Below are 270,934 nucleotides of genomic sequence, written 5' to 3'. Positions count from 1 at the left end.
TATTTGTTGTTGTTGTTGTTGTTTCTGCTGCTGCTGCTGCGTCTACAGCTGACACAACAGCAGTACATCTTAGAGGCCCCGCTAAGAAATAAACGTATATCTATTGAAAAATTAAATTTAAAAGGGTTTTTATTTGAATTATCATTGTTGTACATAAAGAGAAGTATTACAATAATAGAAGATATACCTAAGTCGTTTCAAGGTTACTATAGATATAGAGAGAACCGATATTTAGGCTGGGGGATAATTAGGTTTTGTTTACAAACAGTGTATTATCATCTTTTATTAGTCGCCTGAAATGATTCTGGTCATGTTTTCTTGAAAGCAATTGAGATCATCCTTTAGAAATAAAGTAAAAACCTCACCATACAAACTTTGGCGGGAGATTTGGCCTACAGAAATTGTCACTTACAGTGATTTTGCTTAAGTATTTGGCTGAAGTTGCCGAGCGGTTAAGGTCGTTGACTCCTCATCCAGCGGCCCGGGTTCGATTCCCGGGCGGGGAAGCTGGAAATTATGAAACACATGTTTCCCACTCAACTAGAGGAGTTCTTGTAAGCAACCCAGCGTTACTGGTTTGAAACCCAGGCATCTTGGCCGCCTGTTCTGGCTATCTAAAAGGGGGCGTTAAACTAAATATGAATGATATTGATATGAACAAATTTATAAAATAGAAAATAGGGGTCTTACCGTGATTTTTTTCACAAACAGCAATTACATTAAGATTTTGTAACGTTGGAACTTGTGTTACGTCGGATGACGTTTAGGCTACTTCAGTGATGCACGCGATGCAAATATATGCTTCTATCGCATTTTGTGAAATATTTCACGGAAAGAGCCCTTTTTTATTTCATAAATTAGTTCGGAATTTTCATAGCAAAAAGACTGCGTAAGTCGTTAGTAAATTGAATCGTTAATTTTCTGTCGACCAAATCATCAACCGAAGCTCGTATGGTGCTACTCTAAGATCAAAAGAATCACGCATTTTTTTTAGAACATTTAAGCCCATCATAGTGACATTTTATGAGATTTTCGATTGACAACACTGACTTATATCATCCTGTTTCCCTTATCAAAAGCATCCGAATGTTGTTTTTGAAATTAATCCAGCGAAATAAAAATAAGCTATTTTACTCCAGATACATCAATTTTTCATTAATTGTACGAAACAGCCCTTTGCTAAACAAAAAAAAGGGAATATTAAAGACCTCGTAACTTTGTGACATCGCATTATATGCAAGGTATAACGTATAATTATTTTACGCATACATGTGAACACTTACCTTCTGCACAATGTTGTGTAAGCCTTCTGGAACTTAGAATAATGGTGATTTTGTCCGAAATTTTAGGGGAAACATTTTGCACTTATTTCGTAATAGCATGGGCTCGCGGGCTCATTACGAAAAAATGCTGTTGACGGTAAAATAGTTCATTTCCTGGAGTGCAATATTGTAAAAAGGCAATTTATACGTGGAAAAGCACAGAATTTTATGCTACCCGTGAAAGTGATGTCAAATACCCTTAACCTTCTTTATGTCGCCTATATATTACTCATATCGAGGGCTGAGCGCGAAACTATTGTATCTTGTTCTTTATTTATATACAGTTACAATAGTTTCGCGCTCAGCCCACGATATATACCTCCAAAATAGGTGAAACTAGCCCAGTGTTTTTATTACCTATGACGTTCCTCGTCGTTAGAAACTATTCAAATTTCAGTACATTGTTGAAGAGACATCCTTCTTTGGATTTTGGGTAATTTTCTTATTTTTCAGGCGTTTTTAAGTAGAAAAATTCAACAATTATATCAATACAAGGCATAAAATATGCAAATCGTTTGTTGGGAAGCCCCGCGTTTTATGACCTGTGACGCCCATGACAATAAGATGTTGTTCAAATTTCAGTATAATATTGAAATATAGTCATTCCCCTGGAGGTTTGGGTGACTTTTGTCACTTTTCAAGAGCTTTTAAGTAACACGTATTGAGCAATTATTATACCCCTTTATAACAGTCAAAGCCATTGCACAATATGTAAACTAAGTTTCTGTTACGACACCCGTCACGATTTATGTATAAAGTTGTTATGTGTTTTTAAAGAAACCAGAGAAGCCAGGACCACTTCTCAGAAAAAAACAACAAAAAACAAGGGCTGCAGTTGAATGACAGCTATATCTCCCGCCGATGCCATTTGAAAAAATTGGCCACAACTCCAGAACGGGTTGAACAAATCCAAGATTTGTTTCTTCCTTCACAACTGAGCATTAATAGTAGTAATCCCTGAAAGTTTGAATCGATTCAATCCTGTAATGAATGAATAATGAATGAGGAGTTGCAGACACAAATTTTTGCACTGTATTATATATATATATATATATATATATATATATATATATATATATATATATATATATATATATGAAAGTAACAAAGGGCCAAAACTCCCGAACAAGTGGAGCAAATCCAAAATTGTTTTTTTCCTGCACAACTTAGCATCAGTAGTAGTAATCCCTGGAAGTTTGAATCAATTCCGTCCAATAATGAATGAGGAGTTGCGGTCACAAAAATGTTGCACGGACGCACGCACGGACGGGTGCCATTACCATATTCTCATCCGATGCCTATCGTCGGGGGATAATTATGTTGTAAGTGTACATTAGATGGGTTAGGGTTAGGGTTTGGGTTAGGGGGTCGTTATTCTATAGGTGTCACAATTCTGTGTGAGGGTCATTTCTAAGTGTGGGGGAGTCATATTATTACGACCGGGGAGTCACTATTCTATATAAAATAATGACCGGGGATCATTATTCTATGGGGGCCAGTTTACAACGTTACACTGGCTAAAAGGTTCACATGTATGTTATCAGAGAGAGTCACAAACTAAGTAACTGTTTTATAAAGGATGGCTGAGATGCAGTTAAAATTTAGTAAATACTTATTTCCAGCTATGAGTATATATATAGAGAACATTCTTCTGTTATGGATATATTAAGAAACAAGAGGGTCATGATGATCCTGGATCGCTCACCTGAGTAATATGAGCTGTATGTTTCAAATGTCAAACTGATGATTTTTAGAATTTTTTTTTTTTTGGAAAAATTTCCGATGTACAATCAAGTAACCCCTGGGGCGGAGCAAATTTTACCCCGGGGATCATGATTTGAACAAAGTTTGTAGAAGTCTACTAGGCAATGTTACATATCAAATATCTAAGATCTAGACTTTCTGGTTAATTTTAGCAAATTTATGAAGATTTCCCTATGTACAATCAAGTAACCCTTGGGCCTGGGTCAATTTGACCCTGGGGGGTGTCAAGATTTGAACAAATTTTGTAGAAGTCTACTAGGCAATGTTACAAGTCAAATATCTAAGATCTAAGCCTTCTGGTTTATTTTTAGAAAATTTTTGAAGATTTTCCTATGTAAAATCAAGTGACCCCTGGGGCAGGGTCACTTTTGACCCTGGGGGTCATGATTGAACAAATTTGGTAGAGGTCAACTAGGCAATGTTTACAACCAAATATCTAAGCTCTAGGCTTCTGGTTTTTGAGAAAAATTTTTGAAGTTTTTCCTATGATAAAAGTCAGATGAATCCTTTGGACACGGGTCACCATTGAACCTGGGCATGATTGAACAAATTTGGTAGAGGTCCACTAGGCTATGCTTCACACCAAATATCTAAGCTCTAGGGCTTCTGGTTTTTGAGAAGAAGATTTTTAAAGTTTTTCCTTTTGATTGCAATGGCAACCAGAGTTCAGCATGGAATTCAATTCTTTGAACAAACTTTGTAGAGCTTCACCCAATGAACATTTCTGTGAAGTTTGGATGAAATTGGCCAAGCGGTTTATGAGGAGATGTCGTTTAAAGTAAAAGTTTATGGACGCCAGACAGTGAGTGATCAGAATAGCTCACCCTGAGCCTTTGGCTGTGGTGAGCTAAAAATAGACAAATACGCCAGGAAGTGCTGCTTTTACTCGATGTGTTCCGTGCCTGTCGTTTCCAATCATTAGGAGAACTTTTCACGAATAATCTCAAAATCCACAGAGACATTTTTAAAATCTCTAATATGAATATAAACACTAGTGTATCAAATCTGTCAAAGATTTGCATGTATTATGAACAATTAGTTTGTTTGTCTTAAAGATGTGGGAGTAATGTTTCTTTTATTAAAATACACACAAGTCTCCTGTTAACTGTTTTCTAAATCTTTATTTCTGATATTTCAACAATAATATTTCTTCACTTTCACAAAGTTACTTAGATTAAAACACAAAGTTTCCTTTTAAAATTAATTACACAAAGTTGATCGGTAAGAGTCCTTGATTTGTTCACAAAGTAAAGTGTAGCCTAAGTAACACAAAGTATCTATATATTTATTTTTGAAAATCAGGTTTATATACCGTCTTATTATTTGGCTTAACAAAGATGCATCACTTTTGAAAATCATCAAACAACAACAATCTGATTAGATCTAAAACCTGGAAGTCTTTGGTGCTAAAACAAATATGATAAATACAATTGACAACTTCTTAAAGAGACTGGACAAGAGTGCTATAAGGCAAACACCTTAAGCTTTCTTGACATATCTAAGAGTTGCACAGAATATGATTAAAAGGAAATGAATTTTCAAAATACAAACTAAATTAAACATTGAAGTAATATTCAGATGTCAAAACTGAAAGTATAATTTTCAAAATCTACACGTTTTAATGAGAATTTTGATACCAAACACAATATGTTTAAATTTTATTTTTACATGATATGTTACAGTATATGATGTTCTGTAATAGAAAATTATGCATCATAAAAAATGTGTCAGGAAATGAGATTTTTGGCCCAAATGCGATTTTGGTCGAAAATGGAGTTTTCAGCTAATCTGACAGATTGTCATTTTCAAAGTAAAAATTTGCTATTTGACTACAAAAATCAGCCGTTGTTATGGAGAAATTACCGCTTTTCGGACACCATATTTTCATCTAATTGTATCAAAATAGCGGCATATGATATCTTAATGCAGACTCTTTCTTAAAATAATATGAAAACAAAAAAAATCTACATAATGAAATATCAAACACAACATGCAGTTAATTAAATTTATTTATTTCTGTCTCTTTCTTTCATTTTAACATAAATAATTTTCCCCCTAAAGATCGTTTCCATAGCAACACATGCAGCTGTCAAATCCAATTTTAATAGTTCCTTGATAAATCAAGCCAAAACTTACATCTAGAAAGTGAAGTTAATATACCATCAACATTTTCCTGTGTACAGGCAGAGTTCACAGACAACTGTTTTGTGCAAAAATCTTTTGACTTTCTTTTGTACAAAAATAGATTTACTGGATATCGAGTTAGATAACATGACAAAACTAGGACAATAACCTTGTTATTAAAACTCTTAATTCATTGTCACATTTCTTTGTAACTGTTAAATAGACAATCAGGCAAGAAGATATAAATATTAATTATTAATATTTTGCTGAAAGAGTTAGTATACATATGTTATACTGATCAGTGATTCGTTACCATGGTTACAATGATGTATTTTCTGACCCAAAGTACCATTTCTTTCAAGTCCTTGAAATAATTTGAATATGTTAAAGTGTTTATCTAAATACTATTTACATCGAAAGCTGGCTACTTTCATATTTTAAAAAAACTCATCGCATGTAAACTGATGTGAAAATGTTTGGGATATATATGATTTTCTGATAGACATGTCACAGTTACAACTCTTGCTAGTTTAATGCAGGTTCAGATGGTAACATAGTGTTTTGTTGATGCAGTCATTACATATTAAAAATAAATGCGCTTACAGTACATTTTTAACAAACAGAACATATAAACAAGAAAGATGTTTTACAATAATTCATAGTCAAATTAGCGTTACCATGGCAACAATGCACTATTTTCTTATTAAAATAAAAGTAAATTTTTTTTTGTCAAATTTCTTGAAACTGTATGAATATTTAAATCAAGCAGAGCACCCAAGATATCTTATGCATGTAGTAAGTTTTTAAACAAGAGTTGTCCGTAAGACAGCCAAGCTCGACTATTCGAAATATTGTCCCAGAAGCAGGAAAATATTACCCAAAAAGGTTAAATACCAAAAGGGTTTTAAGTCCAAAAGGGGACATAATTTGACCAAACTGAAGGTCAGAGTTAAGGGACTTGCTGCTATCAACTAGTTTTATAACCCCGAAGGCACATGTGAAGTTTCAATTCAATATCTGCATTAGTTTTGGAGATATTAACTTGCATGTAAAACTTTAACCAGAATTTTCTAAGTCCAAAAGGGGGCATAATTTGCCCAAAATACATGTCAGAGTTATGGGACTTGACCCAGTGAGGTTGGTAATTGATCCAGAAAAAGAAAAAATAAGTTTCAAATCTATATGCCTTTAGTAATAGCTGTATGTACTTGCACGCAAAACTTTAACCAGGATTTTCTAAGTCCAAAAGGGGGCATAATTTGCCCAAAATACATGTAAGAGTTATGGGACTTGACACAGTGAGGTTGGTAATTGATATAGAAAAAGAAAAAATAAGTTTCAAATCTATATGCCTTATAATAATAGCTGTATGTACTTGCATGCAAAACTTTAACCAGGATTTTCTAAGTCCAAAAGGGGGCATAATTTGGCCAAAATGAAGGTCAGAGTTATGGAACTCACTGCTATCAACTAGTTTTATAACCCTGAAGACACATGTGAAGTTTCAATTCAATATCTGCATTAGTTTTGGAGATAGTAACTCGCATGTAAAACTTTAACCAGAATTTTTTAAGTCCAAAAGGGGGCATAATTTGCTCAAAATACATGTCAGAGTTATGGGACTTGACCCAGTGAGGTTGTTAATTGATCTAGAAAAAGAAAAAATAAGTTTCAAATTTATATGCCTTTTAGTATTAGCTGTATGTACTTGCACGCAAAACTTTGACCAGAATTTTCTAAGTCCAAAAGGGGGCAGAATTTTGCCAAAATGAAGGTCAGAGTTATGGGACTTGCTGCTATCAACTAGTTTTATAACCCCAAAGACACATGTGAAGTTTCAATTCAATATCTGCATTAGTTTTGGAGGAGATAGTAACTTGCATGTAAAACTTTAACCAGAATTTTCTAAGTCCAAAAGGGGGCATAATTTGCTCAAAATACATGTCAGAGTTATGGGACTTGACCCAGTGAGGTTGGTAATTGACCTAGAAAAAAAAGTTTCAAAGCTATATGCCTTTAAATGATAGCTGTATGTACTTGCATGCGAAAACTTAACCAAGGTGTGATGCCTACACCAGGGTGAGTAGAATAGTTAGACTATTCTTCAAATAGTCAAGCTAAAAATTATAGAGTAAAATTCTGTATTGCTTGAACAATTAAGATTGTTCCACTCTACCCACTTCACTGCTGTCCTGGCAACAGAACATACTTTTACCAAACATTCCTAACAGTTCAGTTAGTTTTACTTTTTTCTTGACACACATTTGTAGTTTGAATCAGGTTGCAGAAAACATGACCTTATTATGTACACTTCTGTGACAGTTTTGTACTTTATTCCAATGGCATACTTTAAATGGATGGTCAGCAAATATATCGGTTCCTTGGGTTTCATTCCCATTCACAAATTAATAAAGAATTTTATTTTTCTGGAAATTCTTTCATCATTCAGCCATTCTGCAAAACAAAAATACAACATTTAATTTAGTACCTTGTAGCTAATTTAATTAGTATTACCTCCCTTTGCCTATACTTTATAAAAATACTTTTAAATTAAAGGGATGTAATTACAAAATTTCCTGAAAAGTAATACATAGATCTATACACATTTCGTGTAGGAATCCAACTATATCTAGTTGGTCTTTTTGTTCCTTAAAATAACAGAATACATGAAAACTGAAAAATATCATAAAATGATGCTCAAATGTGATTGTCCACCCTTGAATACAAATTGACAATACTGGTGTTAATGAATAGTTTATCGCAAAGACACACATTGAAATGACATCATGTACCAGACATGAAATTCAGACGTCAGTACAGAACATATTTACATTATCAGTTCCACTTTAACTTAATGAAGGATAAAAACAAGCATGTTATAACTTATATTATACTGGCACTAGTGCTATGCCTCTTTTGTCATATGATGTGGGTGATGACATGAAACAAATACTTTAAGGTTGAACCAAATCCATCCAGTACTAACACAGATGGAGTGAAAGTGCATCAATACTTTTAAGCTGTAATTCTAATTATAAAGGGGGCATAACTAATGAAATATTGGCTTGAGAGTTATGGCCCTTGTGTCATGTGATGAGCGTGATTGTGAGGAAAAACTATTTTAAACTTGGAGCAAATGGATCATGGAATAATAGAGATAAAGTAAAAGTACATAAAAACGTTATCCAAGGGGCAGAGGTGGATGCCAAGGCGGTTAGGATAGCTCTCCATAAACGGTACATTGTATAGCTGAGCTGACAAAAAGCAACTTTCATTATCAATATTACATTGACTGACCATGCTCTGCTTTCTCTTGGTTTACAAGGCCTCAGAACCACCTAACTAGACTTTAATCAATCTCCTGTATTCAGTATTAAGAATTTCCTAGACTTCATCATTGGTAAATGTTGAAAGAAATTGACAGTAGTTGATCATCTCCTTCTATTGCTAAAGGAAAAGATGTAAAATAAAATATGTCATTTATCATCCAGAAAGATAGTTGTAGTTCCTTTAAGGTAGTTCTGCAAGTTTGATAAACCAGAAGTGATGGCGTAACGTCATTTATCTGGAAAACGTAGAATAAAGCCTGGATTCAGCGTACAGAAATGAAAATCTTTTATGAATTAATCGAAACCTTTGAGTAGATTTATTACAATGGCACTGTTGCTATATTTCTCATGTCAAAATATGATATTAAAGCAATTATGACACATTAAAGTATTCAAAATAATGTCTAAAATTAGCATGACATGTCCACTTCACTTTAATCTTGTTCAAATATCTCAAAAATAAGCACACGGACCTGTACATTTTATTCCACAAAATTATAGGTCATGTGTTTATTTATAACTGGGAGAAGTTTCATCAAAATCTACATTGTAGAAGAATTTCTACTTGCGAAAATGTTATGAAAGTTATAATTTTTCCATAGACTCCCATTATGAAATATTGCGTAAAGTCAAATCAGTCTAACAAAAAATCAAGCACACGACCCTATCTTTTATATTTGCTGATTTTTCTTTAAGATATATTCTAAAAAAATTAAAAAATCGGAGTTTAATCAAATTCTACATTGTAGAAAAAAAATTCGATCAAAACGTGCAGAACTACCTTAAGAAGGCATTTGTATTTTTTCAGTACCTGTTTTATCCTATATTAGATAAGATGTTGATTAATTACTTTATCCACTTGACTCAATGCAATGGCGGATCACACAACAAAATGTTCTTACTTAATTATGATCTTGTTACTTGAACTTTTCCAACATCTTCATCTGTCTGTTACTTTCAGCTGCATCCAGTTGTTATATGGCAGCTGTTCCTGTTGTTCTGTGTAATTTTTGATAATTAAAATATAATAAGTGCAAGGTATTTAGACAGGACATGGGCATGATCCAAACACAGATGGATTTGCTCAACTTCTGTCATTCTTCTAGGTTTTGTCTTTACTTGCTATTTAACAAAATTGATAATTCACATTTAGGTAAATTCGCAGGCTAACAAGTAAATGATTTACAATCTGTCAAACTGGATAATGGGTCTATCAATAATTCTTCAATAGTTTAATAAATCCATGTTGTTTTCATCTAGTCATTTTTCTATTACCTCTTCATTAAATCAATTGATTTACCTCACCAATATAGATCTACAGCAGTACAAACTAGAATGTGTCTGTAGGACACAGGGTGTGCCCCTCCCCCACTGGTACATTTGTCACAAATAAGGGGAATAATTCAAATGTTTGCAGTCTTAATGGTAAAGCCTCAAAAAAAAATATGAAAAGGATTCATTATTCTATACCATATACTTTTTGAGCTATGAGCATTACAAACAAAAAATCCACTATTTTGGCTATTTCAAGGACCATAACTCTGTAATAAACGCTAAAATTCTCAAGAAGAATGCCAAGTGTGCAAGGTCACATTATGATAAAGACTCAAGCACGGTTTCATGAATTTACATTTAATACTTTCTGAATGAGGCACATAATTAGGTGAAAATGTGCATTTTTTTACTATTTCAAGGGGCACATAATTAGGTGAAAATGTGCATTTTTTTATTATTTCAAGGGCCATAACTCTGGAAATAGGGGACGGACCCAGATAAAAAATAGTAGGTTCGCAAGTTCATATCATGATAAAGACTCATCAATTTATATCAAATACTTTTTGAGCTAGGCATGTCAAAAGGTGAAAATGTGCATTTTTGACTATTTCAGGGGCCATAACTCTAAAATTAGGGGGCGGAGCCAGATGAAAAATAGAAGGTGTGCAAGTTCATATCATGATAAAGACTCATGCAAGGTTTCATCAATTTATATCAAATACTTCTTGAGCTAGGCGCGTCACAAACTTCAGATGGACGGACGGACAAGACAAGAGTAAATTTATATGCCCCCACCACTCATTGCCGGGGGGAGGGGGGGGCGGCGGATGGATGGACGGACAGACAAGAGCAAATTTATATGCCCCCACCACTCATTGCAGGGGCACAACAAAACTATCAAAATGTTATAACATTAAAAGGTAGATATGCCTTTTTGTCAGCATTTAGTGAAAGATATAAAAACCTCTAGGAAGTTTTCTCTGCTCCTATATAACTAATTAAACTCCTTGGGGAAAACAAGTTCTCTGCAATGTAACAGATATACAATGGACTTTAGAGATCACTTTCAAACCTCTGGCTTCTAAATGGTTGATTCTGAGCACAAATTAATAATTAGCTGAAGACAAGGTTGAGAGTAATTTCCAAACCCTGGACCCTTGACCCTTTAAGAAGCTGAAATGGAAACTGGCTGCAGCTAATTGATAAAATGTATTTACAACTTCTTGTATGTATTCTCCTGAAAACCATTTTACAACTCAAATGGATACTTTCTGCTTATACTACATTTCTGAGCAATGCCCGAGTGAAACTTGAGGATCAGGAGTATTGGGTTGAAGAGTTTGGAAATTTTTGACCTAATTGATTTTAGTGAAACCTGCTTACACGTGAAACTTCTGTGACACAGGCACAGATGGAAAGGTTACAACACAAGAGTTATCACAATAGACAGCGTGCTCAACTATTTCGATGCTGGATAGTGAAACTGGGCATATTTGATGAAGCTGGAGCTGTCACTGGAGTGTTTAATGACTGCAATGTAGATGAAGATATTGGATAATAGCGTGAGTCTGTGTCAAAAGTATTAAGTAATAAGAGTGATAAGGATCAAGTATCAAAATATTAATCAGTAAAATTCTAAGCAAAAAGGGGGCATAATTTATGAAATATTGGTGCAAGAGTGATGCACCTTGTGTGATGTTGAATTAAATCCATTTTGTAATAACTGAGATAAAGTGAAAGTGCATCAAAATTAATCTTTAATTAAAAGTAAAAATGGGCATAATTCATGAAAAATTGATGCCAGAGTTACTGACCTTGTGTCATATGATGAGAGTGATAAGGTGGAACAACTATTTTAAGTGTGAATCAAATCCATTCAGTAACAACTGAGATAAAATGAAAGTGCATCAAAACTTTAACCTGAATGTATAAGTAACAAGAGCGCCGCCAAGCGGGGCAATATACGCCCAAAGGGTTACATCAGAGGATTGGAACAAAATTTAAAGAACTTGACTGTTGAAGCCCAAAGGACAGGAACAACAAAAAAGAAGAAATTCCAAAAAAAAATAATTTCTAAGTCCACAAAAAAATTCTTACCAGGTAAAGTTATGTCAAAATACATCTAAAAATTGGATGTACCATCCATGTTGTACAACAAAGTCATATATGACCTTTGACCCCTAAGTGTGACCTTGACCTTGAAGCAAGTCATCCAAAACATGCGCTCTGCACGTCACCTCAGTGTGGTGAACATTTGTGCCAAGTTTCTTTGAAATCATTCAAGCAGTTCAAGAGTTACAGAGCGGACAAAAAACACACTCATATGACCCCTAAGTGTGACCTTGACCTTGAAATGACACATCCAAAACATGCTTTCTGCACGTTGTCTTGGTGTAGTGAACATTTGTGTCAAGTTTCTTTGAAATCCTTCAAGGGGTTCAAGAGTTACAGAGCGGACACAAAATTTCTCACGGACGGACACCGGGACCATAACATAATACGTCCCTTTGGGCGTATAAAAAGGGGGATAATTCTTGAAATACTGGTGCAAGAGTTACGGCCCTTGTGTCATATGATGTGATGTGAGTGATGATGTTGAACAACTCTATTAAGTTTGAATCAAATCCATTTAGTAATAACTAAGATGAAGGGAAAGTGCACCAAAACTTTAACCTGAAATTCTTAGTAAAAAGGGGGTATAATTCATGAAATATTGGTGCCAGAGTTATGATCCCTTGTGCCATATGATGTGGGTGATGATGAGGAACAACTATTTTTAAGTCTGAAGTAAATCCTTCAAGTAATAACAAAGATAAAGAGGAAGTGCAAAAAAACTTCTAGCAAAGTGCGGAAGCGGAAGGACACCAATGCTGGGTCAAGTAGGACAGCTCTCCATACTTCGTATAGTTAAGCTGAAAAACTGTTTTTTAAAAATTTCAAATATTTCAGTTAAAAACAACTATGTTATTTCTGTTTTATTTAAAACAATATAGTCTTAACCCTTATCATGCTGGACATGAATTAGTCTGCCTTTGCGACCAGTGTAGATCATGACCAACCTGCACATCCATGCAGTCTGATTATGATCTGCATTGTTCGCCATTCTGTCAGTGTCTTTTTGGTGAGCACCCCTTTTAACAGTTAATGGTACAGTCCAAATTGAGAGATGGACAATATCATTATAGAAATTTAGCAGGGCAAGGGTTAAGATAAGCATTTTGTCACAGACAACCAAGGCAGCAGCTCCTTTCCCCTCTGCTTTTCCGAGGACTTGGGACCTCCAGATTTCAAGTTTGACATTGTTCTGACTTACATTTCTACATCAGATTTTTTTCTCTTTCTATCAACTTCTCATTAACAGCCAAATATAAACAGTCTCAATCAAGCAATTCTAGACAAACTTAAAATCAGGTAGCATTAGAAAAGAGTCACTTTTTTCCCTAAAAATGGTTTTTATTTATTCTGTTTTTTTTATTATTTTATTTTATAGTTTACATTATTTTATTTATTGTAATAATTCCTCCACTTGATAGTTAGAAATCCACATAGTTAAAGACTAATTAAATGTGATATTTTGTGGTTTAGACAGAGTTTATTTTTGCCCTTGTGAATCTTTCCTCCATGTGACTGCACATGGACAATAACTGTAAAATGAAAAATGTTAACTTACTGATATGTGTCCATGCTTTCAGAAGCCGCTGCCAAGCTTGAAGCTGTTGCCAGGCTTTTTGTGCATTAGCCGAAGACAGTCTTTCTAAGAATCATCAGGTTTCACCTCAACACACCTGAAAGAAATAAAAGTATATCATAACATAAACAATATCTGCCATTTACAGGACTCTTTTATCACATGAATCCTTAAATAAAGTTTCAATTCATGGTGTGACCTACCGACCTGTCAATAATTCAGCACTATTTTGCTAGGTTTAAATCAAACTCTATGGGAACAGTTCCTACAAACAATCAAATATCATGGTAAGCCTGTGGCACAACCATGCCATAAAGATTTAAATGTTTGGTACAAATAATACTTGGCGTACTATGCGAGCAAATCAAATTTTTATCCACAAAAATTGCAGAATTTTAAATAAAACTCGGATCAAAACTGTATCATTTAGTTTTTGAGCAGCAGTACACTTTTATACCGTGCTTTAACCAGTTAATCTTATGTTTACATAGAATCTATGAAGTGACTGTTCTCATTTAGGAATATCCTTTAGGGTCTATATCTTAAAACAAAAAAGCTCTGAACATTTAAACATTGTTCCTTACATTCAACATCGCATGTCAAACATAAATTTTTGAAACACACAAAAAATACTATTTTCTCAAGCTGCAACATACTCAAGATTTCAAAAAATTTAAGCTTTTCTTAACTATAGATATTTCTTAAGTTTGGAACTTTCGATGCCCACCAACTTATGCTTCTTGTTGGCTGTTTTCATCTGTAAACTTTTCTGACCAGTATGTCATCTAAGTGTTCATTCCATTCTCTCCTGTATTGTCAAAGGAATCATGGAAATCATCATCCATCCTCGTCCACATTTCCCTGAAATATTCAGAATTTAGAATCCCTGAAATACTTAGAATTTAGAAAATACTCCCTAAACTTACCACTATATATACCTACTGGTACCATCTCATCTGATTCTTGTTTACACTTTTCATCTTGCCTCATTCTGACCAGCATGTCATATGATTGTCCATTCCATTCTCTCCTGTATCAACAAAAGATTCACATGAATCATCATCCCTCCTCGTCCACATTTCTCTGAAATAATCAATATATAGAAACTACTTGCTAAATTTGCAAATACATATACCCACCATCTCATGGTTTTTGTTCACATTTTCATCTGTCAGTTTCATACAGACCAGCATGTTATCTGTTTGTCAATTCCATTCTCTACTGCACTGTTAATCCCTCTCGTCAACATTTCCCTGAAATATTTAGAATTTAGAAAATACTCCCTTAATTTGCAACTTCATATACCAACCTTCTCTTTGTTCTAGTTGTGTAGGAGTTATGGCCCCTGACTATGTAAAAATTGGTCATTTTAATGTTGTGTCGTGCCTAGCTCCAAAAGTATTTGACATAAAGTCACAAAACTTTACAGGAATGTTGGTCAGCATGTGTAGTTGTGTACCTGGGGTTTCGCGTCCGGATTTATTCAGTTGTGTAGGAGTTATGGCCCCTGACTTAGTTAGAAATTGGTCATTTTAATGTTGTCAGGCATAGCTCCAAAAGTATTTGACCTAGTCAAAGTTTACAGGAAAGTTGGTCAGCATGTGCAGTTGTGCACCTGGGGTTTTGCGTCTGGATTCATTCAGTATTGTAGGAGTTATGGTCCCTGACCAGCATGTCATCTGTCCATTCCATTCTCTCCCTTAATTTGCAACTTCATATACCAACCATCTCTTTGTTCTTGTTTACGCTTTTCATCTGTCAGCCTCATTCTGACCTCCATGTCATCTGTTTGTCCATTCAATTCTCTCCTGTAACGTCGCAGGAATCATGCAAATCATCATCCCTACTCATCCACATTTCTCTGAAATATCAAGAATTTAAAATCCCTGAAATATTAGGAAGTTAGAAAACACTCCATAAATTTGCAATTATGTACACATACCATCTCATGGTTCTTTTTTTGCTTTTCATCTGTCAACTTCAGTCTGACCAGCATGTCATCTGTTAGTCCATTCCATTTTCTCCTGCATTGTTAATCCCCCTCGTCCACATTTTCCTGAAATATTGAAAATTTAGAAAACACTCCCTTAATTAGCAATATTATATACCGACCATCTCACTGTTTAATGCTTTTCATCTGTCAGCCTCATTCTGACCTCCATGTCATCTGTTTGTCCATTCTGTTCTCTTCTTTATCATCAAATGAATCATGTGAACCATCATCTCTCTTCGTCTTCATTTCCCTGAAACAATTAGAGTATAGAAAAACCTCACGAAATTTTCAAATACCAAAGGAATCATGCAAATCATTACCCCTACACGTCCCTAAAATATTAAGAATTTAGAATTCCTGAAATACATTTGTATTAAGAAGTTAGAAAATACTCCCTAAATTTGGAATTATATATACCAACCATCTGATGGTTCTTTCTGTCAACCTCATTTTGACCAGCATGTCATCTGTTTGTCCAATCCATTCTCTCATGTAACATCAAAGTAATCATGCAAGCCATCATCCCTACTCATCCACATTTCTCTGAAATATTAAGTATTTAGAATCCCTGAAATATTAAAAAGTTAGAAAACATTCCCTAAATTTGCAATTATACATGTATATACCCACCTTCTCAGGGTTCATTTTTATGCCCCCAGTTTTAGCGCGGGGCATATAGATTTGCCCTTGTCCATCCATCTAAGAATGTTGTCGCGCCTAGCTCCAAAAGTATTTGACATAGAGTCACAAAACTTTACAGGAATGTTGGTCAGCATGTGTAGTTGTGCACCTGGGGTTTCGCGTTCGGATTCATTCAGTTGTGTAGGAGTTATGGCCCCTGACGTTGTAAAAATTGGTCATTTTAGTGTTGTGTCATGCCTAGCTCCAAAAGTATTTGACATAAAGTCACAAAACTTTACAGGGTTTTGGGTCCTGATTTATTCAGTCGTGTAGGAGTTATGGCCCCTGACTTAATTAAAAATTGGTCATTTTAATGTTGTGTCGCGCGTAGCTCCAGAAGTATTTGACCTAGAGTCACCAAGTTTATAGAAATGTTGGTAAGCATGTTCAGTTGTGCATCTGGGGTTTCGCGTCTGGATTCATTCAGTCGTGCAGGAGTTATGGCCCATGACTTTGTAAAAATTGGTCATTTTAGTGTTGTGTCGTGCCTAGCTCCGAAAGTATTTGACATAAAGTCATAAAACTTTACAGGAATGGTCAGCATGTGCAGTGTACCTGGAGTTTTGGGTCCGGATTTATTCAGTCGTGTAGGAGTTATGGCCCCTGACTTATTTAACAAGAGGGCCAAGATGGCCCTAGGTCGCTCACCTGTGTAACACACCAAAACAGTGTAAACATGTTTTACCTACTGATTTCATGGAGATAAATATTCTGACCAATTTTCATTAAGATTGGACCAAAGAATGTACCTAGTTTTTTACCCAGATGACCTAGATTTGAACTTGTCCAAAATTTCATGACAAGAGGGCCATGATGGCCCTATATCGCTCACCTGTTATCATTGCACTTGAGGACAAGAAGGTCCTCAGAAAAAATATCTAAGTCCAAAGGACAGGAACAATGGAAAGAAATTTAACCAAAAAGAAAAACAAAATTCTTACAAGGTATAGATATGTCAAAATACACCTAAAAATTGGAGGTACCATCCATGTTGTACCACAGAAAAGTGGTCTCGGTTTTTCCCTACGGCCTATAATAAAAAAGTTACTAAAAATAGGCTATTTATAGTAACGTTAAAAGGGAAGTAATTCAAAAGAAAATTAATGTAAGTTAATAAAAGAAGGATCTGCCAAATAAATCTGTTGACATAAATGAAATTTCAGATCAGTATCTTCATTAGTTACGGAGATATACCCATTTTAATTTGAAATAAAGGGAGGTAATTTGACATAAAATCAGTCCATAGTTATCTACCCTGATTGGCTCGGTCCAACTAATGACAATAATGAAATTTCAAATAAGTCCTGTAAGTATTTACTGATATAAATCCATTTTGACTACAATCAGGGGAGGTAATCAGATATAAAATAACTCTGGAAACTACGATTGGATCTGATTTGTCATGGAATCCACGATTTATTGTTGTTGAAGATATTTTGAAAGTTTTGTGTATCAAATAAAACCATAAATGAAGTCTCTATATGGCTGCAAAAGCCAAAATAGCCAATTTTGGACATTTAAGGGGCCATAACTCTGGAACCCATGATGGAATCTGGCCAGTTTAAGAAAGGAACCAAGATCTTGTGGTGATACAAGTTGTGTGCAAGTTTGGTTAAAATCAAATCATAAATGAAGTTGCTATTGTACAGACAAGGTCAAAATAGCTAATTTTGGCCCTTTCAGGGGCCATAACTCTGGAACCCATTAGGGGATCTGGCCGGTTCAAGAAAGGAACTGAGATCTTATGGCAACACAAGTTTTGTGCAAGTCTGATTAAATTCAAATTATAAATGAAGCTGCTACTGTGCAGACAAGGGCAAAATAGCTAATTCTGGTCCTTTCAGGGGCCATAACTCTGGAACCCATAATGGAATCTGGCCAGTTCAAAAAAGGAACCAAGATCTTATGGTGATACAAGTTGTGTGCCAGTTTGGTAAAAATCAGATCATAAATAAAGCTGCTATAGTGCAGACAAGGTCAAAATAGCTGATTTTGGCCCTTTCAGGGGCCATAACTCTGGGACCCATAATGGGATCTGGCCAGTTCAAGAAAGGAAACGAGATCTTATGGTGATACAAGTTGTGTGCAAGTTTGGTTAAAATAAAATCATAAATGAAACCACTATCGTGCAGACAAGAAATTGTTGACGGACGGACGGACGACGGACGAAGGGTGATCACAAAAGCTCACCTTGTCACTATGTGACAGGTGAGCTAAAAATTGGTCATTTTAATGTTGTGTCAGGCGTAGCTCCAAAAGTATTTGACCTAAAGTCACCAAAGTTTACAGGAAAGTTGGTCAGCATCTGTTTGTCCATTCTGTTCTCTTCTTTATCATCAAATGAATCATGTGAACCATCATCTCTCTTCGTCTTCATTTCCCTGAAACAATTAAGATATAGAAAATACTAAATTTTCAAATACCTAAAGGAAACATGCAAATCATTACCCCTACTCATCCCTGAAATATTAAGAATTTAGAATTACTGAAATACATTTGTATTAAGAAGTTAGAAAATCTCCCTAAATTTGCAATTATATATACCGACCATCTCACTGTTTAATGCTTTTCATCTGTCAGCCTCATTCTGACCTCCATGTCATCTGTTTGTCCATTCTGTTCTCTTCTTTATCATCAAATGAATCATGTGAACCATCATCTCTCTTCGTCTTCATTTCCCTGAAACAAAATATAGAAAATACTCGCTAATTTTTCAAATACCAAAGGAATCATGCAAATCATTACCCCTACTTGTCCCTAAAATATTAAGAATTTAGAATTCCTGAAATACATTTGTATTAAGAAGTATCCCCCTAAATTTGCAATTATATATACCGACCATCTCGTTGTTTAATGCTTTTCATCTGTCAGCCTCATTCTGACCTCCATGTCATCTGTTTGTCCATTCTGTTCTCTTCTTTATCATCAAATGAATCATGTGAACCGTCATCTCTCTTCGTCTTCATTTCCCTGAAACAATTAAAATATAGAAAATACTCGCTAATTTTTCAAATACCAAAGGAATCATGCAAATCATTACCCCTACTTGTCCCTAAAATATTAAGAATTTAGAATTCCTGAAATACATTTGTATTAAGAAGTATCCCCCTAAATTTGCAATTATATATACCGACCATCTCGTTGTTTAATGCTTTTCATCTGTCAGCCTCATTCTGACCTCCATGTCATCTGTTTGTCCATTCTGTTCTCTTCTTTATCATCAAATGAATCATGTGAACCTTCATCTCTCTTCGTCTTCATTTCCCTGAAACAATTAAAATATAGAAAATACTCGCTAATTTTTCAAATACCAAAGGAATCATGCAAATCATTACCCCTACTTGTCCCTAAAATATTAAGAATTTAGAATTCCTGAAATACATTTGTATTAAGAAGTTAGAAAATACTCCATAAATTTGCAATTATATATACCTACCATCTGATGGTTCTTTCTGTCAACCTCACTTTGACCAGCATGTCATCTGTTTGTCCAATCCATTCTCTCATGTAACATCAAAGTAATCATGCAAGCCATCATCCCTACTCATCCACATTTCTCTGAAATATTAAATATTTAGAATCCCTGAAATATTAAGAAGTTAGAAAACATTCCCTAAATTTGCAATTATACATGTATATACCCACCTTCTCAGGGTTCATTTTTATGCCCCCAGTTTTAGCGGGGGGCATATAGATTTGCCCTTGTCCATCCATCTAAGAATGTTGTCGCGCCAAACTCCAAAAGTATTTGACATAGAGTCACAAAACTTTACAGGAATGTTGGTCAGCATGTGTAGTTGTGCACCTGGGGTTTCGCGTTCAGATTCATTCAGTTGTGTAGGAGTTATGGCCCCTGACTTTGTAAAAATTGGTCATTTTAGTGTTGTGTCATGCCTAGCTCCAAAAGTATTTGACATAAAGTCACAAAACTTTACAGGGGTTTGGGTCCTGATTTATTCAGTCGTGTAGGAGTTATGGCCCCTGACTTAATTAAAAATTGGTCATTTTAATGTTGTGTCGCGCGTAGCTCCAAAAGTATTTGACCTAGAGTCACCAAGTTTATAGAAATGTTGGTAAGCATGTTCAGTTGTGCATCTGGAGTTTCGCGTCTGGATTCATTCAGTCGTGTAGGAGTTATGGCCCCTGACTTTGTAAAAATTGGTCATTTTAGTGTTGTGTCGTGCCTAGCTCCGAAAGTATTTGACATAAAGTCACTAAACTTTACAGGAATGGTCAGCATGTGCAGTGTACCTGGAGTTTCGGGTCCGGATTTATTCAGTCGTGTAGGAGTTATGGCCCCTGACTTATCTAAAAATTGGTCATTTTAATGTTGTGTCAGGCGTAGCTCAAAAAGTATTTGACCTAAAGTCACCAAAGTTTACAGGAAAGTTGGTCAGCATCTGTTTGTCCATTCTGTTCTCTTCTTTATCATCAAATGAATCACGTGAACCATCATCTCTCTTCGTCTTCATTTCCCTGAAACAATTAAAATATAGAAAATACTAAATTTTCAAATACCTAAAGGAAACATGCAAATCATTACCCCTACTCATCCCTGAAATATTAAGAATTTAGAATTCCTGAAATACATTTGTATTAAGAAGTTAGAAAATCTCCCTAAATTTGCAATTATATATACCGACCATCTCGTTGTTTAATGCTTTTCATCTGTCAGCCTCATTCTGACCTCCATGTCATCTGTTTGTCCATTCTGTTCTCTTCTTTATCATCAAATGAATCATGTGAACCATCATCTCTCTTCGTCTTCATTTCCCTGAAACAAAATATAGAAAATACTCGCTAATTTTTCAAATACCAAAGGAATCATGCAAATCATTACCCCTACTTGTCCCTAAAATATTAAGAATTTAGAATTCCTGTTAAGAAGTATCCCCCTAAATTTGCAATTATATATACCGACCATCTCGTTGTTTAATGCTTTTCATCTGTCAGCCTCATTCTGACCTCCATGTCATCTGTTTGTCCATTCTGTTCTCTTCTTTATCATCAAATGAATCATGTGAACCTTCATCTCTCTTCGTCTTCATTTCCCTGAAACAATTAAAATATAGAAAATACTCGCTAATTTTTCAAATACCAAAGGAATCATGCAAATCATTACCCCTACTTGTCCCTAAAATATTAAGAATTTAGAATTCCTGAAATACATTTGTATTAAGAAGTTAGAAAATACTCCATAAATTTGCAATTATATATACCTACCATCTGATGGTTCTTTCTGTCAACCTCATTTTGACCAGCATGTCATCTGTTTGTCCAATCCATTCTCTCATGTAACATCAAAGCAATCATGCAAGCCATCATCCCTACTCATCCACATTTCTCTGAAATATTAAGTATTTTAGAATCCCTGAAATATTAAGAAGTTAGAAAACATTCCCTAAATTTGCAATTATACATGTATATACCCACCTTCCCAGGGTTCATTTTTATGCCCCCAGTTTTAGCGGGGGGCATATAGATTTGCCCTTGTCCATCCATCTAAGAATGTTGTCGCGCCTAGCTCCAAAAGTATTTGACATAGAGTCACAAAACTTTACAGGAATGTTGGTCAGCATGTGTAGTTGTGCACCTCGGGTTTCGCGTTCGGATTCATTCAGTTGTGTAGGAGTTATGGCCCCTGACTTTGTAAAAATTGGTCATTTTAGTGTTGTGTCATGCCTAGCTCCTAAAGTATTTGACAAAGTCACAAAACTTTACAGGGTTTTGGTTCCTGATTTATTCAGTCGTGTAGGAGTTATGGCCCCTGACTTAATTAACAAGAGGACCATGATGGTCCTGAATCGCTCACCTCTTCCCACATGACCCAGTTTTGAGTATGACGTCGTTTTTTCTATTATCTGACATAGTGACCTAGTTTTTGAGCTCATGTGACCCAGTTTTGAACTTGACCTAGATATTATAAAGATAAAAATTCTGACCATTTTCATGAAGATCCATTGAAAAATATGGTCTCTAGAGAGGTCACCAGGTTTTTCTATTATTTGACCTATGGACCTAGTTTTCGAAGGTACGTGACCCTGTTTTGAATTTTATCTAGATATCATCAAGGTGAACATTCTCACTAATTTTCATGAAGATCTTATGAAAAATATGGCCTCTAGAGAGGTCACAAAGTTTTTCTATTTTTATACCTACTGACCTAGTTTTTGACCGCATGTGACCCAGTTTCGAAACTGACCTAGATATTATCAAGATGAACATTCAGATCAATTTTCATGAAGATCCATTGAAAAATATGGCCTCTAGAGATGTCAAAAGATTTTAATTATTTTAGACCTACTGACCTAGTTTTTGACCGCAGTTGACCCAGTTTCAAACATGACCTAGATATCATCACAATGAACATTCAGACCAACTTTCATACAGATCCCATGAAAAGTATGGCCTCTAGAGAGGTCACAAGGTTTTTTTTATTATTTGACCTACTGACCTAGTTTTTTATGGAATGTGACCCAGTTTCAAACTTGACCTAGATTTCATCAAGGTGAACATCCTGACCAATTTTCATGAAGATCCATTCAAGGGTATGCCCTCTAGAGAGGTCACAAGGTTTTTCTATTTTAAGACCTACTGACCTAGTTTTTGATCGCAGTTGACCCAGTTTCAAACTTGACCTATATATCATCAAGAAAAACATTCAGACCAACTTTCATACAGATCCCATGAAAAATATGGCCTATAGAGAGGTCACAACGTTTTTTCATTATTTGACCTACTGACCTACATTTTGTAGGCACGTGACCCACTTTCAAACTTGACCTAGATACCATCAAGATGAACATTCAGACTAACTTTCATACAGATCCCATGAAAAATATGGCCTCTAGAGAGGTCACAAGGTTTTTCTATTATTTGACCTACTGACCTAGTTTTTGATGGCATGTGACCCACTTTCGAACCTGACCTAGATATCATCAAGGTGAACATTCTGACCAATTTTCATGAAGATCTCATGAAATATATGGCCTCTAGAGAGGTCACAAGGTTTTTCTATTTTTAGACCTACTGACCTAGTTTTTGACCGCACGTGACCCAGTTTCGAATTTGACCTAGATATCATCAAGATGAACATTCAGACCAACTTTCATACAGATCCCATGAAAAATATGGCCTTTAGAGAGGTCACAAGGTTTTTCTATTATTTGACCTACTGACCTAGTTTTTGATGGCACGTGACCCACTTTCGAACTTGACCTAGATCTTATCAAGGTGAACCTTCTGACCAACTTTCATGAAGATCTTATGAAATATATGGCCTCTAGAGAGGTCACAAGTTTTTTCTATTTTTAGACCTACTGACCTAGTTTTTGATGGCACGTGACCTAGTTTCGAACTTGACCTAGATATCATCAAGGTGAACATTCTGACCAATTTTCATGAAGATCTTGTGAAATATATGGCCTCTAGAGAGGTCACAAGGTTTTTCTATTTTTAGACCTACTGACCTAGTTTTTGACGGCACGTGACCCAGTTTCGAACCTGACCTAGATATCATCAAGATGAACATTCTGACCCATTTTCATAAAGATCCCATGAAAAATGTGACCTCTAGAGTGGTCACAAGCAAAAGTTTACGGACGGACGCACGCACGGACGCACGCACGGACGACGGACACCGCACGATCACAAAAGCTCACCTTGTCACTTTGTGACAGGTGAGCTAAAAACTGGTCATTTTAATGTTGTGTCGCGTGTAGCTCCAAAAGCATTTGACCTAGAGTCACCAGAGTTTATAGGATTGTTGGTAATCATGTGCAGTTGTGCATCTGGGGTTTCGCGTCTGGATTCATTCAGTCGTGTAGGAGTTATGGCCCCTGACTTTGTAAAAATTGGTCATTTTAGTTTTGTGTCGTGCCTAGCTCCGAAAGTATTTGACATAAAGTCACAAAAACTTTACAGGAATGGTCAGCAGGTGTAGTGTACCTGGGGTTTCGGGTCCGGATTTATTCAGTCGTGTAGGAGTTATGGCCCCTGACTTATTTAAAAATTGGTCATTTTAATGTTGTGTCAGGCGTAGCTCCAAAAGTACTTGACCTAAAGTCACCAAAGTTTACAGGAAAGTTGGTCAGCATCTGTTTGTCCATTCTGTTCTCTTCTTTATCATCAAATGAATCATGTGAACCATCATCTCTCTTCGTCTTCATTTCCCTGAAACAATTAAAATATAGAAAATACTCACTAAATTTTCAAATACCTAAAGGAAACATGCAAATCATTACCCCTACTCATCCCTGAAATATTAAGAATTTAGAATTCCTGAAATACATTTATATTAAGAAGTTAGAAATTATTCCCTAAATATGCAATTATATATTCCTACCATCTCATGTTCTTTCTGTCAACCTCATTTTGACCAGCATGTCATCTGTTTGTCCAATCCATCATTACTTCCTCTCGTCAACATTTCCCTATATATTAAGAACTAAGAAAATACTTCCTTAATTTGAACATTTGAAGAACATACTTCCTTAATTCACAACTTTATATACCCACCATCTAATGGTTCTTGTTTACCCTTTTCATCTGTCGGTCTCATTCTGACCAGCATGTCATCTGTTTGTCCATTCCATTCTCTCCTGTACTGTCAAGGAATCATGTAAATCATCATCCCTCCTCATCCACATTTTTCTGAAATAATCAAAATATAGAAAATACATGTTAAAATACATGTTAAATTTGCAAATACATATACCCACCATCTCATGGTTCTTGTTCACTGTAATATATATATACCCACTATCTCATGGTTCTTGTTCACTGTAATACATATACCCACCATCTCAAGGTTCTTGTTCACTGTAATACATATACCCACCATCTCAAGGTTCTTGTTCACTGTAATACATATACCCACCATCTCATGGTTCTTGTTCACTGTAAAACATATACCCACCATCTCATGGTTCTTGTTCACTGTAAAACATATACCCACAATCTCATGGTTCTTGTTCACTGTTACTGAGTTTCATCTGTAAGCTTCATTCTAACCAGTGTGTGATCTGTCAAAGGAATCATGTAAATCATTACTCGTCTACATTTCCTTGAAATATTTAGAAATTAGAATCTCTGAAATATCAAGAAATTAGAAAATACTCCATAATTTGCAAAAATATATACCTACGATCCCATGGTTCTTGGTTTGGTTTTTATCTGTTGACCTCATTCTGACCAACATGTCATCTGTTTGTCCATTTCATTCTCTCCTGCACTGTTAATCTCTTTTGTCCACATTTCCCTGAAATATTTAGAATTTAGAAAATACTAGTATTTAAGTTCAAGAAGGGTCCATCCACCCTATTCAGGCACAGTAAAGCCTTTAGCTATGTAGAGTATAGACACCTGGCTTGTCACCAGGCATGTTGTTTAGGATGATTTTGAAGCCAAAGTGGTACACGAAAATTTACCTGTATGCAATTTCCATAGAGTATATGCTAAAAATCCAAATAATTTTGAAGCCAAAAGTGGGTCACTGTCACGACCAATGAGACCATAACTGACAGAGATCCGAGACCTGTTTGCAGAAATACAGATGGTAAGGTGGCAAGCTCGTCCTTACAAGAGAGGTCAGTCGCTGCATGGTGCATTCTAGCTGGTCCCTCATAGGTGGTGTTGATGCCCCTCCCCTCTCACCCCCCCACGTTGAGCGTAGGGATTGAGAAGCTTGGGGTCTTCTCTGCATTCCATCAGTAAACCGTCCTGGTAGATCTGTTCGGTCTTCACATCTGTGCCACTCAAAGTTTTCTACGGCAGTGTTTGTCGTTACTTGCGTTGCCGTCTATTGCCATACTGGAGTCTCATCAGTACCATAAGACTTGATGGAGCTGGGTGGCTGAAGCATATGTGTGATAAAGTAAGGAAGTTCAGTGATGGCTCCCTGGTGTAGAACTGTTGAGAGTCTGTACGGCCCGTCCTCGTCGTCCTATCCCTTTTCAGAGCCACTCCCTCCGGTCTTAGTCAGGACACAGACGGGTGCATCCTAATATACTTATGGTCTATATCCATTGATGCCCCTTCGCAACTTTAAATACCAACCATCTCATTGTTCTTGTTTACACTTTTCATCTGTCAGTCTCATTCTGACCAGCATGTCATCTGTTTGTCCATTCCATTCTCTCTTGTCTTGTCAAAGGAATTATGTGATTCATCATCCCTCCTGTTCCAGATTTCTCTGAAATATTTAGAATTTAGAAAATATTATAGAGTACACAATAATAAATAGTGATAACAAATGGGTGTTGTAAACAATGTTAGACTGGATACTGTTATATTTGTTACTTAAAGATTAACTTCACAAGAAAAATCCCGTAGTAATTCTTCATCTACATCTTTAGTCTGTGGAAATATCTCAAAAGAAAATTTTGGGAAAAGAAGACTTATATGTTAACCTAAACTTCAGTATTTGTAGCACCTGACATCTTTATTCTGTCAATGATTGCTGACTAGTGATGTAACATGTTCTTCCTGAACCTCATGTTCTTCAGGTCCCAGACAGTTCTGCCTTTATTTCTAATAATAATAATAGATAAATATTAAGACAACATATCTAAATTACAATATGATCTCCAAGAGCTGTATTTAAAAAGAGGAAAGTACAAAATCAACATATTGCAAGCAAAGAATACATAAAACTGAGAAGAAAAATGAGAATAAAAAAACAGCAGCAAATGTATCAGTGTTGTTATATTTTCTGGTCCTTTAGGATCATGGAGTCCATTCAACAAATGTGTAATAGAGTTCCGCTTGAGCCGGTGCTAGGGGGCGTGAGAGGTGTTGCACATTTCATTACCTCTCATGAACAGACTCAATCAAACCGAGTCTGCTATTATTCTTTTTGGTTGCATTCTTTGCTTCCAACAGATCTTTTCACAGATTTTATTGACATATCAGCAAGAGATTAACAAAAATGTTAATCAATTAAATAATCAATGTGTCTTAACATCTTATTTTAAAGTATATAGAAAGTTCTGAATCATTTGACAAGAGTCAATTTAAAAGTATATCAGACAGTGAGCACACCACCATCACCAGAAAATCAATAACAACAACAACAACAAGGCTGACACACAAATTTCAGAATGAACATACACAAAACACCAACTGAAAGGAACAAGCCTATTTATAAACTAACAATAAATATGAAAACAAGGGCAAAAACACACAACAGAATTATAACCATTGTAGGAATCAGTAATATTTAAAACAAGAGGGCCATGATGTCCCTATATTGCTCACCTGAGTACCACTGCTCAAAAATGATATGATCAAGTTTTGACATAGAGCACATAGGCATACACATTAAATATCATCTGGATACATATTTTCTTGTAACAGTCACTTTTGACCTAGTCAGGGCCAATTTCCATATACCAAGTTTGAGGGTCCTAGGCTCAAATGCTGTATTTTTGTAATAACAAGACTATTCCTTACCCTGGAAGACTTAAATAACATTTAAAACCAATCTCATTAGATGCTGCTGAGATATATGAGCCCCGCCATGAGAAAACCAACATAGTGGGTTTGCGACCAGCGTGGATCCACACCAGACTTCGCGGCCTGTCTCCGATAACAATATTTAATGAAAACTCTACTAATGTTATGACTATCAATTTAAGAGAATTACTTAAGAAATGAGCAGGATATTATTATTGTTGTTATTACCATCAGTGTGCCAGCAGAATGCTATTATTATCTCCTCCACCAGTCGGTCAGCAGGCCAGCCAGTCCACCATCCCCTCGGTCAGCAGGCCAGCCAGTCCACCATTCCCTCGGTCAGCAGGCCAGCCAGTCCATTTTTACGGCGATGCAAGTCCTATTCGCTGACAGCATCTGAAAGGTTCAAATTAGTCTACATAAAGAACTGTCTTGAGCAGGATGCGCAGGCTGGTCTGGATCCATCCTGGTCGCAAACCCTCTATGTTGGTTTTCTCGTGGCGGCTTAAGAAATGAGCCGTGCCACGAGAAAACCAACATAAAGAAATGAGCCCCGCCATGCGAAAACCAACATAGTGGGTTTGCTGGCATTTCTTAAAATGGCTTAAGAAATGAGCCTTGCCACGAGAAAACCAGCATAAAGAAATGAGCCCCGCCATGAGAAAACCAACATAGTGGGTTTGCGACCAGCGTGGATCCACACCAGACTTCGCGGCCTGTCTCTGATAACAATATTTAATGAAAACTCGACTAATGTTATGACTATTAATTTAAGAGAATTTCTTAAAATGGCTTAAGAAATGAGCCTTGCCACGAGAAAACCAACATAAAGAAATGAGCCCCGCCATGAGAAATCCAGCAACATGGTTTTCGGGGCGGGGCTCATTTCTTTATGCTGGTTTTCTCATGGCACGGCTCATTTCTTAAAATGGCTTAAGAAATGAGCCTTGCCACGAGAAAACCAACATAAAGAAATGAGCCCCGCCATGAGAAAACCAACACAGTGGGTTTGCGACCAGCGTGGATCCACACCAGACTTCGCGGCCTGTCTCCGATAACAATATTTAATGAAAACTCTACTAATGCTATGACTATCAATTTAAGAGAATTACTTAAGAAATGAGCAGGATATTATTATTGTTGTTCTTACCATCAGTGTGCCAGCAGAGAGCTATTATTATCTCCTCCACCAGTCGGTCAGCAGGCCAGCCAGTCCATTCCCTCGGTCAGCAGGCCAGCCAGTCCATTTTTACGGCGATGCAAGTCCTATTCGCTGACAGCATCTGAAAGGTTCAAATTAGTCTACATAAAGAACTGTCTTGAGCAGGATGCGCAGGCTGGTCTGGATCCATCCTGGTCGCAAACCCTCTATGTTGGTTTTCTCGTGGCGGCTTAAGAAATGAGCCGTGCCACGAGAAAACCAACATAAAGAAATGAGCCCCGCCATGGGAAAACCAGCAAACCCACCATGTTGGTTTTCTCATGGCGGGGCTCATATTCATTTGCATAAAATAAAGGGAGGTCATTGTCATAAATTCAGTCAAAAGTTATCTGCCCTGAATGTCTCAGTACATCTGATGGTATAAATGACATTTGTAATCAGTATCTTCATTGGTTACTGAGATACACCAAAGAGCTATAAAAATAAATAGATCGACAACCTGAAAGGCATATAGAGCAAATCTCACCAACATCCCGTGATAACTGAATGAGATCTTGATTACCGGAAGTGGCGCTTTCTCCACACGCCTTTTGTATGCGAAAGCAACTATTCATCGGTAAATTAATTATCACCATATGAGCAAGCTTCTTTTGATGGCAAGAAACGTGTACTTTGTGTCTTAAGACTATTTCACATTAAACTAATGTTGTTTTAGAAGCTAATATGCATTCTAAATGTAGTTTTAAAGGTACAAATTATAACTCCATGCTCGCCGATGTTTGTTTTTACTAAGATAACGCTGATTCACGCTCTGACACGAGATCATGCGAGATTACAGCCAGTTGCCATTCTGTGTATTTTATAGTTCTTTGGATACACCCATTTTAATTTGAAACAAAGGGAGGTAATTTGACATAAAATCAGTCAATAACTATCTACCCTGATTGCCTCAGTCCAACTAAAGACAATAATGAAATTTCAAATTAGTTCTATAAATATTTACTGACATAAACCCATTTTTATCAAAATTAGGGGAGGTAATCATGTACTGGTATACACATGTGGAAGATACAGAATACAAGCCTATACATCAATATATTAGAAAATTATTCATACTGATAAATGTTCAATGAAGAGTTATCTAACATGACTATTTCTTACCATGGAAAACATAAATAACATTTCAAACCAATCTCATCAGAAAATGCTAAGGTGTATTCATTTAGATAAGAAATAAAGGGAGGTAAATTGTCATAAATTCAGTCAATAAGTATCTTCACTGATTGCCCAAGTCCATCTGTTGACATAAATGAAATTTCGGATCAGTATCTTCATTAGTTACAGAGATATAACCATTTTAATTTGAAATAAAGGGAGGTAATTTGAAGTAAAATCAATCCATAGTTATCTACCCTGATTGTCTCAGTCCAACTAATGAGTCAGTCCTATAAGTACTTACTGATATAAATCCATTTTGATCACAATCAGGGGAGGTAATCAGAAATAAAGTAACTCGGGAACATATGATGGGATCTGACAGATTCGTCATGGAATCCAAGATTTATTGTTATTGAAGATATTTTGCAAGTTTGTATCAAATCAAACCATAAATGAAGTCTCTATATGGCTGCAAAATCCAAAATAGCAAATTTTGGACCTATAAGGGGCCATAACTCTGGAAACCATGATGGGATCTGGCCAGTTTTTGAAAGGAACCGAGATATTATCCCAGTACAAGTTGTGTGCACGTTTGAATAAAGTTGATTACAAAATGTTGTCTCTATCGTGTTCACAAGCCAAAAATAGCAAATTTTTGCCCTTGAAGGGGCCAAAACTCCGGAACCCATGACGTGATCTGGCCAGTTTTCGAAAGGAACCGAGATATTATGCCAATACAAGTTGTGTGCACGTTTGAATAAAGCTGATTGCAAAATGTGGTCTCTATTGTGTTCACAAGCCAAAAATAATGAATTTTGGCCCTTTAAGGGGCTATAACTCAGGAACCCGTGATGGGGTCTGACCAGTTTTGGAAAGGAACCGAGATATTATGCCAATACAAGTTGTGTGCAAGTCTGATTTAAATTGACTGCAAACTGTAGTCTCTATCGTGTTCACAAGAAATTGTGGACGGACGGACGACAGACGGACGAAGGGCAATCACAAAAGCTCACCTTGTCACTATGTGACAGGTGAGCTAAAAAGAAGACTTCTATGCATACCTAAACTTTAGTATTTGTAGCAACTGCCATCTTTGCTCTGTCTACCATTGCTGCCAAGTGATGTAACACATTCTCCCTGAATCTCACATTCTTTGAAGCCTAAGCAGTTCCACAGCTGACAACTGAACTCTTTACTTTTAATTATAACTGTAAGAGTAAAAATATTTACAAACAAAATTGAAACAAATACAAAAAAAAAACATATAATGTATGTATCTACAGTAGAGGAACAATTTGGTAATAAATTACAAATATCAACTCGTGCAACAAATAACAGATAGCAGTAAACATATTTATCTTATTTACCTTATTACTTGTAACAGCATATTTGCTGTTGCTGATTTCACAACTTTCTTAAAACACACAAAAAAAAACACGCAAACACACGGGTAACATCCGTTAAATCCCACGAAAACGAAGGCGGGAAGACGACACGAGCGGTATCGGACAATATAGAAAATTTCTTAAAAGCAACATACTTAAATACATGAATCAAGTTTAAAGAATTAATACAAATTGCACAATGGTACATTACTAGTATTTTATTGTTATGTTACACTGTTGCTGATATCACAGCTTATTAGTTGTAACAGCATATTTGCTGTTGCTGATTTCGCAGCTTATTAGTTGTAACAGCTGATTTGCTGTTGCTGACTTCGCAGCTTATTAGTTGTAACAGCATATTTGCTGTTGCTGATTTCGCAGCTTATTAGTTGTAACAGCATATTTGCTGTTGCTGATATCACAGCTTTCTTTAAACACACACACACAAAAAAAACACGGGTAACATCCGGTAAATCACACGAAAACGAAGGCGGGAAGACGACACGAGCGGTATCGGACAATATAGAAAATTTCTTAAAAGCAACATACTTAAATACATAAATAAAGTTTAAAAAGCTTTGTTGTTGCTGATATCACAGCTTATTAGTTGTAACAGCATATTTGCCGTTGCTGATTTCGCAGCTTATAAGTTGTAACAGCATATTTGCTGTTGCTGACTTCGCAGCTTGTTAGTTGTAACAGCTGATTTGCTGTTGCTGATTTCGCAGCTTATTAGTTGTAACAGCATATTTGCTGTTGCTGATATCACAGCTTTCTTAAAACACACACAAACAAGAGCTGTCTGATGACAGCGCGCTCGACTATTCGAAGAATTGATTGAAGAATGGTGTCAAAATATTTCCACGGATATTCAGACAAAAGAAATAAATAGATTAGACAAACAATGTTCCTGTATTACTTTGATTTCGATAAGTCTTGCACTAAATGGCAATATATGAGCCAATTTCAAAGTCCAAAAAGGGCCATAATTCAGTCAAAATAGATATGTACTCTTGCCTACAGATGGAAATCATAATGATAAACAAGTGTTCAAAGTTTAAAAGCCATATGTCAAATAGTTTTGACAAAACATGGACTTGTATGGAAACAGAACCAATTTCAAAGTCCAAAATGGGCCATAATTCAGCCAAAATAGATGACAGAGTTATGTTCTCTTTCCTACAGAATAGAGACTATTATACTAAACAAGTGATAAAAGTTTCAAAGCCATATGTCAAACACTTTACAAAAATTATGAACTGGTACGAAAAACTTAACCAAGATTTCTCAGTCAAAAAGGGCCATAATTCAGCCAAAATCCTTGATGGAGTTATGTACTCTTGCCTATAACTGGACATGGTGATGGTAAACAGATGTTGAAAGTTTCAAAGCTTTATCTCAAAAGACTTTGTCAAAATATGAACTGGTACGAAATATTAACCCAGATTTCTAAGTCAAAAAGGGCCATAATTCAGCCAAAATCCTTGATGGAGTTATGTACTCTTGCCTATAACTGGACATGGTGATGGTAACCAAGTGTTGAAAGTTTCAAAGCTTTATCTTAAAAGACTTTGTCAAAATATGAACTGGTACGAAAAACTTAACCAAGATTTCTAAGTCAAAAGGGGCCATAATTCAGTCAAAATCCTTGATAGAGTTATGTGCTCTTGCCTATAACTGGACATAGTGATTGTTCAACAAGTGTTGAAAGTTTCAAAGCTTTATCTCAAAAGACTTTGTCAAGATGTGGACTGGTACGAAATATTAACCCAGATTTCTAAGTCAAAAAGGGCCATAATTCAGCCAAAATCCTTGATGGAGTTATGTGCTCTTGCCTATAACTGGACATGGTGATGGTAACCAAGTGTTGAAAGTTTCAAAGCTTTATCTCAAAAGACTTTGTCAAAATATGAACTGGTACGAAAAACTTAACCAAGATTTCTAAGTCAAAAGGGGCCATAATTCAGTCAAAATCCTTGATGGAGTTATGTGCTCTTGCCTATAACTGGACATGGTGATGGTAAACAAGTGTTGAAAGTTTCAAAGCTTTATCTCAAAAGACTTTGTCAAGATGTGGACTGGTACGAAATATTAACCCAGATTTCTAAGTCAAAAAGGGCCATAATTCAGCCAAAATCCTTGATGGAGTTATGTGCTCTTGCCTATAACTGGACATGGTGATGGTAAACAAGTGTTGAAAGTTTCAAAGCTTTATCTCAAAAGACTTTGTCAAAATGTGGACTGGTACGAAAAACTTAACCCAAGGTGTGACGCCGACGCCGACGCCATGGTGAGTAGGATAGCTCTACTTATTCTTCGAATAGTCGAGCTAAAAACACGCGAACCCACGAGTAACATCCGGTAAATCACACGAAAACGATGGCAGGAAGACAACACGAGCGGAATCGCACAATATAGCAAATCTGTTAAAAGCAACAGTGACACTTAAATACATAAATAATGTTAAAAGAATTAATACAAATTGTACAATGGTACATTATTTGTATTTTATTGTTATGTTACAACAAGTTATGTAACAACAATTACAGTCACATTTATAAATAGATTTTCTGGTCACTGTCATATTGTCAGTTGTAATGACTGTTCTGGAGTAACCATTATACATAACTGAAATGACTGTTCTGGTTACTGTCATACATGTTCTGGTTACTGTCAGGCATAATTGAAATGACTGTTCTGGTAACCATCATACATAATTGAAACGACTGATCTGGTAACCATTATACATAATTGAAATGACTGTTCTAGTTACTGTCATACATGTTCTGGTTACTGTCATACATATATTAAATGACTGTTCTGGTAACCATTATACATATACGAAATGACTGTTCTGGTAACCATTACACATAATTGAAACGACTGTTCTAGTTACTGTCATACATAGTTGAAATGACAGTTCTGGTTACTGTCATACATATATGAAAAGACTGTTCTAGTAACCATTATACATATTTGAAATGACTGTTCTGGTAACCATTAATCATAATGGAAATGACTGTTCTGGTAACCATTATACGTAATGGAAATGTCTCTTCTGGTTACCGTTATACATGTTCTGGTTACCGTCAAACATAATTGAAATACATGTCAGGTTACCATTATACATAACTGAAATGACTGTTCTAGTTACTGTCACACATGTTCTGGTTACTGTCATACATATAATAAATGACTGTTCTGGTAACCATCATACATATATGAACTGACTGTTCTGGTAACCATTATACATAATTGAAATGACTGTTCTAGTTACTGTCATACATATTCTGGTTACTGTCATACATATAATTAATGACTGTTCTGGTAACCATCATACATATATGAAATGACTATTCTGGTAACCATTATACATAATTGAAATGACTGTTCTAGTTACTGTCATACATGTTCTGGTTACTGTCATACATATAATAAATGACTGTTCTGGTAACCATCATACATATATGAAATGACTGTTCTGGTAACCTTTATACATAATTGAAATGACTGTTCTAGTTACTGTCATACATATTCTGGTTACTGTCATACATGTAATAAATGACTGTTCTGGTAACCATCATACATATATGAAATGACTGTTCTGGTAACCTTTATACATAATTGAAATGACTGTTCTGGTTACTATCATACATATATTAAATGACTGTTCTGGTAACCATTATACATATATGAAACGACTGTTCTGGTAACCTTTATACATATATTTGAAACGACTGTTCTGGTAACCATTATATATAATGGAAATGACTGTTCTGGTTACCATCATACATAACAGAAATGACTGTTCTAGTTACTGTCATACATAGTTGAAAGGACCGTTCTGGTTACTGTCATACATATATGAAATGACTGTTCTAGTAACCATTATACATATTTGAAATGACTGTTCTGGTAACCATTATACATAATTGAAACGACTGTTCTGGTAACCATTAAACATAATGGAAATGACTGTCTGGTAACATTATACGTAATGGAAATGTCTGTTCTGGTTACTTTTATAGATGTCCTGGTTACCGTCAAACATAATTGAAATACATGTCTGGTTACCATTATATATTGAAATGACTGTTCTGGTTACCGTCATACATGTTCTGGTTACCGTCATACATTATTGAAATGACTGTTCTAGTTGCAAATATACATAATTGAAATGACTGTTCTGGTTACAACCATCACAACCTCCTCGCCGCGGGCCTGTGACTCACCCCTAAGGATCTCAGCAGAAGACAAGTCCTCCACACCTGAAAATAGAAAAAATTTCATTTGTAAGTTTGCCTACACATACAATATCACTTTATTTCATTAAAACTCCAGATAGATTTACTGTCAAAGACAACTGCAATATTTTTTTTGAAATATATGTACACATGCTTGTACTGGCACACTGGAGTTGACACAGCAAACTTTTCCCCCTAACTTTATTGTCTGGTTTTTCTTGTTAAGATTATTACTTTTTTTTCATAAATTATCTGATTTCTTGTCCTACATTTTAAATTAATGCATGGCCTTTCTACCACTTCAGATACCTGACACAGCTTATTTAATCACGTTTATTCTTGGATACTCTATTCTTCAATAGTCAAGTTAGAAATAGTAATAAGACATGAGACTGGATATTGTGCATGTCCAATTGTAGACGAAGTATACTAGTAGATATATGTCAGAGTTTCACTTGCAATGGAATGACAGTAAAACTTACATTGGTACAAACATAGTTCTAATATTGTTATGTCAAAAAAGAGGCATAACTCAGGAAAAACTATTCAAGCATGAAACTTACAACAATATACTCCTGCCGACTTCATTTTGTGACTAAGATAAATAGTTCCAGATTGTTGGGATCAAGTCAATGTGTACCAGGTCAATGTGTACAACATATAAAATATATACAGACTGTACTGAGTTTTATTACAGGTGTAGTATTAAGGGTACCATTGTAAGATAATTTGGGTAATTTAATACACAACAAGTGAGAATTGCCATGAACAATGAAAAAATTAAATCTTGAATGATCTACATTTAAAGGTTTTATATACTGTGAAATCATTTAATTTCACTGGCATGAAATTTCCTGGTTTTGGCCAAAACGGTTGTTTCGTGGAGACGTAAATTCGTGCATTTTCAATTTTTGAAAAACAAAAAAAATTTCGTAATTTCCACAGGACTAGATCTAGTATATTATTTTGTTCCTACACAGGTCAAACAGGGCTACCATAGTTACTGAATTTGCAATCTACGCCGCGGGAGATTAGCGAGTGATCTTGTGCCAGTTAACGACCATGTTATCTATAATTATACAACTTCTAATTTGCAAATTTAATTAAACTAAAAAATATTCAATAAAAAAGTCGTTGCCAATTAAAAGGTGTCAAAACCGAGGCACCTGCGATACATACATGTAGTCTCGCACAATTAGCATTCATAATCAAAACAAATATAAAGTTCATCACATTGATCATTTGATCGTGTTTCAAACAAGAACTAGCTATTGTATTGCAAATTAAAACAAGAGCACTGTCTTGCGGGTGCTGACGCTCATCTGATTTTTTTGTATAATAGAAATATTGTCCTACCCATGATTTTTTAAGCCTAAAAAGGGCCTTCATTCTTGCAAAAAAGCAGGATAGAGTTATGTTTCTTTATGTACAGCATCCGCTTATAATGGTGAAAAACTGTTGCAAGTTTGAAAGGGGCAATAATTATTGCAAAAAGCAGGATGGAGTTATGTTCCTTGATGTACAGGGTCAGTACATGATGGTGAACAAGTTTTGCAAGTTTCAAAGCAATAGCTTTGATAGTTTAACAGAAAAAGTTGACCTAAACATAAAACTTAACCAAGAAACCTGATATTTTCTAAGTCCAAAAGCGGTCATAATTCTTGCAAAAAATAGGATAGAGTTATGTTTCTTGATGTACAGCATCCGCTTATGATGGTGAAAAACTGTTGCAAGTTTTAAAGCAATAGCTTCGATAGTTATGAGAAAAGCTGACTTAAACATAATACTCGAACAAGAAAACTGATTTTCTAAGTCCAAAAGAGGCAATAGTTATTGCAAAAAGCAGGATGGAGTTTCTCAGTTTTTCAAAATATCAGATGAGCTAAAAACTAAGACTAGTGTAGATTTACTTATGTTATGTTGCTAAAAATGTGGTTTTTGTACACGACTGTTACAATACAAATTGTTTAGAATCATGATCAACAAGAGCTGTCGGAGGACAGCAACGCTAAACTATTCAACAGCCTTGTCAATTGAATGAATACAGGGGTCTAACAAGAGCTGTGCCAAGTAGGGCAATATATGCCCAAAGGGTTACATGAGAAGATGGGGGCAAAATTTAAAGAACTTGACTGTTGAAGTCCATTAAGGACAGGAACAACAAAGTGAAGAAATTAAAAAAAAAATAAAAAAATTCAAAGTCCACAAAAAAAATCCTTACCAGGTACAAGCATGTCAAAATACACCTAGAAATTGGAGGAACCATCCATGTTGTCTTGGTTTTTCCCTATGACAAATAATACAAAAGTTTCAAAATAAGCTATTTATAGAACATAATAAGGGAAGTAGTTCAATCTTTTTTTATAGTAAGTGAACAAAAAAGGGATCTGCCAAATAAAAACAAGAGCACTGCAATGCAGAGCAATATACACAAGCAGTCATATATGACCTTTCACCACTAAGTGTGACCTTGACCATGAAGCAAGTCATCCGAAACATGCGCTCTGCATGTCATCTTGGTGCTCTGAACATTTTGTTCTATGTTTCTTTGAAATCCTTGAAGCAGTTCAAGAGTTACAAAGTGGATACAAAACAAACTGATAAGATCTTTGACCCCTAAGTGTGACCTTGACCATAAAGCAAGACATCAAAAACATGCGCTCTGCACATTGTCTAGGTGTGGTGAACATTTGCGTCAAGTTTCTTTGAAATCTTTCAAGGGGTTCAAGAGTTAAGAGCGGACACAAAATTGCTAATGGACGAATGGACAGACTGACACGGGGGTATAACATAATACATCCCTATGGGCGTATAAAAAGGGGCATAATTTTGTAAAAATGCAAAACAGGGTTATGGAACCTGCACAGCGCTTATCAGCTCATGACAGTTGACAAGTGTGTGAAGTTTCAATGCATTCCTATTATATTTGTGGGTACTGAGATACCAGCTTACATATAAGAATTTAACTAAAAACTGCTAAGTTGAAAAAGGGGCATAATTTTGTAAAAATGCAGTGAACAAGTGTGTGATGTTTCAATCCTTTCCCATAGGTGGATAATGAGATGCCAGCTTACATACAAAACTTAAGCAAAAACTGCTAAGTTGAAAAGGGGGCATATTTTGAAACAAGAGCACACCGCCTTGTGGGTGCAGACGCTCATCCGATATTTTTGTCTCTGTATAATAGAAATACTGACCCATAATTCTTGCAAAAATAGGATGGAGTTATATTTCTTGCTGTCCAGGGTCAGCTTATGAAGGTGAACAACTGTTGCAAGTTTCAAAGCAATAGCTTTGACAGAGTTTAGGAGAAAAGTTTACCTAAACATATAAAACTTAACCAATAAATTTGATATTTTCCTAGTCCAAAAGGGGCCATAATTCTTGCATAAAGCAGGATGAGTTATGTTTCTTGCTGTACAGGTGGTCAGCTTATTAGGGTGAACAAATGTTGCAAGTTTTAAAGCAAAGGCTTTGATAGTTAAGGAGAAAAGCTGACCTAAACACAAAACTTATCGAGAATCTGATTTTCGAAGTCCAAAAGGGGCCATTATTCTTGCAAAAAGTAGGATGAAGTTATGTTTCTTGGTGTACAGGGTCAGTTTATGATGGGTACCAAGTGTTGCAAGTTTTAAAGCAACAGCTGTAAATTTGATTGTTTAGGAGAAAAGCCGACCAAAACACAAAACTTAACCAAGACATCTGATTTTCTAAGACCAAAAGGGACAATAATTCTTCTAAAAAGCAGGATAGAGTTATGTTTCTTGCTGTACAGGATCAGCTTATGATGGTAAACAAGTCCTGCAAGTTTTAAAGCAATAGCTTTGATAGTTCAGGAGAAAAGTTGACCTAAACATAAAACTTAAGCAAGAAATCTGATATTTTCTAAGTCCAAAAGGGGTCATAGTTCTTGCAAAAAGCAGGATGGAGTTATGTTTCTTGCTGTACAGTGTCAGCTATTGATGGTGAACAAGTGTTGCAAGTTTCAAAGCAATACATTTGATAGTTTAGGAGACAAGAGGGACATGATGGCCCTATATTGGTCACCTGAGATTAATTGCTTGGTTCAACTAATTTCTTTGCTATTTCTTCAAAAACAAACAAGAAAATAGATGAGAAGGTCATGGTAAAGATTCTTCAAGATAAATACTGAAATCTGTTAAAAAATTATACAGGTGCTCCAAATCTCTTTGCTGAGTAGCTTCAAAAACAAGAAAGTATGTCAGTAGGTCAGGGTTAATAATATTTAGGATCAGTATTGAATCTGTATCAAAAGTTCTACATGTGGTCCAAATTTCCATGCTGTATCTTCAAAAACAAGAAAGTTGGTCAGAAGGCCATGATTAAGACTATTCAAGATGAGTACTGAAATCTGTAAAAAAAATATATAATTATCCAAATTTCTATACTGTAACTTCAAAAACAAACAAGAGCTGTCTGATGACAGCGCGCTCGACTATTCGAAGAATTGACTGAAGAATGGGGTCAAAATATTTCCACGGATATTCAGACAAAAGAAATAAATAGATTAGACAAACAATGTTCCTATATTACTTTGATTTCGATAAGTCTTGCACTAAATGGCAAGATATGAGGCAATTTCAAAGTCAAAAAAGGGCCATATTAAATTCAGTCAAAATAGTTATGTACTCTTGCCTACAGATGGAAATCATAATGATAAACAAGTGTTCAAAGTTTAAAAGCCATATGTCAAATAGTTTTGACAAAACATGGACTTGTATGAAAACAGAACCAATTTCAAAGTCCAAAAAGGGCCATAATTCAGCCAAAATAGATGACAGAGTTATTTTCTCTTTCCTACAGATAGAGACTATTATACTTAACAAGTGATAAAAGTTTCAAAGCCATATGTCAAACACTTTACAAAAAATATGAACTGGTACGAAAAACTTAACCAAGATTTCTAAGTCAAAAGGGGCCATAATTCAGCCAAAATCCTTGATGGAGTTATGTCCTCTTGCCTATAACTGGACATGGTGATGGAAAACAGGTGTTGAAAGTTTCAAAGCTTTATCTCAAAAGACTTTGTCAAAATATGAATTGGTACGAAATATTAACCAAGATTTCTAAGTCGAAAGGGGCCATAATTCAACCAAAATCCCTGATGGAGTTATGAACTCTTGCCTATAACTGGCCATGGTGATGGTAAACAAGTGTTGAAAGTTTCAAAGCTTTATCTTAAAAGACTTTGTCAAAATATGAACTGGTACGAAAAACTTAACCATGATTTCTAAGTCAAAAGGGGCCATAATTCAGCCAAAATCCTTGGAGTTATGTGCTCTTGCCTATAACTGGCCATGATGATGGTAAACAAGTGTTGAAAGTTTCAAAGCTTTATCTCAAAAGACTTTGTTAAAATGTGGACTGGTACGAAAAACTTGACCAAGGTGTGACGCCGACGCCGACGCCGTGGTGAGTAGGATAGCTCTACTTATTCTTTGAATACTCGAGCTAAAAAGTAGGTCAGCAGGTCATAATTTCAATAGGTCAAGGTCACAGTCAAGTGACCCCTAATTACTTGGGGTCATCAGGTAATTATAATAATAATATATAATATAATTTTTAAAGAATTTTTTCCTATATAACACATACAAGTGACCACCTAAGGCAGGCCCTCTTTTCACCCCAGGGGCATAATTTGAACGATCTTGTTTTTCCTCTATAACTCTATGTAAAATTTGGGACCCCGGGGTGGGGCCTCTTTTCACCGCAGGGGCATAATTTGAACAAACTTCATGGAGGACGGATGATGTTACATGCCAAATATTGAGGCTCTACGCTTTGTGGTTTTGGACAAAAAGATTTTCTTATATAAGTCTATGTAAACCATGTGAACCCCCAGGGCGGGGCAATATTTGAAACTAGGAGGATAATTTGAACAATCTTGGTAGAGGACCACTAAATGATGCTTCATGCCAAATATTAAAGTCCTATGATCTGTGGTTTTGGACAAGAAGATTTTTAAAGTTTTTCCTTTTGGTTGTCATGGCATTCTACATGGAATTTAATTCTTTGAACAATTTTTAAAGAGGACAATCCAAGGAACATCCCTGTGAAGTCAAAATTGGCTTGATTGTTTAGGAGGGTATGTTGTTTAAAGAAAAGTGTGGACGGACGCCAGACGGACGGACGATGGACACCGGACGGTGAGTGATCACAATAGCTCACTCTGAGCCTTTGGCTAAAAAGCTGACCAAAAAATAAAACAGATCATGACAGTAAACAAGTGTGTGAAGTTTCAATTCATTCCCATTAGCACACTGGCCATAGCTTTACAGAACTGTGGTTCCAAAGCAGTGGCAGTGGAGGATTCATCACAGAAGCGATGGAGAAATATGTCCGACTGACTATATGTATGCTGTCATCGGTACTTTTTCTAATGAGTTAGACACTTCTGTACAGTCTGACGAGGGCACTGCCATTTTTGTAGAATTCCCATCAAAAATTGTAAAATCTTGTGCAAAGCGACGGGCCTGAGCACGTTTGCACCAAATCATAAGTACGGCACTCTCAAGCAACAACTATTTCTTCTTAATCGGTGAATTTTCTTTACAGGCATATGAAACAAGAGCTCTCTGTAAGACAGCTAAGCTTGACTATTCGAAATATCGTCCCAGAAGCAGGAAAATATTACCCAAAGTGTTAAATATAAAGAGTTTTAAGTTCAAATGGGGACATAATTTGACCAAAATGAGTTATGGGACTTGCTGCTATCAACTAGTTTCATAACCCCAAAGGCACATGTGATGTTTCATTTCAATATCTGCATTAATTAGTTTTGGAGATGGTAACTTGCATGTAAAACTTTTACCAGAATTTTCTCAGTCCAAAAGGGGGCATAGTTTGCCCAAAATACCTGTCAGAGTTATTGGACTCGACCCAGTGAGGTTGGTAATTGATCTAGAAAATGAACAAGAGCTGTCAGTTGACAGCGTGCTCGACTATTCTCAGTGCTTGATAGAAAAACTAAGATTTTGTAGGCCTAAACAGTTTTGGAGTTATTTGAATAATAAGAACAACAACAAAAATAGTGATAGTATATCAGTTGATGATTTTTATAAATACTTCTCGGACTTAAGCAATAATGTGTTTACATGTAATAACGAAGAATCAGAGAGGTTCTGTAATAATCACGATTTTAATAATTGTGAATCTCCTTTTGAAGAATTAAACGTATCTATTACAGTCGATGAGATTATACTTGCAACCAAAACATTAAAACAGGGTAAAGCAACAGGATGTGATTTTTTATTGAACGAATATTTTTCTGAAAGTATTGATATTATAGGTTGTCATTTATGTGATATATTCAATGCAATTTTAGACTTGGGTTATTTCCCAGAGAAATGGACCGAAGGGGTAATTGTGCCTGTGCATAAAAAGGGAGACCCTCGGGTGGTTCAGAATTACAGAGGTATTACTCTTGTAAGATGTCTTTCTAAACTATTTACAACAATATTAAATAAGCGTATTGTAGAATTTTGTGAAACAAATAATATAATTTCTGATGCTTAGTTTGGATTAAGAAAAAATAGGTCAACTGTAGATGCCATTTTTATTCTTCACTCTATCATACAGAATTATTTAAATAATAACAGACGTCTGTATGTGGCTTTTATCGACCTTAAGTCTCGTTTTGACAGCATAAGCAGAAATTCGTTGTGGCTAAAAATGTACAAAAGTGGAATACAAGGAAAAATTTTAAGAATCGTAAAAGACATGTATGAAAAGGTAAAATCTTGCGTCAAATGTTGTAATACATATTCTGACATTTTCAATTATGCTGTTGGTTTACGACAAGGGGAGGTAATTTCGCCGATACTTTTTTCACTGTTTGTTGAAGATTTAGAAATTTATTTACAAAGTAATGTAGAATCAGGATTGCTTATAGATGATATTGTATTAATATTATTATTATTTGCTGATGACATGGCCATTCTTGGCAAATCTATCGAAGATCTACAAAATAGTTTGAATTTATTATGTACTTACTGTAAATGTTGGGGTCTGGAGGTAAATACACAAAAAACAAAAGTAATGGTTTTTAAAAAAAGAGGTCGAACAATGGCTGATGAAAATTGGACTTATGATAATAATCAATTAGAAATAGTAGATAACTTTAATTATTTAGGTACTGTGTTTAATTATACTGGTAATTTTGCAATTAACCAGGAACACCTAAGCGGAAAAGCACTTAAAGCAATGAATGTATTAATGTGTAACTGCAAAAAGTTTAATTTAAAGCCAAAACTACAATGTCAACTATTTGATTCCTTTGTTGGTTCCATACTAGGATATGCTTGCGAAGTCTGGGGTTATTCAAAGTCGAAGGAAATTGAACGTATTTATTTGAAGTTTTGTAAAAGGATATTAAATGTTAGAACAAGTACCAGTAGCACAGGTGTTTATGGTGAATTGCAGCGTTATCCTTTATTTATTTTATGCTTTTCGGTGGTTTATCGAAATACGGTGATTATATCTGATAAATCACTGGCACTCAGTGAAAATTATCAAATCTGATACCGATTACGTCAAAAGTTTACAAGCGTATGAAAGCCGAAACAATATGACGAAGACGTCGTTAATACGTCATCTTTGCGATGCTTCCTGATAAAATTTCCGCAAATTTCGACATTTTATGAATAAACACAACAAAAGTAGAGTTTAGACATAAAAAAAAGAAAATGTTGGTATCGATGTAATATCACGGTTAATTTCACTCGTGAACACCAAGTTGTTATTTTCACTCGTGGTGCGCCACTCGTGAAAATATCACTTTGGTGCCCACTCGGTGAATTATAACGTGATATTACACGGAACCAACATTACCTCTATATAATGTAAGATATGTTTGGATTATAAATACTGGTGTAAATTATTGTACACAGATAATATTATTTTGAAAAGGTTTATGAACAAGTTAAATGTTGTAACAAAGGTTATAATATGGATGCTAATGTTAAAAGGTTTTAGTAATATGTTTTGCAGCGTTTTTCAAATCCTGAATCTGTGGACTGTAATGTATTTCCTAAAATATTTAAACAGAGGCCCCGGGTTTTTGACAATTATTTGCAAGAATGGCATAATTCAATACAAAATAATAACGTTTTAGAACTATATGAACGATGTAAAAATGATTTCTCTTATGAAAGTTACCTTGACATACTACCAAAAAATTTAAGAAGTTTTGTATCACGAATTAGATTGTCTGTCCATTCTCTTAAAATACATACAGGTAGATATGGTAGAAACAGAACACCAAGAAATGAACGTTACTGTGACTATTGTAATTTACGTGATATTGAGGACGAATACCATTTCATACTGATTTGCCCTTGTTACTCACAAATAAGAAAACAATATATCAAAAAGTACTTCTTCAACCGGCCGTCAATGTTTAAATTTATAGAATTGCTTAAATCAGAAAATAAGACCATTCTTATTAGATTAGCCAGATATGTTAATGAAGCATTAACAATAAGAAAAGAAAAATTGTATAATAGTTCATCCTCATATTAGTCGGATATGAAATTATGCAGGTCTGAGCTTTTGTGATAAGTTATCCCTGAATTAGCTGTTACCACATTTATCTAAAATGATTTATCTAGAACAATACCTATGTCAAAAATTTCGTTATTGTTTATTATGAATTCGTGACTATATATGTTTATTATATTTTCTTTATCTAATGACAATGTATGTACATACAAGTCATAAATAAAATATATGTTCTGTTTTTTTCTGTTCTTGATAGTATAATATAAGCTATGAGTAAAACTTTAACATTACATTCTGAGTCGAAAAGGAGCCATAATTCAGTCAAAATGCTTGACAGAATTGCCTCCTCCTTTTCACAGACTGGGGTCATGGTGGTAAACAAAAAAGTATGCAAAATATGAAAGCAATATCTCAATGGACTTTGAAAATATTTGGGGTGGTGGTACGCATCAGCATATTCAAGTCGAAAAGCGGCCACAGTTCAGTCAAAATACTTCATAGAGTTGCCTTCTCCTTTTTTACAGACTGGGGTCATGATGGTAAAAAACTATGCAAAATATGAAAGCAATATCTCAATGGACTTTGAAAATATTTGGGCTGGTATGCAAACTTTAACATTACAATAAGCATTATTCTAAGTCGAAAAGGGGCCATAATTCAGTCAAAACGCTTGTTAGAGTTGCCTCCTCCTTTTTACAGACTGGGGTCATGACGGTAAACAAGTATGCAAAATAGGAAAGCAATATCTCAATGGATTTTGAAAATATTTGGGGTGGTACGCAAACTCTAACATTTGTGTGACGCTCACGCAGACGCCGGGGCGAGTAGGATAACTCCCCTATTCTTCGAATAGTCAAGCTAAAAAATAAGTTTCAAATCTATATGCCTTTAAGTAATAGCTGTAAGTACTTGCACACAAAACTTTAACCAGGATTTTCTAAGTCCAAAAGGGGGCATAATTTGCCCAAAACACATGTCAGAGTTATGAGACTTGACCCAGTGAGGTTGGTAATTGATCCAGAAAAAGAAAAAAATTAGTTTCAAATCTACATGCCTTTAAGTAACAGCTGTATGTACTTGCAAACAAAATTAACCAGGATTTTCTATGTCCAAAGGGGGGCATTATCCGGCCAAAATGCAGGTCAGAGTTATGCTATCAACTAGTTTTATAACCCTGAATACACATGTGAAGTTTCAATTCAATATCTGCATTAGTTTTGGAGATTGTAACTTGCATGTAAAACTTTAACCAGAATTTTCTAAGTCCAAAAGGGGGCATAATTTGCCCAAAATACATGTCAGAGTTAAGCGACTTGACCCAATGAGGTTGGTAATTGATCTAGGAAAAGAAAAAATAAGTTTCAAATCTATATGCCTTTTAGTAATAGCTGTATGTACTTGCACGCAAAACTTTAACGAGGATTTTCTAAGTCCAAAAGGGGGCATAATTTGCTAAAAAAAAAACATGTCACAGTTATGGAACTTGACCCAGTGAGGTTGGTAATTGACCTAGAAAAAGAAAAACTAAACTTGAAAGCTTTATGCCTTTAAAAGATAGCTATATGTACTTGCATGCAAAACTTTAACCAAGGTGTGACGCTGACGCCAAGGCCAGGATGAGTAGAATAGCTGGACTATTCTTTGAATAGTCGAGCTAAAAACTGGACTGTGTGCTCGACTTTTTGCTAGAATGATTCCAAAAAACTGGACCTCATACAATAGGAAAATTACAAATTTGTTAACATTTTTAGGTATAGAAGATCTAAGTACAATGTACATGTATATATATTTCGATGAAATTTCCACAGTTGTAAAAAATACATGGTCTATAATATGATAAATGAAACTGTTTCGATCTGTGTGCTTGTTTTAGATGTATTTTCCCATACCTAAAGAAATTCGCAATTTTTAACTATTTATAAGATATTCTTTGGAACAATTTAAGGTGGTACAATTCAAGGTGATTAAGGTGAAAACCTTTTTTATATCATATCTTATCTCCAGAAAGATACCAACAGTGCCATTTTATAAGATTAACTGCCATTATTCCTGATCAGGTTTTACATATTCTGTTTTACTGATAAATGAGCTTACACTATCACCTTCAGTATTTCAGATGTTCAGAATTACCTTATGCACAACATGCTTGATCATTCCGCAGTTTCTCAGAAATTTTCATATAAAGAATTTTTGCAAGTGGCTACTTTTTTTCTAAGGGTTTCTTTTGTTGATAAAAATAATTCCTGCTATCAAGATTAATAAGCAAAGTGTTTAAGATTAATTTGTCCATTCCTGGCTAACCTCCCACTTGAAAATAGATTGATTATACCTCCAAATCTCTGATGGTTATCAAAATCAATAATTGTTATCATAAAAGTTTTCTCTATACTCCATAATGTTGTACAAGTGACACCCACAGGTCGAAGAAACATATCTAGGCCACAACTAGGTTCCTGGCCCACATACACTTAAAGTTTATTACAACGTTTCTGAGAAAAAAAATGCCAAAAAGTGATTTTGAAATTCTTTATCCCACTCTGACAATAAGCCATTAGATATTGCACATAGTAACTGGTACACTCTGAAAGAGCTAGGTACACACAGTACCATGTTTGTAATTTCGTAAGTTCATTGAAATACCCTGTAAAAACATGCATAAAATTAACAATAAAAAGCTTAACTTACCTCCTCCCGCAAGGTCCCCGGCCTCCGCTGCTACCTCCGCTGCCTCTGCCGCCACTCGACAACCAAACCACAGCCGCATCTTCGCCAACACATCCTTCTCATCACCAAAAACTCGTCTAAGCGCCAGAATACAAAGTGTGAAAGTCGGCGCGGGAAAAAACGTGCTTTTATACTGGACATGTGAGGCCCGAATCGAAGTATGGTTCGAGTTTGTTTTTTACTGAAAATACATTAAGGCATAGAAAGAGCCAGTTAATTGTGTGCATATATTTCAGGTTATTTATGTCGGTCAATAGCTATACATAGCTAATGTTGTCTGTATATAACACCGACTTTAAATAAAATTTGTATCTGTATCTGTATATGTATCTATGTTTTGTGGCATATTGGTGGTTCTAACCCCCATCCTCCATCCCAGCGCCTAGACATTCTCATTACCTTTAAGCTGGAAAGTCGCCTCCTTTCACTTTTAAGCTGGAAAGTCGCCATATGACCAGCATTGTAATGGTCATCAACAAAATGAAATAGAGATCAGCAATCTTGATCACAAGAGAAAACACATACATTTTTTCCAGCACTATATGCTTGGCTGTTCTGGGACATACTTGCACATGGAATACATTTAACTAAATACTGGGTACACGGTTGATACTGTTAACTAAGATATGTTTTTGTTACCGCCTTAGTACAAAAAATGAGCATCCTTGGTTGTAACCACGACTTGCATTTTACTTGCCGTTTTCCTTCCTTATAATTTCTTCATGATTTGAAATTCGTCAGACATTTCCGACAGTCATCTCTTATTTACTCCATATCATATTTTTAATAGGCAGATTTTTTTTTAAAAAGTTATGTTTTTGACAATGTAATTCAAAATTTTCCAACATTAAAATAACTTTTTTTCAGAACATACAATGATAAGCACCACGGGAGTAGTAATGTGCAGCAGCTGTCACGCCGGGGCAATATTACTGCATCGCTCGTCTTTTAACATGTGCTTGTACCATAGAAAAACATTTGCATGCACAGTGTCTTTTTCAAACTGCATTACCAATGAAATCGTATTTTTGTGATTACCTCCCTTTAAATGAACAAGTTTGGAAAATTGCACAGTCTTTTAATAATTCAAGTTCTTTTTCATATTTCATTTTCACAGTTGGGCAATTTCAAGGATGTATGTGCCTACATGAATCTATATCTAGGGGCCTATATAAGGTTTCCAAAGTGGTTTTCATACCTTCTGGTATCGCTGTAACAGATTTCCAAATCAAAGGGAGGAAATCAATATTTTTGACATGCAATGTAGTGTTGTATTCAAACGTATTACAACACAAACATGTGACAAATGCAAAACATACTCTTTCTAGTTTCTGACATTCGTTTGAGTGTAATAGGAACTGACTACTCAATGAATATAGTTCAATGTTATTGATTATATATGGTATAAAGAATCATAAATATCAGGGTGTAACCATCATAGATTGGGTTAGATTTATTAGTAAATGTTTTTAATAAATGATTTAACCACTTCCGTTGTGAAACTAATAATTTTACTTTTATTCATTGAGTTACTATCTGCATTCAAATTTTATTCCGAAATACGATTCTCGCATAGACGGGCCTCCAATGAGAAAGACTTGGACACGCATCAGACAGCAATACAACATGACTGCTTTGAATACAGTTAGTACTCCGATTCATAATAGATCCTTGATTGAATGAACAGTAGCCCGCGGTCAAAATTGACTATTATGCTATATTTGTCACACACTTAGTTGTATTTTGTGTTTAAGAAAAAAGGTTCACCAGCATACTGTTTAGTATTTATTTATTTATTTATTTGTGTCTCATCCATTTACATTTTATACACATATACAAACATAGAAATTACACATATCATACAAGTAAATGGCCATTCTATATATACTGACGAGATAAAGAAACGCCTCATTGAAATTTGGCGTTATTTTTTTCCTAACGCTTTTAATTGTTGTGAAATGTAGTAAATCTACACAATCTGACTAAAGTACATATCCTATTACGCTACGCATAGGATCTGAAAACGACCTATTCATAGCCTCGTTCTGACAACCCTTTCGCTAGCCAACCAGGGCTTAGCTTACAACATTTTGCAAATCTACCTGTAGCTTTGACTTTTGATATTTACAATTCTTATGTCGTAATGTGTCAGATAGCCGGTTAGCTCAGTCGGTAGCCCGCTTGCTTTGTAAGCGAGGGGTCGCGGGTTCGAATCCTGAAATGAACGCACATTTTCTTACTCTTTGACTTTTAGAACAAGTCGTCTGATTGGTTAAAATAAAAATAGCTATACTGGAAATCCAAAATATACAGAAGACGTATGTGAATGGGTCGTTCTCAAATCTTCGTTTAGAAGATCAAGTACTTAAGTCAGATTGTAAATCTACATGTACTCTGACCGACAAAGACAGTGAACAAAAACTCGCGCGATTTCATTCAGCCATTTGTTCACTTCATGTACCTGGTCATGATTTCCTCGTGCAGTCCGTGCATGTAAACCATGTGGTTTGATTGAACGATTTTTGCACATGTACATGTGTAATACGACACACAACCATATTTTCAGCTATTCTCTGAAAAAAACATTAGTTTTCGTAATGCCGAGGCTGAATTCTGAAGAGAGGGCTCAGGTTTTGGCTATGCTTGAATGTGGGCGAACGCAGGAACAAGTTGCTAGACGTTTTAACGTCTCTCGTTCGACAATTGTGCGTCTTATTCGACGTGTTAGAGACACGGGAACGTCTATCGATAGACCACGTTCAGGTAGACCGCGTGTAACGTCAATACGACAGGATAATTATATACGTCAACGTCATTTACGTGACAGATTTGTGACGGCGCAATCTACGTCACGTATAGTTGTAGGTAACCGTGGACGTCCAATTAGTCGACATACAGTGAGAAATCGACTCAGAGAACGCGGAATTACCTGTCGTAGGCCCTACCGCGGTCTTATTCTAACGTTACGCCACCGTCAACAACGTCTTATTTGGGCCCGCAACCATCGCGGCCAGCGTTGGCAGAACGTAGTGTTCAGTGACGAGTCGCGTTTCAACTTGTGGAACGCCGACGGACGTATCCGTGTCTATAGACGACGCCATGAACGCTACGCAAACAATTGCGTTTTGGAGCACAATCGTTACGGTGGAGGTGGAGTAATGGTGTGGGCAGCAATCAACCATAGGTTTAAGTCCCAACTCGTCGTTTGCCAAGGTAATCTCACAGCCAGGCGTTACATCGACCAGATATTACGTCATGTAGTTGTCCCTTTATCCCGTCAACGTCAAGGATTAGTCTATCAGCACGACAACGCGCGACCTCACGTTGCACGCGTCACCAGGGACTTTCTACAGGCTAGAAACATTAATGTTTTACCTTGGCCGGCGTGTTCACCGGACTGCAATCCGATTGAACACGCGTGGGATTATCTCGGACGGCGGTTACGCCAACGTCAACCCCAGCCAGCAAACGTCCGGGAACTGGTAGCAGCGCTGCACCAGGAGTGGGCCAGAATCCCACGGTATCTGTTACGCAACTGGTGCGGCTCTATGAGGCGTCGCCTTGCTGCTGTGGTTGCTAGCAGAGGTGGCCACACGCGCTACTGATTTTTCTAATGCAATTTCTCCGACCGGGCTATTAAAATTCAAGATTTAAGCATAATGCAACAATGAAATGATTTCTTATTGACCATAAATTCTTGTAAAGCATCTAATTTGCGGATGGAATTGTTCTTTTCTAACTTTGAATCACGGTTAACGAAAAATTGTATACCGAGTTTGAATGAGGCGTTTCTTTATCACGTCAGTGTAGAATTACACGGGACTATATTAATATAATACCCATACCATAAAAATGTAACACTATTACAATCACAGTTCACCCACGTCATGGTGTACAGTGCATGTGTGTTCTTTAAAAAAAACGCTAGCTGATGTTGAAATTTTACATTTCTCTGTACATTTAGAATGAACTCCAGACAGAGAATAAGTGAATGTATAGGGAACCTTGATATATGTATTTCATTTCCCCTCCAAAAAATAGAACGTTTGTTGGTTGTAAAGTGCTTAATTTCAAAATAGGCACTTCATATTTTCAATTTGTCTGATTTGTAAAGCCTGAGATCGATAAAAATATCTATTGGTTAGAATAATCCTCCAAATATTATTTCACCATGACAGAACACCTGGGTAGAACTACAGACCAGCTGGATGGATTCCTCACATGAACAATTCAACGCCCTTAGCGAGACTCGAAATGCACATCGGCGAGGCACGTGGCGCCCTCGTCGGTACGACAAAATGCTACTTTGCTGTGTCCCTGTAAAGCCACGTGACGCCACCGCGAATTCGAAGACAGGACAAAATAGGACGACAACACACAAAATTAAATAAGATGACATCGCCCTACTTTTTTGTGTAATCCTGCACAACTGTTATAAACTGTTATAAAAAAAATAGAAACGAGACTCTTGTTATGGAAAAGGTACACCGAGGAGCAATTACTTATTTTTAAGTTAAAATATGAAAATTTACCTTTTTTTCTCATATATTGCCCAGTCACCATTTTCATATTAATATCTATCTAACACATAAATATAATTTCACCCCACGAAAAAAAAAAACAAAAAAAAACACGAAAATGCTTAGCATACTGTTATTTCAAAGGGACAGTGCTTTTCTCAGTATTTGTTTGCTGTTTGCACAAGTTTGATGCAATCAAATATATTTTTTGTATGTTTAAAAGAATTATTTCTTGACAACTAAGCCAGCATGTAAGACAGTTACCGCGCTTGGAACAGTATAGACCAGTGCGGATTTTCGAAAATGCTACAAGATATCACTTCCCACAAATTAGGTTGGCTCGATTCACACAACATCGGACTATCCCGGTCATGCGATCAGTGCACCGATGTTTCGATTGTCACAAAGGTGTAACGAAACATATTATTATTTTATTTTATTCAAGTCTCATCAGCATACATAAATAAAATCACAGTACATATTTGTATTTCATATAATATCTTAAAACATATTTAATGCCGCCACTCAATACTGAGTTACTTGAGACTATATATCATGATATAATTTATATCAGAGATTATATCATATAAAACAAACTCCACATTATATTGCACTTATAAAAAAAAACCCATATTGTATGCTATCACAAAAGGGTTATTACTATCATATTAAAGGATAAACATATACCCTCTAATTCAATCCCCTATGTGATATTTACATCTACTATTGTAATCTAAATCTATACATATTTGATATATTTTACATAATTAAAACTTGAATCCATTACGCTAATCTTTTGTAGATAAAAACTGCCATAAAATTTAGCTTAAAATACTGAAAACGCAAAACAGGCATTACTATGCAACAGTTAGAAAATGTGTGTAAGAAATCTGGTCCAACATTAATCAGATTAATGTTGGTTTGATTAGCAAAATGTATTCAGGGTTACATAAAATTAAGTGAAAACATCAATGTATTAAGAAATGACTACATATTTACAAAGACATAAAATTCTTCATTGTAAAATATCATGACAGGTTTTGGCTGTACACCTTATCATTTCCTGGTTGGACATAATAAAAATTATCTTTTCCACATCAGAAAAGTTGGTAAAATTTGCTTCTATTGATATTGCCTTAGTAAACAGGACCTGTCTTATATCATTGTAAATGTGGCAATGAAATAGAGCATGTACTTCAGTTTCAACTTCTTTACAGAACGGACACAATCTATTTTCAAAACTTAAACTCTCAAATCTCCCTGTTTCCTCCCGCAATGGTGCTACACCACACCTGAACTTGGCTAATGCAGACCTGTGTTTAAGTGGTAAAATAAATTTACAGTACTGCTCAACTTGGAGTTCTGATTTATACAAACGATACATTCTCAGTTTGTTTCTTCCTTTATGAGATGGACCAGCAACACTTTGTATTTGACTCAACCATGTTGCCTTACATTTTTCTAATAGTGCTGTCTTAACAGTATTATACAATGATGGGGAAATAGGGGAAGAAATGTCAACATTGAGGTCAATATTCAACTTCCCCATTAATACAGTGATTACAAAATATATATTCTTACATGACCCAGAAGCTAGTGAATAAGCCCACAAAGCTATACGTTTGTTCAGTCTAGTTACATTAGTGTTTGACACACGTTGCATAGACTTAATTATACATAACACTTGTTTAACATAAGCTGGTTCCCATCCCATCTCTCCAATAAGTGCAGCCTTTGGTGTATACTTTCCCACCCCTAAAAAGAATCTCATTGCCCTGTTTTGAACCGCATTGATACATGAATACTCCTTAAACCCCCAAATGGAGGCAGCATAACTTATAACAGGCCAAACTACTGAGTTATATAATTTTGTAAACACATCATATGGTAAACCACCTGCTAACTTACACTTAGCAATAAGTAAACCTAAGGCTCTACTTGCACTTTTAGCAACATATTTTGCAGTCAAATCATAGTCTAAATGTTCGGTTAACAATAAACCAAGATATGTATAACTATTAGCAATGGAAATAGTATTTTCACCACATTTAAAATTAAACTGAGTGATTGGTGTAGACTGTTTACAAAAATGAATAATGCTACTTTTACCAATATTGATTGACATATCATTTCTATTACACCAAATATGTAATGCATCTAACAAAAATTGCAGATCATGTTCAGTTTCTGCAAGTAACACAATGTCGTCTGCGTACATCAGAATACAAATTTTATCTTCGGCAACATTAATTCCTACATTCAAAGATTTCAAATACAATGCTAGATCATTCAGATAGAGGTTAAATAGCATGGGAGATAAAATACACCCCTGCCTTAAACCACATTTTACTTCAAACCAGTCAGTACAATAATTATTTACTCTGACACATGAAATAACTGATGAGTAAATTGATTTAATAGACGCAAATAATTTACCAGATACACCGATAGCTGACAAGCGATGCCAGAGTAACGATCTGTTTATAGTATCGTAAGCCTTTCTGTAATCAATAAAGGCACAGAAAGTGGATTTACCTAGTCTTTTTCTGATATCAATAATATCTGTAAGAGATGTTATCTGGTCAACAGTGCTCCTTTTTCTTCGAAAACCATTTTGCTCATCAACTATTTTTACATTATCTTCGGACCATTTTGTTAACCGCTCATTTAAAATGTGACAAAATAATTTATACATCGACGACGCTAAAGCTATACTCCTATATGACATTGGATTACGAGTATCCCCAGAATTAGACTTGGGTATTGGGTTAATGATGCATTTAGACCATATGGAAGGAAGAGTACCCGTGTTAAAACATACGTTAAAAAGAGCATGTAAAAGCAATATAGACACATCATTTTTTAGTACATCTGCTGGAATTTCATCATAGCCACAGGCTTTACCTTTATTAGCTTTAGATACAGCTTTACTTACTTCTAAAATAGTAATACTATCATTAAATAAGCCAGCTTGGTTAGTTATACAAGCTTGTACATCTCTATCGACAGGTTCTGTTACAAAACTGTTTACATTAAAAAGAGAACTAAAATCATTCTTCCATCTCTGCAACACTTCATGAACATTAGAGGTGATGGAACCATCGCTATTGACAATTTCTAGTGGAATGGTTTTATTTTTATAACAAACTCCTATTTTTCCAATAAATTTCCAAAAATTTGTTTGGTCTAGATTGCATTCCTCTACTATTTTAGTCTGAATAGAAAACCAATATTTACGTTTCACCTTCTGTACCTCTCTGTCAAAGAGCTTTCTTGAAGCAACGTAAATTGGCTTAAGCCTACTTTTTTCCTTACGATCAATACATTTCAACCAATATTTCTCCTTTTTACACATATCAGACCAATATTTACAAAGCAAATATAAAGGAAAGATAAGAATGAAAGGCAAGTCATATAGAAGTCTTCTCCTTCGCGGACAAAATAAAATTGTACGGGATGACAGCGAGCTTAAATGTCTAATGAGACTAATATTAAAACATGTTTATAAAATCTGGAAAGTAGTTCCCTCAGAAGCACCGAAAACAAGGCAAACAGTGAAAATTGCAGACTCGGTTTGATTGCTTAAGCAGAATTCAATCTTCAAATCTAAATGAGTTGAAATCAATGATCCCGAAGGACCAGAAAATATAACAACACTGAGAAGAAGTCGGGGCGACTTTTTACGGCCGCCACTCAGGAATTAACACCCGCTGCTGTGAAGTAAATAAAATCTGGAAAGTAGTTTCCTCGGAAGCACCGAGAGCAAGGCAAACAGTGAAAACTGCAGACTCGGTTTGATTGAGTCTGTTCATGAGCAGTAATGGAAAATGCAACACTACTCATGCCCCCTAGTATCGGCTTAAGCAGAATTCAATCTCCAAATCTAAATGAGTTGAAATCAATGATCCCGAAGGATCAGAAAATATATATCAACACTGAGGTGGAAGTCGGGGCGACTTTTTACGGCCAAACTATGTAAAATAATCATACATAATAATTACGATTATTATTATAATAATCTATGTAAAATGTAAAAAGTGTATACCGAATTGATGCTCGCACAACTAGCACGACTGAACGAGTGCAAATCGGGCAAAATTGGTGTACTGGGCGAAAACAGAATACACAATCAAGCCACCTATTGTTTCGGCGAAAATTAACACCTTGCATGGGAGTTTTATTTTTCAGAAGTATTTTTTTTTTTCAAAACTGACTTCAAAAACACTGCATATTTAGATTTTCAACATGAAAAAAGTAAACGATCATTTATTTAGGCAGCAGCGCCATGATGAAATGCGTAACATATTTTAGTCTCTGGATAGAGCTATGACATGGGTCAGCTCAAGCGGTAAATTTTCAATGTGCCACTAGTTTTTGGTCCCATTATCCCCCCTTAGTTACAGGCTTCCTTTTTGCTTGCCGTTTTATACTTGCTTTTTAGTCTTTTATTTGAATTTTTATTTTCAGTTTCAGTTTTTGTCTTCCAGTTACAGTTAGTCAGCATGCTCTCTAGTCTTTTTATTCTTAACATAATATTTAATGTGTTAACATAATAAATTTTGAGCCGTGCCATGAGAAAACCAACATAGTGGGCTTGCAACCAGCATGTATCCAGACCAGCCTGTGCATCCGCGCAGTCTGGTCAGGATCAATGCTGTTCGCTAACAGTTTCTCTAATGCCAATAGGCTTTAAAAGCGAACAGCATTGATCCTGACCGGTCTTGATCCATGCTGGTCGCAAACCCAATATGTTGGTTTTCCCGTGGCACGGCTCATATATTATTATTATCATTATCCTACTTATTGCCAGTCATGTTTGTTTAACCATGTTTTCAATGTATAATCTTATTATCTGTTAGTTACAGGTTTTTGTTTTTGTTTTGTTTTTTTTTTTTTTTTGTTTTTTTAAATGTTTTATTGTCTTTTGTTTTATAGTCGGAAAATAGCAAAATAAAATGTTATATATGTTTAACAAAACGACTCAAAATAAAGTTTCTTGTATCTTGTATGACACAAGGGGTTTAAGTATTCTGCAGTTTTTTACTACTCACATGTGAAAGACAAATTTCTTGGCACAACAGAGCACATGTTATTTCAGGGCGGCCAATTTGGTATTCTACGCACAGGAAAATCGCTCGATTCAGATAACATGCTTGCTTATAATTTTTCGAATACTTGACTGATATTTAAAAAGCATCGAAGACAAGAGAACGAATGCTTTCTTTGGCGCAAACAGACATTTTCAATTCTTTTCTCACGGCTTTGTCCAAATGTTTTGTTTTTTGTTTATATAAGTACAAATGTACCTGTACTTTATACATATTTCAACTATTTTTCTTTCCTTTTTTGTAGCTGTAAGATTGTAAGCTTATTATTTGCCACATATGTACTTAATTAGCTGTCATTGTTGTAAATTAAATATGTAAATACATGTATTTGCATTAGGGAAGACTCGTTACTAATGTTGCGAGAACTTGTTGGTCGACCCTTCTGCCTACACATGACGTAGTTATCTGTTTATACATGTATATATTGGCAGGACCGACATCCCACACAGGGTACACATGTAACTTGCAAAGATATTCAAGTTATCGGAGTAGGCCTACATGTAATTTCAGAATTCAGAATTTTCTATTAGCGAAGGACACACATCTTGTGCAGATAAAAATGTAATATTTCGTTCTCGTTATGACAGAAATCACTCTTTTTTTCTACATTTTTTTTTAAAGTTACATAAAGAGTATCTGTATCTGTATGTTCAAGGTGTAGGACCAGTTACGGTATAGAACACCTGGGGGGGGGGGGGGGGGGGGGGGGGGGGGGGGCGCTTGTAATAATGGAGGGCTGGCTTGAAGCCCTGTACTGTCTTTGCGCACACTATTTGATCTTCCAGATGGTTCCAATCCTGTGTCGTTTTCACAAAGAAAGAGTTTCGTAATTGCTCAGTTTTACAATGTTTAACCAGAAAGCCACGTGAATTATTTATTACTTGTTTTTCAAGAACGTTTTTTTGACTCACAGTCTGTAAATTTCTTAATTTTAATTAATTTCTCTGTTTCGCCGGATGTAGGTATTCCGATGGTGGTAGTGCTGGCACCAGACCCTCAGCCAACTTGAATAGGAAAATCAGCCGGTTTGACTGATGGCGTTGCTGTAGAGTTGGTAGTTCCAGTGTACTCAACATCCTTGTTACACAGCCCACATCTCTGGATTTGTAATCACCTGTTATGAATCTAGCCGCTTGACGTTGAACTTTTTCTAATTTATCGATGTTAAACTTTTCCCATGGGTCCCAGATAATTGATCCATAGTTCAATATTGATCGTACAAGTGAAATGTAAGCGGTTTTACGACATTCAAGTGGACAATAACGCAAATTTCTTCTAATGAGAGCCATTGTAGAGTTTCAACCTTTTTTTGTAATTTTACCTATATGTGTTGACCAACGTAGATCTTCAGCCAGTGTTAGTCCTAAGTATAGATTTTCTGATACTTGCTGGAGAATATGTCCACATAACGAGTAGAAGTGTGGGATTCTATTGTTTACACTTAAAACATAGCATTTCTTAGCATAAAATTTCATTCCCCAGGTGTTAGACCATTTTTCCAGCTCTAATAGATCTTTCTGCATGATGTTGTAATCTTCCTGGTTTCTAATTTTCCGGTATAATAAGCAGTCATCTGCAAATAGGCGTACATGTGATTTAACGGATATCGGCAGGTCGTTTATGTGACACAAGAAGAGCAGAGGTCCGAGGACCGTGCCCTGCGGAACTCCAGAGTCGACTGTACATTTCTGGGAGGTTTCACCTTCTACAACAACTTGCATATGTCTTTCCATTAAAAATGACTTTAACCATGATTGTATAGGTCCAGTTATACCATAGCTGTTTAGTTTAGATAACAATTCTTTGTGTGGTACTGTATCAAAGGCTTTTGAGAAATCTAGAATGATTAAGTCTGTTTGGTGGCCTTCGTCATTAAAAGTTAATAAATCATTAAGAGTTACTTATAGCTGTGTGTTCACAAGAAAAACCACTACGAAATCCATGGTTCAAATTTGTAAGTATTTTATTCCGTTCTAGATGGTTTAGAAGATGCTTGCAGATAATGTGTTCTAGTGTCTTGCATAGCACGGAAGTTAGTGAGACAGGTCGATAATTTTCCGCAAGGTGTACATCGCCTTTTTTGAAAACAGGAGACACATTTGCGTTCAACTAGTCATCCGGCAACGTGCCTGTATCTATCGACTGTTGAAAAATACAATTTAGTTTAGCACAACTTTTCAACATGACGTTTGGTATACAATCAGGACCAACAGCCTTGGTCGTATTTAACACGTTTAACATTTTTTCAACCCCACCTGATGTAATTCTAAGGTCTGGCAAGTCGGAATAATTCATCTTTGGAAGAGCCGGAATGTTACGATCGTGACACTTTGTAAAAACTGAACTGAACTGTACTAGGATTTCAGCTTTTGCTTTACTATCGTTCAAAAGTTGACCCTTCTTCTTTAGTGGTGCTACTCCTATATTATCTTGACGTTTAAGATTTGATGTACCTCCAGAATGGTTTGTTGTTATTTTTCTCCAGACCTTCAAGTATAGTTTTATTTACATAAGAAATTTCAGCTTTTTTGAACTCTTGTTTATATAGTTTCTGAAATTGTTTGTAATTAGACCAATTGTCCGTCCTTTTTGCTTACTTATATATACGAGCCTTCTTCCGAGACATTCTTTTCAGGCTTCTGTTCAACCAAGGGAAAGAGTTCCGTTTTTTAAACATTTTAGGTGGAATAAATTTAATCTGTCCATGATACTTTGTAATTCAAATTTTAGTTTATCCCAGAGGTCTTGAGTGGTGGAACCATTTTTGAACATGCTTACTATTGAGGCCGATAGTCTCTCACAATCTTCAGAGATAGATTCCCAATTAGCTTTAAAGTAGGCCTACATGTAAACTTTCCTTGGTTTTTCTAATTTCAATATAATGAGGTTTAACATCTGAGTTAGTGACGACCATGGCATGGTCACTAATGTCAGGAATACTAAATGATGATTTCACAAGAGATGGGTTATTTGTAATTTAGAAATGAAATATGTTTGAAATATCGGCGTCTTTTAAGGATTTGCTATTAGCGCAGGACCAACATTCCGCGCAGGTTTAGCCTATATTCAGATTTGCAAAAACTATAATTTTAGTCAGTATAATCGTAAAACAAAGTTTAAGTTATTTACACTTAACATCTTTATAAACTCTGGTTCAATATGTGTATCAATGTCTTCATCACATGCATATGCCTACTAGATCTATAATAAATTATGCCCTGATGTGGAAAATAAACTTGAAACTTGAGAGAAAAGAACATGATTTTTTTTATTAAAAGCTGAATGTTTTGAAAAGATTAAACATTTTCCTTCTGATTCATTGTCTTTCTGTATCTGTATCTGTAGAATACTGGGCTAGACTTCACTAAATGAATATATTGCCCTTTGAATTGGACTGCAGGGAAAATCTGCGATAGAAACACTGTATCAGAAATAAAGCATGTAAAGTTGTGGTCGGAAACCCAAATCATAAATCAGTAGGAGTAACTTCCCTTAGATACTCATTTCCCCGCGAGAACTCGAACCAGGAAAGTTTCGAAGAAAAAGTGCTTCAGGTGAAGAGTAGGTGTTATTAACTGGAAAGTGCCGTCAATATACTAACCAACCTATGATCTTGTATCTTATAAATCTGAAAGAGGTCTTTCTCGTTTTCTAACAACTGTTCTTTAGTTCGAATAGTTAGTCTTGAAAAATTTCATTTTATAGGTACCAGTAGCCGCCTGGTGTAAATTCGGATATTATACATTTTACACTATCGAGTACATTTTACACTATGAAGGCTTTTTAGATTGGAATTGGAATCGCCATGCGTGGGCATCCGCGTCCCAATTTGGTTAAGTTTTTGTATGTAAGCTGGTATCTCAGTAACCACTTGTGGGAAATGATTGAAACTTCACACATTTATTCACTGTGATAAATTTACCTACATTGCACAGGTTCCATAACTCTATTTTGCTTTTTTTATACAAAATAATGCCCCTTTTTCGACTTAGAAATTTTTGGTTAAGGTAGCAACAACCACCACATTCTGTTAGTTTTTTTTTCAGACAGTTCAGCACCTTACAAACACATTTTTAAACAACTGTCATTTTGATTCATTTGCAGTGATTCCCAGTGCTCAAATTTTACATATCTTGGTTTAAAGTAGTTTTTAGCTATTCTAAATACAAATGATGTTCATTTTTAAAGGGGGACAACTTTTTTTAGAATACTTAAAATATCCAGTCTTATGAGACAGTATGGTAAAACATGCATCGGGCAGGAAGATTGTTGGTAAAAGTGTTGTTTGTTTTATACCAAATATTTCTGTGGTTGCATGGTGTTATAATCCTAAATGACTTCTTTTCATGAACCACTTGATGGAGGATCATCAAACTTGCGATATATATATTGAAATAAGGACACTAGTCTTGGTCTCTTTTATGATCCACTAGAAGTTAAAATAAAAATAGGGCGCCTCCGTGGCCGAGTGGTTAAGGTCGCTGACTTCAAATCACTTGCCCCTCATCAATGTGGGTTCGAGACTCACTAGGGGCGTTGAATTCTTCATGTGAGGAAGCCATCCAGCTGGCTTACGGAAGGTCGGTGGTTTTACCCAGGTGCCTGCTCGTGATGAAATAATGCACGGAGGGGCACCCGGGGTCTTCCTCCATCATCAAAACTGGAAAGTCGCCATATGACCTAAAATTGTGTTGGTGCGACGTTAAACCCAACCAAAAAAAAAAAAAATTAAAAAAAAAATGCCTTTTAAGGACATCTTATATGAAACGTTTTCTGGATCTTCATCAAAGTTGGTCTCTAGTATCATTATAAGGTTCTCTCAAATTTTATTCAAATGGGGACACTTGGCAACCTGTTGCAGGGGGCGCTTAAGCTAAAAAAGAAAGCCTTTAAGCAATTTTTATGGACCGCATGTTGGATCTTCATCAAACACTGTCTGTAGCATCATTTTTAGTTCCTTTCCCCAGTTTGTTCAAATTAGGGCTGTCTGCCTCATTAAGGGCTGCTAGGGCTAAAAATAGAAAAACATATTATCTTCTTTTCATGAACCACTCAGTGGATCTGGACCTTACTTGGTTGGATCTAGATCTTACTTGGTCTGTAGCATCATTTTAACATCCTCTCCCAATTTTGTTTGAACGGGTGAACTTAAACCCTTTTGCCATTACAGTTAAAAATAGAGAAAACTTCTTAACTCTTTAAACAACTTACTTGAAATAACAGCTTAATGGATCTTCTGACCTAGTTTGTTGCAGCATTATAAGGTCTTCTTCCAAATTTGTTCCAATAAGGATACTTTGCTCCTTTCAGGGGTCTTTGAGGCTCCAAATAGAGAAAGACTCAAACATCTTAGATCTTCATCAGACTTGGTCTTTAGCCTCGTTATAATGTCTCTTCAATTTAAAATACTTTAAAAAACTTCCCTTAAAGCACTTGATGGATCTTCATCATTGGTCTGCAGTGACTTTATAAGGTTCTCTCTCAAATTTGGTTGAATGGAGGCACCTGACTTTAAGCTTCCTATTTTTCGTCTTGCTCCGCCCCTTTTTTATACCCCCGGCATCTACTGATGTGGGAGGCATATAATGATTGTCCTGTCCGTCCGTTCGTCCGTCCGTACGAGGTTAACCAAATGGGACCGTTTCATCTAGCATCAATACCCCTTACTAGAATGACTTGATACTAATGCAGATGTAACCTGTGACCATTACTCATCTTCAGACATCACCTGACCTCAGTTTGACCTTGACCTCATTTTGGACTTAGGTTGCTTTATATGGGCCATCTCTTGGTTAACCAAATGGGACTGTTTTGTCTAGCATCAATACCGCTTACAAGAATGAATTGATACTACTACAGATGTAATCTGTGACCATTCCTCATCTTCAAACATCACCTGACCTCAGTTTGACCTTGATGTTGATCTCATTTTGGACTTAGGTTGCTTTATATGGGCCATCTCTTGGTTAACCAAATGGGACCGTTTTGTCTAGCATCAGTACCGCTTACAAGAATGAATTGATACTAATACAGATGTAACCTGTGACCATTTCTCATCTTCAAACATCACCTGACCTCAGTTTGACCTTGACCTCATTTTGGACTTAGGTTGCTTTGTATCGACAAGGATGCCACCAAGGCATCAAGCATTTATTGAACGCAGCTTCTTGTTTAAAATATTTTTTATAATTATATATAATATATATATATATATATATATATATTCGCAGTCAAGGTCTGGTGAGCAACTTAGGGCTAGCATGGCCCTTCTGTTTCTGTTACAGTGAATATGTGAATTTCTATTACAGAGAAAATGTATTTTATTTCAGTTAAGGGGAACATGTCTCATTTAAGTTTACGTCGTCAGCTTTTCCATAAAAATCTTGACCTACTTCTGCAGAGTGGTTCACTTGATACTGTTGAAGAAGAAGTAAACAACAAAAATCAGGAATGTACAAAATGTGAGGTAAGTCATTTTTACATGTATTGCAGTGTGTGAATATTTATATATCCCACATGTAGTGGGGGAGACCTATTGATTTAGTCTGACTGTCTGTCAGTCTGTATGTCACAAACCACCGGATGGATAAATCATGATCATTGCAGGTAATCATTTCCAAGCCTAGTTGTGCATATCTTCAGCATTTTCAGTGGAGCTGTGGCCCTTGACTAATAAAATCTTAAAGGAGTGATCAGTACCAAGCCTCATTGTGCATATTTTTAGCTCACCTGTCATGTAGTGACAGGGTGAGCTCTTGTGACCACCCTTCTTCCGTCATCTGTTGTCTGTCCGTCCGTCCATTGTCCGTCCTTTCACACAGTGAACACAGTGAACACAATAGAGACCACATTTTGTATTTGATTTTAATCAAACTTACACTCAACTTGTATGGGCATAATATCTCGGTTCTTTTCGAAAACTGGCCAGATCCCATCATGGGTTGCAGAGTTATGGCACCTTAAAGGGCCAAAATTTGCCATATTTGGCTTGTGAACACTATAGAGACCACATTTTGCAATCAGCTTTAATAAAACTTGCTCACAACTTGTATTGGCATATAATATCTCGGTTCTTTTCGAAAACTGGCCAGATCCCATCATGGGTTCCAGAGTTATGGCTCCTTAAAGGGCCAGAATATGCTACTTTTGGCTTGTGAACACTATAGAGACAACATTTTGCAATCAACTTTATTCAAACTTGCACACAACTTGTATTGGCATAATATCTCGGTTCTTTTGGCCAGATCCTGTCATGAGTTTCAGAGTTATGGCCCCTTAAAGGTCCAAAATTTGCTATTTTGGCTTTTGCAGACATATAGAGACTTTATTTATGGTTTGATTTGATACAAACTTTCAAAATGTCTTCAAAAACAATAAATCTTGGATTCCATAGTGAATCTGACAGATCCAGTCATAGGTTCTAGAGTTACGGCCCCTGATTGACCCCTGAAAGAGCCGAAGTTGGTAATTTTTAGCTCGTGAACACAATAGAAGTGACATTTTAACCACACTTACACATAACTTAAGTCACAATAAGATCTCGGTTCCTTTTGATTGCTAGATTCCATCTTTTATTTGACATAATTACAGATTTTCATGTTGGCGACCTTGACATTTCTGACCACTTCCCAGTTACCTGTGTTTTACAGCTCGGCTTTGAAAAACTGCTCGGAACCAATGTATTAAACACACAAAAAGGGCAACCTATTAACATATTCGCCGTGCAGATGGCGTGATTCTCTGAAAAATGCTTTTTTGACAGAATTTAATAGGGTATTTACAAGTTTCTCAGAAAATGTGTGAGGAAAACGTCATAGATAGTCAAAAAGAATTCGTATCTCTATACCAAACTGCTGGAAAGTGTATGCAAACGAGACATCGTACTGTAAATGATAACTACAGTGAATTGACCCAGCCAGAATGGTGGGATGCTGACTGTACAAATGCGAAATACTTGAAGTATAATAAACTTAGAAGATTTAGAACAACTAATTCCCATGATGATTTGCGCGAATACTTAAACACGAAAAACGTGTTTAAAAACGTGTCGAGCAAAACGATTGACTCAAGAGCGGAAACGGCGAAATGAACTTATTGAAAGTCTAAATAAACCAAATGAATTTTGGAAGCACATCAAGAAGGCTAATAAGAATGCATGTGAGTGCCCTTACAGAAGAAAAAGGCCTGCTGCGTACTCTTGCTGTGTACATTCAGCGTATATGATGCGTACATGATGTGTACTGAAATCAAGGGCTTTAAATAGTACGCAGGATATACACCGCACATACACCGATAGTACGTTTGTAGTACACTTTTGACATGCAAATGAGCTCTGCCGCGTACTACTTGCTGCGTACATGCTGTGGACTACATAGTACACAGAATGTACGCTGGAGGAATTTAGTATGCGAGAAATAGTACGCAGCATGTACGCGGCACATACACTTTTCACATGCAAATGAGCCTGCGGTGTACTACCCCTGCGGCGTACATGCTGTGTACTTCTGCGGTGTACATTCTGTGTACTCCTAGCCCGAGTCCTGCGGCGTACATGCTGTGTACTCCTGCGGCGTACATTCTGTGTACTCCTGGCCCAAGTCCTGCGGCGTACATGCTGTGTACTCCTGCTGCATACATGCTGTGTACTCTTGTGGCGAAACTGCTGTGATAATGTAAATTCCTTACGGCCTATGCTATTTTGAAATTATGAATTAGGTGGGTGGGGTACATGATATCATTTCTGATGAATTTCGAAGTAACTGTAAAACAAACGTTATTCCAATGTGACAATACATCAAAACCATGAAGTGCTGAACTCTTACTTTAATTTAAAAAGTAAAGTGGGAAAAGTTATCAGTATGTTCGTGTTACAATTTTCGGGGTAAGTATTCTATGTCATCGTGCATAACTGCGAAAAACTATAACATACATAATAAAGCTAAACTATCCGTGTAAATGAGCTGAGAGCTATTTTTCTATTTCCGTTTATTACTTTTCTAAAAAAACATTACAATTTACCAGGTGTTGGCAAAATTTGTCATTTTTGTGCACATGCCTTTACACATAAAGAAGTCCGAACTATAGGTATGGTGTGCGAGAGGGGCACTGAGCGCTTTACGTAGTGCTCATTTACAGGAATTGTACTGCTCATATATATATTATGAATTTTATAGGTAGATAAAATTATTTATGTCATTGTTGTACATTTGGAGCAAATCGGTCCTATTCTGAAATATGTTAATTTATATACTACGGTAAAAGCCAATCAATGAATTCCTTTTATACTGTTGAACCAATCGTGAAACGGCATCTTCCTTCTTTGTCAGCATTCAAGAGTGAATAGCACGCTTCTTTCTTTAATTTTATTTTGGCTAATTTCTTGTTTTATCTTACCACCACATCTCAATCCGCCTCCTCTTTCAAGTGACAATTTTCTGATTTTGAAAGATTTCTCTTAATAAGCAAATTCATCTACATTTCTTGATATGCTTTCGGTGGTTATATCCGCCCTAATATGTGAATATATATATTTGTTATGGTATTGGACTGTAATTCCATTCAGATATGAGAACATATCTATTTGTTAAGGACCCCTTACAGAAGCAAGCCTCTGTGGCGTACATGCTGCGTATTTGCTGTGTATATGCCGCGAACACAGTAGTACACCAGAGGAGTACATTTTACATACACCGCATGCCGCGTACATGCCGCGTACTATTTCGACGAGTACACAGCATGTACGCAGGAGGTCACTAGTACACTTCAAGTACGCAGCACAGACTCTGAAAATTTAAGGAGTACACTGCATGTACGCAGGAGGGACTTGTACAAGAAAATAGTACACTGCATGTACACCGCAGATACTTCGAAATTTATAACACTTATATTTAGTTGCATTAAAGTTGTTTCCCCTTGATGCAGTTACGCCATTTTCTTCAGATGTTTACCAAATTACATGCTACAAAAAATGATTTATTTCATTGAAAAGTGGATGAAGAAAAGCATACTAATTTATTTGATAACATCAATCTACATTATTTTGGTAAGGGTAAATACTTATTGATGCATGTCACTTATCTTTTTTCTGTTTTTTCTGTCCAAATGATCAGCATTTGCATAAGAAAGTTGGTGGGGTAAGGAATTTACATTATCACAGCAGTTTCGCCACAAGAGTACACAGCATGTATGCAGCAGGAGTACACAGCATGTACGCCGCAGGACTTGGGCCAGGAGTACACAGAATGTACGCCGCAGGAGTACACAGCATGTACGCCACAGGACTCGGGCTAGGAGTACACAGAATGTACACCGCAGAAGTACACAGCATGTACGCCGCAGGGGTAGTACACCGCAGGCTCATTTGCATGTGAAAAGTGTATGTGCCGCGTACATGCTGCGTACTATTTCTCGCATACTAAATTCCTCCAGCGTACATTCTGTGTACTATGTAGTCCACAGCATGTACGCAGCAAGTAGTACGCGGCAGAGCTCATTTGCATGTCAAAAGTGTACTACAAACGTACTATCGGTGTATGTGCGGTGTATATCCTGCGTACTATTTAAAGCCCTTGATTTCAGTACACATCATGTACGCATCATATACGCTGAATGTACACAGCAAGAGTACGCAGCAGGCCTTTTTCTTCTGTAAGGGACGGTATGTTTCGCCCAGATACGTGAAAATATAAATTTGTTAAGGTATCTTTCGACGTATTATTTAGCATGGATGATTTGAACTGTGAATATATACTTTTTACACTTAACATTTAATTCCACGAGTACACACATATACATATATATTTACCTTTACCCTTTATACAACAGGAATATATTTGTTTTACCTGTAAGATTAAAACATTAACCCCTCGTGAAAAAATAATGCATGTGGCGTTCACAGTTGATTTATAATTGTAATATTACATTTTGACGTTACACTGAAACAAACAAACCCTTTTTGCATATTCATTTATATAAAACAAACAAACAAAAACGGGAAACAATGTTTATTTTGTTTGATTGAGAGTAACACCGAAACGACACAATGAACTTTCCCAGGTTTTGTTGGTGGGGAAAGGCTACAGGGGTCCCTCCAGACATTTTTGAGGCTCAGACTAGTACCTAGATCGAGGACACTAACCTCAGTTGGATGGCTTCCTTACGTGAAAAGTTTCACACCTCAAGTGGGTTTTTGTTCCCGTCGGTGATGGGCGAGGAATTCGAAGTCAGCGACCATGACCATCAAGTTTTTCTTTTGCAAGTATAAAACATAAATATTCAATTAAATTTCGTAGACATAACTGATACTCTCAATGACATTTACCAGTCGGAAGTTACAAATGGTTTGCGAATACACCATACTTTTAAATACAAAAGTTTACACACAATGTGGGGTCGGAAAGCACGAAATTTACGTTCTTGAACGTATATGTGAATAGTTACCTTTGAAATGTAAACAAAGGCATAAAAGTAACTGTTTTCATGTTCGTGGTAAGGATCGACTTGTGATTGTCAATGTTCCCGATACGGAATATATATATGAATGTATAATCACGAGCCGTTTCATCTTACAGGACTTATAAGAACATAGTAAGCGGTTGTTTATTTATTGTATTTATGTTCTAGTAACCTTTGACACTGATTTCGAGGACAGACGGGTTTGTGACATATACATGTCTGTTGTTGGGCTGGAAAAAGATAGATCCAAAATTTAAACTAAAAAACTATATTACATAAATGTTTCGTTATTTCTGTGCATACAATTCGGCTGTTTGAAGGTTAGAATATCAGAAAATTACAGGAATAAAACATGTCTTTGAAAAAGTGCCGATCTTTCATCACTTGTTTGGTTGGCGCATGATTACAAATTTAATGTTAGTAGGCCGTGATGTCCATTGAAGCCGTGTAAAGTGATAATTTTGATGACACGTTGGTTTTATTTTGTAATTGTGAGTGATCGTTAAGTGATCAGAAAGATCGGACAGTGGGATGTTATAAAAAAAGTGATGTTTTATTTAGATTAGAAAGTCAATCGTACTCTACAATAAGGAACTCTAAGGTAAAATACTCCTTTTATTTCGTTCACTGAAGAAAACATGGCGGACATAGTTTTGTGAAAGAGCGGTGCACGTGTGATTCGTGTAACATAGTTTAACGGCGTTTTCTTAGAAAACTAACGCTCAGCTCATTTACACTGACATACCCTTGATTGAAGAATATATATATTGTATATATATGAGAGACTTACGGTACCAAATAATTACCCCGAAAACTTCTATGCATTTTCTTCTAGTGCACTGTTGGGACATGTTTTTGAGTGTCATTGATACTTTACAATTTATTCGGAGATACATTTTCTTATAATTATTAGTTTCTTTTCGATCCCCGTGCATTTCTCGCGTTGTTACAACAATCTCAGTTTTACATAGGAAGTTTGCATTGTCGAAATAGCATAGTCCTTACCCCACCAACTTTCTTATGCAAATGCTGATCATTTGGACAGAAAAAACAGAAAAAAGATAAGTGACATGCATCAATAAGTATTTACCCTTACCAAAATAATGTAGATTGATGTTATCAAATAAATTAGTATGCTTTTCTTCATCCACTTTTCAATGAAATAAATCATTTTTTGTAGCATGTAATTTGGTAAACATCTGAAGAAAATGGCGTAACTGCATCAAGGGGAAACAACTTTAATGCAACTAAATATAAGTGTTATAAATTTCGAAGTATCTGCGGTGTACATGCAGTGTACTATTTTCTTGTACAAGTCCCTCCTGCGTACATGCAGTGTACTCCTTAAATTTTCAGAGTCTGTGCTGCGTACTTGAAGTGTACTAGTGACCTCCTGCGTACATGCTGTGTACTCGTCGAAATAGTACGCGGCATGTACGCGGCATGCGGTGTATGTAAAATGTACTCCTCTGGTGTACTACTGTGTTTGCGGCATATACACAGCAAATACGCAGCATGTACGCCACAGAGGCTTGCTTCTGTAAGGGTGCGACTCTGAGAACATTTCAAGTGAAGAATGGTTTAATTATTTTAAGAAGTTATTTGTAAACTCATATGCAGAAAGCAACATAGGTGGAAAAAATATTTTTGAAGGCATGAATCATGTACGTGATATTGAGCTATTGGACATGGAAATAAATGATGATGAAATACTTAAAGGTTTACATTTGTTACATAATGCGCGTGCAGCCGGTATAGATGGAACGTGTATTGAAATGTATAAAAACACTATTAACATTGTCTTACCGTATCTAAACAAATTATTTAATAAAATACTTTCTACTGGCAATATTCCACCGGAGTGGTGTGAAAGTATAATCACACCGATACACAAAAAAGGCTCAAAAACCGATCCGAACAATTATAGAGCCATCTCAGTTGTTAACAGTTTGAGTAAATTATCTATGAAAGTTCTTAGTAATCGTTTAACATTTTGGGCAGTGAGCAACGCAGTGATTGACGAAGCACAAGCCGGGTTTAGAAGTGGTTACTCAACCACAGACAACATTTTCAGCCTACAAGCAGTTATACAAAAATATCTTTCTAAACGAAATGGTCGTGTGTATGTCTTCTTTATCGATTATATGAAGGCTTTTGATAATTGCATCCACGTACAACTGTGGAATAGCCTTGTGCGGAAAGGTATAAATAACAACAGTAAATTTCTTTCAGTCTTCAAGTCTATGTATAAACAGTTAAAATCTTGTATAAAACTTAAGGACGGTCTAACAGGTTTCTTCCAGTGTGAAATTGGAACGAAATAAGGTTGTGTCAGTTCTACTATTATTTTTTCTTTGTTCATAAACGATTTGATTGAGTATGTGAATCTAAAATGTGGAAGTGGTATTTTTATTACTAGTGACATTGCAGAATTGTATGCGTTGATGTTCGCGGATGACGTGTCGACAGTAGCAGAGACCGTTATTAAATTACAGAACCAATTAAATATTGTTAGTGACTTCTGTGATGAGACTGGAATGAAACTGAACCTAGATAAGTCTAAAATTATGGTATTCCGTCGAGGTGGACCTCTTAGGCATTGTTAAAAGTGGACTTTTAAGGGACAAACCATTGAAGTTGTTAGTATATACAAATATCTGGGAACGTTTTTTACACCAAAGTTATCATATTCGTTTCTGTAAAAGGATAGCTTGTTTAAACCAAAGTGTGGCTAATTTTTTTGCGCTAAGTGAGTGTGGTAGACTTCCTTTACATGTCACCTACATGTCACGATGTATTAAATACTGGATGAAATTAACTAGAATGCATGAAGGAAGATACCCTAAGCAATGTTACATCATGTTACGACGCCTAGATGACGCTGGTCGTACAACATGGGCGACACACGTTAAAAATCTTCTGTTCCAGTACGGATTTAGCTTTGCCTGGATCGCGAATGAAATTGGTGACATTAACTTGTTCATGAGTCTATTCGAACTCCATCTTAAGGACTTTGCAACACAATCTATATCGGCGGACATTAACACGTCACCGAAATCATTACAGTACAAATTGTATAAAAGTGCTTTAAATCCAGAAACATATTTATCGCTCCCACTAACTTATAGACAGAAGCATGTAAATTTGTAAATACATGTTATTACATTAGGCACAATGTTGCTAACCTTTGTAATACAAAATTATATGGCAAAACATTTTGATACAAAACATAGTAACATTTGATGATTGTGCAAGTTATTGTTTTAATGTATGTTTGTTTATAATGTTACCTTAAATCTTAAGTTATGTTATTTGTATTTTGGGCCAGAGGCCTTGTATTGCAATAAAACCGTATCGTATCGTATCATGGGTTCTAGAGTAACTGCCCCTGAAAGGGGCAAAATTTTCTGTTTGGCCTTTTCAGCCATATAGAGGTTTTATTTATGCTTTGATTTTATACAGACTTGCACAGAATGATTATCTTGATGATCTCTAGGCCTGGATCGAAACTAGGTTATGTCGGGTCAAAAACAAGGTCACCCAGTCAAATCAAAGGAAAAGTGTGTTAACACGATTGTTCATTTGATGTGCATGAAACTTGGTCAGAATGTTCGTCTTCATGAAATATCGTATGAATTTTTATCTGGGTCATGTGGGGTCAAAAACTAGGTCCCCAGGTCAAATCAAAGAATAAGCTTGTTTACACCCTAGGGGGCGGGTGGGGGTACACATTTTTAGCTCACAAGAGCACATAGTGCTCAAGGTGAGCTATTGTGACTGGTCATTGTCCGTCGTCTGTCAATATTTGCCTTGTGAACAATCTAGAGGCCACATTTGTGACCCAATCTTTATGAAACTTGGTCAGAATGTTTGTCTTGATGATCTCTAGGTCAAGTTTGAAACTGGGTCATGTGGGGTCAAAAAACTAGGTCAGTAGGTTAGATCAAAGGAAAAGCTTGTGAACACTCTAGAGACCACATTTGTGATCCAATCTTTATGAAACTTGGTCAGAATGTTAGTCTTGATGATTTCTAGGTCAGATTTGAAACTGGATCATGTGGGGTTAAAAACTAGGTCAGTAGGTCAGATCAAAGGAAAAGCTTGTGAACACTCTAAAGACAACATTTTTGACCCAACCTTTATGAAACTTGGTCAGAATGTTTGTCTTGATGATTTCTAGATCAAGGTCGAAACTGGATCATGTTGGGTCAAAAACTAGATCAGTAGGTCAGATCAAAGGAAAAGCTTGTGAACACTCTAGAGACCACATTTTTGACCCAATCTTTATGAAACTTTGTCAGAATGATAGTCTTAATGATTTCTAGGTGAAATTTGAAACTGGGTCATGTGGGGTCAAAAACTAGGTCAGTAGTTCAGATCAAAGAAATAGCTTGTGAACACTCTAAAGACCATATTTGGGACCCAATCATTATGAAACCTGGTCAGAATGTTAGCCTTGATGATCTCTAGGTCACGTTCAAAACAGGGTCATGTCTGGTCAAAAACTAGGTCAGTAGGTCAGATCAGGAAAAGCTTGTGAACACTGTAGAGACCACATTTGTGACCCAATCTTTATGAAACTTGGTCAGAATGTTATTCATGGTGATATCTAGGTCAAGTTCGAAACTGTCTCATGTTTGGTCAAAAACAAGGTCACCCGAACACTAAAGGCCACAGTTGTGACCCAGTATTTATGAAACTTAGTCAGAGAGTTTGTCTTGATGATTTCTAGGTCAAGATTAAATCTTGGTCATGTGGGGTCAAAAACTAGGTCACCTGGTCAGATCAAAGGAAAAGCTTGTGAACACTTTAGCGGCCACAGTTGTAACTCAATCTTTATGAAACTGGGTCAGAATGTTTGTCTTAATCATTTCTAGGTCAAGTTTGAATCTGGGTCATGTGGGATAAAAAACTAGGTCACTAGGCCAGGTCAAAGGAAAATCTTTTCAACACTCTAGAGACCACAATTTAAGTTTGAAACTCATGAGAATTAGTTAGAATGTTTGTTTTGATAATATATAGGTCAAGTTCAAATCTGGGTCATGTGGGGTCAAAAACTAGGTCACCTGGTCAAATCAAAGGAAAAGCTTGTGAACACTAGAAGCCACAGATATAACCAAATCTTTATGAAATTTAGTCAGAATGTTTGTCTTGATGATCTTTAGAACAAGTTTGACTCTTGGTCATGTGGGGTCAAAAACTAGGTCAATAGGCCAGATCAACTCTAGTGAGCGATATATAGAGCCATCATGGCCCTCTTGTTTATTCTATCTTCATAAATTTTGGTCAGAATGTTTGTCATGTCTTGGACAAGATCATATCTGGGTCATGTGGGGTCAAAAACTAGGTCACTAGGTTAAATCAAAGAAAATGTTTGTTTACACTCAAGATGCCACGTTTTTTGGTCCAATCTTACTGAAAATTGGTCAGAATATTTGTTTCCATGTAATCTCTAGGTAAAACATATTTACACTGTTATGGTGTGTTACTCAGGTGAGTGACCTAGGGCCATCTTGGTTCTCTTGTTAGCATGTTTTGGTTCAGTGATTTTTAGCTCGATTTTTCGAAGAAGAAGTAGAGCTATTGCACTTGCCCCGATGTCAGCTTCAGCGTCGGCGTCATCGTTGTTAAAGTTTTTTATAAAGTCAAAATATTTCTGTTACTATGAAAGCTATTGACTTAAAACTTAAAATACTTATTAACTATCAAAGTCTTCACCAGGAGAAACAATCCCCATAACTCTGATTTGAATTTTGACAGAATTATGCTACTTTTTGACTTTTTTGTTAAAATGTATGATAAGGTCAAATATCTCTGTTATCTCTGTTACTATTAAAGCTTTTGACTTGAAAGTTAAAATAGTTATTTACTATCAAAGTCTACACCAGGAGAAACAATCCCCATTACTCTGATTTGAATTCTGATTTGTATTTTGACACATTGAGTTATGTCCCTTTTTAACTTGGATTTTTATGCCCCCGGCATCTACTGATGCGGGAGGCATATAGTGATTGACCTGCCCGTCCGTTCATTTGTCCGTCCATCCGTCCGTACGTACGAGGTTAACCAAATGGGACCATTTCGTCTAGCATCAATACCCCTTACTAGAATAACTTGATACTAATGCAGATATAACCTGTGACCATTCCTCATCTTCAGACATCACCTTACCTCAGTTTGACCTTGACCTCGTTTTGGACTTAGGTTGCTTTATATGGGCCATCTCTTGGTTAACCATATGGGACCGTTTCGTCTAGCATCAATACCCCTTACTAGAATGACTTGATACTAATGCAGATGTAACCTGTGACCATTCCTCATCTTCAAACATCACCTGATCTCAGTTTGACCTTGACCTCGTTTTGGACTGAGGGGCAAAATCTATCAACAAGGGTGCCACCGGGGGCATCAAGCGTTTATTGAACCCAGCTCATTGTTTTTTACTGGAAAAGCTCTAATTCAGAGTCAAGCACTTCAAGAAAAGTCTAGCGTGCTGTCTTACAGACAGCTCTTCTTAGTTTATGAAGTTGCCACTTCTTTTATATTATTGGGCAGATTTCCAACAAACCTTACAGGAGTGATCAGTACCAAGCTGCATTGTTTTGCATATTTTTGGGATGTTGTGGTTCATTTATGTTCAGGAGAGCTATGGCCCTTGCTTTGTTGTATTTATACCCCCACAAAACGAAGTTTGGGTGGTATATAGGAGTGAGCTTGTCGGTCTGTCAGTCTGTCTGTCCATCTGTTGGTTTTTATTGTTTCCGGATGATAACTCATGAAAGGCTTGACCAATTTAAATAATTTTTGGTACACAGGTGTAATATCAGAAAATACAGGTCAAGTTCGACTTTGGTGTCAGTAGGTCAAATGTCAAGGTCACAGTGACCCTGAAGAGTGAAACGGTTTCTGGATGATTACTTAAGAATGATTGGGCCTAGGATTATAAATTTTGGTACACAGGTGTAACATCATGAAATACAGGTCAGGTTTGACTTTGAGGTCAGTAGGTCAAAAGTCAAGGTTTCAGTGACTTGGAACAGTAAAATGGTTTCCGCATGATAACTTGAGAAAGCTTAGGTCTAGGATCATAATTTTTTGTACACGGGTGTAACATGATAAAATACAGATCAGGATCGACTTTGAGGTTAGTAGGTCAAAGGTCAAGGTCATAATGACACGAAACAGTTAAAGGGTTTCCAGATGATAGCTTGAGGAGGCTTTGGCCTAGGATCATGAAAATTGATAGCAGGGTTTGGTTATGACCAGCAGATGACAAGTAATGATTTTGAGGTCAGTAGGTCACAGGTCAAGGTCACAGTGACCTGGAACATTTAAAATGGTTTTCGGACAAAACTTCAGAACGCTTTGGACTAGGATCATGAAACTTGATAGGGAGTTTGATCATGACCAGCAGATGACCCCTATTGATTTTGAGTTCCAAAGGTCAAAGGTCAGAGTGACCTGGAACATTTAAACCTTTTCCGTACGATAACTTGAGAATGCTTGGGCTGAGGATCATGAAACTTCATAGGGAGGTTGATCATGGCCAGCAGATGATCTGTTTTGATTTTGAGGTCAGTAGGTCAAAGGTTAAGCAAGTTCGGCTTTGAATTGGCTTAGTTGTGTGACAAGGCCATATTGTAGGGGTATAAATTCATCATTCCTGTGACAACTCCTGTTTTCCTTGGGGTAACAGATCTGATACCACCAGTAGGGATTACACCAGACTTCACAAAACTTGAAGTGATCATTGCCAAGCCTAGTTGTGCATTATCATGTGCATGCTATGCTCAGTTCATTGTTTATTAAGTTCATAGCGCTATGCTCAGTTCATTGTTTATTAAGTTCATAGTGTCAGTATTGTCCTTGTAATGAGATTCATGGTTCAGTCTGTGAATCGTTGACCCTGACTTGTGGATCAGATCACTACATGCCCGACGATTTACAGTACAGTTGCTTGAAAATACTAAAGATTGTTATGCTCCCTGAAGGGGGAGCACATATTTGCCGCTTTGTCTGTCCGTCCGTCCATCCGTCACCCTTTTGTACGGAGTATAACTTGAAAAAGTATTAACAGAATTTGATTGAAACTTCACATTATTATAGAGGCCGTTGATCAAAGAATCATAACTCTACCTTACGTAGTTTTTTAATTATCTCCCTTTATTATACAAAATAAGGCTTGTCTTGAGCATTACTTGCAAGGTATTAATGGCATTTTATTGAAACTTCACAAAATGAATTTAGGCCTTTGAAGAGAAGTGCAGTCAAAAAACCATAACTCTACTTTACGTAGTTTTTGAATTATCTCCCTTTAATCATTGTTTTTTTCTTTTTATTACCTCCATTTTTTTTTTGAAGGGTAGGGGGAGGGGTTCTAATACTTTTTCCCCCATGCTGGGACAAGCACATGCGTTGGGGAGCATCATTAGGTTTTACCAATTCCTCGTTATACAATATACATACTACCAATTCCTCGTTATACAATATACATACTACCAATTCCTCGTTATACAATATACATACTACCAATTCCTCGTTATACAATATACTTACTATTATTGTAGTGTTTATTTCTTGGTAGGGTTGACAATTTTGTTAGAAGTATTCTGAAAATTTGAAAGAATGGATATTTTTCAATGCTCTTTATTAAAACTTTTAAATTTTAAATAAGTATATTGACATGTTACATTTTGTGCGATTATTTATTTTGTATCATTCTACTAGCAAGTGACAGACCTTGATGCGACAGTTGAAGCAAGCCTTTGTACTGAGCCAAGTGATGGTGCTGACCAGGCATTGACATATAGATCTCCGATATACCGACCTAAACACTTGCGTATTGATAAACCTCCAGAAAGGTAAGTCCATTTATTAATCCCCCGCAGTGGTGGAGGGATTTTAGGAATGGTCTGCGTCAGTCCGTCCGTCCGTCCTTCCGTCCGTCCTTCCATCCGTAACAAAATCGTGTCCGGTCCATATCTCCTAAACCCCTTGAAGGATTTTCATGAAACTTGGGTCAAATGATCACCTCATCAAGACGATGTGCAGAACTCATGAGTCAGCCTTGTCGGTTCAAGGTCAAGGTCACAACTCAAGGTCAAAGGTTTGAGCCTGCCATTTTGTGTCCTCTCTATATCTCCTAAACCCCTTGAAGGAATTTTATAAAACTTGGGTCAAATGATAACCTCATCAAGACGATGTGCAGAACCCATGAGTCAGCCATGCCGGCTCAAGGTCAAGGTCACAACTCAAGGTCAAAGGTTTGAGTCTTCCATTTTGTGTCCGCTCTATATCTCTTAAATCCCTTGAAGGAATTTTATAAAACTTAGGTCAAATGATCACCTCATCAAGATGATGTGCAGAACACATGAGTCAGTCATGCTGGCTCAAGGTCAAGGTCACAACTTAGGGTCAAAAGTTTGAACCTTCCATTTTGTGTCCGCTCTATATCTCCTAAACCCCTTGAAGGATTTTCATCAAACTTGGGTCAAACGATCACCTCATCAAGGCGATGTGCAGAACCTATAAGTCAGCCTTGTTGGCTCAAGGTCAAGGTCACAACTGAAGGTCAAAGGTTTGAGCCTTCCATTTTGTGTCCTCTCTATATCTCCTAAACCCCTTGAAGGAATTTTATAAAACTTGGGTCAAATGATTACCTCATCAGAACGATGTGCAGAAATTATGAGTCAACCATGCCAGCTCAAGGTCAAGGTCACAACTAAGGGTCGAAGGTTTGAGCCTTCCGTTTGGTGTCCACTCTGTATCTCCTTAACCCCTTGAAGGATTTTCATCAAACTTGGGTCAAATGATCACCTCATCAAGAACTCATGAGTCAGCCATGTCAACTCAAGGTCAAGGTCACAACTGAAGGTCAAAGGTTTCAGCTCTGTATCTCCTAAACCCCTTGAAGGATTTTCATGGAACTTTGGTCAAATGATCACCTCATCAAGACGTTGTGCAGAATTCATGAGTCAGCCATATCAGTTCATGGTCAAGGTCACAACTGAAGGTGAAAGGTTTCAGCTCTGTATCTCCTAAACCCCTAAACCCCTTGAAGGATTTTCATCAAACTTGGGTCATATGATCGCCTCATCAAGAACTCATGAGTCAGCCATGTCAACTCAAGGTCAAGGTCACAACTGAAGGTCAAAGGTTTCAGCTCTGTATCTCCTAAACCCCTTGAAGGATTTTTATGAAACTTTGGTCTAATGATCACCTTATCAAGACGTTGTGCAGAATTCATGAGTCAGCCATGTCAGTTCAAGGTCAAGGTCACAGCTAAAATCAAAGCTTTTACCCTTTCACTATCCATAGCAGTGGCGGGGGATTTAGCTGTCTTTCAGACTGCCTTGTTTCTATATAGTATACAACACATTGTGTCAAATACTGTAAATGTATTTCTTGGATTACATGGTCAGGCCTAAAAAAAATTCTTTGTTTCCAGTAACATGCACAAAAAAATTAGGGTAGGTAGGTCGGAATTCGTTTTTTTTTTTGGAATTTTTTTTTCCATTAAGGAAGACTTTTCGGAAATTATTTTTGTGTCAAAAAATGAATACAAATCAGGGGGTTATGCCTTTAGAGCATCAGTAAGTTGATTTCTAACATCACTGACCATGTTTAAAGCATAAAAAGTACAGTTTTGCAACTTTTTGTTAAAAAGTCAAAAAAGTTATTCTCCAAGGCCATAAAAACATTTAGGGTAGGGCGGCGTCCGTCGTCTGTGTGGCGTGTGTAAACTTTTGCTTGCGAGCACTCTAGAGGTCACATTTTTCATGGGATCTTTATGAAAGTTGGTCAGAATGTTTATCTTTATGATATCTAGGTCAATTTTGAAACTGGGTCATGTGCGGTCCAAAACTAGGTTAGTAGGTCTAAAAATAGAGAAACCTTGTGACCTCTCTAGAGGCCATATTTTTATAAAGGATCTTCATGAAAATTGGTCAGAATATTTACCTTGATGATATCTAGGTCAAGTTTGAAACTGGGTCACGTGCGGTCAAAAACTAGGTCAGTAGGTCTGAAAATAGAAAAACCTTTTGACCTCTCTAGAGGCCATATTTTTCAATGGATCTTCATTAAAATTGGTCAGAATGTTTTACCTTGATGATATCTAGGTCAAGTTTGAAACTGGGTTACGTGCGTTCAAAAACTAGGTCAGTAGGTCTAAAAATAGAAAAACCTTTTGACCTCTCTAGAGGCCATATTTTTCATGAGATGTTCTTGAAAATTGGTGAGAATGTTTACCTTGATGATATCTAGGTCAAGTTCAAAACTGGGTCACGTGCCTTTTAAAACTAGGTCATTAGGTCAAATAATAGAAAAACCTTGTGACCTCTCTAGAGGCCATATTTTTCAATGGATCCTTATGAAAATTGGTCAGAATTTTTATCTTGATATATCTAGGTCAAGTGCAAAACTAGGTCACATGAGCTCAAAAAGTAGGTCACTATGTCAAATATAGAAAAAACGATGTCATACTCAGTTCAAAACTGGGTCATGTTGGGACAGGTGAGCAATTCAGGACCATCATGGTCCTCTTGTTTCACTTCTAACAATTTCATTTCAGATTTAAATATACATATAGATCTAACCTAGATTCTGATTAAAGATATTGTGAAATTGTCGACAGTTAGGTCAGTTTATAATATGTTTGTAAAGATAATTAAATCAGCGGTAACTTTAGATGGCAATATAGGTTTTCACATACATGTGATACATCCCAGATTGCCCGGGATTGTCCCGAAAATTACATACTCGTCCCGGTGTCCCGGACAGGGTTGAGAAGTCCCGGAAAAAATAAATATATAGGAACAAATAAAAATAATCCAAAAAAAAAATGTTTTTTGTCTATAAATTGTTCAATTTTACACAATAAATAGTCCGCGGTGTCACATTGTTTATTCCTAATCAGTTTCATGCCCTCGAGCGGGACACGTGTTTATTCGCGCGACGATCTTTTGATGACACTGATTAAGTTACAGTCAGTTATTATGATGACCCTGATTAAAAACTGACAGGATTATGCAATCAATAACTGTTTTATGATACTTAAATTAGGAAGAAAAGTCGTAAATCTCTTTGTTTTTAGCTTGTTGGCGGTAAAGCTACATGTAGCCTTTATGGAAGAGATTATTGAAAACGGTCAATTAAATGATAATTATTTCAAAAGGTTGTAATCATTTAAGATCTAGATCGATTGTCACACATATTCTAAATTAAAATGTTAAATGCCTTTGCCGACCGACGGATGAAAATTGACCCAACTCCATATATTTTATATTGTCGATTTTTATCTACAAAATTTATTTTATTCCTTGAAGGATTCAATTTAATCATTAGATAAATAGACAGATGTTTAAGCTTTAGAATAATACCAAATTATCTAGAATCTAAATCACGATGACCTGGTTGATTCTTATAATCAACGTATATAGTAAGTCTCTTAATTCTGTTCACCTCTGGAACGCAATAAATTCCCGTGCCAAACTATAGATGTGTATTCCCTGTACATGTATTTACCTCCCTTAGAAAGCTAGACGATATTTGCAGCACATAAATACAAGCGAGTGAACATTTTTTATTTCTGGAAACTACACGTAATAGTATGATATTTTTGCATGAAACAGACGAATACCAAAGTCATGGTGTATGTCCCGGACAAAAGGTAAAAATCCCGGAAATTTTAACTCAGAATCCCGGAAACGTTCTGAAAAATTATGGCATGTATGTTTTCATCAGGAAACTGTTGGTTCAAATTGGTTGAAGAAAATTTGCATTTGCGAGTTAAAATGTTCCCAGAAAGTAGTCTGCCAGTTCAATCTGATTGATAGCAAGATAAGTAAGGTTAACTTCCGGTTATAATCGGTTTAATTTTCGTCTGCATTCTGCTGCCTTAGGCAATGTTATCGGCATAGAGTTTGGAATACACGGGGTAATAAACAGTCCGCTCTGTCGATTTTCTACACTAGCTGACTGCGGGCTACTGTCTCACTTGGCATAATTATGTAGCTTTTGAATAAAATAATCACCAGTTCCTGTTGCCAGAATGAAAAAATATCCGCCATTTAAATAAAATAATTGCAAATGGCGATAATGGCGACTGGCAGTGTGAGCCCTGATGGTTCTGTACGAATTTTGCCCGATTGTCTTCAGTGCTTACGAAAAGTTTTATCATATATAGGATGAATAAATATACAGGCTTATGAAAAAGAAATCATAAAGAAAATCTTGATTATATGGGTGTGATTGTATATTTGTAGCCAAAATTTGCTATTGCACAGGTTCCATAACTCTATTTTGCTTTTTTTACAAAATAATGACCCTTTTTCGACTAAGAATTTTTGGTAAAGGTTTTGTATGTAAGCTGGTTTCCAGTATCCACTAATGGGAATGGATTGAAATTTCACGCACTTGTTCACTGTCATCATCTGACATGCACTAAGCAAGTCCATAACTCTACTTTGTTTTTCTTTTTTTTTCAAGATTATGCCCCTTTTTCCACTTAGCAGTTTTTGGTTAAGTTTTTGTATGTGACCTGATATCTCAGTATCCACTTATGGGAATGGGTTGAAACTTCACACATATGTTCACTGTCATGGTCTGACATGCACTGTGCAGGTCCCATAACTCTACTTTGCATGTTGTCAAAATTATGCCCCTTTTTCGATTTAGCAGTTTTTTATGCCCCCACTTTGTGGGGAAGCATATAGATTTGCTCTTGTCCGTCCGTCCTTCCGTCCGTCCGTCTGTCCGTCCGTCCTTCCGAAAATGTTGTGTCGCGTGTAGCTCTGATAGTATTTGACGTAGAGTCACAAAACTTTACAGGAATGTTGGTCAGCATGTGTAGTTGTGCAGCTGGGGTTTCGCGTCCGGATTCATTCAGTCATGTAGAAGTTATGGCCCCTGACTTTGTAAAAATTGGTCATTTTAATGTTGTGTCGTGCCTAGCTCCTAAAGTATATGACCTAGAGTCACAAAACTTTACAGGCATGTTGGTCAGCATGTGTAGTTGTGCACCTGGGGTTTCGCGTCCGGATTCATCCAGACATGTAGGAGTTATGGCCCCTGACTTAGTAAAAAATTGGTTATTTTAATGTTGTGTCGCGCATAGCTCCAAAAGTATTTGACCTAGAATCACCAAAGTTTCATGAATGTGTGTCAGCATGTGTAGTTGTGCACCTGGGGTTTCACGTCCGGATTCATGCAGTCATGTAGAAGTTATGGCCCCTGACTTTGTAAAAATTGGTCATTTTAATGTTGTGTCGTGCCTAGCTCCAAAAGTATATGACCTAGAGTCACAAAGCTTTACAGGCATGTTGGTCAGCATGTGTAGGTGTGCACCTGGGGTTTCGCGTCCGAATTCATCCAGTCATGTAGGAGTTATGTCCCCTGACTTAGTAAAAAATTGGTCATTTTAATGTTGTGTTGCGCATAGCCCCAAAAGTATTTGACCTAGAATCATCAAAGTTTACAGGAATGTTGGTCAGCATGTGTAGTTGTGCACCTGGGGTTTCGCATCCGGATTCATTCAGTATTGTAGGAGTTCTGGCCCCTGACTAATGTCATGTAGTGGGGGCATCTGTGTCCCATGGACACATTTCTAGTTTTATTAAATTCTTATATGTAAGCTGGTATCTCAGAACCCACTTTTGGGAATGGATTGAAACTTCACACACTTGTCCACTGTCATGAGCTGATAAGCACTATGCAGGTTCCATAACCCTGTTTCGCATTTTTACAAACGTATGCCCCTTTTTTATGCCCCCCTTCGAAGAAGGAGGGGTATATTGTTTTGCAGATGTCGGTCGGTAGGTCTGTTGGTCTGTCGGTCTGTCAGTCGGTCGGAATGTAGACCAATCCATTTCCGGATGATAACTGAAGAACACTTGGGCCTAGGATCATGAAAGTTGACAGGGAGGTTGGTCATCACAAGCAGATGATCCCTTTTGATTTTGAGGTCTGTATGTCAAAGGTCAAGGTCACAGTGACCCTGAATAGTAAAACGGTTTCCGGATGATAACTCAAGAACACTTGGGCCTAGGATCATGAAAGTTGATAGGGAGGTCGGTAATGACCAGCAGATGACCCCTACTGATTTTGAGGTCAGTATGTTAAAGGTCAAGGTCACAGTGACCCTGAACAGTAAAATGGTTTCCAGATGATAACTCAAGAACGCTTAGGCCTAGGGTCACGAAAGTTGATAGGGAGGTTGGTCATGACCAGCAGATGACCCCTATTGATTTTGAGGTCAGTATGTCAAAGGTCAAGGTCACAGTGACCAGGAACAGTAAAATGGTTTCCAGGCAGTTACTCAAGAGCGCTTGGGCTTAGGATCATGAAAGTTGATAGGGAGGTTGGTAATGACCAGCAGATGACTCCTATTGATTTTGAGGTCAGTATGTTAAAGGTCAAGGTCACAGTGACCCTGAACAGTAAAATGGTTTCCAGATGATAACTCAAGAACGCTTGGGCCTAGTGTCAGGAAAATTAATAGTTAGGTTGGCCATGACTAGCAGATGACTCCTATTGATTTTGAGGTCATTTGGTCAAAGGTCAAGGCCACATTGGTCAGGAACAGTTAAACGGTTTCTGATCTTGTTGTCCACAACCATAGGGCCTAGGGCTTTGATATTTGGTATGTAGCAAAATCTAGTGGTCCTCTACCAAGATTGTTCAGATTAATTCCCTGGGGTCAAATATGGCCCCACCCCGGGGGTCACATGGTTCATATAGACTTATATAGGAAAAAAACTTTGAAAAACCTCCTGTCCAAAACCACAGGGCCTAGGGCTTTGATAGTTTGTACATGACATCATCTAGTGGTCGTCTACTAAGATTGTTCAAATTATTCCCCTAGGGTCAAATATGGCTCCGCCCTGGGGGTCACATGGTTTACATAGACTTATATAGGGAAAAACTTTGAAAATATTCTTGTCCAAACCACAAAGACTATGGCTTTGATATTTTGTAATGTAGCATCATTTAGTGGTTCTCTACCAAGTTTGTTCAAATTATCCCTCTAGGGTCAAATGTGGCCCCGCCCCAGGGGTCATATGGTTCATATAGACTTATATAGGGAAAAACTTAGAATCTTCATGTCCATAACTTACATTATTCATATTTGGACCACATGTATAGTTTTGAGTGGCAAGATGAACCTTGACATGAGTTGACCTTGGTCTTGACCTAGTGACCTACTTTCACATTTCTGTAGCTACAGCCTTCAAATTTGGACCACATGCATAGGTTTGTGTACCGAAAAAAACTTTGACCTTGAGATTGACCTAGTGACCTACTTTGACATTTCTGAAGGTACAGGCTTCAAATTTGGACCACTTGTATAGTTTTGTGTTTCGAAATAAAATTTGACCTTGATTTTGACCTAGTGACCTACTTTCACATTTCTCAAGCTACAGCCTTCAAAATTTGGACCACATACACATTGTTTTGTATCAAAATGAAATTTGACCTTGATTTTGAAATTTAGCTAGTCTTGAAATTTGGAACATTCAAAAATGGCTCAGTGGATGGCGCCAAGATCACTCTGTAATCTCTTGTTAGGTTAATAGGTTAAAGATCAAGGTCAGATTAAACCAGAATGGTAGAACTTTTGTTTACAGTGAGCATATAATTTCTGTTCCTTGTGCAGTTACTGAATGCATCAAGGGGGGCATTTCGTGTTCGACGAGCTCTTGTTGAATTTTGTATTCATTCAATTTACATGGCTGTTTAATTTTGATGGAAGTCTATAGCATTGAATGGACTTCCCTCCATGTCAATATGGTCAAATTGTTCCACCTGGCCTAGTTCAGAGGCCAGAACATCTTTTAAGCAACTTATACTCCTGAATTGTTACCCCAGCTAAGTTTAGAAACATGATTTTTTAGCTCAACATTTTGTTCATTTTAGCCATGTGGAAAAATTGGCAGTTCCTTGAGGAGAACAAGCTAATACTGTAACAATATTCAGGAAAACTGGTAAGTTAACTGTTCACCCTTACATAGCTGAAATACTGTTGAAAAACTGAGCTAAATCTTCATTGCCCTCCCCCTCCCGCCATACCCACCCCCAAAAAAAGAAAGAAACAAAATAAACACTAAAGCATTCATTTCAGTGGTGCAACATCAACTCGACCTCTCAGCAAGTATGACCAGTGTAGTACACCATACTCTGAACCCTGGGAATCAAAGTCAGCGGGTGGTATTGTCCGTCCTGGTACACCATACACAGAGATTGATGAAAATACAGTAGGTGCAAGCAAGCCCAGCAAGTGTAAGGTTTGTAACAGCTTTAGACATGGAATTTGTCTACAAATTGATGATTGATTTATTCATCTAAGTCTTGATTTTTCTGTTTGAAGCCTATTTTTGTAAACAACTCTCCTGTTTAATGTATTTAGGTCATATTCAAAAGGTAATGTGAACTTCAAAATTTTTAAAATGTGTCTCTAGAAGCTGCAGACATGCTGGAGCCTTTTATTGCCTCTGTTCATTACATAATCCAATTTTTATTTGAATGATAATGGCCTTGGGACTTGTATGAATATATAAAATAACTGTACTAATGACTTAATGAGGCATAAAATGTTAATTGAGGTTGGTCCTATAGATTGGGTAGAAAATCTGTTAATGAAATTGACTCAAAGGTTTCCAGACCAGTCATAATTACACTGAGCCAGTTGCCTATTTTTATTTTTTTCTTCCCAGAAACAACAAATATCTAATGCTGAGTTTTTACACTGGTTTCCAGAGATAGTATTGTAACCTATCATCAGAATTTAAGATTATTAAACTAACCAGTCTTGGAATGCTACATAGCCATTGGTTAGTGTGTTCTTAAATATATTTCTAATAGAGCTCCAGATAAGCTGCGTATTTGCACATTTGCGCAGTTAAAATTTCAGAAAGCCTAATTGAATTCAGTGTGCCTACTGAAACACAATTTGAATTCCTATTACCCAGTTTATTAAAAATCAGTTGTGTATCTCATTTTCCTTATTATAGAAAGGGTACCAGACTTTAATGCTAAACAACAGACTAATTATATGTTACGGCAGAACAGGTTGTTATTTATCTGAAAAATCACATGACTATTCAGTCTGATCTGTGTTATTTGGATGCTTTATAAACAATGTAAAATTTTGCTGCTTTTAGTACTAAAAGAGGTCACAGAAATTTTTGCAGCACAAACAAAATAGAAGGATGTTTTGTTGTTCAACAAAGACAGTTATCTGTTTGTGATGATATTGTGTCACCGATACAAGCCACATCTTACGGGAGAGCACATATTGTAGTGAACACATCGTTCAGGATATTGTGGATGAATTTGTCTCCAATTTAATCTACAAGAAAAATATACTCATTGTTTGTGTGATTGGTGAAATACCCAATTGGTTTTAGCAAATACCCAATTACTTCTGCTTTATGTTGCTAGTTTTGTAGACTAAAATAAATACTATCTTTTGAAAGAAAACAAACTCTTTGCTGAACTTACAGCATGTTAAATCTTCTTCAGAAATACTTGCAACATTTCAATTTCTAATTTATCTAAGCACCAAGTGCTCATGGTGTGCCTTTTAGGATTATTAGATATCCATTGTCCATCCATTCATTCTTCTCATCTGCAGTTTCCTAAGCCACTATGCTTACTTCAGTCAAACTTTACAGGAATGTTTCTTGGGCAGTTCCTTTTCAGATTCCTTCAAAACTAGGTCATCCATGCAGAATGCTGGTTGCCATAGCAACCAAAACGGAAGAAGTAAAAATCCTCTCCTTAAAAAAACTGTAGCCGGATTTTGAAATGATTTCACAGAAATGTACTTTAGCTGACCTCATCATTTTGTTTCATAAAAAACATTGCCACCAGTGGGAAGGAATAGTTTTTTCCTTGTATGGCTTTATGGAAAAGTTTGAAAATGTTTTTTGCTGAAACTGCTGGTCTAATATCAATATTCCTTAGGTAACCCTTTATGTAAACTTGGTGGGGCTAGTTTTCTATGTATGGCTTTATGAAAAACTTCGAAAATCTCATCTAAAACCACTGTCTTGGTGAGTAAATAAGTTGACAGTAGTTTTCCTGAGGTCACCATTTACCTAATACCTTCAAATCATTCTGTTTCTTTTAAAATGGCCTCCCTTGGAAAACTTAAAAAAGTCTTATATCCCACCTGCTTAGCTCAATACAGAGAGTGCAGATGTACAGATAGCAGGGTGATTGATGATTTGATTAAAGACATTGTGTCTGAAATCATTTGTCTTCCACCTCTGGTTCATTTCTGGAAGTTCTTACTGAGAACAGATTAGTACTGGTACAAAATCCAGGAACTCTGGTTAGGTTCACTGCCTACCATTAAATGATTAAAATGTTGTTGAAAAATGGTGCTAAACACAAATTAAACAGACAAACAAGCAAACAAATAAAAATCTACTTTAAAACTGCTGGCCTGAATTCAAAATAATTTCGCACATATGTTCCTTTTGTGACCCTCTAACAAATTCCTTCAGGCTCCCTCCCACATTACCTAAGACCCAAACCACACTCCAGCATTTTAAGCTCCACTATTCGGATAATAGGGGGCCTCTTCTACTCGCCCCGGTGTCTGCGTCACCTTTCTTGGTTAAAGTTTTTCAGCATCCTTTGTTTTTATGCCCCCGAAGGGAGGCATATAGTTTTTATACGCCCGTTTGAAAAACGGGACGTATTATGGGAACGCCCCTGGCGGGCGGGCGGCGTCCACAGACCTTGTCCGGAGCATATCTTCTACATGCATGAAGGGATTTTGATGAAACTTGGCACAGTTGTTCACCATCATGAGACGGAGTGTCATGCGCAAGAACCAGGTCCCTAGGTCTAAGGTCAAGGTCACACTTAGAGGTCAAAGGTCAAATTCAAGAATGACTTTGTCCGGAGCATATCTTCTTCATGCATAGAGCGATTTTGATGAAAGTTGGCACAATTGTTCATCATCATGAGAAGGAGTGTCATGCGCAAGAACCAGGTCCCTAGGTCTAAGGTGAAGGTCACACTTAGAGGTCAAAGGATACAAGAATGAAAACTTTGTCCGGAGCATTTCTTCTTCATGCATAGAGGGATTTTGATATAACTTGGCACAAATGTTCACCACCATGAGGCGGAGTGTCATGCGCAAGAACCAGGTCTCTAGGTCTAAGGTCAAGGTCACACTTAGAGGTCAAAGGATACAAGAATGAAAACCTTGTCCGGAGCATTTCTTCTTCATGCATAGAGGGATTTTGATATAACTTGGCACAAATGTTCACCACCACGAGACGTAGTGTCATGCGCAAGAACCAGGTCCCTAGGTCTAAGGTCAAGGTCACACTTAGAGGCCAAAGGTCAGATACAAGAATGACTTTGTCCGAAGCATTTCTTCTTCATGCATGGAGGGATTTTGATGTAACTTGACACAATTATACATCATCATGAGACGAAGTGTCATGTGCAGTTCCCTTCTTTAGAATTACTTCCCTTTGTTGTTACTATAAATAGCTTATATTGTAAGTTTTTCATTACTAGTCGTAGGGAAAAATCGAGACCACTTTTCTGTAGTACAACATGCATGCTACATCCAATTTTGAGGTGTATTTTGACCAGTCTCTACCTGGTAAAGATTTTTGTGAGGACTTACATTTTTTTTTTTTTGATTTTTTTTTTTTTTTTTTTTTTTTTTTTTTTAAGATTAACTTCCCTTAGTTGTTACTATAAATAACTTATATTGTAACTTTTTTATAATTGAGCGTAGGGAAAAACCAAGACCACTTTTCTGTGGTACAACATAGATGTTACTTTCCAATTTTAGGTGTATTTTAAGGTATCTCTACCTGGTAAGGAGTTTTTTTGTGGACTAAGAAAAACAAAACACTTAGTTATTACAAAAATTACCACAAAATTAAAATTCCATTTGCAAATACAGGTGCTAGAGTAAAGAAATTTGCTGTGACGGGCGTATATTGTGACATTCTTGCACTCTTGTTGAACCGTCTGTCGGTCTGTCAGTCTGTCCGCAATTTTCGTGTCCGGTCCATATCTTTGTCATCGATGGATGGATTTTCAAATAACTTGACATGAATGTGTACCACAGTAAGACGACGTGCAGTGCGCAAGACCCAGGTCCGTAGCTCAAAGGTCAAGGTCACACTTAGACGTTAAAAGGATTAGTGGCATTGTAATGGGGCGGGGTCCCGCGGATCACAGACATCGTTTAGTCCCTCGATGGAGTGGCATTTTTCAAATTAACTTGGCATGAATGTGTACCACAGTAAGACAACGTGCAGTGCGCAAGACCCAGGTCCATAGCTTAAAGGTCAAGGTCACACTTAGACGTTAAAGGATAGTGCATTGATGGGCGTGTCCGGTCCATATCTTTGTCATCGATGGATGGATTTTCAAATAACTTGGCATGAATGTCTACCACAATAAGACGATGTGTCACACGCAAGACCCAGGTCCGTAGCTCAAAGGTCAAGGTCACACTTAGACGTTAAAGATCATTTTTCATGATAGTGCATTGATGGGCATGTCCGGTCCATATCTTTGTCATTCATGCATGGATTTTAAAATAACTATGCATGAATGTGTGACACAGTAAGATGACGTGTCGCGCGCAAGACCCAGCTCCGTAGGTCAAAGGTCCTAAACTCTAACATCGGCCATAACTATTCATTCAAAGTGCCATCGGGGGCATGTGTCATCCTACGGAGACAGCTCTTGTTCTGTCATATCTTTGTTACTGTTGCTTATATCTTACTGTTTGTTCACATATACATTGTCCAGCATACAAACAAAATATGTGCAGGGGCTTGGCCCATTATACACAAGGTCAAAGTCACAAAGTTGTTATACTTGGAATTATTTTCATGTTAAATTATTCGAAAGCTTTGTTTATGGACATATCTTTGGTACTTTAAAAGATAATGACTTGAAATTAAAACTATGTCTTTGTAATCATCATTTGCATGTGTGGTTACAAACCCCATAACTCTTAACTGTATTTTTGACAGAATTATGCCACTTTTGTACTTAATTTTTTTTTTTTTTAATCTTTGCTTTCTGGATATAACTTTAATGCAATATAAGATAAAGACTTGAAACTTAAAATGTATCTTTATCATCATCTGCATGTGTGGTAACAATCCCCATGACTTTTATATGTATTTTTGACCAAATTATGCCCCTTTCATACTTAAATTTTTTAAAACATACTTCGTTTAGCTGCACTAAACCAAATCAATAAGCATATTGAAGCTAACAATCTTCTCCCAGCTTACCAAAATGCCTATAGAAAATATCATGGGGTTGAAACAGCAATGGTCAAAATGTATAAAGATATTTTAGAAACCATAGGTGAAAATCAAATAACAATCATGGTCATGATCGGCTTGAGTGCAGCGTTTGATACCATCGATATCCCGATACTGATTCAAATCCTTCAAGACGAATTTGGTATACATATCACTCCCTTGAAATGGGTAGAATCTTATCTCACGAACAGAACAATGAAAGTTTTAGTCGAACAGTCAGCATCTGAGATGGAGCCACTGAGGTTTGGTGTCCCGCAGGGTTCTTGTGCTGGACCGATGATCTTTACCCTGTATATATTGGCTCTCAACCGAGTGGTGCAGAAATATCCAACTGATCTCTATGGATATGCGGACAATCAACAGATTGCATTAAAAACTCAAAATGAGACAACTGTTCTTCAACAACTCGACAGTTGTCTCAAAGAAATCATAAAATGAATGACAACCTTCAAACTGAAAATGAATCAGTCTAAAACTGAAATAATTATGTATGGAACCAGACAACAGTTAGCGAAATTGAACAACACAAGTGTAAACGTTGGTGGGTGTGACGTAAAATGCATTGATCATGTCAGAGACCGGGATGTAACTATGACCAATGCACTCAACTTTGACCATCACATTCAGAAAAAGTGTCAGATAGTTCATGTGCAGTTACGAAACCTTAGGGCTATACGGAAACATCTCACACAGAAGTCAACTGAATCATTAGTGCATGGATTGGTTCATTCTCACATTGACTTCTGCAACAGTTTATTTACAGAAATTCCAGCCTACCAAATCAATAAACTACAGCGAGTCCAAAACCATGCCGCTAGAGTAGTCAAGAATGCTTCCTATGAACAACCAAGTGCCGAACTACACTGGCTTCCAGTTAAGGCTAGAGTCATGTTCAAAGTCTTAGTAATAGTATTCCTTGTCATCAATGGTACAGCTCCTGTATATCTGAGGGAAATGTTTGTACCTACTCGACAACCATACAGACTTCGCTCACAAAGTGACACTAACTTTAACATCCAAAGACGGCGATCAAAATTAGCAGACAGATCTGTGGCGGTCATTGGTCCCAAATGGTGGAACGATCTGCCTAGCTATCTGAACAACATTTAGTCTGAAGCTAGCTTTAGATCAAAACTGAAAACACATTTATTTATGCAGTTTCATGAACAATGAGTGGTCTTGTTAAAATTCAAAATATCAGAAGTGGTGTAAAATAGCACATGTCCAAATCTCTAAATCCAAGTTCTAGAATCCTGTTCATATTTTGTATGTATATATATTAAAGGTGTGTTATGTAATTGTAAAGTGCAATTGAATATTTTATAATTTTTGCGCTATATAAATGCCATGTATTTGTATTTATTTGTATTTGTATTCTAGACATAACTTTGGTACTATATAAGATAATGACTTGATACTCAAAATATATCTTTACCATCATCATTTGCATGTGTGGTAACAATCCCAATAACTCTTATTTGTGTTTTTTACAGAATTATGCCCCTTGGTGTATCTTCCTTTTAAAGTAGAGGTCCCTTATTGAGACATATATTCATTATACTGTCAAATCGCCAAATAGTGGAGGGCGCTGTCTTACGGACAGGTCTTGTTTTTCTTGTGTTTCTTGATATTGTGTCTTAGTATCCTTTCTCATCATAACCCTCTTCCCCCTCCTTTCTCATCATAACCGTCTTCCCCCTCCTTTCTTATCATAACCCTCTTCCCCTCCTTTCTCATCATAACCTTCTTCTCCCTCCTTTCTCATCATAACCCTCTTCCCCCGTCTTTCTCATCATAACCCTCTTCCTCTCCTTTCTCATCATAACCCTCTTCCCCCTCCTTTCTCATCATAACCCTCTTTCCCTCCTTTCTCATCATAACCCTCTTCCCCCTCCTTTCTCATCATAACCCTCTTCCTCCCTCCTTTCTCATCATAACCCTCTTCCCCCTCCTTTCTCATCATAACCCTCTTCCCCCTACTTTCTCATCATAACCCTCTTCCCCACTCCTTTCTCATCATAACCCTCTTCCCCCTACTTTCTCATCATAACCCTCTTCCCCCTCCTTTCCCCAATACACAAACACAATGTCATTAGTGATTAGCCACAGTGTTTGTTTATTCGAAACTTTAAAAATCTTCCTGTCAGAAAATACACTGTTTTACTGGTAGTATTGCAGACGAGCATAAAGTTTATAACAACCCTTGATTACATGCTGAAATACTAAGACCGGTTAGTAAACAAGATTGTTACACCCCTGATTGACTTTTCAGGCTGCGCCATTGAAGTTTGAGTTTCCAGCACCATCAACATCTGTTAACAAGCGTCACTCTTTACCATTCTCACCTATACATCATACACCAGTGCGGGCACAGTTTAAAGGTTTTGGTTGTTGTATGACCTGTGAGGAAGATGTCAGAGCATTACCAATGAGCCCTGCCCTGTTTGTGTCCCAGACAACAAGTACACCAGGCCCTACAGGTGTTACAATGGACTCCCCAACATGTCAGAGTATATTAGAGAATAATAATAGGTAAACACCTGTTTCTTTACTTAATAACCTGTTCTTTTGCCCATAGACCTGTTGCCTTACCTACATACTTGTTGCTTTAACTATACACCTGTTAATTTACCTATACACCACTTGAAACATTACTAATACACCTGTTGCTTTACTGGCATGCCTGTTATTAGCTTATCTGATTTTTTGAGAGAAAAAAAGTTGAGTTATTGTCATCACTTGATCGTCGTCTGCATCGGCATTGCCTGGCATTTAAAGTTTTATGTTTAAGCCGGCTTTTCTCCTAAACTATCAAAGCTATTGCTTTAAAACTTGCAACACTTGTTCAACATCAATAACTGACTCTGTACAGCAAGAAACATAACTCCATCCTGCTTTTTGCAAGAATTATGGCCCCTTAGGACTTAGAAAATATCAGATTTCTTGGTTAAGTTTTATGTTTAGGTCAGCTTTTCTCCTAAACTATCAAAGCTATTGCTTTGAAACCTGCAACACTTGTTCACCATCAAAGGCTGACTGCACTGCAAGAAACATAAATCCATCCTGCTTTTTGCAAGAATTATGGGCCCTATTGGACTTATATAAATATCAGATTTCTTGGTTAAATTTTGTATTTAGGTCAACTTTTCTCCTGAATGGTTAAAGCTATTGCTTTAAAACTTGGAACAGTTATCCACCATTAAAAGCTGACTCTGCAAAGCAAATACCATAACTCTACATTGCTTTTTGCAAGAATTATTGCCCTTTTTGGACTTAGAAAATCATGGGTAGGATAATATTTATATTATACAGAAACAAAAAAATCAGATGATCATCTGCTCCCGCAAGGCAGTGCTTGAGGTTTTTACTGTACAATTGTTCTTTTACCTGCACACCTGGAGCTTTATCTGTAGTCTAGAACTTTACCAATACACATTGAGCTTTTTCTATACACCAGATGCTTGTATACACATGTTACTTGCACACCTGGAGCTTTACCTACTTACCGGTACCTGCAGTTTGACCTATACACCTGAAGCTTTACTTAAACACATGTTGCTTTACCTTTACACTTGTTAGATTGCCAGAGCAGAATCAACCTCCGTGCAGGAATATTGTAAAACAACCATCCCTGCCTCTAAACAAATCATGTGACGATGGTAAAACCATGTGATCCTAAATGGCAACATGCTTGGCAATGCTCAGTAGATCAGATCATTGCCATAGTCTACAGGCAAATTGATATTTATGTCACAACTTTTAAGAACGTCATGAAAGTATTCTATGTATCTATAATTTGCAGTGTGTGATTTGACAAATTCTCTGACTATACTCCAAGTACTGTCAAATAATTTCATTGTTTACATTTTTATCAGGTGTGCATCACAACACCATAAAAAAAGTAATTATAATTTTAATGCATTATTTTAAAGGTGTTTGCACATTTTACAAGCACATTATATAATATTTAACTACTGAGATACAAAATTTGTGCAACAAAATGAAAACAATGAGATATATAACTCAGCTGAAATTCAGCCCAATTTATACCTGATGGCAGTGTCTGCTGTACTGATAAGGGGAAATAACTCTGCGTTGGCATTTGGAGCACAGTGTGCTCAGGGTGAGGTATTGTGATGACTCACATTGTCTATCCACATTTTTCCACATTTTTCTTCAAACCACATTTCCTCTGAAACTGTAAGGCAGAAGTTGATGAAACTTGGCCTGGATTTTTAGCTCACCTGTCACAAAGTGACAAAGTGAGCTTTTGTGATCGCGCGGTGTCCGTCATCCGTGCGTGCGTGCGTCAGTCCGTAAACTTTTGCTTGTGACCACTCTAGAGGTCACATTTTTCATGGGATCTTTATGAAAGTTGGTCAAAATGTTTACCTTGATGATATCTAGGTCAGGTTCGAAACTGGGTCACGTGCCCTCAAAAACTAGGTCAGTAGGTCTAAAAATAGAAAAACCTTGTGACCTCCCTAGAGGCCATATTTTTCATGAGATCTTCATGAAAATTGGTCAGAATGTTCACCTTGATGATATCTAGATCAAGTTTGAAACTGGGTCACGTGCCATCAAAAACTAGGTCAGTAGGTCTAAAAATAGAAAAACCTTGTGACCTCTCTAGAGGTCACATTTTTCATGAGATTTTCATGAAATTTGGTCAGAATGTTCATCTTGATGATATTTAGGCCAAGTTCGAAAGTGGGTCACGTGCCGTCAAAAACTAGGTCAGTAGGTCAAATAATAGAAAAACCTTATGACCTCTCTAGAGGCCATATTTTTCATGGGATCTGTATGAAAATTGGTCTGAATGTTCATCTTGATAATATCTAGGTCAAGTTCGAAAGTGGGCCACGTGCCTTCAAAAACTAGGTCAGTAGGTCAAATAATAAAAAAACCTTGTGACCTCTCTAAAGGCCATATTTTTCATGGGATCTGTATGAAAGTTGGTCTGAATGTTCATCTTGATGATATCTAGGTCAGATTCGAAAGTGGGTCTCGTGCCGTCAAAAACTAGGTCAGTAGGTCAAGTAATAAAAAAACGTTGTGACCTCTCTAAAGGCCATATTTTTCATGGGATCTGTATGAAAGTTGGTCTGAATGTTCATCTTGATGATAATTAGGTCAAGTTCAGAACAGGGTCATGTGCGGTCAAAAACTAGGTCAGTAGGTCTAAAAATAGAAAAACGTTGTGACCTCTCTAGAGGCCATACTTGTGAATGGATCTCCATAAAAATTGGTCAGAATGTTCATCTTGATAATATCTAGGTCAAGTTCGAAAGTTGGTCACGTGCCTTCAAAAACTAGGTCAGTAGGTCAAATAATGAAAAAACGTGACCTCTCTAGAGGCCATATTTTGCATGGGATCTGTATGAAAGTTGGTCTGAATGTTTATCTTGATGATATATAGGTCAAGTTTGAAACTGGGTCAACTGTGATCATAAACTAGGTCAGTAGGTCTTGAAATAGAAAAACGTTGTGACCTCACTAGAGGCCATACTTGTGAATGGATCTTCATGAAAATTGGTCAGAATGTTCACCTTGATGATATCTAGGTCAAATTTGAAACTGGGTAACATGCCTTAAAAAACTAGGTCAGTAGGCCAAATAATAAAAAAACCTTTTGACCTCTCTAGAGGCCATACTTTTCATGGGATCTGTATGAAAGTTGGTCAGAATGTTCATCTTGATGATATCTAGGTCAAGTTTGAAACTGGGTCAACTGCGGTCAAAAACTAGGTCAGTAGGTCTAAAATTAGAAACATCTTTTGACCTCTCTAGAGGCCATATTTTTCAATGGATCTTCATGAAAATTGATCTGAATATTCACCTTGATGATATCTAGGTCAGTTTCGAAAGTGGGTCATGTGCGGTCAAAAACTAGGCCAGTAGGTATAAAAATAGAAAAACTTTGTGACCTCTCTAGAGGTCATATTTTTCATGAGATCTTCATGAAAATTAGTGAGAATGTTCGCCTTGATATCTAGGTAAAGTTCAGAACAGGGTCACGTACCTTTGAAAACTAGGTCAGTAGGTCAAATAATAGAAAAACCTTGTGACCTCTCTAGAGACCATATTTTTCAATGGATCTTCATGAAAATTGGTCAGAATTTTTATCTTGACATTATCTTGGTCAATTTCAAAACTGGGTAACATGAGCTCAAGGCCAAGTTCGAAAGTGGGTCACGTGCTGTCAAAAACTAGGTCAGTAGGTCTAAAAATAGAAAAACCTTGTTACCTCCCTAGAGGCCATATTTTTCATGAGATCTTCATGAAAATTGGTCAGAATGTTCACCTTGATGATATCTAGATCAAGTTCGAAACTGGGTCACGTGCCATCAAAAACTAGGTCAGTAGGTCTAAAAATAGAAAAACCTTGTGACCTCTCTAGAGGTCACATTTTTCATGAGATCTTCATGAAATTTGGTCAGAATGTTCATCTTGATGATATTTAGGCCAGGTTCGAAAGTGGGTCACGTGCCTTCAAAATTAGGTCAGTAGGTCAAATAATAGAAAAACCTTATGACCTCTCTAGAGGCCATATTTTTCATGGGATCTGTATGAAAATTGGTCTGAATGTTCATCTTGATAATATCTAGGTCAAGTTCGAAAGTGGGCCACGTGCCTTCAAAAACTAGGTCAGTAGGTCAAATAATAAAAAAACCTTGTGACCTCTCTAAAGGCCATATTTTTCATGGGATCTGTATGAAAATTGGTCTGAATGTTCATCTTGATGATATCTAGGTCAGTTTCGAAAGTGGGTCTCGTGCTGTCAAAAACTAGGTCAGTAGGTCAAGTAATAAAAAAACTTTGTGACCTCTCTTAAGGCCATATTTTTCATGGGATCTGTATGAAAGTTGGTCTGAATGTTCATCTTGATGATATTTAGGTCAAGTTCGAAACAGGGTCATGTGCGGTCAAAAACAAGTCAGTAGGTCTAAAAATAGAAAAACGTTGTGACCTCTCTAGAGGCCATACTTGTGAATGGATCTCCATAAAAATTGGTCAGAATGTTCATCTTGATAATATCTAGGTCAAGTTCTAAAGTTGGTCACGTGCCTTCAAAAACTAGGTCAGTAGGTCAAATAAGGAAAAAACGTGACCTCTCTAGAGGCCATATTTTGCATGGGATCTGTATGAAAGTTGGTCTGAATGTTTATCTTGATGATATATAGGTCAAGTTTGAAACTGGGTCAACTGTGATCATAAACTAGGTCAGTAGGTCTTGAAATAGAAAAACGTTGTGACCTCTCTAGAGGCCATACTTGTGAATGGATCTTCATGAAAATTGGTCAGAATGTTCACCTTGATGATATCTAGGTCAAATTTGAAACTGGGTAACATGCCTTAAAAAACTAGGTCAGTAGGTCAAATAATAAAAAAACCTTTTGACCTCTCTAGAGGCCATACTTTTCATGGGATCTGTATGAAAGTTGGTCTGAATGTTCATCTTGATGATATCTAGGTCAGGTTTGAAACTGGGTCAACTGCGGTCAAAAACTAGGTCAGTAGGTCTAAAATTAGAAACATCTTTTGACCTCTCTAGAGGCCATATTTTTCAATGGATCTTCATGAAAATTGATCTGAATGTTCACCTTGATGATATCCAGGTCAGTGTCGAAAGTGGGTCATGTGCGGTCAAAAACTAGGCCAGTAGGTATAAAAATAGAAAAACTTTGTGACCTCTCTAGAGGTCATATTTTTCATGAGATCTTCATGAAAATTAGTGAGAATGTTCGCCTTGATATCTAGGTAAAGTTCAGAACAGGGTCACGTACCTTTGAAAACTAGGTCAGTAGGTCAAATAATAGAAAAACCTTGTGACCTCTCTAGAGACCATATTTTTCAATGGATCTTCATGAAAATTGGTCAGAATTTTTCTCTTGACAATATCTTGGTCAATTTCAGAACTGGGTAACATGAGCTAAAGGCCAAGTTCGAAAATGGGTCACGTGCCGTCAAAAACTAGGTCAGTAGGTCAAATAATAGAAAAACCTTGTGACCTCTCTAGAGGCCATATTTTTCATGGGATCTGTATGAAAATTGGTCTAAATGTTCATCTTGATAATATCTAGGTCAAGTTCGAAAGTGGGCCACGTGCCATCAAAAACTAGGTCACTATGGCAAATAATAGAAACAAGAGGACCATGATGGTCCTGAATCGCTCACCTATCCCCACATGACCCTGTGTTGAACTGAGTATGAAGTCGTTATTTTTATTATTTGACATAGTGACCTAGTTTTTGAGCACATGTGACCTAGATATCATCAAGATAAAAAATTCTGACCAATTTTCATGACGATCCATTGAAAAATATGACCTCTAGAGAGATCACAAGGTTTTTCTATTATTTGACCTAATGACCTAGTTTTTGAAGGCACGTGACGCACTTTTGAACTTGACCTAGATATCATCAAGTGAACATTCTCACCAATTTTCATGAAGATCTCATGAAAAATATGGCCTCTAGAGAGGTCACAAGGTTTTTCTATTTTTCGACCTACTGACCTAGTTTTTGAACGCACACAACCCAGTTATGAACTTGACCTAGATATCATCAAGCTGAACACTCACACGAATTTTCATGAAGATCCATTGAGAAATATGGCCTCTAGAAACATCACAGGGTTTTTCTATTTTTAGACCTACTGACCTAGTTTTTGACCGCATGTGACCCAGTTTCGAACTTGACCTAGATATCATCAAGATGAACATTCTGATCAATTTTCATGAAGATCTCTTGAAAAATATGGCCTCTAGAGAGGTCACAAGGTTTTTCTATTTTAGCTCACCTGTCACAAAGTGACAAGGTGCGCTTTTGTGATCGCGCGGTGTCCGTCGTGCGTGCGTCCGTCCGTCCGTAAACTTTTGCTTGTGACCACTCTAGAGGTCACATTTTTCATTGGATCTTTATGAAAGTTGGTCAGAATGTTCATCTTGATGATATCTAGGTCAAGTTCGAAACTGGGTCACGTGCCTTCAAAAACTAGGTCAGTAGGTCTAAAAATAGAAAAACCTTGTGACCTCTCTAGAGGCCATATATTTCACAAGATCTTCATGAAAATTGGTCAGAATATTCACCTTGATGATATCTAGGTCAAGTTTGAAACTGGGTCACTTGTCATCAAAAACTAGGTCAGTAGGTCTAAAAATAGAAAAACCTTGTGACCTCTCTAGAGGCCATATATTTCACAAGATCTTGATGAAAATTGGTCAGAACGTTCACCTTGATGATATCTAGGTCAAGTTCAAAACTGGGTCACGTGCCGAGAAAAACTAGGTCAGTAGGTCAAATAATAGAAAAACCTTGTGACCTCTCTAAAGGCCATATTTTTCATGGCATCTGTATGAAAGATGGTCTGAATGTTCATCTTGATGTAATCTAGGTCAAGTTTGAAACTGGGTCAGTTGCGGACAAAAACTAGGTCAGTAGGTCTAAAAATAGAAAAACCTTGTGACCTCTCTAGAGGCCATATATTTCATGAGATCTTCATAAAAAATGGTCAGAATGTTCACCTTGATGATATCTAGGTCCAGTTCGAAAGTGGGTCACGTGCCTTCAAAAACTAGGTCAGTAGGTCAAATAATAGAAAAACCTTGTGACCTCTCTAGAGGCCATATTTTTCATGGGATCTGTATGAAAGTTGGTCTGAATGTTTATCTTGATGATATCTAGGTCAAGTTCGAAAGTAGATCACGTGCCGTCAAAAACTAGGTCAGTAGGTCAAATAATAGAAAAACCTTGTGACCTCTCTAAAGACCATATTTTTCATGGGATCTGTATGAAAATTGGTCTGAATGTTCATCTTGTTGATATCTAGGTCAAGTTCGAAATAGGGTCATGTGCGGACAAAAACTAGGTCAGCAGGTCTAAAAATAGAAAAACCTTGTGACCTCTCTAGAGGCCATACTTGTGAATGGATCTCCATAAAAATTGGTCAGAATTTTCACCTTGATGATATCTAGGTCAGATTTGAAACTGGGTTACGTGCGGTTAAAAACTAGGTCAGTAGGTCAAATAATAGAAAAACCTTGTGACCTCTCTAGAGGCCACATTTTTCATGGGATCTGTATGAAAGTTGGTCTGAATGTTCATCTTGATGATATCTAGATCAGGTTTGAAACTGGGTCAACTGCGGTCAAAAACTAGGTCAGTAGGTCTAAAATTGTTTAAATCTTTTGACCACTCTAGAGGCCATATTTTTCAGTGGATCTTCATGAAAATTGATCTGAATGTTCACTTTGATGATATCTAGGTCAGTTTCGAAACTGGATCACCTGCGGTCAAAAACTAGGCCAGTAGGTATAAAAATAGAAAAACCTTGTGACCTCCCTTGAGGCCATATTTTTCATGAGATCTTCATGAAAATTAGTGAGAATGTTCACCTTGATGATATCTAGGTAAAGTTCAAAACAGGGTCACCTACCTTCGAAAACTAGGTCAATAGGTCAAATAATAGAAAAACCTTGTGACCTTTGTAGAGACCATATTTTTTTAATGGATCTTCATGAAAATTGGTCAGAATTTTTATCTTGATAATATGTAGGTCAAGTTCAAAACTGGGTCACATGAGCTCAAAAACTAGGTCACTATGTCAAATAATGATGTCATACTCAAAACTCGGTCATGTGGGAAGAGGTGAGCGATTCAGGACCATCATGGTCCTCTTGTTAGATCTACCGACCTAGTTATTGATGGCACGTGACCCAGTTTTGAACTTGACTTAGATATCATCAAGGTGAACATTCTGACTAATTTTCATAAAGATCCCATGAAAAATATGGCCTCTAGAGAGGTCACAAAGTTTTTCTATTTTCAGACCTACTGACCTAGTTTTTGACCCCACGTAACCCAGTTTCAAACTTGACCTACATATCATCAAGGTGAACATTCTGACCAATTTTCATGAAGATCCATTGAGAAATATGGCCTCTAGAGAGGTCACAAGGTTTTTCTATTTTTAGACCTACTGACCTAGTTTTTGACCCCACGTGACCCAGTTTCAAACTTGACCTAGATATCATCAAGGTGAACATTCTGACCAATTTTCATGAAGATCCATTGAGAAATATGGCCTCTAGAGAGGTCACAAGGTTTTTCTATTTTTAGACCTACTGGCCTAGTTTTTGACCCCACGTGACCCAGTTTCGAACTTGACCTAGATATCATCAAGGTGAACATTCTGACCAAATTTCATGAAGATCTCAAGAAAAATATGGCCTTTAGAGAGGTCACAAGGTTTTTCTATTTTTAGACCTACTGACCTAGTTTTTGACCGCATGTGACCCAGTTTCGAACTTGACCTAGATATCATCAAGATGAACATTCTGACCAACTTTCATAAAGATCCCATGTAAAATGTGACCTCTAGAGTGGTCACAAGCAAAAGTTTACGCATGCACGCACGCACGCACGGAGGACGGACGACGGACGCCACGCGATCACAAAAGCTCACCTTGTCACTTTGTGACTGGTGAGCTAAAAACGACGTCGTACTCAAAACTGGGTCATGTGGGAAGAGGTGAGCGATTCAGGACCATCATGGTCCTCTTGTTCTTAGATGGTCTTCTTCCAGATGTTTTCAAAATTTCTGTTTGATTGCACATAGCTAGCAGTCAACAGAGCTAAACATATGAAAATCTTCAAACGTAATCTCTTCCTACACTCTTAGTCTCACTTTGAAATAATTTCACGCAAATTTTCCTTGGGCGACCCTCTACCAAGTTTATGTTAATTATTTTTGTCCAAAAAAAAAAAAAATAAAATCATGGCTGGTAGAGGCATAGTCACTTTTCCCTGTATGTAAACAGTGGAAAATTTAAAAAATTTTGTCAGCCTCCTTGCTTGATTTTAAAATAATTTTACACCAGTGTCCCTTGGATGACCCTTACTGAAGATCAGTTAGATAATTCCAGTTCATCAGACAACAAGGCTGTAGAGTTAAATGTAAAAAAGTATCCAAACATCAGCTCATGAACTGTTGGTCTGATTTTGAAATAATTTCACGGAAGTATTTCTTGTGTGGTCATAATTTTGATTTGTCAAAAGGTAAACAAACAAAAAATATGGCTACCATGGATGACTCTGATTTCTCTGTATAGCTCTTTGGAAAACTTCAAAAAATCTTCACCTCTGAATCTGCAGGCCAGTTTTCAAAGTAATTTGGCAGAAATGCTTCTTGTTATACCTTATCTTATTTATGATACTGGTGAGGGAAATAGGGCCATCATTGTCATTTTGTAGATTTACATACATCTATAACTGTAGATTTACTTATATTTACTGTTTGTATGTGAAATGAAAAGCTCAGTTATGCAGCTGTAAGGTGGAAATACTGTTCCTTGATTAGAATTAGATATGTCTAAGAATGAATTATTCAAATTACTGAAGATTCAGGAGATTGTAAGGTATACATAGACAGCTTGTGCTGTATATTTCAGTATCTTCAATTTCTCGGAATGTAACATGTGCCGGATATGTCATGAGGATGGTAGCAAAGAGAAACTTGTCTCACCGTGTCATTGTGCTGGAACTATGGGTATGCTACATGTGTCATGTCTCGAGCAATGGCTTGGCTCCTCTAATACAACCAAGTGTGAGATCTGCCAGTTCCAGTTCATTGTACAGAAGAAACCTCGACCGTTCACATGGGTATGCATAGCAAAGTTGACATATTAATTTTGCTTGTCAGTGGAAGTTTCAGGCATACAAATAGAGATTGTGGGGAATGTTGGACATAGAAATAGGGTGCGGGGATACAGAAATGAAGGCAATTGGTTTGTAGGACACTGAAAAGGAAGCAAGGGACATGGAGGTTATAAAGGGCAAAGCAATTAGAATGGGGGCTGTGGCATACAATGGGGAGTTGGCATAGAAATAATAGGGTGTGGGCCATAAAATTGCCCAAGCCAGTATGTTTGTATTTACATCATCCAGAATTTTTAAAATAAATTTTCAGGTTTGGAAACTTTGTTTTGGACTGTTTATGATAATTTCATATATATTTTCAAACATAATTCTTTTTGTATTATTTTCATTTATTTTAGCACAGATGGAGGATAAAAGTGTCTACTTGTTTAATCATATTAAAATCTGCTGCCTGGAAGAATATCGGTTGTAATGATGTTTAAGGAAATAAATTTGTTGTACCAGTGGGCCAAGTCAGCAACCTTTAGTTTAAGTAGCCAGAACTACAAACAATACTAATTTGCATAAAATTTCTATCATCTGATGAGATAATTCCAGTGGCTGTATATTTTCAGTACATGAAAGAGCCAACATTAAAGGAAGACAGAATGTTGATTGTGAAGGACATAGTGTTGCTGGTATCTCTAGGAGGGCTGGTGCTCACTATCTGTATTCTCTGTCTCGTGTTTGCAAAGCAACTAACAGAGGAGCATAAGCCGGGACCTGCAGCAGTTCTCATCCTCCTTACGGTCTGCTCGTTGATGCTGTATACCATCTGGGTTTTTGTAAGTAAACATGTATACAGCTTTATGATGGTGTATGCCATGTAGATGTTTGTACGAGGAGTGTTCAATAAGAACCTTAAAAAGTGCTCTCATTTACAGTCTAACCTGTCTTAAGCAGCCAGCCAAGGGAAGCAGACAATTTGGCCGCTTAAGCCAGGTGACTGATCGGAGGTGCAGCCAATATATGTATTTTTCAGACTTCTGGCCAGTTTAGCCTTTAGGCCCATTTTTAGGGGGTTCCCATTATTTTACCAGGATACAATGACGTGCATTTGCCTTTTGCAACACGAATGGTCTTCTTAGCAATCTAAAACTCCGGCGTGATTTTTTTTACTACAAAAATTGTTATAGACAATTTTCCAACGTCAAAAAAAGTTTGTTTACAATTTTCGCCATTTTGGTAAGGGAAGCTACTTTCCGCGCTTATTGTCTACACTAAAATCTACGATTGCCGTTACGTTCCGTAAAAGATGGAGTGGTTTATATTTTTTTCAAGCGCAATTAATTTCGTATAAATTTAAAAGTATTTAGATGACAGAAGTATAAAAAATCACAAATATTATGCTACTAATTAGTTATCGAGTATTACCTTTAACCGAGGTCAAACTGTGAACAACAAAATCGACACGAGGTGACACGCTAATTGCCGATAATTACTGGCCATTTGATCATAACAAAAAGGGGATTACACCTTTGGTTATCAGTTTTAATTGAGAAGCTCATGTCATTTTGTCGTTCTTTTGTCGTGGTGAAGTCACGCGAAACTTAGCAATCACGTGCTTCTCAAAAATCGGGTATCTTCGGCAATTATTGCCTAAAAATAATTGATTTTGGAAGAAAAATGGCTGCTGAAAAGGGTCAAATACAGCGGTCGGGAGGCAATTTCGGTGGCCGCTGGCCGCGGACGGCAGGTGGCCACTGAATAAAGTGATAAAATAGAGGAAAATCCGTCGGGGGCGTCATAAAATGGCCGCTGAACGGAGGTGACCGCTGATCGGAGGTGACCGTTAGTACAGGTTAGACTGTATTTCTGGTCCCATTTTGCAAAAAATTGAAATATGACCGGTATGAACATATTGATGATGAATATCTAATTTACAGATTTCAGAACTTGCACAATATTTCTCTGTCTTCTAGGCAATATCACTACCTTAAAAATGACCCAGTGTCATTATGACATTGTCGTATTACACACAATTAATCAATAAATTTATTAAACAACTTGTGATTATCATTTGAACATTGGAAGATATCATTTTGATAATAACTTCAGTTTCAGACATTGGGAGTCAGTACTGATAATGAATTGTGTTTTGTAGATTGCTGTTAGACGTATGCGAAGACGTGTCCACATCTGGCACAATGAACATCACATCATACAGATCAAACAGAGACAGGGTTGTCATGGTGATACAAGTAACAAAATATTCCGAAGATTTCCCGTGAAATTACCTTCTGCCAGACAAAAGGTAACTTTGTCTAAATAATAGGGTTGTTCCATTAAATCATAGAAATTGGGCATTAACTGCTTCGAAGATTTTCATAAAATTAGCGTCAATTATTCTGCCCATCAAGATGTGCAAAGCACACAACCCCAGTCACTAGGTTCAAGGTCTAGATCAGTGAGGAAGCCATCCAGCTGGCTCACGGAAGTCGGTGGTTCTACCCAGGTGCCCGCTCGTGATGAAATAATGCACAGAGGGGCACCTGGTGTCTTCCTCCACCATTAAAGCTGGAAAGTCGCCATATGACCTATCATGCATTGGTGCGACATTAAATCCAACCAAAAAAAAACACAAAAAACAGTCCTGGAAGCAAAAGGTCAAATAGCTTAACTTTGTGTCTGCATTATATTGGCTGAATGACTTGGAAGATTTCCATAGTAGTATTACTTGTTCACCTCACCAAGACGATTTGAGAAGCACATGACAGGGTCACAAAATTCCAGGCCAAGGTCGTGCTTGGACGTCAAAGATCAAAGAGTTTGTTCACTCCATGTCTTCTAAACCACTGGAATGTATTTAATAAAATTAACATGTTTGTTATCCTCAATTAGACAATTACACAACCCAGGTCACCAGGTCTAGGTTAAGGTCACAGCTGAAGGTCAAAAGTCATGATAGCAACATTTTACTTTCCTGTACCATCAACAAGTAGATATACTCATTTTGTCTGCAGTTTCATTGTCTGATTTTTCTTAATTTTGCTACATTTTTAGTCATTGTTATATTTCATCAGGCATTTTCATGGGGCATGTCTTATACAATGTTGACATTATTCTTTATTATATTTTTGATTCTGTACAGATAAGATATTTGTTATATACAACTTGTATTTCAAAAACAAATACAGAAACCTATCAACACCTGTCAGTGGTTGAGTAATTGCCTTTTAAATATGAAATCAGAAAGAAAGTAATGATGTCTTGACATTCCGTGTATCAGAAAGTTCATTGTTTAAAACATTAAGACTTACTTGCTTTAAATTGTAGACCATTTTTGGCTCGAATAACACAAGAAATAGGTAGAGATAATAAAATGGTCATTAAGTTGTACATTGATCTGCATTAATGTATTTGGTTCTAGAGGACTTCACCAGGCCAGGTGAAATGCATTCAAGCTGAATCCATGTATTGTTAACCTCTTTGTATGAGTTGATCTACATGTTGAGTGCAACCCGCCCACTTAGCTCAGTAGGTAAGAGCGTTGGTCTAAGGATTGGTCGTGAGTTCGATCCTCGGGCGGGGCGTATATTCTCCGTGACTATTTGATAAACAACATTGTGACTAAAATCATTAGTCCTCCGCCTCTGATTCATGTGGGGAAGCAGGCAGTTACTTGCGGAGAACAGGTTTGTACTGGTTTAGAATCCAGTAACACTTGTTAGGTTAACTGCCCGCCATTACATGACTGAAATACTGTTGAAAAACGGCATTAAACCTAAAACAAAACAAAAACAAAAAAAACATGTTGAGTGCATCCATTTTAATTTTTCAGAAACAGACAGAAAAGAAGAAAAAAGGTGACAATAACTTAGGGTCCACATCTTTCATTGGCTGCTCATTAGAATCATACAAAGCTGCCATGTTCAATCCTGTCACCCCTGCAGAACCTCTGCTACAAGATATGAATAACAATGATATTACCTCCCTTAATGAGAGTAGTCCATCAGTGATCTCCCTTGATGAGTTAATTGAGGAATGTATCAGTTACTATCAGCCACCAGAATGTGGTACCACATCAGTTCTCTTAAGTAATGAATCAGGTAAAATTCTTAGAGAAACTGGCGTTTAAACTAAACACTAACACATATGTATTTGATATATCAAATGATAATTTAAGTGTGATAGATCTCAACGTGTGTATAATTTCTTTATTTTTGTAAATGTTTTATAATGAGTGCCACCTTTGACCATTTCAAGAATACTTAATTGATTGATCCGGTCAAAAGGATTGTGTAGTGAAATATTTCCAAAAACTTTACATGGCCAGTAAGCCACTAGTCTAGCCTCAATATCTATTATGCATGTCAAGTGGAGGCTACTAACCTGTATTACATTGAGGAAATTCAGTTTACACAAGATGATGAATCTACAGAAATAGGTTATTGTATGTACATATAATTGAAGAAAGATTTGCTCACATAACATGTTAGTAGCCATAAAGGCTTGAATGACCCTTGGGGGGTAATGATCAAGAACTTTAACCAAAATTGCTTGATTAATGATTATGCAACAAAAAATATGCAAAAGGGTGCATTTACATACACACAAGTGTAACTGATAATTGGTTAGATATATGTTTCTTTAATCTAACGTTGTGCTCAGCAGTCATTCTGCATAAATTTGTGATATTAATAGAATTGTTGTCTATTTACTTATACATCAGTTTTGTATAACTAACACTTTTTTCATTACAATTTTGATAAGAATTTACATAATCTATACATAATTGAAATATGTCTTTTTACTATTTCGGGTTTATTTAAAAGTTTACTTTGTTCCTAGTCAATAAATTTGAAAAAAAAATGCTTTTCTGTTAATTTGTCTTTTGTCATTTCTGTGTGTAACTAATGGTAATTTTGTATTTCTGATGGTGGTTTCTAGTGGTTTTACTGTTTCTGCCTACAGCATCCAAACCCCCTAACCCCACCACCTCCACGTTCCCCTGCTCTTGGATATCTTGGATAACTGATAGAGTTGGTTTCAAGAAGGATATTCTCATTCACACCAAGAATTGGTGATATATTCGCATAATCTGTAGCCATTTTGTGTGAAATTGAAGGTGATATTCTCTATAGCCAGGCGATGTAGCCGTTTCTGTAAGTAACTGAAGAGGATTACAACATGTCTCAGTGACCAGATCATGTAACCTTTGTGTATACAACTAAAGGGGGATAATAGCTCCATAACCAGACCATGTAACCTTTGTGTTTATAACTGAAGGGGGATAATAGCTCTTTAACCAGACCATGTAACCTTTGCCTATATAACTGAAGGGGGATAATAGCTCTTTAACCAGACCAGGTAACCTGTGCGTATATAACTGAAGGGGGATAATAGCTCTTTAACCAGACCAGGTAACCTGTGCGTATATAACTAAAGGGGGATAATAGCTCTTTAACCAGACCAGGTAACCTTTGCGTATATAACTAAAGGGGGATAATAGCTCTTTAACCAGACCAGGTAACCTTTGCGTATATAACTAAAGGGGGATAATAGCTCTTTAACCAGACCAGGTAACCTTTGCGTATATAACTAAAGGGGGATAATAGCTCTTTAACCAGACCAGGTAACCTTTGCGTATATAACTAAAGGGGGATAATAGCTCTTTAACCAGACCAGGTAACCTGTGCGTATATAACTAAAGGGGATAATAGCTCTTTAACCAGACCAGGTAACCTTTGCGTATATAACTAAAGGGGGATAATAGCTCTTTAACCAGACCAGGTAACCTTTGCGTATATAACTAAAGGGGGATAATAGCTCTTTAACCAGACCAGGTAACCTTTGCGTATATAACTAAAGGGGAAAATAGCTCTTTAACCAGACCAGGTAACCTTTGCGTTAATAACCAAAGGGGGATAATAGCTCTTTAACCAGACCAGGTAACCTTTGCGTTTATAACCAAAGAGTGATAATAGCTCCTTAACCAGACCAGGTAACCTTTGCGTTTATAACTAAAGGGGGATAATAGCTCCTTAACCAGACCAGGTAACCTTTGCGTATATAACCAAAGAGTGATAATAGCTCCTTAACCAGACCAGGTAACCTTTGCGTTTATAACTAAAGGGGGATAATAGCTCCTTAACCAAGCTCTTTAACCAGACCAGGTAACCTTTGCGTTTATAACCAAAGAGTGATAATAGCTCCTTAACCAGACCAGGTAACCTTTGCGTTTATAACCAAAGAGTGATAATAGCTCCTTAACCAAGCTCTTTAACCAGACCATGTAACCTTTGCGTTTATAACTAAAGGGGGATAATAGCTCTTTAACCAGACCATGTAACCTTTGTGTACACAACTGAAGGGGGATAATTGCTCCTTAACCAGACCAGGTAACCTTTGTGTTTATAACTGAAGGGGGATAATAGCTCTTTAACCAGACCAGGTAACCTTTGTGTATATAACTAAAGGGGGATAATAGCTCTTTAACCAGACCAGGTAACCTTTGTGTTTATAACAAAAGGGGGATAATAGCTCTTTAACCAGACCATGTAACCTTTGTGTTTATAACTAAAGGGGGATAATAGCTCTTTAACCAGACCAGGTAACCTTTGCGTTTATAACTAAAGGGGGATAATAGCTCTTTAACCAGACCAGGTAACCTTTGCGTTTATAACTAAAGGGGGATAATAGCTCTTTAACCAGACCAGGTAACCTTTGCGTTTATAACTAAAGGGGGATAATAGCTCTTTAACCAGACCAGGTAACCTTTGCGTTTATAACTAAAGGGGGATAATAGCTCTTTAACCAGACCAGGTAACCTTTGCGTTTATAACTAAAGGGGGATAATAGCTCTTTAACCAGACCAGGTAACCTTTGCGTTTATAACTAAAGGGGGATAATAGCTCTTTAACCAGACCATGTAACCTTTGCGTTTATAACCAAAGGGGGATAATAGCTCTTTAACCAGACCATGTAACCTTTGCGTTTATAACCAAAGGGGGATAATAGCTCTTTAACCAGACCAGGTAACCTTTGTGTACACAACTAAAGGGGGATAATAGCTCTTTAACCAGACCAGGTAACCTTTGTGTTTATAACTAAAGGGGGATAATAGCTCTTTAACCAGACCATGTAACCTTTTAGTATATAACTTCCAGTTTATAACTAAAGAGGGATAATAACTTGTTTCAATAACCAAGACACTTTGTGTGTGTGTAACTCAAGGGTGATACTAACAGACCATGTAAGCTTCGTGTGTATATTTAAAAAGGGACATAATAATTTCTATTTGTATCTAGACCATGTAACCTTCAGGGAGATTATAACTTTTCTCCTTAATCAGACCATGTAATTATCCCCCGCCGATGAAATCGGGAGGGGGGTATTGAAATGGCGTTGTCCGTCCGTCCGTCAGTCCGTCCGTCCGTCCGTCCGCAGCCATTTCTCAGTAACTACTTGGTAGAATTTCATGAAACTTGAAATAAACATGAACCAACATACTGCGATGATGCCCGTCAAGTTTTTTTTTTGATTGGTCAATTTCCCTCAGAGTTATTGCCCTTGATTTAATAAAAAATGTCCGTCTGCAGCTATTTCTCAGTAACTAACAGGTAGAATTTCATCAAATTTGAAGTAGACATGAACCAAGATACTGTGCTGATGCCCGTCAAGTTTTTTTTTTTGATAGGTCAATTTCCGTCAGAGTTATTGCCCTTGATTTAATGAAAAATGTCCGTCTGCAGCCATTTCTCAGTAACTAGCAGGTAGAATTTCATCAAACTTGAAACAGACATGAACCAAGATACTGCGACGATGCCCTTCAAGTTTTTTTTCGATGGTCAATTTTCCGTATAGTTATTGCCTTTAAATTGTTTAAAAATCCACAGATCTGTACATAACAAACCAACCAATTGGAAGAATTTCATTAAACTTCTTTCATTCTTTTCCATGAACATTTATTATAAACATGTGAGTTGTGTACCTACACCTGGTCACCACCTTACCTTGGTTCCCCCTCCCCACCCACCCCACCTATTTTTTCATTTTTCATTTTCTATCAATATTTATAATCAAATGTAAACTGTTGTGTCACCACCCCCCCCCCCCCCAGCCCCACCCAAACAAACCATTCATTTTCTTTTTTTGATTTTGACTAATGAAATTAATTTGCTTCTTGGTAACATTCTTAACTTTTTGCTGGATATATTTTTTTGCCGTTCCTCAACTCTGACCCTTTCGGCGGGGGATTCCAATTCATCGAATTTGCTTGTTTTACTATTTGTAACTAAAGAGGAGTAATATCTTGTCTCTTTATTCAGACCTTGAAAACTTTGTTTGTGTAACTACTGACTAAAGTTGGATAATAACTTTCTTCATAACCAGTAAATAAAAACTGTAAGAAGGTCCTTCGGAAGCAATGTTGGACTGCAACCAAGTAAAATAAAAGCAGACTTTGTTTGATCTGATGTAATGGAAAGTGCAAACACCCCTCGCACCTTCTAGCACCAGCTTGAGTGGAATTCTATTAGATATTGAATGGACTCCATGATCCCAAAAATCCAGACCTTTGTAATAAAATGGGGATAAAAGCTTGTCTCTGTAACCAGACTGTGTAAGTTTTGAGTGTGTAACTCAAGCAGGATGCTTACATGTCTCTATAACAGACCTTGTAACTCCAGAGTGTGTAGAAAGTTTGTTTTTGCAAACAGCTACACATAACAAAATTCCTAATTGGTCAGTTTATATTGCATTACTATTTTGTTAATAATGCATGTATTTACAAGAAATTTCACATACTGACATTTGAATAGGTACTGCAGCTAATAATTGATTCATTTTTGGTTGACTCACGGCCAGCGTAACCGCATTAGGCGCTTTGACCAATGTTGCATATTTTGCACGTGCAGAGCATGCGCACCAATATGCACTTGTTAGTGAACATTTTTGGCATTACTGACGAAAGTCCTACTAGAAAAACACATCATTGTGAAATTGACATAAGAGCAACGCGCCTGGGCTGTCGGAATTTTACAACAAAACTCAAAATCGGTCACTTCAATGAATTGTCCTTGGGTTAAATTTTGCCAAAAGAGCGCGGATTGTAGATAACCAACGACTGAAGGTTCTTGTAATCGGAAATAAGGTTTAAAATGGAAATAACCATCAAAGTAACAGCTACAAACAAATTATGTCAAAATTCGTTTGAAATTGCAAAAATAATTACACATGTGTCGTAAATGTGTCCCTGCTAGCAACATTCCGACAGCTCGATCGCATTGCTTTTTTGTCAATTTCACCATGATATGTGTTTTTCTAGTAGAACTTTCGTCAGTAATGCCAAAAGTGTAAACGAACATGTGCATATTGGTGCACATGCCATGCACGTGCAAAATATGTAATGTTAGTCAAAATGCCTAATGCGGTTACTTTGGCTGTGAGTCGCCAAATATAAATAAATAATTAGCTGCAGTACCTATTCAAATGTTGGTATGTGAAATTTTGTGTGAATACATGCATTATTAACAAAATAGTAATACAATATAAACTGACCAATTAGGAATTTTGTTGAGTGTATATAGTTTTACTGATACATAAGCGACAGCTAGAAAGGACCATACTCACATGAAAAAGGCAACCTTGTACAGAAATATAACCCCTTAAAAAGATCATGTAAGGGTTTTATAACTTGACCTTTGAGATAGGAACATGGGGTTTGTGCAAGACACTCCTAATTGAGGTAAACATTCATGCCAAATATAAACAAGATTGCTTCATGCATGTCAAATGTATGGTCTGGACAAAATCAAAAAAAGTTAAAATTCATCAAATCAAGGGCCATAACTCCATCACAAATCTTCAAACAAGAAAATTCAGATAATGTGCACAGTGAGGCTTGGCACTGCTCACTGCCATAAGGTTTGATGAGATCCACAAAATAATGTAAGAGAAATACCCTAAACACTGGAAAATGCTTTTGCAGGTCTTCCCCAATGCATAGTCGTATAGGCAAGGAGTCGGTAGTGGACAGAAGCAAGTCATAGAGACACTAATGGTTGGCTGCAATACCCGTCATCTACTTGATATGTCCAATCATCCCACTAAGTTTCAACATTCTGGGCCTAGTGATTCTCGAGTTATGCATTGGAAATGGTTTTCCATGTTCTGGCCCCTGTGGCCTTGACCTTCGATCGAGTGGCCCCAAAATTAATAGGGATCATCTACTCTGCATGTCCAATCATCCTATCAAGTTTCAACATTCTACATCAAGCAGCCTCAAGATACTGACTGAGAAGTGTTTTCTATGTTCAGCCCCCCTTTGACCTTCACCTTTGATAGAGCGTCTCCAAAAACAAAAGGTTTCATCTACTCTGTAAGTCCTATCACCCTGTGAAGTTTGAAGGTTCTAGGTCAGATGGTTCTTAAGTTATTGACTGGAAATTGACTTCCATATTCTGTCCACTGTGACCTTCACCTTTAACAGTGACCCCAAAACAATAAGGTTCATTTACTCTGTAAGCCCCATCACCCTATGAAGTTTCAACATTTTAGGTAAAGTGGTTCATAAGTTACTCACCGGAAATGGATTTCCATGTTTTGTTAGCTGCGACCTTGACCTTTGATAGTGACCCCAAAATCAATAGGGGTCATCTACTCTGTATGACCAAACATCCTATGAAGTTTCAACATTCTGGGTCAAATGATTTTCAAGTTATTGATTGGAAATGGTTTTCCATGTTCCAGCCCCTGTGACCTTGACCTTTGATGGAGTGACTCCAAAAACAATAGGGGTTGTCTACTCCATAAGCCATGCCATCCTATGAAGTTTGAAGTTTCTAGGTTAAATGAAAATCAGCATACAAGAAAATGCCGATGACGTGCACAATTAGGCTTGGCAATGATCACTTGTGTAGTTTGGTGTAAATCCACAGTGGTGTTAGGGGAGTTACGTGGACAACTTAGCGACATACAGACAGAAATGGCAATAAATCAGCACGTCTCCCCTTCTAAATGCGGAAGACTATAATGGCAACAAAGACCATTGAAAACATTTATCAAATAAGGCCTTTACAGAATATACAATGCTTCACTAACTTGCTTCTTTGTTTAACTGACAAGTCAAGCCATGTAAGAAAGCATGTTATTACACTTTTCAATACTTGCCTTCACTGTGCCAATCTACTATTCACTACTGAATAGAATGCCGCTCTGCTGGTAACTACCTTAAACATTACATTAGGCCTAAACTGTTCATAATTGTAGATGGGAAAGGACCAGTCTAGTAAATTAGGTATAGGGCAGTCCATAATAATCTTGTATATATTATCCTACACAATGAGTCATAATTAAATTATCACTTATATCATCCTCTTAGACATTGTCCGAGATATCTGTGAGTCGTATGTTTAGAAGTATCGAATATACGGTACAGAAAAGTCTGTCCTATGGTAAACTAAGAATAAAAGACAATATATCTGAATGACTTGAATCAAACATTACTGAAATATGTTTACTGAACTTTATAAATGTTCATTTATATAGAGAAGGTTGTCAGTCTTGATTCTGGATACTAGTTATGAAAATCCTTTAAATGCTTAATTAGTAATGTTGATATATATTTTATATTGCCTACCAGTTAAAATGGCACATATTTTTGTAGATTTAATGCAACATTTCACGCTTGCAACTAAGTTGTGTATATGCTAATACCTAAAGCAAAATATAAAGCTTTTATCACATTTGCACACATTCTATATAGGTATTGTTTTACTAAATATAACTCTTAAACGTAACAGATGTTGATTTATATATAGGCATCAAAGTTAAACAATTACTTTTCACAGATTTTCACAAATTAAGATCTTTCCCGATTGAAACTAGTATGCATGTACAATAGAAACAAATACTTGTCGAGGTTACTGTATAATAAAATTTAAGCTGTTTTACTTCATAATCTCTCATGAACAGGCTCTGTCAAACCGACGCTACTATTGCTTTACTTCCACTGGTTATATAATATCCACAAGTTTGTATGTTACGAAAATGTAAGTAACACATGTCGCACAGTTTATTTGTAATCAGTGTCATCCATTCATAAATAAGATGTTTTGTTAGTTTGATGTAGGTACCTAAACATTCTTAACTTATATCTATGTATTAGTTTACTATTTTCAGTAAACCAAGGTAACGTAAATAACGTAACTCCAAGGTAACGTAAATAACATAACTCCAAGGTAACGTAAATAACGTAACTGTAAGTCTTCATAATATCTTAACTCTGGATGAAAGTAAATGTATCTAGTATTGTGTTAATTCATATCATTTTAATATTTGTAAAAGGTGTTTCCAAGCATAAAATAAATTCATTCTGAAAAGGTATTTCATTTTACTTTTTGCAAAGACAATATATTACTCAAAAGCATTCAAAGTACTTGTATGCATTCCTCCACAGTGGTGACTGTTCACTTACAACTTCGATTAGCAAGCTAAATATCAAGCTTCATACAAACAATTTAGATTTTCCGGAATTTGCAATATACACATCATTTTATTGACAATGCATATATCATAAAAAATAGCAAAGCTCTGATATTCCATATTTTCTGAAAACAAAAATGACCATGCAGCTAACAACCAAACATATCAGTTATCAAATAATAGTTAAACACAAACATAAGGCATCCAAACCAAATGTACCGGGTATGTGAAAGAGAAATTTGTTTTAGGCCATCTACAGAATTTGGCCGCAGGCCTGAATGTTTACGGAAAACTGCATTTTGTAACAAGCTTTTGTCTCCTACACCCCAACCCAATCCACCCAACAATTCCAGGTATGGATGTGGCTTTCTCCACATCCCAACGCCCAAGTATGGAAAAGTAAGTAAGAAACATTACTCTGATTTCGCATTTTAATATTTTGTTAGCACTATATCTTATAGAAGACATATTCTTTAAACAAAAGATAGAATCAACAAATATACACAATACACTGTGTGGAACATAAAAAATCTAAATGTAAACAAGTAGCAAATATATGTACACAAAGTGTGCTTACAAAAAATAAGTGTAACAAAATGAAAATATATCTCTTACAACAACAATATGTAATACATGCTATGTACCTGTAAAACAACAGTATAATACAGTCTCTTACGCAATGAACATCATTAAAAATGCAAGTTTTATGTCATCATGAATATATTAGAAGTGGAAGCAGAAGTTTGATGACAAACTGACTTTTGTCATGCTGACCAGACCAGATCAGCTAGTGATCTTATATCTTTGGAAGCAGGGAGTGTTTCTATGATGCTGAAACTAGGGAAAGTGTTTCTACGACACTGGCTATGGGGAAAGTGTTTCTATGACACTGGCTATGGGGAAAGTGTTTCTATGACACTGGCTACGGGGGAAAGTGTTTCTATGATGCTGGGAACTGGGGAAGTGTTTCTATGATGTTGGACATGGGGAAGTGTTGCTAAAAACAATGGGGAAAGTGTTTCTATGATGCTGGAAATGGGGAAAGTGTTTCTATGATCCAGGAAATGTGGAAGTTTGCTGGAAACAATGGGGACAGTGTTCCTATGATGACTGAAAAACAGCTATAACTTTAATTTATTAGATTAACAAAAGAACGTTTGAAAACTTGCATTTTTCACGGCTTCAAATATTAAAATTAAAAGTTAACCTTCTTTAAGGGGGAGGGGGTTGCCTAAAATATGTGCAAACATCCAACATTCAGCATAATTACAGAACTGAAAGTTATGCACATCTCACAGAAACAGGTTAATCTTGTCAACTGGCAGTTAACATCCATACAAGTCAATTGTTTACACGTTCACATGTATATTACAAACATAAATTGGTCTCAAAAGCCTACATCCAGAACAAGAGTAACTATTTTTAACATAGCAAAGTTGGCTCTGCCAAATATACAAGACTCAACAAAAAAATGTTAATACTAAATATTTCCTTACCATAACTGAAACAGTTTGAAATATGGAACGCAGCTCCTTCGCACAAAAAATAAAAGAGTGGAAATATGGAACATTGTTCCCTTGCTCAAATAAGAGGGCCCTGATGGCCCTATATTGGTCGCCTCACTCAAACGAGCATAGGCTCACTATAGTCCAATATATGAAAGGCAAAAGTTCATGATTTTATGCATTCCAGGGTGTAAAACGTGCAACATATGTTCATATTTGCATTATCCATGCCAAGTACCTAAGCAAAGGGCATTACAGTTTAAGACAAGAAGGTTTTTTTTTAAAGTAAAACATTATATACATATGAAGAAGAAACTAAGCCCTCTTCCAGCCATGTTTTTTTATGAATCAGAACAATATTGAAAGAGGGTCACCCAAGGAACTTGTAATTATTTGACAATCTAACCAGTAACTAGTTTCTGACAAGATTATTTTATGTTCCAACTAGATACATACAAAGAAATGTGACCACACCCTTTGGAATCTGTTTTTTTAATATTCTGAAAAACTGGCACAGTCTTGGTCTAGGATCAAACACGAACATTTCTTTAAAAGTTATTATGAAATTGGGCGTTTCTGACAAGAAGACTTTTGAGAAGATTTTTAAAGTTTTTCTTTTCCATTCCTGTGGCAACCAGAGTTCTGCATGGAATATAATTCTTTGATAAAGGACTATCAAAGGGACATACAGGCCAATTTTCATCAACTTCCACCAAATGGTTTCAGAAATGGGTTTCAGAGAATGTTGTTTGGAAGAAAGTGTAGACAGATAGAGGGCCTACAGTGAGTGATCACAACAGCTAACCCACAGGACTTTGTGCTCCAGTGACCAAAGAAAAGGTGAAAATGGAACACTATCCCTTTGCTCAAGACAATTAACTATAAAATGTCATCTCAACAATAATGTGTAGTGTACACAAAGTGAGTTAGGCAGCTGCTGGATAAACAAGGTTAGGGTGCAAAATGCTAGACAAGAAGCAAATTTCTTAGCAAACACAACTGTACAACCACCTCCACTCATGTTCAGGAGCAAACATAGTTGTTCTATTACTTCGTGTACATAAGCAAACAACAGTTGTTCTGCTACTTCCTCTCGTGTACATGAGCATATGTGATTTTTCTATCACTTCCTCCATGTACATGAGTAAACAGTATTGTTCTACCACTTCCTCTCATGTACAGTGGCAAACAAATTCAGGTCCCTTGGCAACTTTCCAGCATTAAATGAAGGATCCTACATACCAACCTGGGCATTATTTTAGTCAAAGGCAGGCACCTGGATAGAACCACCATCTTAATGCAAGCTAACTGAACAGCTTTTCCTCATCATAACATGACTCTGGCAGAGAAGAGGGGAAAATAAATAAGTCAGTGATCATAACTGCTCAGCAATGTGTAGTGGACATACATACAGAAGAAATTTACTACATCTGGATTTACAATACTGTGCTTTGGTCAAGCCTACAGGTCTGAATTTTGGCAAGAACATTTATTACTCATAAATTGATATGTAATATAACTGTCAAAAAAATTCTAGAAAGGATCAATGTTTGTATTTATAGTGGACATGTTATGACAAATCTTATGTTTACATAAACGATAGGACAAAATGGCCTGATTTTATGAACCACTGAGATGAAGCAATCTACTTAATGTTGTTCTTAATGCTCTATGTTACTGACCAACATTACTATGCTACTTTTGATTTTTCTAACAAAATTAATACACATTTTACCTCATTCAGGATAAGCTAATGAAACTTGCTTTACAATAATGGTTTTATTCATAACTTGTTCAATACTCTTTGTTCAGTCAGTGAAGGAAAAAATTAATTCCAGTATTTTTCAACAAAAAATCCATAGACTTATTCAATATCTCAAAAACCTCAATTCAGTATAAACTATCATATAAACGATTTGATTGGCTAATTCTTTATTATTGTATCATGAGTGTTTAATTAAGACATACATAAATGTTGCGATAAATGTATTTTTTATAACCATATGTGCAATAATAATTGAGCTGTCCATGAGAAAACCAACATAGTGGTTTGCACACATGGATCCCCCTCGCATGTGCGCAGTTGTTCATTAATCACGTGCTAACAGTTTTTAATTCAATAAGCTTGAAACGAACAGCATAGATAATGACAGACTGTTGGATCGCACTTCTGGTCACATCTGGGCAAACCCACTAGTTGTTTTCTCATGCAGCTAATTATATTGGTACAATACATACAATCATTGTTAAACCAATTCAAATACTATTGAAATTTGAAGAAAAACAGACTTTAAGACTAGGTCAAATCAAGATTTCAAGGAACTCAACATGGGTTTGCACCACATGACCAACCACTATCTGCGCAGTCTGGTCAGAGATCCACTATTTGCTAACTTATTCTCAATACAATCAAGCATTGAAAGGGAACCAGTCTACCGACTACGCAGCTGTTGACCAGCAGGCCCCAATCCATTATGTAGTTAATCAATCAGGACGCCAATTAATTTACAAAAACAACTCATCCTGAAACCCACATTCAAATACAACTTGAAAATTTAAAAAGACTGAACCAATGTGTCAAATGCAAGAATGAAACTGTTAATTAAATACTAGTCCCTATACGAAACTGTCCAATTCTCTTATAATCTCGCTTAGTTAGCTCTCTAACTGATTTATGAATAATCAATCGAGCAAAACTATCAAGATCAAATTTAATTAAAACCCTTTATTTAAATATGGCACCAAGATTATATAAAAGAAAATTATGCCAAGCGACATGCTAATGTTAACTAAAATAATATTATCATTGTAACCTCAAGCACCAAAGGGCAATCAACTACTATATATTATCCAAAACTATATGTGAAGCTCAGCGTTTGCGGTTCAGTTTGCTGTCTAAGGGTTAACAATAATGTCACACAGGCAGCGTAAGGTGATAAAAAGACTTTTTCAAGGGAGACAATCTCAACAAATTATGCACAGGATTTACATATTTTACATACATATAAATTGATTTTGGGGAATATATTAAATGATTTGTCACAAATGAAAATATAATCATTTTTATACAAAATCACATTTATCATTTTAACATATAAAAATCAGTTATACTGCTGACTGGATTTAAGCATTATGACATCACGGAGAAAAACTGTTTTCTTTTTCAACATTATTACATAATTTCTACAAAATTTTACATTCAATTGATTTTTCGGAAGGTCAGGTAACAGTAGTACAATTAGTTCTTGTAATTCTGAGATAAAATTCAGCACGAGTAAAGTCTTAAAACTCACATGATATCCCAATATCACAACGTATTAACTAATATATCATTGGTCAAATACATGTACCTTCAATTTCTCCACCTACAAACTGGACACACTGAAGGATGACTCAATGTTTTATCAGTTCTGTTGACAACTGAACAAGGAACTTGCAGCATTTTCATCGTAATGATCTCTAAGCTTGAGGGCTGAGAAAAAGTAGTCCAAAGCATTTCTTAATTTAACACCATACAGGAATTATAAATGTTGATATTTACACACATCATGTCATCGTTCTTATAAAACATGAATATTTCTTGGATACTTTTTCTTGGTTTCAAGTTTAATGACATACCGACAGTATATTATAGTCTCCGATACAAAATAACCTTAGCATTCAATATGATCATGTAAAAATCTCAGGTTACAATTTATTTTATCATACTGTCTTATCTGAAGGCCAAGCAAAATAAACAAGAGCTCTTCGCGATTTCACAGTCCAGCTTTTGATGTATCAGTGTAGAAATAACATACAAGTTTCTTCATGACCAAGCCTTTGTTGAATATTTCTCTTCTCTTTTCCATGCCAGTCAAATTGATTGAATCAGAATATCAGAATTTATCAGTTTAATATTTGATATAACTTCTGTTATGACACCTCTAAACAGTAGACATCTCTATATAAAATCAGGTATTTTCTTTCCAACCAACCCAACTTCATTATAAAAGTAACACACAAGTTTCACTTTTCTCAACAGTGTCTGCTCTACAGTGGAAGCGCAGTGCACATAACAAGTTAAGTATGTCTGTATGGCCACAAGATGGATAATTTATTCACACAACTTGGTGAAACAAGTCCAAATTTCATGGAAATCAGTTTATATGGCTGTCCAGTGAACTGTTTACTGTAGGGTGAACTATCGGGTGGTGTATTTATTATCATTCCTCATCTTCTTCTCTCACATAGGCGAATGGGAAATACCCCACCTGAAACAACAATACATTATTTACAGCCAATTTACATCTCCAAAAACTAAACGATAACTAAATTTCATGAGCACTTACACATGGTAATTTTTGAGATCACAGAGATAATGGTCTGTGTAGTATATCTATGATTTTGTAAGATTCACCTGTACATTTTTACCTGTGTATCACACATCAATGGTAAAAATCTGGTAAAGATATAGTGCAATAATGTTCTATGATTTATAGATTAAGCTGTTTATAAATGTGATAGTGGACTATTTTTGATATATTCATATGTACAGATTCACATGTACATTAATTTACCTTAATGTGAAAGTGTACTGTGATTTATAGCTTCACATGTACATTAATGAGATAATGTACTATGATCTAAAGATTCACATATATAGTAGATCATGTTTTATAGATTCATATTTCACAGATTCCCATTTACATTAATGTATTAGTGTACTATCAACAGAGTTTAGTACTTTTTTCTCAGTTTATAAGTTCACTCAGTAATACACAGACATCCCAACTCTCCCGATCCGATCGGGTTTCTCCCGATACTGGTTGTAAAACCCGATCACCCCGATCAGAAGTCTCAATCTCCCGATTAAAAAAAAAACAACAAAACAACATAAACACACAAAAATTATGAAATAATCCGCTTCTTTGCGCCTATTTGATACTGTATCACTACTGACGAGTCTGTAAACAACAGCTTTCGGATATTTTCGCACCTTATTCTACCCGTGCTGATTATTGTTTATTACACAATTTAACAAAGCCAGGTGTTGATTAAAGGTCCAATACTAAGGAAAGTGAACATTTTAATTTCTTTTAAAAAGCACAGAAACTATTTCATTTTATTGGAAAATGAAAGTTGGTATGTAGAAATTCGAAATAAATCGCAGTATATGTACAATTATTTTTCTATGAAGTATGAAGAAAGTTAAAAAGACCTGGGGGGTCATTCTGTCGATTCATTGAAATTTCAACATAATACACATACATTTCTTTGAGTTCCAAAGACCTTCTGTAAATTTTGACCTGCCAATCTTCATTATTTAGTGTCTTGCAGAAGTCTATGCACTGGCTATGAAAAAAATTGCAAACTCACTTTCCCTTAGTAATGGACCTTTAATGTGTCACAGCTGAAATTAAAATCCAGACATTAGATATCTAATTAAATTCAATCAAATTTAGATTAGAAATTATACTGGCTTTACCTTTTTCTGTAACTTTTTGAAATCGAAAGTAGATGGTCGCCGAGTCAACCTGCTAGGTTTTAAAAAACATTTCTCTTAAAATCATTTTGATAAGAGGAAATGTCATGGTAAATTTTAATATCATTTACTATCAAATGCTGTTAAACTGTTTTTGCATCATAACAATTTGTCAAACACATCCTTTTAACTGGAGATTTAGGCAAATCTACGAAAGTGTAACAATACCCGGACATTCAATTTTGGATAACAGGATTTTGATCAATAAAAGTATTTGAGCCTGGGGTTTTAAATACTGGTTGACAGGGATGAGAATCAAACAGTAAATTTTCTATTGCTTGAACTTTTATTCATTTAGCTATATACATTTTGTTTTTACAGTTCTAAGAGCTGTACTGTTTGTCATGTAAAATCCACCTGGGGAGTCTTCTTTCCAACAAAAGAAATAAAAGTGCAGGTTTAATTCTCAGTGGTGTTTTGAATTTAGACATGGTGCTTAAAGTGCCATAATTATTTAATTTTGCACAGAAGGCTTCATGTATTACTGTTCCAAAACATTAAAAATGCACGAATAATAAGATATAGACAAGTGAATTTTTTTAAGACTAGTGATTTTATAAGGGCAAATAAGTTTATATTATCATTAGATTTGTTAAAAGCTTCGTTATCATGAACATTATTACCGCGGTATAAAATCTCCCACTTGAACACCTCAATCTCCCACTTTGGAAAGCAAAAACTCCCACTTGGCATTCAGAAAATGTTGGGATGTCTGTATACATTCTCACCAGAATGAATATATCCTTTTTGTTGTAGTTTCATAAACACATAATATTTCATCTCTATCATAATCTCCCTTCCGCCGTGAACTAACAGACTGTTGCATTACAGTTACTTGCCATCTATTTGAACAATTCTTCAGCACTTTATATAAAACTTTCAAAACAAGTCTGTAACATAATTTTCGGTCCTTTTAAAGAATTTTATCATGTTTATCTTTAAAAATAATACGAGGCAAGTGCAATTTATGAATCATCTCTAAGACAATGTCAAAGTCATTAAAATTGACCACTTGTGTCCTCAAACTAAATCTATTTTAACAAGAGCTCGTCGAACACGAAATGCCCCCCTTGATGCATTCAGTAATTGCACAAGGAACAGAAATTATTTGGTCACTGTGCACAAAAGTTCTACTGTTCTTGGTCAAAGTGACCTTGACCTATTGACCTCAAAATCAAAAGGGGTCATCTGCAGGTCACGATAAACCTCCCTATTAAGTTTCATGATCCTAGGCCCAAGCATTCTCAAGTTATCATCTGGACACATTTTAACTGTTTCAGGTCACTGTGACAATGGCCTTAGACCTACTGACCTCAAAATCAATTGGGGTCATCTGCTGGTCATGATCAACCTCCCTATTAAGTTTTGTTATCCTAGGCCCAAGCGTTCTGAAGTTATCATCCAGAAACAGTTTTACTGTTCGGGTCACTGTGTCCTTGACCTATGGCCTACTAACCTCAAAATCAATAGGGGTCATCTGCTGGTCATGACCAACCTCCATATCAACTTTCATGACCCTAGGCCCAAGCGTTCTTGACTTATCATCCTGAAACCGTTAAAATGTACCTGGTCAGTGACCTTGACCTTTGACCTACTGATCTCAAAATCAATAGGGGTCATCTGCATGTCATGACCAACATCCCTATCAACTTCTATGATCCTAGGCCCAAGCATTCTTGAGTTATCATCCGGAAACCGTTAACTGTTCTGGGTCACTGTGACCTTGTCCTTTGACCTTCTGATCTCAAAATCAAAAGGGGTCATCTCCTGTCATGACCAACCATCCCATCAACTTTCATGATCCTAGGCCCAAGCATTCTTGAGTTATCATCCGGAAACCGTTTAACTGTTCTGGGTCACTGTGACCTTGACCTTTGACCTACTGATCTCAAAATCAATAGGAGTCATCTGCTGGTTATGACCAACCATCCTATCAACTTTCATGATCCTAGGCCCAAGCGTTCTTGAGTTATCATCCGGAAACAGATTGGTCCACATACCGACCGACAGACAGACATCATTCTGCAAAACAATATACCCCTCCTTCTTCAAAGGGGGGCATAGTAAAGTATGCATATCAGTTAAGTACACAAAACAATGATTCCACATTAATTAAAAGGATTTTCATGTTTCATCCACTATTCTGCCCATGTATCACTAAAAGAAAGACAAAATGTGCATACTCTGTGTGTTGCGCAATGTTCGCCTTTCCACCAGCCTTTATCACTGCCTGTCTTACTCAACACGGCAACACGTTCTCCTGCTTTTAAGCTGATCTGTGATGTGGCTGTTGCTGCATAGTCGTATACTGCAGTAGCATAACTCAATACCCGTTGACCTGAAAGTGAACAAGTCAGGTTTCAAACCACACACTGTTAAACAACATTTGATAATGTTAAACAACATATATTTCATGAAAAATCTTTTCCAAGACAACGTTTTGGTCCAATTTGCAAAAAATACGAAAGGGTTGGCCCACCACTCAAACTATATAAACTGAATGTAATTAGACCAACTTTTATGATCTTAACTAGAAATGTGCCTGTTGGACACAGGTGCATCCACAAATACAGATGCTGTGTCCAGTTAACAAAGGGTAATCATGATGTTATTTGACCTGCACATACTGAAAGTCATTTGTAAAACCATGAACCAAATCTGCCTAAAAATAACTGTGAAGATTTTCAGGGCATAATTAAAAGGTATGATCTGAATTTGACATTAAACAAACTGTATAAAATATGAAGGTCTGCAAAACATGTATCTAGCTTAAGCAGAAGCAAAACACAAGAGTAACAATTACACAAAATCTCGGAGATATTTACGCTGCATTAGTGTCGACAGACTTAAATGATTGTTAGTTCAACTTGCAGCATATTGCAAACATATTATATCATATTCTACTAGTTATATATTACCCTATAATACAAGTTATGTCCTCAAAGAGAGCACTGAGGAAGTGTTGGACTCAACTATTTCAAATAAATTATGGGCTTGGATGTTACATATTATAAATATAAATAGAAGTTAAAATGTTAATGAAATACAACATATAAATTACATGTAATAGTAAAAGCTTGAAGATTAGAGCATTAAAACTGGAAAAAAACATTCTGCATCAAATTAAAACAATGTTAGTTGAATAGGACTGAGTGCTCACATTTTGAAAGGAAGTTTTTGCATTTAAAAAAAAAAAAATTAGCATTGATGCACCCACTGAATTACACGCATGAATACAAAATGAACATTGGGTTCACCGCTATGCGAATGTCACGGCTAAACCAATCAAACTGCTTGAATGAATTGATACTGAAATTACAATTTAAGTTACATTGATAAAAGTAGTTCTGCATGTCTGGATAAACAAGAGGGTTATGAAGGCCCTGTATCACTCACCTGACCTACTGACCTAAAGATCATCAAGATTAACATTCTGACCAAGTTTCATTAAGATATGGTCATACATGTGTTCTCTAGAGTGTTAACTACTTTTTCCTTTAATTTGACCTAGTGACCTAGTTTTTGACCCCACATGACCCAGATTCGAAGTTGACCTAAAGATCATCAAGATTAACAGTCTGACCAAGTTTCATGAAGATACAGTCATAAATGTGGCTTCTAGACTGTTAACAAGCTTTACTTTTGATTTGACCTGGTGACCTAGTTTTTGACCCCACCTGACCCAAATTGGAACTTAACCTTAAGATCATTAAGATTAACACTCTGACCAAGTTTCATAAAGATATGGTCATAAATGTGGTCTCTAGAGTGTTCACTAGCTTTTTCTTTGATTTGACCTGGTGACCTAGTTTTTGACCCCACCTGATCCAGATAAGAACCTGACCTAAAGATCATCAAGATTAAGATTCTGACCAAGTTTCATTAAGATATGGTCACAAATGTGGCTTCTAGATTGTTAACTAGCTTTTCCTTTGATTTGACCTGGTGACCTAGCTTTTGACCCAACATGACCCAGATTCGAACTTGACCTAAAGATCATCAAGATTAACATTCTGATTGAGTTTCATGAAGATACAGTCACAAATGTGGCATCTAGAGTGTTAACAAGCTTTTCCTTTGATCTGACCTGGTAACCTAGTTTTTGACCCCAGATGACCCAATATCAAACTTGTCCAAGATTTTATTGAGGGTAATATTCTGACCAAGTTTCATTAAAATTGGGCCAAAATTGTGACCTCTAGAGTGTTAACAGTCAAACTGTTGACGACGACGGACGGACGGACGGACGACGGACGGACGACAGACACAGGGCCATCACAAAAGCTCACCTTGAGCACTTCATGTTCAGGTGAGCTAAAAATTCAATAATTTTGATTTAGATTAAACACTTTTTCTCACAAAACTTTTTGGTCAATTCAGAAAATTCTTCCGATCAGACAGGGTTGTGCGCTTCATGTTTGGACATTTTTGAACTAAAACAAGAGTTGATGGGAATTCACAACTTTGACAACATTTTGGCTTTTATATAAATTTCTACAATGCAGATTCTCGCAGTTTTTCTTATTTTGTATTATATAGTCAAATAAAATATATAGGTCTCTTATTTTTTTTAGTTATTTCAATGCCCAAGATTAAAGAGATTGTAAAATTTCAAGAAAATTTGATGATATTTGAATTATTTTCAGAATTCTACCTGTATCTGCACAACTTGAACATGAAAATATACATCACCCATATATTCCCTCCTACTCGGTCCTAGTGATTCTCGTCTCGTGCATAATACATAACCAGTACTGGAATCAAAATTTCACAAAAAAAAAAAACATCACCTAAAAAATCAGAAATAAATATGGAACTAAATTTGTGCATACCCGCTGTAGAAAGCTCGGGCTTGGGTGGCAGTGCAACTCTGAGAGGCGTTGTTATGCCATTGGTGGCTAAAAATAGAACAGTTAGCAATGTAGTATGGGATATAGGGTAACAAAATAAACAAGAGCTGTCTGATGACAGCACGCTCGACTATTCGAAGAATTGATTGAAGAATGCCCGGGTCAAAATATCTCCATAGATTTTCAGACAAAAGAAAGAAATGGATTAAACAAAAAATGTTCCTGTATTTGTGGATTTCGATTAGTCTTGCACTAAATGGCAATGTGTGACCATAATGGCAAATATGTTATGTTATATGATAGGCAAAATATGGACTTGTATGAAAAACTTAACTAATTTCAAAGTCCAAAAAGGGCCATAATTCAGTCAAAATAGTTGACAGAGTTATGTACTCATGTTGATAAACTAGTGTTAAAAGTTTCAAAGCCACAGTTCAAATAGTTTTGACAAAACGCTGACTTGTAAGAAAAACTGAACAAATTTCAAGTCCAAAAAGGGCTATAATTCAGCCAAAATAGTTGTCAGAGTTATGTACTCCTGCCTACAGATGGAAATCATAATGATAAACAAGTGTTTAAAGTTTAAAAGCTATATGTCAAATAGTCATGACAAAACATGGACATATACAAAACAGAACCAATTTCCAAGTTCAAAAAGGGCCATAATTCAGTCAAAAAAGATGACAGAGTTATGTACTCTTGCCTATTGATAGAGACTATTATACTGAACAAGTTATAAAAGTTTCAAAGCCATATGTCAAACACTTTACACAAAATATAAACTGGTACGAAAAACTTAACCAAGATTTCTAAGTCAAAAGGGGCCATAATTCAGTCAAAATGCTTGATGGAGTTATGTACTCTTGCCTACAACTGGACATGGTGATGGTAAACAAGTGTTGAAAGTTTCAAAGCTTTTATCTCAAAAGACTTTGTCAAAATGTAGACTGGTACGAAAAACTTAACCAAGATTTCTAAGTCGAAAAGTGGCCATAATTCAACCAAAATGCTTGATGGAGTTATGTACTCTTGCCTACAACTGGACATGGTGATGGTAAACAAGTGTTGAAAGTTTCAAAGCTTTATCTTAAAAGACTTTGTCAAAATATGAACTGGTACGAAAAACTTAACCAAGATTTCTAAGTCAAAAGGGGCCATAATTCAGTCAAAATGCTTGACAGAGTTATGTACTCTTGTCTATAACTGAACATGGTGATGGAAAACAAGTGTTGAAAGTTTCAAAGCTTTATCTCAAAAGACTTTGTCAAAATGTGGACTGGTACGAAAAACTTAACCAGGGTGTGACGCCGACGCCGTGGTGAGTAGGATAGCTCTACTTATTCTTCGAATAGTCGAGCTCAAAACACAAAGAGCATGCAGTATTCTAAACATAGATAACACAGTGTAAGCATGCAGAATTCAATAGTGATTGAATAAACAACTTGTCAAGTCTACATTGGGAACTCTACCATTTCTTAAAGTATGGATCACAAACCCAGATAGTTTGTTAAAACAAAATTAATTACAATGTGTGGCAAAACTGCAGAATGACCCGCTTTCTCTACTAATTATCTTTTCTATTTTCATTAATTCCAAGGTGTTTCAAATTACATTATTGAGTAAAAGTACTTATCTACCTAATACTTAAGTATAATCTTACTGCTGAATGTTAAAGACTTAAAATTTCTTATATATCAGTTGGCATAGTGAAAGATTGATCCACCATCAAGGATTGTTTATGTGTTTACCTCAAGATATTTCCATACAATTAAAAACAATTGTTTCACTGAAGAGTTTTTTTTAAAAAAGACTGACAAGTCTGAAAATCTACACAAAATTACACATAACAGCCGTTAATTTGACCAGTTCTTGATCTACAGTAGACTTTCTGCGTTTTGTGACAAAAAAAAACAACAACACCATTTTCATTCTGAGTAAAAATTATCATATAGCTCTATCACTTTGTTAAAGCAACTTGATTCCAGTTGAATTTTTCTGATATTAACAAAAGTAGTAAACTGTCTTATAGGTTTGATATTCTGAAAGAATTTTTATAATTGTATAATACTAATTTCTTTATGTTATTCAGTGAAATACATGTATTGGAATATATCCGTGAAATTTCATCTATTTTTAACTGGTATGGAACAACACCGGAATAGGAATAATCGGAATCATGAATAATCAGAAATTCTTTTCCAAAATAAACTTCAATAAAGATATAGATGTATACAAATAACTACTCATGCATAAACATTGAATTGAATTGTAAATCTCATAAACTATAGTATTTAGCATTTTTTCAACACAGATATTTTGATGTCATCACATTGTGATGTTATGATGCAAACTATGTGATATTACATGGACAAAATGAATATAGGGGTACAATTTGGTTACAACCATTGAAAACACATGAAATAAAATGTAAATTTGTTTGTTTTACATGGAAGATTGAAGTATCTTTCACTCCGTATTTTACATGCACTATTTGTGAAAATATTGCATCTGGTGTCCACTTTGTGAAAGAGGTTTCGATCTTACACTAAAACAAATATTTTTTATCTAATTTCTGAATGTCAGATGCATGTTTACATCAAAATTCTGAGTAAATGAGTATATCATTTAACTTCTACATCCTGACTGTAACTGGGTACTAGGGAAGGAGAAGATTACATGTATAGGTTATTAATAAGGTTATTTAATATACCTGTAAACCTCGATATAAATACAAAACAGTATAAGTGAATTAATTAAATCTATAAAAAGACCATGTAAGTATACAACATAACCAATACTACAGTAAGATACTATCTGACAGGCAGCACATGAGAGACAATTTAATAATCCATTTTAAAATGAAGCTTATTATTCATCTTTTACTTTAATTAGTACAACTTGATGAAGTTTATTAAGTTCATTTCTTACTTTATTTAGTGTGTAAATTGCTTCAATACTGTAACAAGAGATCACAGTGATCTTGGCACCCACCAATGTGCCATTTTTGAGTGTTCCAAATTTCAAGACTTATTGACTAGCTCAAGGTCAAATTTCATTTCCGTACACAACACTGCATGTGGTCCAAATTCGAAAGCTGTAGCTTGAGAAATGTGAAAGTAGGTCACTAGATCAATTTCAAGGACAAAGTTCTTTGTACACAAAACTATGCATGTGCATCAAGTTTGAAGGCTGTAGTTTGAGAAATTTGAAAGTAGGTCACTAGGTCAATCTTAAGGTCAAAGTTTACTTCGGTACACAAAACTATGCAAGTGGTCCAAATTTGAAGGCTGTAGCTTGAGAAATGTGAAAGTAGGTCACTAGGTCAAAATCTAGGTCATATTACACTTCAGAACACAAATCTATGCATGTGGTCCAAATTTAAAGCCTGTACCTTCAAAAATGTGGAAGTAGGTCACTAGGTCAATGTCAAGGTCAAAGTTTGTTTCGGTACACAAAACTATGCATGTGGTCCAAATTTGAAGGCTGTAGCTGGAGAAATGTGAAAGTAGGTCACTAGGTCAAAATCAAGGTCAAATTTCATTTTGGAACACGAAACTATGCATGTGGTCAAAATTTGAAGCCTGTACCTTCAAAAATGTGAAAGTAGGTCACTAAGGTCAATGCCAAGGTCAAAATTTTTTTCAATGCACAAAACTATGCATGTGGTCCAAATATGAAGGCTGTAGCTACAGAAATGTGAAAGTAGGCCACTAGGTCAATCTTAAGGTCAAAGTTCATTTCGGTACACAAAACTATGCAAGTGGTCCAAATTTGAAGGCTGTAGCTCCAGAAATGTGAAAGTAGGTTACTAGGTCAAAATCAAGGTCAAATTTTATTTCGGAACACAGAACTATGCATGTGGTCAATAGATCAATTTCAAGGACAAAGTTCTTTGTACACAAAACTATGCATGTGCATCAAGTTTGAAGGCTGTAGTTTGAGAAATTTGAAAGTAGGTCACTAGGTCAATGTAAAGGTCAAAGTTAGTTTTGGTACACAAAACTATGCATGTGGTCCAAATTTGAAGGCTGTAGCTTGAGAAATGTGAAAGTAGGTCACTAGGTCAAAATCAAGGTCAAATTTCATTTTGGAACACAAAACTATGCATGTGGTCCAAATTTGAAGCCTGTACCTTCAAAAATGTGAAAGTAGGTCACTAGGTCAATGTCAAGGTCAAAGTTTTTTTTCAGTGCACAAAACTATGCATGTGGTTCAAATTTGAAGGCTGTAGCTACAGAAATGTGAAAGTAGGTCACTAGGTCAAAATCAAGGTCAACTCATGTCAAGGTTCATCTTGCCACTCAAAACTATACATGTGGTCCAAATTTGAATGTTGTAGGTTATTGACAAGAAGATTTTAAAAGCTTTTCCCTATATAAGTCTATATGAACCATTTGACCCCCAGGGCGGGCCATATTTGACCCTAGGGGGACAATTTGAACAAACTTGGTAGAGAACCACTAGATGATGCTACATTACAAATGCCAAAGCCCTAGGCTTTGTGGTTTGGACAAGAAGATTTTCAAAGTTTTTCCCTTAAGTCTATGTAAACCATGTGACCCCCGGGGCGGGGCCACATTTGACCCTATGTAAATTATAGAAATAAACAAAGGGCCATAACTCACTAAAAAATTGTTGAACCAGTCTGATTTTCAGGGGGACACAACTAGGGTACCAATACATTATTCTGACAAAGTTTGGTCGAAATCCCCCTGGTAGTTTCTGAGGAGATGCGATAACGAGAAATTGTTAACAGACGGAAGAATGGAAGGACGGACGACGGACCACGGATGCAGAGTGATTTGAATAGCCCACCATCTGATGATGGTGGGCTAAAAAGGTGCAGTGACAGTATTTGTGCAGATTAATGCCTGGAAACTATTTCATGCTATCTGTACATGATGTATAGTTGGTAAGGTAACATGTTTTGAAATCTACGATACTAAGATCAACTTTCTTGTAAAACATTATCTTGTAAAACAACTAAGTACAGAAACCTAGCAATGTGAGTTGCTACGTTTGCTCTATATGATAATGACTGACACCTATACTAATATGTTCTATGTACAAGGTTATTAGGAAACTATGCTACCTGCAGGGAAAGTTCTAACATATCAAAATACTCATTATGAGGGACTGACAAAATGTAAACATAGATGTGTTTCTAAAACACTACCCTCCCCCATGACGACCTTACGAGATCACTCTGACCTACTGTCCTTTGACCTATTGACCCAAAAAACATCAGGGGTTATCTACTGACCACAGGAAGACATCCTAAGAAGCTTGACACCTGTAGGCCAAGGCATTCTTAAGTTCTCAATAGGAAACCTATGGCAGACAGGCAGACGGACAGGCTTTGACACAAACGCTAGTGTTCTTCAGTTATAGATGGAAACTGATTTCCATGTAATGTCAAAGTCTGTATTTGACGGTAAAAATTTCAAATGTGAGTAAGCTTCAAAAATATCATTGGACATTGTGAACACTACCGTGCCTAAAATACAATACTAGGCCTGATAAATGTGACAGGGGAAGGCATGAAAACTGTATACTCTTTTTGAAAAATTTAATCTACCAATACATCCTATGCTTATAAAACTAGTATTAAAGATTTTGTGTTTTTATTATAACAACCAAAATGTGACAAACTAGCTTACATGCACTAGCAGTGGAAGAATTAAAACATGTAAATAAAAACACCAAACCAACTAAACATGAATACATGTATCATATAATCACCTCCATGACTTAGGCTTAAGTCAGCAAAGTTGTTGAATACATCATGATCGTTTGCCTCTATTCAATATATGATATATGATGATTGGAGGTTTTATTCCATCTTTATATAGTGTACATTTTGCAAGAGTTGAAATAAATGTTAATTTGTAATAAATATATGATCCTCATGCTTCATTATCAATACCGGTCTTCTGCAGATCAATTTACTGATCAATGTACCTGCATTTTGGTACTAATTTTTGTAAACTGATAACTTTCTCACATGGCTCCAAAGCTCTCCCGATCTAATTAATTCTCTATTACTTCAAATGTTACATCATATACAGTAATCCTATTACAAAACCATCAACTGACAATGTGCCATTTGTAAATACACATCAATTAACATTTATTTCTTTCTTGCGCAAATATCATTCTGCATGCACAATAACATAAGATTTTAATTGTTAAAACAAAGAAGACTCAAATATGTACTGAATAAAATAACTATCTGCAGCCAAAATACCCAGTGTCAGAAGCAATCAAGTCAAAATGGTACACTGCCCAGTGTCAGAAGCCATCATGTCATAATGTAACACTGCCCAGTGTCAGAAGCTATCGTACCATGATGTAACACTGCCAAGTGTCAGAAGCCATCATGCCATAATGTAACACTGCCCAGTGTCAGAAACCATCATGTCATAATGTAACACTGCCCAGTGTCAGAAGCTATCGTACCATGATGTAACACTGCCCAGTGTCAAAAGTTATCGTACCATGATGTAACACTGTCCAGTATCAAAAGCCACCATGTCTTAATGTAACACTGCAGAGTGTGGGAAGCCATCATGCCAAAATGTAACATAACTTACACAACAACATTTTAAAATCATTTAACTGATATAATGTATGAGTATCATCAATTAATGTCTACCACATGCAGCTGTTTTGACAACAAACAAGCTATAAATATCATAACAGTGCTAGGAAACGAGTGTGTATTCAGACACAAATTCCAGTTGACACCTTCAACCCTTTTTTTTTTGTAATATATTTTTACTGTTGACACCTTCAACCTTCAGTACTGATTTTCAGCTCTCCCTTTTTCTACCTATTCATCCCTTTACCTCCCAACTCCCAAAACCCCACCTCTCTTCCACTTTACAGACAATGATTATATGGATCAATCAAAAGGAGTGACTTTGTATATTAAGGCACATTTGACACATGTTCTTACTAGAACCTGTGATTTTCTATATATCAGCTGGAGAGCTGTATCAAAGTTTAGCAATTCCATTACTCAAGCTATAGATCGTTTGACTTGAAGCTGCACCAACAATCTGTTCCAGCCATACTGTGACTTTTCATTTTAAATGTGCAGAAAGTACCGAGTTGCTCCTCCATGCATTTTTTTCAGGTACTGGCTGGAACCTGGGTAGAATCACTGACCTTCCACAAGCTAGCTGGATGGATTTCTCACAAGAAGATCCGAGCTGGGCTTGAACCCACACAGATGACAGACCAGTGATTCAAAACCGGCAACCTAAACCACTCAGCCATGGAGGTCCCTATATCCATATTACAGAAAGTTTGACTTTGTCCAAATTCTTTCAGCAAATGTAAGAAGTAAACAAGAGGGCCAAGATGGCCCTAGGTTGCTCACCTGAGAAACACACCATAACAGTGTAAACATGTTTGACCTAATGATTTCATGGACAAAAATATTCTGACCAATTATCATTAAAATTGGAGCAAAAATCTTGCATTTATATAAGTATTTCATTTGATTTGACCTAGTGACCTAGTTTTTGACCCCAGATGATTCATATTCAAACCTGACCTAGATTTCATCAAGGCTATCATTCTGACCAAATTTCATGAAGATCAATTGAAAAATACAGCCTCTATCGCATACACAAGGTTTTTCTTTGATTTGACCTAGTGACCTAGTTTTTGACCCCAGACTACCCATATTCGAACCTGACCTAGATTTCATCAAGGCAACAAATCTGACTAAATTTTATGAAAATCCAGTGTAAAATGCAGCCCCTATTGCATACACAAGGATTTTCCTTGATTTGACCTAGTGTCCTAATTTTTGAACCCAGATGACCCATATTCAAACTTTACCTAGATTTCCTCAAGGCTATCATTTTGACAAAATTTCATGTAGATCAGATGAAAAATACAGCCTCTACTGCATACACAAGTTTTTTCTTTGATTTAACCTAATGACCTACTTTTTGACCCTAGATGACCCATACTCAAAATCTACCTAGATTTCATCAAGGCTTAATTTCAGGAAGATCAAATGAAAAATATAGCCTCTATTGCATACACAATGTTTTTCTTTGATTTGACCTAGTGACCTAGTTTTTGATCTAAGTTGACCCATATTCAAACTTGACCTAGATTTTATCAAGGCAATCATTCTGGCCAAATTTCAGGAAGATCAATAGAAAATTACAGCCTCTATCGCATATACAATGTTTTTCTTTGATTTGACCTAGTGACCTAGGTTTTGACCCCAGATGACCCATATTCAAATCTGACCTAGATTTCATCAGTGCAATCATTCTGACTTAAATTCATGAATATCAATTGAAAAATACAGCCTCTATGCATACACAAGGTTTTTCTTTAATTTGAATAGTGACCTACTTTTTGATCTCAGATGACCCATTTTCAAGCTCGGCTTAGATTTCTTAAAGATCATCATTCTGACTTAACTTCATGAAGATCAATTGAAAAATACAGCCTCTATGGCATACACAAGGTTTTCCTTTGATTTGACCTAGTGACTTACTTTTTGATCCCGGATGACCCATATTCGAACTTGACCTAGATTTCACCAAGGCATTCATTCTGACCAAAATTCATGAAGATTAATTGAAAAATACACTCTCTATCGCATACACAAGGTTTTTCTTCGATTTGACCTAGTGACCTAGTTTTTGACCCCAGATGACCCATTTTCAAACTCGGCCTAGACTTTATCAAGGTAATCATTCTGACCACTTTTCATGAAGATCAATTGAAAATTACAGCCTCTATCGCATACACAAGGTTTTTCTTTGATCTGACCTAGTTTTTGACCCTAGATGACCCATTTTCGAATTCGGCCTAGATTTCATCAAGGTAATCATTCTGACCAAATTTCATGAAGATCAGCTGAAAAATACAGCCTCTATCATATACACAAGCTAAATGTTGACAAACAGACGACAGACAGATGCTGGAAATTGATCGATCACAAAAACTCACCTGAGGTAAGCTAACAAGAGCTGTGAGAGGATAGCAAAACTAAACTAGAAAATGCTTTTGTAAAAAAGCGCATGTCTCCCCCAATGCAAAGTCCTATAGGCAAGAAGTCAATAGGGGTCAGGAGCAAAAATCAAAGAGACACTGATGGCTGGCTGCAATAGGGATCATCTACTTGGCATGTCCAGTCATCCCCCTAAATTTCAACACTCTTGGCCTAGTGGTTCTCCAGTCACTGTTCAGGCTCCTGTGTCCTTGACCTTTGATCAAGTGACCTCAAAATAAATAGGGGTCATCTACTCTGCATGTCCAATCATCCTATTAAGTTTCAACATTGTAGGTCAAGTGGTTCTCAAGTCATTTCCAAAAAATGATTTTACATGAACAGGTGACCTTGACCTTTAACAGACTGACCCCAAAATCAATATGGGTCATCTACTCTGCATGTTCAATCATCCGATGAAGTTTCAACATTCTGGGTCAAGTGGTTCTCAAGTTATTGATCAGAACTGGTTATCAATGTTCAGGCCCCTGTGACCCTGACCTTTAACGGAGTGGCCCCAAAAACAATAGGGGTCATTTACTCTGCATGAACAATCATCCTATGAAGTTTCAACATTCTGGGTCGAGAGGTTCTCAAGTTATTGATTGGAAATGGTTTTCCATGTTCAGGCCCCTGTGGCCTTGACCTTTAACAGAGTGACCCTAAAATCGTTAGGGGTCATCTACTCTGCATGACCAATCATCCTATGAAGTTTCATCATTCTGGGTCAAGTGGTTCTCAAGTTATTGACCGGAAATGGTTTTCAATGTTCGGGCCCCTGTGACCTTGACCTTTCACAGAGTGACCCCATAATCGTTAGGGGTCATCTACTCTGCATGACTAATCATCCTATCAAGTTTCAACATTCTGGGTCAAGTGATTCTCAAGTTATTGACCGGAAATGGTTTTCAATGTTCAGGCCCCTGTGACCTTGACCTTTAATGGAGTGACCCCAAAATCGATAGGGGTCATCTACTTTGTATGTACAATCATCCAATGAAGTTTCAACATTCTGGGTCAAGTGGTTCTCTAGTTATTGATCGGAAATGGTTTTCCATGTTCAGGCCCCTGTGACCTTGACCTTTGACGGAGTGACCCCAAAATCAATAGGGGTCATCTACTCTTCATGACCAATCATCCTATGAAGTTTCAACATTCTGGGTCAAGTGGTTCTCTAGTTATTGATCGGAAATGGTTTTCCATGTTCAGGCCCCTGTGACCCTGACCTTTGACGGAGTGACCCCAAAATCAATAGGGGTCATCTACTCTTCATGACCAATCATCATATGAAGTTTCAACATTCTGGGTCAAGTGGTTCTCTAGTTATTGATCGGAAATGGTTTTCAATGTTCAGGCCCCTGTGACCTTGACCTTTGATGGAGTGACCCCAAAATCAATAGGGGTCATCTACTCTTCATGACCAATCATCATATAAAGTTTCAACATTCTGGGTCAAGTGGTTCTCTAGTTATTGATCGGAAATGGTTTTCAATGTTCAGGCCCCTGTGACCTTGACCTTTGATGGAGTGACCCCAAAATCAATAGGGGTCATCTACTCTTCATGACCAATCATCATATAAAGTTTCAACATTCTGGGTCAAGTGGTTCTCTAGTTATAGATCGGAAATGGTTTTCAATGTTCAGGCCCCTGTGACCTTGACCTTTGACGGAGTGACCCCAAAAACAATAGGGGTCGTCTACTCCAGCAGCCCTACAACCCTACGAAGTTTGAAGGTTCTAGGTCAAATGGTTCTCCAGTTATAGCTCGGAAATGAAGTGTGACGTACGGACGGACGGACGGAATGACGGACGGAGAGACGGACGGACGGACAGGGCAAAAACAATATGTCTCCTGGGGGAGACATAACTATTCAAAAGCCTTGTCACTTAACAAAAAGGTTAAATTAATAAATTAGTAAAAATGGGAAATAACTTGTGAAAGCACTAAAAAGAGTAATAAAACCTATGCTTGGCATGTCAGATCATCATATTAAACAAGTGTGAAGTTTCAGTCCATTCCTCCCAGTATTGGTTACTGAGGTATCACCTCACATACAAATAAAAAATAACTAAAAATTGCTATTAAAGTCAAAGAAGGGGTCCAGCTTGGAAAAAAAATGCAAACAGAGTAAAGGAACCTGTACAGTGCATGTCAGATTAACACAGTGAATAAGTGTGTGATGTTTCAATCCATTCCAGTTTGTGGCAACTGAGATACCAGTTTACAAACAAAAACTTAATCAGATCTGGACGAGGATGCTGACAAATGGTTGAGTGCAATAGCTCTACCTGTTCTTCAAATAGTCCAGCAAAAAACAGACCATTATCTAGCCAAAGTCGCAAACTTGTAGAAATGGAAGCCAAACAGAAAGTAGTGCTAACTATATTGCCAGTAACATACCTGATGGATTGCTGACCGCAGATTTATATGGATACAGGAGATTGGTTTGTACTTCTGGAAAACTGTCAGATAATGAGTGGTTCTGGTAAAAGTCTATCAACTCCTGCAATGTAAGAAAGATAACTGTTTGATAAATGGTTCCAGTAAAACACTTATCAACTCAAGAAAAGAGGGCCATGATGGCACTAGATCGCTCACCTGAGTAAGGCTGCTAGCATGAACAGTTTTGGCAGATAGTTATGCAAGGAAAATGTCTGTGTAATTTTAACCATGTGAGAATGTCTGCAAGTCTATTTTATATAAAAGTCTAAGAAAAGCCATTTGGTATTAAAATATTTTGTCAACTTTTTGAATGAATATTCAGTCATTATCAGATCAACAAATTTTAAGAACTCTATTATCTATTTGCCTAAATCATATCCAAACCAGTTGCATTCTGCATGAATTCTGTTTTTGTTTTCACTGGCAGTGGTTCATCATTTCTATCATTTGTTCAACTGTAACTTTCGGAAATCAAAACTTTATCATGTGTTTCTTGTTTCTGGCAAGAAGATAGAGAGGCAGAAGCATGTGAAGTGCAAATTACACATAATCAATGATCCCGGTAAAATACTTCAGCTCGGTTACCTTCATTACCCACTCTATACACATGCTTTATAAACTTTTGCAAAGTTTAATGTAAAGGGCAAAACTTACCAGGCTCCATCATTTGTTATAGATGAAATCTCTAATTCCTAAAATAAACTTTTACTAAATCGCAGTTTGTGAACTGGAGGGACAGACCATATTAATACCTGTAAATTCAGATATATTCTACACACTTACAGGTAATGAATGAAAGAATCTAGTGTCAGCCATATAGTACATGTTTTCTGAATTTTTCTCTATCTTGATGTGCCGAACTGTTCCTGAATACCTGAAAACAAAACAAAATGAAAGCATTTTATTCACCTTGTTTCTTTGCATTCTTAACATTTGTAATGAACATAATAATTTTTTTTAGGTTAATTTTTATCCAAATATAAATTGACTAACTGAAACAAATTTACACTTTCAGTATGATATAAACAGCAGAGGTGCCTTTCCGCTGTGGGACTTACTTTATACTCAATGCAGGATTGCCTTTCCGTTGTGGGTTCTCACTATCTCGCACTAAATAGGCACCATCAGGTAATCTCTTTAATTTTTCACCAGCCTGATCCCGAGCCAAAGGACCTACATACCTATAACATAGGACAAGTGTAGTTAATGTTAACTGCCTTTACTGTTAAGTTACATGTTATATAAAGAATCAGGTTTACATGGTTTATGTTCATATTATATAGATAAAATTGAATGAAGATAATAAAATAAATAGATACAGTTAAGTCAGTAGAATTGTCATGGCATTAACAAATAAAGTAATTTTTTCAGCTTTATAATTTGAAATGAATGAATTCTTGTGCCATCGAAATGCCTACTTTGGTTAAAATTATGAAATTTGTGCCAACAAAATTCAATAATTTCATAGAATTTAAGGTTCATTAATGTTGCTAATTTTATACCTAATCTAGAATAAATCTAACATTGTTGAAATTAAACTAATACTGTCAGGAATAAATTTAACACTGTCCCGAATAAAACTTACACTGTAAAGTGTTTGGAATAAACCTAACACTGTCGGGAATAAACCTTATACAGAAGTGCTGGAAATAAACCTTACACTGTCTGGAATAAACCTGATATTGTACAGTGTTTGTAATTAACCAGCCACTGTACAGTAGTGGGAATAAACCTTAACACTGCTGGGAAAACATCTAACATCGTGCAGTGTTTGGAATAAACCTAATAGTGCCAGGAATAAACCGGACACTGTACAGTGTTGGAGTAAACAAAACAGTGTCGGGAATATGTCAGAAAATATCAAATTAACACTGCAACTTTGTAGATTCACATCAAACAATTGTTAAAATATGGCACACTCATCAGAAAATGAATCATACATGTCAACAATCACAACACCATGCAACACAAGGCATTCCAAACAGCAATATGTTTTTTTTCTATTAACTTACCAATCAAATTCGTCAAAACCTTCAGATTTAAATTTCACTTTACGTAATGCTGGATGAATGGGCTCATTTGGAAATTTCACTTTTTGTACTCCTGGTTGAATGACTACAGGCATATACCCAGAGTCTGCCGTCCCGGGTCTTCGAGCACGCTTTGACTGTTTTGACTGCCTTAACTGCTTTAAATCAAGTAAAAAACTTTATATCCTGTAACTGAGGACAATTTTTACCTTAAAAGTTGAAAGCAAAGGCTTTTTGTAGGAAGCCTAGAGGCATTCACAGGATCTTGTAGTAGAAGTTCATGCATTTATAGTGTGTTTTAAAAGTAAGTCCTTCAATACACTCTGCAGTGTACACTGACTGACAGAAATGCATGAAGTTTTCATAGCAACAAGCCACAGCACAAACAGCTTCAGGGGACCCTTCAGTCTCATAATAGCTCTCGGCCTTCCAGGATAGGAACTCCTTTAAGTACAAATATTTTTGGTTTTGACCAGCTGTTTTTTGTTTGTTTGTTTTTGCTTCTGGTCAATTTCAGCACTCAGATCAATCAAATGATGAAGTTTTGGTCTCAAAAATAGCTTCTGTTACCATGGATACTCAAAAGCAAGCAGTTTTCCTCAACTTCCACATTTTCAGAGTGAATTAACTGATCATCGTAAGCTGCGTAATAACAGGAGTTCCTATCCCATACTGCTTTCTCTTTCATTTTACTTACCATTCATATTTAGCGAAATCATGGCTGTCACCTGGCATATTCACATATCCTACAGGTTTACATGGAGAGGGAATCTGAGAGGAACGATTTCTGCCTGTGAATTGCCAGTCAAGGTAAGAAGGGGCCCGTCGTGGGGTCTGAGAAGAGATTACAACAATCATGCAAGTTAGACTAACAACAAGTACTACTAGCAGCATGCAAGGCTTATGCATGTATACATGTAATATTTTAAGAAAAAATTCTACCAACAATTTACACAGAAATAAATCTTGAGGTATTACATTTAGTGTATTCAATACTCTTCAAGGGCCAATGACACAACCATGAACTTTTACCAACTATTCAGTATTGCTTATTGATATATGATCTAAAGCTAAGGAAATACGTACATATTTTAAAATTTGCTTTGCTGTTCTGCATTTATTTTAGATTAAGGTGAATATTTAATTAATGTCGCTCTTTTTTACAATTATCTTGCATTTTTGAAAAATGAAAACTTAAAAAAAAAAAAGAGATAATACTATCAAAAACATAAAGATCAATCGAACGAAGGTAGTCAATTAACCCATACTCATTTTTTTTTCAACACAAACTACTCCAATTTCTACAAAACTAAGATTTTTAACTGCAAACACACAAATGACCAGTCCTCGAAGTGACCAAAGGTACATTCCAGTCCAAAGTTATTTTCATTATGGGAAATGTTTATGGTAAGCTCCTTTATAAGTACATTTATCTTGTGTACATGTTCTTGTCTTAAAAACAATAGGCCCGCCCGCTTAGCTCAGTAGGTAGAGCGTCGGTCTACGGATCACGGGGTCGTGAGTTCAATCCTCGGGCGGGGCGTATGTTCTCCGTGACTATTTGATAAACGACATTGTGTCTGAAATCATTAGTCCTCCACCTCTGATTCATGTGGGGAAGTTGGCAGTTACTTGCGGAGAACAGGTTGAAAAACGGCGTTAAACCCAAAACAAACAAACAAACAAATAAAAACAATAATTCATAACAAAAGTACTTTCTAAACTAATCCCAATCAAAGTATAAACTAGATGCATGTACAAAGGCAATGCTTTTTTTTCAGGCCAATTTGGGTCGAAACTTTGTTTTTACTGAGGGATATCTCAAACGAAACTTCAGGTGCACAGCTTCACAAGCTAAGTAACAATCTTATAATGTTTGATGATTCTAGGTTAAATACTTTTTTGAGATACACACAACACAAATTTGGACGAACGAACCTATGTACTGACAAGGGTAAATCTAAGACCATCCCCATCCCATCTTCCCCACAAAAGAATTTACTCCCTAACTAACCAGTAAGATAAATGGCAATTACAGCAAAACAAGGAGAGTCAAGTGGGTGTCAGACAATAACAAGAGCTCGTAGAACACGAAATGCCCCCCTTAATGCATTCAGTAATTGCACAAGAAACAGAAATTATTTGGTCACTGTGCACAAAAGTTCTACTGTTCTTGGCCAAAGTTACCTTGACCTTTAACCTACTAATCTCAAAATCAATAGGGGTCATCTGCTGATTATGACCAACCATCCTATTAACTTTCATGATCCTAGGCCCAAGCATTCTTGAGATATCATCCGGAAACGGATTGGTCTGTATGAAGGACCGACCGACCGACAACTGCAAAACAATATACCCCTCCTTTTTCAACGAGGGCATAAAAATGACATTGCATAGAACTGGATGCCAGGCATTATAAATAGAAGTGCATTCCATTTAAATTAAAACTGACATGCATTTCTTACAGGAAATCAGGAAGAGAAATAATTGAATATCAATCTATCTAATTCATAGGGCAAACAGTTCTGAAATAGCACAGCGATGTTTACAGACACACAAATTTGTTTATAACAGTATCACTATAAATCATCATAAATTATATTCTTATTTCTTTATATCATGAAATTAAGAAACTATTCACTGACAGATATATTTCATCTTTCTCCTTTTTTCCCCCTAAAAGAAGTTAATGTCATTTAACCTAAAATAAATGTATTAGTGACACAAAACATGCTAAGTTTCGTCAACATTATTTTCACTAACAATAAAATCATTCGTTAAAAACATCAAAAAAACACCCATGCTTTACAATATCAAGGTCACAACATTTTGATTGGTTGCTATATTTAGTAACATGCTGTCCAGACATACCATGGGGAGAGAGCAAGGTCAATCTGAGGTCGAGTGGTTGCCCCGGCAACCTGACCTTGAATTTGGACATGACCTGGTTTGGATATATGGGCTTCCTCGTAAGACGGTCTTATCTAAGAAGGGATGTAATAAAATATGCATTATTTATTTATCCACAACTTCGGACATATTTTAAAATTACAGAGTTTTACAATATACAAAAAGAAATGAATTCCTGAATGAATAACGATTTGCTTTGTTTTGTTTGGCTCAACAACAACTTTCAGTGTTTTTCAACACCATTTTTCAACACCATTTTTCAACAGAATTTTTGTATCATTAATGGCATTCATTTCACTGAAGCAGTTCCTGGATTTGCTACCAGTACTGACTCCTCTTTCTCTGTGATATGTAACTGACTGTTACCTTGACCTTGACATTACAATCAAGGCATTTCATCTGGCTTCTCAAGAATGCCTAGAGGGAAGGAAGAAAAATGGCTGCAAAATTTCAAAGTGAAACTGAAAATCAAAACTGGTGTGACAGGATATTTCAAAACTCAAAAATAAGCCCTCCAATGATAATTTACCATGTTAAGAACATTGATCAATATAACAGAACTACAAACATGTATTATCCTTAAAACTTTCCAAGTATTATTATTGTGGGATATTAATGAAACCATCTACCAGAAAACACATTTGTGAGAAGCTGAGAAACTTCCCAGTGTTAGTCATTGCAAGTCTGGAAAAAAAAACATATAATTATTGTGAAAAAAAATCTATATTCCCGAACTTTCTACAGAAGCTTCACACATTTCATACCTCCTGATCCTGCTTTAAAAAGTGAAAAACAAACATCATATTACAGCTTGTAAACAATTGAAAGACAAACTAATTATATTCAGCTTGTTTTGCAATATAAGATCAAAAGGTTGTGTCCTACCTTACTTAATGGAAATCGATTACATTGTGAAAAATCTGAAATTGATGACTATACGAAGCCGTCCTCAAATGACCAGGCTTCATGTTATAAAACTGAGTTTCAAAACTCATCTCAAAACGTAACCTTGTCACCATCTCAAAAACTCAACTGTAATGTGCCCACTTTGGCTGCAGAAGGCTAGAGGTTCAATCCCTTACTGGGTCATACCAAGCTGTGAAAATGATATTAGCAGCTTCCATGTTTGAAAGGTTGAACAAGGCTGTAAAACCAGACCCAGATAAGTAACTGTTAGTGAATACCTTGCTGGGTAAGATTTGTAATTTAAGCTTTCTGTCTATGTTAAAGACTGACCTTTACCTTATTTATCAGTTTCAAGCACAGTGGAGGTCAGAATTTGTTCTCTAACTCAGCTTTATAACCTAGGACAATCTACCCTGGTCCCCGGTCTAGCACTCACCTGTCTAACCTCCTCCACAAACTGTGAAGGGAACCAGCCCTCTTCACCATCACATGTTCCTTTCCACCAATCATGATCTTTCTGTGTAACCTCTATTGTGGCATTTATTTTGAATGGTAACACACGTCGCCTTGCCCCAGGATTCGGTATTCCCTGATATTCTACTTTGGCCTTGTATTTTTCTGTCAAATTGAAATGAAACTGGACTTGAAAGAACCAATACACATATATTAATTACAAGAGATCACAGAGTGATCTTGGCGCCCACCAATGTGCCATTTTTGAGTGTTCCAAATTTCAACACTTACTGACTAGCTCAAGGTCAAATTTCGTTTCCGTACACAACATTGTGCATGTGGTCCAAATTCAAAAGCTGTAGCTTGAGAAATGTGAAAGTAGGTCACTAGATCAATTTCAAGGACAAAGTTCTTTGTACACAAAACTATGCATGTGCATCAAGTTTGAAGGCTGTAGTTTGAGAAATTTGAAAGTAGGTCACTAAATCAATCTTAATGTCACAGTTTATTTTGGTACAAAAAACTATGTAAGTGGTCCAAATTTGAAGGCTGTAGCTTGAGAAATGTGAAAGTAGGTCACTAGGTCAATGTCAAAGTTTGTTTCGGTACACAATCATATGCATGTGGTCTAAATTTGAAGCCTGTAGCTACAGAATTGTGAAAGTAGGTCACTAGGACAATCTTAAGGTCAAAATTCATTTCGGTACACAAAACTATGCAAGTGGTCCAAATTTGAAGGCTGTAGCTTGAGAAATGTGAAAGTAGGTCACTAGGTTAAAATCAAGGTCAAATTTTATTTCAGAACACAGAACTATGCATGTGGTCCAAATTTGAAGCCTGTACCTTCAAAAATGTGAAAGTAGGTCACTAGGTCAATGTAAAGGTCAAAGTTTGTTTGGTACACAAAACTATGCAAGTGGTCCAAATTTGAAGGCTGTAGCTCAAGAAATGTGAAAGTAGGTCACTAGGTCAAAATCAAGGTCAAATATTTCTCGGAACACAGAACTATGCATGTGGTCCAAATTTGAAGCCTGTACCTTCAAACATGTGAAAGTAGGTCACTAGGTCAATGTAAAGGTCAAAGTTTTTTTCAGTGCTCAAAACTATGCATGTGGTTCAAATTTGAAGGCTGTAGCTACAGAAATGTGAAAGTAGGTCACTTGGTCAATACCAAGGTCAACTCATGTCAAAGTTCATCTTGCCACTCAAAACCATACATGTGGTCCAAATTTGAATGTTGTAGGTTACTGACAAGAAGATTTTTAAAGCTTTTCCCTATATAAGTCTATATGAACCATGTGACCCCAAGGGCGGGGCCATATTTGACCCTAGGGGGATAATTTGAACAAACTTGGTAGAGAACCACTAGATGATGCTACATAACAAATATCAAAGCCCTAGGTTTTGTGGTTTGGGCAAGAAGATATTCAAAGTTTTTCCCTATATAAGTCTATGTAAACCATGTGACCCCCGGGGCGGGGCCATATTTGACCCTAGGGGGATAATTTGAAAAGTCTTAGTAGAAGACCACTAGATGATGTCACATACAAAATATCAAAGCCCAAGGCCCTATGGTTTTGAACAAGAGATTTTTCAAAGTTTTTCCCTATATAAGTCTATACAAACCATGTGACCCCCGGGGCGGGGCCATATTAGACCCCAGGGAAATAATTTGAATCATCTTGGTAGAGGACCACTAGATGATGCTTCATACCAAATATCAAAGCCCTAGGCTCTGTGGTTCTGGACAAGAAGATTTTCAAATTTTTTCCCTATATAAATCTATGTAAATTATAGAAATAAACAAAGGGCCATAACTCATTAAAAAATTGCTGAACCAGTCTGATTTTCAGGGGGACACAACTAGAGTACCAATACATCATTATGACAAAGTTTGGTCAAAATCCCCCTCGTAGTTTCTGAGGAGATGCGATAACGAGAAATTGTTAACGGAAGGACGGACGGACGGACGGAAGGATGTCGGACCACGGACGCAGAGTGATTTGAATAGCCCACCATCTGATGATGGTGGGCTAATAAACATGTATTTCTCTACATAATTACTATACACATAATTTGTTGTTTTCTTGGGTTTTAAGTCTGAAAATGACACCTTCAAGCATATTTATCTGACAACCTGTGTATTTTTCACTAGTCTGAAATCTCAAATGAAACCCAAGGTACACTACTTCACATGCTGAATAATATTTTCATGATGTTTCATAATCCTATGTCAAATACTTTTTGTCAGAGATACATGCAACACAAACTTTTAGGTCCTTTATAAGCATACTTTTACTAAGTCAATAGCCATAACTATGGTGTGGCTGTGTAAGATCCCAATTAAAACACGAGATGCACAATTTCACAAGCTGGATGACAATCCTGTGAGGTTTGAGGACTCTGGGTTATATATTATTTTGAGATACATGTGACACAAATTCAGACTGACAGACAGACAAAGGGCAATAAAGTAAAATTCAACAAGACCTGTCACCATTAGTGACAAATGCTCACAAAGCATGCTCAAGAATGGTACAGTTGTCTGCACAAAAAATGCCAGAATAATTTAGGTATGAATAATTTTGTGACCTTGACCTGAGACCCTGGTCATAAGCATGACACACCTTCTCAATATGGTTAACATCTGTGTAAAGTTATTTTCAAATCGCATCATAAATGGAAGAGTTATGGAGCAGACAAGAAACAGACCATGTTAACCTTTGACTTGTGACCTTGACCTAGGAGTGTGGGTCTTTCCCACGACACGTCACCTCTTTATAGGGAACATTTATTAATTTTAAAATCCTTTCATCAATGGCAGAGTTATGGACCAGACAAGAAACGGATCATGTTAACCTGTGACCTTGACCTTAGAGCTAGGGGACCGGATCTTGTGCATGACACAATGTCTCATTATGGGGAGCATTTATACCAAGCTATTTCAAAATCCCTTTCTGGATGGCAGAGTTACAGCCCGGACAAGATTTTACACAGACGCAAGTACACACACATGGACAGACAGTGCGATTTTAATATGCCCAACTTTGGGGGCATAAAAAGAAGCAATGTACAGATTCATAAGAAAGTGTGAAGAGGCAGAATGAATAAAAAATTTTTTTATAGATGTTGGATCCCATGTGACCTTGACTTTTGGGGTCAGTAAACCAAAAGCTGTCTTCCCTCTCACAACAGTCCCAGTACAATGTATAAAGCCAGTCCCAGTACAATGTATAACCAGTCTCAGTACAATGTATAAAGTCCCAGTACAATGTATAAAGCCAGTCCCAGTACAATGTATAAAGCCAGTCCCAGTACAATGTATAACCAGTCCCAGTACAATGTATAAAGCCAGTCCCAGTACAATGTATAACCAGTCCCAGTACAATGTATAAAGCCAGTCCCAGTACAATGTATAAAGTCCCAGTACAATGTATAAAGCCAGTCCCAGTATAATGTATAAAGCCAATGGCAACATTGTTTCAATGTTAATTGGGAAATTCCAAATTAAAGTACTATTTCAGGTTTTTCTAGGTATTTATCACTTTCAAAAAGTTTTTCAGGACTAGCATCATATTCAAAGGATTTGCGACCATGATAACAGACAGATAATGCCTGGCAGGATGTAAAGCTTTTATTCAACTCTGAAGCAGCTTGTACTATATTATAAAACATTGGTTTTTATACAAACCTCCTCTTCTGTGTGGCGTCACTGGAGGTTGCTCCTGTTTCTTTTTACCAATACATTCTTTATGTACACATATATTGGATACTGAAATGGAAAACATACACCCCTGGTTACTAAAATGGAAGCCAAAAGTTCTCTTTAAGAATACATACATTGGATACTGAAATGGAAAACAACTCTTGGTTACTGAAAGGGAAGCCATACATTCTTTATGTACATATAATATTAGTTACTGAAACGGAAAACATATATTCTTAATTTAAGTAAATACTGCTTACATAAAAGCACCTTATATATTTTTGCAGATGCAGTTTGGTGACCTTTTGTATCTTTTTGTATTTGGTGCAAAGACCCATAACAAGGAATGGCAACAATCAGACAATTAAGTATGTTGACATTTACATACTAAAAGACAGTTTGTCCACACATACATATCTATCTAAAGAAGGTATTTCCACAAGTTTATATCCTTAGAAGGATACCCTACAAACAGGTTTTCTACATTAATATACGTACCTGGGCATTTATAACCCTGGAAGAATACCCCACGCAGGAGTTTTCCACAAATATCACAGACCTTGGGTTCATTGAACGTTGTCATTATAAAATTCTTCCCTGCAGCTGGTTGGGTATTATCCCTGAAAAAAAAAAACAGTCGATACATTTACAGTAGTAGTTAAACAGTAACAACTTAACTTGTCTTTTAAGGAATATTTCACCAAATATGGCATATGTTCTTGTAAAATAAAAGTTAAAAGTATCTGTTTTGAAAGTTAAAAGTTTCAAATGAAATTTTCCAGTAGCAAGTTACATGTTTAAATTTGTCCAACAATTTTAGCAAAACTCATCAGTGTTTGCAGAGATTTACTACATGTACATAACACACATACTCGAGTATTAATTTGTAACCTCTCTAATAAAATACACTTATCAAGTGGCAATGGTGTGCTTCAAGTGGTCACCGGCAGAACAAAATCTTCCAGATACTGATACAGCAAGCAGTTAACGAATAAACAGTTATTGTTCTCATCTATGGTTGTTGACACCGTTAACATAACACTGTCTTGCACAATTTGTTACTATTTATAGTACGGTAGTAGGACAACTTGTAACTACTTACAGAGCAAGGTTTATTGCCTCTATCCACTTTGTTTTTATCTCTTCAGTTTTAGCAAAGAAGGTGTATGCCATTGAATTGTCCTGCTTCACTATTTGAAAGGAACAGTTCCACTGAAATTTATATACACAACAATTGAGTGGTTATAAAAAGTATGTTCATGCTTCTTTCATAAAGCCCTGAAAAATTCCATTTTCAACAATTTGGAATACATTATTTGCTATGTAAAATGGGGCACTCATTTTAGTGGGATGTCACATTAACATTACACTGTTATGTGATTATGCTAACATTAAATTATTATGTCATGATGTTAATGTAACAATGTTATGTAACTCTGTTATATCATGATGTTAATGTTACATTGTTATATCATTTTCAACCACACAATTGAATTGTAGATGTAAGGTCAATGATTTTTTGATTGTACCTGAAATCACCATTTAAAGACATTAATAAAATGGATTTACATTAAAAGTAATAATTTTTTCAAGCATCAACCAGGTCAGTTTCTAAGGCAATAAAACTTCACTCTTTTCCTATTAGGGCACATATCAAAGTGAATTAACAGTCAATAGTTAAAATTTCAGTGTCAAAAATAATTTTTGAAGTAGGTGTTTTTGTCAAAAAAACATATGTCTCCCCCCTATGTATACTTTTAGCTCTGGCGGCCATTTTGTGCAGTGAAATGGAACGTGTCGGCAATATGCACAACTAGGCGTGGTACTGATCACTCCTGTGAAGTTTCATCAAAATCTGTCCAGCAGTTTGACCTGTGAAAGCCGGACAAGCTTCATGCGGACTGACGGCGAAGGCAAAAACAATATATCAATGGGGTAGACATAATGATCAAGGAGTCAACAGCTTATTTTTATAAAGCTTTGCTTCAATGTAAGAGTACATAGTGCTATAGAATAATACTGCACGTGTTTCCTAGGGTTACACAAGTAGCATGTAAAGGAGTCTTACTTCTGTCCGAATTTGTTGTAATTCGCTTTACCTACATTTAACTGCTGCCTAACATTATGTCATTCTGATCACTTACTCTTTATTTTAGCACTCTTTAAGCATCTTAATTAAGAAATAATTTATAGCAAAAGAGTGCTTTAACACTATTTATGCACGATGGGTGGTTATACATCGGGCGTAATAATTTCACGAGGGCGCAGCCCGAGTGAAATTATTTGAACGACTTATTACCACCCGAGTGTATAAATAGTGTTAAAGCATGCTTGTGCTATAAATTATTTCGATTCTAATATGCCCGTAATCTCAAACACTAGATAAAATATAGAAGCGCTCTTTCTTGCTCGCAACAAAGAATTTGACGTCATCGCACGTAAACGTGACGTCATTCTAGCGTAAGAGTGTTTTAATAGAGACAAGCATATTAGAATTTTTAATACGAAGAATGAACAGTGTACTACATATCATATTTAACATTATCTGCCTTTCAGTAATTAATTCTTTTGTTATATTTAACATTATCTGCCTTTCAGTAATTAATTCTTCTGTTATATTTAACATTATCTGCCTTTCAGTAATTAATTCTTTTGTTATATTTAACATTATCTGTCTTTCAGTAATTAATTCTTTTGTTATATTTTACCTTATCTGGGCGTCTGTTTCCGTCTTTGGTGGCTGGAGTACTATCTACTTTATATTCTGCTAAAACTATTGCTTCTTTGAAACTATATGTCTCACCCTGCAAAAATAAAATATACAGGACATAAATGCACTGAAACTATTATCTATTCATCTTTAGTAGGGCCTACTGGACCAACATTATTATAACAGTTACTCAGATATAAAAAGTAAATGAGTAAAATTTAAAATCCCCATAAAGGTGTTGGGTGATTTTTAACCAGAAGGGATAAAAGAATGCAATGGTCTGTTGGCTACATTAATGAAGGGAGTAAATTATGTGAGAAGGAAATGTTAATATATTAAGAAAATGCGTAAGTTTTTTTTTCTCACATTTTTCAAGGTGAACAGAAGATAATGGTTATATAAATGTTTTCTTAGGACAATCATTACAAGAAGATAAATAAAACAAGAGGGCCATAGTTGCCCTAAGTTGCTCACCTGACCTTGACTTCTTGACCTTGAATATTTAAATATGACAAATGGAATCATGAATTGTAAAAACTGTGTTAAGTATAAACTAGTCACCCTAAAAAGAGTCCAGTGCCACTACTTGAACAAATTTGGGAGAGGACCTTACAATGGATGCTACTGACCAATTTTCATGAAGATCCATAAAGTAGTTCATGGGAAGTCATTATAGAAGACATTTCTATTTTTAGCTCCAGCAGCCCCTAAAAGGAATCAGGCATCTCCATGAGACAAACTTGGGAGATGACCTTATAATGATGCTGCAGACTAAGTTTTATTATTGTCAGACCATTTTGTTATAAAAGGACCACAATGGAAATAAGGGATTATTTTTATCCCTGTTTTGAGTTATCCTTTGTATATAATGTAGTGGTCATGGTTCATTATCCTGTTGTGATATAACTTATCATAATGTTTTACATGATATAATATGTTTCCATGTAACCAAACATTTTATGCAGAAATAAATCTACCTATCTATCTGTTTAAAGGTATCGTAATGTTTAACCCTCGAGGCCCCTCAAAGAGGCCAAGTGCAACCATTTGAACAAAATTGGAAGAGGACCTTATAACAATGCTACAGACCAAGTTTGATAATGAAGATCCATCAGGCAGTTCATGAGAAGAAGTCCTTTAACATTATTTCTATTTTTAGCTCTAGCTGCCCCTAAAAGAATCCAAGCGCCTCGGAGTCCATTTTAACAAGTTTTGAGGAGGGCCTTATAATGATGCTACAGACCAAGTTTGATGAAGATCCATCAAGTGGTTCATAATAAGAAGACGTTTAAATCTTTTTCTATTTTTAGTTCTGGCAGTCAGTGAACCATTTGAACAAACTTGACAGAAGTCCATGCCATGATGCTTGGTGTAACTCTGACCAGTAGTTCCAGAGAAGATGTTTAAGAAAATGTTGATGTAGGACGCAGGACGCCAGACTTTCCGCCTATACTAACAGCTCACCCTGAACAAAGTTCAGGTGAGCTAAAAAATATCATATAGGTGCTATAACATATACAGGTATGAAATTGTAACTACAAAGACTTAGAGAAAAACACTTTCTCCTGCAGTTCAAAACCCTTAAGTAAGTTTCCCACTGATAAACAAAAGTATGAAAATACAGAATGGGTATGATAGATGAAAAAAGTGGTATTATATTATGAGATATTGACAATTTTGTCTAATATAAGTTCTATGTTTCATATATAGTTTATTAGATCACAAAACATTTAGTTGGAATTATTTCATGCAATGCTACTTGCAGGTCAGTGACACTAACATTTCTGAACATTTATTAGACATGCAAAAATATTTCAAACCAGAAACCAACTTGAAAACAAAGTCATTCAAAAATATATTGTATTTAACAATTAAAAGACATATTTAATTGCTGTATGGAATGAGCCTTGGGAGCTACCAAAAGACACCAGGTTGGCAAGCCAAGTGGTGTGCAGGTAAAGTATCTGACTTTTGACCGAGATGCCGGAGGTTCAAATCCTGGAAATGTGATAGGCTGGTTTAAAATTCAGGAAGCAGGCAATAACTATTCCCTTACAAAGAATGTAAAATGTATTTAAATTCAAGTGGAATAAAACTGTCTCTTGAAAGTGTAAATCATACTGGTTATACAATGTCTAACTTACATTTGTCAAGGATTCCGGTTATAATATTGGGAACTCAACAAAATTTCAAACTGACATAATATGGGAAGTAGTAGGACAAAATTCAAGACCAGCAGTATTTATTATGACAAAAAGTATACTAGCCTACTCTGGTTGGTGAAAGCTATCCTATACTCAAAAATTTGGTTTGAAATCATTAAAGACATTATAGTTTATCCTGTCTCTTTTAACACAGAAAATCTCCTCTATGAAGTGACAAATTTAACCTTTACCCTGCTAAATTTCTAAAATGGACTTGTCTATCATTCAGTTTAGGCAGTACCATTTATTATTTGAAGAGGTGTTCACTGAAACTTTACTGACTGAATAGCGAACAGTGCAGACCAAGATCAGCCTGCATGTCAGCCTGCATGGATACGAAGGCTGATCTTGGTCTGCACTGGTTGCCAAGGTAGAATCACTTGCCACCAAGAGACTAAAGGTTAACAAGAGCTGTCGGATGACAGCGCGCTCGACTATTCGAAGAATTGATTGAAGAATGGGGTCAAAATATTTCTACAGATATTCAGACAAAAGAAAAAAATACATTAGACAAACAATGTTCCCATATTTGTGGATTTTGATAAGTCTTGCACTAAATGGCAATGTGTGAACAAATTTCAAAGTCCAAAAAGGGCCATTATTCAGCCAAAATAGTTGTCAGAGTTATGTACACTTCCCTACAGATGGAAATCATGATGATAAACAAGTGTTCAAAGTTTAAAAGCCATATGTCAAATAGTTCTGACAAAACGTGGACTTGTATGAAATCAGAACCAATTTTGCAAGTCCAAAAAGGGCAATAATTAAGCCAAAATATATGACAGAGTTATGTACTCTTTCCTACAGATAAGAGACTATTATACTGAATAAGTGATTAAGTTTCAAAGCCATATGTCAAACACTTTACACAAAATATAAACTGGTACGAAAAACTTAACCAAGATTTCTAAGTCAAAAGGGGCCATAATTCAGCCAAAATCCTTGATGAAGTTATGTACTCTTGCCTATAACTGGACATGGTGATGGTAAACAGGTGTTGAAAGTTTCAAAGCTTTGTCTTCAAAGACTTTGTCAAAATATGAACTGGTACGAAAAACTTAACCCAGATTTCTAAGTCAAAAAGGGCCATAATTCAGCCAAAATCCTTGATGGAGTAATGTGCTCTTGCCTATAACTGGACATGGCTATGGTAAACAAGTGTTGAAAGTTTCAAAGCTTTATCTCAAAAGACTTTGTCAAAATATGAACTGGTACGAAAATTTCTAAGTCGAAAGGGGCCATAATTCAGCCAAAATCCTTGACGGAGTTATGTACTCTTGCCTATAATTGGACATGGTGATGATAAACAAGTGTTGAAAGTTTCAAAGCTTTATCTCAAAAGACTTTGTCAAAATATGAACTGGTACGAAAAACTTAACCATGATTTCTAAGTCAAAAGGGGCCATAATTCAGCCAAAATCCCTGATGGAGTTATGTACTCTTGCCTATAACTGGCCATGGTGATGGTAAACAAGTGTTGAAAGTTTCAAAGCTTTATCTCAAAAGACTTTGTCAAAATGTGGACTGGTACGAAAAACTTAACCAAGGTGTGACGCCGACGCCGACGCCGACGCCGTGGTGAGTAGGATAGCTCTACTTATTCTTCGAATAGTCGAGCTAAAAACTGATTACTAGCTACTAATTGTGATGTATAGTAAAATCCGGGGCATCCGTATATCTGTAAAATCTTAAAAAATCTTACATAATTCTGAAAATTTTAATACCCCCAAATTAGGAGACAAATGAAACAAAATCCCTCAACCAAACTTGTGCAGCCCTACCCATGGTTTTTACAACTATGACAACTCTAGCTCTATGGGCTTTACACAATTGTAGACACCATTTCACAACTTGATGTCGTTCATTTGTTTTACTAATTCTGAAACAGCAATATTCTGACAATAGTAATAAGGATGACTGTCTCGATCATCCATGAAAGGTTTAGTTTTGTGAAATATTCAAGAAAACTTGAAATATATTAGATGTTAGTTAGAGTAAACTGGTGTAGCTACACTTACATGCGTCCACAGGTGGAAGCTTTCATTAAAATGTAAATTCTGCAAGAAATGTTGTTGTTTTTCAGATTTAGAACTGCCAATAATTTTGGGCTACAAAAATGTTTAACTATACCCTGTAATACATATCTTTATAAACTATTTTTATTCTAAAAAGAGCAATGATCAGTTATATCTAACTATTTCGTACTTCATTTTTCATCTAATCACTTAATTTGAAATTTAGGAATCCTTCAAATATAGGGGAAAATGAAAGAAATAAACATAGAAATGAATGGTGTTTCTTTGAACATTATGAAGAAAAATATGTAAAATGAGGCTGAGGTAGGCTGGGTAATGGACAGAGTTGAGGAGGGAGTGGGGTTTATCATGCAGACTCGTATTCTGCAAGTCAAGGTCATGCATGTGATATTCAATATACATATTTCACTAGTACATGCATTAACACACTACACGCCTCATACTGAAATTCCAACAATATCAGGAAAAAATCACCACATAAATAAATCTACGCAGTTTTTCACATGATACTTTCATCCCCCTATTATCTGATAATACGGATTTTCCTCTTGACATGTACACTGAGGGTAACAAAATTCATATGCCCATATCCACTCATTCCATTCAATGTGTTTTTCCAGTTTTCCACAATTTTCTATCAAATAATATACAGTTGCAACTGAATATACCGATATTAAGGTTACCAGATACCTCTGAACAGAAGAACACAACAAAATATTTCTTTACAATTGAACATTTAAAGACATGCTTAGAAACATACAGGAAGTATTCATTGTTGAAACAGTTAATAATGTGACATGCATTTCAAAAGTTAAGTAAATTATGTTTCCAGCTTTTTACAGCACTTAAATTGCCACATTAAAGACACTAATCTTTTTCAAAGGTATCTATCAACCTTAGGCATATAAAAAATAATGTCAAACAACATCAAATATCTTACCCAGAGAAACTTGTCCACTATCTATAGGTCACATAATGATCACAAAATATTACAATATAATGTTGCTAGGAAACAACAGTATGTTGCTAGGAAACAAGAATCAAGGCAAGAAATAATATTCACAACAGAACAATAAGTGCAAATATATAACTTTCCATTATAGAATAATGTACTTCCAATATAGTCTCTAGAAATAAAGACTTTCTGTATCTTTATCTATGTCTGATTTTTAACCATTTTTCAAAAGTAATTCTGTTTTATAAACAAATCATGTATATGAAAGGTCAAAATTTAACCCTTATGTTTATAATTCAAGTCTGGCCAGGCAGTACAGTACTTAACAAGAGCAGTTGGAGGACAGCAAAGCTTGACTATTCAACAGCATTGTCAACTGAATCAATATAAAAGTTGCAAAAGGGACAATCTTGTAAAAATGCAATAGAGAGTTATGTAACCTGTAGAATGCATGTCAGCTCATCACAGTGGACAAGTGTGTGAAGTTATGATCCATTTCAATCCATTCCCATTAGTGGGTACTGAGCTTCCAGCTTACATACAAAACAAAATTAACAAGAGGGTTATGACGACCCTGAATCGCTCACCTAAGTAATAGGAGTCACATGTTTCAAATGGCAAACTGACGCTAAAATATTAGAAAGTAGGTCAGTAGGTCAAATTCATGGTCACTGAAGTCAGTTTTAAGATCAGTATGCAAAACTGTACATGTCATCAAAATTTCAAGGCTGTAGCTTCAAAAACAAGAAAGTAGGTCAGTAGGTCAAGGTCACAGTAAGGTGACCCGTAATCACTTGGGTACATCAGGTAAATATGATTAAACAGTCTAGGAAATATGATCTGATAATTTTTGAAGTATTTTTTCCTACATAACTCGAATAACAAGTGACCCCCAGGGCGGGGCCTCTTTTTACCCAGGGGCATAATTTGAACAATTCTGTTAGAGGTCCACTAGGCAATGCTACATACCAAATATCAGAAGTCTAGGCCTTTAAGTTTCAGACAAGAAGATTTTTTAAGTTTTCTCCTATATAAGTCTATGTAAAACTTGGGACCCCCGGGGTGGGGCCTCTTTTCACCCCAGGGGCACAATTTGAACAATCTTCATAGAGGACCACAAGGCAAAGCTACATACAAAATATCAAAGGCCTAAGTCTTGTAGTTTCAGAAAAGAAGATTTTTAAAGTTTTTTCCTATATAAGTCTATGTAAAACTTGGGACCCCCGGGGCGGGGCTTCTTCTCATCCCAGAGGCACAATTTGAACAATCTTCATTAAGGACCATTAGATGATGTCACTTGCCAAATATCAAGGCTCTATGCCTTGCAGTTTTGGACAAGAAGACCTTTAAAGTTTTTCCTTTCGGTTGCCATGGCAACCAGAGTTCTGCATGGAATGAAATTCTTTTAACAATTTTGAAAGGGGACAATCCAAGGATCATTCCTGTGAAGTTTGGTGTAATTCTGCCCAGTGTTTTTTCTAGAAAATGTTGACGGACACATGACGGACGACTGACACCGCACGACGGACACTGACCGGTCACAACAGCTCACCATGAGCCTTTGGCTCAGGTGAGCTAAAAACTGCTAAGCTGGAAAAGGGGCATAATTTTGTAAAAATGCTAAATAATTATGGAACCTGTGCAATTAACAAGAGCTGTCCGTAAGACAGCTAAGCTCGACTATTCGAAATATTGTCCCAGAGGCAGGAAAATATTACCCAGAAAGGTTAACTATCAAAAGAGTTTTAAGTTCAAAAGGGGACATAATTTGACCAAAATGAAGGTCAGAGTTATGGGACTTGCTGCTATCAACTAGTTTTATAACCCCGAAGGCACATGTGAAGTTTCAATTTAATATCTGCATTAGTTTTGGAGATAGCAACTTGCAATACATGTCAGAGTTATGGGACTTGACCCAGTGAGGTTGGTAATTGATCTAGAAAAAGAAAAAATAAGTTTCAAATCTATATGCCTTTTAGTAATAGCTATAATGTACTTGCATGCAAAACTTTAACCAGGATTTTCTAAGTCCAAAAGGGGACATAATTTGGCCAAAATGAAGGTCAGAGTTATGGGACTTGGTGTTATCAACTAGTTTTATAACCCTGAAGACACATGTGAAGTTTCAATTCAATTTCTGCATTAGTTTTAGAGATAGTAACTTGCATGTAAAACTTTAACCAGAATTTTCTAAGTCCAAAAGGGGGCATAATTTGCTCAAAATACATGTCAGAGTTATGGGACTTGACCCAGTGAGGTTGGTAATGGACCTAGAAAAAGAAAAAATAAGTTTCAAATCTATATGCCTTTTAGTACTAGCTGTATGTACTTGCACGAAAAACTTTAACCAGAATTTTCTAAGTCCAAAAGGGGGCATAATTTTGCCAAAATGAAGGACTGGTCAGAGTTATGGGACTTGCTGCTATCAACTAGTTTTATAACCCCAAAGACACATGTGAAGTTTCAATTCAATATCTGCATTAGTTTTAGAGATAGTAACTTGCATGTAAAACTTTAACCAAAATTTTCTAAGTCCAAAAGGGGGCATAATTTGCTCAAAATACAGTCAGAGTTATGGAACTTGACCCAGTGAGGTGGGTAATGGACCTAGAAAAAGAAAAAATAAGTTTCAAAGCTATATGCCTTTAAATGATAGCTGTATGTACTTGCATGCAAAAACTTAACCAAGGTGTGACACCGACGCCAGGGTGAGTAGAATAGCTAGACTATTTAAAAAAGTCAGTTTATCACAGTGAGTAAGTGTGTGAAGTTTTAATCCATTCCCACTAGTGGTTACAGAGATACCAGCTTACATACAAGAATTTTACCAAATCGGGATGCTGATGCTGATACCGACAAACAGGCGAATAGCTCTACCTATTCTTTGAAACAATCCTAACTAAATTATTTTTTCCTTTTATTACTTCTTTGGAAGGTGCCCTCCCCTTCCCTTTCTGCATAACAAAGTGGCAGGAATTTTCCAACATTTTCAAAGAAAAAGGCAATAAAGAAATAAAGTGTCTATAAAAGATTTTTAACCATGGCCAATGGATAGGTAAATAAAACCCATATCGATAATAACTAATTCAACAGTATTTATTCTTTATAAAGATGTCTTTCAACAGCAGAAAGTGGTTGGGACAAAATTATGTGTGGTGGGGGAGGGGTGAGGCAGGTGACTGGAGCAGAAATTCTACTACAAAACATATAAATCGAGGGCCCTGCATGTTAATTATTAGGTTGGTTCATTGAGCATTAAGATATTAAAACTACCCATAAGATATTAACAATATCACACAGGTGCAAAAAATACCTGCCACACACTCGGGCAGATATTGATATATGCACCCATGTGACATTACCTGCATTAGACAAGCAACTTGGATTGAAAAATATACAAGTCTCTCAGAAGTCATCCTCCCTATAAAAACTCCTACCAACAAACATAAAACTCTTGATGTAAACTTATACATTAAAACTGTAACTAACTGAACACAAACAAGAGCTGTCTCCATAGGATGACACATGCCCCCGATGGCACTTTGAATGAATAGTTATGGCCGATGTTAGAGTTTAGGACCTTTGACCTACAGAGCTGGGTCTTGCGCGCGACACGTCGTCTTACTGTGTCACACATTCATGCGTAGTTATTTTAAAATCCATGCATGAATGACAAAGATATGGACCGGACACGCCCATCAATGCACTATCATGAAAAATGACCTTTAACGTCTAAGTGTGACCTTGACCTTTGAGCTACGGACCTGGGTCTTGCGCATGACACGTCGTCTTACTGTGGTACACATTCATGCCAAGTTATTTGAAAATCCATCCATGGATGACAAAGATATGGACCGGACATGCCCATCAATGCACTATCCTTTAAAGTCTAAGTGTGACCTTGACCTTTGAGCTACAGACCTGGGTCTTGCGCGCGACACGTCGTCTTACTGTGGTACACATTCATGCCAAGTTATTTGAAAATCCATCCATCGATGACAAAGATATGGACCGGACACGCCCATCAATGCACTATCCTTTAATGTCTAAGTGTGACCTTGACCTTTGAGCTACGGACCTGGGTCTTGCGCGCGACAAGTCGTCTTACTGTGGTACACATTCATGCCAAGTTATTTGAAAATCCATCCATCGATGACAAAGATATGGACCGGACACGAAAATTGTGGACAGACTGACAGACCGGCAGACCGACGGACCGACAGACGGTTCAAAAACTATATGCCTCCCTTCGGGGGCATAAAAACTTATGTATTAAAACTGTAGCTAATTGAACACAAAAAACTTATGTGTTAAAACTGTAGCTAATTGAACACAAAAAACTTATGTATTAAAACTGTAGCTAATTGAACACAAAAAACTTATGTATTAAAACTATAGCTAACTGAGCACAAACATTAACAGTCCAAATGTGTTTTCCCCAATTAAGTTATAAAGAGCTGTTGTGTTCCGATTCCCATGAAATCTATTGACATCAAAGGCGAAACAACGCAAAAATCAGAGCACTTGATTAGCTATGATCGTTTATGTAAGATATATCAATTCACCAGATATGTTTATATTTTACCGCATGTTGTCCATGGGAAGAGTACATTGTGACACAAGGTTAAAATGTCTACTACTCCTGCAGCTGACGATTGTCAGTGACTTTGTCCTTTTAGAGATACGGTATATAATTTCCGAAGTATACAACATTCAATAAAATAAATAACGTTAAAAAAAAGAGAAACACTGTAAATATAAGATATAAATCATGATAAAGTAAATTTCCATTCTGGGTATGAAATACACAATTGTGTTGAAACAAGCCCTTGTATTTCATATCCACAAGAAAACTAATAAATCATGATTTGTTTCTGAAATGCATGCTAAACTTTTATGTAAAACCTTCAATACTCATTAACTAGATCAGACACAAATGCAGTAAATTATAATTTAAGTACAATTCTTTAATTCTGAGAAATATAGTCAAAAGTACCCATGAGCACAATGATACTATCCATGCACAGTGAGAGAATTTAAAAACCACCATAAGACCACAAATTCTGTGTATTACAAGAGTCACTGGTTGTAGATGCAGATGGTATTATCTGGCTCAAAGAGAAAATGAGGCTCTGTGGTGTCATTACTAAAACAGAGAGCTGGAAAATCCCATCTATTCCTACAACCGGTGACAGATTCTTTTTCTTGCACATCCTATTCCATAAACAAGAGGACCATGATGGTCCTGAATCGCTCACCTATCCCCACATGACCCAGTGTTGAACTGAGTATGACGTCGTTATTTCTATTATTTGACATAGTGACAGAGTTTTTGAGCACATGTGACCTAGATATCATCAAGATAAAAAATTCTGACCAATTTTCATGAAGATCCATTGAAAAATATGGCCTCTAGAGAGGTCACAAGCTTTTTCTATTATTTGACCTAATGACCTAGTTTTTGAAGGCACGTGACCCACTTTTAAACTTGACCTAGATATCATCAAGGTGAACATTCTCACCAATTTTCATGAAGATCTCGTGAAAAATATGGCCTCTAGAGAGGTCACAAGGTTTTTCTATTTTTCGACCTACTGACCTAGTTTTTGACCGCACATGACCCAGTTACGAACCTGACCTAGATATCATCAAGCTGAACATTCTCACCAGTTTTCATGAAGATCCATTGAGAAATATGGCCTCTAGAGAGGTCACAAGGTTTTTCTATTTTTAGACCTACTGACCTAGTTTTTGACCCCACGTGACCCAGTTTAGAACCTGACCTAGATATCATCAAGGTGAACATTCTGACCAATATTTATGAAGATCTCATGAAAAATATGGCCTCTAGAGAGGTCACAAGGTTTTTCTATTTTTAGATCTACTGACCTAGTTTTTAACCCCACGTGACCCAGTTTCGAACTTGATCTAGATATCATCAAGGTAAACACTCCGACCAATTTTCCTGAAGATCCATTGAAAAATATGGCCTCTAGAGAGGTCACAAGCTTTTTCTATTTTTAGACCTACTGACCTAGTTTTTGACCCCACGTGACCCAGTTTCGAACTTGACCTAGATATTATCAAGGTGAACATTCTGACCAATTTTCATGAAGATCCATTGAGAAATATGGCCTCTAGAGAGGTCACAAGGTTTTTCTTTTTTTAGACCTACTGACCTAGTTTTTGATCCAACATGACCCAGTATCGAACTTGACCTAGATATCATCAAGGTGAACATTCTGACCAATATTCATGAAGATCTCATGAAAAATATGGCCTCTAGAGAGGTCACAAGGTTTTTCTATTTTTAGATCTACTGACCTAGTTTTTACCCCCACGTGACCCAGTTTCGAACCTGACCTAGATATCATCAAGGTGAACATTCTGACCAATTTTCATGAAGATCCATTGAGAAATATGGCCTCTAGAGAGGTCAAAAGGTTTTTCTATTTTTAGACCTAATGACCTAGTTTTTGACCCCACGTGACCCAGTTTCAAACTTGACCTAGATATCATCAAGGTGAACATTCTGACCAATATTCATGAAGATCTCATTGAAAAATATGGCCTCTAGAGAGGTCACAAGGTTTTTCTATTTTTAGACCTACTGACCTAGTTTTTGACCCCACGTGACCCAGTTTCGAACTTGACCTAGATATCATCAAGGTGAACATTCTGACCAATTTTCATGAAGATCTTGTGAATTATATGGCCTCTAGAGAGGTCACAAGGTTTTTCTATTTTTAGACCTACTGACCTAGTTTTTGATGGCACGTGACCCAGTTTCGAACCTGACCTAGATATCATCAAGGTGAACATTCTGACCAACTTTCATAAAGATCCCATGAAAAATGTGACCTCTAGAGTGGTCACAAGCAAAAGTTTACGCACGCGCGCACGGACGACGGACGCCGCGCGATCACAAAAGCTCACCTTGTCACTTTGTGACAGGTGAGCTAAAAATGGAATAAAATCAAATGAATGGCTTTCTTTTATGCCATTTTTCTAGACAGTAACACAAATTTGCCAAAATTTTATTCTTATATGATACATTCATTAATAAGAAATTAATTTTCTGCACAAATGTCATTCTATACCTTTGGGTGTAAAACAAGTTTTTTTTCTTGCACAGCTGAAAACACTAAAAGTTCCAGACTGGTATGCAAGAGGAAAATGTTCTGAGAGACTCATATCTGTTTCAGTCCATTGATTTGAGTCTAAAATTAATTCTAAGAACCTAAATTAAAAGTGCATCAATTAAAAAACTACAATATCAGTGTAGCAAGCAGAACATTAGGTGTGCTCTCAAGGGAGGCAATAAAACAAAAACTCTGTACAAACAGTTACTTACCTTTGATTTGCCCATTAACATTACTTTGTCAAACAGGAAAATGTATCTGAAATTCATAAAAAAATATATAAATAACACACACACACACACACACATCTATTTGTACAAACCTACTTATTATAATAACTTGTTTGTTTTTCTTTCCCTTTTTTGGGGTGGGTGGGGAGTTTTATGGAATCCTAGTCTGACATGCTTTTGACCTTTTGCTTTTCTTTTAACAAAAGTACTTATAAAACATTTAAGTAAAGAAGTTTTAACACATTAAACCACTGAGATATAAAAAATCAGGCAGTGGACTTACCTGTATGATAAAATAATGCACATAAATTATGACCAAAAAAGGCAAAGTGTAAACAACATATCTAAATCTAAACAGCAAAAATCATGTCACAACAGGGCTTTATAAATTAAGATTTTTCAGATTTCTGTAAATAATATCTACAATCTTGTGCAACTAATTAATAAATTTTTAACTGTACATTTTGCATTCATGTCAAATTAAACTGAATGATACAATGATCCTGCCCCCAAAATATCGTGCTGATTTTCATACTTTTCAATAACATTTGACGAACTGTATTATACTGTGAAATCATTTTTATTCGCGTAGGACGAATTTTCGCGTATTTCGCGCTAGGACCGATGCGGGAATTTAAGACCGCGCTATTATTATTTTTTTATTATATTTTCCCTTTCTAAAATTGAAAATGCGCGAATTTAAGCCCGCGCAAAACAGTCCTTCTTCACGTTTGTGCGAAATTTCATGCCAGTGAATTTAAATGATTTCACAGTATGCTGAATGAAGTAAAAACATACAACAGAAATTTGGTTACAAACAAATGCCAATAACAAGACATGTAGATATCATCAATACTATTATTTATTGGTTCTACTTCTCCAAATCTAATAGAGTTATTCCAAGAGTTATTGATGCAACCCAGTACAGCTGTATTGCAGGAAATTTCATACAAAATTTGAGAGATAAAAAAAAAAAGACACCACTTACACTGCTTAAACGGATGCACTTTTATAGCAATATCTATGTCACAGTTGTATTTTTTTTTTTTTTGGTGGATGGGGGTGGATGAGAAAAGGTGGACCTAAACAAATACTTTAACCAAGAAACCCAAATTTTCTAAGTACAAAAACGGTCATAATTTTTGACAAAATCATTAAAGCAAATCAGAGTGATGGTTCTTGACCTACACAGTCATCTAATGATGATAAACAAGTGTGCAAAGTTTTAAAGCTGTAGCTCTTACAGTTTTTGAGAAAAGGTGGACCTAAACAAAAATTTTGACCAACGCCGACACCGACAATCAAGTGAAGACAATATCTATTAGATTATTTTTAAAAATCAGACAAGCTAAAAATTATCCTACTGGAACATGAAGACAATATGCCCATCTCTGTAGTCAAACTTCCTATAAAGTTTCAATAAATTCCAACCAGTGGTTGCTGAGAAAAACTCTGGACAAGAATTGAGGGACGGACGGACAGACAAAGCTGCGACTATATGATTCCTTTTTGTGGAGCATAAAAAGATTCTCAACTGTTTATACAACACTAACAAATATTTGTGCTTAACTTCTGTGAAGTGCAATAAAATGAAATAGTGTAAATATATTTTGGAACTGTATGTAAATCATTGTGCAGTATGTGATACATCAGGGTTTCACCTGGAAAAAAATGCAAGGAGCAGACATCCTGTAGTCCAAATCCCACAGACAAACGAAAATGTTTGGTTTAGATGGGTTTTCTGTTTAGAGGATTTTTTTGTCAGTGGGAAGTGGCGTGAAAGAAATCTGTTAAAAAAAACATGTATATTGTCAATATGTTCCATTTTTCAGTAAGAAACATGGTCAACTGCGGTTTCATTTCATTTATTTATCATTTAATCTCAACTGTGCTTGTCTAACTATTCATCATATAATCACACAATTTTCTAAACAGAACAAGTTACAGAGAACAAAAGAACCTCATTCACAAATGATTATCGTACTCAGAAATTGTAAGACGTAAACAAATTAAGACAAGCCACTGCAAACTTAGTTTTTACATTTTGTATTTTTTGCAATAGCTAAGGTCATTTATCATCTTTTAAACCAACCTATCTGGTTGAACTGGCTAGAGAGGACCTATCTGGCTAACTGACTACAGAAGACCCATTTCACTGTCCTGGCTTGAGAGGACCTATCGGTTTAACTGACTACAGAACACCCATTTCACTGTCCTGGCTTGAGAGGACCTATCCGGTTAACTGACTACTGAAGACCCATTTCAATGCCCTGGCTTGAGAGGACCTATCTGGTTAACCCTTTACCACACAGAACAGAAGCCAAAGTAACCTCTTTTACATAACGCTGATAAGTGATAATCAATAACCAATAATCGGTATATGGCTGATAAAGGTGACTGTCTTATCTGAACAGAGGTGTTGGCATTATTTTGTGATTACACACACTTATGTTAAAAATGTCATTATTTCAATATTTTCTGTAAGTCTGACATTATTTTTGTCAATATAAAGTTTATAGCAATTTAAATTCTCTTTCCGATGATACAAAATTTATTGTAGTTTCTCTTTTAGTTTCGAAAATATAAAGTGTTAAAGTAAGGGAATATATATTTTTAGGCATAAAATTCTGTTTTGGATTACTTTCACATTGAAATTCATATACAACTTCATTTTGATGTTTGAAAGTTTGATTTATAGTTAATACACTTATCTTCCTAATCGGAATCAGTAAGTATTTATATAAAAAAACAACCATCAAACTGAATAACACTACAAAAATAACGGATCGTAAAATTTCTGAAAGTGCAAAAAGATCGCTGAGATCGAGACTTGTAACCGACTACAGTATTCCTGTGCTAAAAATTAAAATATTTTTAGGATAATATTACATAATATTTTGATGATCAAACGTCGGTACATCACGGGTGACTTCCGCTGCAATTAACTCTTGGGGTGTCATAAAATATTTGAAAGCCGCGGTCTTTCTGTTTTGATTAACACTTCCCGTTATGTAAGGCCATAAATTCCAAGCCATCGTATACACAAATTGTTGCTTAGGGGAAATCTGCATGTATCACGCGTGACCTTCATGACCTAACACATTTAAAAATACTTTGATGTTAAATGGTTGTTATTTTTAGAACGAGGAAAGCCCGCCAACCGGCCAGTTGCAAGCAGTTTTCTCAGTAATTTTCCATGACGTTGCGTCGTGCACATGTAGGAAAAAACCCCGTAGTCTTTCTTTGCAAAGTACTCGATAAATTTAAATAGTAACCACATGATCTTGTACGTAAATAATGATGACGAAATCCCATATTTTGAGTTAGTAAACATCCAGAATTTGTTTCTTTAGGAAAAGGACGAAAATAAAGCGATTGATTATGAGACACGGGATAAAACGATTCTGTTCAAATGGCCATTAATCAGTATAATACGTTTCTATCGGGGAACCGATAGACACAGGTCAATACGTTTCTGTTTGGTAATCGATAGATACGGTGATAAACGTATCGATGTGGGAAAGGGTTAACTGACTATAGAAGGCCCATTTCACTGTCCTGGCTTGAGAGGACCTATCCGGTTAACTGACTACAGAAGACCCATTTCGATGTCCTGGCTTGAGAGGACCTATCCGGTTAACTGACTACAAAAGACCCATTTCGATGTCCTGGCTTGAGAGGACCTATCTGGTTAACTGACTATAGAAGACCCATTTCAACGTCCTGGCTTGAGAGGACCTATCCGGTTAACTGACTACAGAAGACCCATTTTGATGTCCTGGCTTGAGAGGACCTATCCGGTTAACTGACTACAAAAGACCCATTTCGATGTCCTGGCTTGAGAGGACCTATCTGGTTAACTGACTACAGAAGACCCATTTCAACGTCCTGGCTTGAGAGGACCTATCTGGTTAACTGACTACAGAAGACCCATTTCAATGTCCTGGTTTGAGAGGACCTATCCGGTTAACTGACTACAGAAGACCCATTCAATGTCCTGGCTTGAGAGCACCTATCAGGTTAACTGACTACAGAAGACCCATTTCAATGTCCTGGCTTGAGAGGACCTATCTGGTTAACTGACTACAGAAGACCCATTTCAATGTCCTGGCTTGAGAGGACCTATCTGGTTAACTGACTACAGAAGACCCATTTCAATGTCCTGGCTTGAGAGGACCTATCCAGTCAACTGACTACAGAAGACCCATTTCACTGTCCTGGCTTGAGAGGACCTATCTTGTTAACTGACTACAGAAGACCAATTTCACTGTCCTGACGAGAAGACCTATTTGGTTTAACAGACAAGAGAGATCCAATTTGGTTTAACTGACTTGAAAGAACCTATTTGGTTTAACTGATTTGGTGCACTGTGCATCAGCTGTCAAAAATGTTCACTTCCATATTTAATTTGAACACCTGCTGGGTAATATCCATAATTCTAAGTAATGTATTAAAATCTGCTTGAAAGTTGGATTTCATTTTAACATGGGCCAACATCTCAAAAAGAAGAGTTACACTTTATCTGAAATTACTTCAGCAAACATGTATGTCTACACACTGAAAAGTTTCACAACAACCTACACTGATATTGTATGTCTGTATTGTCATCAAACTTTTGGTTCTTCACATAAGACTCCCATTATGAAATATTCCTTCAAATCAATAATATTTTTGATCAGTCTGACAAATATTGTGAAATCATAATATTCGCGGGGGACTAATTTTCGTGGATTTTGTTGCTGAATCAATCCATGAAATTTAATCCAAACGAACAACTAAAATTCCCATTCATTCTATCTTCAAAAGTTGAAATCTACGAATTCATATCCCCACGAAATTGCAGTTTTGACCAAAACAACGAAATTTCATGCCCAAGAAATTAAATGATTTTACAGTAATCAAGCATACAACCCTATCTTTCCTTTTTTAAATCAATTTTAAATTTATTTTCCAACTCTAGCCTTAACTCATGTAACAGAACATGCTATTGCAGAAATACCTTAAATAAAGCTGGTTATCTGATGGGTTATGTTAAGGAAAAACATATACCTCTGTAATGGAAACCTTGAGTAAATGAAGTATCAAATGTGTTATGAAATGCAAACTATCTTCTGTAACACTGCAGATCTTTAGAATACCTCGATATAAATAATGAACAAAGTTAAGCATCTCAAGTAATTTAAATAATGCAAAAAAGCCCAATAATCTCAGTAACAAATATATCTATTACCATGGACCAACTTCTTTTAAATCATATATACTACTATTGGTACATGTACTGAAATGTTCTAAATGTTTTATGCAGATAAACAAAGTTCAGGGGTTTTGTAACAGGTAAACCTAATTCGGGTCTTTTATAATATGTTGACCTAATTCTGATGTTTTTTAACATGTAAACCTAACTCTTGTGTTTTGTAACGTGTAAACCTAAATCAGGTGTTTTTTGTAACATGTAAACCTAATTCAGGTGATTTTGTAACATGTAAATCTAATTCAGGTCATTTTGTAACACGTAAACATCTCTGGTGATTTTGTAACATGTAAACCTTAGTCATGTGTATGTAACATGTAAACTGAATTCTGGTGTTTTGTAACATGCAAACCTAATTCAGGTGTTTTTATAACATGCAAACCTAATTCAGGTGTTTTTGTAACATGCAAACCTAATTCTGTTCTTTCTGTAACATGTAAACCTAACTCTGATGTTTTGTAACATGTTAACCTAATTCAGGCATTTTTGTAACATGTAAACCTAATTCAGGTGATTTTGTAACATGTAAATCTAATTCAGGTCATTTTGTAACATGTTCACATCTCTGGTGATTTTGTAACATGTAAACCTTAGTCATGTGTTTGTAACATGTAAACCGAATTCTGGTGTTTTTTAACATGCAAACCTAATTCAGGTGTTTTTGTAACATGCAAACCTAATTCAGGTGTTTCTGTAACATGGGAACCTAATTCAGGTGTTTTTGTAACATGCAAACCTAATTCTGGTCTTTCTGTAACATGTAAACCTAACTCTGATGTTTTGTAACATGTTAACCTAATTCAGGCATTTTTGTAACATGTAAACCTAATTCAGGTGATTTTGTAACATGTAAATCTAATTCAGGTCATTTTGTAACATGTAAACATCTCTGGTGATTTTGTAACATGTAAACCTTAGTCATGTGTATGTAACATGTAAACCAAATACTGGTGTTTTGTAACATGCAAACCTAATTTAGGTGTTTTTGTAACATGTAAACCTAATTCAGGTGTTTTTGTAACATGCAAACCTAATTCTGGTCTTTCTGTAACATGTAAACCTAACTCTGATGTTTTGTAACATGTTAACCTAATTCAGGCATTTTTGTAACATGTAAACCTAATTCAGGTGATTTTGTAACATGTAAATCTAATTCAGGTCATTTTGTAACATGAAAACATCTCTGGTGATTTTGTAACATGTAAACCTTAGTCATGTGTATGTAACATGTAAACTGAATTCTGGTGTTTTTTAACATGCAAACCTAATTCAGGTCTTTTTGTAACATGCAAACCTAATTCAGGTATTTTTGTAACATGTTAACCTAATTCAGGTGTTTTTGTAACATGCAAACCTAATTCTGGTCTTTCTGTAACATGTAAACCTAACCCTGATGTTTTGTAACATGTAAACCTAATTCAGGCGTTTTTGTAGCATGTAAACCTAATTCAGGTGATTTTGTAACATGTAAATCTAATTCAGGTCATTTTGCAACATGTAAACATCTCTGGTGATTTTGTAACATGTAAACCTTAAGTCATGTGTATGTAACATGTATTTTTTTGTAACATGTAAACCTAATTCAGATGGTTTTGTAACATGTAAACCTAATTCAGGTGACTGTAACATATAACCTAATTCTGGTGTTTTGTAAAATGTAAACCTAATTTGGGTGTTTTCGTAACATATTATATAAACCTAATTCTGGCGTTTTTGTAACATATAAACCTAATTCAGGTGTTTTTGTAACATGTAAACCGAATTCTGGTGTTTTGTAAAATGTAATCCTAATTCTGGTGTTTTGTAACATGTAATCCTAATTCTGGTGTTTTGTAACATGTAAATGTAACTCTGTAATGTATAAGCCTAATTTAGTCTATTTCAGGTGTTCTTTAAAATGATATGTACCTAAACTGGTGCTGAAATGTTTAAAACAGGTAAATCTAATTCATGTGCTTTTATAACAGGTAAACTTATTTCTTGAGTATTTGTTGATATGTAACCTAATTCATGAGTGTTTGCAACATGTAAACCTTATTGATGTGTTCTTGTAACATGTAAACCTACTTCAGATGTTATGTAACATATTAGCCTAATTCATGTGTATTTGTCAACATATAAACTTAATTCATTTTAGAATACCAAATTTGACCTTACCTTTGTCTAACTTTGTTATCTACATGACTTCGCACCTTCAGTTCTCCATCTTTTTGTAACCGTCCATAATCACGTAATGAAGTATTCTGTGGCTAAAAAGAGATAAGCTCAATAAAACAAAATATTATTCAACAAATAATCAAGGCCTTCGAGTGGTTTGTCCTCTAATTTATCACCATGTGCAAGAATTGAACCACAAGGGCAAAAGCCCGAGTGGTTAAATATCTGAGCATCTGAAGGATAAACCATGGTAAATTAGACGACAAACCACAATTAGATCTTGTTTGTTTTCACTCTTACATGGTTGTTCAAATATTTTGATGAACATTTGGCTGGGCTTTATTTATTCAAGTAGTAATATACCGGATGCCATGCAGCAATCTGACGTCAAAATGCTCTCTTACTGGTCCTTGCGTCAACCATTGTTTATTGCAGATTAAACAGAGCATGACATATTTCTTTGATTAACTGGCAATCAAATCGAGTCATGTTAGAATGGATAATAACAATGACATAAGTATGTACCACTTCTTATATTTAGTCACAACCATAGCTTAGCTGATTTAATAGAATTTCAAGCTCCAAACATTTTAAAAAGCAATAAATACTGATAAAGTCTTTGATCATATCAATGAAAATTGGCTTTAAATATATACAAAATCTATAAAAACTGGCATTATATTCTGATAGAATCTATGAAAATTGGCATTAAATATTACTACAGTCGCTCACCTGGACTGGACCTTAACCATCTGACCCTTAAAGGGGCCAAGCACCCCAAATTGAACACATGTATACAAGGACATTATATAGATGCTACAGACCAGGTATGATGAAGATCCATTGTGTGGTTAATGAGAAGTAATCATTAGAAGGTATTATAATTTTAGCTCTAGCAAGCCCTAAACAGGGCCAAATGCCATTTGAACAAATTTAAGAGAGGACCTTATAATGATCTATTTACCAAGATTCATCAAGCAGTTCATGAGAAGAAGTCTTTTAAAAGCATTTCTATTTTTAGTTCTTGTGGCCGCTTAAAGAGGCCAAGTATCCCCATTTGAACAGAATTGGGAGAGTATCTTAAATTAATGCCAAAAAACCAAGTTTGATGAAGATCCTTCTAGCGCTTCATGAACAGAAGTCATTTAAAGTTATTTCTTAAATTGGCTCAAGCAGTTCCTAAAAAGGGACCAACTGCGCCCATTTGAACAAATCAGGAGAGGACCTTATAATGATGCTATAGATCAAATTTGATGAAGATCAATTAAGTATTTCATGAGCAGAAGTCTTTTAGAGGCATTTCTATTTTTAGTTCTAGTGACCCCTATAAGGGGCCAAGCGCTCCCATTTAAACAAAATTGGGAGAGGACCTTATAATGATGCTACAGACCAAGACAGATGAAGATCCTTTCAGCCGTTCAAGAGAAGTCATTTAAAGGTATTTCTAATTTTGGCACAAGCGGCCTCTAAAAAGGACCAAGTTCCCCCATTTGAACAAATTTGGAAGAGGACATTATAACGATGCTACAATCCAAATTTGATGAAGATCCTTCAAGCGATTCATAATAAGAAGTCTTTTAAAGGCATTTCTATTTTAGTCCTAGTAGCCCCTCAAAGGGGCCAGGTGCCCCCATTTGAACAAATTGGGAGAGGACCTTATAATGATGCTACAGATCAAGCTTGATGAAGATCCTTCCATTGGTTTGTGAGAAGTTGTTTAAAGGAATTTCTAATTTTGGTTCTAGCGACCCCAGTAGAACAAAATTTGAAGAGGACCTTAAAAAGATGCTACAGACCAAGTTGATGAAAATCCTTCAAGCGGTTCATGTGAAGAAGACGTTTAAAGGTATTTCTAATTTTGACTCTAGTGGCCTCTTACAGGTGCCAAGTGCCCCCATTTGAACAAACTGGGGAGAGGACCTTATAATGATGCTACAGACCAAGTTTGATGAAGATCCATCAAGCAGTTCATAGAGGAAGTTTTTAAAGCTTTTTTTAATTTTTAGCAATGGCTGCCCCTAACAGTGCCAAGATAAAACCATTTGAATAAACTTGATAGAGGTCAATGCCAGCATGCTACTGACCAAGTTTGGTGTACTTCTGACCAGTATTTCCAGAGAAGATGTTTAAGTAAAAAAATGTATCCGCCTATACAAAAGTCCGATGTGCTAAATATCTATGAAAACTGGCATTAAATATTGACAAAATTTATGACTGTCATTAAATATGGATAAAATCTAAAGAATGCTTATTTTGTTCCCAGGTGTCTCAGTGCTTTGCCGAAAAATAATGTCAAATAAGAATAAACCAAGTCCTCTTTTACAAAAAAGTTTCAACACATTTTAGGGGTCTTCCAAGTTTTACCCCTAAGTGTTGGCAAGTCATTTTTACCTACAGGTATGCAAAGCAACATACTTTAATTGACATTCAGTTGGTTTTGGAGGCTTTCATTTTCCACTGATACTGTTTTAATCATATACAGAGAAAGGCTTTACAAAAGTTTCCTACACACAAATAATTGCTGTACCATTTGTAAATCTGTGATGCTATTCTGTATTTCTTGGATCAGTGCCAGGGCCTCATTGTCCCGTTTCACCTCATTTACATATAAGGAGAGGTCCTGCATTGCCTCGAGGGCTTGCTGTAGGAACGATACATCATTCTGTGTCCGGTCAGTATTCTTTATCAGTTCCTATAGCAACAAAAACAATACAATTATTTTTTTGATATTTTCTATGTAAAATGTAAGTATCAGAGCAAAAATAAACCTGTATATGAGACATTCACTTCAAACACAACCTAATCTTACTTGATTTCAACAAATGTTTGAAGCTATTTTAGTCTATCTTAGGTCCTATACCTGCGGGTAATCGAGTGCTATTGTTCGTAAATGGTTGTTTGTGACGTACATTCACAAATACATATCTGTCATCTACATTTCACTAGTAATTTTCACTGGTACATACTGTCATCTACATTTTACTAGTAATTTTCACTGGTACATATTGCAATCTACATTTCACTGGTATTTACTGTAATCTACATTTCACTGAAACATATCTGTAATCTACATTTCATTAGTTACCAGTACATACCTGTAATCTACATTTCACTGGTACATACCTGTACTCTACATTCCATTTGTAAATACCTACAACCTAGATTCATTAGTATGTATCGTTAACATAAGATGGTATTTCAGTTGTTTTTTTTTGTTGGGTTGACTGGATTTAACATTACACTGACACAATTACTTGTCGTATGGCAACTTTCTAGCTTTTCACAATGGATGAAGACCCCAGTTGCACCTTACGGTATTACTTCAGGCATGGGCAGAACTACCGGTGTATACGCCAGCTGGATGGATTCCTCACTTGAAAGAATTCTACATACCAAGCATGGTTTCAAACCTCAAGCCGTTAGGGGCAGATGATTCAACGTGAACAACCTTAACACCTCAACCATAGAGACCCCTGATCTCAGATCTTCTTTTTCATATTTCACAAGTACCTACCCGTAACAGAAGGTGGTATTTAAGAACTCTCTGCATTGGAACATGTAAGAGATCTCGCAGTCGAAATCTTGCCTCATTAGCTTGTCTTTCACAATCCTGAAATTAAATTGTGCCAAATGAAATAAATAGTACATACAATGTATTTATATCTATCTAAAATTTTCAGATTTATTCACATTTAAAATCTCTACTTTAATACCCTTTGTAGTGCCATAAACAATTACAAATCTTAGTTCTGATGATGAAATACAACTCTTGACATAATTTCTTCTGTTACTGTTCCTTTTTACCGTAATGTTTGTTTTTAAGCAACTTCCTTATATATCAACTGTTTTATATCAAATAATTTTGTTTAAGTGTACCCATACAGTACTGACTGTCAAAACTGTCAAGACAGCATTTACCCTTTGGTCTCCACAAATGTCTCAATATACTAAAATTTAATGATTCTATTCATACTCCAACAATAAAGAAAACTGCAATTCTTTTCTTGAACTAGAGAAAATATTTACATGGTTCATACAGGACTTGGCAAAAAAAATTCAAGGACTTTTTATCGATTTTCAAGGACTATTTTAATCGCTTTAAATCTTAAATTACAAAACCATTTAGGCTCATCGCATTATGATAGAAGAAAAGTTACAGAACAGTTTTATTTTCCATAAGCTACAATAGCATATCTTAACCTTTATGAGATCTTCAATGGGATTACCTTTTATGAGCTATATTTGCCTGTATACATACTTAGTACATGTTTCTTATAAGTCTTTCAAGCTCTCAAGACTAGTTTTCAATTTGTCCTTAAGGGACTTCACTTCTTGTTTTCGCGTGTGATTTCAACGCACTTTCTCCCATAGTTCCGACATCAATGAGTTTATCACATACACTTATGCTTGTCTGACTTAATCTCCTTTAACCACGATGAATAATCATCCTGTGTAAGCCATTTATTGGCGAAACTACATTTATTTTTTGGGCCACTCGTTGTTGTTGATATGTCACGCTACAATGACCTTGCGCATCATATTTTAACGTTGTGAAAATCGCTATTCCGTATCTAACTTCCGTATGGTGTTCAACTAGCGTTCCCTCCGTGGGTGTGCATGTATTTTTATTTTACACCGTTTTTTCGCTCGTTTTGACTTATTTATTATTTATTTTTTGTATTTTTCCCCTACAATACGATTGCACCCCCGTTTTTAGCAAAATTTAAGGACTTTTCTACCTTTTTTTTCAAAATTCAAGTACTTTTTCAGGGGATTTTTTGAAGAAAAAAATCAAGGACTTTTCAAGGACTTAGGATCAAATTCAAGGACTTTCAAGGACCTGTGCGAACCATGATTTACAAGTAGATCACAAAGACTGAAATTTTTTAAGTCTGCGATGTTTGTTTGTTTTGGGTTTTACACTGTTTTTCAACAGTATTTCAGTTATGTAACAACGGGCAGTTAATCTAACCAGTATTCCTGGATTCTGAACCAGTACAAATCTATTCTCTGCAAGTAACTGCCAACTTTCCCACATGAATTATCAGAGGTGGAGGACGATTGATTTCAGACACAATATCTTCTATCAAACATAGAACATATGCCCCACCTGGGGATCCAACTCATGACTCTAAGATCCATAGATCTGCTCTCTCCCTATTGAGCTATGTGGGCTGGCTAAACATTGTAATGTAAATTGAAACTAAGCATGATTAAGAATTAACGGCTCTTGCACCAGGGCTGCATCAAACCAAGCTATTTCCTTTATATCTGCTAGGTTCTGATCTCTTGACACTGTAGACAACCAAGCAATTGCCTCATCCCTTTGCAACTTGGGAGCATATGATGTTTTACTGAAGTTTACCCTAGAATAAGTTGTTTAATAAAGCTACAACTATTACCTCAATTGTGTCCTTCACTTGTTCATTTTTCTTGGTCAGTTCTTCTATGTGTTCTTGCGCTTTAGGCAAGTTTGAACAGTAATCACCATAGATCAGAAACTTTGGCTTCCATTTGATAAAAACCTCATGTATTTTTGGTCTATCTGTCGTACATGCTCTGTGTAATTCAGCATGAAAACCTGTGTGTACTTCTAGCATGTTCTGTGAAAATATAGCAAACAAAAAAATGTACTTTCATGACGCTAAACATCAGCAATTTTTAAAATAAGAATTATTAGATGAAGTAGAATATCTTTGATGTATGGCAGACATGTGAAATATAAAGGACCATTTATAACAGTAACAGCACTTTTTAGTATTCATTTTCGAAGCAAAAACAGCCAAAATAAATTTCTTGCAAAACATTCTAATTTTACAGTATTTGGTATAAAATTGCAAAAAAAGGTTGAAGCTTATAAAAGTTGTTTCTCAAGTGCCTTGAAAATATGACCATGACTCTAACTGGAGTCAGATCTGTGATCTATCTATGTACATTAATCTTTCTCAATAACAAATTTCAAAGAACAAGAGATGTAAAAATTCCATGAAAACAGATTTTTCAAACATTTTCTATTCTTAGTGATATCGATCCGGATCTGTTCACATTCATGGTCTCTGTTGAGTTTGTCTCTGCATACGACTAACTCTGTTCACACATTATCTCTGTTTACATGTGGTCTTTTGCATAGTTTTGACTGTATCATATTTTAAGAGTCAGATGCAAATTTTCATCAAACAACAATGTTTAAATATAATGCACATTCTATAAATCTTGTGTGAAGATAGAGCTAAAAACCCATATTACCTCAATCTGTGAAAAGATAATTTCCTTGTCTGTATGGGATATCACTTGTTTTAATGGCTTTATAAATTGCTGGAATAAATATATACAACAGATAGTTAATTTTTATTCATGTTTATACAGCATCAGAAAAACGTTCAACACAAAGAGTTTAAATAATAATATGAAACCAGAAAAGGGCCTAAGAAAGTTTATTGCTCCAAGTGCTAAACTAATGAAGTACTATAAAAGCAGAAATTTTCATGAGGGTTTAATTTTGGCTATATTTACGAGGATCTACATCTCACGAAAATTAATCCTCACGTAAATATTCACCATAAGTATAATTCAAAGTAGGATACCATTTTTACAATTTTGCGACTATTAAACCTCATGAACATGCTCAAAATTTCATAATCACAAAATTTTGACCCAGCGAAAATATGTGCTTTTACAGTTCTTACATGGCAGTTTAGCATAAGCACATACTGCCAAACTTTGCAAGAAGAATGAAACATTTCTTAGAAATTAAACAATCAGTGTACATGAATAGTTAACTTTAATGTTGAGGGTGGGGGAGACCCTCTATGTCCCTTATGGTACCATTTAACAAGCTTGCCAGACTACTACTGACAAAAAGAGCATATCAGCTTAGTGACAACCATTTCTTCTTTAAGGTCTCTCATCCAAGATGTCACTAGTTACAACAAGAGGGCCATGATGGCCCTATATCGCTCACCTGTTATCATTGCACTTGAGGACAAGAAGGTCCTCAGAAAAAATATCTAAGTCCAGAGGACGGGAACAACAAAGGGAAGAAATTTAACCAAAAAGAAAAAAAAATTCTTACAAGGTACAGATATGTCAAAATACACCTAAAAATTGGAGGTACCATCCATGTTGTACCACAGAAAAGTGGTCTCGGTTTTTCCCTACGGCCAATATTAAAAAAGTTACTAAAAATAAGCTATTTAAAGCAGGGTTTTCCCTCGGGTTTTTTATTTGGGAGTCCATGGACTCCCATGGCTGCTAATTTAAGGGTCCCTAATAATTTTTGGGGGTCCACAAATTATTGATCTTGAAAATGGACATTATTACTATAAAAATTTACCCTAAAACCAAATGAACTTAATTGTATCTTTTTAATTTAGAAAGCAGTTGATTCAATATTTCGGAATGGTATCTTTCAAAATGGCATGAGCTTCTCAATTCAGACTGATTACAAAAGGTGTGATAGTCTTTTTGTTATGATTAAATAGCCAGTAATTACCGGCAATTAACGTGTCACCTTGTGTCAATTATGTTGTTTACAGTTTTATCTCGGTTAAAGATAATACTCGATCCTTAATTAGTATCATAATTTCTGTGATTTATTAATATTTTTTCATCAAAATACTTTAAATTTATATGAAATTAATGTTGTTTAATAAAAAAATAAACCATTCGATCTTTTACGGAACGTAACGGCAATCTTAGATTTTAGCGGTGACAGTTAGCGCGGAGAGTAGTTTCCCTTTACCAAAATGGCGAACATCGATAACAAAACTTGTTTTGAAGTTGGAAAATCGTCTATACCTGTGTATAATGAGCACCCACGATTCCGTGATGGTCCAGGTGGTAAAAAACTGCGCATTTTACATGGGTATCTGCGCATAGGAGGCTTTAGTGCAAAGGAGTTTCGTGACCGATTTTGCGGGTCCAGTGGGACGCAGAGGTGCTAAAAAATGCGAGTTCAAAGCAGTAAAAGCGCGTCAGGGACGCAGAAAACCTGCGTCCGGGAAAACCCTGTTAAAGTAACGTAAAAGGGAAGTAATTAAAAAAAAATTATTGTAAGTGAACAAAAGAAGGATCTGCCAAATAAATTTGTTGACATAAATGAAATTTCAGATCAGTATCTTCACTAGTTATGGAGATATACCAATTTTAATTTGAAATAAAGGGAGGTAATTTGACATAAAATCAGTCCATAGTTATCTACCCTGATTGGCTCAGTCCAACTGAAACTGAAACTGCTTTTATTTGATTAAACGCCTAATTTTACACATAGTATATTCACTGGCGTTGTACATTAAATTATACCAGATTTATATAGCGCCCAAGGCGCTTTACATAGTTCAAATGCAGCCACACAGGGCGCATAATTCATCCTCTACTAGTACAGACACAGAGCGATCTGACCAGAGGGACAGAGTGAGACAAAGCCCCCATGACAGAGAGATCAGAAATCAGATACAGGCTTATCCAGCTAACTTAGCCTAGCTCGTTTCGAATAGACAGCCTGGTTCTTTAACGTGCCCAGTGTATAGCACTGATACACGCAAGGATTGCCTGGGTTCCTGACCAGTACACCTCTAGTTGGGTGGGAAACACTGAAAAGCGTTTCTGAAAATTCCCGAGGAGCTGCCAGGAATCGAACCCCGACCTCAGGATTGGAAGGCCAGTGTGCAAACCACTGAGCTATCCGTCCACCAACTAATGACTTTAATGAAATTTCAAATAAGTCCTATAAGTACTTACTGATATAAATCCATTTTGATTACAATCAGGGGAGGTAATCAGATATAAAATAACACTGGAACCTACGATTGGATCTGATTTGTCATGGAATCCAAGATTTATTGTTGTTGAAGATATTTTGGAAGTTTGTATCAAATAAAACCATAAATGAAGTATCTATATGGCTGCAAAATAGCCAATTTTGGACCTTTAAGGGGCCATAACTCTGGAACCCATGATGGAATCTGGCCAGTTCAAGAAAGGAACCAAGATCTTGTGGTAATACAAGTTGTGTGCAAGTTTGGTTAAAATCAAATCATAACTGAAGCTGCTATTGTGCAGACAAGGTCAAAATAGCTAATTTTGGCCCTTTCAGGGGCCATAACTCTGGAACCCATTAAGGGATCTGACCAGTTTAAAAAAAAAGGAATTGAGATCTTATGGTGACACAAGTTTTGTGCAAGTTTGATTAAATTCAAATCATAAATGAAGCTGCTATTGTGCAGACAAGGTCAAAATAGCTAATTCTGGCCCTTTTAGGGGCCATAACTCTGGAACCCATAAAGGGATCTGGCCAGTTCAAGAAAGGAACCGAGATCTTATGGTGATACAAGTTGTGTGCAAGTTTGGTTAAAATAAAATCATAAACGAAACCACTATTGTGCAGACACGAAATTGTTGACGCACGCACGCACGGACGGATGGACGCACAGACGACGGACGAAGGGTGATCACAAAAGCTCACCTTGTCACTATGTGACAGGTGAGCTAAAAAGTATATAGACAAACTTGGACTTGAAATGTAATATTATTCCAATGCTTTACAGACTGTCTCTGTTTAAATATCTAGAGTGTTTTGTCTAATACAATGCTGAAGTCATAAACAAAACTAAGCCTTGTTGTTTGGACGGAAGAACCTGAGCCACAAGCATCTGAAATTTGGATATGTGGTAAAACAATGAGCAATATTACCTGAACAATCATTCTCAAGGCATCTACATAGTTTCTTTCTGTATCTACCATCTCTTTTATACAATAATCTCTCTTTGTTTGTGGTGGTGGTAATTCTGACACCTGTATAGTCACAAAAACAGTATGATAATACAACATTAAAAACTTGCCCAGTTTAAGTAACAATCAAGCCGTGACAGGGGTCTTCTACTAATAATAGACAATCGCACTATGTAATATGACCACAGGCCTTAGTTTTCTACACAATATTTAGTGTCAAGGTCACTAATAAGGACTGTCTTCTGACAATAGGCAATCATGCTACAAAGTTTGATAGCTCTAGGCAAAAGTATTCTTTAGCTACTGACCAAGATAAGAAACTGCTTTCAGTCTGTGACCTTGAACTTTGATCTAGTGACCCCCAAAATGATAGGGGTTATTCACTGACAACAGGCAATCATACAATACTATTAAGTTTGACCATCATAGTATAGTGTCTTCCAGTTACAGACTGTAAACCTTTTTCAGACTCAATGTAATTATGACTATGACCGTAAACATCATGACCCAAAAAATAATTTGGTTCATATACTGACATTTAATACTATGATATTTGATGACCATAGATCAAAGTGTTTTCCAGCTACTGATGAGAAACTGGTCTTGTGGTCACTGTGACCTGATAGGTGTCATCTAGTGACTGTGACCTGATAGGTGTCATCTAGTGACAGTGACCTGATAGGTGTCATCTAGTGAAATAGTGACCGTGACCTGATAGGTGTCATCTAGTGACTGTGACCTGATCGGTGTTATCTAGTGACTGTGACATGATAGGTGTCATCTAGTGACAGTGACCTGATAGGTGTCATCTAGTGACTGTGACCTGATAGGTGTCATCTAGTGACAGTGACCTGATAGGTGTCATCTAGTGAAATAGTGACTGTGACCTGATAGGTGTCATCTATTGACTGTGACCTGATCGGTGTCATCTAGTGACTGTGACATGATAGGTGTCATCTAGTGACTGTGACCTGATAGGTGTCATCTAGTGACTGTGACCTGATCGGTGTTATCTAGTGACTGTGACATGATAGGTGTCATCTAGTGACAGTGACCTGATAGGTGTCATCTAGTGACTGTGACCTGATAGGTGTCATCTAGTGACAGTGACCTGATAGGTGTCATCTAGTGAAATAGTGACTGTGACCTGATAGGTGTCATCTAGTGACTGTGACCTGATCGGTGTCATCTAGTGACTGTGACCTGATAGGTGTCATCTAGTGACTGTGACCTGATAGGTGTCATCATCTAGTGACTGTGACCTGATAGGGTTCATCTAGTGACATAGTGTCTGTTACCTGATAAGTGTCATCTAGTGACAGTGACCTGATAGGTGTCATCATCTAGTGACTGTGACCTGATAGGGTTCATCTAGTGACATAGTGTCTGTTATCTGATAAGTGTCATCTAGTGACAGTGACCTGATAGGTGCCATCTAGTGACAGTGACCTGATAGGTGTCATCTAGTGAAATAGTGACTGTGACCTGATAGGTGTCATCTATTGACTGTGACCTGATCGGTGTCATCTAGTGACTGTGACATGATAGGTGTCATCTAGTGACTGTGACCTGATAGGTGTCATCTAGTGACTGTGACCTGATCGGTGTTATCTAGTGACTGTGACATGATAGGTGTCATCTAGTGACAATGCCTGATAGGTGTCATCTAGTGACTGTGACCTGATAGGTGTCATCTAGTGACAGTGACCTGATAGGTGTCATCTAGTGAAATAGTGACTGTGACCTGATAGGTGTCATCTAGTGACTGTGACCTGATCGGTGTCATCTAGTGACTGTGACCTGATAGGTGTCATCATCTAGTGACTGTGACCTGATAGGGTTCATCTAGTGACATAGTGTCTGTTACCTGATAAGTGTCATCTAGTGACAGTGACCTGATAGGTGCCATCTAGTGACTGTGACCTGACAGGTGTCATCTAGTGACAGTGACCTGATAGGTGTCATCTAGTGACTAAATGCAATCACAAAGCACTCTTGAGTTAGTATTCAAAAAGTGTTTTCAGTCTCGAGATCACTCTGACCTTGACTTTGACCAACTGATCCTACAGAAATAGTGGTTATCTAGTGATTACTAGCAGTCATCTTATTAAGTCTGATGACCCTACCCATCCCCTTCTCAACCACTTCCCCATCCATTCTCCAGTTATTTTTGGGGAAACACCTTTCAGTCTCAAGGTCCTTTGATAAAACTAACCTCAAAACCAACACAATAAATGTCATCTACTGACAACAATCACTGTAATAATTTTATCATAAGCTACAACTTTGCTGTGTTGAGGTGATGGTATAAAGGTATTTCCTTGTTACTGATTAGAAACCAGATTATATACAGACTGACCTACACAAGGAAAACAATATACACCCCCTCCCCACTTCATCAATAGATTTGGGTGGCCCCGCCGTTACATGACTGAAATACTGTTGAAAAACGGCGTTAAACCCAAAACAAAAGATTTAGGTGGGTGGTAGTAGGAAAGAAAACAACAACACTGATATCACAGTAAGCACAAAGTTCTTTTTACTCTATGAGCCGCGCCATGAGAAAACCAACATTGTGCTTTTGCGACCAGCATGGATCCAGACCAGCTTGCGCATTCGTGCAGTCTGGTCAGGAGCCATGCTTTTCGCTAATGGTTTCTCTAATTGCAACATGCTTTGAAAGCGAACAGCAAGGATCCAGACCAGACTGTGTGGATGCACAGGCTGGTCTGGATCCTTGCTGGTAACAAATGGTGTGGCTCATATAACAACCATACTTACATTTAGCATTACCTCCGTGCTCTGTTCAGGCACTGATGTACAGTTCTGTCATCACAAAATGACCACAGTCCTTGTAAAAATGTAAATAATGAATACGTACGCTAGTTGTACTACTGACGCGTGAATGTTTATGTCGGGTACGTTTGGTTGAGCAAAGATCCTCGTATATTTCATCGTCACCACCCTCTTGGTATACAGAATCATACAAGTCCTCGTTGTCCTCAATGTCATGGTCTCTATTCAAGGGCAGATAATAAAATACAACAAATAAAGGGGAGGTAACAATACTGAACTGAATAACTCAACAGAAACTAAAGCAAAAATGAAAGTAACTGACTAAAATAACCATTCCAACATATGCTTCAGATACAGCGACTGAGAAAAATAGGAACCTTTAGTCACACTTCACATTGAGAAACAAGTACAGCAAGGAAGGTTTTAATTAAATGATAAGTTAGACTCTGTTTTAGTGTAAAGTTGCATTTCCCTTGAAGGTTTTTCTGACAACAGAAGGATTTCAGTGATCCAAGTGAATTTGCTGAATGAGATCTGCAATCACTTGCAAAACAAGTTACAGCAGTTCTACAGGCAACTATTTAACTGAGCTGCAAACTGAATCAGAAGCATTATGGGCTATGTCAAGAGAAAATGTACCTTATAATGTTTAGTTAGTAATGTTTGTGAAATGCCAAGGCTAAACATTCTTCATGTTTAAAATAGAACACAACTCATTTAATGTGAAACTTCCTGCTTAAATACAAAACAAAAATAAATTGATAAAGAAAAAAATACTGTATAGTACAATTTAGCCTGACAAAGCCCATTCTGAAGTTGAATATATTTATTAAAGTTATAATATGTGTAACTGAGTTGTACATAGAATAGCTGTTTGTCTCACACATTTATCTTGTGCCTATCTTCCGTGTTCTAAACATTTTGCATATCCTTAGGACGGCCAGCACATATTTATGCAATCTCGCCAGGCATATGTACGTTTTTGACAACACAGAAAATGACGTCACTCGACCTGAATCAGGCCAGGAACCCAGGTAACTGACAACTTCCCACATGAATCAGGCCAGGAACCCAGGTAATTGACAACTTCCCACATGAATCAGGCTGGTAACCCTGGTAACTGACAACTTCCCACATGAATCAGGCTGGGTAACCCAGGTAATTGACAACTTCCCACATGAATAAGGTCAGGAACCCAGGTAACTGACAACGTCCCACATGAATCAGGCTGGGTAACCCAGGTAATTGTCAACTTCCTACATGAATAAGGTCAGGAACCCAGGTAACTGACAACTTCCCACATGAATCAGGCTGGGTAACCCAGGTAATTGACAACTTCCTACATGAATCAGGCCAGGAACCCAGGTAATTGACAACTTCCTACATGAATAAGGTCAGGAACCCAGGTAACTGACAACGTCCCATATGAATCAGGCTGGGTAACCCAGGTAATTGACAACTTCCTACATGAATCAGGCCAGGAACCCAGGTAATTGACAACTTCCTACATGAATAAGGTCAGGAACCCAGGTAACTGACAACTTCCCACATGAATCAGGCTGGGTAACCCAGGTAATTGACAACTTCCTACATGAATCAGGCCAGGAACCCAGGTAATTGACAACTTCCTACATGAATAAGGTCAGGAACCCAGGTAACTGACAACTTCCCATATGAATCAGGCTGGGTAACCCAGGTAATTGACAACTTCCCACATGAATCAGGCCAGGAACCCAGGTAATTGACAACTTCCCACATGAATCAGGCTGGTAACCCAGGTAACTGACAACTTCCCATATGAATCAGGCTGGGTAACCCAGGTAATTGACAACTTCCCACATGAATAAGGTCAGGAACCCAGGTAACTGACAATTTCCCACATGAATCAGGCTGGGTAACCCAGGTAATTGACAACTTCCCACATGAATAAGGTCAGGAACCCAGGTAACTGACAACTTCCCACATGAATCAGGCTGGGTAACCCAGGTAACTGACAACTTCCTACATGAATAAGGTCAGGAACCCAGGTAACTGACAATGTCCCATATGAATCAGGCTGGGTAACCCAGGTAATTGACAACTTCCTACATGAATCAGGCCAGGAACCCAGGTAATTGACAACTTCCTACATGAATAAGGTCAGGAACCCAGGTAACTGACAACTTCCCACATGAATCAGGCTGGGTAACCCAGGTAATTGACAACTTCCTACATGAATCAGGCCAGGAACCCAGGTAATTGACAACTTCCTACATGAATAAGGTCAGGAACCCAGGTAACTGACAACTTCCCATATGAATCAGGCTGGGTAACCCAGGTAATTGACAACTTCCTACATGAATCAGGCCAGGAACCCAGGTAATTGACAACTTCCCACATGAATCAGGCTGGTAACCCAGGTAACTGACAACTTCCCATATGAATCAGGCTGGGTAACCCAGGTAATTGACAACTTCCCACATGAATAAGGTCAGGAACCCAGGTAACTGACAATTTCCCACATGAATCAGGCTGGGTAACCCAGGTAATTGACAACTTCCCACATGAATAAGGTCAGGAACCCAGGTAACTGACAACTTCCCACATGAATCAGGCCGGGTAACCCAGGTAATTGACAACTTCCTACATGAACCAGGCATGTAACCCAGGTAATTGACAACTTCCCACATGAATAAGGTCAGGAACCCAGGTAACTGACAATTTCCCACATGAATCAGGCTGGTAATCCAGGTAACTGACAACTTCCCACATGAATCAGGCTGGTAACCCAGGTAACTGACAACTACCCACATGAATCAGACTGGTAACCCAGGTAACTGATAACTTCCCACATGAACCAGGCTGGTAACCCAGGTAACTGACAACTTCCCACACGAATCAGGCTGGTAACCCAGGTAAATGACAACTTCCCACATGAATCAGACTGGTAACCCAGGTAATTGACAACTTCCCACATGAATCAGGCAGGGAACCTACGTAACTGACAGCTCCTGATGAGTCAGACAGGGAATTTCCCTAAGTAAATGACAGCTTTCCACATGAATCAGATGGGGAATCCTCATAACTGACAGCTTCCAACAAGAATAAGACCAGAAACTTTGGTAACTGACAACTTAAAACACAAGTCAGAGAGGGAGCCCAAATAAAAGACAGCTTCCCAACCCGGGTAACTGACAGCTTCACACATGAATCAGACAGGCTAACTAAGCCAGAATAATTATTTGAGTGTAAGCAAAAGCAAAATGACAAGAACAAGTTAATTCATAAAACTGTATTCGGTTTAACTGCTTTCCAAACAATGATAAGCAATATTCAATGAATATCTCAAAACACAAGTATCATAACTTTCGTGAAAATATGAAGACAACACTAATATCAAATTAGTCATTCAAGATAAAATTATAATCACTACCTAGCAATACTCTGTCAGGGAACAAACAGTATATACTTCAGCAGTTCACATGTCCTGGTCAAAGTTCAATTATGCAAAACGATCATAAAATAAGAAACATATTGAACAAAACAGCATTCTTTAGGTGTTGTGTTAATTTCAACAGATCTCACATTATTCTAGGAAAACAACATTTTTCATATTCTGACCATTTCATGTGATCTACCTGTAATACACTGAACTATAAAATAGAAATGTAAGCCAGTCTGATAATATTAGCAAAACCATTCAAAATGTAATTTTTTCTGATTGGTTGAAAATGTAGATTGCCAAACTGTCAAAATACACACCCATCACAGCAAATTAATTTTGACTTTTAGAATACTCTACTTATGGACAGTTGTCAATTTTCTCAATTTCAACTAAATTCAAGGACCATCGCTCCAGAGCAGCAATGATTATCCAACTAGTTATAAAATTTGGCCAAGATTTGGCCCAAACTTTCTAAGTTTGATGGACACTGGATAAGAGTTACTAAGAAAATAATATCAATTTTCCCAATTTAAAGGCCGTAACTTAAAACTGAACTTGCCCGAGATATTTGCCCATAAACACTGTATCAAGTTTGGTGAACACCGGATAAGAACTACTCATATTAGAGAGTGGACATTTGTAAATTTTCACATCTTTTTAGTAATTTAAGGGCTGTAACTCCAGAGTCACTGGAACAATCTGGATGGTTAACAGACATAACAATAAACATTGCGACCCAGCTTGGTGAACACTGGAGAACAACTGCTTAGAGCAGACACAGTCCGTGTTTGCAATTTTGAGTAATTCAAGGGTCATAACTCTGAAGAGTCTTGGAGGATCCAGCTTGTTATCAAACAATCTCTGAAACCTGGCTGAGATATTATGCCCATAAATATTATGACCAAGTTTGGTGAACACCGGATAAGAACTGCTCAAATCAGAGAGAAGACATAGTCAATTTTTCGCTATTTTGAGTACTTCATGGATCATAATTCCAGGGACTTACAGGATCCAGCTAGACATTGAACTTGGCCAATATATTATGCCATAAACATTGTGACCAAGTTTTGTGAACATTGGATAAAAACTGCTCAAATTAGAGGGCATACAATATTTTTTACCCGTATGCTGCAGGTGATCTCATGTGGCAGTTCACATGCAATTCATAAAAACTGGCATACAACCATTCGAAATGTAAGACACACATTGTTTGAAGATGTATTTAAATAACCAATAAAACTGGAACTGTTTTGGTATGCCAAACATGACACCAGTCCATAATTTATCACTTTGTTATTTTGAATACATATAAACGTATCTACTTTTATTTTCTCAATAAACTGTTTATAATGGACCTGCTTTCAAAATTTTCAGGCATGCTTACATCTCAATATACTCAAACACAAGTGGGTGGAACTAAGAAAAGAATGCAAACAAAGTATGGATCTGAAACACAACTGAAAGTTAAGATTAATACATGCAAACCTGGGTCACAGATACAATATAACAATAACACATGGATAGAACGTTGCTTGACCATTCCTCTGTTGGCAATAGAATTCCAATGCCATGGTTTTCTACAAAATATCTGTATTCAACATGTAAAACTTCCTAAACTGGTTTAATGAAGCAGGTTTAAACTTTTCTGGCAACAATCTAGGATTATCAAATTGAGTTTGGAGATCAGTCTGACTGCAGTCTTGCCATTGGTCAATTGTGAGATTCTGCACAGACACAGCCAATCCAATGTTTGAGCTACGGAACTGGTCTCTGAACTGCTTTATTATCTAGGAACCTTTACTCTCTATTTCTATGCAAACATCTCAAAATATTCTCATTTGCATATGACAATTGGCACACTTAGTTCCAACCATTGCAACAGGCATAAAGGTTTTACAGCATCAACTTTTCTCTCAAAATTTGGATTTTGATTTGGTAAGGACAGAATAAAGCTTAGAGACTTTTTAAACTTCTTTAAATCACTGAACACCAGAATTATTAAAGGGTTGTTTAACCTACACATCATTGTGAGTCCAATCAGTTTATCCTACCACAGATCAATATAAAAGTACTGTTTATCCTATAAATCATTGAGCACCAGAATCAATATAAAAGTACTGTTTATCAAATAAATCACTGAGCACCAGAATCAATAAAGTACTGTTTATCCTATAAATCACTGAGCACCAGAATCAATATAAAAGTACTGTTTATCATATAAATCACTGAGCACAAGGATCAATACAGAAGTACTGTTTATCCTATAAATCAGTGAGCACCAGAATCAATATAAAAGTACTGTTTATCCTATGAATCACTGAGCACAAGAATCAATATAAAAGTACTGTTTATCCTATAAATCACTGAGCATCAGGATCAATATAAAAGTACCATTTATCCAATAAATCATTGAGCACCAGAATCAATATAAAAGTACTGCTTATCCTATAGTGAGAATTCAAGTTCATTTGTATAAATCATATATAAATGGTCTAGCAACATTCTTTCCTGACAAAGACAAAACTTACCCTGTCAAAAGTTTTTGCATAACTGCACTTTTTCTTTGACACGGGCGTCTATGACTACAACTGGCCCCAACTTACTTTCTCGTTCTACTTTCTAAAGGGGACTGACATCATTCTGTACAAAACTATTCCAACTATACAATGAAATGACCTATCTACAGCTTAACCTCTATGCCTTCTTTCATTTCTAGAACATTTCAAGACTGCAAGCCTTTCTTTAACAATAAGGCCTCCATTTTGGTACTTGTTTACATGATCATTGGAATTTCAAAATCATTTTTGTCTTGACATTACCTCAAATTTCAAGAGGTCTAGACAGAAAACCAACATTGTGAAATAATTTTTTTTGACATAAATTTTGATGGTTTGGACGAAAACTGCAATTTCATGGACAGATTCAATTTATAGATTTCAAGGTTTAAAGATAAAATTACTAACAAATATTAATGGTTTCCAAATAACTAACTGTCCTAAGTTAGAGCTGAATTCAGAAAATGCCTTTTGAACACATGGTAAAAAACATGCATTTCTTTAACTTTTTCAACAAAATATGACAGATGAGCTTCCTAACAGTATACAGAAGGAATATAGTTTTGTACATCAATTAAGTCCTAGCCTTAATATCTCCTGAAAAGGTACCATTTACCTGTAACTACCTGATAAATATCCATCTACCTGTCTGCCTCTAGCTGTACAACTTTCTATCCCTGAAAGCTCAGCATTAAAGGCGACAAGATACTTATATAAACTTTTATTTTTTTCAAAGACAGTGATTCAAATTTACAGTAAACATTCCAGTATATGAGCTAATTTAACTTGAAACAGTTATGTATGACTTGGGCTCCTTTTTAACTCTATCAATACCTTGACATTTTTGATTGTATCAATATCTTCCTTTTTGACAGAATCAATATCTTCAATTTTTTATTGTATCAGTATCTTCAATTTTTGATTGTATCAATATCTTCAATTTTTGATTGTATCAATATCTTCATTTTTTTATTGTATCAATATCTTCAATTTTTTATTGTATCAGTATCTTCAATTTTTGATTGTATCAATATCTTCATTTTTGATTGTATCAGTATCTTCAATTTTTGATTGTATCAATATCTTGACATTTTTGATTGTATCAATATCTTCATTTTTGATCGTATCAGTATCTTCAATTTTTTATTGTATCAATATCTTCATTTTTTATTGTATCAATATCTTCATTTGTGATTGTATCAATATCTTCAATTTTTGATTGTATAAATATCTTCATTTTTTTATTGTATCAATATCTTCAATTTTTTATTGTATCAATATCTTCATTTTTGATTGTATCAATATCTTCATTTTTTTATTATCAATATCTTTAATTTTTTATTGTATCAATATCTTCAATTTTTGATTGTATCTGTATCTTGACATTTTTTATTGTATCAGTACCTTCAACTTTTTATTGTATCAATATCTTCAATTTTTGATTGTATCTGTATTTTGACATTTTTGATTGTATCAGTATCTTCAATTTTTGATTGTATCAATATCTTCTATTTTTGATTGTATCTGTATCTTGACATTTTTTATTGTATCAGTATCTTGACATTTTTGATTGTATCAATATCTTCAATTTTTTATTGTATCAGTATCTTCAATTTTTGATTGTATCAGTATCTTAACAATTTTGATTGTATCAATATCTTCATTTTTTTATTGTATCAATATCTTCAGATTTTTATTGTATCAATATCTTCAGATTTTTATTGTATCAGTATCTTGACATTTTTGATTGTACCAATATCTTCAATTTTTTATTGTATCAATATCTTCATTTTGATTGTATCAGTATCTTACATTTTTGATGTGTCAATATCTCTTTTTTTATTGTATCAATATCTTCAGATTTTATTGTATCAATATCTTCAGATTTTTATTGTATCAATATCTTCATTTTTATTGTATCAATATCTTCAGATTTATTGTACAATATCTCAGATTTTTATTGTATCAATTCTCAGATTTTTATTGTATCAATACTTGACATTTTTATGTATCAATATCTTCATTTTTTTATTGTATCAATATCTTCAATTTTTGATTGTATCAGTATCTTAACATTTTTGATTGTGTCAATATCTTCATTTTTTTATTGTATCAGTATCTTCAATTTTTGATTGTATCTGTATCTTGACATTTTTTATTGTATCAGTATCTTGACATTTTTGATTGTATCAATATCTTCAATTTTTTATTGTATCAGTATCTTCAATTTTTGATTGTATCAGTATCTTAACAATTTTGATTGTATCAATATCTTCATTTTTTTATTGTATCAATATCTTCAGATTTTTATTGTATCAATATCTTCAGATTTTTATTGTATCAGTATCTTGACATTTTTGATTGTACCAATATCTTCAATTTTTTATTGTATCAATATCTTCAATTTTTGATTGTATCAGTATCTTAACATTTTTGATTGTGTCAATATCTTCATTTTTTTATTGTATCAATATCTTCAGATTTTTATTGTATCAATATCTTCAGATTTTTATTGTATCAATATCTTGACATTTTTTATTGTATCAATATCTTCATTTTTTTATTGTATCAATATCTTCAGATTTTTATTGTATCAATATCTTCATTTTTTTATTGTATCAATATCTTCAAATTTTTATTGTATCAGTATCTTCAGATTTTTATTGTATCATTATCTTGATATTTAATGCCAATGAACAATTTACTGTATCTTTAAAAATTCATGTTGCAGAAACTACAAAATTCATTGCCCAAGAAATCATTAGATTTTACAGTATTTTAATCAAGACGGAACATTTCAGCAGCTGCTACAGGGAGCCAAATTTATTTCAACGGCAGATATACTTTGCATAAAACCTTGAAAGTTTAATCATGAAACTTTTCATACCCAGTCAAGCAATAACTTTATAAGACTTTGAACAACTGTAGAAGTTTTCTAGCAAACTCAAATCCATAAAAAAAATTTTCCCTTTTCTGTTTAAGATGTTTTTTGTATCTTGTTGCCTTTTACGCTTCTTAAATGTTCACATGAATCATGACGAGTCTGTTGTACCTGTGACCCAGTGGAACGTTTTAAAGAGCATAAATCATCATAAATCTTTTCTTCAGTTTCATTTTCTGCTACATGTAGAACTTCCTGCTCCTCTGGAACATCGCTGAATCTATAAATAGATCTTACATCAGTTTCTATTAATAGAAATAAATACAATATACATATAACAAGAGCTTAGTCAAGCTAAAAAGTAAATAATACAGGAACTAAATTACAAACTTGAAGTTACTGAGTTCTTGTTATCATAGAATTTAATTGTACTCGCATTAACTTCATTTTTCTATAATTAATATGAAACTTTCCTGTAACTAATGTAATAAATCTAAATAAAATAACCTTTCAAAACATACCAACTTTTCTAATTTTCTACAAAACACCATGCTTTCTACAGTACTCAAAAATGCATCTAAGATTCAAAAAATTACAAAAGCTTGACAAACCTTCAAAATTTGATAAATAACAGGGGGAGGAAGCTGTTTGTGACAAGTTCCTGGGATGGAAGGAACTTATTGAGCTTCAGTTAATCAAAAATAGTAATAAGCCCTTTGGACTATCTAGCCAATTTATCTTTTTGATTCTAAAACACAGCCCACATGGTCCCTGTCATCATAATAAGCCAAGATTCCTTAACAAATAAAGGCCACTCTTCTAACATACAGCAATTTCTAAACAAATCAAAAAGAAATCCATTCAGCAATCCTGTAGGTATGGATAGTGTACAGGCATTTTGTTTTAATGTCAAAATGTTTCTCTATTCTCTGCTAGATAAATCTAGTAATATAACAAGTATTAGATTAACACATGCAAGGACTCTGGTCACTACAGGGCAACTGATTCCTGAAATACCAACACAATATAAGCTCTACACATCAATGCTTAACCGTGTTAGTTAGTATTGAATTTTTCAGCAAAACGCTTAAAAACTTTCCACAAACCAAATAGAGGCTACCCGCTTCCTTAATTACAAAATTTTGAATTCTAAATTCAACACATTATAGATGTCAGGTTATATATATAACAATCAAATTTCAAGTAAGTCCAGCTTCTTTTCATTTTGAAATGTTTCAACTATTCTATCAATTTTAACTCTTTGCAAATGGTAGGTTGAGACATACCTGCAATCAATGTTTATTTAGTAAACAAGAACATGAATATAGATAAGAGCTGTTTATTAACAAACATGCCCCAATGATGGCCCGTGGGAGGTCACCAGGTGTGTTATTTTCAGTGTCAAGTGTAAAGTGACCTTGACCTTTGATATATTGACCCCTAAAACAAAAGGGATCATTTAAAGCAGTTTGTCAGTCCTAGACCAAAGCATTCTCTAGTTACAGATCTGAAACGGTTTCCAGGTCACTGTGAAATTGATCTTGTTCATACTGACCCCAAATACAAAAGGTGTCATTTATCAGAAGTCATCTAGTGACAACATGCAATCATCCAATGAAGACTGACTGCTATAGGCCTCCAGTTATTGATCGGAAACAGCTCTCACACTCAGTTTAAAGGTCACTTTGACCTAAACTTTTGACCTTCAAGTTGTCAAAAATAAATAGGGCCATGAACTGATCATAGGAGCCAATCATCCTCAAAGCATTCTCTTGTTACTGATAGGAAACCATACTGTCTATCAAAAGATGAGCAGACCGGTCAACAAGAGCGCAACATTATCCCCCTGTTGATGGAAAGTGAACAAAAAACAGTTTATTTTGATTATAAATTTCATCTGACCATGACAGTATGTGGGAATGAACTCTGAACTTTGGTGTACTTACATGGCCATGTCAGACAGGTTGCCATAGATATCTTCCTCTGGTTCAGCATTATCATTGTGTGGTGGAAACCCTCTACAAATAACAAGCATTCATTGTATTAGTTGAAGGGAATGTCACATCAATTCATGGCACTAACAGCTCAGAAAATAAAGCTCAAAGCACATCAATGTTAGCCAAGCATGTTAGATCTTCACACTTCACTTTGTACTAAACTGTAAGCAAAATAAAACACAAAACAACTACACAAGATAACTCACAAACACAAAACTGATGGGGTGCATTTACTATGGATTTTCACTATCAAACTAAGTACATATAACTACATAAATGTTTATGATACAGGACAGCTAGACAAGGTTTTCAAAAATTCAAAACTTGTTTGCTTGGATGTTTTTGGTTTATATAGGTTTAACTCCACAGTTATAAGTGTTTCAGTTATATAATGGTGGTTGGGTTCCTATATTCTGTACCTGTACTGACTGTTCACAACATGTTTGTTTGTTTGTTTTGGGTTTAACGCTGTTTTTCAACAGTATTTCAGTCATGTAACGACTGGCAGTTAACCTAACCAGTGTTCCTGGATTTTGTACCAGTACAAACCTGTTCTCCGCAGGTAACTGCCAACTTTACTGACAACATGAGGTAGAACACTAATGATTAAAGCATGCTGTCTTTTGTTACCGTATTTTCCCGAATAAACGCCCCCGGGGCGTTACATTTTCCAAAGAGGGGGCGTTCATTTGAGGTAAAAAAATAAAAAATTAAACTTTTTACAAAACTTAAAAACATCGTTCAAACCAACTGTAAAGTGTTTCTGTGTTGTTTAATTCCCCCAAAACGTAATTATCTGGCATCCAATTTAATGCAGTGTGTCTTAAAATTATGCATTTAAATACGGTACCTCATGTATTCCGTGACACGCTCGCGACATTACACATTATGTCATCATACCCAAACAGCTGTGTACTCCGATAATATTTTCCTTAGTACATGCGGGTAGCAATACACAATGTCAGTGGTTTGACACGCTGCTTATGTATCGGCTTTTAAATTAAAAGTTATTAAAACTGCCGAAGAAAAGGTTAACACTTTGCTGCAAATTTGTTTAAAGTCGACAGGAAGCTTGTTCGCGGGTGGTGCAAAAACAAATCGAAAATGGATTTACCATTTAATTTTCTATTTGATGATTGGATACGTACTGTACTTAGTATAAACGTTTTGGATTTACGGTACATGTACTGTTTAAAAGTGTGTTTAATTCTTAATACATTGGATACTTACTGTAAATTACTTATTATGTGGACTTATAAAAATGAGGTAGGTGATTTTTTTTCGTTCTTGTTGACTTTTTTCCCCTCCAAAACGGGTGGGGGGCGTTAATTAGAGGGGGGCCTTAATTCGGGAAAATACGGTATGTCAAATTGTTATGCAGTTACTCCTCTTGATTTCCAGTTCTGTCCAACTATCATGAAGAAAATTCCTCATAACTGACAGTTCTGTCAAACTGTCATGATAGAAAATATTCCTTTTGATGTGGAATCATCAAGAACATTCCTCTTGATGGACAGTTCTGTAAAATCATCAAGGAGATGATGGACAGTTCGGTGAAACTGGCATAGCAAACATTCCACTTGATGGACAGTTCTATCAAACTGTCATAGAAATCATTCCACTTGATGAACAGTTCTGTGAAATTGTCTTAGAAAACATTCCACTTGATGGACAGTTCTGTGAAATTGTCATAGAGAACAATCCACTTCATGGACAATTCTGTGAAATTGTCTAAGAAAACATTCCACTTGATGGGACAGTTCTGAGAAATTGTCTTAGAAAACATTCCACTGGATGAACGGTTCTGTGAAATTGTCTTAGAAAACATTCCACTTGATGGACAGTTCTGTGAAACTGTCTTAGAAAACATTCCACTTGATGAGCAGTTCTGAGAAATTGTCTTAGAAAACATTCCACTTGTTGGACAGTTCTGTGAAATTGTCTTAGAAATCATTCCAGTTGATAAACAGTTCTGTGAAATTGTCATAGAAAACATTCCACTTGATGGACAGTTCTGTGAAATTGTCATAGAAAACATTTCACTTGATGGACAGTTCTGTGAAATTGTCTTAGAAATTATTCCACTTGATGGACAGTTTTGTGAAATTGTCATAGAAAACATTCCACTTGATGGACAGTTCTGTGAAATTGTCATAGAGAACATTCCACTTGATGGACAGTTCTGTGAAATTGTCTTAGAAAACATTCCACTTGATGGACAGTTCTGTGAAATTGTCTTAGAAAACATTCCACTTGATGGACAGTTCTGAGAAATTATCTTAGAAAACATTCCAAACAGTTCTGTGAAATTGTCTTAGAAAACGTTCCACTTGATGGACAGTTCTTTGAAATTGTCTTAGAAAACATTCCGCTTGATGGACAGTTCTGTGAAATTGTCTTAGAAAACATACCACTTGATGGACAGTTCTGAGAAATTGTCTTAGAAAACAATCCACTGGATGGACAGTTCTGAGAAATTGTCTTAGAAAACATACCACCTGATGGACAGTTCTGAGAAATTGTCTTAGAAAACATTCCACTTGATGGACAGTTCTGTGAAATTGTCATGGAGTACATTCCACTTGATGGACAGTTCTGTGAAGTTATCATGGAGAACATTCCCCTTGATGGACAGTTCAGTTCTGAGAAATTGTCATAGAAAACATTCCAATGGATGGAGTTCTTTGAAGTTATCATAGAAAAAATTCCACTTGATGGATAGTTCTGAGAAATTGTCATAGAAAACATTCCATTTGACGGACAGTTCTGTGAAATTGTCATAGAAAACATTTTTCTTGATGGACAGTTCCGAAAAATTGTCATAGAGAACATTCTACTTTATGGACAGTTCTGTGAAATTGTCATAGAGAACATTCCACTTGATGGACGGTTCTGAGAAATTGTCATAGAAAACATTCCACTTGATGGGACAGTTCTGTGAAATTGTCATAGAGAACATTCCACTTGACGGACAGTTCTGAAAAATTGTTATAAAAAACATTCCACTTGATGGACAGTTCTGTGAAATTATCATGGAGAACATTCAACTTGACAGACAATTCTGAGAAATTGTCATAGAAAACAGTCCAATGGATGGACAGTTCTGTGAAGTTATCATGGAGAACATTCCTATTGATGGACAGTTCTGTGAAATTGCCATAGAAAACATTTTACTTGATGGACAGTTCTGTGAAATTGTCATAGAAAACATTCCACTTGATGGACAGTTCTGTGAAATTGTCATAGAAAACATTCCATTTGATGGACAGTTCTGAGAAATTGTCATGGAGTACATTCCACTTGATGGACAATTCTGTGAAATTGTCATGGAGAACATTCCACTGGATGGACAATTCTGTGAAAATGTCATGTAGAACATTCCACTTGATGGACAGTTCTGAAAAATTGTCATAGAGAACATTCTACTTTATGGACAGTTCTGTGAAATTGTCATAGAGAACATTCCACTTGATGGACGGTTCTGAGAAATTTACATAGAAAACATTCCACTTGATGGGACAGTTCTGTGAAATTGTCATAGAGAACATTCCACTTGACGGACAGTTCTGAAAAATTGTCATAGAGAACATTCCACTGGATGGACAATTCTAAGAAATTGACATAGAATACATTCCACTTGATGGACAGTTCTGAGAAATTGTCATGGAGGACATTCCACTGGATGGACCGTTCTGTGAAATTGTCATGAAGAACATTCCACTGGATTTTCAGTTCTGAGAAATTGTCATCGAATTCATTCCACTTGATGGACAGTTCTGAGGAATTATCATGGAGAACATTCCACTGGATGGACAGTTCTGAGAAATTAGCATAGAGAACATTCCACTTGATGGACAGTTCTGTGAAAATATCATGGAGAACATTCCAAACAGTTCTGTGAAATTGTCTTAGAAAACGTTCCACTTGATGGACAGTTCTTTGAAATTGTCTTAGAAAACATTCCGCTTGATGGACAGTTCTGTGAAATTGTCTTAGAAAACATACCACTTGATGGACAGTTCTGAGAAATTGTCTTAGAAAACAATCCACTGGATGGACAGTTCTGAGAAATTGTCTTAGAAAACATACCACCTGATGGACAGTTCTGAGAAATTGTCTTAGAAAACATTCCACTTGATGGACAGTTCTGTGAAATTGTCATGGAGTACATTCCACTTGATGGACAGTTCTGTGAAGTTATCATGGAGAACATTCCCCTTGATGGACAGTTCAGTTCTGAGAAATTGTCATAGAAAACATTCCAATGGATGGAGTTCTTTGAAGTTATCATAGAAAAAATTCCACTTCATGGATAGTTCTGAGAAATTGTCATAGAAAACATTCCATTTGACGGACAGTTCTGTGAAATTGTCATAGAAAACATTTTTCTTGATGGACAGTTCTGAAAAATTGTCATAGAGAACATTCTACTTTATGGACAGTTCTGTGAAATTGTCATAGAGAACATTCCACTTGATGGACGGTTCTGAGAAATTGTCATAGAAAACATTCCACTTGATGGGACAGTTCTGTGAAATTGTCATAGAGAACATTCCACTTGACGGACAGTTCTGAAAAATTGTTATAAAAAACATTCCACTTGATGGACAGTTCTGTGAAATTATCATGGAGAACATTCAACTTGACAGACAATTCTGAGAAATTGTCATAGAAAACAGTCCAATGGATGGACAGTTCTGTGAAGTTATCATGGAGAACATTCCCATTGATGGACAGTTCTGTGAAATTGCCATAGAAAACATTTTACTTGATGGACAGTTCTGTGAAGTTGTCATAGAAAACATTCCACTTGATGGACAGTTCTGTGAAATTGTCATAGAAAACATTCCATTTGATGGACAGTTCTGAGAAATTGTCATGGAGTACATTCCACTTGATGGACAATTCTGTGAAATTGTCATGGAGAACATTCCACTGGATGGACAATTCTATGAAATTGTCATGTAGAACATTCCACTTGATGGACAGTTCTGAAAAATTGTCATAGAGAACATTCTACTTTATGGACAGTTCTGTGAAATTGTCATAGAGAACATTCCACTTGATGGACGGTTCTGAGAAATTTACATAGAAAACATTCCACTTGATGGGACAGTTCTGTGAAATTGTCATAGAGAACATTCCACTTGACGGACAGTTCTGAAAAATTGTCATAGAGAACATTCCACTGGATGGACAATTCTAAGAAATTGACATAGAATACATTCCACTTGATGGACAGTTCTGAGAAATTGTCATGGAGGACATTCCACTGGATGGACCGTTCTGTGAAATTGTCATGACGAACATTCCACTGGATTTTCAGTTCTGAGAAATTGTCATCGAATTCATTCCACTTGATGGACAGTTCTGAGGAATTATCATGGAGAACATTCCACTGGATGGACAGTTCTGAGAAATTAGCATAGAGAACATTCCACTTGATGGACAGTTCTGTGAAAATATCATGGAGAACATTCCACTGGATGGACAGTTCTGAGAAATTGTCACAGAATACATTCCACTTGATGGACAGTTCTGAGAAATTATCATAGAGAACATTCCACTGGATGTACAGTTCTGAGAAATTGTCATAGAATACATTCTACTTGATGGACAGTTCTGAGAAATTGTCATGGAGGACATTCCACTGGATGGACCGTTCTGTCAAATCATCACAGAGAACATTCCACTTGATGGACAGTTCTATCAAATCGTCACAGAGAACATTCCTCTTGATGGACAGTTCTATCAAATCGTCACAGAGAACATTCCTCTTGGTAGACAGTTCTTTAAAATTATCAAGCAGACATTCAGTTTCATGGACAGTTCTGTCAAATCATCACGGAGAACATTCCACTTGATATAGACAGTTCTGTCAAATCATCACGGGAAACATTCCACTTGATATAGACAGTTCTGTCAAATCATCACAGAGAACATTCCACTTGATATAGACAGTTCTGTCAAATCATCACGAAGAACATTCCACTTAATGGCCAGTTCTGTGAAATGATCAAAAACATTCCTCTTGACTGACAATACTGTCAAACTGTCATGGAGAACATTGTTTTTGATGGACAATCTTCAGCTCTACATACTGAGCAAACTCAACTTTCTTTACAACTCTTTCATATTTGGTTTGAAATTGTATTTTAATAACATTTTCTGGATGTCTGAACTAAGTTTTTGACTCCTGCTAACTTGGTGCATGAAAGATAGAGAAATTAGATATATTTATCAAATATCACCATGGAAACAAAGAGGAGTTGAAAAAGCCAAGACACTGACCCTATAATTTAAAGTCAGATGGTCTAACTCACATTCTTACTAAGCAGGATGTAAAAAGGACACCTCTATAATTTAAAAGCCAAGAAGATCAGGTGTGTGGTTGAAAGTTTTATGGCAATCTGCTAGAATGGTTTACCTAAGAATTGCATGCAAGAAATCTATAGCACATTTCACATGATGCTTGCAGAATCAACTAGTGATAATCTAAACTACTGTGTAAAGCAGTGGGGTTAAATACTACTCTAGTCAGCATGAATGCTAACAGTCAAACTTGATAAGTTTAGGTCACAAAAACATCTAACGCTCATGTTTGACTGTTAAACATTCACTTAGCTAGGGTTTGCAAGGCAGGGGATCTGGAATTACACATAATGCAGCATGGTGGGGATTTCTTTTGCATGGTATGGAAGGAAAATCTGCTTATCTCCCTAATGGTAAAAGGGAGACAATCATATTACCTCCCCTACATTCCATTCCAGGAGCATAGAGTTGCATCCCTTACTTACTGGGCTAAATCCTTGAGAGTATTGTAGTAGTCATGGTGATGTATGTCATTATCAGGAAAGCCACTACAGAATTAAATACAGCCATTAAAATATACAGTATGTCCAGCCATTTGTTGATCAAAGTACTTAAAATAAGCAATTATAACACATGTTTTTTTACATCACCAACTGCTTTCAAATCAGTTCTCTGATTAACAGTATGATAAAAAAGGTAGTTCTGCATGCTTTTTTTTCACCTTTTTCTACAATACTGAATAATTTAATAAATCCCTGTTTTTAGAACTTCAGAATAAACTAATGATGGCCCAATATTGCAGCTTTCACATCTTTAGAAACGAAAGAATTATCATTGATTTTGGCATGTTTGGTGTCAGATGGGTACAAGTCCAAATATATCCCATTTTGTACATTACAATATCAAGTGACATTTTTATTCTGCTCCTACTTAAGTCTTTAGTATGAAAAGGAAAATAGATAGACACCAATTCAGTATTCTAAACGTATACAAAAACATTGCTTTACAGATATTGATATTCATGCAGCTACTTTTATCAGTGAACAACTTATATCATTTTAGCTAACATGGAGATTCAAATCAAACTTGTTGCTTAGACCAATATGGAACATACTGTATCAAATACAGAAATATCCTGGGCAGTCTCTGGGTGTAAATGTGAATCGGTAACAGCAAGAGAAAAAAGAGGCATAAAATAAACAAGTATGCCCACAGGCAGAATGTCGAGGCCGCCAGCTGTCAAGTGTGACCTTGACCTTAGACCTAGGGACCTGGTTCTTGCGCATGACACTCTGTCTCATAATGGTGAACATTCATACCAAGTAACATCAAAATCCTACCATGCATGAGGAAGAAATGCTCCGGACAAACTTCAATTTGACCTTTGACCTCCAACTGTGACCTTGACCTTTGAGATAGGAACCTGGGGCTTGTGCATGACACGCCTTCTCATTGAGGTAAACATTCATGCCAAATGTAAACAAGATTGGTCCATGTATGTCAAAGTTATGGTCCTCACAAAATCGGACGGTGGCATGGATGCACTTACACCGAACCGCCAAAAGTGGCAACTATATCGAGCTCATCGCAAGCGGGCTCGCGAAAACCATAATTTTTTTCTATTGTTCAGAAAAATGTTTAAATAATTTTTTTATTCTTTACTTATTTTTCTCAGTATAAAAAAGGAAAGCAATATAGATGAACAAAATTTCTTCTACAAAACACAATTTAATTATACATATCAAGCATTTAATGATGCTGAATTTTGTGCAGATTCTTTTATCAGCGGATGTTTTTTATATCATTTAACAAGCAGATTTGAACCAAACTTGTGACATTCATTGTATCCAGTACAGAAATATATCGGATGATCTCATGTTACAAAACATGAGAATCACTGATAGAGAAAAACAGGCATAAAACAATTTATGAACAATCTGTCTATTATATGGTCAAATATAATGTACTGGTCTGTGTGCTTATTTTTAAAAAGACCCACAATTTGTTTTTCAGATTTTAAGATATTAGGAACTATTTCACCTGTCAACTTTTCATCCTAGAAAAAACTTATATTTTCCTCTTCATTAACTTACACATGGGTTAATCTTTATCTGTTTGATGATCTATTATTTACATATACCAGATTCTGATTTTTTTCCCTTGTTTCCAGATAAATGAGGTAAGGCCATGACTCCTAACTTATCATATGTGCAGAACTACCTTTAATTAACTTATGGCTAATAAAGCTGTGTTGTGAAATCATTTATAAAACCTTTTACCATTGAAAAGTATTAGCAAATTATTAGCAAATTATTATAACATTACACTATTTTCTGAAATTTTACAGTAACAGTCTATCAGTAATGGCTGTTAGAATGTAACAAAACAGTAAAACAAAAAACATGACAAATAAATAATTTCACAGAATTGCTAAAAGAATTTAAGCAAGTATTAAAAAGCAGAATAGAAATTTTCAAAGCTAACAGTGCCTGCAACAAAATGGAAGGAAACTAGAAGTGTTTGTGTCACCTCTGGAGGCCATTTTGTGCAGCGATGCGGAACATACCAGAGATATACAAAATTAGGGTTGGTACTGATCACTCCTGTGAAGTTTTGTCAAAATCCGTCCAGCAGTTTGTCGGACAAGATTTTTCTATTTTTAGCCCTGGTGGCCATTTTGTGCAGCTAAGCGAAACATGCCAGAAACATGCAAAACTAGGGCTGTACGTGAACTGATCACGTTCCTTGGATGACAAGCTTTTCGTGCGAAGAATCGCAGCCAGCTTGTATGAACCCTTCGTGAAAAGCCGGATAATAAGATTTTTCTATTTTTAGCTCTTGTGGCCATTTTGTGCATGAAGTGGAACGTGCCGGCGATATGCAAAACTAGGCTTGGTACTGATCACTCCTGTGAAGTTTTGTCAAAATCCGGCCAGCAGTTTGACCAGTGAAAGCCGGACAAGCTTAATGCGGACAGACGGACTGACAGACAGCAAAAGCAAAAACAATATATCTCCTTAACCTATGGGGGAGACATAATTCTGTGTAAGAAGTGAAGTTTTTGGCATCGGAAAACGCAGAATTACACAAACTTTCAACATAAACTGAAAGTTTTATAAAAAAAAAAAAAAAAAATGAGCAACAAAAGCAGAAGTTTTGCTGAAGATGTTTTTGGCAAGCAGGCAACAAATTAAAATAGCCTCATAAATGATAGCAAAAAATATTTTATTTTTCGGCCTTGTCAAGATAACCTGAATCAATATATCAGAAGATAACTTCTTTAAGATTTCCTTTCTAACCAGGAAGAAAAAACTGACACATTTCTCACTTCCTCAATTGAATTTCTGTCCATTCAGAGATTTATAGTTTAGTTGCATTCAAGATAGACCATGACTTCCTGAAACATTTTTACCTCATTTTCATGAAACTAAAAATCACAAACATGACTTGTTTACATGGAAAAGTGCTCATATTTTATGTACATGAAAGTGCATAATTTTGTTACATTTAACACAACAGAACTAATTTATTACAATATTACCAACACATCAATATTAATACTACACTGCCAATACATCATCACCTACTTATATATTATCAACACACTATTTACATTATTATCAAAACACAATACCAATACATTTATTAGCACTACACAACCAGTAAAGTAGCACATCACTATTACATAAAACAAATGATAACCCCAATACCTATACATTATTACTACACTACAAATACATTATCACAACACTACTCATACATTATCACCACACCACTCTACGCATATATTATCACCACCCTACGCATATATTATCACCACCCTACGCATACATTATCACCAAACTACCCAGGGTTCTAGCCAGGATTTTTTGAAGGCATGTTGCAGAAGGATATTTTTTGATGAACAAAGGGGTGGGTGCGGGAGGGCCCCCTGCATGGGGGTTACCCCAGAAAATTTTGTGTTACTACAACTCATTCTGGTGCATTTCAGAGTGAAAAACATAGTGGTATTTTCAGTGATTAATAAGCATCATTTACACGCACAACAAGAACAAATAAAGATATTGGGTCATAAAAGATCCTATGGAGTTTATTTGCTGAATGACAATTAAAAGTTTATCAATTTTAAGTTGCTAAAAATGTTCATTTACTATTTATTGTAAATAAAACAACACAATTTTAGCACTGTACACAGATCTATTTGTTTAAAGTTTATGTCTTCTATTCCTGTGGAGTTTATTTGCTGAAAACTTATCCATTTTAAGTTTTTGAAAATGTCCACTGTTTGTTGTACATACATGTAAAACAACACAATCTGAGTCTGTCATCCAGGGAAACTCTGGTTTCCATTTTGAATCAATGCCCGATTTCCTTTGGCCATTCGACGTGGCTGGGAGGGATTCTGAAATTGTGACCGTGGCCGAATGGTTAAGGTCGCTGACTTCAAATCACTTGCCCCTCATCGATGTGGGTTCGAGCCTCACTCGGGGCGTTGAATTCTTCATGTGAGGGCTTACGGAAGGTCGGTGGTTCTACCAAAGTGTCCGTTCGTGATGAAATAATGCACGGAGGGTATTTCAAACTTTTCTCTAAAAGTTCTATTTAGAAAGCGACGACAGAAAACATTAATTCTTGCATTGTCTTTTCGATATTCCGCCCGAGAAAACACATTCATACATGTGAAAAACATTAATATTACGGCGATTATTGTTCAAAGCATTTTACCGTGTTGCACAATTTTTGACTTAATTCCTTACATTGTCTTTCCTTGATTGCGAAAAATATTCGGACGATAATTGTTGAATCATCTGTCATTATATCTAATGACATGTATAATCTTAAAACTTGCGAAAACAGTCACTTTCATGTACACATCACAAGATACCACCTGTCAAAGGATTTAAAGGTGGAACTACGATGAAATTTACGTCACACGTTCCACATAGGAAGCTGTCATTGGTTTATCGGTTATCTTAACTGGCATCGCTTTACCTAAACTATCGGGTAAGCACGTGGAAACTTTCCGAATACACTAATGGATTAATCGGGGTGTTTATTGGATTTTATGACATGTCGCTTCGGCAATTAAGGGATGACTGGGGAAATAAGGGATGTCGAATATACAACTCAAAGTCTGAAGGCATGTCGCACGCGACAGGCGATAATAGCCTGGCGAGAACCCTGCTACCCATATATTATCACCACACTACGCATACATTATCACCACACTATGCATACATTATCACCACACTACCCATATATTATCACCATATTATGCATACATTATCACCAAACTACCCATATATTATCACCACACTACGTATACATTATCACCACACTACCCATATATTATCACCACACTACGCATACATTATCACCAAACTACCCATATATTATCACCACACTATGCATACATTATTCCTACACTACCCATACATTATCACCACACTACTCATACATTATTCCTACACTACCCATATGTTATCACAATACTACCAATACATAATTACCAAATTACCAATACATTATCACAACACCAGCAATACATTATCACTACACTACCAATACATTATCACCACACTATCACCACACTACCAATACATTATCACTACACTACCAATACATTATCACCACACTTCCAAATACATTATCACAACAACATCTTTCATTATTACCACACTGCCTACATATAAGCACCATACTTCCAAATACATTATCACAACAACATCTTTCATTATTACCACACTGCCTACATATAAGCACCATACTACCAATAAACCACACAATCCATACATTATCACCACCCCATTTTACATTACCATCATGGTAGACCTGTACCAACCAGATACACTACATCACAGCCAGTTCAGTACAAACAGCTTTCTATTTTTTCCTACAATTTTGTGCCAGGGAAAATACTGTTACCAGGTTTGCAGGATATCAATGGTCACTCTAACATTTATAAATACTAATTGACTGATCAGTTCTTGTTTGTTTACAACCATTCTCACTCTGACCTTTAGATATACTGATGCAGAATGCTGACTTACACCAAAAGGGGAAACCCCAGTACAAAACCATTATCAACAGGAACTATGTACCATCTGTACTTCATGATTCACATATTTCACATTTTTTCTGAGCCTTCAGTAATTGAGTTTCTGTGAAACAATACAGGTGGCATATAGATTGTTTATTTTATACAGAAGGTGTGCAAAATAAACATCAGACATTATGTTACCTAAATGTTACCATACCCTTACATTCTTGGCCAGTATGCTACATAAGCTTCACTCTTTCAGTCACTACAGGAAATCTCAGGCTGTTATTTAATCCTACTCATATCTCAATCAATCATTTTGACAAAGACAGGGAGGACCTGCACTGGGAAATAGGCTGTCATTGTTAGAATTTTGTCTGAAAGTCTATAGATTTTGTTTAGTAAGTTCACAGTTTTACAACTCATTATAGCAGAATAAAGTTATGTAATGTAACAGTTACATGAAGCAGAATTTACTTGAGCTGTAGATACAGTATTTCTGCACAGTTTTCCTGTAATATTATCATCACGAGTACCTCTTTATGCAACAAAAGCTAAAAATGAACATATACAGACTCTATAATACATGAAGGTTATCTTCTAAAGTAAAATCTCACTGAAATATGAGCACATTTCCAGGAACCATGTGTGAAGTAGCCAGGAAGCTCTGTTTTCCAGGTCCTGCACTAATCAATATTTCTTACATCAATAAGTGCTTATCTACGCATTGGCCTCACATTTACACTTACAAACCCTTTGATGTAGAATTTTCATGCTAATACTCAAATAATACTCAAATTGTTTAAAAGTTACCATGGTAACAGAACTTATAAGCCTGATATTAACCATTACCTGCAGTCCGCAGATGTTTGCAGAGGAAGCTGTATTTTCAAGTTCTTATGATGTTTAAAGTTGACAAATATTCTTAATAAATAAGAAATTAAAACAGTAAATGTTTTAGTATTATTTCTATCATTGAATATATAGATTACAGAATTTTCACAGCAAAATTCAAAGATTAACCATTGCAATCACTACTGAAAACTTTAATATTAGTGATATAGTTAAAAAATCTAATTTATAAGAAAACAGCAATCTCAAGATTGAAAGTAAGTCAGTTTACTGAAACTTTTAATATTTCAGTTTCTGTCACTAATATTTTACAGAAGGTAAAGTAAACACCTGGTCTAAAACTACAAGAAATTGTAAATGTAACAACTTGCCTGTCCTCATTGAACAGGACACTTGCACTATATCTGCCTTGACTTATTTGTAACACAACACTTTTACTGCATTTTTGTAATAAGACACTTGCACTACATTTACTATGACCTTAGATCGGCACAAACATAATTTAATTTTCAAAATTCAAGAATTGAACCATTATGCACATATTTACAAAAACTACTGAAGACTTTACAGTATATACAGCTGAACTACGTTCATTCAAACTTGACGGGACTGGCAAAGTTTTTTTGAGTTATCTATAGTGCGAGTCAACGAAAAATATACATTATAAAGGGAATTTGCCGGGACCTGATGGTTTAGTTTGAGTGAAGGGTGGTGTTCGAAATTTCTGAATTTGAGAAGACAAAGTTGTACTGTAGTGATAGTGTAAAACATGTAGTTGGAAAGAAACCAGCAATCTGAAGACTAAACATAAGTCAATTCACAGAAAATTACAAATATTTCCAGAAGTAGCGGTCATAGATCTTTGATGGAAGGTAAAATAAACACCTTGTCAAAAACTGCAAGAAAAAGCCAATCCCTCTTTGGATACCCTTTGTGTAATAACTTGCCTGGCCTTCTTGAACAAAACACTATTTCCATATTTCCTAGCATAAATTAATATTGTCTATTTAAACAAGACACTTGCTCCATATCTCCTAGAGAATAAATTTGCCCAGCCTACTTTAACAAAACACTTGTTCCACATTTCTTATCATAAATTTGCCTGGCCTTCTTGAACAAGACACTTGTTCCAAATTTCCTAGCATAAATTTGCCAGGCCTTCTTGAAAAAGACACTTGTTTCAAATTTCCTAGCATAAATTTGCCTGGCATTACTTTACATTCCCATCTTGATCAAGACATTTGTTTCAAATTTCCTAGCATTAATTTGCCTGGCCTTTTTGAAAAAGATACTTCTTACAAATTTCCTAGCATAAGTTTACCTAGCCTTCTTGAATAAGAAACTTGTTCCAAATTTCCTTGCAAGAATTTGCCTGGCCTAATTGTGTACCACATTTCTTTACATAAATCTGCCTGGACTACTTGAATAAAACACTTATACCACATTTGCCCTGCATGAATTGGATAACTTATTTAATAAGACACCCTTCTTAATCTGTCTTGCAATAATCTTCCTGGTCTACATAAAAATATTACCTAGCACACTTGTAAAAGACACAAGCATGTTACACACCTTGTACTGATTGGCCTTGCCTACACATAACAAAGCACCTTTACTACACTTTCCTTGCATGAATTTGCCTGGCCTACAAATAACAAGGCACCTTAAGCCACACTTTCCTTGCATGAATTTGCCTGGCTTCATGTAACAAGGCACCTTTACTACACTTTCCTCGCATTAATTTGCCTTGCCTACACATAAGAAAGCATCTTTACTACACTTTCCTTGCATGAAATTGCCTGGCCTACAAATAACAAGGCACCTTAAGTCACACTTTCCTTGCATGAATTTGCCTGGCCTACATGTAACAAGGCACTTTTACTACACTTTCCTCGCATTAATTTGCCTTGCCTACACATAAAAAAGCATCTTTACTACACTTTCCTTGCATGAAATTGCCTGGCCTACAAATAACAAGGCACCTTAAGCCACACTTTCCTTGCATGAATTTGCCTGGCCTACATGTAACAAGGCACCTTTACTACACTTTCCTTGCATGAATTTGCCTGGCCTACATGTAACAAGGCACCTTTACTACACTTTCCTTGCATGAATTTGCCTGGCCTACATGTAACAAGGCACCTTTACTACACTTTCCTTGCATGAATTTGCCTGGCCTACATGTAACAAGGCACCTTTACTACACTTTCCTCCCATTAATTTGCCTTGCCTACACATAAGAAAGCATCTTTACTACACTTTCCTTGCATGAAATTGCCTGGCCTACAAATAACAAGGCACCTTAAGCCACACTTTCCTTGCATGAATTTGCCTGGCCTACATGTAACAAGGCACCTTTACTACACTTTCCTCCCATTAATTTGCCTTGCCTACACATAAGAAAGCATCTTTACTACACTTTCCTTGCATGAAATTGCCTGGCCTACAAATAACAAGGCACCTTAAGCCACACTTTCCTTGCATGAATTTGCCTGGCCTACATGTAACAAGGCACCTTTACTACACTTTCCTTGCATGAATTTGCCTTGCCTACACATAAAAAAGCACCTTTACTACACTTTCCTTGCATAAAATTGCCTGGCCTACAAATAACAAGGCACCTTAAGCCACACTTTCCTTGCATGAAGTTGCCTGGACTACATGTAATAAGGAACATTAATTTTACTACACTTTCCTCGCATTAATTTGCCTTGCCTACACATAAGAAAGCATCTTTACTACACTTTCCTTGCTTAAAATTGCCTGGCCTACAAATAACAAGGCACTTTAAGCCACACTCTCCTTGCATGAATTTGCCTGGCCTACATGTAACAAGGCACCTTTACTACACTTTCCTCCCATTAATTTGCCTTGCCTACACATAAGAAAGCATCTTTACTACACTTTCCTTGCATGAAATTGCCTGGCCTACAAATAACAAGGCACCTTAAGCCACACTTTCCTTGCATGAATTTGCCTGGCCTACATGTAACAAGGCACCTTTACTACACTTTCCTCCCATTAATTTGCCTTGCCTACACATAAGAAAGCATCTTTACTACACTTTCCTTGCATGAAATTGCCTGGCCTACAAATAACAAGGCACCTTAAGCCACACTTTCCTTGCATGAATTTGCCTGGCCTACATGTAACAAGGCACCTTTACTACACTTTCCTTGCATGAATTTGCCTTGCCTACACATAAGAAAGCACCTTTACTACACTTTCCTTGCATAAAATTGCCTGGCCTACAAATAACAAGGCACCTTAAGCCACACTTTCCTTGCATGAAGTTGCCTGGACTACATGTAATAAGGAACATTAATTTTACTACACTTTCCTCGCATTAATTTGCCTTGCCTACACATAAGAAAGCATCTTTACTACACTTTCCTTGCTTAAAATTGCCTGGCCTACAAATAACAAGGCACTTTAAGCCACACTCTCCTTGCATGAATTTGCCTGGCCTACACATAACAAGGCATCTTAACTACATTTTCCTTGCATGAATTTGCCTTGCCTACACATAATAAAGCACCTTTACTACATTTTCCTTGCATGAATTTGCCTTGCCTACACATAACAAGACACCTTTACTACATTTTCCTTGCATGAATTTGCTTTGCCTACACAATAGAAAGCACCTTTACTGCAGTTTGTTTGCATAAACTTGCCTTGTCTACACATAACAAGGCACCTTTACTATACTTTCCTTGCATAAATTTGTCTGGCCTACACATAACAAGGCACTTTTATTAAATTTTCCGGCCTACACATAACAAGGCACCTTTACTACACTTTCCATGCATGAATTTGTCTGGCCTACACCTAACAAGGCACCTTTAGTACACTTTCCTTGCATGAATCTGTCTGGCCTACACCTAACAAGGCACCTTTAGTACACTTTCCTTGCATGAATTTGTCTAGCCTACACCTAACAAGGCACCTTTACTACATTTTCCTTGCATAAATTTGTCTGGCCTACACATAACAAGGCATCTTTACTACACTTTCCTTGCATAAATTTGTCTGGCCTACACAAAACAAGGCACCTTTACTACATTTTCCTTGCATGAATTTGTCTGGCCTAACTGTAACAAGAATATTTTGTTCTAAATCTGCATGGCCTCTGCATCCTCATCATTAGCTGTGTCATCCAGACAATTGATTTCTCTGTTCAACAAAATGCATCTGCCCCAGGATTCAAATAACTTAATTACTAGCCAACAACTCTGTAAGAGGTTTTCATCTATAACAAGTGTTCATGACTTCATTGTCACAGTTTTGACAAGGGGAGAACAGTTTTTTAACAGCTTTAACAAATGAAACTTTTAGGAGCTTAACACTATGCAAGGGGTATTATTTCATGAATGAAGGCTGTAAGCAGACAACTTGATGTTATGGAATTGCTCTTTTCAACAATTATAAAACCTTACCTGAAATATTTTGGTTAGTCCTGAAAATGTTTATAAGCTTACCTGATCCCTTTCTTCTGTGCAATATCTGTTTTAGAAAGCTTTGATAGAGTGTGTAGAACCTGAAAATATGACAATGATTATGATCAGCAATGGCTGAATAATACCCTGTAACACTGAGCAACTATCATAACAATGGATGAATAATGGATGAATAATGAACTGTAACACTGAACAACTATCATAACAATGGATGAATAATGAACTATAACACTGAGCAACTATCGTAACAATGGATGAATAATGGATGAATAATGAACTGTAACACTGAGCAACTATCATAACAATGCATGAATAATGAACTGTAACAATGAGCAACTATCATAACAATGGATGAATAATGAACTTAACACTGAGCAACTATCATAACAATGGATGAATAAATAACTGTAACACTGAGCAACTATCATAACAATGGATGAATAATGAGCTGTAACACTGAGCAACTATCATAACAATGGATGAATAATGAATAACACTGAGCAACTATCGTAATAATGGATGAATAATGGATGAATAATGAACTGTAACACTGAGCAACTATCATAACAATGGATGAATAATGAACTGTAACACTGAACAACTATCATAACAATGGATGAATAATGGATGAATAATGGACTGTAACACTGAGCAACTATCATAACAATGGATGAATAATGAGCTGTAACACTGAGCAACTATCATAACAATGGATGAATAATGAATAACACTGAGCAACTATCATAACAATGGATGAATAACTGTAACACTGAGCAACTATCATAACAATGGATGAATAATGAACTGTAACACTGAGCAACTATCATAACAATGGATGAATAATGAATAACACTGAGCAACTATCATAACAATGGATGAATAATGAACTGTAACACTGAGCAACTATCATAACAATGGATGAATAATGAATAACACTGAGCAACTATCATAACAATGGATGAATAATGAACTGTAACACTGAGCAACTATCATAACAATGGATGAATAATGAATAACACTGAGCAACTATCATAACAATGGATGAATAATGAACTGTAACACTGAGCAACTATCATAACAATGGATGAATAATGAACTGTAACACTGAGCAACTATCATAACAATGGATGAATAATGAACTGTAACACTGAGCAACTATCATAACAATGGATGAATAATGAACTGTAACACTGAGCAACTATCATAACAATGGATGAATAATGAACTGTAACACTGAGCAAACTATCATAACAATGGATGAATAATGAACTGTAACACTGAGCAACTATCATAACAATGGATAATAATGAACTGTAACACTGAGCAACTATCATAACAATGGATGAATAATGACTGTAACACTGAGCACTATCATAACAATGATGAAAATCATGAAACTATCGTAACAATGGATGAATAATGGATGAATAATGAACTGTAACACTGAGCAACTATCATAACAATGCATGAATAATGAACTGTAACAATGAGCAACTATCATAACAATGGATGAATAATGAATAACACTGAACAACTATCATAACAATGGATGAATAATGAACTGTAACAACAACATTACTTTTATTCACCTAAGTATTCAAAGTACAATATGTATTACTGAGTAATTATCATAACAATGGATGAACTAGAAGATGCTTTTGTAAAAAAAAGGGCATGTCTCCCCCAATGCATAGTCATATAGGCAGGAAGTCAACAGGGGACAAGAGCAAAAGTCTAAGCAACACTGGTGGTTGGATGCAATAGAAATCATCTATTTGGCATGTCAAATCATTCCACAAAGTTTCAACATTCTGGGCTAAGTGGTTCTCAAGTTATGAATTGGAAACTGTTTTCCATGGTCAAGCCCCTGTGACCTTGACCTTTGATCGGGTGACCCCAAAATCAGTAGGGGTCATCTACTCTGCATGTCCAATCATCCTATGAAGTTTCAAAATTCTAGGTCAAGTAGTTCTCAAGTTACTGACTGGAAATGTTTTTCCATGTTCAGGCCCCTGTGACCTTGACCTTTAATAGAGCGATCCCAAAATCAATAGGGGTCATCTACTATGCATATCCAATCATCCTATGAAGTTTCAACATTCTGAATCAAGTGGTTCTCAAGTTATTGATCGGAAATGGTTTTCCATGATCAGGCCCCTGCAGGGCTTTTTCAGGGGGTTTTGGGAAAAAGGACCCTGGTCATATTGGAAATTTTTAATGCGGTAAATTGTCAAATTTGGGAAAATATACCGACAAATTAAGTGAGTTTTTAATTAATATATATTAGTTTAAATCTTCCGTTTCAAATTTTACTGGTAGACAGTATCCCCTTGTGAAATTTTGGGAATTTTTTTTTCAGGATTGTGTTCCAATATTGCCTAAAAATACTGTAACTCTTTATTTGTCATGCTAAAATTTTTGTTTACAGTTTGTTTTCACCAAAGTTATAACTGAAATTATCCAAAAAGTAGAATGGCAAAGTGCGTATTTTTCGAGTGTAAAACTGGGTCGCGAAAATATGTGACAATTGATTTTAATGGTATAAGAACTACCTGTCAACATGTTTTGGGTACTTTATTCAATTAATATTTGTGTTTTTATGCATTTTGAGAGGTTTTTGCATACAAATCATACATTTCTTCAGCAAAATCTTGTAATTATTTTTTGCCGAGGTTGCAGACAGTCATGTTACTAAAAATAGAAACGAGTTGGTTTTCCAACATTTTGTTTGATTTACTTGGCAAACAAAACTAATTGTGCAAGAGTTATTATTGAAAAACAGAAATTAACTGATTTCAGTTGGGAAATTTTTCATTGGATTGGGAATTTTTTGATCCAGATTGGGAAAAATAGAGCATATTTGGCATTGGGAATGGGGCCAAATATCGGCCCCCTGAGATACTAGGGTGAAAAAGCCCTGCCCTGTGACCTTGACCTTTAACAGAGTGACCCCAAAATCAATAGGGGTCATCTACTCTGCAGGACCAATCATCCTATGAAGTTTCAATATTCTGGGTTAAGTGGTTCTCAAGTTATTGATCAGAAATGGTTTTCCACGTTCAGGCCCCTGTGACCTTGACCTTTAACGGAGTGACCCCAAAATCAATAGGGGTCATCTACTCTGCATGATCAATCATCCTATGAAGTTTCAACATTCTGGGTCAAGTGATTCTCAAGTTATTGATCGGAAATGGTTTCCATCATCAGGCCCCTGTGACCTCGACCTTAGACGGAGTGACCCCAAAAACAATAGGGGTCGTCTCCTCCATAAGCCCTGCCATCCTATGAAGTTTGAAGGTTCTAGGTCAAATGGTTCTCCAGTTATTGATTGGAAATGAAGTGTGACGTACGTACGGACGGATGAACAGGGCAAAAACAATATGTCTCCCCCAGAGGGTGGGGGGAGACATAATAATGAGCTGTAACACTGAGCAACTATCATAACAATGGATGAATAATGAACTATAACAATGAGCAACTATCATAACAATGGATGAATAATGAACTATAACAATGACCAACTATCATAACAATGGATGAATAATGAACTATAACAATGAGCAACTATCATAACAATGGATGAATAATAAGCTGTAACACTGAGTAACTATCATAATGAGCAATGACTGAATAATGAACTGTAACACTGAGCAACTATCATAACAATGCATGAAGAATGAACTGTAACAATGAGCAACTATCATAACAATGGATGAATAATGAACTGTAACACTGAGTAACTATCATAATGAGCAATGACTGAATAATGAACTGTAACACTGAGCAACTATCATAACAATGCATGAAGAATGAACTGTAACAATGAGCAACTATCATAACAATGGATGAATAATGAACTGTTACAATGACCAACTATCATAACAATGGATGAATAATGAACTGTAACAATGACCAACTATCATAACAATGGATGAATAATGAGCTGTAACACTGAGTAACTATCATAATGAACAATGACTGAATAATGAACTGTAACACTGAGCAACTATCATAACAATGGCTGAATAATGAACTGTAACAATGAGCAACTATTATAACAATGATGAATAATGAACTGTAACACTGACTAACTATCATAACAATGGATGAATAATGAACTGTAACAATGAGTAACTATCATAATGAGCAATGACTGAATAATGAACTGTAACACTGAGCAACTATCATAACAATGGATGAATAATGAACTGTAACAATGAGCAACTATCATAACAATGGCTGAATAATGAACTGTAACAATGAGCAACTATCATAACAATGGATGAATAATGAACTGTAGCAATGAGTACTATCACAGTGAGCAATGACTGAAAAATGAACTGTAACACTGAGCAACTATCATAACAATGGATGAATAATGAACTGTAACAATGAGTAACTATCACAATGAGCAATGACTGAATAATGAACTGTAACACTGAGCAACTATCATAACAATGGAAGAATAATGAACTGTAACAACGAGCAACTATCACAATGAGCAATGACTGAATAATGAACTTAACACTGAGCAACTATCATAACAATGGATGAATAATGAACTGTAACACTGAGCAACTATCACAATGAGCAATGACTGAATAATGAATTGTAACACTGAGCAATTATCACAATGAGCAATGACTGAATAATGAACTATAACACTGAGTAACTATCATATTCAGCAATGGCGGATATATGAACTGTAACTCTGAGCAACTTTCATAATGAGCAATGACTGAATAATGAACTGTTAACACTGAGTAACTATCATAATGAGCAATGACTGAATAATGAACTGTAACAATGAGCAACTATCATAATCAGCAATGTCAGAATAATGAACTGTAACACTGAGCATCTGTCATAATAAACAATGGCTGAATAATCAACTGTAACACTGAGCATCTATCATAATAAACAATGGCTGAAAAATGAACTGTAACACTGAGCATCTGTCATAACAAACAATGGCTGAATAATGAACTGTAACACTGAGCATCTATCATAACAAACAATGGCTGAATAATGAACTGTAACACTGAGCATCTATCATAACAAACAATGGCTGAATAATGAACTGTACCACTGAGCATCTGGCATAACAAACAATGGCTGAATAATGAACTGTAACACTGAGCAACTATCATAACAAACAATGACTGAATTATGAACTGTAACAATGAGCAACAATCATAACAAACAATGGCTGAATAATGAATTGTAACACTGAGCAACTATCATAATGAGCAATGACTGAATTATGAACTCTAACAATGAACAAGTGTGTGAAGTTTCAATCCTTTCCCGTTAGTGGATACTGAGATACCAGCTTACATACAAAAACTTAACTAAAAACTGCAGGGATCGAATTTAACGGTCGCTAACTCGCAAAATTCGAGTAAGAATAAAAAAATGCGAGTAGAAAATCATGGCACTCGAATATTTTTGCGATCACGTTCGAAAATCGGGGAATTCGCTCAAACTGTCCCTTTCTCTTTAAAAACTCCTTTCGGGCAGTTAAATTACCGATAATCACGTGACTGCTTCTAGACGCTTGTCGCTTTATACAAAAGTAATTATCGGATATGTAAGTAAGCATCTAGGCAATATTTGTTTTCATTTTGGACGTCTGTAATTTGCAAAGTTCTGTGAAAATGGAGAGGAAATAACATGTTTCTTGGTGCAAAAAAGCCCGCGGAGCTCGAAAATGCTAGCAACACTACCAACTGTGACCTGAGAAAAACTTAAAAGATCAACGTCAAGCCAAAAGTCCAAAGAATCATTGAGTACTTTGGTTTGTATCATACTTTCAAAACCAGAAAGTCCCAAGCCTGTCCGAACTGTGAACATTTTGTAACCAAACAACAACAAAACAACTTGAATTTAGCACATAAACAGCTTTTAAATAATTGCTAGTGGAACCCATCATTTTGCTAGTGGAAAAAAATGGCACTAGCAAAAATTTGCTAGTTGGAAAAAAAGTTAAATTCGATCCCTGAACTGCTAACTAAAAAAGTCGAAAAATGGGCAAAATTTTGAAGAAAAAAAATGAATAGAGTTATGGGATCTGCTTTGTGCATGTCAGATCATGACAGTGAACAAGTGTGTGAAGTTTCAATCCATTCCCATTAGTGAGTACTAAAATACCTGCTTACATACAAAACCTTTACCAAAAATTTCTAAGTCAAAAAAGGGGCATAATTTTGTAAAAAAGCAAAATAAGAGTTATGGAACCTGTGCAATGCAAGTCAGTTTATCACTGTAAGTCAGTTTATCACAGTAAATAAGTGTGTGAAGTTTCAATCCATTCCCATTAGTGAGTATTGAGATACCAGCTTACATACAAAACCTTTACCAAAAATTTCCAAGTCAAACAAGAGCTGTCCATAACACAGCGCGCTCGACTTTTCTCAGTGCTTGACTCTGAATGAGAGCTTTGCCAGTAAAAAAAATTCCAAGTTAAAAAGGGACATAACTCACAAATCAGAGTAATGGGGATTGTTTCTCCTGGTGTAGACTTTGATAGTAAATAACTATTTGAAGTTTCAAGTCAAAAGTAACAGAGTTATTTGACTTCATCAAAAATTTTAACAAAACATTCTAAGTTAAAAAGGGGCATAATTCTGTCAAAATTCAAATCAGAGTTATGGGGATTGTTTCTCCTGGTGTAGACTTTGATGGTGAATAAGTATTTTAAGTTTCAAGTCAGTAGCTTTGATAGTAACAGAGATATTTGACTTTATTAAAAACTTTAACAAAAAATTCTAAGTTAAAAAGGGGCATAATTCTGTCAAAATTCAAATCAGAGTTATGGGGATTGTTTCTCCTGGTGTAGACTTTAACAGTTAATAAGTATTTCAAGTTTCAAGTCAATAGCTTTGATAGTAACAGAGATATTTGACTTTATCAAAAACTTAAACCAACGGCGACGCCGGCACCAGGGCAAGTGCAATAGCCAGCGTTCGACACTAACGGTGTCCCGGGATCCCGAGGACACCAAAAATCCGCAAGGGATCCTAAAGTTCACAATTTCGGTGTTCCGTCGGGACTCTTGATTTTCAGATAAAATATGATTCTTAAAAAATGAAATTCCCCAGTCTTGTTCACTCAAACATCAGTCTTTTGCTAAGCCAGGGCGTTCAGTTGACCCGAGGTCCCAGGTTTTGACCCGCGAAAATCGAGAAAAACTCGTATTTTACCCGCATAAATTACGGCACGTGCGTCGGCTTGACTTGCGGAAATTTACTTAGATGCGTTCCAAGTTCGATAGTTCTGCCCCCTGTCAATCAAAATCCCAGTGAATTTCAATATTGTTTGCCTGCACAAGCGGAAATATGGCAGTAGTATGTTAAGTAGCTACCGACAGATGTCAGTCACGCCACGCGCCAAATGACACGTGCTTATCTCGCGGTTTGTATTTAGTACAATATGCCTTGTCATTATCAAAGGTGTTTATTGATCAATGTTTACAAGTTAATTGATAAACAATGCAGCCTTAGATTATCGTGTTTGTACCACTATTTTGTGTGCTCGATACGATTACATGAGCCGGTCGGCCGTTACGGTCTATAACAAATTTATTATCATTGACGAGGCTTTGTTTGGGCAAAACAAATTAAATAAGCAGAAATTATACGTGGTATGATGAGAAAATAAAGTTAAAACAGTTATCTTTTCAAGAACTTTAACTGTTACTTTTGTTTTCCGTATTTGTCACTCGTTTTCTAGACCGACATTTTCGAACATTTTTATCATTTCTTACAAGATTTTTCTAGTACAAACTAAAATAAAAAGCCAACAAAACGTCTACATTACGAAAAATATGATCACTGTTGCCAAAGCAGCTCTTATTTACAAGAATTTGCTGATAATAAAAGCATGCAAACACTAAACCCCACCCACTTTTAGGCAATGTGCAAAATAAAACAACTAAAATATGAAATGTTTAAGAAAATCTGTTATGACCAATGTACTAGTTTTAGATAAAGTCTGTGGGAGTTGCATTAATAAGGCCTAAAAAATCTTTGTATCTGGTAACATGCTCAAAAAATTAGGGTAGGTAGGTCGGAACATTTTTTTTTTTTTAATTTTTTTTTTTTTTAAGGGAGACTTTTCGGAATTTTTTTTTATGTCAAAAAAATGATAACAAATAAGGGGGTTATAAGAGGGAATGAACTAGGCGGCATACATTTAGACGAACTACAACAAATGGCAGAGGAGTGCGATGGTAGTGAAGATGAGGGGGAAATAACGTGGAAATAAAATACATGTAGTACTGTAAACAGTTGTGTTTGTTAGATTTTAGTTTTTTCATGATCTTAGTTACCACATTTTGTTATCAGGGACTCCTAATTTTCAGCAGGGATTCCTAAATTTCCCAGCAGGTATTCCTTCAGGATACCTGGCAAAAAAAGTTAGTGTCGAACGCTGATAGCTCTACTTTTTCTTCAAAAGTCGAGCTAAAAAGGGGCATAATTTTGTAAAAAAGCAAAATAGAGTTATGGAACCTGTGCAATGTAAGTCAGTTTATCACAGTGCATAAGTGTGTGAAGTTTCAATCAATTCCCACAAGTGGTTACTGAGATACCAGCTTACATGCAAAACCTTAACCAAATCGGGATGCGGACGCAGATGCATGGGTGAGTCCAATAGCTTTACTATTCTACGAATAGTCGAGCTAAAACTGGGGGTATTTATTAAGGTGCCAAATTTCCAAATGGACTTTAATTTAGTACTGTGAAAATCACAAATATTTGTGGGGGACTATTCTCTTGGATTTCATAACCGAGTCAATGAACTAGTAAATTCTTGTTTATTTAATGTTCAAAGGTTTTGGTGCTCATGAAAAATTTATACATTAAGCCAGTAAAATGTCTGCTTAGTTAGCTATGTAAGTGGATACTTTATACAATCACTGACAAAAGTTATGTCTTTTAAGTCCATGTTGTCATGCAGTCCCATGGTAGTCACCAGTAAGATATAAACGAAGTGAAACATACCTTGCGGAAATTCTTTACATCAAAAAGGTCTGGAGGTTCAAACAGGTCTCGACTGTCAATCTTGAACACTTTTTCACATGTCACCAGAAATGTACGAATATTCTTCAAACACAGGAACTGCAATACAAAATAAATACACTGTAGACCAAGTTTATAGAAAACAATTTTAAGAATTTAAGAAGTCATTTAAGGTAAGGCAATTTCTGTATATAAAATGAAGAAAACAAAACAAGCTACCTTATTTTTTAATATACTGGTACTGATGATAAACTCAGACAGAAAATGAGGTTTTTTACCTGTAACTTCTGCAAATTGTTATTGATGGTTGGTATCAAAATAAAGCTTAGCTCTTACTGAAAAATTGACATAATTCAAATTAATATTTAGTAAGCAAACTCACAAGAAGTTAGGCCCTGAACAGTCAGGGGTGTAACTGTTTCAAGTTACCGCAGTTTATAACCCATTTGAGTTATTGCTTGTATATATACTTTCATAACTTGTTTCAGTTATCATAAAATATTACAAAGCCCTCCTGTGCCAATTCTTCATTTTAAATGAGACTAATGCAATTATTTCCTGAATTCTTGCACTTTTATCTTTCCAGTTATGCAGTAAAATCTTTTATGCATGGCTGATAAAGTTTTATGCAAAAAATGCTTGAAAAAGTAACTGAAATAGGTTACATAACTTAAACAAGAGGACCATGATGGTCCTGAATCGCTCACCTGTCCCAACATGACCCAGTTTTGAACTGAGTATGACGTTATTTTTTTCTATTATTTGACATAGTGACCCAGTTTTTGACCTCATGTGACCCAGTTTTGAACCTGACCTAGATATCATCAAGATGAACATTCAGACCAACTTTCATACAGATCCCATGAAAAATATGGCCTCTAGAGAGGTCTCAAGGTTTTTGTATTATTTGACCTACTGACCTAGTTTCTGACGGCATGTGACCCAGTTTCGAACCTGACCTAGATATCATCAAGGTGAACATTCAGACCAATTTTCATGAAGATCTTGTGAAAAATATGGCATCTAGAGAGATCACAAGGTTTTTCTATTTTTAGACCTACTGACCTAGTTTTTAACCACAGCTAACCCAGTTTCGAACCTGACCTAGATATCATCAAGATGAACATTCAGACTAATCTTCATACAGATCCCATGAAAAATATGGCCTCTAGAGAGGTCACAAGGTTTTTTTATTATTTGACCTACTGACCTAGTTTCTGACGGCACGTGACCCAGTTTCGAACTTGACCTAGACATCATCAAGGTGAACATTCTGACTAATTTTCATGAAGATCCATTCAAAAGTATGGCCTCTAGAGAGGTCACAAGGTTTTTCTATTTTTAGACCTAATGACCTAGTTTTTAACCGCAGCTGACCCAGTTTCGAACTTGACCTAGATATCATCAAGATGAACATTCAGACCAACTTTCATACAGATCCAATGAAAAATATGGCCTCTAGAGAGGTCACAAGGTTTTTCTATTATTTGACCTACTGACCTAGTTTTTGATGGCACGTGACCCAGTTTCGAACTTGACATAGATATTATCAAGGTGAACATTCTGACCAATTTTCATGAAGATCTTGTGAAAAATATGGCCTCTAGAGAGGTCACAAGGTTTTTCTATTTTTAGACCTACTGACCTAGTTTTTGACCGCAGTTGACCCAGTTTCGAACTTGACCTAGATATCATCAAGATGAACATTCTGACCAACTTTCATAAAGATCCTATGAAAAATGTGACCTCTAGAGTGGTCACAAGCAAAAGTTTACGCACGGACGCACGCACGGACGACGGACGCTGCGCGATCACAAAAGCTCACACTGTCACTTTGTGACATGTGAGCTAAAAACAGTTACACCCCTGACTGCTGAAAGGCGTATGTAAAATGGGGACTTTACAACGTTGATTGATGATAAATTTGACCACTTTGTCATTTTAAAAAAGTTCTCCATAGTATTTAATATATTGAAACTTTCCCAAAAATGTTGCAACAGTCATTTCTGATTAAGTAATGAAAAGTGACCCAATGTCGGGCCTTCATGTGTTGACAGTGAGCATGCGCAAAAAAACATCCTCTTTCCCAGTATTTTTGGATAAATATTTATTAAACAGACAAAATTAATGTAAGACATTTATTTATACAGATTATTTACTAATTTTGTTTTTATTTACACCAGTTGGTGTTGTAAGTGGTTGCTATTAGACGGCATGTTCATACATGCCATATTTTCAGACGGTCAATAAGGGAGATTTGTCTCAATAGGGCTTTTTTTTCAGGGAGATTTGGGTAAAAATAAGGGAGACTTTTATTCGCTCATTTTTGATGCGCTAAATAGCCGTTTTCATGAAAAAATCATCAAGTTTTCTATATTGAATTGATGAGTGGAGCCAACAGTTGTGTACCACAGAATGCATGATTATTAATTATAGCACTTTACTTAATCCAAGGAAATTCAGAATTCCATGAAAGATTGAACCAGGAACTTTGTTTTTGCTTTATGTGTTGATGCTTCTTCATCTGGGGAGAGTAATCTCTTTGACATGTTTAAGCATACAATACTCAAAAGATTGCGGAGATATCATATCAAAATAGTCTTTTAAGGGCAGTCATTTCTTTTCAGGAATTAAGTTGTTAATAAAAAGGAAATTCCTTCTTTTGCTGGACTGTCCATATTTAGATTAAAACTACATGTATTTAAACTTGGAATTCTCCCGTTAATTATTACAATATCACAAAGGAATGGCAGTCAATTCTCCGGGCAGTATGAACTGCAATTTGTTTCATAAAATTCACTTATCCGAATTCATGTTTGTCCGAAATTCTGTGTAGTCTGACATTAACTCGTCATTTTTTGTTAAATCGTAGTTAATTTTTGGCATGTTGTACAAGTATTTAAATTGAGAAGCATAAACTCAGTGTTAGCACTAACCTGTCTCATCCCTCTGATGGCTCGATAAATACCGAGGTCAGCGAAAATGAAAGTACACTTTGGCAGGTGGCGGTATAATGACGTAATTTTAAGACTGGTTTACATATTGTTTTGAAAACTACGGATCAGCGACTTTGATAGTACTGAATCAGTCTAAAATCTCGCATGCACATGTTTACAATTAATTGCCTACAGGTAAGATTAAAAGGTTAATTGTGTGACAGTAGGTGGTAAGATAATTAATGCCTCAGGTGTGTATCTCTCACTAAACAAGCTATGGATTATAGACAACTATAAAAATTGTGTTTGAGGAGCATTTCCGGGCTACTCAATATTGAAATTTAAGTATTTTCTAAAGGTCTACATTGGGTCCGAGATACAATTTTTCGGCAGAGGACTTTTTTTTATAGTTAATTTTTTTTTACGGGAGGTTTTCATGTCCCAGCGGGAGACCGGGAGATATACTGAAAATACTGGAGGAAAAGGCTCCTGCCAGGAGATATGGCATGTATGCATGTTCAATTATATAAAAATCAATTGCAAAATTTGAATAGTATGAAGGTGGTCGACTTTTATTATCTGTTTGAGTTTATCATCTGTACCAGTATTCAAATATGGCTGATGATATACTTAAACATAGCTGTATTAATGCAGTGATTCATTTTGAAATCTGAAGATACGAGTCCATGGGACTCACATATTTTGAAACAATGAGTCCCAGCCAGTGAGTAATGAGTCATGCAAGTTGAAAAAGGAACTAAATATGCTTAATATATAATAATATAACGTTACTTATTTTATTATTTCCAGTCTTTGTTTAAGTCTATTAATTTAAAGTAAATAAATTCACTGAAAATGTCTGTTTTCTTATCTTTGTAAACCTTGTGAACCTAATGTGATTAAACTGCAAATTAAAGTTTTTTTCACTTTTGCAATGATTGTCCAAACCAAGAAAACCCTTTAAATATGAATACAATTAATTAAAAATGTTAATTCCATATCAGCAGTAAATAAATCAAGCTCCCAGTGCTAACGCACTCAAAGTCACAGTCACTTTAAATAACACGTTTGTGAATTAAATACATGTCAATAGCAGTGACATCACTATGACATCACTCGAATACTGTCTTCTTTGATCTGCTGGTGTCTCTTTGATCTGCTGGTGTCGGCTCACATCAAAAGAAACAGTTGTCAAACATGTTTAACCCAATTTCTAAATTTGATGCGTCAAAAATTTGGGTAAATTTCTGTTACCTTATTTTAATCTCAGAAAGTGTCAGTGATTAAAATTATGCTTCTAAAGTCTTAATTGGTTTTGAAAAATATGAGTAAAATTAAGTGGATTTGAGGAAATTATTCGAGCCAGTCAAGGTAAGATACTTTCTAAAGGTCAAAAAAGCATGTGTAAACTAATGTACCTGTAATATAAATCTCTATTGCTTTGTTTATCAACAGTCAGTTTACAAAACAAGTGTCACCTTTGCACTTCTCGGTAATCTGAAGTATGCGGAGCTTAAATTATGTCATCGTATATTCCAGTCAAGTGTCAACAGGCTGATAGCGGGTAACTGGTGGGGTGTGGATAAAAAAAATCGGGCGACTTGAATTTTGCTTTGATGTTAGATTAGAGCGAAGTGGGGAGCTAAAAAGCGACTATTTCGCTCAAGTCTCTCCCTAGCTCAAGCCCTATTCTTTACAAATCGAACGGTGATAAGGTAAATTTTGTTTGCGTCCCATGGCTGCACATATTTTAAATTAACGCGTCTCCCATGAAAAATACGCGTCTTTGACGCAGGACGCACGGCAAAATGAATCACTGTTAATGCATATTTATCAGGTTCTTGTGTTTTTGTAAGATTGCCTATTATTTCTTAAAAAGCTACATGATAAATTTATAACAGGAAGTAAATAAAATATGACAACACAAACACAGCAACCAAAAATTCAACCAAGAGCTAGAACATGAGCAGATACATCAAAATTAATGTCATTTGTTTTTCTTGAGTAAACACCATAAAAAAGAATATGATACCACTGTGCTAAAACAAAATACAGTGAAGTTATTACAACTCTTTTTACCTGCGACAATTGTGGCCTGGGACTGAAATCTTTCACGTCAACCGAGTACGCTTTCAGTGCATTTAAAAGATGACACAGCAGTACTCCATCTCTCAAAGCCTGGGCTAGATCAAAAGCTTGAGCTTCGGAATGTGTAGCTCGGTGATCATCAGGTAAAATTTTACACTGAACGAGCCAATTCACACACAACCTCCACTCGTCGGCCGCCATATTTCTGTTCTTTCCGTCAGTTTTTGTAAAGCTACTACATGCGAAACTAACATATTTCTAATATATCGGAGTATTATTCATAAAAAGTAAACCAATCTTTAATATTGTAAATATCATTGATAGGCTATGCAGTTTAATAATCAAAACAATACAAATATATACTTTAAAATTCAAGAATTTCTATAAATTCGAAAAGGTGTCTATTATTTAATATCAGGTGGTTGAAAAATCTGACCGGACAGGAATTTCGTTTCCATGCAAACTTAAAATAGCTTTTCTAGAGAAAGCAGCAAATAGACAAAGTTCGGATAGGATTGAATGAGTTTCAAAGTGTAAGTCTGTGCTTATGCTAATTTTGTATGCATTGTCACTAATTATTTAACGTAAGTGTAAGGTTAGGAAAAACACCCCATGCATGTACTGTATCATCTTTGGTTTACTACACACACTCATAAGCCTCCACATCGCTAAATCAAAATTACAGTGAACTGCCCAACAATCAGATATTGTTACGACTATCAGGTGGTTTTCATGACGGCTAAAACAAGATCAGATAGGGAAAATGAAATGGGCCCATGTTATGGTGATGGCCTTCCTTACTGTTGACAGATAGGGAATAAGTACTTTGTGCATGCAAAAGTACAGGTTTCGGGCTTTCTTAAGATGTATAACATTACATACTGTCCTACAATTTCTTACACACTGTAAAAGATAATATGGTCGAAAAATGGTGTTTTTTCATCGTTATGGTGTTGCAAATAAAAAATGGCAAATTTTAGCAAGCAAGTGATCAAAGCAGTATTACATTAATGTGAATTGGCAATAACAGACTTAAAATGTGGCATTTCAAATTAAAGAAAGTCAAATTATTTCTTTGTCAGTGAAGGAATTAAGTTTTAATAAAAAAAATATGAAAACAGGCCTTCGTTATGTTTTTTTGGTTTTTGAAGGTCTGTCTCTATCACCCTATTACAAAGGCAACAGTGATATGCCAGATACAGTATGGTAGTGTGTGCTGTTGCTGATAATCATATACCACTCTGAATATAAAGATTTTGCTTCAGGTCCAAATGAAAAAAATTGAGTCATAATTTGGTAGCATGACTTTTTCGTAGTGTCGTAGATCAATGTTTGCAATATGTAAATTGTAAGACCCACAATATATTTACTATTTTGTATTATTTTCTATTTGAGACTGTCTCAGAGAATTAGCAGAACTAAACATCTTTCTGCTTCTGCGACTGGTTATTTGTTGGGAAGCAACAGAAATTGTCCGTAGACCGTAGTGTCCGTAGATCAATAATTTAACTGTAGATAATTTTCTTAAAACCATACATAATCAATGAGCTTGGGTTATTATTGATGTTTTTATAAGGATATACTGATTCCAAGAGATAAAACTTTCATCTTTCAGAGTATTTTAGAAAAATATGTTTTTGTCTATCTTTTCAAGTGAAAATGAACTTTAGCAAGTTATTAAAACGAGTTTCACTAAGTGTACTTTAGCCAGATTGCGTTATTTACATACAGTATAACTATCTAATATGAATCAGCAAACTATAATGTACATTTAACCACACTTGATCTCTTAACAGAGCGATTTTTTATATTGTCACTTGATCTACGGACACTACAAGAATGCATGATATGTACACAATCTCTAATATACTTAGTGTTTTACAGCTTTTTGAAAAATTAACATTATAAAAGGGAAATTATAACAAAATGAGACCAAAAAGAAACATTACGAAAGATAACAATGAAGAGAATGAAAAGAATTATGTGCTTGAGAGTAAGAAGGCCAAAATTATGCGTAGATACAGGGCAAAAGTTAAAAGTGACAGTGCAAAATACGAAAAGATGAAACTTAAGGACAGAGAGAGAAAAAAAGGGAAAGGGAAATTTAGAGAATAGCAAAACAGACTGATCCGGTACTGTGCAATGAACTAAGACGTCAAAAAAGAGAACAACAGAGAAGATTTAGGAATAAACAGAAGTTAGATAAAGCCTTGATAGATATAACGTTGCGCAAGAAATATTCTCATATGCTATTCTCTGTTAAAACACTAAAAGCTAGAATAACATCACGTTATCGTGCAGTGAAGTTAATGTTTTTGTTGCAAAGAGTGCTACTATATTTTATCTACTATTTTCTAAAGATTAAAGGCATATTAGAATCGAAATAATTCGGGCGGTAATATGTCATACAAATAATTGCACTAGGACTGTGCCCTCGTTAAATTATTACGCCTGACGTATAACCGCCTGCTTTATGCATGTCAGATCATGATAGTGAACAAGTGTGTGAAGTTTCAATCCATTCCCATTAGTGAGTACTGAGATACCAGCTTACATACAAAACCTTAACCAAAAAATTCTAAGTCGAAAAAGGGGCATAATTTTGTAAAAAAAGCAAAATAGAGTTATGGAACATGTGCAATGTAAGTCAGTTTATCACAGTAAATAAGTGTGTGAAGTTTCAATCCATTCCCACAAGTGGTTACTGAGATACCAGCTTACATACAAAACCTTAACCAAAAATGTCTAAGTTAAAAAAGGGGCATAATTTTGTAAAAAAAGCAAACAGAGTTATGGAACCTGTGCAATGTAAGTCAGTTTATCACAGTGAATAAGTGTGTGAAGTTTCAATCCATTCCCACAAGTGGTTGCTGAGATACCAGCTTACATACAAAAACTTAACCAAATCGGGACGCGGACACGGATGCGGACGCAGACGCATGGGCGAGTCCAATAGCTCTACTATTCTATCAATAGTCTAGCTAATAAAACTAATCCGGATCTTGTACGTCTTTGAATTGTTATGACTTCATTTCTGTGTACGTATGTTAACTACTACAAGGAATGTATTTCGTTTTGCTTTGTTTATTCTATCAGTGGTTAAAGAGGGTAAACACCCACTGGTTTATGCTCTATTTTGGCGGTATCTGACCCTAACAAAAATTGACTAGGAAATACTACTGGTCGATTTTCTGAATAAAATTGATTGATGTGTTTTAAGGCATTTATATTTTATTGGTTAGATATGAGTATTACCTTTCTTAACAAGAGCTGTCGGAGGACAGCAACGCTCGACTATTCAACAGCCTTGTCAATTGAATGAATACAAAAGTTGAAAAAGGGGCATAATTTTGTAAAATGCAAAGTAGAGGTATTGAACCTCTGTACTGCATGTCATATCATGACAGTGAACAAGTGTGTGAAGTTTCAATCCTTTCCAATTTGTGGATACTGAGATACCAGCTTACATACAAAAACTTAACAAAAAACTGCTAAGTCAAAGGGGCATAATTTTGTAAAAATGCCAAGTAGAGTTATGGGACCTTCACAGTGCATGTTAGATCATGACAGTGAACAAGTGTGTGAAGTTTCAATCCATTCCAATTAGTGGATACTGAGATATCAGATTACATACAAAAATTTAACCAAAAACTGCTAAGTCGAAAAAGGGGCATAATTTTGAAAAAAGAGAGTAGAGTTATGGGACTTGCTTAGTGCATGTCAGATCATGATAGTGAACAAGTATGTGAAGTTTCAATCCATTCCCATTAGTAAGTACTGAGATACCAGCTTACATACAAAACCTTAACCAAAAATTTCTAAGTCGAAAAAGGGGCATAATTTTGTAAAAAAGCAAAATAGAGTTATGGAACCTGTGCAGTGTAAGTCAGTTTGTCACAGTGAATAAGTGTGTGAAGTTTCAATCCATTCCCACAAGTGGTTACTGAGATACCAGCTTACATACAAAACCTTAACCAAAATCGGGACGCGGACGCCGACGCATGGGCGAGTGCAATAGCTCACTATTCTATGAATAGTCGAGCTAAAAATCTCATAAGCTATCAATTCTGAGTAAACTGCTATGCCTAAAAAGTGTCGAATTCGGGACAAAAACTGTTAAGACTTACTTTAGCGTTGTATGTACCTGTGTTTCTTTCTCTCTGTCTGTCTTTCTGTCTGTCTGTTTACGTGTGTGACTGTGTGATATTGTGTGTGTTTGAAGGTAACCAGCAAAACCACATCGGAATACAATTTTGTATCAAATTTTGTGTATTTTTTTTTCAAATTTTCCTATTAAAAGATTTTGTTTCTAAGTGTATTCAAAACATATCATAGTTCACTGGAAGCTTAAACTTGTGTTACTGTTACTACAGTCTGGTAAATACTCATGCACTAGTATGTAGTGTCCGTAGAATGCACCACTATATTGGTTCATCGAAATGTCACATGTGTTATTCTTTTTCAAATTGTTTGCTGTTTGTTCAAGAAGGTTGATTGAGGTAGGTTTTTTGTTGTGTTGATGAGTTAATTTGTTAGTACAAACTGTTTGGAATACAAGTTTTTGTCTCAAATAGTTAATATTTTTATTCTTAATGGACATTTTCAACAAAAGATTTCATAGCTGTGAATAATTCAATAGTTTTCTACTGTTATTTTCGAAGTATGGCTGTTTGAAAGTCAATTTTCTAAACTAAATTGTAACAAAAAGGTTAAAATGATGGTGAAACTAAGGTTTAGACACAGTATGAATTTCTGTAGTGTCCGTAGATGTTATAACAGTGATTCTTTAAGACAAGTTAATGATATTTAAAATGTTTAAAATGTTAAGCATTTGTTTGTGGCTACAAGATTGTGCTTTTTATGCAAAATCTTTATACATTTTATGCCAGGATAGAGGTTAGATATACATTTTCTACTTAAGAAACACCATGAGAAAAAAATTTTGTCTCAGGTTTTGGAAATATGTAACCATAAAAAAAGAAACATTCACATCAGTTGTATTTTTATGATTGTGTAAACCTTACTTTAGTTAGTCATTACATAACTTTCTCTGTATACCGGTATTGCAACAGCATTGTTGGAATCATCATCAAATCATGTAACATGTTTTGTAGTGTCCGTAGACATTTTAAAACGTCTTAATGAACCAATTTATTTTCAAAACTCATAAACTTTTAGTCCTGAGCATCTGTTTTGCATAAAAGCACAATGTCTTGTTAGTGAACTGAAGTAGTTTTCCTATCATTGTCAGCTGTTCTGTTAAAATAAAAGAATTTGAAAAGTTTAATAAACAATTTGTGTTATTATAATCATACTTCTTATGCAAATATTAACACAATGATGTCTTCTATCGAGTGGTTTTCGAGTGAAACTTGCTAAATTGTACTTGTTTAAGCAAGTTACAGTCAAAATGAATCTTAACTTCAGTGTTTTCCATAAATTACACATTGTTATGCCTAGTGTTTGTAGTGTCCGTGACTCTGCTACCCTCATATAATTGCTGCCTTGTAAATTTTATAGCAGACAGTCCTAGTCAAAAAGGTTTTGGTATTTGGTCCCTGGTATATTAGACCATGACATGGGCTGAAAAAATTAGGATTTGAAAAACTTTATTTTTTTGGCAAAATTGCAACATAAATTCCCTATCTGATCTTGTTTTAGCCGATGAACATATCAAAGTTACAATGTCTTATTAATGGCTACGATTACGGTACTGTACCCTAATCCTAGCCTCTGATTCTAGGCCGCGCCAAGGGGCCATTGGTGTGTATTTTACCGTATTGGCGCATAAATATATGCCTTGTATCGCCCATTGGGCGCACACTTTTTCAGATAGCAAAATATTCAATCTGTTTACAATTCGGCATATGCGCCGACTTCAAGAAGTTGTGAATCGAATATGACCCTTTCGATGACGTAATGTGCATTTTCATCGGTCGAAGTTAAACTAGTAGCCAGTCTCCGGTTGCCTAATAACAGACAGCTTTCAATGTTGCTATGAAATGGCGGACAAAATCACAGTTGCGATTCGGAGAAAAAAAGATATCCAATTTTACATTTTTCTCTACAAGTCCAAAAACTGCAGATGACATAGAACAAATTTCGAAAGAAAAATGACATGTCCGAGATGGCTAGATCGCCCAAAAAACGTAACCAATAAGCCAGAATCAGGCGACAAACATTCATTCCGTTGTAAATGGCTGTCGGACTTTCATCAGTGGTTAGGTTTCGGTCATGATAAAAATATTATGACTTGTAATTATGTTTAAAGAACAGCAAAAGTAATACGTTGAACTCCATGTAAGAAAAGTTTAAAAAATACATCCTTTCATTTCAAGTAAATCAGTTTTTCTTTCATGGCCCCTGTTTATTTCAAATGTCCCCAACTTTTTGCCTCCATGAGGCTGTTTGACCCCTCTTGAAAAATTGCTGGAATGAACACTGCTAGGATTACGGAAGTTCCGTATTCATAGACAACCCTTTGAAGACAGGCTAGGCTTACCAAAGTTCTTAAGAGGCATCAAATATATGTTGAGACATGCATAAATGAAATCTGAAATCTGAAGTGACAGGCAAAATCAAATCATAAAATTGAAAGTAGATTTAGATCTATATTTTTGAAAATCCTTTTGAGCTATTTTTGAGAATGTATTGTCTGCCAATTTTCAAAAAAGACAAATAATCATATTTAGTATAAATAACTCGTAAAATTTAAAGCATAGATGTTTTTAAAACCTAGCTTTTACCCTCATATTTCTATAGTATTTCCGCCCGTCACCATAAATATATCGTTTAAGATTATACTAATCCAAAATTGTTGATCGATAACATGAAATAATAGGGCAGGCATGAAAAAACACTATTTTATGTGAAATAAGTAAGTTTCCAACATCATTTATGCATGTCCTAACACACATTTGATGCCTTTTAAATACTTCCGTAATCCTAGCCTATCCTCATAGAGTTGTCTAGAAATACGGAACTTCCGTAATCCTAGAATCGGAGGCTAGGATTACGGTACCATAATCGTAGCCACTGCCTTTATCAAATTGCGACTTTTCATAGAGAACGTACGCCTTGCCCTAGGATCGAACTAACAACCCTGCTTTGATCCATAGAGCTGCACTGTTCAGTAGTCCAAATAATTTGACGTCAGAACTGATTATAAGATATTTTCGTGATAGAGAAGAATCCCTCTCTTTATGGTAAAACCAGTAAAAACCTTTTCAGTGGTGAAAATAGATTTACTTCTTCTTCCCTCTCTTCCAATGTAAGGGTAGAGATTTGACAGTGCATCTAGTACCCTGCGATAAAACTGTACTGCCTGATAAGAAACAGCTGGCTATTTGCAATTAGAATTATATACATTTCGCTCCGGTACTACTGCTGCTGTTGATGGTAGGGTTCTTGTAGGTGTTAAGTGAGGCAGGGATTTGGTAGAATCTGTTGGCACCTCTTGTTCTGGCATCACTGCTCAGCTATTCTGTTGCTGATCTTAAACAGCATGACGACTCTGGCCAGGTAGACACGGTGTAGTAGGGATTCCCATCCAAGGTCTTGTATCATCATAGATAAAAACACAGTTAAGCAATTATACATAGTCAAGAAATCATAAAACAAAATAAAACTGAATCATTTTATGGTTTAAATATGACAGTAAAAAATGTAAATAAAGCATAAAAACTATTTGTTTTATCTATCTATCTATCTGCCATTGATGTCAAACCCCTTGTGGGAATGTAGACATTCATTTTGTCAACCTCGCTATATTTACATGTCCGCCATTACACTCGGCACAGCTGATAGTGCGGTTGGTCGTTACTGATCGTGTAACATGAAGGGGAGCCATGTAAAATGTGTGTTAACTTTCTGGTGCATTGTTTAAAACAGTTACAAACTTGCCATTTATTCACAGAAACATCAGTTTGATGGAAGGAAAAAATGGATATTTCCAGGTATCTTAAAATTTCACAAATTTTTTATAGACTAAGTTGAAATGTGATTTAAAAATCACTGCGCAGAATCGTTGTGGAAAGTTCACCACAGAAATGATCCTTCCTATGTTGTACATGGAGGTGAGATATTGACATATTGTAAAAATTAGGATAATATCGCGACTCACGTACAATTAGTTGGACTACACTGTCCAGGTGAGCTAATAGAAAGAAGTAAGCCAGACAGCTTAGCTCCATGGCGAGAGTGCAGAGCCACAGCTTGCTAGGTCAGGAGTTGAATCTCCAGGTGAGATGTATGTTCTCCATGACAACTTGATCTCAATCATTTCATCCTCCACTTCATGGCCCCCTTGTTTCCAGTTATCCGATAAAAGTGTTAAGTGTTTGCCCTTCGTCCGTTGGCCATCCACAATTTCTTTTTAACATGATAGAGACCACATTTTGCAATCAATTTTATCAAACTTTCACGCAACTTTTATTGGCATAATATCTCTGTTCCTTTCGAAAACTATATCCCAGTTATGGCTCCTGTAAAAGCCAAAATTTGCTATTTTATCTTTTGAATACGATAGAGACGATAGAAACATTTTATTTTCAGCACCAACAAAAACTCCCTGTTCCTTAGATTTATGTTGTTTTTTTTCCCCCTCCAAAGGGCACTAACCCCCTTCCCTTAAAAGTGAAAAAAAAAAACACTGGCTCACTAGGTCATGAGTTCAGTCTCCAGGTGACAACTTGATCTCAATCATTTCATCCTGCACTTCTGATTCTTTTGGAGAAATTGGCAGTTACTTGTGGATAAACAAGCTAGTACTGGTAACACTGTCAAACTACATGTACATTTACATGGAGCATTAAATTATTTGGAAAAGTCCATGGCATCCAAACTTATAGTCTGCTGTTACTTTTTGACAATTATGCAAGACTGAGCTATTTTGTTGTCATTAAGGGCATACACGTTTGTGTCACATTATCTCAAAAAGTATTTGACTCTGAGTCATAAAGCATTAAAGAATTGTTATATAACATGTGGAATATTTCTACTAGAGCCATGAAACCATACAGGAATATTATTCAGCATGTGAATTTGTGCACCTGAGATTTTTTGGATCTCACTGCAAGACCAGAGTTATGGCCCTTGATTTAGTCAGTGATAAGCAGTATGTGTGTCCCGTGTATTTCAAGAAGTAGTTGATCTAAAGTCAAAATCTTCAAGGACTGTTATATAGCATGTGAAGTTGTGCACCTGGTGTAACAGTTCTATTTGGGATTTCACATAGCCTTATAAGAGTTATGGTCCTTGACTTAGTAAAAAATATAAAGTTAAAAGTTTGTTTTAGAGGCTAAAAGAGCTAAAAATAGAAATTCCTTAGAATTACTTTTCATGAACTGCATGATTGAGGTTCATCAAACATAGTTTGTAGCATCATTGTTAGGTCCTCACCCAGTTGTATACCTTTAAACCTTTTTCTGTCATTAATCACTTGATACATCTTCATCAAATTCTAAAGGTTTGTTTGCTGTCTCCCGACCGACCCACTAAAAACACTGCACTCCGAATTTTATTGGCCCACTCAGCAGAATATTTTATCAACTGCATTCATGTGTCAATTAACCCTCAAAAGTCTATCACTTTCAATTAACCCCTGAATTTCTATCACTTGTCAACAAATAGATCTACATTAGTCTGTGTGTTTGCAACACAAGGTGTGAAAAATATACATGTATTAATAGATCACATTTAATCGACTATTGATTGTTGCATTGACAAGCTATCACTTGTCAACAATTAGATCTACATTAGTCTGTGTGTTTGCAACACAAGGTGTGAAAAATATATTAATAGATCACATTTAAGGAACTATTGATTGATGCATTGACAAGCTTACAAAATAAGGTTTATGTTGCCGACGAATGCAAAAAGTGAATTTTCGAAGCGCGAAATAACATACTTGCGTCAGATGATTATAATATTTTTCTAGATGTTAATGTTGTTTTTGCTGATAAATTTCAATAATTATGTTGCAAATAAGAACCTATCTTTTATAGAAAGCATCGTTAACAAAAAGCAACAAAGTCGTCTGCTGCAAGTGCTGTCCATTCTGAAGGAAATAAAACGTAACCACAAAAAAAAACTATACACAATTATGTAAGAACCTCTTGTTTAACATTCGAGGATACTTTTGGTAAATTTGAAATGAGGTAGATTGTGTACGCTTGCGAAAAAAAGTACATTGTGGACATGTTAGTATAATTTTGGCGGGAAAGAAGCAATATTGTGTTTGCAGAAGGCTATTCCAGTCTCTTTTCAGGTCGATATAAATCAAAAGAGAATTTACAGCAGGAACTTGTATTTCCTGTTCTTTCTGGTCCTGAGAAGAATAACCTGTCTTATTCATTCAGTACACCTCTCCCAATTAAACTCATATGCGCTGCCGCCAGAAACGGTATGGATGCCACCATTTTTAGCTCATCTGATTTTTTGAAAAAAAATGTTGAGTTATTGTCATCACTTGATCGGCATCGGCGTTGCCTGGTTACCCGTAGATACCCATGTATAATGCCCAGTTTTTTTACCCCGGGACCACCTCCGAATCGTGGGTGCGCATAATACACAGGTATAGACAATTTTCCAACTTCAAAACAAGTTTGTTACCGATGTTCGCCATTTTGGTAAAGGGAAACTACTCCCCGCGCTTACTGTCACCGCTAAAATCTAAGATTGCCGTTACGTTCCGTAAAAGATCAAATGGTTTATTTTTCTTTCAAACAAAATTAATTTCATATAAATTTAAAAGTATTTTGATGAAAGAAATGTTAATAAATCACAAAAATTATGATACTAATTAAAGATCGAGAATTATCTTTAACCGAGATCAAACTGTGAACAACATAATTGACACGAGGTGACACGTTAATTGCCGGTAATTACTGGCTATTTGATCATGACAAAAAGACTATCACACCTTTTGTTATTGGTTTGAATTGAGAAGCTCATGTCATTTTGAAAGATACCATTCCGAAATATTGAATCAGCTGCTGTTTATTTATTCAAAATAGTTAATTAAAAAGGTAATACAACAAATAAAACAATATTTTACTGGTTTTATTTTCGAGAAAACAAAAATCGATAGTACCGCGAGACCGATGCTGCTCTCTGCCGCGGAAATAAAATTTATTACCGGTGTCGATGTAAACTCTACTTTCGTTTTCCATCCACCTCAAAATTGACCAAAAATGTTTTTTTCCCAGGATTTTGGGCCAAAATCGGGGGTGCGCATTATACATGGGTATCTACGGTAAGTTTTATGTTTAGCTCAGCTTTTCTCATAAACTATCAAAGCTATTGCTTTGAAACTTGCAACACTTGTTCATCATCATAAGCTGACACTGTACAGAAAGAAACATAACTCATCCTGCTTTTTGCAAGATTTATGGCCCCTTTTGTACTTAGAAAATATCAGATTTCTTGGTTAAGTTTTATGTTTAGGTCAACTTTTCTCCTAAACTACCAAAGCTATTGCTTTGAAACTTGCAACACTTGTTCACCATCATAAGCTGACCCTGTACATCAAAAAACATAACTCCATCCTGCTTTTTGCAAGAATTATTGCCCCTTTTGGACTTCAAAAATATCAGATTTCTTGGTTAAGTTTTATGTTCAAGTCAAATTTTTCTCTTAAACTATCAAAGCTATTGCTTTGAAACTTGCAACACTTGTTCACCATCATAAGCTGACCCTGTACATCAAAAAACATAACTCCATCCTGCTTTTTGCAAGAATTATTGCCCCTTTTGGACTTCGAAAATATCAGATTTCTTGGTTAAGTTTTATTGCTGTAAAACTTGCAACACTTGTTCACCATCATAAGCTGACCATGTACAGCAAGAAACATAACTTTGTCCTGCTTTTTGCAAGAAAATATCAGATTTATTGGTTAAGTTTTAAGTTTAGGTCAGCTTTTCTCCTAAACTATTCAAGCTATTGCTTTGAAACTTGCAAAAGTTGTTCACCATCATAAGCTGACTATGTACATCAAGAAACATAACTCCATCCTGACTTTTGCAAGAAGTATGGCCCTTTTTGGACTTAGAAAATCATGGGTAGGACAATTTTTCTATTATACAAAAAAAAAATCAGATGAGTGTCAGCACCCGCATGGTGGTGCTCTTGTTATTCAATTCCGCTGCGCGAAATTCATCAGTTATAATATTGGATGTTAATATGAAAATAGTTCAGAATGTCACGTTTCATGATTTGAAATACAGACGGTAAACCAAAATCCTGAACTCTGAGCACTAAAAATGAATTTATTGCTAAGGCCTAAAAAAGAATTCTTTGTTTCTGGTAACATGCTCAAAAAAATTAGGTTAGGTAGGTCGGACAATTTTTTTGGGGGGGGATTTTTTTTATACCTCCGAAGGCATATTAGTTTTCAACTGTCCGTCCGTTCGTTAGTTCGTTCGTCACAACGTTAACTTTTTGCATGAAGGCACTTTACTTGCGAACCACTGCACCCGTCCTAGGACCTTCAAACTTCACATGCTGATAGTACTTATTGAGCACACAACCCGTACTGACTTTGGGGTCACCAGTTCAAAGGTCAAGGTCACCAGGTCAAAGGTCAATGCGCTTCGGGAGCATTTGTCACCATTAATGACAGCTTTTGTTTATTAAGGGAGACTTTTCGGAAATTATTTTTGTGTCAAAAAATGAATACAAATAAGGGGGTTATGCTTTTAGAGCATCAGTAAGTTGATTTCTAACATCACTCACCATATTTAAATCATAAAAAATGCATTTTTGCAACTTTTTGTTAAAAAGTTGAAAAAAGTATTCTCCAAGGCCATAAAAACATTTAGGGCTGGGCCAAAAATTTAGGGTAGGTAGGGATACCAGAAACAAACACATTTTTTTTTACGCCTAATGCACACTATTATATTTTGGAGGGAAAACAATATGGCACATGTGTTTCATGAGGTAAGATTTCTGTTGTTAGCCCACCATCATCAGATGGTGGACTATTCAAATCACTCTGCGTCCGTGGTCCGGCGTCCTTCCGTCCGTCCGTCCGTCCGTCCTTCCGTTAACAATTTCTCGTTATCGCATCTCCTCAGAAACTACCAGGGGGATTTTGACCAAACTTTGTCAGAATGATGTATTGGTACCCTAGTTGTGTCCCCCTGAAAATCAGACTGGTTCAACAAATTTTTAGTAAGTTATGGCCCTTTGTTTATTTCTATAATTTACATAGATTTATATAGGGAAAAACTTTGAAAATCGTCTTGGCCAAAACCACAGAGCCTAGGGCTTTGATATTTGGTATGAAGCATCATCTAGTGGTCCTCTACCAAGATGATTGAAATTATTTCCCTGGGGTCTAATATGGCCCCGTCCTGGGGTCACATGGTTTATGTAGACTTATATAGGGAAAAACTTTGAAAAACCTCTTGTCCAAAACCACAAGGCCTAGGGCTTTGATATTTTGTATGTGACATCATCTAGTGGTCTTCTACTAAGATTGTTCAAATTATCCCCCTAGGGTCAAATATGGCCCCGCCCCGGGGGTCTCATGGTTTACATAGACTTATATAGGGAAAAACTTTGAAAATCTTGTCCAAACCACAAAGCCTAGGGCTTTGATATTGTAATGTAGCATCGCCTGGTGGTTCTCTACCAAGTTTGTTAAAATTATCCCCCTAGGGTCAAATATGGCCCTGCCCTGGGGTCACATGGTTCATATAGACTTATATAGGGAAAAGCTTTTAAAAACTTCTTGTCAATAACCTACAACATTCAAATTTGGACCACATGTATGGTTTTGAGTGGCAAGATGAACCTTGACATGAGTTGACCTTGATTTTGACCTAGTGACCTACTTTCACATTTCTGTAGCTACAACCTTCAAATTTGGACCACGTGCATAGTTTTGTGCACTGATATAAACTTTGACCTTGACATTGACCTAGTGACCTACTTTCACATTTTTGAAGGTACAGGCTTCAAATTTGGACCACATGCATAATTTCGTGTTCCGAAATGAAATTTGACATTGATTTTGACCCATTGACCTACTTTCACATTTCTCAAGCTACAGCCTTCAAATTTGGACCACATGCATGGTTTTATGTACCGAAACAAACTTTAACCTTTACATTGACCTAGTGACCTACTTTCACATTTTTGAAGGTACAGGCTTCAAATTTGGACCCCATGCATAGTTCTGTATTCCAAAATAAAATTTGACCTTGATTTTGACCTAGTGACCTACTTTCACATTTCTCAAGCTACAGCCTTCAAATTTGGACCACTTGCATAGTTTTGTGTACCGAAATGAACTTTGACCTTAAGATTGACCTAGTGACCTACTTTCACATTTCTGTAGCTACAGGCTTCAAAATTAGATCACATGCATGGTTTTGTGTACCGAAACAAACTTTGACCTTTACATTGACCTAGTGACCTACTTTCACATTTCTCAAGCTACAGCCTTCAAATTTGGACCACTTGCGTAGTTTTGTGTACCAAAATGAACTTTGACCTTAAGATTGACCTAGTGACCTACTTTCACATTTCTGTAGCTACAGGCTTCAAATTTAGACCACATGAATAGGATTGTGTACCGAAACAAACTTTGACCTTGACATTGACCTAGTGACCTACTTTCACATTTTTGAAGGTACAGGCTTCAATTTTTGACTACATGCATAGATTTGTTTCTGAAGTGAAATTTGACCTTGATTTTGACTTAGTGACCTACTTTCACATTTCTCAAGCTACAGCCTTCAAATTTGGACCACTTGCATAGTTTTGTGTACCGAATTAAACTTTGACCTTAAGATTGATCTAGTGACCTACTTTCACATTTCTCAAGCTACAGCTTTCAAATTTGGACCACATGCACAGTGTTGTGTACGGAAATGAAATTTGACCTTGAGCTAGTCAGTAAGTCTTGAAATTTGGAACACTCAAAAATGGCACATTGGTGGGCGCCAAGATCACTCTGTGATCTCTTGTTAAATAATTCATTATCAAATGTGTTCATATTTTCCTCGTAACATATTCAAATAGATTTCAGCATTGAGAGGCTTATGTAAATTACTTTTTGAGTAAAGTTTGTCTTTGTCCACAGTATTTATGAAAGGAGTATTTTTAGATTGACATTCGGAGATTGGAAGTGTGACTTTTTCTGTGAATCCTTTTAAACCACATTACCATGGATCCATGGCACAGATATCACTCTCTTCCCCTATATTAAGTTTGTCTATTAAAAAAAAAAACAACAACAAACAAAATTGAATCATTAAAAAATTAAACCCCACGGAAATAAAATACGTTTTACATCACCACATATCCTGCCCAGACTGAGGTCCACCTCTCCCACATAAAATGATAACAACAATTTAGAATTTTAGTCATTGTTGTAGTAGGGCAGAAGGAAGCTTCACTGTGTCATTTAAAATATAGATTTTTTGAGTATCAACAAATCAGATATAAAATGACACAAGATATCTTTTCATATTTTATTCATATATCTTCACGAGAAATACAAAATAATTAGTTATAAATAGCATTGGAATAAAAAAAAATTTTTACCTACCTACCTACCCAACTTGACAGAGTAGGCTCGGGAGACAGCAAACAGAGACTTTTTTAAATTTGGCCTAAGGTCTTTTTCACTAGAGCTAAAAATAGAAATACCTTTAAATAACATCTGATCATGAAAGGCTTCATGGATCTTCACCAAAGTTGGTCTGTAGAATCATTGTAAGATTCACTGGCCCCCTTTCAGAACCACTAGATGGAATATAGAAATACCTGTGAAAAACTTCTTTTCATGAACCATGGGATGCAGGTACCATTATAAAGAGGACTTCCAAAACACCGTCAGCCTGCTCCAGTTGCCTGTTTGTATTTTTATCCCCCCACCAAAGGTGAAGGGGATATTAGAAATGCCCTCCGTCCGTGCGTCCGCAACGATATTTGTCCGGAGCATAACTCAAAAAGTACTTGAGGGATTTTCTTCAAACTTCATACACTGATAGAACACATTGGGAGGAAGTGCAGTGTGCAAGAACAATAACTCTGCCTTGCCTATTTTTTGAGTTATTCCCCTTTATCTTATTTTCTTAAAAAAATTTGTCCGGAGCATAACTCCAAAAGTACTGGAGGGATTTTCTTCAAACTTCATACACTGATAGAACACATTGGGAGGAAGTGCAGTGTGCAAGAACAATAACTCTACCTTGCCTATTTTTTGAGTTATTCCCCTTTATCATATTTTCTTAAAACATTTTGTCCGGAGCATAACCCCAAAAGTACTGGAGGGATTTTCTTCAAACTTCATACACTGATAGAACTTATTGGGAGGAAGTGCAGTGTGCAAGAACAATAACTCTACCTTGCCTATTTTTTGAGTTATTCACCTTTATCATATTTTCTTAAAGAAATTTGTCCGGATCATATCTTCTTCATGCATGGAGGGATTTTGATATATCTTGGCACAAATGTTTACCACCACGATGCGGAGTGTCATACGCAAGAACTAGGTCCCTAGGTCTAAGGTCAAGGTCACACTTAGAGGTCAAAAGAAACAAGAATAAAAACCTTGTCCGGAGCATTTCTTCTTCATGCATTGAGGGATTTTGATATAACTTGGCACAAATGTTTACCACCACGAGACAGAGTGTCATGCGCAAGATCCAGGTCACTAGGCCTAAGGTGAAGGTCACACTTAGAGGCCAAAGGTCAGATACAAGAATGACTTTGTCCGAAGCATTTCTTCTTCATGCATGGAGGGATTTTGATGTAACTTGGCACAATTATACACCATCATGAGACGAAGTGTCATGCGCAGTTCCCTTCTTTAGAATTACTTCCCTTTGTTGTTACTTTAAATAGCTTTTATTGTAACTTTTTTCATTACTAGTCGTAGGGAAAAATTGAGACCACTTTTCTGTAGTACAACAAACATGCTTAATCCAATTTTGAGGTGTGTTTTGACCAGTCTCTTCCTGATAAAGATTTTTGTGTGGACTAGCAATTTTTTTTTTTTTTTTTTTTTTTTTTTAAAGATTAACTTCCCTTAGTTGTTACTATAAATAACTTATAACTTATATTGTAACATTTTTATAATTGACCCTAGGGAAAAAACAAGACCACTTTTCTGTGGTACAGCATAGATGTTACTCTCCAGTTTTAGGTGTTTTTTATTAATTTTATTATATATAAGGTATCTCTACCTAGTAAGGAGTTTTTTTGTGGACTTTAAAAAACAAAAGACTTACAATGATTACTAAACAACCACAAAATTAACATTCCATTTGCAAATACAGCTGCTAGAGTAAAGAAATTTGCTTTGACGGGCATATATTGTGACATTCTGGCACTCTTGTTCCCTGTTAGCTTTCCATTCCTTCTTTTTACAGTAGCCATATAGAAAAACATCATAGTTATACTCTTCATGAAAATTAATAAAATTTAGCAGTAAACCACCTCACTACTGACTTATTCTTTCTTCCACATCTTAAAACCCCTGATGCGGACCACATCCTTCAATTATGATATGCCCGGTGGGGGGATTAGCCATGTCTGACATGGCTCTTGTTACACCTAATTTTAAAAACCTAAGAAGCATAATGTTTGAACTGTTTGTCATCTTCCACACTTAATATATGCAATAGACTTCTACAGTCTGTTGAACTTTCGACACCTGGAGCATGTTATGGTCCTCTTCCAAGGTTGCACACTGTCTAGCCTGTTTTGCTCTGAAACTCAGGTGGGCAATCTAGGGCCATCATGGCTCTCTTGTTTCCAATTATCTGGTTTAAATTTTTATACGAGACCAGATTACATCGAAACTCAATTCAAAACTAAACATCATACTTGACCATCTGTCTTTAAGTGACATGTTATAATTGTCTTCCCAAATTTCATAACTGTTTTAAAAGATATGAAAATATGACAAGTGAGTACCAACTCCTATTGGGCAGAATATTTGAAGATTTATTGGAACTAAATGAGCAGAATAATTTTGATTTTACGTTATTCACAGACTTGCCCTCTAGAATTCAGATTTTGGAACTTACAAGTGCTAGATAAAGATGCTCAAATTTCAAACAAAGATCCCCTTGTTCTTTGATGTGATAATTGTTTAGCAATGAAACTGGACTTAGATTTAAATGTCTAATCCTAAAGACTGAAGACTTGAAGCTCAGACTAATAATCACTGATTTTGTTGTCCTGTGTTCACCAGGCCATAGTAGAGCACAGATCCTATCTAATGGATCTGTTGTTGACATTAAATACACTGTTTACCTGTATGATATCACGGATTCTAATGAATCCCATATAGCACAATGTAGTGGAGTGTTATATGTATTGACATGCAATAATTAATGTAGTATATCAAGAAGATGTTACCACTATATATATTTACCACTGTCATTATTATATTGCACTACTTGTAAACCGAGTACAATATTTTGTGATTTATGTCATTTAATACAAGTTTTATTTATGGACATCAGTTTATTTCAAAAGAACATTGGAGTTAACTTCATTATAAACTGTTTTCATATAAATTATAATTTGAAAATGCTATAATTTTAAAATGAATCTCTCAGCATGCTAAGTGTGAAATTTACATAACATTCAGACGGATAGGATATACGGATATACTGTGTTTGTAGCTTAAATTTACTTTGGTAAGTGGTTGTTACATTTCATGGATAATAAATGGGCTTCAGTACATTTTACTCTCTGTTTGAGGTATTATATTAGTATCAGTGCCATTACAAGTTACTTCCCTGTGTTGGAATGGTTACATGTTTAGAGGATTATCAGAGATTTAGGAACATTAATCTGAGATATTGACAAAACTGGCAAAAACTGTCTATCAAAGTGATGTCTCAAGTGTTTTTAGACTTGCATAAGTTTGTCTTCACCTAAGTATGTATGGGTATTGATGCATGTTAATTATGTATGGTATATGGTTGTAATGATTCATAATGTTAATTGATTTAGTTTCACATTATATGAATGTTTTGACTGTAGATTAATCATGATTGCATAAATTCATTTTCAAAACATATTTAACATACAGGTGTCCAACTGTGAATGTATGGTAAATTCAAGGTTTACAAATGAGCCGTGCCATGAGAAAACCAACATAATGGCTTTGTGACCAGCATCGATCCAGACCAGCCTGCGCGGATCCATGCTGTTCGCTTTCAAAGTCTATTGCAAGTAGAGAAACTGTAAGTGAACAGCATGGATCCTGACCAGACTGCGCAGATGCGCAGGCTGGTCTGGATCCATGCTGGTTGCAAACCCACTATGTTGGTTTTGTCATGGCACGGCTCAGATGTTCTTAAAAAGAAGTTCAAGATGCACCTGCATTCTTTTGAAACCTAATATTTGGGTACTGCAGTTTTATTACAATTTAGCTTTTAAACATATGCTTTATATTCCATGCTGAAACTCTGTATTTATTGAAAACAAGAGCTGTTTGTAAAACATGTTTGCTCCCCATGATAGGTTGTCCCAATTTTCAGTCCCATGATTATTGTGACCTTGGCCTTTGACCTGCTAGCCTCAAAAACGAAAGGGGTCATCAGCTTCATACATGCAAGTTCAATCATGCTATCAAGTTTGAAGATACTGAGTCAAGTGGTTTTAAAGTCATTAGGCGGAAACTGTGTTCAAGGTTATAACCCCTGTGACCTTGACCTTCGATTTACATAATGATGATACTAAGTTTGAAGGTTCTGGGTCATTGTTTCTCAAGCTATTGTGCAGAAACAGTTTTCTAGTTTCAGGCCCCTGTAACCTTGACAGTTGACCTACTGACACTAAAAACTATAGAGGTCAGTTAATTCATAAGCCCAAAAATGCTACCAAGGTGCAAAGCAATATACACCCACTTCTTAGAAGGAGGCATAAAAAGTGGCCTTGTTCAGTGCAGCCTCACTGATTCAGGTGTAACAGTGTTAAATGCAACCTCACTGATTCAGGCACAACAGTGTTCAATGCAGCCTCACTGATTCAGGCGTAACAGTGTTCAATGCAGCCTCACTGATTCAGGCGTAACAGTGTTCAATGCAGCCTCACTGATTCAGGCGTAACAGTGTTCAATGCAGCCTCACTGATTCAGGCGTAACAGTGTTCAATGCAGCCTCACTGATTCAGGCGTAACAGTGTTCAATGCAGCCTCACTGATTCAGGGGGAACAGTGTTCAATGCAGCCTCACTGATTCAGGCGTAACAGTGTTCAATGCAGCCTCACTGATTCAGGCGTAACAGTGTTCAATGCAGCCTCACTGATTCAGGGGTAACAGTGTTCAATGCAGCCTCACTGATTCAGGGGTAACAGTGTTCAATGCAGCCTAACTGATTCAGGCGCAACAGTGTTCAATGCAGCCTCACTGATTCAGGGGTAACAGTGTTCAATGCAGCCTAACTGATTCAGGCGTAACAGTGTTCAATGCAGCCTCACTGATTCAGGGGTAACAGTGTTCAATGCAGCCTCACTGATTCAGGGTTAACAGTGTTCAATGCAGCCTCACTGATTCAGGGGTAACAGTGTTCAATGCAGCCTCACTGATTCAGGCGTAACAGTGTTCAATGCAGCCTCACTGATTCAGGCGTAACAGTGTTCAGTGCAGCCTCACTGATTCAGGCGTAACAGTGTTCAGTGCAGCCTCACTGATTCAGGCGTAACAGTGTTCAGTGCAGCCTCACTGATTCAGGCGTAACAGTGTTCAGTGCAGCCTCACTGATTCAGGCGTAACAGTGTTCAGTGCAGCCTAACTAATTCAGGGGTAACAGTGTTCAATGCAGCCTAACTGATTCAGGCGTAACAGTGTTCAATGCAGCCTAACTGATTCAGGGGTAACAGTGTTCAATGCAGCCTCACTGATTCAGGCGTAACAGTGTTCAATGCAGCCTCACTGATTCAGGCGTAACAGTGTTCAATGCAGCCTAACTGATTCAGGGGTAACAGTGTTCAATGCAGCCTCACTAATTCAGGTGTAACAGTGTTCAGTGCAGCCTCACTAATTCAGGTGTAACAGTGTTCAATGCAGCCTCACTGATTCAGGTGTAACAGTGTTCAGTGCAGCCTCACTAATTCAGGTGTAACAGTGTTCAGTGCAGTCTCACTGATTCAGGTGTAACAGTGTTCAGTGCAGCCTCACTGATTCAGGTGTAACAGTGTTCAATGCAGCCTCACTGATTCAGGTGTAACAGTGTTCAGTGCAACCTCACTGATTCGGGTTTCACGCTGTTTGATGCAGGAGCAGAAATTCGGGTATCCCGCTGTTAATTGCAGCTACAAAATATCCCACTGTTCAATGCATCTGCATGATTTCAGGTATCCCACTGTTTATTGCACATGCAGAAATTCGGGTATCCCACTGTTCATTGCAAAAGTTAGGATATCACACTGTCCAATGCAGCTGCAGAATTTCAGGTATCCCACTGTTCATTGCATCTTCAGAATTTCAGGTATCCCATTATTCATTGAATCTTTAGAAATACAGGTATTTCTCTGTTCATTGCATCTTCAGAATTTTAGGTATCCCACTGTTCATTGTGTCTTCAGACTTTCAAGTATCCCACTGTTCATTGCATCTTCAGAAATTCAGGTATCCCACTGTTGATTGCATCTTCAGAAATTCAGGTACATGTATTCCACTTTTCCTTGCATCTTCAGAATTTCAGGTATTCTACTGTTCATTACATCTTCAGAATTTCAGGTATTCGGCTGTTCATGGCATCTTCAGAAATTCAGGTTTCACACTATCCATGGCATCTTCAGAAATTCAGGTTTCTCGCTATTCAGGGCATCTTCAGAAATTCAGGTATCACACTATTCATTGCATCTTCAGAAATTCAGGTATCACACTCTTCAGAAATTCAGATATCACATTATTCATTGAATCTTCAGAATTTCAGGTATCACGCTATTCATTGCATCTTCAGAAATTCAGGTTTCACACTATTCAGTGCATCTTCAGAAATTCAGGTTTCACACTATTCAGTGCATATTCAGAAATTCAGGTATCACACTATTCAATGCATCTTCAGAAATTCAGGTTTCACACTATTCATTGCAGTCACACTGATTCAGGTATACAGGTGGTGTATCAACAGGAATTCTGGTCAAAATGTCCGATTCGGGTTTCACACTCTTCAATGCAGCCTAACTGATTCAGGCGTAACAGTGTTCAGTGCAGCCTCACTGATTCAGGCGTAACAGTGTTCAATGCAGCCTAACTGATTCAGGCGTAACAGTGTTCAGTGCAGCCTAACTAATTCAGGGGTAACAGTGTTCAATGCAGCCTAACTGATTCAGGCGTAACAGTGTTCAATGCAGCCTAACTGATTCAGGGGTAACAGTGTTCAATGCAGCCTCACTGATTCAGGCGTAACAGTGTTCAATGCAGCCTCACTGATTCAGGCGTAACAGTGTTCAATGCAGCCTAACTGATTCAGGGGTAACAGTGTTCAATGCAGCCTCACTAATTCAGGTGTAACAGTGTTCAATGCAGCCTCACTAATTCAGGTGTAACAGTGTTCAATGCAGCCTCACTGATTCAGGTGTAACAGTGTTCAGTGCAGCCTCACTAATTCAGGTGTAACAGTGTTCAGTGCAGTCTCACTGATTCAGGTGTAACAGTGTTCAGTGCAACTTCACTGATTCAGGTGTAACAGTGTTCAATGCAGCCTCACTGATTCAGGTGTAACAGTGTTCAGTGCAACCTCACTGATTCGGGTTTCACGCTGTTTGATGCAGGAGCAGAAATTCGGGTATCCCGCTGTTAATTGCAGCTACAAAATATCCCACTGTTCAATGCATCTGCATGATTTCAGGTATCCCACTGTTTATTGCACATGCAGAAATTCGGGTATCCCACTGTTCATTGCAAAAGTTAGGATATCACACTGTCCAATGCAGCTGCAGAATTTCAGGTATCCCACTGTTCATTGCATCTTCAGAATTTCAGGTATCCCATTATTCATTGAATCTTTAGAAATACAGGTATTTCACTGTTCATTGCATCTTCAGAATTTTAGGTATCCCACTGTTCATTGTGTCTTCAGACTTTCAAGTATCCCACTGTTCATTGCATCTTCAGAAATTCAGGTATCCCACTGTTGATTGCATCTTCAGAAATTCAGGTACATGTATTCCACTTTTCCTTGCATCTTCAGAATTTCAGGTATTCTACTGTTCATTACATCTTCAGAATTTCAGGTATTCGGCTGTTCATGGCATCTTCAGAAATTCAGGTTTCACACTATCCATGGCATCTTCAGAAATTCAGGTTTCTCGCTGTTCAGGGCATCTTCAGAAATTCAGGTATCACACTATTCATTGCATCTTCAGAAATTCAGGTATCACACTCTTCAGAAATTCAGATATCACATTATTCATTGAATCTTCAGAATTTCAGGTATCACGCTATTTATTGCATCTTCAGAAATTCAGGTTTCACACTATTCAGTGCATCTTCAGAAATTCAGGTTTCACACTATTCAATGCATCTTCAGAAATTCAGGTTTCACACTATTCAATGCATCTTCAGAAATTCAGGTTTCACACTATTCAGTGCATATTCAGAAATTCAGGTATCACACTATTCAGTGCATCTTCAGAAATTCAGGTTTCACACTATTCATTGCAGTCACACTGATTCAGGTATACAGGTGGTGTATCAACAGGAATTCTGGTCAAAATGTCCGATTCGGGTTTCACACTCTTCAGTGCAGCCTCACTGATTCAGATTGAACTTCAGACCTCTTGGGATTGAAAGTTTGTATTTTATCAAAATAGCTTTTTGGTGGGGATATGAATTTTGTGGATTTAAACTTTATAAGATCATATGAATGTAAATTTGATTGTTTGTTAGGATTGAAATTTGTCACAACCACATAATCACAACCACATAATGCATGAAAAATTAGTTTCCCACGGATATTTACAGTATTACAGTATCCAGGAAAGGAAGTTTAATTATGTAGTGAATTTATATCATTTTTCAAGGGTTCATGAATAATTTTCTCTTATGAAGATAAGTACAGTAATTTTATGAACAATTAGGAATGATAACACTTTCAATCCATCAAAGGATTTCAGTGGACTTGACAACTTGACATTTAGGACTGCAAGATGACTAAGTCTTCAATATATATCTTTTTTCCATTTCAGTTATATATAGTTTATAGAAGGGAGAGCTTTCAGTTGGCTTAAAAGCTGAAATAGAACATACCATATACCTCTGTATGATATAAAATGCTATAGTAGATATTGCTTTGGCAATAAAAGAGGAGGCACCAAACTCTTGAGTTATCATTGTTTCCAGTTTTCATAACATCCCACTCATCATTTCATTGCCTTATTCACTCATTATATAATAATTGTTTATCTCTAGTTTCTTTGAACATAAAATTAAAATGGAAAAAAAAGTGGGTAAATAATATTATATCTGCACCATTTTTTCAACAATTTTCAAACATTTTGAAATTTCATTGAGTCAAGATACTGCAACATTTATTCAGCAGTTTAATCGAAATCACAGATTTTCTTCCAACATACAGTTGTAAGAATTGGTAAAAAAAATTTCAGATGATGGTATGATTGGATATATTTGTGCCTCCACTGTGAGTGGTGGAGGCATATAGATTTAGTTTTGTCCATCCGTCCAAAAACATTGTGTGACGCGCCTAGCTCAAAAAGTATTTGATATAGATTGATGAAACCTTGCATGAGTTTTTATCATGATAATAATTACGAACTTGCACACTTTCTATTTTTCGTTTGGCTCCGCCCCCTATTTCCAGAGTAATTATGGCGCCTGAAGTAGTAAAAAATGCTCATTTTCACCTAATGATGCACCTAGCTCAAACAGTATTTGATGTAAACCTGTGAAACCTTGCATGAGTCTTTATCAAGAGACCTTGCATACTTGCCATTCTTCTTGAGATTGTAGCGCTAATTACAGAGTTACTGTACTTGTAATAGCTGAAATAGTGGATTTTTTGTTTGTGATGGTCAGAGCTCAGAAAGTATATGGCCTAGAATAATGAATCCTTTATTTAAAATGTTTGTTGAGGCTATACCCCCTTAAGACTGCAAACATTTAACTTATTGCCCCTTATTTGTGACAAATGTACCAGTTGGGTCACACTCTGTGTCCTACAGACACATTCTAGTTTTACATTGAAGTTGTTCAGAAAATTGGGGAAATGACAATGGCTATATGCAGATTTATTAAACTGAGATCTCAAATTTCAAGTATCATTTAGCTTTAACCTTTTGTATTTTTGTAACTTTGTGAAAATTTCCAGTTCACAATAATTGCAAATATTTCCATGTCACATAAGTTTAACAGTCTTGGTTCTTACATAGTTTTTCTTAATGATGTTTCCATTATTCTTTCAGATGTTGTAAAAAACAGACTGTTTGACCGCCTAAATGACCAGTGCGGCCTCTAATTACCACGAGTCAACACAGTTTATCCATCAGCGCTACGAGGATACTGCACACATTATATTTGTATGTATGAATTCATACATGAAGCTCAGTTGTTTAGCCAGAGAGTGTTAAGCATTCAGCCTGTATTAATGTCACTTCATTTCACTTCATTTCGACATATTCTGCTCAAATTTTTACTTACAATATATAGCACAACCTCTCGAGAGCAGTCCTCCCTTAAGCAAAATCTCTGTATAACAACATCTTCAAAATTTCCTTAAGCTGAAATATGCTATCAAATTTACCTCTCCATAACAACAACCTCGACATAACAGTCCAATATTTGTACCTCCCAAAGAGTGTTGTTCTATAGAGGTTGCACTGTAGCCACAATTTTGATAACTGATGTACTAAAAGAATCTCCCAGAATAACAGACTGAAGCAAGAAAGCTCTGTGTATTTGTGTAAACAATATTCTGTGGCACTAATGAATGATCCAATACCTATAGAATCTGATTTCTTTGCGTCAAGATATGATAATAAAACTCTTATAAAGATTAATATAAATTTGAAGGAGAGTTAGTAAGAAATCTTAAGGTTGATCTCAACAACATGAGAACCTTTCTGTTTTGAATAGTTTCATTTAGCTGTGCCTTTACCGGACCAACAGAGATTTTGAGTCGTATTAAAGAACAAAAATTTATTTGTATATTTTTTAGCTCACCAGAGCACAAAGTGCTCAAGGTGATCTATTGTGACCGGTCATTGTCCGGTGTCCGTCATGCGTCAACATTTGCCTTGTGAACACTCTAGAGGCCACATTTGTGGCCCAATCTTTATGAAATTTGGTCAGAATGTTAGTCTTGATGATCTCTAGGTCAAGTTCAAAACTGGGTCATGTGGGGTCAAAAACTGGGTCAGTAGGTCAGATCAAAGGAAAAGCTTTTGAATACTCTAGAGACCACATTTTTGACCCAATCTTTATGAAACTTGGTCAGAATGTTAGTCTTGATGATCTGTAAGTCAAATTTGAAACTGGGTCATTTGGGATCAAAAACTAGGTCAGTATGTTAGATCAATGGAAAACCTTGTGGACACTCTAGAGACCATACAATCTTTATGAAACTTGGTCATAATGTTAGTCTTGATGATCTCTAGGTCAAGTTCGAAACTGGGTCATGTTGGATCAAAAACTAGGTCACCTGGTCAAATCATATGAAAAGCTTGTGAACACTCTAAAGGCCACAGTTGTGTCCCAATAATTACGAAACTTAGAAAGTTTTGGCTTGATGATTTCTAGGTCAGGTTTGAATCTAGGTCATGTGGGATCAAAAACTAGGTCACCTGGTCAAATAAAAGGAAAAGCTTGTGAACACTTTAGAGGCCACATTTGTAACTCAATCTTTATGAAACTGGATCAAATGTTTGTCTTAATCATTTCTAGGTCAAGTTTGAGTCTGGGTCATGTGGGGTCAAAAACTAGGTCACTAGGCCAGATCAAAGGAAAATCTTTTCAACACTCTAGAGACCACAAAGTTTAAGTTTGAAACTCTGGAGAATTAGTCAGAATGTTTGTTTTGATAATCTGTAGGTCAGGTTCGAATCTAGGTCATGTGGGGTCAAAAACTAGGTCACCCGGTCAAATCAAAGGAAAAGCTTGTGAAATCTCTAGAGGCCACAGTTGTAACCAGATCTTAATGAAATTTAATTAGAATGTTTGTATTCATGATCTTTAGGTCAAATTCAACTCTTGGTCATGTGGGGTCAAAAACTAGGTCAGTAGGCCAGATCAACTCTGGTGAGCGATATATAGGGCCATCATGGCCCTCTTGTTTGATATTTTACTGATATTTGTTTTGTATGATGATAGCAACAGCAACAGAAAGTCCGTCAAGACGAGAAGCGACGCCAACAACAATCCAAACCTTTCCATCATCCTACCCTAGCAATACCACCTACCAATCACCATCCAGAATTCAGTCGCTATGGCAACAGGGCAGTAGTTTCAACGGAAGCCGTGACACCAACAAAACTGGAAGCTGTAAAACCAGTGAAAAGTCCGGAGACAAAGAGAGTTCAACCAGCAGTGAAATCTAGCGTCTGTATTCTTGCATAAGCAAGCAATTTATACAGCCTTGAGAATAATCATTGTAAACAACAGGGATTGGGTGCACTTACAATAATCACATTCTGAATATTTATACTAAAGCTTGTTTGCAATGTATTATCTCATTGAAATATACACGGTAGCATAGTTGGGCTTACTTCAACTGGTAGATAGGCATGATAGAAAGTTGAGTAACAATATATTGCAATTGCCTTCTGCTCAAACTCTCTGCAAAACTACATCTTCTGTCTTTAACCTGAATTTTGTGCGCTGATTCCTTCCTAGCAGCTTGCTTACATTTGCGGATGAATAATTTGCATGTAATTTCTGAACGTTTGAATGACTTTAAACAATCAACACCAAGCGTATTCACTATTTATGGTTTTTGAGTATGTGCATGTGTAGTTTTATGTTGTGTTCTTAAATTATTTTGTTGTGAAGAAAAAAAACACGGATGATATGGAGTTTTTGGAATTGCTGTGTTAGAGTGATTTAAGTTAATTTTGTTGTGGTGTTGAGTTCAGTTTTGTTCCAAATTAAAGTGACTCTTCATTTTTTTTGCATCATAGATTTAACTTTTTCGTTTATTCGTAGTCGGACCGTGTTGATGGAGCGCATCAGAAACAGAGGAATAGTAGACGACATTCGCAGACTGTGATTTGTTTAGAAACAACTGTTTGATGTACAAGTATTCGTACTGCATGACAATTTCAGTTATGTTGTGGAAATAACTTGAATGTGCTAATCATTTTTAACTACGTATATAGCAAAGTATTTTAAATTTAGTGCCATTAAGCCTAACAGAATTTAACCAAATCTAGGAAATCATGGAGCTGCACCCTATGTTAGAGTTGGAAACGATACCCAATCCTGGGCTTTGGTATGTTCTGTCTGGACTCGGGGAATGTCCAAGTATGCGAGTCGGTGAGTCCTGCTCCTACATACCTGGGCAACATGAATCAGATAACGGTCACCTGTATATTATAGGAGGTGCTAATCCTAGTGGCCCGTTCTGTGATACTTACGTTCTAGATCTAAACACATTCAGGTGGGATTTTATTGACTCACCAGGATTTAGAGCACGTTATGAACATGCTTCATTTACACCAGAATCTCAACCACGTAAAATATACGTGTTTGGAGGGGCCGATCAGACAGGAAATATGAATGACATTCAAGTGTTAGATACTAATGCCAATTCCTGGAGTTCTGTGACTACTTCAGGCACCCCGCCCACTGAAAGAACTTACCACACAAATTCTGCAGTTGTTGGTGACAAATTTATTGTATATAGTGGTGGACATTGTGGAGCAGACCCAGTCACAGACAGACAAGTTCATGCATTTGATACAAAAACACATTCATGGCAAACACTAAATGTAAAAGGTGATTCACCAAAACCCAGACATGGTCATGTTGTTGTTGCTATTGGCAACAAAATTTATATTCATGGTGGAATGTCCGGGCCAAACTTTTATAATGATACCCATGTGTTAAATTTAGACAAATTGACTTGGTCTGATGTTAAACGTAAAAAAAATTATCCATCCGCAAGAGCTGGACACAGTGGTATTGCCATAGGAACAAACATGTACATATTTGGTGGGATGAACAGAGATGGTGCTCTTGATGAAACCTGGAAGTTTGATACACGTAAGTTCTCTGATGTAGGGGATATGTTGTCTGTAAAAAAATTCTGATTAATGCAGTTAAATGAAAGTGTGAGGGGTGAAAGAATACCTGTTGCGCATTTTTCTTGTGATTTAAAGAGAAAATGTATTTTAATTTCTATTTATTATGTCTTCCACACCACTGTGGTGGGAGACATATTGATTTACTCCTGTCTGTGTGTGTGTCAGTCTGTCACAGATCTTGTCTGTGCTCTCAGCCAAGTTCGTTAACTAGGCATATCAGCCCAGGCACTTTGGAATTATGGCCCTTGAATACCAAAACTCACTCTGTGTGTGTCAGTCACAAATCTTGTCCGCGCTCTAAAGTCGAACATTTCTCATCTGATCTTCACCAAACTTCAGCAAAATGTGTTTGCCAATAAGTCCTCAACCAAGTTTGATAACTAGCTAAATTGGCCCAGGCACTTCGGAATTGTGCCCCTTGAATTACTAAAAATCGCTGCCAGTCTGCACTTTGAGTCATTGGTACATGGTTGACTCAGATAAATAACTATTCAAATGATAGGCAGTTGTGGGAGACATGTGCTTTTCTCAAAAGCAGCTCTAGTTTTGTTTTGATTTTGGGAAGTAGATTGGTAGGTTTTTATTTGGAAATAAGAAAAACTTTCCCACTTTCCAGAAAGATTTAATTTTTCAAATTAAATGAAATCTGTAAGGAGATCCTTTTGAAGCTGTTCTTAGTAGAACCAATGTATATATTACTAATTGCTTTATATACTGTCCCCCAAGTTTTAAGAACGAGAAGATTTGCAAATTTAAGGGACCAGAAAAATTATTTTTACAAATTTTGAGGTTGTCCTAAGACTATTGGATAATACAGTTTGTTTACAGCGAAGCATGTGTTATCTGAAATTTATTAATAGTGAAAATGCAATCATGTATATTATTATCCTTTTCAAAACTTTTAAAGACTTTATTCAGATATGAGTGTTTTCTAGGATATATATTCTTATGGGTTTTTTTTCCTTCAGTAGTATGTAATGTACTCCTCAGCACTATATCTATTGATACTTCACCTTTCGTATGAACTTGAATGAACTGCTTGCATGACTGTATACAAGCTGTCCTTTTTATCAGGGTTAGGCTGTTTTTTATTGTGACAAAAACTTCATGCAGGCCTCGCCCTAGTCAATATGGCTTAGAAAAAATTAAAAGAATTGATATTGATAATAGTTTATTAGATTTATATTGTGAAAGTTCTGCAGTGGAAATATTGCAGGCAGTGGCTAGGGGTCCTGTAACCTGATCTCTAGACCTAGAGTCAGAGGTCCTGGTGTCCAGATTTCTAGATGATCATAATTATGTGGGTTGTTATTAGGTAAGGTAGTCAATATATGAATACTGAAAATGGTAATTGCAGAGAGGGTTCTATAATTAGCTATCAAACACAAATGAGCCGTGCCATGGGAAAACCAACATAGTGGGTGTGCGACCAGCATGGATCCAGACCAGCCTGCGCATCCGCGCAGTCTGGTCAGGATCCGTGCTGTTCGCTTTTAAAGCCTATTGGAATTGGAGAAACTGTTAGCGAACAGCATGGATCCTGACCAGACTGCGCGGATGCGCAGGCTGGTCTGGATCCATGCTGGTCGCATACCCACTATGTTGGTTTTCCCATGGCATGGCTCAAATGGTATTTTTTAAAAAAACGAATGTTTACAAAATTTTCATAGATAAGCTCTCATTTGTTTCATTGCTTTTGTTGCTGGTGATAGGAAACTGAAGTAATTTTTAGTCTCAATCTCTGGAAAATCAGGATATTAGATAAAGGCATCATGTACAACACATAAATAACTAATTTAATTTACTTTAATATTTTGCTTTTACATTGTTCTCATACATTTTTGATTTGTAAATAACAGTGACTTTTGGATATATGTGTTATTAATGTGATTTGAAAGTTTTACATACCTCCCAAACAAGGCCTAAAAATATTTTTAAACAAGAAGTATCTTTAAAAAAGATACACGGCTGCATTAGCCAATGCAGATATTATATTAATGCTGGAGAAGCAGAGATGATCGTAGAGTGATATATGTCGTTCTAATGTATTCTCAGAAGTGATCTGTCAGAGTTGGCAGGTTTGTAGTGGCTATATACCAATAAAAGAAATTGTTCTATGTTTCATATTTATAAAATTCAGCTTCTTCTGATCAATTTTGATACACTTTCTAGATATTCACTTCGTTGTAGGCCTATTCTACACAAGATAACCATATATTTGCTTCAAGAAAACGAAAAGATAAAGGGGTGTTGAATAGTATGCAGTGAAATGCAAGTCATCTGAAGTCGGAGCACCCTCATATTGCTGCATTTCATAAAACGGTCCTCAGAATCAACACCCTACTTCCGTTTTCAAGTAAACAAGTCGTAAACATGCAAATAGAAGCATGAAAAGTGTCTTACCTTATGTAAAATACATCCCACAAGTAAAATAATGCCCACTTGGCCCCAAGTTTATGCGCAAATGTGCGAAAAATGGAAAAATTAGGATTTATTTATTAGGGACTACTTTTGCCACGGAAGCACATTTTTGACTGAATTACTGCTATATAACCTAGTTGAACTCTGCCGCAGTTTCACTACCAAGGGGATTAGGGTTTATGACGTAAGCTGTTTTCACAGTAGTCTTGCAACAGATTATACTGCCTAACAGTAACAATACAGTGCAGGGCACCTGCACACCCCTTAAAAAATATTTAATCCATTTGAAAATCTGTGGAATTTTACATCCACCAATCAAAATGTACAGTTTTAATCTGCTGTTAAATGACCTTCACTCCAAATATTTACAGGAAGTAGAGCTGAAATCAATACCCGCCTGCGGCCGGCAAAATTGTAAATATTAACCACTGTTTGAATCATAACTAGTTATAGCGTTGTGTCTGCAGTTACCGGTACAACATAATACAGTATTAATATAATTGATTACCAGACATCTAGACAAACTGCATAATTATGTGTTGTCTAGTTAGAATCTAGAGATTCAGTGACCGGAACTCTTATCACTGCCAATATTATGAAACTTAAAAGAGTGTAATATTACTGTTGGAATGAACACGTGGATATTTCTTGATGCAGAGCAAATAATTTTTAGCTCATCTGATTTTTTGAAAAAAAATGATGAGTTATTGTCATCACTTGAGCGGTTGTCGGCGTCGGCGTCGGCGTCTGCGTCGGCGTTGTCTGGTTAAGTTTTATGTTTAGTTCAGTTTTTCTCCTAAACTATCAAAGCTATTGCTTTGAAACTTGGAATACTTGTTCACCATCATAAGCTGACCCTGTATAGCAAGAAACATAACTCCATCTTGCTTTTTGCAAGATTTATGGCCCCTTTTGTACTTAGAAAATATCAGATTTCTTGGTTAAGTTTTATGTTTAGGTCAACTTTTCTCCCAAACTGTCAAAGCTATTGCTTTGAAACTTGGAATACTTGTTCACCATCATAAGCTGACCCTGTACAGCAAGAAACATAACTCCATCTTGCTTTTTGCAAGATTTATTGCCCCTTTTGGACTTAGAAAATCAGTTTTCTTGGTTAAGTTTTATGTTTAGGTCAGCTTTTATCCTAAACTATCAAATCTATTGCTTTAAAACTTGCAACACTTGTTCACCATCATAAGTTGACCCTGTACAGCAAGAAACATAACTCCATCCTGCTTTTTGCAAGATTTATGGCCCCTTTTGGACTTAGAAAATCAGTTTTCTTGGTTAAGTTTTATGTTTAGGTCAGCTTTTATCCTAAACTATCAAATCTATTGCTTTAAAACTTGCAACACTTGTTCACCATCATAAGTTGACCCTGTACAGCAAGAAACATAACTCCATCCTGCTTTTTGCAAGATTTATGGCCCCTTTTGGACTTAGAAAATATCAGATTTCTTGGTTAAGTTTTATGTTTAGGTCAACTTTTTCTCTTAAACTATCAAAGCTATTGCTTTGAAACTTGCAACACTTGTTCACCATCATAAGCTGACCCTGTACAGCAAGCAGCGTAACTCCATCCTGATTTTTGCAATAATTATTGCCCCTTTTGGACTTAGAAAATCATTTTCTTGGTTGAGTATTATGTTTAAGTCAACTTTTCTGATAAACTATCAAAGCTATTGCTTTAAAACTTGCAACAGTTTTTCACCATCATAAGTGGACACTGTACATCAAGAAACATAACTCTATCCTGCTTTTTGCAAGAATGATGGCCCTTTTTAGACTTAGAAAATCATGGGTAGGACAATATTTCTATTACACAAAAAAAATCAGATGAGCGTCAGCACCCGCAAGGCGGTGCTCTTGTTTTAAATGCATTTCCACTAATAGATAGGATGTTTTGTTCTTAAGACTATCAAATAATCCTGCCTTAATTCTGGTTGAAACTAACTTCAGATATTACTGAACGCTGAGATAAGTTAATGGCTTCCTGTCAATGATGGTGTTTAGCTTGACAATTTGAAATGTTTCGAGTAGTCGAGCATTTGTTGTCACTTTCCCGTCGGAATCTGCATCTTATATGTTTTGCACGTTATCAGGTTTCTTTAAAATGAATGGGCCTAATGCTTCAAGCTTTACACATGTATTCGGAATCATGTGGTGATTTCACAGGGCAGTTTACATAACTTTATCATTTATTTTGTCAAAATTATGCCTATTGATACTTTGAATTCCAAAGTTTTCCATGTAAGCAGGTTTCTGGAAAACCACTAGGCCTAGTGATGTCAAACTTCATGTACATCTTAGGCATCATGAGGTAACATCACGGGACAAGTCACATAACTATATTTTATTCTGTCATGTCCCTTTTTAGCTCAACTTTTCGAAGAAAAAGTAGAGCTATTGCACTCGCAGTTGGTTAAAGTTTTTGATAAAGTCAAATATCTTTGTTACTATCAAAGCTATTGACTTGAAACTTAAAATAGTTATTAACTGTCAAAGTCTACCACAGGAGAAACAATCCCCATAACTCTGGTTTGACTTTTGACAGAGTTTTGCCCATTATTAACATAAAATTGTTTGGTTAAAGTCTTTGATAAAGTCAAATATCTCTGCTACTATCAAAGCTTTTGACTTGAAACTTAATATAATTATTTACTATCAAAGTCTACACCAGGAGAAAAATCCCCATAACTCTGATTTGAATTTTGACAGAGTTATTCCCCTTTTTAACTTAGAATTATTGATAAAGTCAGATATCTCTGTTACTATGAAAGCTTTTGACTTGAAACTTAAAATAGTTATTTACTATCAAAGTCTTCACCAGGAGAAACAATGCCCATAACTCTGATTGAATTTTGACAGAGTTATGCCCCATTTTAACTTAGAATTTTTTAGTTAAAGTTTTATAAAGTTTTTACTGGCAAAGCTCTAATTCAGAGTCAAGCACTGAGAAAAGTCAAACGAGTGTGCTGTCTTATGGACAGCTCTTGTTATACACCCATTTAAAAAAAAGGGACATATAATGTAATGGCCCGTGCGTCTGTCCATCCGTCATAATTTGTGTCCGGAGCATAACTTTATAACCATTAAAGGTATTGACTTTAAACTTGGCATATAGATATATGGTGATGAGACAATGTGCTGAACAGGTCTGGTAAAGGTCAAGGTCACAAATTGAGCTCAAAGATCAAATCTGTCCATCATATTTTGTGTCTGAAGCATAAACAAATAACCATGAAAGGTATTGACTTTAAACTTGGCACATTGCTAGGTGGCCATGAGACAATATGCAGAGCATATAAACAAAGTCTGTAGATCAAAGGTCAGAGTCACAAATTGAGCTCAAAGATCATATCTGTCTGTCATATTTTATGTCCTGAGCATAACTTATTAACCATTCAAGGATGTGGGTAAGTGGTGATGAGAGGATGTGCAGAATGCACGAATCAGGTGGTAAGTCAAAGGTCAAAGTAAAGAGGCCAAGGTACTACATATTGCTATTTTAAGGTTTAACTGGTTCTAGTTAACAGCAGTATCAAACACTTTCACATTGAATGTTGATGATCTTTGAACATGTATATAGATGATTTGTGGACATGAATGTAGATGATGTATGAACATGAACATTGATGATCTAGGGAAATGAACCTTGATTATCTAGGGAAAATCTAGGGAAATGAACCTTGATGATCTAGGGAAAATCTAGGGAAATGAACATTGATGATCTAGGGAAATGAACCTTGATGATCTAGGGAAATGAACAGTGATGATCTTGAGAAATGAACATTGATGGATATGAATGTTAATGATACATTGACATGCACAGCTTGATAAGTTTTGAATGAATTTTTTTTATTCTAGTTACATCGCAGTGGACAAAAATAGAGTTACAAGGTCCACCCCCTGGTTGTAGACTGGACTTTGGAATGTGTTTGATAAAATTGAAACGCAGTCTGGTTACCTCTGATACCACTACAGATGTTGTCACAGCAACCAAGCAAGCCAAGGATGTTCTAGATCGAGAGATGACCAAACCAGGAAGTGCATCTTCAAGAAGCAGCTGTCCAGAACTTGGTGCCAATGGTAGGAGCTGCCACTGTCATACTTTTTACAAATTTGGAAAGGAAATTCTTAAAAATCTGTTATACAATTTTATTTCACTAAAAATTTTGCAACAAATCATATTTAGGGCTTAGCTGACCATTGACTTACGGACTTTGAAGCACCTGGTGTTTGGGAAGAGGTGCAGCTGGTTTGTTTAAGGTTGATGGATTTACCCAGATGCCTATTTGTGTCACAAATAGTACCCAGAGGGTAAGCTGTTGTCTTCCTCTTCTAGTAGAGCTCCAATTTAGTTGTAAGATGCATTTTTATAACGCTTCATCATTTTGCCTATAGAGCTCTCACATGTGAGGAAGCTGTCGAGCTAGCTTGCAGAAGGTAGCTGGTCTTACCCAGAGATACAGCTTTGGAACTTTGAACACTTGTTCATCATCTTTAGATGACTACGTAGGCCAAGAACCATATTTCTAAGCTGCATTTTGTCAGAATTATGGCTCTTTTTGTTCTTAGAAATTCCTAACATACTGTCCAGCACTTGCAGACGAGCAATGGCTCCCATAGGCGTTGCTCTTGTTTTAAGATGTTATGACATGTGGTTTGATATGTTATTGGTTTTCTGAGACTGCTACTTGCACTTCCAGAGAATCTTTGCAAGAATTAAACCATTACAATTATACTATTCAGTGTGCTGTAAGTGGAAAAGTGCTGCATGACTTACTTTTGTCAATGGGACCCAACCCAATAAAAAAAAGTTTACTTTTCATTGTAGATAGTCCCAATGGAGCAACAGGTGGACCAGAATCAAGTTCAGGGACAGATAACTATGATGATATAGATGGTGCCACTGGTGCTACAGCGCCACCTAGTGAGATTGAGAAAGTGTTCAGTCTATGTCTGGTGCATGCTGGGATGGACACAGAAGGCGAAGTCTTCGATGATGTACTTGTTATCAACTTAGAGACTTGATCTTGCTGTCATTGGTTTTATTTAATATATGAGTTAGATATTAGTAGAATTATAAACTTTTAATTTAAAAAAAATTCATGTCTTGCTAGATTTTGACTTAATCAGAATTTTGTTACTTTTTATAAAATTTGCTTCTGACTGCAGAATGGTGACTAATTATATTTTAGATAAATTCAAATGTGGTATCTCGGCAGTTCTAAAGATATAAGTAAATATTGTACAGATTTTTTTCATACACAAACCTCCATGTGGACACATAAAAGCCTTTGTGTGTTCACCTTTGAACATGTTCAAATATTTGTGTGGGCACATGCAAATATAATGTGCATTCTTGAATTTGGACACATTCAAACCTTTGTATGTTCAGGATTGGACATATGCAAATGTTTGTGTTCAGGTTTAGACAAATGTGTGTTTTCATGGACACATTCAAACCTTTAATTGCACACCTATAAACCTTTGTGTATTCAATTTGGACATATACAAACCTTTGTGCAGACACATACAAACCTTTGTGTGTTCCGGTTTGGACGCATACAAACCAAGGTCTTTCTTACTGAAATCAAGAAACAGAATGAGTTGTTTATAGTCGAGTTATTGTCTTTTATTTTTATATGATGGCTCTGAAAAATGAAATAGATCAAGACTCGTGTGTAACAGAATGAATGCATAAACAAGACAGTTTGTGAAGAATTCATACTGAGAGAGAGAGAGAGCTTTATTATATATCACTGCCAAAGACTGTTTGTTAGTTATCTCAATGTTAAGTTATTGTTACACAGTTTTGTTATATTTTTCTTGAACTGTCTCAATGTGAACTGTAAATGGCTATGCTTGTGTGGTGCCTTTATTATTGTTGAAACAAGCAATATTTAGATTACCTGAGTTTCCTGAAGATTTCTACGTATTTGATGGCATAATTGTTTTACATTTGTATAAACTGTTTGCTACAAACATTTAACTTCATTTCTAGCCAAATCTGTTATAGGAAATTTGTCATGTTAATATTTTGATGTTTGATATTGGAAATCAGTGTATATTAATTGTGCAGTTGGCTCTGGATGTATGATAAGAGAGGTGTGTTACTAGTATGTTGTCGTAGGCTGGTATTGACTTACTCTTTTTTGGTCCCTACCAGTATTTACTCATTAATTATGAAATAGAACTGTTGATATCATAACCATTCTAAATATGTCCAAGAAAGGAAGAACTCTTTACACTGTTGACATACATAAATTGGTTTTTGATATATTATCAAAAAACATATGGTATTTTAATATTTTAAGCCATGAAATTACGCAAAAATACAATTTTCTCAGGATCCATACAAAACGTTTAGATTATCTAAGTAAGCATGGAGAATAAAGTTTGGAAATTGTCATTGCCTGAAAATTTACTCTGCATCTTTTACTCAAGACCAATTGAAATGATTAGCAGTATTATAAAAAAAAAAGTTCTACTACCATTAAAGGAGGCCTGTAGAATGATACATTATGTATATCAGGACCTTGTAGAATAAACTTTAAAGAAGAGGTTTTTGAAAAAACATATATGGATTCAGTTAATCAGACAATGGTTTAGCACCTAGGTTAAACTTGTTATGATACATATAGGTTGTATATTGTGATGCTGTGCCCATATTTGTCCTGTTTCAACATTCTGTATTTCATAATATTGACTAATAGAATTAGGGCTTTTTGAAGGCCTATTAAGCAATTTTTAGCTCATCTGATTTTTGGGGAAAAAATGATGAGTTATTGTCATCACTTAATCGGCGTCGGTGTTGCCTGGTTAAGTTTTATGTTTAGGTCAGCTTTTCTCCTAAACTATCAAAGCTATTGCTTTGAAACTTGCAACACTTGTTCACCATCATAAGCTGACCCTGTGCAGCAAGAAACATAACTCCATCCTGCTTTTTGCAAGATTTATGGCCCCTTTTGTACTTAGAAAATATCAGATTTCTTGGTTAAGTTTTATGTTTAATTCAACTTTTCTCCTAAACTATCAAAGCTATTGCTTTGAAACTTGCAATACTTGTTCACCATCATAAGCTGACCCTGTACATCAAGAAACATAACTCCATCCTGCTTTTTGCAATAATTATGGCCCCTTTTGGACTTAGAAAATCAGTTTTCTTGGTTAAGTTTTATGTTTAGGTCAGCTTTTCTCCTAAACTATCAAAGCTATTGCTTTAAAACTTGCAACACTTGTTCACCATCATAAGCTGACCCTGTACAGCAAGAAACATAACTCCGTCCTGCTTTTTGCAAGATTTATGGCCCCTTTTGGACTTAGAAATTATTAGATTTCTTGGTAAAGTTTTATGTTTAGGTCATATTTTTCTCTTAATCTATCAAATCTATTGCTTTGAAACTAGCAACACTTGTTTACCATCATAAGCTGACCCTGTACATCAAGAAACATAACTCCATCCTGCTTTTTGCAATAATTATTGCCACTTTTGGACTTAGAAAATCAGTTGTCTTGGTTGAGTATTATGTTTAAGTCAGCTTTTCTCATAAACTATCAAAGCTATTGCTTTAAAACTTGCAACAGTTTTTCACCATCATAAGCGGACGCTGTACTTCAAGAAACATAACTCTATCCTGCTTTTTGCAAGAATGATGGCCCTTCTTAGACTTAGAAAATCATGGGTAGGACGATGTTTCTATTATACAAAAAAAAATCAGATGAGCGTCGGCACCCGCAAGGCGGTGCTCTTGTTTGTTGCTTCCACTTACTGTTTCAAGTTAAGCCATTATTTGATATTTTATAAACCTCACACCAAAAACAGTATTTTATATTGTATTAATCAATTAAAGACCATTTTTTAAGCGCAGTATGTTTACCTGTCAATGTCCCTACGTCTGTCAGCTCATTGTAACAAAAAGTCCAGTGTAATGTAGGGATTTTGCATATTGTTTTTCCTTGAGAGGTGCTGCAGATACGTTTACAGGAAACAAACGTGTTTCATATAACATGTAAAAGGTAGAAGATAAAAAATTATTTTGATTGGTTTCATTAACAGTTATCATGCTGGACATAATTGATTCTGCCTTTACAACCAGTGTAGATCATGTTCAGCTTACACATCCATGCAGTCTGGTCAAGATCTTCACTGTTTGCCATTTAGTCAGTAACTTTTTGGTAAACACCCCTTTTATAACAGTTAATGGTACTGTCCAAATTGAAAGATGGACAAGTTCATTATTATGTCTCCCACCACACAGTGGTATGGGAGACATATTGATTTACTCTAGTCTGTGTGTCTGTCTTTCTGTCACAAAGCTTGTCCGCACTCTAAGTCGAACATTTCTCATCCGATCTTCACCAAACTTCAACAAAATGTGTCTGCCAATAAGTGCTCGGCCAAGTTCGATAACTAGCTAAATCGGCCTAGGCACTTCGGAATTATGGCCCTTGAATTACCAAAACCACTCAGATTTCTTTCGTAGTTTTACCTCCAAACCGACCCCTATACTACTAATAGTATAGTAGTATAGGGGTCCTTTTGGTGTCAAGAAAGCGCATGCACATGTGGATTCAGTAAACAGTATATGAAGACTGACTTATTATTTAGATGATTAGGCAGTTGTTGGAGACATGCGCTTTTCTCAAAAGCATCTCTAGTTAAAATTTAGCAGGGTAGGGGTGAAATGTTCAGGAAACAATATTGACTGATGATGTTAATACCATTTCCTTTCAAACTGAAATGTGTGCTTTCAGGCTGTGATACACATTTTTGTGTCAGCCTGTTTATTCTGTTAACAATGCTGAAATTATGAAAAAAAATTCTAGATTTTCTTTTAGGAAATGATTAATTATTAGTGATACTTGCAATCATTCATGTGACATGCCTATTAAATTGAATGAAATCAGTGCATTGTTTACATTCTGCCATGTAACATGCATAGTATAAAACGGTGTTTGGTTTAAAAAAATATTTATTTCCAAATATGTGTTACATACAAACATAGATTAATGTCACAGGATTGAGGGTGTTTTGAAGTATTTGAGGGCAAATTTCTGTGAACACAGGTTTTATCCACTTGTAAAAGACTGCCAGGAAATGAAAAGAAAAAGAACTGTTAAGAAATGTTCCTCTTTCGTTGAGAAATAGTCGTCACCTGTTAGCACCAACAATATCAGTTTCATAAAACATTAACAAAATATGAAGGATTTGTCTATGACAAAGTTACATAAAATCAAATTGGTTATAGCCATTACATCATGCATTTTCCTTGCTCAATAGTTCGTGTTAAACCTGTAATACTCTCTACCAAACATTTCCAGTGTAGATTTATATGTTTTTTATGTTGTTTACTGTTTATAGCTTTGTGCTGATTTGTTATGTGTGATATAGATATTTAGCTACTGCTTAACTGTGATGATAAATATGTTGAAATGGCTGTTTCTGTTGTTGACCAAAATCACAGAGAAAAATTTTAAGCAATAATTTTCAAACATAGAAAGCAAGAGTCATTTTGAAGGTGATACTGGAGTTTTGGTGTTTTATAAAGTTGTAAAAAAGGTTTGACATAATCAGCTGATAGTTTGATTTTACATTGTGTCAAAGTAAAGCTTCCCTGTCTAGTTACACCAGTTTCCTCTTTAGTAGGCAAGACACAGTCTTCTTCTCTGAAAGATGCCTGTTGTATACAGATTTAGCTCAAAAATGGAAATTAGATTTGTGGTTTTTTCATGATGTTTCTTAAGAAATAACAAAAAATATGAAATATTCTGACTGCCCACTCGAGAATCAGTGGTTTGAGCAATTGTGTCCCAGACCTTTGTCCTTGAAAATTCTTTATCACTTGAAGCACTTGATAGCTCATGCATTTTGCTCATTTTATAACTCGAGCATTCAGTGTCTAACTAAATTATGTGTGTTATTACTTGCTGTATAACAAACTACATTTTTTTCTCATATTATACAGAGCTTGTGAAGATTTAGTCATGTTAATTCAAGTCACAAAATGAGCAACAACAGATACTTGCATAGGTGTATGGAAAAGATTGGTCTCACCATCATACTGTGAAATTAAATATTTGTAGGGGATTAATTTTGAAGTTACAGCCAGTGAACAATGAAAATCCCATTCATATATCTATCAGCAATTTTATGTCCCTTTGAAATACTCATTTTGACCGAAACTGTAAAATTTTGTGCCAACAAATTAAAAAGTTTCTCAGTATGGTTAAAGCAAGCTAGACTATCCCATAGATCAAGAAGATTGTATGTAATACATAATCTGCTGTGTACTTGTGCATTTTATTGAATTTGTGTCCAATGATCAAAATATCATGTTATGCGCTTTCAGTTTAGAGTTAATAAAGATTCAAATGAATGTACTTTAAATATTTTTCTTCCCACAACACGAGTTAAGTTGCCTTTATCATGTGAGGGCACAGGGGGCATAATTGGATGTGTTTAGACTTGGGACATGAGGAAATGTTTATACAGGACTGAAATCTAAAGAAAAACAGGGTCAGGATTGAAATATAATGTAAGGACATAATCATACAGGGGACTTGATTATGTGGTAGCCTTCTAAGAATAAAATATTTTAAATATTTACTGTTTACCCGACTGCCTAAGTTAGCATATTGGTGATGGAGCGCCTGCTTCGAGTGCAGGAGGTCGTGGGTTTGCCCCCTGGACGTGTTGTACCAAAGATGTGAAGACATATCAGTGCTTCCTCGGTTAGTGCTCAACATTATGAGGCTAGATCTGGGACTTGCCAGCCCGGAGGGAGTATGATATGACTAGGTTGGTTATCATATCGCATGTCAACAGAATGATATGCTATTGAGTACCACTATAAAGTTGGGCATTCTGGCTGCAACACGTAGACACCGTCGTTTATGTTTGAAAAAATTGTTGAAAAAGACACTAACCCTTATGCTAGACATGACTGATTCTGTCTGCGACCATCAAGATCTGCACTGTTCGCCATTCATTCAGTATCTTTCTGGTAAGCATCCCTTTTAACAGTTAATTGTACTGTCTAAATTGAAATATGGACACATTTATTATAGAAATTTATCAGGTTAAGGGATAAGTACGTGCGTGCGTGCGCACACACACGCGCTTGCTTTTTATCCATCAAGCTTCTGTTCAAGTTACATAACTATAATAATATGCCTTGATTTAGTTGAAATATTAAAATAAAACATCGCATATCAATAAAATATTGTATTAAATATGCTAATTACCGTGTTAAAAATAGTCTTTGGCAATGAATCTCGTTTCACTTCCTTGTACTATTGAAACAAATAATTATCTGAATGAATCTGGTTAGGAATATTATCATGCAACATATTTTGTTTAGAAAAAACAACATTGCAATGGTATCAAAGAAGGTATATGACTGACAAAATCTCTACAATTTTGAGTGCAATGGACAAAATTTATTTAGAGACTAACAGAGCTGTCGGATTCTGTGCTCAAAGACGGGGTGTTAGTTGAGCTGTTCCGCTTCAGACTAAATCCCTCTCCCCTTCCTACGTCCTATTCTCGTATTGTTTGCGACCGCTACATTGTGTGTTCTGTCTGAATACGCCACCACTTAGTTTTAGCTTCACTACAGTATTCAAAGAATCTGGCGGTCAATCTGACCATACACCTACATAATTTAGCTGTTGTTGATGCAGTGTTCACCAGAACCTCGTGGCCACTAGAGCTAATAATAGAAAGACCTTTAAACATATACTTCTCATGAACTGCTTTTGAATCTCCACCGGTCTGTATCATCCTTTGATATATTTCAAC

At 36.1% G+C, this 270,934-nt stretch overlaps 3 protein-coding genes and 1 long non-coding RNA gene across 17 annotated transcripts; 2 read left to right on the top strand and 2 right to left on the bottom strand.

Annotated features, from left to right (window-relative positions):
* Window positions 1-9,265: 9,265 nt before the first annotated feature.
* LOC128548666 (uncharacterized) lies at window positions 9,266-16,626 on the bottom strand. Of its 2 annotated transcripts, XR_008367215.1 has the most exons (5): window positions 15,917-16,626; window positions 14,642-15,745; window positions 14,230-14,363; window positions 13,485-13,599; window positions 9,266-9,538 (listed from the first exon to the last, which is right to left on the bottom strand). It is a non-coding gene; the product is annotated as an uncharacterized LOC128548666 (long non-coding RNA). The 2 variants fall into 2 exon arrangements; XR_008367214.1 differs by having other exon boundaries at window positions 14,230-15,745.
* Window positions 16,627-60,955: 44,329 nt separating this feature from the next.
* On the top strand, window positions 60,956-108,108 carry LOC128548896 (uncharacterized). Its single transcript, XM_053524507.1, has 9 exons — window positions 60,956-61,011; window positions 63,780-63,916; window positions 77,632-77,765; window positions 86,024-86,186; window positions 93,499-93,758; window positions 103,678-103,888; window positions 104,500-104,709; window positions 106,029-106,178; window positions 107,706-108,108. The coding sequence occupies exons 2-9, from the start codon at window positions 63,791-63,793 to the stop codon at window positions 108,000-108,002; spliced, it is 1,551 nt and encodes a 516-aa protein (XP_053380482.1). The 5' UTR covers window positions 60,956-61,011; window positions 63,780-63,790; the 3' UTR covers window positions 108,003-108,108.
* Window positions 108,109-121,177: 13,069 nt separating this feature from the next.
* Window positions 121,178-227,702, bottom strand: LOC123543477 (proto-oncogene vav-like). 10 transcript variants are annotated; one of them, XM_053524496.1, is made up of 26 exons: window positions 227,463-227,702; window positions 222,430-222,546; window positions 213,449-213,507; window positions 202,564-202,626; window positions 193,941-194,049; window positions 182,075-182,176; window positions 178,631-178,699; window positions 177,787-177,987; window positions 175,899-175,994; window positions 174,912-175,076; window positions 172,385-172,476; window positions 164,959-165,004; window positions 157,590-157,610; window positions 152,408-152,503; window positions 150,802-150,911; window positions 150,198-150,319; window positions 149,685-149,765; window positions 145,977-146,158; window positions 141,707-141,882; window positions 140,753-140,875; window positions 140,478-140,568; window positions 139,653-139,755; window positions 133,969-134,025; window positions 128,209-128,274; window positions 125,560-125,714; window positions 121,178-122,105 (listed from the first exon to the last, which is right to left on the bottom strand). In XM_053524496.1, the coding sequence occupies exons 1-26, from the start codon at window positions 227,670-227,672 to the stop codon at window positions 122,058-122,060; spliced, it is 2,760 nt and encodes a 919-aa protein (XP_053380471.1). In that variant the 5' UTR covers window positions 227,673-227,702; the 3' UTR covers window positions 121,178-122,057. The 10 variants fall into 10 exon arrangements, with proteins under 10 accessions (XP_053380471.1, XP_053380470.1, XP_053380475.1 ...); XM_053524495.1 differs by lacking the exon at window positions 202,564-202,626 and adding an exon at window positions 195,716-195,787; XM_053524500.1 differs by lacking the exons at window positions 141,707-141,882; window positions 193,941-194,049; window positions 202,564-202,626 and adding exons at window positions 144,596-144,708; window positions 184,995-185,130; window positions 195,716-195,787.
* Window positions 227,703-227,854: 152 nt separating this feature from the next.
* On the top strand, window positions 227,855-269,510 carry LOC128548898 (rab9 effector protein with kelch motifs-like). 4 transcript variants are annotated; one of them, XM_053524509.1, is made up of 6 exons: window positions 227,855-228,004; window positions 252,874-252,987; window positions 254,777-255,004; window positions 255,608-256,666; window positions 262,996-263,217; window positions 263,966-269,510. In XM_053524509.1, exons 4-6 carry the CDS (start codon window positions 255,841-255,843, stop codon window positions 264,160-264,162), a joined length of 1,245 nt encoding a protein of 414 aa, XP_053380484.1. In that variant the 5' UTR covers window positions 227,855-228,004; window positions 252,874-252,987; window positions 254,777-255,004; window positions 255,608-255,840; the 3' UTR covers window positions 264,163-269,510. The 4 variants fall into 4 exon arrangements, with proteins under 4 accessions (XP_053380484.1, XP_053380483.1, XP_053380485.1 ...); XM_053524508.1 differs by having other exon boundaries at window positions 254,777-256,666; XM_053524510.1 differs by lacking the exon at window positions 227,855-228,004 and adding an exon at window positions 245,888-246,133 and having other exon boundaries at window positions 254,777-256,666.
* The last annotated feature ends 1,424 nt before the right edge of the window (window positions 269,511-270,934 follow it).

This window comes from Mercenaria mercenaria, chromosome 15 (assembly GCF_021730395.1).
Source record: "Mercenaria mercenaria strain notata chromosome 15, MADL_Memer_1, whole genome shotgun sequence".
NCBI classification, from domain to species: domain Eukaryota; kingdom Metazoa; phylum Mollusca; class Bivalvia; order Venerida; family Veneridae; genus Mercenaria; species Mercenaria mercenaria.
This window is presented reverse-complemented; position numbering and strand designations above follow the sequence as displayed.

Bases quoted from the DNA above. Each gene is read 5' to 3' on its own strand.
- LOC128548896 (XM_053524507.1), top strand. From the start codon at position 63,791: ATGTCTCATTTAAGTTTACGTCGTCAGCTTTTCCATAAAAATCTTGAC. The intron at 86,187-93,498 runs GTTTGTAACAGC...TTGACTTTTCAG, and splicing joins GCAAGCCCAGCAAGTGTAAG to GCTGCGCCATTGAAGTTTGA. The intron at 104,710-106,028 runs GTAAGTAAACAT...TGTGTTTTGTAG, and splicing joins TGTATACCATCTGGGTTTTT to ATTGCTGTTAGACGTATGCG.
- LOC128548898 (XM_053524509.1), top strand. From the start codon at position 255,841: ATGGAGCTGCACCCTATGTTAGAGTTGGAAACGATACCCAATCCTGGG. The intron at 256,667-262,995 runs GTAAGTTCTCTG...TTTTTATTCTAG, and splicing joins AACCTGGAAGTTTGATACAC to TTACATCGCAGTGGACAAAA. The intron at 263,218-263,965 runs GTAGGAGCTGCC...TTTTCATTGTAG, and splicing joins TCCAGAACTTGGTGCCAATG to ATAGTCCCAATGGAGCAACA.
- LOC123543477 (XM_053524492.1), bottom strand. From the start codon at position 227,672: ATGGCGGCCGACGAGTGGAGGTTGTGTGTGAATTGGCTCGTTCAGTGT. The intron at 150,912-152,407 runs GTAAAATATAAC...TATAAATTTCAG, and splicing joins GAAACAGACGCCCAGATAAG to TGGAACTGTTCCTTTCAAAT. The intron at 128,275-133,968 runs GTGATTATATGA...TTCTATTTTTAG, and splicing joins CTTAAGCCTAAGTCATGGAG to CCACCAATGGCATAACAACG.